The 277,156-nt window shown below is 55.0% G+C and overlaps 7 protein-coding genes and 1 long non-coding RNA gene across 37 annotated transcripts in view; 6 read left to right on the forward strand and 2 right to left on the reverse strand.

Moving 5' to 3' along the window:
• The first annotated feature begins 1,689 nt into the window (after positions 1–1,689).
• LOC109547957 (uncharacterized) lies at positions 1,690–3,174 on the forward strand. The gene is made up of 2 exons (XR_002173967.3): positions 1,690–2,082; positions 3,055–3,174. It is a non-coding gene; the product is annotated as an uncharacterized lncRNA (long non-coding RNA).
• Positions 3,175–7,843: 4,669 nt separating this feature from the next.
• On the forward strand, positions 7,844–100,042 carry TRAPPC10 (trafficking protein particle complex subunit 10). 15 transcript variants are annotated; one of them, XM_033856178.2, is made up of 25 exons: positions 7,845–8,094; positions 36,377–36,458; positions 40,128–40,263; positions 49,010–49,206; positions 51,532–51,723; positions 53,369–53,564; positions 55,735–55,846; positions 58,293–58,540; positions 66,325–66,339; positions 66,427–66,573; positions 67,178–67,292; positions 68,283–68,359; positions 69,136–69,227; positions 71,523–71,663; positions 71,957–72,069; positions 75,420–75,934; positions 76,751–76,892; positions 79,013–79,171; positions 79,985–80,214; positions 87,493–87,593; positions 88,693–88,819; positions 89,874–90,044; positions 93,580–93,757; positions 96,222–96,416; positions 96,731–100,042. In XM_033856178.2, exons 1-25 carry the CDS (start codon positions 8,028–8,030, stop codon positions 96,967–96,969), a joined length of 3,987 nt encoding a protein of 1,328 aa, XP_033712069.1. In that variant the 5' UTR covers positions 7,845–8,027; the 3' UTR covers positions 96,970–100,042. The 15 variants fall into 15 exon arrangements, with proteins under 15 accessions (XP_033712075.1, XP_033712076.1, XP_033712077.1 ...); XM_033856180.2 differs by having other exon boundaries at positions 80,108–80,214; XM_073804567.1 differs by lacking the exon at positions 7,845–8,094 and adding an exon at positions 11,208–11,231.
• A 540-nt stretch (positions 100,043–100,582) lies between these two features.
• PWP2 (PWP2 small subunit processome component) lies at positions 100,583–114,296 on the forward strand. 2 transcript variants are annotated; one of them, XM_033856192.2, is made up of 21 exons: positions 100,583–100,736; positions 102,273–102,385; positions 103,498–103,592; positions 103,863–103,962; positions 104,769–104,912; positions 105,790–105,925; positions 106,102–106,307; positions 106,618–106,761; positions 107,422–107,492; positions 107,823–107,959; positions 108,310–108,458; positions 108,618–108,765; positions 109,014–109,164; positions 109,801–109,981; positions 111,005–111,152; positions 111,730–111,838; positions 112,380–112,445; positions 112,912–113,130; positions 113,283–113,433; positions 113,582–113,656; positions 113,818–114,296. In XM_033856192.2, the coding sequence occupies exons 1-21, from the start codon at positions 100,719–100,721 to the stop codon at positions 113,993–113,995; spliced, it is 2,739 nt and encodes a 912-aa protein (XP_033712083.1). In that variant the 5' UTR covers positions 100,583–100,718; the 3' UTR covers positions 113,996–114,296. The 2 variants fall into 2 exon arrangements, with proteins under 2 accessions (XP_033712083.1, XP_033712084.1); XM_033856193.2 differs by lacking the exons at positions 100,583–100,736; positions 102,273–102,385; positions 103,498–103,592; positions 103,863–103,962; positions 104,769–104,912 and adding an exon at positions 105,247–105,664.
• A 3,619-nt stretch (positions 114,297–117,915) lies between these two features.
• GATD3 (glutamine amidotransferase class 1 domain containing 3) lies at positions 117,916–127,779 on the forward strand. 2 transcript variants are annotated; one of them, XM_073804571.1, is made up of 7 exons: positions 117,926–118,145; positions 118,336–118,388; positions 119,802–119,915; positions 120,824–120,943; positions 123,272–123,364; positions 125,941–126,096; positions 127,259–127,779. In XM_073804571.1, the coding sequence occupies exons 1-7, from the start codon at positions 117,987–117,989 to the stop codon at positions 127,386–127,388; spliced, it is 825 nt and encodes a 274-aa protein (XP_073660672.1). In that variant the 5' UTR covers positions 117,926–117,986; the 3' UTR covers positions 127,389–127,779. The 2 variants fall into 2 exon arrangements, with proteins under 2 accessions (XP_073660673.1, XP_073660672.1); XM_073804572.1 differs by lacking the exon at positions 123,272–123,364 and having other exon boundaries at positions 117,916–118,145.
• A 59,911-nt stretch (positions 127,780–187,690) lies between these two features.
• On the reverse strand, positions 187,691–198,044 carry ICOSLG (inducible T cell costimulator ligand). Of its 13 annotated transcripts, none has more exons than XR_012331662.1 (7): positions 197,812–198,044; positions 196,379–196,419; positions 195,126–195,491; positions 194,151–194,432; positions 192,654–192,862; positions 191,612–191,782; positions 187,691–189,732 (listed from the first exon to the last, which is right to left on the reverse strand). XR_012331662.1 is itself a non-coding variant. In XM_033856199.2 (7 exons), the coding sequence occupies exons 1-7, from the start codon at positions 197,823–197,825 to the stop codon at positions 189,891–189,893; spliced, it is 996 nt and encodes a 331-aa protein (XP_033712090.1). In that variant the 5' UTR covers positions 197,826–198,038; the 3' UTR covers positions 187,691–189,890. The 13 variants fall into 13 exon arrangements, 8 of the variants coding, with proteins under 8 accessions (XP_033712090.1, XP_033712087.1, XP_033712093.1 ...); XM_033856199.2 differs by lacking the exon at positions 192,654–192,862 and adding an exon at positions 190,629–190,664 and having other exon boundaries at positions 187,691–189,976; positions 197,812–198,038; XM_033856196.2 differs by lacking the exon at positions 192,654–192,862 and adding an exon at positions 190,629–190,664 and having other exon boundaries at positions 187,691–190,531; positions 197,812–198,038.
• Positions 198,045–203,451: 5,407 nt separating this feature from the next.
• Positions 203,452–216,557, reverse strand: DNMT3L (DNA methyltransferase 3 like). Its single transcript, XM_033856204.2, has 8 exons — positions 216,352–216,557; positions 215,391–215,562; positions 213,068–213,155; positions 211,878–211,966; positions 209,492–209,567; positions 208,913–209,052; positions 205,801–205,886; positions 203,452–203,939 (listed from the first exon to the last, which is right to left on the reverse strand). Exons 1-8 carry the CDS (start codon positions 216,555–216,557, stop codon positions 203,774–203,776), a joined length of 1,023 nt encoding a protein of 340 aa, XP_033712095.1. The 3' UTR covers positions 203,452–203,773.
• A 24,562-nt stretch (positions 216,558–241,119) lies between these two features.
• AIRE (autoimmune regulator) lies at positions 241,120–251,121 on the forward strand. Its single transcript, XM_033855252.1, has 14 exons — positions 241,120–241,266; positions 241,777–241,951; positions 242,309–242,464; positions 242,832–242,906; positions 243,455–243,568; positions 244,366–244,511; positions 244,682–244,762; positions 245,681–245,796; positions 246,812–246,911; positions 247,488–247,670; positions 248,262–248,383; positions 248,521–248,617; positions 249,967–250,035; positions 251,041–251,121. Exons 1-14 carry the CDS (start codon positions 241,120–241,122, stop codon positions 251,119–251,121), a joined length of 1,662 nt encoding a protein of 553 aa, XP_033711143.1.
• A 9,324-nt stretch (positions 251,122–260,445) lies between these two features.
• Positions 260,446–277,156, forward strand: part of PFKL (phosphofructokinase, liver type) — a 27,101-nt gene continuing 10,390 nt past the window's right edge. The window contains exons 1-9 of one of the 2 annotated variants that reach the window (XM_033856205.2): positions 260,446–260,602; positions 266,296–266,369; positions 269,306–269,383; positions 271,109–271,298; positions 271,951–272,116; positions 272,712–272,756; positions 273,012–273,120; positions 275,070–275,165; positions 275,994–276,086. In XM_033856205.2, coding sequence (XP_033712096.1) covers positions 260,518–260,602; positions 266,296–266,369; positions 269,306–269,383; positions 271,109–271,298; positions 271,951–272,116; positions 272,712–272,756; positions 273,012–273,120; positions 275,070–275,165; positions 275,994–276,086 — 936 coding nt within the window. In that variant the 5' untranslated portion in view covers positions 260,446–260,517. The remainder of the gene's footprint in view (positions 260,603–266,295; positions 266,370–269,305; positions 269,384–271,108; positions 271,299–271,950; positions 272,117–272,711; positions 272,757–273,011; positions 273,121–275,069; positions 275,166–275,993; positions 276,087–277,156) is intronic. The other variant, XM_033856207.2, reaches the window with a different exon arrangement.

Here is a 277,156-nt window from a genome sequence, read left to right on the forward strand (position 1 = left end):
GCCTGTCCCTGTAGCTATGCTGGAAATGCCTCCCTCACGTCTGCCTTACTGATCATCTTGTTGGGCTGTGAATATGGTTGCTTTGGCACTGGTTCTGCCATGGACTAAGAGGCAGAGTCAACGCCCCTCTTACCAACAGAGCCAGCCTTTCTCTGTGTCTCCCGACGTGAGGATGTATCTTCTGGGGGGTATTTTTTGGCCATGCCGCGGCATGTGGGATCTTAGTTCCCTGACCAGGGATGGAACCCGTGCCCCCTGGAGTGGAAGCGTGGAGTCTTAACCACTGGACCTCCAGGGAAGTCCTGAGGCTGTATCTTAAACAACCGTCTACTCCTTTCCTCCATGCAGTAGCCTTGAAGAAAGAACATGCCCTGTCTGAGGTTTCTGGGAGGACAGCGTATCTTCCTTCGCCCTCGCCATCTTATCTGGCTGCCTGGGTCTGTAGAAATCTCTGCAAAGGAAGGGCAGGGGCAAGGAGGAGCCGGGGGTCAGAGGTGGCCGCTGGGCCTGGGGAAGCAGCCCTGGGGCCCAGACGGCAGCAAGGACCCCAGAGACAACAGCGAGCCCCTCGTTCAGAAAACCTACCTGGGGCCTCTGTGCCAGCTGCGGCAAGAGCAGGGCAGACAGACACTGGCAAGCTCACCGCCGACACTGTGTGGGCACAGCTCTGTCGCCTTCTGTCACCTTTGTTCTGGAGCTCCTGGCCTGTCCGGTCAGGGACAGCTGGCAGAGACATGAGGGCGGCCAGGCCATGCCAACTGCCAGGCCTCCTTCAGGGCCATGGTCCTCAAATATTGCTTCCACATTCATTAAAGGATTCAAGGGGAAAAAGCGTTTTCTATTTATTAAGTACTCTTGATGTTCAAAACAAAGCATTTGGGGACTTCCCTGGTGGTCCAGTGGTTAGGACTCCGTGCTTCCACTGCTGCGGGCATGGGTTTGATCCCTGGTCAGGGAACTGAGATCCCACAAGCTGCAAGGCCAAAAAAAATTTTTTTTTAAATTAAAAAACAAAGCATTCATTACGCGTGATTTTTCTGAGCCAGCCAAGTTCCTGGTCAGCACACTAAACATGTAACATTTAGGTAATCAACGAATCACTGCTTTTCAGTGACCAGGCCACGGATGCGTCCATCTCAGACTTTAGGGCAGCACGCCTCCTTCATGACACGGATCAGGCTGCGTCTTAGGTCAGGTCGGGCGTGAGCCAGACTTGGTGCAGGTGGGTTTTCTTTGTCGGTGGCCCCAGAAAGAGGAGGAAGAGCGTGGGGGAGGGGGGCAAGGACCAGGCGCGCAACGGTGACTGTCGTTGAGCTCACTGTCTCCGTGGGCTCGACCCACCACCAGGCCCGCTTGGGAGCCGTGCACCCCACACTGTGAGGTTTGCACATTGATCCCCCAGCTCATTGAGGGAGGGCCTGATGGTATCGGTTTCCCACCACTTCCTGCTCAGGCTGCACTGGAGGCCCCAGCGGGTCCTGGAGGCGGGACCCTACCCGTGCCAGGGCCGCCCAGCTGCAGTTGAATCAGAGCGAGCTGCGGGCATGGGGCCTGGGGCACGCTACGTGGCTGCTGGAGTCTGAGTCACCACGCAGGGCACTGTGAGCGGAGGCTTATGGGGGAAGAGACACACCCGGAGATCTGGGTTAGCTGACCCCGCCCTTCCTGCTTATGCCCGTGGAGCTTGGTGTTGTTGGAGGCTGGCATTCTGGGCGGCTCAGCCTTCCCGCCCACCACTCTCTTCTGTCCCCGGCCCCCGGTATTAGGTGTGCCAGTAGCTGGCACGAGAGCTGACTTCTGCCACCGGGGAAGAGGGCGGCCCCCTGGTGGAGCAGGTGGAGGGAGGCCGTGTGGGGACCTCCTGCACAGCGGTCATTCCTGCCCCTGCCTTCTGTCCGCATCCGGCAGGGACCCAGGTGAGGGACCCAGGGAGGTTTGGGCACGGAAAGGCCTCTTGGGGGATAACCTCAGCTTGAAAGGAGAGGGCGAGAATCCAGCCTGTCAGAAAGCCGAGAAAGAAGCAACTGAGCTAAAAATAGGCGCATTGAACAGAATGTCCGGAAATGCCATCCACAGTGCCAGGTTTGATTTCATTGTTGCTAATTATTTAAGTCACATTATGCAGAATAAAACCTGGGAAGAGGATACTGTGTCTAGACAAACAAATGTGGAAAGTGATGCACAAAGCCAGTAACAGTGAACAGTGACCTGAGCCCATTATTGAGACTACGAGGAGGGCAGGTGGGCTGGGGCTTCCGCCCGGTTTGTCCCCCAGCTCTGCCCTTTAACCCGCTGTGCCTCGGGGTCCTCCCGGAGGGAGGGATGGGATGAGGTGAGGCGCCACCTCCCGGAGCTGTGGCTTCCAGGGGCTCCCGAGCGCACTCACCGTGTTCCTGGAGAGGCCCAGCACCAGGGGCTGTTCTCTGAGCTGCCACGGGGTGAGCACTTCCTTTGTCTGTTCCTCTACTTCCCCATCTGTGAAATGGAGATAGGAATACCTGTCTCAAGGGTTCTGAGGGAATTAATTGCATAGCACACATGTTTTGGAGGGGAAAATTCTATCACGATCCCTGCTTTCAGCTGAGAAAATTGAGGCTCAGGAAAAGGGAAGAAAACCAAGTATCCTGCTCAGAATCAGCTACCTAGCCAGCGGTGCAGTGCGGCTCTGTTCTTTTTTGTATACAGTCGGGCTCCTTACAGACAAGTGGAAATGCAGATAAGGTGGAAAAAGGGCGAAGTCACCGCCAGGGCAAGACAGTTGGATGCATTTCCATCCAATCTCTTTTGAAATAGTTTTTCTTTCTTTCTTTTTTTTTTTTTTTTACTTTTATGTAGTGGTGATCATATCACACCTTCATGTTTGTTAAAGACTTTTTTTTTTTTTTAGTTTTTTAAAAGCCAATGTTTATTCCTTTTAAAAGGCTCCAGAGACTTTAAAAAGGTCCAAAGGCCTTAAAGATATCCAGGTTTCAGATGATAACAGGCAGGCACTGACTGTCGGTTTCTCTGTTGCTAAAGCTTCAGTTTCAACCTGTTTAATTCTATCCCTCCAAGATTCTTCCAGCTGGGGAGTGGCGGATTCCTCCAATTTTCAGCATACTTCACCAAAGGTACCACGCCAATAAGGAGGGGAAAACAGTGCTAGTAGCAATCATCGTCATGGCGAGGAAGAAAGTTTTATGATCCAGGAATCCACTTTAACGATCAACATTAGGGCTTCCCCGGTGGCGCAGTGGTTGAGAGTCCACCTGCCGATGCAGGGGACACAGGTTCGTGCCCCGGTCTGGGAAGATCCCACATGCTGCGGAGTGGGGGGGCCCGTGAGCCATGGCCGCTGAGCCTGCGGGAGAGGCCACAACAGTGAGAGGCCCACGTACCGCAAAAAACAAAAACAATCGACATTATACGATTTTCCAGACTATCATAAACACCTTCTAAACATTATTTTGATGGTGACATAATTGTGCATCAAATAAACACAGCATAATTTATATAACATAGTCATTATTATTTATTTTCACTGTTTTCAATTTTTGGCTACTGCCAACAACGCTGCCACGTGTGTTTTTATCCATAAAGGTTTGGGAGAGACTGTTTCCTTAAAGAGATCTAGAAATGGAATTGTTGGGTCAGAGGATGAAAGGGTGCTACTGCTGTTTAAAAAGGTGGCATCTCAGAGAATCCACCAAGGCAGAGAAGCCACTGTCCAGGTGTGCTGGGCTGCTTGCTTTCCCACACCCTCACCTTCCTCAGCCCCCCCCACCCCCAACCAAGTTTTTATTAACTTAGTAGAAAAAAATTTATATGGCATTTCCTCTATGACTCATGAGGGAGATTATTTCTCCACATAATCATTACTACTCCTATTTCCCTTTTGTGGACTATTTGCTCCCCTGAGGCTACCATTTGGGGAAGGCTTGGTTAAATGTAAGGAAACACCTGCCCCAGAGGCTCAGGACCACTCTGCCTTGCCCTGCCGAGCGCTGCCCGTGGCGATGTTCCTGAACATCTGGTGAGCGAAGGAGGTGCAGTTAGAGGAGCTGGCATGCTGTGGAACGGTGAAAGCAATACACAGTTTACCTGGTGGATTCTTTGGAAACTCGTGTGTTACATCTTGAAAGTCAGTTGAGTTGATCCAACTTCTATTTTGAGACCGTGTAGATTCATACGCAGTTGTATGTAGAGCTCCCATGCACCCTTTATGTAATAGGGAAAAACAAATCTGACTTCATACTGGATCTTTCTTTTACTTTAATCTTTATGTTCTATTGCTTTTGCCACAAGTTAATCAGTAGAAGGATGTTGCCTATAACTTAAGGTAAACATAATGGCCCATCTCTGGGAACCCTGCCTCCCATGCATGAGCTTAAGCTAAAATACCTTTTCTTCAGTTCACCAGAAACACCCTGACCAGGCCCACCTGTAAATGGCTGCAGGAAGGCAGAAATTGACACATCCCCTCCGGGAGTCTGGCTGGAACCAGGAGATATTTGCAACAACTTAGGGCCTTTATAACTTTACCTCCTCACCTCCCCCTCTTTGCTCTATTAAAGAAACTAGCATCCAAACGTGGGCAAGACGGTTCTTTGGGACACTAGTCCACCCTCTCCTCTGTCTGCTGGCTTTCCCAATAAAGTCGCTATTCCTGCCCCAACACCTCATCCCTCGATTTATTGGCCTGTGTGCGGCAAGCAGTACAAGCTTGGACCTGGTAACATTTACCCAGGTTCCCCCAGTGGCAGCGTCTGGCAAAACTCTAGCGCAATATCACGTCCGGATGCCGACACTGGTGCCGTCCAGACTCACGACATTCCATGCACACAGGTCCCTCCTGCTGCCCTTTTACAGACACATCCACTCCCTCGTTACCCCCACACGCCCCTTACCCCTTGGCAACCAATAAACTGTTCTCCACATCTATAATTTTGTCATTTCAAGACTGTTCCATAAATGGAATCATATAATATATAACCTTTGGGGGTTAGAGTTTTTTCTTTTTTCTTCTTTTAAAAAAAATATTGGCTGCATTGGGTCTTCGTTGCTGTGCGCGGGCTTCCTCCAGTTGCGGTGAGCGGGGGCTCCTCTTCGTTGCGGTGCATGGGTTTCTCATTGCAGTGGCTTCTCTTGTTGCAGAGCACGGGCTCTAGGTGCGCGGGCTTCGTAGCTGCAGCACGCAGGCTCAGTAGTTGCGGCATGCGGGTAAGTAGTTGTGGCTCGCGGGCTTAGTTGCTCCGCAGCATGTGGGATCTTCCCAGACCAGGGATCGAACCCATGTCCCCTGCATTGGCAGGCGGATTCTTAACCACTGCGCCACTAGGGAAGTCCTAGAGTTTTTTCATTCAGCATAATTCTGTCAAGATCCATCCAGGTGGTTGTGTGTATCAGTAGTTCAGTCTTTTTCGTTGCCGCGTGGTCTTTCGCAGTACCGATGGACCACACGTCGTTTAACCAGTCACCCGTCAAAGGACACCTGGGTGGTTTCCAGTTTCAGCTACCAGTAATAAACCTGCTGTGAGCATGTGCTGGCCCACCTTCGGTTTTAGCACAGCCCTCTGTGGAGAGGGCCTGAGCAGTGGGGCAGAGCAAGCCCAGGGCGGTGTTCCCTTAGACAAAGCATCTGCAGTATCCCAATACATAATTGAACAGGCTCTCTGCAGCCTGAAGACACTGTAATGGGCTACCAGGAAAGACCATTTGGGCTCAAGTTCCAGCAACCTTTAAAAAAACAAATGCTGTCTCAGCAGAAAAGGATCTGAAAGAAAGAAGAATGGACATCGATTAATAGAAATAGCATCATTTTCACCAATATTGAAAGGAATTGCTAAGCCAGTATGTATGCTGAATTCAAGCGTTTTCTAAATTCCCATGTGAAAAAAAGAAATCTCTGATAGGTCTGCTTGGGGGAAAAATAGCCCAGGAGCCCCCTTACTGCCCTTGAGCCAGAGTGTTGCCTGGGATAGAGCGCAAGATCTTCGATCTCCCCTTCGCTCCACCCAGAAAGAAAATTCTTCCAAGCAAGAGTTGGCCAGTGGGGCCAGGCCACAGCATCGCCGTGAAGGAAGAATTGTTAGTGTCTGTCTTCTCAGAGTCTCTCTGGACTTAGTTCTCTGTTAGAATAGACTAAAGACGTGGAGACCTGGCCTTGGAGTCTACGTTTGGTATCTTCTGTTTCGTATTTTATTTTTGTTATTTGAGTAGATGTAAAGCGATATGTCGTTGTCACTTTAATTTGCGTTTCCCAGATACCTGACGGATGCTCAGCATCTTTTCATGTGATAACTGCCCATTCGTGGTTGTCCTCTCTCTCTTTTACCTTTTATTATTTTTGTATTTTGGCCTCACCGCGTGGCACGCGGGATCTAGTTCCCTCACCAGGGATTGAACCTCTGCCCCCTGCATTGGGAGCGTGAAGTCTTAACCACTGGACCGCCAGGGAAGTCCCTCTTTGTAGGTATTCTACTGAGGTTTTCCTGAGTCTCTCGATCTGTAAGTCCAGAATTCAATGCTTTCCATCAAACTTGTGGATTTCTGCCTTCTGCTCACTGTCTTCCTGGTAAGCCCTGTGGCACCTCATCCAGTGAGTGCTGAGCACAGCTGAGGCCGAGCCTTCCACTGAGCCCCACGCAGACTTCTGGCTCTCATCCGTACCTCCTGCTCTGCTGCCCTGCCTCACAGGCTCCAGCTGTCCCAGACCCTGACCTCTGCCTGCTCACCCAGCCTCCAAGCACAGCGCTGCCCTGTGCACACGCATTTAGCAGCTGTGTTCACACTCAAACTGTTTCACATATTTACCTTATTTCATTTGCAAAAGTTTCCCCAAACCTACTTTCCTTGCGTAAGAAATGTACATGCAGTTCAAGTAAGGTTTTCTTTTGTGGCATTCCCCGAAGGTGCCTACTCCGTGGAAGGCCCTGTGTGGCTGGGTATTGGGGGTGGGGACACGAGTAAAAGGCAGCCCCCAGTTCAAGAATTTTACAGCGTCACGGAGACAGGAAACTAGTGTTGTGGCAATGCAGAGAAAGGTGGTTGCTTGCAACCGCGGGGCAGAGTTTGTGGGAGTCGGCCTCCCAGGTGCGCCTTGAGGAGGACAGTGGTGCCGGAGAGTCTAGGTTGTATTGAGAAGGTATATAATCTTGTTCTACTTCATGGCAGCAATATTACTTCATAAAACCAATGTAACGACAAACACAAGACCAAGAGTGTTGCAAGGGGTAACTGCCATTCGCTCAGTGGTGGGAATTAACCCGGTGTCCTAATGATTCCCCCGAGGCATCAGGCCTCTGGTAGAAATAACAATGCTACGCTACGGGCGGCAACCCACACAGGTGACAAATGGACACGCTCGTGTCCAATTGTTGATGTCGGTGACTCCCGGGGTCCATGTGTCGGTGTCAGCGACCCCCAGGTGGTCCCCCTGTCCGGATGTCTGAGACCCCCGGGTGGTCCCCGTGTCCGCACGCTTTTGTCAGCGACCCCGGGTGGTTCCACGGGCTCCGGGTCAGCGACCCCCGGGGCCGTCCTCGACGTCGGGCACTCCTGCGGGCGATGCTTGTGGGCGTCCCGGCTGCCCTCCCCACGCCAGCCCTGTCCGTCCGAGGGCGCCGGCCTGGGGGGCGGTTCCCGGCCGTCCAGTCCCTACGGTAAGGGACCCACGCGGGACCCACAGCGGCCCACGTCCGGCCCGCGCGGATTTCGGCGCCGAGACGCGGAGAATACCTCCGCCGACACTCGCGCAGCCTGGATCGCCTTTCCGTCGGAGGACCGAGTCCGCTCGGCGGAAAGGCCTCCCCTTTAAGGCGCGCGCCCCGGAAGCGGTACCACCGCGCGCCGGCACCGGAAGCGGGTGCGGCCGGCGGGCGGCGACGGCGGGCGGCCGGCGACGGCGGGCGGCCGGCTAGGGAGATACCTCGAGCGACCGGGCGGGCGTCGCTGTCGCGGTTGCGGCGCCGCTTAGGCTCGGGCTGGCCCGGCGCGGCCTCGGGCTGCCCATGGGGCGCAGGAGGCCGGGCCGGTGACGCCGGACGCCCATGGACGCCCCTGAGGAGCCGGTGCCGCCGGTGATTTACACCATGGAGAACAAGCCCATCGTCACCTGTGAGTGCCCGGCGGCGCGGGAGGGGGCGGCAGCCGCGGCGTGCAGCCCGGCCCAGGTCGCCGGCCCCTCTGACCCCGCGGCCCGGCCCCCGCGCTCCCGGCCGGGCCGCTTCCCGGAATGGAGGTGTGGCCGGGGCGGCGGCTGCGGCGGGGCCCTGACCCCGCGGGCGACCTCCGACCTCCCCGGGGCCGACCTCGTATCTCTCTCTCCTGGAGGCGACCTCTGACCTCCTCAGGGACGCTCTTCTGGTTGTCCGGCTGCAGTTGGACAGCGCCTGGGGCGCGCCCCGAGGGGGCGCCGCTGTGCGCCCCGTCCGGCTGCAGGCTCGGCAGCTTGCCCCGCTCGGGCCGGTTCTTCCCGGCGGGGACGGTCTTCTCCAGGCGCACTGTTTCCTCCGGTCCCGCAGAGGGTCTCCCGGCTCTGCGAGCGTGGACGAAGTTTGCGTGCGGTTGTCGTGTTTGTTAGGAGACGGGGGTTTGTACTCAGTAACGTGTTAAGTAGTGGAAGACTCAGGAGCCCCGTCGGCCGTGCCCAGCTGCACTTGCCTGGGCACAGCGGCTCTGCCGGGCCGGGACCGCGAACCAGGGCTCTTCCCCGCAGGCCGCTCAGGCACTTCCGAGACGCTGGCACAGAGCAGAAACCCATTTCACAGATGAGGCTGCGAAGGTTCGATGAGCTCATCCACGCTCTGGACCACTGGACTGGTGCCTCTTCATTTTGAGTGTCGGGTTTTTTTTTTGGCGCCACATTTACTCATCCACAAAGGAATTGTTTTCCCGTTACAGAAAATTTCCTCTAACTTTTACAAGCATAACTTCGGAATTAAATACTTTCAAAAACACTGAGCTTATGGAAAGTGTTGAAACGTTGGCTGACATTTTGATGACTTGCAGACAGGTGTTTCAGACTATTAGGATTTCTGACCTCTGACAGTGTTCTTATCTTCAGTTATTTTTTTCAGATGGTGTTCCACACTTTGAAAGGAAGCACTCTTTCTACAGCAACATCCAGGCAGGCACTTTGCCCTTAGTAGACGGTTCTGTAGGTCTTGAGCCTTCTCTTGTTTCTTTCTCTCTCTTTCTTTTACTCTCCTTGTATGCTTTCTCTTGTCAGATCTCTGAGAAATTGTATATTTAAAGTTGAAGTCTGTTGCTTTATCTTTAGCTGATATACTTTCTCAGGGAAAGGGACGGTGTCACATCTAAATTTGGACACTTGCATAGTTCGAAGCTGTTTTCTCTTTTCACCAGGGCAGCTGCAGGTCTTGCTCAAGACTGCACTTTAGTCGAGGGAACAGGTGTGTGTAGAGCTGATCTGGAGGCCCTGCGGTTAATTCCAGGTGCCTTCTGTACCCTCAGGGAAGAGGAGCCAGGCTCGGAGTGGTCTTCCTGTTAGGTTTCAGTGTCTTCCAGACGCCGGAGACTCCTCCCCATGTGCCCGGCACACTGTGAGTGCTGGATCAGTGTTGCCTGTAGAAACATTAACAAGTCTAATTATATCTCATACATACCCCTTAGCTTACATCTCATAGCAGTGTTTCTATGGGCGTTATGTAAATACATATCTGAAGAGAAAGTTCAGCCTTGGGTTGGGTTCAACCTTGACTAAACAGGTAAATCGTTAGCCTAGTAGTGTTTGAGATGTGGGTCTAGTGTTTAGTTTCATACGCGCATGCATGACAGACAGCTAAAGAATAGTTTCCTTTCCTACAGATTTATTGTAAAAGCTATGTTGGTGGAGGTTTTTCCGGTGTTTAAAACTGCTGTCTGTACTGATGGTATCTCTGTTTTAAAAGGCACAACCATTCATTCGTTGGAGTCTCAGAAAAGAAAGTGGCTTCAGTAAACTTTCAGAGAAAGTTACCTTAAAAATTTAAAAAGATCCCTTTAAAAGCTAAAGACTTTTTAAGTTTTAGGAAGGCTGACTTCATTTTGGTGTGTCTGGGACTGAAGCTGCGGTAGAGCACTTGCTGTCCTGGTTTCATGTTATACTTTCTTTATTTTGTTCCATTCTTTCAGCTGCACATGTGTTGAAGGGAGCCGCTAGTGTAAGCAATGTAGACAAAGGTAGTAGGAAAATTGCTTTAAAAAAATCCATCTGGAGGCTTTGCTGTTGTGTACATAGCTCCTTTAGTATGCAGCATTTTAGTTTTCAAAAGTCTGTTTAATACTTTTCCAGCCATTGCACCCTGAGGAGGTCTGTGTTTGTTCATTGTAAAATGAGAGCAGAGTTTGTGCTCGTTTTCAATTTTTTTCATAGGATTTAGAATGTTTTACTTTGAGTGAAGGCGAATTGTACATCAGCCTTTCTGAGAAGAATGTAGAATGTTACCAGTTCAGGTAAATTTAGGAACTGTTCATTTGTGGCCATGAGAAGAGTGGAAGGTCCCCAGAGATTAGGGGTAAACAGAATACATCATTCCTTGAAAACCTTGCTAAATTATTTTAATAGTATTCTGAAGATACCTAAGAGTTTTAATGGCCTTTAGTCCGTAATTAAAATTTCCCGAAGCTGCCGCCTGACTGCCTCTGGTGCAGAGTGACTACCTCTGTGGAGGATCTGCTTAGACTCCAGGCCTGGTGAAGCTTCTGAATACTGGAGGATGTGTCTGAAATGCACAGGGGTGTCCACCGTGCAGTCTGCGGTGCTAGTGGTGTGATGACATTGGGCGATGAATCACCTGGTCATAGCAATGTGAATACCTGTAGTATAACTGACTAATCATGAAAGATGCACAGTGAAACAAACAAATCCGGCAGATCCACTTGATCTAAATTTAAGTTAGAGCTTAGATTTTTTTTTTTTCAACCACTGGATCAGTTCTCTGCTTTGGAATAAAGACCGAGGCTTCTGACCCAAGGGTATGTTAGGAAAGAGATGTTCCTTTCCCAGCCATCTCATTAGCAGACAAAGCTATTATAATTCCACTGATTTGTGGCTTTTCTTTAGTGGCTGTTGGCATCCTACCTAAGATAGCACGTAACTATGTAGTATCTGAAAAACAACAGTGTTCATTCGAATGATCTGTTCTCACCCAGTCACATCGGATGGTGCTGCTTTAATTTTTCTCAATCTCTATATTTAGGGTTCCAGATCTGACATCATGAATTTTCAAAGGGGGGAAAAGGCAACAAAAGTGAGCAGATCCGTAATGCTTTTTACCTGGTTGGGTTTTGTTTTTTCCCCCTGTAGGTTAAAGTTTTTAAATTTGTACATTGCAATTTTCTATCAAGCGTGAAAGTATGGTGCTTGTGATTTAACCACTCTCAATTTCATTGCCAGAAAAGTAACTTAAAATGCCCTCTTTTTAAACTGATACACATAAATGCAGGTCTTGGTCCATATTGAATCAGCTGTTGAGAAGTGGCAGAAACATTTCTCCTTAGGAAACCGCAGTTCCATGGGGTGTATTTGGAGGGCAGGGACTAAGGCATTAGTATCCGTACTTCCTTTGACTTAGAAATCACTTCAGACTTCCCTCGTGGTCCAGTGGTTAAGAATCCGTCTGCCAGTTCAGGAGACACAGGTTCGATCTCTGGTCTGGGAAGATCCCACGTGGTGCAGAGCAACTAAGTCCGTGCGCCACAACTACTGAGCCTGTGCTCTAGATTCCAGGAGCCACAACTACTGAGCCCACATGCTTAGAGCCCACGCTCCGCAACAAGAGAAGCCACCACAGTGAGAAGCCTGTGCACCGCAACGAAGAGTAGCCCCCGTTTGCTGCAACTAGAGAAAGCCCGCGTGTAGCAACGAAGACCCAACACAGCCAAAAATAAAAATAAATAAATAAATATTTAAAAAAAGAAGAAGAAGAAGAAGAAATCGCTTCTATCTGTGTGTGGATAGAAACAGGCAGGACTTACTGTGTGACTACTTCCTCGTCTGTGAAATAGGGACAGGGATGGTACCAGTCCCAGAGGGCTGACGTGGGGATTGAATGAGTACGTGTAAAGCACTCGGAAGAGTGATGGCTGTGCAGAAAGAATGTCAGCTACTCAGGAGAGACTTCTCAGTTTTCTCTGTTCACGGTGGTCTTAGTGTCTTCAGTAATTTTTTCATGGCACCTCTAGGCTGAAAAGAATATTTAATAATTCATTTATTAAGTAGTTAGGTTCAAATAGTTTTATTAAGTATTATGTCCTAACAGTAGTTATTTGAAAAAAATACACATAAATTGGAGGAAAATTTTTGTTTCATTCTTAGGTATAACCACAATAACATATTAGGGACGGCCACACCTGTTGGGCGCTGCGCAGCTTCTCTAGCCTGGGAATCCGGTTGGACGCCGCTGCTTTGTTTATTTGACTGTGGAGGGGGTGATTCTTGGCCTTTTATTACAGCAGTTACCCTGTTTTGTGATGATAATGATGGCATTGAAAGAACTGTAGCACGATGTAGTATTGAAACTGATGAACTCAGCTGGGGCCTGGGACATCTTCAGTATTGCTGTTTCCCCTCAAAAATTTGGAACACCCCTTGGGCCCTCTCTGGGTTTGCTGCGGTACCCTGGGCACGCATTTGGGAACCCATGTTACTAGTATGTTAGCCCAACTCTAGGGTGGTTCAATTGAACCAGTAATTCAGAAGTGAAAAGCTTCCCTTTCCACTTGAACGTCAGCTCGTGTGCCTGATTTACAAGATGTGTTTCTGAAGAGTTTCTAGTAAAGTTTGGTTTATGCAGTGAGACTCAGGGGTCTGATTTTGTTTTTATTTAAGCACTGATGAATCTCTGAAGTAATCAAGCATGGCAGGCATAACGCATGAGCCGGTCTTTCCCTAGAAAGGAACTGACAGCATGGTGGTTGGTCCACACAACAGGAGGTAGGAAAGGCCACTTGGTTACCTTTTATTGAAAAGGCCAGTGACTTACTGAAGAATTTTTTGTCTAAAAAAACTTTTTTGCCAGTACGGAGTGGAGTCTCTTTCCACGTGGATTGCACAACTTGGCGCGTGGTCTCCCAGGGGCTCCCTGTTGATCTCGGGGCCCTCTGCTCTGGCCTGGGGGCTTCGGATCTAGATGACAGACCACGGGAGGGGGACTGCGCAGCCTCAGATTCTCCTGATCACCCCTCTCTCTCACAGTCTCCCTGCTGGCGTTTGCCCACAGCCTCCTGGGCTTTCTCTCCTCCCTTTATACCGCCTTTCCTCCTGTCCTTTCCTCCCTGCTGCCCCTGCCGTCAGTCAAATCGTCCCTTTGGAACTGCTCTTAACGTGAATTTTAAATGTATTCACAGTATTTTGCACTTAGAGAATATTTGGTTTTTAAATTTAAAATTGATGACCTTGTAGTCATTCCCAACTTCTTTTTTTCTGTCACAACCAACATTCAGTCTACCAGCAAATAGCATTCTGTCTTTGAATTGATCTAGAATTCAGCCCCTTTTCCCCACCTTCACTGCTGCTCCCCCAAACCCCAGCCCCCTTCATCTCTCCCTGGGACCCCAGCAGCCTCCCAGCTGGCCACGCCATTTCCAGCCTGGCCCCTGAAGCTCGTTCTCTCTGGGGTTGAAGGCAGTCTCTCTAAGAAAGAAGTACAGCATGTAATTCCTCTGCTCAGGACCCTCCAGGGGCCACCCACCTTCTCAGCGTAATATTCCCAGACCTTCCCATGGGCTCTGAGACCCTCTGCGGCCTACCGCCCCCTGGCCCCAACACTGGCCTCCTGGCTGTGCCTTTAACCACTTGGTCCCTACAGCCCCTGTTCCCGTGGTGCCCTCATTGCTTTCCTGACCTGCTGGGTGCTTCCCTCCCGCTCCCTGGGCTGCGCATGTGCCACTTCCCAGGCCTGCTTAGGGTTTGGCGTCGCGTCGCCTTTATTCAGTCTTGTTGGCTCAGCTCCCGCGTGATGGAACATTTGTTTTTTCATGGTCGATTGCTTCTCTTCACCCCTAACCCAGGCTGCCCGCACACTGGAATGTGAGGCTCAGAATTGCGGGAACTTTATCTGTTATGATCACTGCTGTGTTTCTGGCACCTGGACGGTGCTGAGCACGTAGTTGGTGCTCAGTGCATATTTGTTGAAGAAATCAAATCAATAAATGAGTAAACACTACTGTAAAGGGAAGACTGTGTTATATGAATTTGAATCCTGATTACTCAGACTTGTTTTTAGGTAAACTGCTGTGCACTTAGTTTTTTTTTTTTTCTTTTTGATACTGGGACATTCTCTGTTTGGAGTTTTTGAATTGAGGAAATACATGTTAATCCAGTAAAAGCAAAGCTCAGTGGTATGGTAGGGACCATAATCTTTGACGTGGTCCTTCGGAGTTGTGTTCAGATATGTTTTCTTTACTATAAGTCAGTAGAAATTTAGCTATGACCAAAACAAAGCATTCTCAGGTCGATGATTCAGCTTCTGCTGTGGAACATTTAGGATTGAGGGACTGTCAACCTGACATTTGGATGAAGCCTTGAAAGAAGATATAGCTGTAACTCTTCGAAAAGAAACTTTAACCTTAAATGTGTATAAATAAAAGCAGGAATACATTTTCATTATAAAGAATGGAATCTAGAAGTGTAATTGCTGGGTCAGAAGGGGGGAGCAGTTTACATTTTGAAACCTGCCCCTGAATCACCCTGTGAAAAAGCTGTCCTCTGAGATATACTCTGCCCCACTGGATGGGAGTCATCTTTTTAATCTTTGCCAATCTGATGGATGACTTTTTCTGAACAGCTTTATTAAGAGCTCTAATCTCCATACTGTAAAATTAATATCCATTGTACATGTGCAGTCCTCTGACTGTTAGTAAATATTCAGAGTGGTGCAGCTATCACCGTAATTCAGTTCTAGAACATTTCCATCACCCCAAGAACTTGTTAGCAGTCAGCCTCTGCTCCTATCCCCAGGCCTAGGCAGCCACTAATTTGCTTTCTGTCCCTATAAATTTGCGTTTTATAGACATTTCAAAGAAGTGAATCACGTAATATGCTGTCTTCTGTCCGGCTTCTCTCACTCTGCAGTTTCTGAGGTTCATCCGTGTTGCACCAACTATAATTTGCTCCTTTTTTATTGCTGACTAGTATTCCACCGTGTGGATGGACCACGTCTGGTTTATCCACTCGCCAGTTGATGGGCGTTTGGATCGTTTCCCGCCTTCTGTCATGAGTAGTGCTGCTCTGTGCATCTGCATGAGTTGTAAGGTCTCACTGTATTTTCTTGATATATGTCCTTTATCAGGTAGGTGATTTGCAAATGTTTGGTCCTGATCTTTGGTTGTCTTTCAGTTAATGTATCTTGAGTACAAACATTTTAAATTTCGATGAAATCCAGTTACCAATTTTTTTTTTTCCTATGGATTGTACTTTCAATATCATGCCTAAGAACTCTTTGCTCAGCCCAAGGCCATCAGAGTTGTTTTGGTGTTATATACCTGACAATTAGTGAGGTTCTTTTTATGTGTTTACTCGTGCTTGGACCTCTTCTGAATTGCCTGTTCATCTGGGTTTACTTTGACATATGAGAAGTGTGGCCAAAAACATACCTAAAAGATGAATTGGTATAGCACTAGGAAAGATGTACGTTCTATTTTTGTATTTTATACCATATGTATTAGTTTTCTAGGGCCGCTGTAACAAATTACCAGAAACGGGATGGCTTGAAACAACAGAAATTTATTCTCTCACCGTTCTGGAGACCAGAAGTTGAAAATCAGAGTATCAGCAAGGCTGTACTCCCTCCCAAGGCTTTTGTGGGGGGTGGGGTGGGGTGGGAATCCTTTCTTGCCTCTTCCCAGCTCCCAGAAATCCTTGGCATTCCTTGGCTTGTAGCCACATCACTCCAGTCTCTTCCTTGTCTTCACACGGCTTTCTCTCTCCCTGGGTTTTCCCTTCTGTCTCTTGTCTGACCTGACAAGTGACCTCTTGTCATTGGACTTAGGTCCCATCCATATATGATCTGGAATGATCTTATTTGAGAGCCTGAGCTTAATCACATCTGTAAAGACCCCTTTTCCAGATAAGGTTCATTCTCAGGTTCTGGGGTGTCAAGACGTGGACAGATCTTTTGGGCGCCCTGTTCAGCTCCTTCATTACAGTGTCTGCACTGGCATTCAGGTGCACGTCGGCCGGCATCCATCGTGTGTCTTTGGTTTTATATCACTTCTTCTGTCCTTGGAGGCTTGTCCTCATTGTGCTCCTGACCAAGGAGCAGGTCCCTGGTATCTGGAATTTTGGGCTTGAGATGTTGATACAAGGTGGGATGTTCTCTTAGGAAAAGATGAACGTTTTCTGCAATCTCTCTTTCCCTCTTTTTTCCCCTAGGGAAGTAAATGCTTTTGTATTCCTGCACAAGTGTTACATGATGTTTCATTCCTCAATATTATTTTAGGCCTTTGTTTGCAAAATTTTTTAAAAAGTGAGCAGAGAAACTATGAAGAAACTGACAGTAGGCTTAGAGGTTGGTTTCGCCACAGAGTGGGATATGTTTGGAAGTTTTCTTATTTTTAACAGATCTGTTTAGTGTTTGGAAGGTGTTGCATAAGTTTCAGAGCTGAAATTTTAGGTAGAGCCTTGGAACTAACAATAACACCTGTGGTAACAATTTTTACTACATCCGTAGCTCACCGTTTGTAGGCACTCCTAGTCTGGCTGGGTCAGCCCAAAAGTTTCTAGGCATTGAGGTGCACAGTGGGAAGGGCCGTCAGGTCATTTTGAGGTTGAAGACCCGAGGGCCAATCTCGCTGTGCCTGACCAGGACCCCTCAGTGTCTGGGAGCGCGGCGAGGACCTGCAGCAAGGTGGCGCCTCCTCCGCCCCCACCACCTTACCTAGTGGTCGGGGCGTCAGACGCTGCCCACCCACACGGAAGGGGGGATTGTCCCTGAAATTACCCCTGAGAGAAAGCCTTTGCCAGAGAGTTAAGTAAGATAAAAATATCTCTTCCTTCAGTTCAGCAGTCGAAGAACTGAGTAGGGCAGCCGTACTGGAAAATTTTAGTGTAATCTTACTCATTCTAAAATTAAATTTATACTCTGAGAACTTGACAGCCAGCACCGTCATTGCATCTGCTGTAGGATATCCTGTCCTTTGGGGGCCCTGAATTGTCTAGTGTAGAACATGAGGGAGTTGGGCTAGATTTGCTGTCAGCGAAGGTGTACTCAGCATCTCTTCTGTGCCCGGCGCTGTTGCAGGTGCTTGGGTTACACCTGTGAGCAAAGACCCCAGCCCTCTTAGAGCTTACATACATAGTAAATTATGTAGTGTAATAGGTGATACGTGCTAGGCCAAAAAGGAGAAAGAGAAAAGGGTAAGAGAAGTGGCAGAAGTGTTAACATTTCAAACTTTTTATTACAGAAACTTGCAAATATGTAAAAAGAAATAGAATTGGGTGAAGAAACCTTACAAAACTATCGCTCAACTTCAACAATTGAATGAATGTCAATCTTGCTTCTTTATACCCCCCATTCCTTCCAATCCTATGTTATTTTGAAGCAAATCTCAGGCATCACACATTTATCGGTAAACGTATGTGTTACGGACTGAATATTTGTGCCCGCCCAAATTCATATAGTGAAGCCCAAGCCCCTAATGTGGTGGTCTTTCTGGGAGGTCATCAGGGTTGGCTTGGGTCATGAGGGTGGGTACCTTATGGTGGGGTCACTGACCTCATAAGAAGAGGAGAGATTGGGGGGCACTTGCGCTCTGCAAGTCAGGAAGGAGAGCCCTCCCTGGGAACGCAGTCAGGCACCTTGCACTCCAGCCTCCAGAACGCGGAGGAAAACAATTGTGTTGTTTAAGCCACTCCATCTGGGGTGTTTCGTCATGGCAGCCTGAGCTAAGACAGTATGATCTCTAAAAGACAAGGACTTCTAAAAAACATAACTGCAAAACTTTTATGGCATCTAAATAAAACAATTCCTTAGTATCAAATATTCAGCGTTTACGTTTCCAACATGTCTGAAATGTCTTTTTTTTAAAAATTCTTTGAATTATTTAGTATCCAAATAAGGTTTTGAGATAAATGTCTTGTCTCTCCTGCAATCTTGATTTCCCCCCCATCCCTCTTTTGTTCCTTGCAGCTTCTTGAAGAGCCCAGGGGGTGTGTCTTGTGGTCCCCTGCCTGGACTGTGCCAGCTGTGTCCTGTGGTGTCTGTCCTCTGTTTCCGGTAGGGTGTCAGAGCCCGAGTCTGGGTCAGAATGCAGTTTGGATTTTTCTGGCAAGACTTGCACAGGTGGTGGTGTGTTCTTCTGTCAGCAGGCGCAATAATGTCTGGTGGTCTCTCTTTTCGTGATGTTAGCAGATATTTATTCTCACATCATTAATTCCCTAAGGGTTGCAAAACTGTGCTATTTATTCTAATTTTACCGTTTCTTCATTTATTATCTGAAAGATTTCTGTAAAGAGTGTGTGTTTGTACACACGCACACGCACACACATTTGTTTATGTTATTCGGTTACCCAGTGGTATAGTTTGTGTAGGAAAGGCAGACCAAATGCTTGATTCTTCTTTACATAACTTCTCAAAATGAGTTAGTTCACTAGTATTCTTCATTGGTGATCAATTAGCTTTTGCTTATTTTTATTTTATTTTTGTAGTATCATTATGAACTTAAGGATTTAAACACACTTGGTTGGTTTCAGTCCATCGCACTTGTTATCCTTACTGATGGGCAGGCTCCCTCTTTGCCAGCGGGCTTGTGAGTGTAGGAATCTTTGTTAGTTTCCTTGCTCTCTGGTATGAGGCAATGTTCCAGACTCATTTTGTGCATTTCCTGTCCTGGACCTGGAGTAGCCATTCTCCAGGGAGCCCTGATTCCTTCTAGTGGGAGATGGTATTCGGAGACCCCAGTCTGTGTGCTTGGGCTTCTAGTTGCTGCTGGGCTTTTTCAGGGGGCAGAGCTAGGAATTTAAAGGCGGAAGCACATCCTGAGTTCACTTTGATCTTTTCAATTCAAATTCAGCACTTCAGGGTTTTATTTAACCACTCTTTCCTCTATATTTGCTTTCTTCCTGCTCTTTTATATTTTCTTTCTTCCAGTTTTCAGGGATGCTTGGGGATGATAGTGTTAGAGCGAGGTCCTCAGACTGGATCAGAATCCAGTGGAGCGCTCGTTGGAACCTGAGGCAAGGCCCCACCGCAGAGTTTCTGACTGAGCAGGTATGGGGTGGGGCCTGGAAACCAGCACTTGTAACAAACACCCAGACGATGCTGGCGCTGCAGCTCCAGGGACCTGCTTACTCCACCTTCCACAGCCTCTGAATAACACTTTAACTCTGCCGTCAACAATGTGACTCGTGAAGATAGACCTAAAACTTTTTTAGTAGTTCTTTGTGGCATTTGGATATGTTACCCCACTAGGAATGAATAGTCAAATTTCTACTAACTGCACATATATTTAATAACCTCATTTGTTTTATTTTTTCCTGATATTTTTAGGGAAAGCTTTTTTAAAATTTAATTTGTTTTATAATTATATAAAATACTTACGTGCTTCCAAAGGCAAATCTACCAATACGATACATTTAAAACAATCTAGCGTATACCCCTGTCCTCTCTACCGTATCCCTGCCCTTACCTAAATAGTCTCCTTCTATAGGAGACATTCATACATATTTGTATTTCCCTTTCTTAGGTAAGAGATTACAAACTACACACACATTTTTCCCACTTCGCTTTTTTTCCCTCAGCGTTTCCTGGTGGACATAGCATGTGGAGATCTTTCCCATTGCTTTTTTTTTTTTTTCTTTTCGGTACGTGGGCCTCTCACTGATGTGGCCTCTCCCGTTGCAGAGCACAGGCTCCGGACGCACAGACTCAGCGGCCACGGCTCAAGGGCCCAGCCGCTCTGGGGCATGTGGGATCTTCCCAGACCGGGGCACGAACCCGTGTCCCCTGCATCGATCGGCAGGCGGACTCTCAACCACTGAGCCACCAGGGAAGCGCTCCCATTGCTTTTTATAGTCCCCTAGAACTCTGTCATGTCCATGTGCCGTGGTTTATTCCACCGGTCTCCCATCAGTGGAATTTGAATGGTTTCATCTCTTGCTGTTTGACATAGTCTTGCATTGAATAGCCTCGCGTGTGTGTCTGTCTTCTCATTTTCCCTGTGTACCTGTCGGGGTAGAGCGCTGCAAGGATTGCTGGGACTGTGGTAAACACTTAGTCTTGCTAGATGTTTTCAAACCCCTTTCATAATAGCGCGCCTTTTGAAAACTGCAGTTAGACCACATTGAGAAAGAGAGTGGTCTTTGCACAGACCTCAGGGAGGTGAAGGGGAAATGCAGGCAGAGAGCGGTTTGGGAACCCTCCTATCCAAAGCCTCAGGTCAGGGGCGTGCCTGGAGCGAGCAAAAGACCTCGTCCTGAACTTGCAAATGCTGTGATTCAAACTGCTACAGTCTTACTGTATTTCCTTCATTTTAACAATATGTAAACCTTCAAAGGGTGATTCTTCAGTCTTCTCGTAATTTGATGCATTCATCCGATCTTTCTTTTTCTGTTGGAACTCTTCAGTTTTAAGTCTAGTGTGGTGTCCGAGTGCTAGAGAAGCTGACTGCTGTCCCCCTGCTTAGAAGTGTGTACTCAGACCTCCTTAACACTTGGCATGTGTGTTAACTTGTCTTTCAGACTTCGGGACTTTCTATCTTGTGAGTGGTCTCTATGTATTGGGTGTAGTTCCTTTTCTGCAAACTCCCACAGTATGAAACTTGATTAACACTCACACATTGTACTTTGTCCCTTTGGTCACACCTGCGGGGTGGTGACTGTTGCGTAGACTGGGTTCCAGGAGTGAGGGACACAGGGTGGGGCAGGGGAGCAGGTGTGTCTGTCACAGTCAGGCTCGGGGGAAGGCTGGATGGAGCAGCCTAACAGGAAAGCTAGTGATGACACGGCAGGGTGTGCTGAGTTGTGATTTAAAATCACCGTTATTTTGGAAGGCCTGACGCAGGGGATCTGTGACAACTGACGACCAAGTGTAGGCGATTCCCATCATGTCAACTGGAGGAATTACTTTTCTTTCAACTTGGCCTCTGCGGCTCAGAGCTGTGGGAGGGTTCATTTGCTTTTCTTCTCAGTATCCACCTTCCAGTAAAGGGAGCGCAGTGTTTATGTGTAGAAATGGGCCATCAGTTGCCTGGTCATTTTCGGGCACAGGCCAAACCTTAATTTCTATTAATCCTTGCAGAATCTGGATACCATCTGGATCTTTTTTGTTCTTTCTTGTTAGCCTTCGCTCCGTGCCCCCACCCCCAAATGTGGAAGCCTTTCACGTACAGATACTCTAGGAAGACCCCTGGGGAGGGCTTCCGTATTCCAGGAGTACACATTTGATAATAGTTTTCCCCATGAAAGAGCTACCAATTTGAGGCATTAATTCACTTTTATTACCACATTGACACTACACATAAATTATGGCAAGTACGTTTTACATATTATTGAATAGGCTGCAATGACTTCCCAGTTTGTGATTTTGGACTTTTTTTTTGTCCATTTGAAGGTCTGTTGTACTAGAAGCTGTTGAGGAGAAATTAAGGAACGTATGGTCTGAGAGTGAGTGCACGTGTGCTTAGGGTTAAAGACGGTGCCCTCCTTAACACTTCTTGTTTTCAAATAGGAGTCAGCTGGCTAACAGTGAAGTGTAGCTTTATTTTGTTAACAGCGTGCTTAAAGAATGGCTGTTTTTTTTGTTTTTTTTTTTTTTGCGGTACGCGGACCTCTCACTGCTGTGGCCTCTCCCGTTGCGGAGCACAGGCTCCGGACGCGCGGGCTCAGCGGCCATGGCTCACGGGCCCAGCCGCTCCGCGGCATGTGGGATCTTCCCGGACCAGGGCACGAACCCGTGTCCCCTGCATCGGCAGGCGGACTCTCAACCAGTGCGCCACCAGGGAAGCCCTGAGGTTATTTTTTTCTTTTTTTTTTTCTTTTTTTTGCGGTACGCGGACCTCTCACTGCTGTGGCCTCTCCCGTTGCGGAGCACAGGCTCCGGACGCGCAGGCTCAGCGGCCACGGCTCACGGGCCCAGCCGCTCCGCGGCATGTGGGATCTTCCCAGACCGGGGCACGAACCCGTGTCCCCTGCATCGGCAGGCGGACTCTCAACCACTGCGCCACCAGGGAAGCCCCTGATCCTTTCATACTTTTGTGTTAGGACCGTCACAGTTTGTATGTTTAAGTATTGGTAACAGTCGGATGCCAGTGACAGAAAGGTGCACTCTTGTTGGTGGAAGGTCTTCTGGAACCTGTGTTTTCAGCCAAGCTGTGTCAACACAGCCACTTCAGATTTCTTAGGAAACAGTAAAATGAGGAAACAGAGAAGCACCTCATAGCGGCAGCCAGGAACGCTGAGTTCAGAGCGGGCTGCCCGGTGCGGCTTGGCCCAGCCCTGGTGCTTGGGAGCCGCTTCACTCAGCTGGGTGGGCAGGTGCTGGGGGCCTGGGCCTCCACGTGTGGGGTGGCCCTTGGTCCCGGGGCTGCTGTGAGGGCTCAGGGCACCTGTGCAGAGTGCTGTCCGAGAATGCACGGTAAACAGATGGGCCCTCTTTTAACCTTTGTTAGCTAGTTCTCTCTCTATAGTTTAGCACATCCTCCCGGATCATCAGATCAGATTACATAGTTTTTTTGGGGGGGGGCGGGGGGCAGCAGCGCAAATCAAATGCTTTTATTTTTCCCTTTTAAGTCTGTCATGCACCTTTCATAGTTGTGTCAGTTTTTTGCGGCTGCTGTAACAAATAACGTAGACTTTGTGCCTTAAAGTAACATAGAGATATTCTCTCAGAGCTCTGGAGACCAGAAGGCTGACGTGGGTCTCCTTAGGTTAAAATCAAGCTGTGGGCAGGGCTGATCCTTCCCGAGGCTCCAGGGGAGAATCCGTTTCCTGCCTTTTCTGGCTTCGAGAGGTGCCCACGTCCTGGGCTGTCTGGGCCCTTCCGCCTTCAAAGCCAGTGACACCAGTTCAGTCTTTCTCGTGATGCCATCTCTTTGGTTGTGGCTCTTCCGCCTCCCTCTTCCCTACTTAAGGACCCTTGTGAGTACAATGGGCCTGTCCAGTAATCCAGGATCATCTCTTTAAGGTCAGCTGACTAGCAGCAGCCTTAATCCACCTGCAGCCTTAATTCTCCTTCGCCATGTAATGTAACATGTTCCCAGGCCCCAGGGAGTAGGCCAGTTACATAGATTTCCAACTGCACGTAACATGTGTCTGGGAGAGAAGCATTGGAAGTAATGATTCTATAAGTATGGAAACCCTGTGTCTTTCCCAAATGAGAGGTGGCTTTTTTCAGTCTCCCCCGAGGCATAATTGGTAGCTCTGGAGCATTCAAACCGCATTTGGTAACTTACGCTACTTTTTCTGCAGACTGTTTAGTGCCAAATTCAATCTTATGTCATAACCAAGTGCTAAAATCTTTTAAAAATTATTACATAAACATTATAGGAACATTAGCAACAACGAATGTATGGCTTTTTGAACATAGATACATTTTTCTTCTAGATTAAGAGATTATGTGCCTTTATTTTAGTCTAGTTTAGACATCGCACATTCCTGAGATGCAGACTGTGAGCCCCTCTGTAATCTCCTCCCGCTAATGGAACCACTTTGCACGGTTTGGTTTGGATGTAGATTTTCAGGAGGATGAAGCATTCACTGCTTTTTTATCTGCGGGAGGCATTTTCACACAGAGCAGGACTGTGGACTCAGTTCTCTGCTCTTTAAGTATCAACGTAAGACTGATTCTGTTCTGGTTGCAATTGACTGTTAAGAATTGAAAATCTGAATTTTAAAAATGCTTTGACACTAAGTAACTTTGTGGATTTGCAGTTCTAGTGGACCCTGAAATAAAAGTTTTGTGCATAAAATGATTGAAAGTTTTCATTGCTCTTTAGGATGGTGAAGGGTGCAACAGATGATGTGTGACTGACAGTTTGTGACTGGCCCTGGCCACGGCCGGCCGAGGTGGGTCTGACGCATCCTCGCGGGTCTGTCTGGGCCTGTTACTCAGCTTTGCTTAGACTCTCATCTTAGTGATAGCGTCTTGGGTCTGAAAGACTGTCTAGCCTACACGTTTCTATTTTTAGTTATAATCGACTTCTTTGAAAATTAGAGTTGTTTCAAAAATAACCAGCTTTTTACTGCTTTGGTGTTGGTCATCTGACATCCAAATGAGGGAATTCCCTGGCGGTCCAGTGGTGAGGACTCGGCGCTTTCACTGCTGTGGCCCCGGGTTCAATCCCTGGTCGGGGAACTAAGACCCCACAAGCCGCACAGCGTGGCCAAAAATAAACAAATAAATAAAACCTGAATGATACATCTTTATCTGTAGTTATTTATGTTTCTTTGGACACGTGTTAGTGTCTTTTTACGTTGGTAAAAGTTAACTACTTTATAATTGTCCTTCTGTTTTAAAAATTTTAAGAAAATGTTAAGCTGAGTTTGTTGAAATATGATCCATTTATGCTTAAGTCACTGAAATCATCTTTCTGAATTCTTCCCCCCGCCCCGTGTTTAATTAGTTCTTATCTGCTTTTAACAAAGAAAGTTTAAAATTACATGATTAATACATGAATATATGCTTTTAAAAATCTCAGAGCATGCAGTCATAATTCAGGAAATAGCGAAGGTCTGCATCAGTCATGTGACTGCATGGAACAGCAAATCTAATCACAACTGGCGTAAGTAAGAAAACAGGTTCAGATAATCAGAAACCCGGGGCTCTGCCCCCCTTTCTTGGGGAGCATCTGAGCTGGGCTCTCCTCAGCCTTTGGACTTAGGCCCAGCCTGGGGTCAGGTGCCAGCAAGCCTGGGCACCATCCAGACGGAGTGCCTGCGTCCCTCTGCAGAGCAAGGCCACTGTCCCCTGATGTTTCCCTTTACGTTTGAGTGGCCCCTCTGCCTGTTGTCAGTCATTGCTCCTGCCTGGGTGCTGCCACGCGCCGGTGCTGATGGTCCGCAGACGCCCCTGGAGCCGCCTGTGGGTGCCCTGACTTGCCCCATCCTCATATCCACGTGTCCCCAAGTGAGTGACGAGACGCGCACACACCCACAGGGAGAGAGAGATTTATATTGGGTTGGCTGAAAGGTTCGTTCCGTTTTTTTTCCATAAGATGGCTCTGGTAGCGCCTAGTTGTCTTAACTTCATTTGAAACAATTTGGTAAGATTGTATTGACAGCTGTCATATCGGCATGCATTTAAAAAAAAAAACTTACCAAAATTGGTGAATTTTTGTGTAGCCATTTTAATATTGAAGGTGGAAGAAAAACAGCACTTTCCGCATATTATGCTAGATTATTTCAAGAAAGGTAAACACGCAACTGAAAACACAAAAAAAGATTTGTGCAGTGTATGGAGAAGGTGCCGTGACTGATCGAAATGCCAAAAGTGGTCTGCGAAGTTTCGTGCTGGAGATTTCTCACTGGACGCTGCTCCACGGTCGGGTAGACCAGTTGAAGTTGATAGTGACCAAATCGAAACAATAATTGAGAAACAATCCACGTTATACCGTGCAGAAGATAGCCGACGTACTCAAAATATCCACATCAAGCATTGAAAATCATTTGCACCAGCTTGGTTATGTGAATCGCTTTGGTGTTTGGGTTCCACATAGGTGAAAAAAATCCTCGACCATATTTCTGCATGCGATTCTCTACCGAAACATAACGAAAACGTTCCGTTTTTAAAACAAGTTGTGATGGGCTGTGAAAAGTAGACACTGTACAATAATGTGGAACGGAAGAGATCATGGGACAAGCGAAATGAACCACCACCAACCACACCAAAGGCCGGTCTTCATTCAAAGAAGGTGATGTTGTGTATATGGTGGGGTTGGAAGGGAGTCCTCTATTAAGAGCTCCTTCCGGAAAACCAAACAATTAAGTCCAACAAGTACTGCTCCCAGTTAGACCAGCTGAAAGCAGCACCCGACGAAAAGCGTCCAGAATTAGTCAACAGAAAATCACATAATCTTCCATCAGGATAACACAAAACCACATGTTTCTTTGATGACCAGGCAAAAACGGTTACAGCTTGGCTGGGAAGCTCTGATTCATCCGTCATATTCACCAGACATTGCACCTTCAGATTTCCATTTATTTCGGTCTTTACAAAATTCTCTTAATGGAAAAAATTTCCATTCCCTGGAAGACTGTAAAAGGCACCTGCAACAGTTCTTTGCTCAAAAAGATAAAAAGTTTTGGGGCTTCCCTGGTGGCGCAGTGGTTGAGAGTCCGCCTGCGGATGCAGGGGACGCGGGTTCGTGCCCCGGTCCGGGAAGATCCCACATGCCGCCGAGCGGCTGGGCCCGTGAGCCATGGCCGCTGAGCCTGTGCGCCCAGAGCCTGTGCTCCGCAACGGGAGAGGCCACAACAGTGAGAGGCCCGCGTACCGCAAAAAAAAAAAAAAAAAAAAAAGATAAAATCTTTGGAAAGATGGAATTATGAAGTTGCCTGAAAAATCGCAGAGGTAATGGGGACAAAACAGTGAATACATTGTTCAGTAAGTTCTTGGTGAAAATGAAAAATGTCTTTTATTTTTACTTAAAAACTGAAGGAACTTTTTGGCCAGCCCAATATTAATGGGATTGTGCTTTGAATTACCTTTACAAATTATTTTGATGTCTCCCCTCTCTCACCAAAAAAAAAAAAGAAGGAAATCTTAGTTGTTGAAATAAATAGTCTGAGTTGACTCTTTTAATAGGCCTCTTGAGTAAGAAAAATAAACACAGCAATTTTCTGAACAGGGTTCTCTGAACACATCAATCTTAAGCCTCAATTTTGCTTCTAGTAGCTGTTTTTTAACAACTGAATCCTTATTGGGTTTTCTCATGCCCCTGTTGCCCATGGGATCAAAACAAAGTGGCTCTTACAATTCAGACCTCAGAACTCGAATGGCTTTTCTGCTAAGTGGTTGGGCTATTTTGGGGAGCTACAAAGTATACACTGTTAATTTAATTACCTATCACATAAGCCTAGCTTTAATTCTTTCGGGGTTTTACACCTAAGCTCTTTCCTGTCCCTCTCTTTTAGAGCTCTGGCTCTCTATAGCTCATTTTCAAAGACATCTCTATTTTTCATAATAATATAAAGACTTAGGAGTATTATCATTAATAATAGCTATATATTCTGAGAAAATCATGGAGGCTTTTCTTCATGTTCAATCAATGTAGAATTTAAATGGATGAGAAGAATTTGACCTTCAAATGTAAATCAGGGGTGCTGTATCAGTTGGCTAGGGCTGCCATAACAAAATACCACAGGCTAGGTGGCTTAAACAACAGAAACTTGTTTTCTCACAGTTCTGGTGACTGGAAGTCCAGATCAAAGTGTCGACAGGGTTGGCTTCTGAGGCCTCCCTCCTTGGCTTGGAGGTGGCCAGCCTTCTTCTTGCTGTGTCCTCATGCGGTCTTTTCCCACCCCAGAGTCTGTGTATCCACATTTTCTCTTATAAGGATTTCAGTCAGATTGGATCAGGGCCCATTCTAAACCCCTCATTCTAACGTAATCATCTTTTCAAGACCTTATCTGCAAACACAGGCACATTCAGAGGTACTGGGGGTTAGGATTTCAACATAAGAATTTTACAGGGACATGGTTTAGCTCCTAATAGGCGCTGAGATCGAATGGTCACTTGTTAAGTCCCCAGTTATTGTCAGATGACGTCTTTGCCCTTGACAGATGTGCTAATTGACCTATAATCTTTTAAAATTAAATTTAGGACACAGATTAAAGATTTATTTTATGATAGAATATGAGAAAAATTTTTACTTTATAGTCTCCACTTAGACAAGTTTTATAAGTTTTATATCGTATAACAGGATTTCCTGTGGGGGACACTTGGGAGGGGGTGTGTAAGAGGCACTTCATTTGTTTACTCTCTACATAGGTTTTTCTTTTCTTTTCTTTTCTTTTTGCCCTTAACATCTTTATCCGAGTATAATTGCTTTACAACCTCGTGTTTCTGCTGTATAACAAAGTGAATCAGCTATACGTATACCCCCATATCCCCTCCCTCTTGCGTCTCCCTCCCACCCTCCCTGTCCCACCCCTCTAGGTGATCACAGAGCACCGAGCTGAGCTGCTTCCCACTAGCTATCTGTTTTACATTTGGTAGGGTATATATGTCAATGCTACTGTCTCACTTTGTCCCAGCTTACCCTTCCCCCTCCCCGTATCCTCAAGTCCATTCTCTACGTCTGCATCTTTATTCCTGTCCTGCCCCTAGGTTCATCAGTACCATTTTTTTTTTTTTTTTAGATTCCATATATATATGTTAGCATATGGTATTGGTTTTTCTCTTTCTGCCTTACTTCACTCTGTATGACAGACTCTAGGTCCATCCACCTCACTACAAATAACTCATTTTCATTCTTTTCTATGGCTAATATTCCATTGTATATATGTGCCACATCTTCTTTATCCATTTATCTGTTGATGGACACTTAGGTTGCTTCCATGTCTTGGCTATTGTAAATTAGAGCTGCAATGAACATTGTGGTACGTGACTTTTTGAATTATGGTTTTCTCAGGGTATATGCCCAGTAGTGGGATTGCTGGGTCATATGGTAGTTCTATTTTTAGTTTTTTTAAGGAACCTCCATACTGTTCTCCATAGTGGCTGTATCAATTTACATTCCCACCAACAGTGCAAGAGGGTTCCCTTTTCTCCACACCCTCTCCAGCATTTATTGTTTGTAGATTTTTTGATGATGGCCATTCTGACCGGTGTGAGGTGATACCTCATTGTAGTTTTGATTTGCATTTCTCTAAAGATTAGTGATGCTGAGCATCCTTTCATGTGTTTGTTGGCAATCTGTATATATTCTTTGGAGAAATGTCTATTTAGGTCTTCTGCCCATTTTTGAATTGGGTTGTTTGATTTTTGGATGTTGAGCTGCATGAGCTGCTTGTATATTTTGGAGATTAATCCTTTGTCAGTTGCTTCATTTGCAAATATTTTCTCCCATTCGGAGGGTTGTCTTTTCGTCTCGTTTATGGTTTCCTTTGCTGTGCAAACGCTTTTAAGTTTCATTAGGTCCCATTTGTTTAGTTTTGTTTTGATTTCTATTTCTCTAGGAGGTGGGTCAAAAGGATCTTGCTGTGATTTATGTCATAGAGTGTTCTGCCTATGTTTTCCTCTAAGAGTTTGATAGCATCTGGGCTTACATTTAGGTCTTTAATCCATTTTGAGTTTATTTTTGTGTACGATGTTTGGAAGTGTTCTAATTTCATTCTTTTACATGTAGCTGTCTGTTTTCCCAGCACCACTTTATTGAAGAGGCTGTCTTTTCTCCATTGTATGTTCTTGCCTCCTTTGTCATAAATTCGGTGTCCATATGTGTGTGGGTTTATCTCTGGGCTGTCTATCCTTTTCCGTTGATCTATATTTCTGTTTCTGTGCCAGTACCATACTGTCTTGATTACTGTAGCTTTGTAGTGTAGTCTGAAGTCCAGGAGCCTGATTCCTCCAACTCCATTTTTCTTTCTCGAGATTGCTTTGGCTATTCGGGGTCTTTTGTGTTTCCATACAAGTTGTGAAATTTTTTTGTTCTAGTTCTGTGAAAAATGCCATTGGTAGTTTGATAGGGATTGCATTGAATCTGTAGATTGCTTTGGGTAGTAGAGTCATTTTCACAGTGTTGATTCTTCCAATTCAAGAACATGATATACCTCTTCATCTGTTTGTATCATCTTTAATTTTTTTCATCAGTGTCTTATAGTTTCCTGCATACAGGTATTTTGTCTCCTTAGGTAGGTTTATTCCTAGGCATTTTATTCTTTTTTGTTGCGGTGGTAAATGGGAGTGTTTCCTTAATTTCTCTTTCAGATTTTTCATCATTAGTGTATAGGAATGCAAGAGATTTCTGTGCATTAATGTCGTATCCTGCTACTTTACCAAATTCATTGATTAGCTCTAGTAGTTTTCTGGTAGCATCTTTAGGATTCTCTGTGTATAGTATCACATCATCTGCAAACAGTGACAGCTTTACTTTTTCTTTTCCGATTTGGATTCCCTTTATTTCTTTTTCTTCTCTGATTGCTGTGGCTAAAACTTCCAAAACTATGTTGAATAATAGTGGTGAGACTGGACAACCTTGTCTTGTTCCTGATATTAGAGGAAATGGTTTCAGTTTTTCACCATTGAGAATGATATTGGCTGTGGGTTTGTCATATATGGCCTTTATTATGTTGAGGTAAGTTCCCTCTATGCCTACTTTCTGGAGAGTTTTTATCATAAATGGGTGTTGAATTTTGTCAGTAGCTTGTTCTGCATCTATTGAGATTTTCATATGATTTTTTATCCTTCAGTTTGTTAATATGGTGTATCACATGGATTGGTTTGTGTATATTGAAGAATCCTTGCATTCCTGGGATAAACCCCACTTGATCATGGTGTATGATCCTTTTAATGTGCTGTTGAATTCTGTTTGCTAGTATCTTGTTGAGGATTTTTGCATCTGTGTTCATCAGAGATACCTTTTTTTGTGAATCTTTGTCTGCTTTCGGTATCAGAGTGATGGTGGCCTCATAGAATGAGTTTGGGAGTGTTCCTCCCTGTGCTGTATTTTAGAAGAGCTTGAGAAGGATAGGTGTTAGCTCTTTTGTAAATGTTTAATAGAATTCGCCTGTATAGCCATCTGGTCCTGGGCTTTTGTTTCTTGAAAGATTTTTAATCACAGATTCAATTTCAGTGCTTGTGATTGGTCTGTTTATATTTTCTATTTCTTCCTGGTTCAGTCTAGGAAGGTTGTGCTTTTCTAAGAATTTGTCCATTTCTCCCAGGTTATCCATTTTATTGGCATATAGTTGTTTGTAGTAATCTCTCATGATCCTTTGTATTTCTGCAGTGTCAATTGTTACTTCTTTCTCATTTCTAATTCTGTTGATTTGAGTCTTCTCCCTTTGTTTCCTTGATGCGCCTGGCTAATGGTTTATCAATTTTGTTTATCTTCTCAAAGAACCAGCTTTTAGTTTTATTGATCTTTGCTATTGTTTCCTTTATTTCTTTTTCATTTATTTCTGATCTAATCTTTATGATTTCTTTCCTTCTTTCCTTCTTTCTTTTCTTTCCTTCTTCCCTCCTTGGGGTTTTCTTTTGTTCTCTCTCTAATTGCTTTAGATATAAGGTTAGGTTGCTTGTTTGAGATTTTTCTTGTTTCTTGAGGTAGGATTGTATTGCTATAAACTTCCCTCTTAGAACTGCTTTTGCTGCATCCCATAGGTTTTGGGTCATTGTGTTTTTTTACTGTCATTTGTTTCTACGTATTTTTTGATTTCTTCAGTGATCTATTGGTTATTTAGTAACGTATTGTTTAGCCTCCATGTGTTTGTATTTTTTACATTTTTTTTCCTGTAATTGGTATCTAGTCTCATAGCGTTGTGGTCGGAAAAGATACTTGATACGATTTCAATTTTCTTAAATTTACCAGGGCTTGATTTGTACCCAAGATATGATCTATCCTGGAGAATGTTCCATGAGCACTTGAGAAGAAAGCGTATTCTGTTGTTTTTGGATGAAATGTCCTATAAATATCAATTAAGTCCATCTTGTTTAATGTGTCATTTAAAGTTTGTGTTTCCTTATTTATTTTCATTTTGCATGGTCTGTCCATTGGTGAAAGTGGGGTGTTAAAGTCCCCTACTATTATTGTGTTACTGTCAACTTCCCCTTTTATGGCTGTTAGTGTTTGCCTTATGTATTGAGGTGCTCTTGTGTTGGGTGCATAAATATTTTAAATTGTTATATCTTCTTCTTGAATTGATCCCTTGATCATTATGTAGCATCCTTCTTTGTCTCTTGTAATAGTCTTTATTTTAAAGTCTATTTTATCTGATATGAATATTGCTACTCCAGCTTTCTTTTGGTTTCCATTTGCATGGAATATGTTTTTCCATCTCCTCACTTTCAGTCTGTTTGTGTCCCTGGGTCTGAAGTGGGTCTCTTGTAGACAGCATATATTCAGGTCTTGTTTTTGTATTCATTCAGCCAGTCTATGTCTTTTTGTTGGAGCATTTAATCCATTTACATTTAAGGTAATTATCAATATGTATGTTTCTGTTACCATTTTCTTAGTTGTTTTGGGTTTGTTTTTGTGGGTCTTGTGTTTCCTGCCTAGAGAAGTTCCTTTAGCATTTGTTGTAAAGCTGGTTTGGTGGTGCTGAATTTCCTTATCTTTTGCTTGTCTCTAAAGGTTTTAATTTCTACATCGAATCTGAATGAGATCCTTGCTGGGTAGAGTAATCTTGGTTGTAGGTTTTTCCCTTTTATCACTTTAGTTAAGTATGTCCTGCCACTCCCTTCTGGCTTGCAGAGTTTCTGCTGAAAGATCAGCTGTTAACCTTATAGGGATTCCCTTGGATGTTATTTGTTGCTTTTCCCTTGCTGCTTTTAGTATTTTTTCTTTGTATTTAATTTTTGATAGTTTGATTGATATGTGTCTTGGTGTGTTTCTCTTTGGGTTTATCCTGTATGGGCCTCTCTGTGCTTCCTGGATTTGATTGACTATTTCCTTTCCCACGTTAGGGAAGTTTTCAACTATAATCTCTTCAAATATTTTCTCAGACCCTTTCTTTTTCTCTTTTTCTTCTGGGACCCCTATGATTCGAATGCTGGTGCATTTAATGTTGTCCCGAGGTCTCTGAGACTGTCCTCAATTCTTTTCATTCTTTTTTCTTTATTCTGCTCCCTGGCAGTTATTTCCACCATTTTACCTTCCAGCTCACTTATCTGTTCTTCTGCCTCAGTTATTCTGCTATTGATTCCTTCTAGAGTATTTTTAATTTCAGTAATTGTGTTGCTCCTTACTGTTTGTTTGCTCTAGTTCTTCTAGGTCCTTGTTAAATGTGTCTTGTATTTTCTCCATTCTGTTTCCAAAATTTTGGATTATCTTTACTATCATTATTTTGAATTCATTTTTTAGGTAGCTTGCCTGTTCCGTTTTCATTTATTTGGTCTTGTAGGTTTTTACCTTGCTCCTTCAACTGTAACATTTTTTTGTCGTTTTTTTTTTTTTTTTTTTTTGATGGGTGGTGCTGTATTCCTGTCTTACTGGTTGTTTGGACTGAGATGTCAAGCACTGGAGTTTGTAGGCAGTTGGATAGATCTGGGTCTTAGTGCTGAGATGAGGACCTCCGGGAGTCCTCACTCCAATTAATATTCCCAGGGGTCTGAGTTTCTCTGTTAGTCCAGTGGTTTGGACTTGGAGCTCCCACCACAGGAGCTCGGGCCTGACCTCTGGCCTGGGAACCAAGATCTCACAAGCTTTGTGGCACGGTAAAAAAAAAAAAAGGAAGGAAGAAAGAAAAAAGAGGTGCAGTACAATATCAAAGAATACAAAAATAAAATTGGAAAGATAAAAGATATATTAGGAAAAATAAAACTATAATTGAAACAACTGCAACAAAGTAAAATAAAACCACAACAGAGAAAAGAAAAAAAAAAAGAAAAGGGGGGGCGAACGAGACAAAAGGATAGATCACTAACAAAGTATAAAGAATAAAATAAAATTAGAAAAATAAAAGGTTTATTAGGAAAAATAAAAGAATCAACAACAATGAATCAACAAGGTGAAACAGAACCCCCATCTAAAAGAGGAAAAAACAACAATAAGAAAAAGAAGCCTTGGCTCTGAGGGCGGAGTTCAGGTGGGGGTGGAATTTAGGCAGGGGCGGGGTTTAGGGTGGGGTGGGACCTAGGCGGGTTGGGGGGGGTGACGTTTGAGCATGGGGTGGGGCCTCTGCTTAGGGCGGAAGGGGAGAGGCAGCACGTGGAAAGGAGGGCCTCTGGAGTGTGGAGCTCCGGAGTCTGGAGGTAGGGCCCTGAGTGGGGTTGTGTGGGTGGGGCTTGGTCCCAGCACAGTGGAGGGAGTCTCAGAGGGGGTCTCCGAGTGTAGGGGCGGGGCTTGGGCTCTGCACAGCAGGAGGGAGGCTGGGAGGGCAGAGGATTAGGCCCGGGAGCCCAGCAGGCTCCCTGGTGCCTAAGTGGACAGGGAAAGTGCTGGCCCCGTTCCCTTCCGTTCCTTCACACCCCTCCCCACCATCTCCCCCGGGATCTCCCCTGTTGCTGCTGGACCCCTAACCGTGCATGGGTGGGTCCCGCTGGGTGCAGGAACTCCTCCTCTCCCCCAGCTGCCCCTCAGGGGTGCTGGTCCTGGAGGTCTGGCCTTTACTTTTGCTCCCCCTTCCCTCCCTCCCATTCCCTTGGGACCCTCGCAGCTGAAGGAGGCCTCGGTGGGCACAGGATCAGGCCCGGGATCTCATCAGGCTCCTGGGCAGGGGAAACCTGGCCACTCTCCCTTTTGATTCTCTGCCCTCCCAGTGGTCCCCCAATTTCCCCCTTCAGGTGTGGGATCCCTTCCCCTCCCCCAGCCGCCCCTCAGGGGCGCCAGTCCCCTCCTGCCTCCACTTCTCCTCCCTCTTCACTCTCCCCATGCCCCATGTCCTACCCAGTTGTTGGGGGTTCGTCCTGTCCCCTTAGGTGTCTGTGGTCCCCCACTGGTGCCTGGTAGGTGCCCTAGTTGTTCAGAGACACGAATTCCACGTCCTCCTAGTACACCATCTTGACTCCGCCCCCTGTACCTTTATGTGAGACTTTATTGCAAGGACCGTATATATATATATATATATATATATATATATATATATATATATATATATATAACTAAGTGGAAAAGGAGAAAGCTCCTATGTGTTTGCCCTAATTACTGTTTAGCAAAGTGTAGTGATTTTTATATGTTAATCTTAGAACCTTTAAAAGAGACAGCAGGAGTTGGCACTCAAGGATAAGGAATCTGAAGCCAACTGAAGGTTTTCTTATTTTGATTTCTAAGACAACTACCAAATAAATGAACATGATGAAAAATGATGAGTTAAAACATAAAAGTTGTTTTTATGTCAACAATAAATTATTAATAGTAACCCTTATTAAGGATTTACTTTGTGTCAGGCCTTGTTCAGCGTTATTTGTGTTGACTCACTCAGTCTCACCACAGCCCTGTTGGGAGCTATTCTTATTTTCCCATTTCACAGATGGTCCCCGAGGCACAGAAAGGCTCGGTGGTCTCCCCATGCTTTCTCGCCTGGTAGCTGGTGGAGCTTAGGTGGGAACCAGGCCATCAGCCTTTCAGCCTCTGTGTCCAGTCACTGTGCCCCACGGCCTCTCTGATAAGCAGCTCAGCTGCCCAGAAACACCGTTCCTCTCAGCAGTCACTTGACAGTGTTATGTGGTTTGGGGAAGGTTTTGTTTTGTTTTGTTTTTTGCGGTATGCGGGCCTCTCACTGCTGTGGCCTCTCCCGTTGCGGAGCACAGGCCCCGGACACGCAGGCCCAGCGGCCATGGCTCACGGGCCCAGCCGCTCCGCGGCATGTGGGATCTTCCCGGACCGGGGCACGAACCCGTGTCCCCTGCATCAGCAGGCGGACTCTCAACCACTGCGCCACCAGGGAAGCCCCTGTTTTGGTTTTTTGGGGGGGCTCATGATAGCAAAATAAGCAAATGTATTAATGGCCTACATCAATCCCCAATGATTTCTTTAAGATCAATAGAAAAGCAAATGGAAAATGGTTTTGCTTAAAGTTAGAGGATCCTCTGAGTATAAGAATTTGAGTCATCTACTTTTTAAGCCTAAGTGCGATATGGTTATGCTATAATTTTATGAGAGCTAAGTGGATTTTTCAGTTCCGTCAAAGCTAGGATGAAAGAGCTGAATTAACAGCTTAGCATGTGAATTCAGACACTCCTGGGTTCCTCACTGGTCTCCGCAGCCAGCCAGCTTGTGCTCCCCCTTCTTGGCCATGAGGTCGGGTCTGCCTCCAGGACTTCCTGTGTGGACTCGACGAGAGCAGGCGTGTCCGGTGTCCTGGGTGGCACGGGCACAGAGAGCGTACTGTACGGCTCGGCTCCTAGTGGCATTTGGACGCGTATCGAGCTTATTTTGGTGAAGAAACTCATGTTCACTTGTCCGGGTTTCCTGTTCTGCCTGGAGTTTCATGGCTGTTTTGTCCAAGTTGAAGAGAGCAGCAGCGGTATGAGCTGACGCAGGGGTGAGGCTGGCTGGAGCTGGGCCCGCTCCGCCTCCTTAGCTGTCAGACCCTGGCAGGTGACTCCACTTTCCTGACCCTCCCCCTCCTCCTCGTGGGGAGAATCATACCCACCTCAGAGAGGCCGGGCGAGGGTTAGTTAGGTCACATGTCGAGTGCTGGCTTTTCTTGAGACCACTTATTTAAAGATATGAAAAAATCTTGTTTTGTGATGTCATTCTGCTAAATTATTAAGTTGCCTAAAAATACCAATTAATAAATTTTAGAGTCCATTTTTCCTATATTTACCTTAAAATGCCATTTTTATTCCTGTTGTAGGTGCTGGAGATCAGAATTTATTTACCTCTATTTATCCGACGCTCTCCCAGCAGCTTCCAAGAGAACCAATGGAATGGAGAAGGTATGGTGCCTCTGGTTTTCGCTGCATCTCCCTCCTCGTTTTGTAGGCATTTGTGTGAGCAAGTGAAGTAGTAAGAGTTAAAGGCTAAGTTCTCAGGAAACTGAGTGGAGCCATGTAATTGTGGACCTTCTTCTCTAAGGAATGTGTTGATTTTCTTGACAAGACATAGGATGGTAGAAATGGGACACTTCTTCTGAGCTGAAGGCCCACTTTTGTAGGAATGGTTTCTGATTCCTCATGGCATTTTGGAAAGGAGACGCACACTCCGATTCCACATTAGAGCATGTGCCTCTGTCTGCTGTCTTATGAGACCTTCTCTCTGCCCTGACCTCCTGGCTCTTCTCTTAAGGGTGAGAAAGTGCACAGAAAGATGTTACTTAAAAATTATGAAGGAGGGGCTTCCTTGGTGGCACAGTGGTTAAGAATCCGCCTGCCAATGTAGGGGACACGGGCTCGAGCCCTGGCCCGGGAAGATCCCACATGCCAAGGAGCAACTAAACCCGTGCGCCACAACTACTGAGCCTGCGCTCTAGAGCTCGCGTGCCACAACTACTGAGCCTACGTGCCACAACTATTGAAGTCCACACACCTAGAGCCCATGCTCTGCAACAAGAGAAGCCACTGCAATGAGAAGCCCGCACACTGCAATGAAGAGTAGTCCCTGCTCGCCGCAGCTAGAGAAAGCCCGCGCACAGCAACGAAGACCCAACACAGCCAAAAATAAAAATTAAAAATAAATAAATTTATTAAAAAAAATTAGGAGGGAAACCAGATCAATCCTCCCGTTTGCCCTGTTGTTTGTAATTGTTCCTCTAAGGACTTGTCCTGAGGAAATAATTGACTTTGAATTATCTTACTGGAAGACTAATTTCTGGTAAGATTAGATATTATTTGTAGAAAATGTTTGGATTGTGACTTGTTAATACTGGTAATCTGATTTTAACCAAGGTGTATGAAGAATTTCCTGTTGTTACTCATGTTCATGTAATTCTGATTCTTGCTATGTTATTCCTTTCTGATCACCAGTTTGTAATCTACTAACTTGAAGAGTTAACATTCTAGATGACTTACCCGGGCTCTCTATTGAATCTAGTCTAATTTTTGTGCCCGATTATAGTGTTACAAGGAGTGTATTTAATTACCTACATGTAATATGAAGAGTGTACAGAATGTGGGAGAATTCTCTTACAGAAAAATTATTCAACGTCTCAAGAGGCCCAGTGCTGTGAATGAGAGAAAATAGTCCAGCAAACGGAAGAGTTTAATACCTGAAGAAATGGAGTAATCTGTAAAGGGTTTCCAATAGTATACGTTATTTAAACATTCAGAAAGATAGAAGAAACAGGAAAGGGGGTTATGAGGAAAAAAATGAAATAGAGACACTGCATAGATTTAACACGTATTTTCATCTCTTCACCTTCTTGAAAACTAAATGAGAAAAGAGAACGAGAAATGTTCAAGGACAGAGGAGGGCAGAAGTGGCAGCAGCAGAGATGTGGACGCCTCTCTGGGAGAAGGAGGATGGACAGAGGAATAGGAGGGAAAGCCGAGCCCTTGTGTCTGCAGAGGTGGCTCCCTGAGAAGCAGGCGAGTCCCTGACAGGTGATAGGGCCCGGGGCCCAGGACCTTGGTAGGCGAGGGGTAGAAATGGTGACAGAAGGCCTGGGCAGGGTTCCCTCTGCCGTGGTGTGTGTGTGTGTGTGTGTGTGTGTGTGTGTGTGTGTGTGTGTGTGTGTGTGTGTGTGTGTGTGTGTGTGTGTAAAGCTCTTTAGTACTACTTGACATGTTAAAGTGTATATATATTTACTTTGATAAAATTTTAAATTAATTGATTAGATCTTGGGGGGAAAAGATTGAAGCAGAAACTTTACTTGATGCAGTGAACTGCTTTGTAGCTGAAAAGCAAAGTAGTGAGTTGGGAGATTGCGCTTGGAAACTCGAGTTGAATGCTGAGAGCTGGAGTTGGAGGCGTGAAAGGAAAGCTGAGCCGCGAAGGCCAAGTCCAGAAGTTTCAATGTCCCTGTAGAAGATGTTTCAGAAGGAGAGTATAGAGAGGGTGGAGGACAGGCGATACTTGGAGAACTGGCGTCAAAATTCTCCCAGCAGTGAGTTCGGAGATTGCAGGGGCCGCTGAATGTCTAGCAGAATGAAAACAAAACAAAGCAAACAAAAAGCCACGCCAAGCAACAGGGAGAAAAGAAAAAGCGCATTTGCAGTCTCTAACAGCATTTAAAGTGTAGCATGAAATGCAGCATTTAAGCAGGGCCTTGAGGGCAAGTACCTCTGAATCTGGAGTTCTGTATTGCTCATACTCATACAAGCGGGAAGACTGCCTCAGCCTCCCCCGGGCCTTGGGAGAGACAGGATGCCAGCTGGGCCCAGGATGGCCGGGGGCCCTGATCTGCCACTCTGGCCGCGTGGCGCCACACGTGTTCTCTCCAGGGTGCTGTTCACGTCGTATATTTGCTGCTTGCCACCGGATGGAGATCGTTGGGAAACATTTTCAGACATGTATGATCAGAAACTGTGCTACTCTCTGTGAAATAATTAAGGAATGTATCTCAAGAAAAAGGAAAATGAACCATGAATTCACAGGATAAAGGAAGCAGCGGCCAGAAAGCAAGTCATAAGTGCTGTGCTGCACTGTGGTGTCAGTGCTTCTACGAATCAAACGATCTAAAATGTCAGATTGTGGAGGGAAGCAGAGAGCAGACAGTGCACTAGCTTTGTCTTGTTCAAGGAGAGGCAGACGTTTACTGCAGTCTTTGAGAGGGAAATGTAAGTTTATGCATGTTAAAAATTAAAATGTAACCAACAGCAGAAAAGAAATAGATGGTTAAGCTTTCAAACTAACAGAGAAAAAGGATGGAAAAAGAAAACTTGATTAATCTCTCAAAGGATAGAAAAAAATAGCCTGAAATAGAAAATCCACAAGTTCAAGCATAATCACATTAAATTTGGTTGGTTTCAGCTTATTAATCACCGACACTCCTTAGATGGGATAAAAAGCACAAAATCCAGCTATAGATATTTAAAAGAGATACAACTACTAGAGGTGAAGAATAGAGGTATGGAAAAAAGATGTATGTAGCATAATTTATTTCTACAAGTACAATAAAAACAGCACCCATGCCCTCTGATAGCCGTAGATTAGATGAGCGCAGCTTGTGGGATTGCTCTGTGTGTCCTTTGTTCTTGGGTTGAGAAAACATGGAGGAGGGTGGTTACCACTATTTTATTTATGCTGTGTGAACGAAACCTGTTCTTTTTCACCAGACAGTTCTCTTTTTTGGATAATACGGGTTGTCACAAAAGTATTAGAGCAGTTTAAAGCTTTGATAGCTTCACACAGCACTTTTGACAATTGGGAGACTCTTATCTTCTTTTATAGTGACTGTAGGTTAACATCCATTTTTCCCAGAAGTTGGTGTTGCAAGCAAAGTAAAGCCGACAGATTTATGGGGAGCCTTGACATGTCCATGTGGGCTGTGTTTAAACTAAGTTACAGCGTCTTTTCGGATAGCATATGTAATCGCTACAGTTCAGGCTTAGTGCCCTATCTGTACTTCTGAACTCATAGATGTGATTAAATTGTTGTTGTCGTTTTCTCCTTTTCTTTCTGCTAAACATTCTCATTTTTCTCAGTGACTTGTTAAAAATTGTTTATAGGTCCTATGGCCGAGCTCCAAAGATGATTCACCTGGAATCTAACTTCGTTCAATTCAAAGAGGAGCTGCTGCCCAAAGAAGGAAACAAGGCTCTGCTCACATTCCCCTTTCTTCATATTTACTGGACGGAATGCTGTGTAAGTATTCATTTAAAGGGAAAAGTTACAAGAACGTGTCTTGGAATGGGGTTAAGTTTCAGAGGTCTGGGTTTTGCTAAGACAGCTATACTTTTTGAAATTTACTTTTTAGTTTTAATTTTTTGGTAGTCTTCTCTTTTCTCCATCCTTCAGCCAAGGATGTGGCTTTGCCGTGGCCTATTTTCTGCTCTGGCCCAGCGCGGGGCACTCGTGGTGATCACCAAATATAGTCTTACTTGTGTTTCCAGTTCTTGTGAGCCATCTCACTGTAGCCTAGTGGGCACTAGGTCTTTTTAATATTTACTTTCAGCTTTGTTTTCATAACACCCTGTACTCACCATCATGACAGTTACTGTACTTACAAATCCTTGTTTGTCTCTGGTTCTGGTTTGCGGGCTCTCTGGGGGCAGGGGACTGTGTCTCCTAACTCACGATCCGTGTCTGGTGCAGGAGGCGCTCTGGGACGCCCATCGAGTGAGGGGACGCTGCAGCTGCGGGCACTGTGGCCTTCACTCGTACTTGGCAGTTCTGTGTTTGTGAACCCATTCTTGATGGAATTATTGTTTCATGAACGAATAGAAAATTCTGTGGGTCATTTCTTCCTGTCTGTTTGACTCTAATAAAACAAGCATTTAGCAGTATACAAAATATGTAAATCGTTACATACTGTGACATTTTAACTTGAAACTGAGGATGCAGAAGTAGTTTTTCTAGTTTTAATGAGAAAGGACTCAGAGCTCACGCCTGTTCTCCCCTTCACCCCGTGCGCCTTTTGCCTTTGCTGACCTTGCTTTGTAGCCTTTCCCAGTGGAGTCACGTGGGATGTGCTTCCTCCCGAGGACAAGTGTGATAGCACATGTGAGATGCTGTCCACCAGGGGAGCTCGTTGGAGACTTGGCGCCCAGGGTTTTTATTGGACCGGGCACATAGGCAGCCTCCGCCTGACACACAGCAAAACTCCAGGGGTGGCTAGACTCCTGGGGGAATGCAGATGTTCAGCATAAGCCATGTTGTTTGCACAGTTTATGCCCAGGGAGGCACCCCTATCACACAGTCACGGGAACCCCTCCAAACTCCAGACCAGATTTAGCCCCCAGTGATGATTCTTCCTGCACCAGTCATTACCAAGGCTTGCACATACCACTTCCCCCCAATTTATCAGTCAGCGCTCTACTCTGGGGAAGAGCCTGTGTGGGCTTCTGTTTTATTTAGTGCTTTATAGTCAATTATCCTTATTATTTTGGTGTTCAAGTTGTCCCAGATTTGGCCAGCGAGAGTCACTTCAAGCTGGCTCCTATGCCTTTTGAGCACTTCCTAGCTTTCTGGTACAGCAAGGTGTTCTGGGTTCTTGTCCCTTTGCTACCCTTGTGCTGGAATCAGCCATTTTTTCACAGAGCCCTGGTTCCCTGGCACTGTGGGAGGGTCCCCGCTTCTATGCCTTTTGACTACACGGGGCTAGGGAAGCACGTGTCTTAGAAATCATGAGTTGATACTGATGCCTCTGATTTTAGCCTCTAACCCCACATGGCTCTTTCTTGCCTTACCCTGTTCCGTGTTTATGTCTACCCTGGCTCTGACGCATCAACACATTCCCTCACCTGCTCAGTCCTGCAATATGCATAGCGTAGTTTCAGAATTGCTACACCTGTGCTGCAGCCAGAAACAAACCTGCTATGAAGAGTGCAGACTTTGTTTGCAGTTCGTGCTTTCCCTAGACTGACAGTCCGCATTCGTACCTGGTCGGGCTGGTCCTTTCCCAGGGGTCATTCTCTTCAGTGTTTGCCTAGTTGCTCTGGCATGTTTATTTTTCCACATGGATTTTAGTATCAAATTACTTTTCTAAGTATTTTACTTTTTAGTTGCTATTGTCAACGGGGTTTTCTCTCCCATTGTATCTTCTAGTTGGTTATTTTTTTTGTATATGAAGACGTTGATTTTTTTCATGTTAACCTTACTGGATTCTTTTATTGTTTGAGTTAGTTTTATCATTGGTTCTCTAGGCCCCAAAGTCTAGGGTTTTCCAGATACCCTATCCTGTCACCTGCAGAGTCTTGTTTCTTCCTTTTCAATTCTTATGCCTCAAATTGCTTTTCCTGTTGTAAGACATTGTCTGGTAGCAGTGGAGACAGTGGGTATCTTTTCCTTGTTCCTGACTTCAGTGGGAATGCCTGTGGTGTCTCCCCACAGTAGGGCGCTGGCTATGGGAATAAGGTAAATTTGAGTGAGTGTGTGAAGGAACTTGCATCCGTTCCTATTTTCTCGAGGGTTTTTATTAGGAATACACTGTTGAATCCTGTTAAAGCCTTTCTCATACCTGGTGGAGATAATCATGATTTTTCCCACTTATATCTACTAATTTGTTGAATTACATTAATGGGTTTCTAATTATTGAACCATACTTGCATTCCTGGTATATTCCACTTGGTCAGAGTATTATTTTCTTAATGTGGTATTGGCGTCTGTTCACATTATTTAGGATTTTTTGCATGTATCAATATATTCACAAGTGATTGGTCTATAACTTTTTTTTCTGCTGTGTTTATCAGGTTTAGGTATCAATGTTATACTTGATTCATAAAAATAACTTGGAAGTTTTTGTTTGTTTTCTCTATCTGAAACAATTTACGTAGCACTAGTACTATCTGGTCTCTAGGGTTTGCTAGAGTTCTCCTGAGAAACCATCTGGACCTGGTACTTTCTTGTGGAATAGTTCCTTGATCACTTTCTGTGTCCCTTCCATGGAAATTGATCTGTTTCAGCCATTTGTCAATTTTGATAAACTATATTTTTCTTAGAAATTATACATTTCAGTTTAAAAATTTTTTTTCATTGAGGTGTATGAAGTGGTCTTTTTTCAACTTTTAAAATATGCTCTGGGGCTTCCCTGGTGGCACAGTGGTTGGGAGTCCGCCTGCCGATGCAGGGCACACGGGTTCGTGCCCCGGTCCGGGAGGATCCCACATGCTGCGGAGCGGCTGGGCCTGTGAGCCATGGCCGCTGAGCCTGCGCGTCCGGAGCCTGTGCTCCGCAGCGGGAGAGGCCACAACAGTGAGAGGCCCGCGTACCGCAAAAAAAAAAAAAAAAAAAAAATGCTCTGTGTCAATAGTTATTTCCCCATCGTTATTTCTTATTTTGTATATTTGTGTTTTCTTCCTTTCTTCCTTGATTAAATTAGTTGTTTCTCCCCCCCCCCCCAGAGAAACAGGAGTTTTATTTATTAATCTGATATACTATTAGCATGTTTTCTATCTCATTAATTTCTGCTTCCATTTTTATTATTTCCTTCCTTTTGTTTTCTTATAGTTTACTTTGTTCTTTTCCTAGTTTTTTTAAGTTGGGAATGCATTTATTTTCATTCTAAACTTTTTTAGTGATATAGGTCTTTAAAGATGTAAATTTAAATATATTCCCGTGTTCTGTTACTATTTTTCAGAAATTCTCTATTTTCTGTTTGTATCGCCCCTTACGCTCAATAGTTTAACAGAAAGTTTTTTAATCTCCAGAAGGAAGTTTAAAAATTTTTTCACGTTAACATTTCTAATTTTATTGCATTGTGATTAGAGTGGTGTTTTCAATATTTTCTGCTATTAGGAAAATTTTTTTTCTTTGTGACCTAATAAAGTCTTTCTGGATGTTCCATGTGTGCTTGAGAATGTATTTTCTTTGTTTTTAGATTGTAATATTAAATATGTACCCATAAGAGCTTGTACTGATTATGTTGTTGAAGTCATTTATATTTTGTTTTGTCCACTTGATCTATCTTTAACTGACAGTGTGTATGTTAAAGTCTTCTATTATTAGAATGTTTCTATTTCTCCTGCATCTTCTGTAGTTCTGTTTTATATAGGTAGTTGATGTATTATTTAGTGCATGAATATTAATAACTATTATAATCTTTATGGAGTGAAATATGTCATCAAAAACATGGTTTCTGAGTAGTGTTTCATGTTTAGGAAGGCCTTGTCTATCTGAAGATAGTAACTGATTTTCTCCTATGTTTTCTTTTAATATTTTTATAATTGTGTTTTATATTTGGATCTGTATAGCTTCAAGTTATTTTTGTATATGATAGGAGCAGTGTGGGTTCAGTGTCTAATTTGTTGTCTAAATGGGGAGCAACTTGACCTAATATCATTTCATAATAGTCTACCTTTTCCCCACTTACTGAAAATGTCAACTTTAATTAATTAATTTTTATTTATTTATTTATATTTTTTGGCTGCATTGGGTCTTCGTTGCTGCACGCAGGCTTTCTCTACTTGTGGCGAGCAGGGGCTGCTCTTCATTGGGTTGCACTGGCTTCTCATTGTGGTGGCTTCTCTTGTGTGGAGCACGGGCTCTAGGCACGCTGGCTCAGTAGTTGTGGCACACGGGCTTAATTGCTCCGCTGATGTGAGATCTTCCCAGACCAGGGATCAAACCCATGTCCCCTGCATTGGCAGGCAGATTCTTTTTTTTTTTTTTTTTTTGCAGTACGCGGGCCTCTCACTGCCACGGCCTCCCCCGTTGCGGAGCACAGGCTCCGGACTCTCAGGCTCAGCGGCCATGGCTCACGGGCCCAGCCGCTCCGCGGCATGTGGGATCTTCCCGGACCGGGGCACGAACCCGTGTCCCCGCATCAGCAGGTGGACTCTGAACCACTGCGCCACCAGGGAAGCCCCTGGCAGGCAGATTCTTAACCACTGCACCACCAGGGAAGTCCCATCACCTTTATTTTAAAGCAGTATCCTTTATGCACAATATTCTGGACACATCAGTTCTATTGATCATTGTCTGTTCTATGCCTGTACCAGACTTTTAATTACATTTAATTACATTTTTATAATATGTATTGATATCTGTCCTTTTAAAATAAATCTCTTGGCTGGCATGCATTTTCTCTTTCATATGAATTTTAGAATCCGATGGTTAGGTGTACAGATTTTATTTTCCAAAAATGTCTGTACCAGTATCTCCCATCCCACGTGTTCTTCTCTGCACGGCAGTGACACTCCTGCCATGAGAGCCTGGGTCTGTGTTTCCTCCAATGGAATCTGGGTGGGTCTGACTGGCAGAAGAGAAACTATGACTCTTGAGACTGTCATAAAAGGGAATATATCTTTTGCTGCGTCCTCTTGCGATGCTTGCTGTCAGATCCCAGCCACCATTCTCAGAGGAAGTCAGTGCCCCTGTGGGAAGGCCATTTGGAGGTGTGCACTCCCAGCCCCAGCAGATGCTGTCAACAAGCTAGTGTCCATCAGCAGACATGTCATTGCCTTCTCTCTCCTAGCCTTCCAGTGCCACAGCTGACACCACGTGGGGCAGACGAGCTGTCCACCAAATCTCCAGGGTGCAGGTCTGTGAGCAAATCTCTGGACCACTGCGTATTGTAGTGGTTCGTTACAAAGCCATAGGTAACTGGAGCAGTGACTGAAAAGAAAAACGCAAAAGACTGAGGTGTTTTGATTGGGATTGTCTTGGAAAAGTTACACGTTCATCTGAGAAGAATTTTAATGATCATGAATCTTCTCCTCCGGGAACCTGGTTTGTTTCTCCATTCTTTATGGCTTTTTTATGTTTTCGTAGCGTATCATAATGTTTTTCATAAAAGTCCTGCATTGTTTGCTGGGTGTAGTTTTTGTGGGCCTTATGGATGATGGTGTTCTGTTTTCCTTAAACTTGTTTTCTAGTAGGGAGCCTGTGGGGTTTTTTTGTTTTGTTTTAGTTTTTTTGTTTTGGTTTTTTTTGTTTGTTTTTGTTTTGTTTTTGGTTTTGGTTTTTTGTGGTACGCGGGCCTCTCACTGCTGTGGCCTCTCCCGTTGCGGAGCACAGGCTCTGGACGCACAGGCTCCGTGGCCATGGCTCACAGGCCCAGCCGCTCTGCGGCATGTGGGATCCTCCCGGACCGGGGCACGAACCTGTGTCCCCTGCATCGGCAGGCGGACTCTCAACCACTGCGCCACCAGGTAAGCCCTTTTGTTTTGTTTTATTGATAGTTTTTTAAAATTTTAATTTTAATTACTTACTTAATTAATTTTTTTGGCCGGGTTGGGTATTTGTTTCTGTGAGCAAACTTTCTCTAGTTGCGGGAGCAGGGGCTACTCTTCGTTGCGGTGCATGGGCTTCAGTAGTTGTGGCACACAGGCTCAGTAGTTGTGGCACATGGGCTTAGTTGCTCCGTGGCATGTGGGATCTTCCCGGACCAGGGCTCGAACCTGTGTCCCGTGCATTGGCAGGCAGATTCTTAACCACTGCGCCACCTGGGAAGTTCCTATTGATAGTTTTGATTACCATCTGTTAAGAAAATTTTTTGGAGCAAGTTGACAATGTTTAGGAGTTTAGATTTAAAAGTAAAACTCTTTGTTATGTTATTCCACTAGTTGCTTTATGGTTTATAGCAGCGGTCCCCAACCTTTTTGGCACCAGGGACCGGTTTTGTTGAAGACAGTTTTTCCAAGGACCAGGGGTGGGGTGGGGGGATAGTTCAGGTGGTGATGCGAGTGATGGGGAGCGGCAGACAAAGCTTCGCTCGCTCGCCCGTCGCTCACCTCCTGCTGTGTGGCCCGGTTCTTAATAGGTGCGGACCGGTACCAGTCCTTGGCCCGGGGGGTTGGGCAACTCTGGTTTCTAGTATACACTGTAAGTTACACCTGTTTCCTTCAAGTCATATTATACTACTTGGGACATAGTTCCTTCCCTTTCCATACTTGTAACTCCCTTCTCCGGCTTGGAGAAGCCAGGCACTCATATCCTCCATATGTTTGCTTATTGGAATCATCGCTGCCTGTGAACCTTCTCCCGTCACCGCTGTCCTGCTGCCCTGTGGCGTGGGTGCCCCCCCGCTCTGGGGCTGATGCTCTGCTGGATCACCCCCTCCCCACCTCACGTGACCCATGACCCGCCTCGGAGGCCCTGTTTGCCCTGCTTGTCCTGGGACACCCCAAGCCAGCCCCCAGTCCTTCGTCATCTGCGCTGTGATGCCCTCCTCACCTGGCTTGACTCTGGTGCCGAGGCGGCTGCTCCCCACTAGGACCCCCTCGTCCCCCTTCCTTCCCTGTGATGGCGTCTTCCTCTCTTGGCTGTGGTTTCCTGAGAGACCCTTAACCTCAGTGGCTCAGCTTGGGTTCCTCTTCTGCAAAGTCAGTGAGTCTTTTTAGGAATGTTTGCTGTTTGCTCACCGTCGTGAGTGATGGACTGGGTTCTGTCCTTCCGATTCCACCAGAACTTTGGGGGACTCTGTCCAGCCGGCCGCTCAGCGAGGCCTCTTCCCGAGAGTCCCCGCAAGCTGCCCCAGAATGTCCCCAGGAGAGGGGCTGGTGTCCCCTTGGGGTGCGGCCACCTCTCCTCAGTGTGGATTCTGGTGAAGGGTGCCCTGAACTGGCCCCGGGACGGCCTTGGAGCTTGTCAGGGCTCCTCACCGCCCCTTGTCCGCCCTGCAATTTGTGTCTGCGCCTTGATTTTAAAGCTGCCGGCCTCTGTGGCTGCAGCCCCCTGGCCTTTTGGTTTCACTTTCCAGGCGTCATGCATCTGGGTTTCGACAGACACCAGCATTGTAAAATCTAAGCTTCCAGTCCTAAGCACTGCCATTGCATGGAAAATACGCAGTATATGTGTATGTTATTGTTTGATATTAATTCACAGAAATGAGATTTTTGCGGGATGGTTTTCCTTTTAATTTTTAACCCAGAGATGTTTTTCAGATTGTACTTATTTCAAATTTAAACTGAGGACATAGCAGTTTAAAAAATTTTTAAGTACTGCCTTTTGGAACTTTTCACTTATTAATTAAACGAAAGGAGGGACTTGATACAGAATTTGAGATTTAACTCGTTCATGGATCAATCACGAGTGTTACTCGAGAGAGACTAAAAAATCCAGAGAAAATATAAGCAGGATAGTAAGGAATCTTTCTATTAAAAGAGGGGAAAGCATGTATTTAGACAGTAGCTGCTAAGTATAGTTTCCAGAGGTTTTTAAGTGCCTGATATTGAAATGAGTTAAGCATCTTGGTTTTTTCACTCTGAATCTGCTTAGTGGATTTATGGAGCGTAACGTCAGTTGTAAATAGAGTTACAAAGCAAGGAACACTTCTGTTTCCCTGCTTCTCCCTGGGAGAGAACCGAGGCTCGCCTCGTTGGCGTTCGCGCAGGCGGGGTGCGCTCTTTAGCAGGCTGGTGTGTGGTGCTCTGAGTCAGGAGCAGCTTTGAGTGTTAGGCCCAGGCCGGCTCCCCTATCGCTCCATGTGAATGAGAACAACTTTCAAAAGCCCTAGAGTGTCCTCTTTACTCGGGTTCGCCTCTGAAGCTGCCTTGCCCCTGACGTGGCCTGCATGTGGCACTGAGGTTAGAGTGGTTCTGAGGGCTCCACAGCCACTCGCCTCTCCCATCAAGGCGGGGCTGTGACCGTGTTGGGACCCTGTTGTGCTTGGGCCCATGGCCTCTGGCCCTGCAGACCTGGGTTTTAAAGTCCCAACTTAGTTAGCAGACTGTGTTGCTGTGGGCAGCTTGCTCGGCCCTTGCCTCTCCACCTCTTCCTCTGTAACGCTGGAAGACCTCCCCCGGCATCCCTGGTCTTGGGGACAGCGCACACCTGGGGTGTGGTGTGAGCCTGCCCAGAGTGCCAGCAGCCGGGACCAGCGCCGGGCTTTCTGTGCAGCGTCCCCATCCCGGAGCAGGAAAGCGCGCTGTCTTCTGTTATTGGACACATTTGCCATATACACTAAAGGATATTAATTAACCTGCTTTCACAGTGAATTCTTTATTTTCAGGATACTGAAGTGTATAAAGCTACAGTAAAAGACGACCTCACCAAGTGGCAGAATGTTCTCAAAGCTCATAGCTCTGTGGACTGGTTAATAGTGGTAGTTGAAAACGACGCCAAGAAAAGAAACAAAACCAACATCCTGCCCCGGACCTCTATTGTGGACAAAATAAGAAACGATTTCTGTAATAAACAGAGTGACAGGTAAGTGTATGCTTCATTTCACCTCTTTGGGCTGATGTCTGGATGCTACAGTTTACTGGCTTCCGGGTGGTAGTAAATATTTGCTGTGTGAGCACCTGTCCGATGCCTGACACTTGAGCATGTGATGGGTGCTGAGGAGAAGACTAGGTCCCTCTCCTCGTGGAGTTCCTGGCCGGCTGGCGAGAAGCTCTGAACAGTCATCTGCAACGGGTTACCTGGCCGGGAGGCCCCGAGGCCTGGTGACCGTGGGAGAGACCACGGTGGGTCCCCTTGGAAGGCCGGCGATGGGTGTTAGCACAGGAGGGGCTCTGAGAAGTCTGCAGCCTGTGTACAGCAGGCCATTGGGCGTTTCTTGGTGCTGGGACCCTGTGTTTTGTTTACCTTAACACCTAGTAAGAGCTCCTTAAGACAGAAGTAGTTATAAAATGCTGGTTTAGTCTTCCTCAGAAACTCTAAAAGGGAACCTGAGACTTTGGTGGCTACTTCAGCACCTGGACTTACTTTCCCCTCTTGCTCAGCCGTGTCTGCGCCCTGTTCTCTCCTGCTGGTAGCTCACTTCCTGTCTCTTCAGGAAGTGAAGAGTCCATGCCTAGCTGTGCCGGCCAGTGCATCTCAGCACCTGGCCAGTTTAGTCTGTATCTGGCAGTTTAGCACTTGAGGCGCTGGGGATGCGGTGGTGAGCCTCGTCCCTGCTCTGATACTGCGTGGTCTAGCGGCAGGGGCGGGCATTACTTCACACCCAAGTCATCACACTTGTGGTCACTGCAGTGTTAAATGCTCAGACAGAAGGTTCCAGAGTGCGGCAAGAGCTGGGAGTAGGGGAGCAGGCCTGCTCTGGGGGCTAAGAAATGAAGGACGTGCGAGGAGTTAAGGGAAGAGATCCTGGGTGTGTGCGGCCAGGAGTCCCAACCAGACCCTGCCACGTGGCTGCCACTTGACCACATCCTGTGTCAGGTCCACCTGATGAGCTGACAGTTCTCCGGGGAGGGAGCCACGTGTGGGCTTCCTTTCTGTGTTCCACACAATGCTGGGTGCACAGTCATGTTCAGACCTGCTGTATTTAAAGTTTGAGTTCGATGGTTGAGCTTACACTTTATCTTAGGGAAATCTCACTCAATCTGGACTTCCGGGGATTTTTTTCTGTGGTCTGTTATTCATACATTAGTTATCTCAAAGGAATCAGTTTAACATTCTGCTAGGTGCTCCATTACTGAGTGTCCTTTTCCTCTCTGTGGTTAGGTGTACTAACATTTTTGTTCTGAAAGAAGAGTGGACGGCCGTAAGGCCTGTAGGGAAGAGAGCAGCTTTACCATCTGAGGGGAAGTGGGCCACAGGGAATGCTGAGACGGGGGGAGCCCAAAGTCAAACCCGAATGGCCTCTGAGTGGTGTTTTTTTGTTTTGTTTTGTTTTTTAATTAATTAACTTACTTATTTTTTGGCTGCATTGGGTCTTTGTAGCTGCACGCGGGCTTTCTCTAGTTGTGGCGAGCAGGGGCTACGCTTTGTTGCGGTGTGCGGGCTTCTCATTGCGGTGGCTTCTCTTGTTGCGGAGCACGGGCTTCTAGGTGTGTGGGCTCAGTAGTTGTGGCGCAGGGGCTTAGTTGCTCCGCGGCATGTGGGATCTTCCCAGACCATGGCTCGAACCCGTGTCCCCTGCATTGGCAGGAAGATTCTTAACCACTGCACCACCAGGGAAGTCCTTGAGTGGTTTTTAATATAACAAAAGAAATCATATTTGTTTGGGATTTTGTTAAGTAAATAAATTGGTACTAATGGGGTGTGTTAGTCTAAGCTTACGAAAAGTTCAAATTGTGTAATAATTTTTTTGAAGTGCTTATTGATTGTTTTTGTCTACGTTATAATTTTATCTAATTTCCAAAAGTATGTTTCTGCTAGGCCCATTTAAAACTAACTTGCTTTTAATGATTATTCTTTATACAAAAAATTTAACTTACTAAAATTTTTAGCATTTCATCTTCAATATTTAGAGATGCCTTCTAACATTTTGATTTTCATGAATTTGCAAAGCCACCTTTGACAAGTCTGTACTTAAAAGTATAGATTTCACTTAATACAGAATGTTTTCTTTGAACAGTAAATGTATTTCTACGCTATTATTGTTAGTTAGTATATAGTAGTCCATAGTATTAATGCACTATAAGTTATTTATACAGTCCTCCACTGGACTTATAAGTTATTGCTTACTTATTATTATAAAATTGTAAACATCATTCTAGCTCAGATGTTATCTACATCCTTAATTATTTCCTTAGGATAACTCTCTAAAAGGAAAATTGCTTGGTGAAAGTTTTTGTGCATTTTCAGGCTTTTGCTAAGTGTTGCTGAAGCAGAGGGTCGTGTGTTAATTGTCTGTGCCAGCAGCGTCCCCGTGACTGGTGGAGACCCCAGCCTGGAGCTCCTTGCCATGCAGCCGCGTGCCATGTGGACGCTGCTCTACTCCAGCTCAGACTCCACCACGCCTGACTTGAGGAGCTGTTCTGGATTCTCCCTTTCTCAGTTAACTACGCTCGATGTGAATTTCTGAAGCATAGTTTGTTGTATTAATTAATGAGAGAAGAAGAAGATGTAGTAGAAACAGTAAATGTTGAAGGGCATAATAAGGGATAGAGAGTGTAATGAATATATTGTCTGATTGATAGGCACCAGGTCACTGAAGGAAAACATCGTTTTGGTGATTGGTGTTTGTGTCAGCTTCCTTTTTCATCTACCCCTTGTAGGTGTAGAGAACTCTGTGTCTGGTCAGGAATAAACAGGGATTATAATCCTTGAGAATGCCTTAAGGAGAAACTACTGAGCTGATAGACCCTCGCAGCTCATATAGTGAATAAACACATGTGAGTCCTTTGAGGGAGGGGGCTTAGGAGTGAGCTGACTGGACCCCTTTATCTTTCAGGGGAAGAAACAGAATCTAGTGGGGATGGAATGACTGAATTAAAGCTGGCCACCGACTTAAAAATCTTCTTCTTGGTGCTGGTTACTCACCTGGTGGACCACCTAGACTATGGCTGTTTCACCCTGTGTCCACTGATTTATAATCCGTAGCTTTAGTCCTCCCTCCAAGAGGTATGATGGAGCTCAGAGAAAATGAAACTTAGAATCTGTTCATTTTGCTACTTGCTGGTAGTTCAGGTAAAATATTTACAGAGGAGGAGTGTTGAAACTCATAGCATCAATATTTAAAAGTTATTTCTGAGTTCAGATTTATTCATCTTTCTGAATTATTGTTATCAAGGATAAAGAAAGTACCTTTTCCAGTCTCTCGGATGAATGTGCTGCCTTTTCCAAATCCATTGGAAACACTTGTAATTTTATGCCTTTGATATTTTTGCACCATGCGTACAAAGTCTTTTTGTAGTGAAATTGTATTATACCTACACGTTAAGCAATATCTTTCTAAGCCTTTATTTATGAAGTATTTATTAACGCTGGTCTCGAGGCGCTCACAGTCTGGTGGGAGAAACAGACCAGCAAAGAGAGGAGGCGTTTCCAGGGCGCACTGACTGCTGTGGTCGTGGAATCGCAGTGGGTCCAAGCGCAGAGCAGCAGGGGCGAGGCTGGGGGAGAGGTTCAGTGAGGGTGTGTCAGCTGAGCAAGGCTGTGCGGGGAAGGTGCTGGGTAAAAAGACGGGAGAGCATGAGAAGCTGAGTGGGCTTGAGCTGTAGATAGTAGGAACCAAAGCTGGACAACTGGGTTGGTCCGTGTTGTCATGGGCCTCGTGTGCCATGTGAAAACATCTAAATTTTAGTCTGTCAGTTGCAAGGAACCAAAAGGTTTTTGGAGGGGGCAGGGCAAATGGGGTTTGGGAACTGAGTGAGATACGATCAGCTTATTTTCCAGAGAGCCCTGGGGGCAGGATCTAAGACTCAAGACTCATCGTAAATCCCTCTCCCCCTTTCCAGTCCATTCTACAGCAGCACTCTTGGGAACAGCATTGACTGCTCATGTGGCATTAGATCAGTTCACGATGAAGCCTTTTCCCGATCTGATTTCTCACCACCTGCCTAATGTTTTCTACCCATTAAAGAAGGAAGGAAGGAAGGGGAGGGAGGATGCCAACCTGCGCCCCAGGAAAGTGGTAGCCGGGGGGGCAGCGGTTCTGTGCTTGCGGTGGTTTCTCCACAGTCCGTTCATCTCTCCACAGGTGTGTCGTGCTCTCCGACCCCTTGAAGGACTCCTCCCGAACTCAGGAATCCTGGAATGCTTTCCTGACCAAACTCAGGACATTGCTTCTTATGTCTTTTACCAAAAACCTAGGCAAGTTTGAGGATGACATGAGAACCTTGAGGGAGAAGAGGACTGAGCCAGGCTGGAGCTTCTGTGACTATTTCATGGTGCAGGTACTTGGCTGATTATATAGAACTAGGCTGTTTCCTTCTTCTCTCGTTCCCTTTCATTCTTTATGAATAAGGCAGCTCTCTTGGTAATTCATATTGACATAGTTTTTAAAACCAAAAGACAATACGGTAGGTAACAAATGATGCTTCACCCTCTTGGCTTCTTAAGCAGAGGATCAGAGAGGTCTGCTGAGTAATCATTCTGTCAGCTGCCTGCTGCTTCAGAGCTTGGCGTCTGGCCTTTTATGAAGTGGCCTTGTTCTCAGAGTCCTTCTGGTTTTGTTAGCGTCTCGGGCCTCCTGGGGTGTCTCCCGTGGACATGGCTTAGGCAGAGGAGTCCCAGCAGTCGTGATGATCCTGATGATAAAGACGTCCACTCTGTGCCTGGCGCTGTGATTAAATTATGACTTCCCAAGAACGTTTCCTCTGTAGTTTTGTTTTATAACCTTGGGTTCCAATAAAAGATTGTCTTAAGCTGGTTTCTTTACTCTAGTTTACAAAAGTATGGTCTGTAATCAACTCTTTCTCTCTTTTTAAAAAAAATTATTTATTTTTTATTATTATTATTTTTGGCTGCGTTGGGTGTTTGTTGCTGTGTGCGGGCTTTCTCTAGTTGTGTCGAGCAGGGGCTGTTCTTAGTTGCGGTGCACGGGCTTCTCATTGTGGTGGCTTCTCTTGTTGTGGAGCATGGGCCCTAGGTGCGCGGGCTTCAGTAGTTGTGGCTCGTGGGCTCAGTAGTTGTGGCTCGCGGGCTCTAGAGCACAGGCTCAGTAGTTGTGGCTCACAGGCTTAGTTGCTCCACGTCATGTGGGATCTTCCCAGACCAGGGATCGAACCCATGTCCCCTGCATTGGCAGGTGGATTCTTAAACACTGTGCCACCAGGGAAGTCTCAACTCTTTCTCTTTTAAGAAGAAAAGTCTTAAGAGAACAAAGTGATGTGTAATAGAGTAGTTTGGGGGAGGAGACCTTCTTAACACTGCGGAGTGATAAGAATGTTGCTCTTTGGGTTCCTTGTTCTTGTTTACCATGTTTTGACTGAAAAAGTGTAATTTTCATATTTAAACATCACTTGTATATTAATCACTGAAGAAATAATGCATTTTGAATAAATAAAAGACCAATTCTCATTAGAAATTTTGAAGTTTATCTCTTATTCTGATGCTTCTGTCTTAGTGGTATTTGGATGATTTTGGTCACTTAAGGGAATTTGAATGTGTTCATAATTCCCTGTATGATTGATCAATGACAGATCTTTCAGATTTCCCTGTCTCTTTACCCTTCAAGCTTATTAAACTTATTTTTTAAGAGTAACAAACCAGGAAAGAGGGAGTCTAAATGAACCCAGTGGTGCTGGTTTAGAATCAGTGTGAACCCATGGTTGGATGGCTGCTGGCTAGATAGAGTCACAAATACAGAGGTACGTGTAGGTGAGGGTTAATGCACACACACATATTTCCTTGCTGTCCCCTCTGATGGGGCCCAGAAAAAAATGACACCTCAGTAGCAATGAACACACTCGGTGCCAAGATCTTGGTTTCTAAACTGCATTCTCCAATAAAAGGTGCCAGGGCTCCGTGGAAGTGGTTGATTCCAGGGCTGGTGTAGGGAAAATACAGTATCGTGTAGAACCAGAAAGTTAAGAGGTGCACAAGGAAGGTGGAGGTCTGTCAGCAGAAGGTATGCACCACCTCCAGGAGCCCCCTCAGTGGCCAAAGTGGGAGCAGTTTGTGCAGCAGAATAAGTACTAACAGACTTGGGTTTCAACCTGTGGGGTAAAATTCATGTCCATGAGTCTATATAGATATAAATAAATAGGTAATTGGAGGGAAGATTCTGCTCCTCCGTACAGCAGAATTCTACTGAAAACGTGTGTGTCTGGGGGCAAGGGAAGTACCGAGGACGAGAGGCTGACCAGTCAGGCCCAGTCTGCTGGTGGGTCACGCAGAGACTCCGGGGATCATGTTGGTCGTTCCCTGCTTCTTTCTGGTCTTCTCTCTGTGTGTGCATAAATGTTGACATGTGTGGTCATTAAATTGATCTTTTCTTGGTATAGCACAAGCGTTATTCATTATGCTGCATGCTTTTCTCTGTTGTAATCTTTCATAGCTACTTGTTTCAAAACACTGATTTATATTTTTGCTTTTGTTTTTTAACTTTTTTTGGGTAAATAGGAGGAACTTGCCTTTGTTTTTGAGATGCTACAGCAGTTTGAAGATGCCCTGGTGCAGTACGATGAACTGGACGCTCTGTTTTCTCAGTATGTTGTCAACTTTGGTGCTGGGGGTGAGTAATGAAGTTTTAGAAACAAATTCTTTTCTCAACATAGCTTTCCCCACTTTTGAATAGTATGGAAGCTGCTGTTTATTTACCTAATGATTAAATCATCTTTTGTTGTTGTTTTTTAAAAAACATTGTATACAGTATATTCCCATGGTTCCTATAGGAAATGAAATGAGAATTAAGAATTAGTCACTTACACTTGTAGAAGAATCTTGAGGAATGAAAGTGTCTAAGAAGTTGTTTTTTAGATATGAAGTGTCATTTCTACAACCTACAGCTGGCTAGTGATGCTTCTGATTCTGTGCCTCCTTGCTAGCATAAGAGTGGGAATCTTTTTCTTCTGTTGAGAGGTTGTCTTTGTAATATGTGAGAGTTCATTACAGTGAGTCCTACATGACACCATTGTAAAGGGTGTTCATCTTCCTTTTAAACTTTTAAATGATGTCTTAAAGTCTTCTAAAAATACAAAACTAGCACAGTGACCCATATACAAAGAAAAAGTTTATAATTGTGCTCACTGTTCTTTGCTTGATATTTATTTTGAAGGAAACGGCATCATATTATCATGACCTTTGTCTGTAGCTTGTTGTTCTTCCTAACAGTCCATCACAGGCATCTCTTCAAGCTAACAGATCAGGTTCTCAGTTGTTTCTGACAAGAGCTGCAGAGTGCTTCATGGTGTGGATTCGTTAGACTTCGTTCAGCCCACTGGTGTTGGACATTTGGGTTGTTTCCGCTCTTGCTACCACAAGCAGTGCTGTGATAGACATCTTTGTTGGGGCTTCTTTTGAGAACCCTTGTCACAGTGTCTGAAGAAAGGCATGATTCCAAGGAGCGACCGTAGTGTCTGCTAGGAGACCTGTAGGAAGTGAGGTGCTGGGACAGTCAGCGTGGGCTGTGGGCACCGCCCTTGTTCTGGGAGTGATGAAATGTCACCCACTGAGTCCCACTCCAAAACAGTTTTTATGCAGTTCAGGTTTGGATCTCCTTACTTTGCTGAGACACAAACATAAGCATATAACCAAAGCAAAGTATTCACCAATTAAGTTTTAAAAATTTAGAAGAGGTAAAATTCCATTTCTTATATCTTACATATCCATATTATACATATATATCTCAGATAGCTCACATGTTTCTTACATTATGTGTTACATAATTTCTTTGTTCTCTCAGTTTTAAAATAAACCTGGGGCAATTTAAAACCAAAAGTAAGCCTGGACCAACTTTAGCAGCTAAATAATATTGTTCATTTTTGTTCATTCATACAACAGATACTTCCTGAGAGCCCACTCTGCGCCAGGCCCTGTTCTAAATACAGTAGGGAACAAAACAAAATTCCTTCTTTTATGGAGTTTACATGAAGGGGAAACAGAAACAGAAAAGCAAAAGTGTGACTTGAAGTCAGGTAGTGAGACTAGTAAGTGTGGCCTGCAGAAGAGGACACGGGTGCAGGGGTAGGGTGACGTAGGTGCTGTTTAGTGTCAGACAGATGGCCTGGGAGGCTCTCCGAGGAGAGGCCTGACTGAAATGTGGGGGGAGCCAGGAGAGTGCTGGGGATGGGGGCCCCGGCAGAGGGGCCTGCTGGGGAGGGGACGCCTCGCTTAGTGGGCCCTGAATCAGCTGAGCCTGAGTTCAGATCAGTAAAGGATGCTCTGCTGTGTTTGGCACTTCAGCCATATGGTAACGTAAGTGTGCCAGCGTGAGTCACTTCCTGAAGAGAACGTAGAATTAGGTGGCTGTGACACCTCTCTTTTGGAGGGAGATGGGTAGATGAAAAGAATTTTCATGAAGATTGAGTGACTTGTTATTGTAGATTCTTATATTTATTTTAAGATCACATTTGAGTCTTAGGGCTGTAAGTTAAAATCGAGGAGTCTTATTGGAAATTTTTGACAGTTAAAGAATTTTTCTCCTCTGCTTCCTGCCACTACGTCTTCCTTGTGCCTGCCGTCCCTTCCTGTAGGAGCATGACTCAGGTATTGACATGGTTGAGTTGAGACAGGCGTGAGGCTTAGATAAGTCAGGAGAAGTGCGGAAATGAAGGAAGATGAGCCGCACAGCACACTCAGCATGCTCCCGCCCGGGCCTCGCCCCTCCTCCTGGGGCCGGCTGACCGCAGAGCCTGAGGTGTCCCTGACCCTCAGCCTGGCCGCCTCTGATTGCATCCTGACCTGCTCAGGACCTTCTGGGCCTGGTACGGCCTTGTGCCCCGTGGCCGACATCCTGTCCCCCAGTGCCCATCACTCGGTGCCAGGTACCCAGTGGGTGTCCTTGCGGTCACCACCCTGTCCCGCATCCCTAGACAGGGTCCCCGCAGACAGAGGGGTGGGCCGGCGCTTCGGGCCTATCCAGTAGCTGAGCCGCCTGTCGGTCCACTAGGGCTCACGGTCCCGCGCAGTGAGGTGGAGGAATCTGCAGTCAGCGCCTTTCACGATGTGTGTTTGTTTAGATGGTGCCAACTGGCTGACTTTTTTCTGCCAGCCGGTGAAGAGCTGGAATGGATTGATCCTCCGAAAGCCCATAGATATGGAGAAGCGCGGATTGATACAGAGGCAAGAAGCCACCCTGTTAGATCTGCGCAGTTACCTGTTCTCTCGCCAGTGCACCCTGCTCCTCTTCCTGCAGAGGCCGTGGGAGGTGGCTCAGCGCGCCCTAGAGCTGCTGCACAGCTGTGTGCAGGAGCTGAAGCTCTTGGAAGTGAGTGGTCTCTTTTCCCCATTTACCCGCTTCCTGACTGTTGGCGTAGAAAACGCGGAACCTTCCATCCCAGGCATTGAACTGTATGTGCTTAGGAAAGAGTTTTCTTTTTGTGAATGTCCTTAATTTTTACTATATTATTTGCATACTTACTCTTTACACTGATTAATTAATTGCTCGAAAATGTAATTTCTGCTCTCAACACGGTGGAGCTCACTCACGTTGGCCCAAAGCGAGCCTCTTAGATCACTTTCTTTTTAAGGTAACTTTGGCTTATTCTGTGGGAGCTGGTCTTCACCGATAAAGATTAATACATGTACCTGGTGGACACACAGAATTAGGTTTTTAGGTAGACGTTTGTTTTATTTCAGAACTGTCTTTTCAGATAAATGATTTTGCACATGAACATGCCGGTAACAATGTGAGTGACACGCAGCAAGCTGTGCCGTGTTAATTAGTAGCAGGAAGCTTAATGGAGGCACGTTATGAACACGTGTGTGCGTGTGTGCATGAAAGAGACCAGTCAGCGGCGCTTTAAGTTGTTTATTTACAGTGAAATACTGTCTTTATGGACTAATATCCCCCAGGGCTACTGAACTCTTTTCTTGCCACAGCATCATAAACATTTTAGTGAGGTAAGGGAACGTTAACGGCTGTCCAGCCTGAGGGTTCTCACCTTTTTTGTTTCAGTGACCTCTTTACACGGAAAAATGCACATACGCACATACAAAATGTTACATATAATTTCAGAGGATTCATAGACACCCCCATTCCCTGGTAAAGAACTAAGTGGATGGTCTAATTCCATTTTAAAAATGAGGAAAGTGGGTCTGGAAGTGGTTAGATGACTTAAAAGTAACATAGCTAGGCACAGAATCAAATCCTCCAGGCCCGGCTACTGTCCTTTCTGTCGTGCTCCACACCAGGGCTCGCGGGGGCACAGTTACGGAAGACCCAGGGTGACCGGCGCTAGGGATGGTTTTCATATTGTAGTAATTTCTGCTTTGCGCTCCCTGGAAAACTAAATAACAGGCTCAGCACTTCGTGCGAAATGGCCTTAGGGGTCTACACATTGTTGTTTAAAACCCAAATGAAGAGAAGCTGTTTTAGTTAATTTCTAAAGAAGAGATGCCTAGCCTAGCTGAGTCACAAACTTGAGAATTTAAGACTTTTTATCGAATTATTTTTTTTCCTTGGACATCTAATCAAGTGTATGAGGAAAAATAACATTTTCAACCTTGAGATGATATTCTTGTGGCTGCCTGTCACTGAGTAGATTTCGATAATCTGCTTTGGCTACTCCTGTGTAGCTGTACAGACGGGGGTGGGCGGGGGCTTTGCTTCATCAGTGGGGCAGGGCCGCCTGTGTTCATGGCTGCCTAGAGAGTTTACTGACTTAGAGATTTTGTCTTGTTACTGGATTGGGGAAAAACATGGGATGTGTATTAGAGTCCAAGCAGTTCAGCCGTGGCGCTTTCAAATTGGGGTCACCCCAGGAGGGACTTTTCGGACGTGCACAGATGGGGGGCAGGTGTGGGAAACCACAGACAGTGGGCGGAGCCAGCCTCTTCAGTGCTGGGCCCAGCCAGTCACAAACTCTTTTTCAAATTCTTTTTCTTGCCTTAGACGGTTGACTAGTCAGTCAACTGCCAGGCTGCAGAGAGATGAGGGAGCACCGGGGGGGCCTCTGGCTCTGCAGCAAGGAGCAGGGTGCCGCCCACACTTCTTTCTCCTCCCCTCCAGGCCTTAAGGAAGCTGGAAGGCAGGGCGCCCGGGGACGGGGTACACTCAGTTCCCAGGCAGGCGGCCGGGACAGCCAGCGTGGAGCGGATGCTACTAGCATCTTTGCCTGCCGCGTGTGGGGACGGTGTCCTGCTCACTTGCCGTGCAGTGGGTCCCCTGGCTTGGCCTGTGTCCCGAGTTCTGTAGAAGTCGCTGGAATGGGTCAGTTTTCACCCTCTTGGCTGGAAAGAGAACCGAGTGAGTGGTGGCGGGCGGTGTGAGCGGGGCGGGGGCAGCGGCCGGGACGCCTGTTGTCCAGGGCGGCTGCTGCCGTCCCGGGTGCTCCCTGCAGATCCCGTCCCGGCTGGCGCTCTTCCCTTTCCTCGCTCCCTGCGTGAAGGCGCTCCCCCTCTCTTGGTGCTTGTCTGCTTCTGCTGCAGGGCGAGCAGGGTGCTGAAGTTGGGGAGGGAGCCACACTGTGGTCCCCGAGGACACGACTTCCCGTTCCCTGTCCCCCTTGTGCTGTGTGACCGTGCCCCGCTTGGTGTCCCCTGGTGTCAGGGCAGCAGACGGGGCAGCCGGGCCCGTTGAGGTGCCTCCTCAGCCGCCGTCGCTGGTCCCGGCGGGCGCCTGGCATGCCCTGGGCGTGGCGCTCCTGTGGGGCCGCCTGTCCTGTCTGCTGTGCTTCAGAGGTGCCTTCCGCTCTCGCCCCAAGCTTGGCTCCCGTCCCGAGTCAGGCACCCTTTGTGAGGGGCAAGCTGCAGGGCGACAGTGCAGCTCGGAGGCCAGCAGCTTGGGCCCCAAGCAGCCCGCTTGCACGGGATGCCCCCCGCCTTCCCGCTCGGCCCTGCGGATGGGCGCCCAGCAGTGGCTGCCTGTGGGTCGGGGACCCACGAGGTGACGCGAGTTCAGGGCGGTCAGCCTGTTGTCATCCTTCAGGCAAGTGAGGACACTCCTTACTGGCGGCATCTTGGCTCTTTCTTTCAAAAGATGACACTGCAGAGGGCACGCAGAGCTTCACACACAGCATTCTTCTCTCAACTTTCTCAGCTGAGATTCTTTGTCTAGGTAGTGTGGGGGCGGGGGTTGCTACATCTTAAGCTTTGCAGTTGGCAGTTAACCCGAAAAGTTTATTCTTAGAGTTTCTTCAAATTTTTACGGAAACAATGAAAATTCAAGACTCAGAATTGTTTAAATGTACAGGAAATGTACATTTGATTGTACCCTCAAAACTAGACTCGTTTCCTATGTCTGGCTAGCTTTCTGGTGATTATTGTTCACGGTCACGTCCACGGCCAGAGGCCGGCATGGAGCCTTGGGTTCTGCTGCACAGGGCCGGGCAGAGCCGCGCGGCACATAGGCCAGGGCGTCAGGCAACGCGCAGGCTGAGCCGGTACATGGTTCTTCTAGGGTTAGGCTACGGTTGTTCATCCTTTTAAAGCCAAAAGCCTAAGTATTGCAGCCGTCTTGCGTGTTTCTCATTGTAACATTTCTTCTGCAGAAAATGCTGTGTGTGTTTGCTCTTGCGGCTTGTAAAGCGTGCCCTGGCAGCTTCCTGGCTGGCTTATCGGTTGATTTAAAGTATCTTCTCTGAGTAGGAGGCACTGTGGTGGCCAGATGCCAGCTCTGGGGTGGGGCCTGGAGTCACACCCCAGGGGTGCCACCTAAGGCCTGGGACCAGCTCCCCGATTGCAAATGTGTGAGCATGGAAATTGTACCTACCCCGTACAGCTGCTGGGGTCAAGGAGTAACACCTGGAAAGTTATGTCAGTTCTGTGTGAGCTCCAGTGACTCCATTACAGAGTATTTCTTTTGTCTGCAACATTTAAAAGATTTCCCCCCGCTTTACCAAAAGTTGAGTATATTCTCTGTATAAATTTGGAAAATACAGACAGATATACAGAAGAAAATGTCATTGCTTATTCTAAAGCAAGAGGTTCCCTTTTTGGTCTGTGACGTTTCTGTCTGGAGAAGAGCTGCTGTTTATTTAATTGGTCCTGTTTCGGACATTTGGATTGTTCAGCAGTGTCTGCAGTTGCAGGAGTGTGTATCCTTGTATGGCATCTTTATGCAGTGCATTCATACAAGTAGAACGGCCAGTTCAAGGATGCATGTGTCTTTAACGCTTCTAGTGTACATCGCCAAATTGCCTTCCAGAAAGATCTTCCCATTTTTAGTCACACTAGCAGTGCTGTTTTCCTGCATCTATGGTAAGAAAGAAAGTAATTTGTGTGTATATTTTAATCTTTACCAGATTGGTAAACGAGAACAATATAAGGAAGATACTTTCTAGAAGGCCGTTTTATTTTTGTTACAATGACTGCCCAGAGGATTTCTGTTTTGATGTGTTCGCCTCAGTACTGACTTATTTTTTATGAGCTTAGGTTCTCATTATGTTCACAGACAGGGCAGGCCAAGGGGGATCGGGACTCTTCAGGACCTAGAGACACAGGCCAGTGCCGGGCATGAGAGGCCACTGGCCCAGCTGGCATTGCTGTTCCAAGGTTCAGGCCCCGCAGAGGACAAAAGGAGAGGTGTAGCCGAGGGGTGGGCCTCGGGGTCGTCGAGTACTTGCTGTGTAGCAGACACTCTGCCGGGCTCCTCCCCACGGGGATAGGTGGCGTCCTCGTGGGACCTGGAGCCCTGAGAACCTGAACCGGGAGAGCAGCGGGAGCCGACAGGAGGAGGTAGCGGCCCAAGGTGTCAGCACCGGTGAGAGCCAGTGGTTCGCAGGAACGGGGAAAGCATTTGAGGAGGAACTGCCCAGTTCCATTCAAGAAACAGTTGCTAACCTGCTGGGCACTGTGGTAAACACAGTGGTGGGGGGAGGGCCCGCAAATGCGGAAGAAATGGGTCCCACCCACCCTCAAGAAACCCACAGCGGGGCGCGTGGGGCCGGCAGGTGAGCAGCCGTCAGAGCCCGGGGCTGCCAGGCAGCGAGAGCGGAATGTTCGGAGGTGGCGGGGCGTCAAGCAGGGAGGGGCAGCTCGCGTGAGCGTGTCGGCAGCGCCTAACGTGTGCCAGGGAAGGTCTGCAGAGGTGGTCTCGTGTGCGCTAGGTTTTAAAGATGCATTCGTTCAGCAGTTACTCGTTGAGCACCTGTTTTGTGCCAAGCAAGCATTTATTCTAGGCGCCGTGTTTTTAGCAGAGAGCGAGACAGACCAACCCCTGCCCTGTGGAGGGCTGAGTCGGGATCCACCAGGTGGACGTGGCTTGGGTGGCAGGTGCAGAGAGAGTAGAGTGCGTTGCAGGCAGAGAAAATTCACTGTCACTTAAAGAACTCTGAAGGAGCTTAGTCTTGCTAGAACTTAAGGGGTGAGCCAGGGCTTGGAGGGGAGGCTCCAGAGGTGCTGGAAGCCAGGTTTGGAAAGTGCGCGTCATCTGGAGGGTTGGGTTTTATTCTGTAGCTATTGGGAAGCCGTTGCTGGGTTTGAAGCCGGGGCGCGTGCAAGGTGTTAGGACCTGGAGGTGGAGGCGGAGAGAAGCGAAGGGCTAGGAGGAGGCGCGGAGAAGAGTCCGAGGGGAAGCCGAGGCCTGAGCCCAGGCGCTGGGGTAGAGCCTGGGTATATGAGGTGAAACTCGCTCAGTGAATACACGGTTCCGGGTCAGCCGAGTCTCACGCCAGCCACGAGTGATTATTACTCTATGAAAGATAAAACAACAAAGCTTCTGCAAGATAATATGGGAGAGCACCTTTACATGCTTCAGGTTACCAGGTGTTTCTGAAACAGGACAGAAAGGCACTGGCCAGAAAGGAAGTGCATGGAAACCAGAGCTTCTCTTCATCAGTCAGCACCGCAGAGGGGGTGACGGGGCCGCAAGCTGTGCGGTCAGGAAGGGCTCTCGCCCAGGATATGGGAAGAGCTCCTGCAGATCAGCTTAAAAGACTGACGCATAGAAAATAGGCAAATGAAGCTATCCAGATGGCCAGTAGGCATATGAAAGGTGCCCCATCGCATTAATTATAGGGAAATGCAAACTTCCACCACAGTGAAGCCCCCCCAGTGGCTGAAGTGGAAAGACCTGACAGGTGTTAGTGACGGGGGAGAAGCTGGAACTCCCTCCTTGACGAGGAGACTGGGAGTTGGCGCCACGACTTTGGAAAACGGTTCGGCGGTGTCTGCTGGAACCAGACCTGTGCGTGCCCTGTGAGCCGGCAGTCTCCCCCCAGGTCTGCACGGAGGGTGTTCACAGGTGTCCAGGAGACAGTGCCGGGATGCTCGTGGTGGCGTTGTTCGTGACTGCTAGAACCGGAAATAACCCAAATGTCCATCACGTACGAGGGAAACGGTGACTGCCGTCTGTTCAGACAGCAGACTGGCGTCTGGCAGTGGGAACAAATGAACCCGGAGTCTCATGAACGTAAAGTTTAGCTGGAGCAGTCAGACACCGAAGAATACCCACCTGTTGATTTCGTGTACAGGTGCAAGAGGACGCACAGATGTTGTGTCGGGAAGCGTGTGGCGGCCGCGGCCCTCCAACGGGGCGGCCCCTCCGTGTTCACGTTAGGACGCTGGGTTTTTCGGTATTTGGGTTATATTTAAAAAGGTAGTTTTAGCAAAAGAGAATGAAAAGAATGCCTTTAATTGTATGCTTGGAAAATGGTAAAGCGGCTCTTGCCGTGACCAGTAACACTGATAGCAGAAGAAGAGAGAGGCTCGGAGAAGACTAAACGGTGCGTGATAAGGAATCAGTTTTGAAATGTCTGTTGTTCACGAAGGAAATTGTCCAGAGGGACCCGGAGCCCAGGGAAAGGCGCCCGCGCCCTTCCTGTTAGGGTGTGCGAGCTGTGAGACGCCCAGCGCGCCGCACGGTTCCGGCTGGGGCTTGGCCCTCACGCGGGGGCGGGGCTTGCTCTTTGCCAGGTGCAGGCAGCGTGGGTGCTGGGGTGGGCGGCCTTCCCAGGGACACGGGCTGCTGCTGTCTGTAGATGTGTGGCTCCTGGGTGAGAACCCTGTGGGCTGTTGGCACCCCTCGTGTGTTTGTTGGAGTGCGTGCGCCCACCTCGGCTGCGCGCCCTGCGGAGCTCGCCCAGTTTGATTGCGGGGAGGCACGTGCTCTGTCCAGGGTCCCCGAGCTGCATCCTACCACCAGCTGTCTGTGCGTCCCTTTGAGGGCGCTCCACTCTGGGCAAGAGAGTCAGTTGTACCACTTGATGAAAGTTGCTTCTGGTCATGTAATTTTTTTTCTATACTGATTTTTTTCAAAGGATCTAAGCAGTTTGTCTCATTTTTCAAAGACTGGGCAATTTAGCGTTTATAGGAACATTTACTAGCACTCCCTGTTCTCTCCAGTTGGTGCCACGTCCTTTTGTTTGTGCTCAGGGTGTGTGGAAGGAGCCCTTCTTACATAAGTCAGTCTCAGCAGCTCATGCGGCTCCTCCCTTGGCACCTGATGTAGCAGCACCTCTTGCTTTCCCACTTTGAATAGGACTAACGAGCATGTCTCACCAAAGCTAGGACACCAGTTGCAAGATACCTCATGATATTAGTGCCACCAAGAAGACAGTCTACTCTGCCGAGTGTGAGTGTTAAGATGCCCTTGACTGTGAGGCATCCCTATGTCAAAAACACTGAAACGTAGAAAAGAAGTCCATTTTAGAATCAGTCACATACAGTAGATGCTTTTGAATTTCTGATAACATTTTATTGTATCTCTAAGCAACAGGTGCTCTTTTTTACAAACATAATTATACTTAAAAAATTAATAGCAATTCCTAAATATCATCTAATATTTACTTAATATTTAGATTTCTAGCGTTGAACATGATCTTCTGAAATGTGATCAAGTGGTCATCTGAGGTCTTAGCCTCCCACCTTCACCTTACATGCTCTTTAAACTGAGAGGTGACCAGTGTTCAAACGTAGACTAAGTGATGACAGTCGCCTTTTTGTAGGCTTCTTTTGTTAATAAGCTGTTAAAGTACATGATTGCAGGTTACATCCCTGCCAGGTCACTCAGTATCATCAGAAATATGACACCAAATAGTGTATTTGGACACAGATCGCTCCTTTCCTCCCGTAGGTGGCCTGCTCTACAGGTCCCGTTTCTCTTTCCTGTAGTTTTGCAGAGACTGGGTAGCTGCTTGGAGGGGCAAAGGAGGGCGAGCGGGCGCAAGTGCTTCCCCCAGCGCTCTCCTCACACGCCCGCGCCTGTGCCCCCAGGTCTCCGTGCCGCCCGGTGCCCTGGATTGCTGGGTGTTCCTGAGCTGCTTGGAGGTGCTGCAGAGGATAGAAGGGTGTTGCGACCGGGCACAGATAGACTCAAACATCGCCCACACCGTGGGTCTGTGGAGCTACGCCACAGAGAAGGTAACTGCCCCAGCGCCCATGTGAGCCTCGGCCAGGGCTCTGCCTGCGGGGCTGGGGGACGGAGTTAGCTGTTTGGAGAAGTGCTGCTCACCTGGTCCCTGCACAGGCAGCTCTGGCTACTTCAGGGTGCGTCTAGGAGCAGCGTGGATGCAGTCGTTCCCTGCCAGTATCGCTGTATCTGGCAGACATCAGGCGCTCGCTGCGCTCGTGCTAAAGGCAGGCTTCTGCTCCAGGAATGGGTGGGGGGACAAGGCAGGGTGAGCGTGCAGCCGTGTGCAGAAGTGCAGAAAATGACAGTAGTCCCGAGCGCGCAGCAGGAAGGCCTGCCGGGGGAGGGGTTGAGGTGGGGCAAGCTTGGGAGAGCGTGGGCGAACAGCACAGGCTGGGGGTGACCAACGTCAGCCGCTCTGAGGATTATTACGTAGAAGGTTTGAGTTGGAAATGATCCCAGTAAGATATATTTTCATATCCAGATGAGAATCATTTGGATAGGAAAGCTAAATTTCTTCTAGTATTTAGATGGTTTTAACTTCATATTTAAATTTGTAAATTCTCTGCTGACTCTTACGGCAAATTAATTGAAATTTGGGGTTTATCTCAACAGCTAAAGTCCTTGGGCTATCTGTGTGGACTTGTGTCAGAACAGGGACCTAACTCAGAAGACCTCAACAGGACGGTTGATCTTTTGGCGGGCTTGGGAGCTGAACGGCCTGAAACAGGTACTTTTTGAGATGTCCCCGTACACGTGGTGGAAAGCAATGAGAATGTCGGCTGTAACTGGCACATATAATTTGGGTTCCGTGATATAGTTACTCACCATTTGGGAAATTACACTCATTATTAGCTGACCAGATTAATACATAGGATATTTTAGCTTTTAATAGCATAAAAAAATGTCAGAAATAGTTTAAGAAATTGTGGGACTTGCCTGGTGGTCTGGTGGTTAGGACTTCGCGCTTCCACTGCAGGGGGCGTGGGTTCCATCCGTGGTCAGGGAACTGAGATCCCGCATGCCGGTGCGGTGTGGCCAAAGAAAAAAAAAGAAAGAAAGAAATTGCAGCGATTCTTAAAAATGTGTCTGAGTTTCTTGTAGGCGTAAATGAGCTGATCATGCCTTTTTACAGACCACAGTGAAGTTTCAATGCACCAGGCTTCCTCTGAATTACAGATGATTATTTTTCTAATGATATGGCCAGACGAATCCTTTTATTGAGTAAATTACCCCCTAGGTAATAAAGCACTTTGAAAGGAACGTTACTAATTCTTTTGGGTGGGAACACCGTGATGAGTATGACTTAGCAAAGCTGTTGCTGAAGTAGAGCAGACCTAATGGCCTGAGAGGCCTCTTGCTGGATTGAATCCGCTTGTCAGGGAAAATGCGCCATGTGTGTATTACACTGTTTCCACCTGAGACCACATCAAATCATTTTGGAAGTAATTTAATTCATTGTAGGATTTGTAACACGTACTTAAAAAATTCTAGTCTCAATTAAAGATAAAAGTATTACTTGAAGGGTTTAGACTATTTCATGAGTATATTAATTAGGCAAGAATGTAAGTAATAACGTAGTTTCAGTTGGAATGGGTTGTCTGTGATTTCCATAAACATCAGACAAAGTCCTTCACCTGTGACCTTCGAGGCGCAATGTAAACTCATATGACTGGACATAATGAAGATGAATAAGGGCTCTTATTTCTTTCTGTTTAAGCCAACACTGCTCAGAGTCCGTATAAGAAACTCAAAGAAGCGTTATCATCAGTAGAAGCTTTTGAAAAACACTACTTAGTAAGTATTACAAATCTTCCCTGCCTACCCATGGCAGAAAGCCCCCCTCTACTAGACTTTGCTACTTGGTGACCTTTTGAGTTGGGAATGAGCTGGTATTTGGAACCTCCTTCTTGTTGGCCTTTGAAGTTTCTTTGGTACCCTAGGGAGTTGTGCATGAAAGCTGGAATAGTTGGTTTATTAGTATCCATGGCGCCATAAATAGGCATAAAAGCATCTTCGGATATTTATAATTTTGTTCACAATGGTATTGCTCATTCAGTAGAACAGAAATTGTAAGAAAGGATAGTGAATGGTTTTCTGTGTACAGAGGAACAATTTGAACCTGAACAGAGCTATTGTACTTCATTTTAAAGGACTTAAATTTGGACAGTCTTAGAAAGCAGTGCAGTAGACCGTCGGTGGACCGTCTGCCTTCCCGAGTCATGGTTAATTCAACAGCATTTGACAGTAGTCTATAATACTGTCTCTGTCATCCAGAATGTGAGAAAAATATTAAAAATGTTACCCACAGATGGAAAATACTTTGAAAAAAATTATTCTGTGCCTGCTGAGTTCACGTTTCTTTTATTATTATGATTTATAGTTTATGTACAAGTTAATGACTGTATAAATCACTATTACATAAAAATCAAATAACACAAAAAGAGATACAAAGTAAAAAATTATGTTATATTAATAAGGAAGTCTTTTGCTTCAGCCTTGGGTAAATAAATGTAGGATTTGTCTAGCATTAAATTTAAAGTAGAATTATTTGGTTCTTTGCTTTTCCGCAGGACTTGTCCCATGCCACCATTGAAATGTATACGAGTATTGGGAGAATTCGATCCGCTAAGTTCGTTGGAAAGGATCTGGCGGAGTTTTACATGTAATTGATTTTGAACTTTTCTTTGAATTTCAGACATCTCACGTGTAGTAAGAGGTTTGTTATGTAGGAGCTAATGTGAAGTGTACATAACCTTGTAGAACAAAAAATGTGAACTGTTAACCAGTCATCACTTCTTAAGAAAATTTCTTTGAAAACCAGAGTGAGTTCAGCTTATTACCCTTAATAATTGTTACTGATCTTTTTCTTTCATTTAATTAATTTAATGAACTTATATGTAAATATTATATACATGTAGATAATATATGTACTGTTATATGTGATACATAGTTTGTGTTCTATAGCATTTTCTCCAGTTGCTGTTAAATGCCTCCTCAGAGGATTGAAAGCCTCGAGGTCAGTGACGTGAAGCACGTGATGTGTCAGGTCCATGAGGGAGGGCTGAGCCTTGAGTGCTTGTGAGCTGGGGTGTGCAGACACTGAGCATTTCTAGTCTGGCTCCAGCTTTGGAGTGGATTCCAGAGAAAAGACTAAAAGCGTGGCATGTTTCTCACGTGTTTGATAAAGAACCCCTGCTGGCAGTGTAACTGCTAGTTCAAAGCACTGGGAAGAGATACAGATTATGAGGGAAAAGAGGTTTACATTTTCTCAAAAGAAATGTGTGTTTGAAATGGTATCTTGAAATCTGTAGGTAGTCATTTCATTAGATGAAACAAGGAAGAATAATTTACTTTAACTGATTGCAGGGCTCCGAAGGGATTTGTAGATCATCTAAGTGAACTTCCTAGTGTTTCAGGTGTGATTGGAGCAGGGAGTCAGTTGCACAGCTGAGTAATGCTGGGGCTGGAGGTCGGCTCTCCTTAGTCTCCAGCTAGTGTATCTGATGACTAAATCAGTAGCCATGTCCTCAGGTGCTGTGAGCTGAGGCTTGGAGCTGCAGTGGGGTGATGCTGGCCTGGAGACTTGGGTCCTGGTTCTAGCTTGACCATGGACTAGCCAGGTGACCCTCGGCCTGGGTCTACGGCGACTGGATGACAAATGCCCTCCCTTCCAGCTCTACAGTGTAAGAATCTTTGGCTGGAGATGGTAACTGAAGAAGTATATAGACGGTTCTGACCCCTTTAAAATGGGGGAGGACTTCCCTGATGGCGCAGTGGTTAAGAATCCATCTGCCAATGCAGGGGACACGGGTTCGAGCCCTGGTCTGGGAAGATCCCACATGCCGCGGAGCAACTAAGCCCGTGCGCCACAACTACTGAGCCTGCGCTCTAGAGCCCGTGAGCCACAACTACTGAAGCCTGTGCACCTAGAGCCCGTGCTCCACAACAAGAGAAGCCACCTCAATGAGAAGCCCGTGCACCGCAACGAAGAACAGCTCCTGCTCGCCGCAACTAGAGAAAGCCCACTTGCAGCAATGAAGACCCAACGCAGCCAAAAATAAATAAATTTATTTTTTTAATTAAATAAATAAAATAAAATAATGGGGGAGAGGACCATAAAAGTCTATAGAAGCTGACACATGTAACTGATAGTTTTAAAATTTATTTGAGAATTTGGAAACTCTCATTGCTTCAGAAGTAAGCCTGGGATGTTGTCCCAGCATGCTTAGAGGGCGAGTGCTTGTTTGGTGTTGGCCTTCGTCCCGTGAAGTCAGTAGCCCCAAACCTCTGGGAAAGCCCGGGGCATCCACGTTGTCACTGAAGCTTTGGCAAGCTCTCATTAATTGGGTTTTAAACTTTGTTATATTCTGAACGTCTTGAGGGTTTAAATTTGGGTGATAGGTGTTGATATTTAAATTCCTCATAGTTCTCTGTAAATCTTTGAAACCTGCTCAGCGCTTTTGCCTGAGTTTCCAACTTGAGTCAAGCTCCCCTGTCGGCTAGCCTGTGTAGGCCACTCTGTGTTGGCCTGTCCTCAGCAGTTAGTGTGGCCCCGAGCCCAGGTTTCGAAGCTTCCTCCATAACTGGTTGTGTGCCTGTGGACAAAGCCGTCCGCTTTCTTCACGCTTGGTGTTCTGAGGCCAGCTTGGAATCGTGAATGGTGCCCTCACGTTCTTATCTGGAGATTCAGCTCTGAAGGCTCTCTGGCCGCGTAGGACGCTGGGCAAACAGCGTGTGTGGGGTTCTCAGCCTGAGTGCAGTTCTCAGGTCCAGTTAGGTGTTCCTCATTTCTTGTTCTTTCTTATATGGAGGGGTGGCCAGAGAAGGACTGTCTGCAGGTGGCGCCAGCTTCATGGTGTGGGGCTGTCAAGGGTGGAGAGCAGGCCGTGGAAGGTCATGTCTGAGTTGGTTGATTATCACGCCCCATAATGAAAGCTTCTGTTTGTTGATTTGCAAGGAGGAAGAAGTCTCCCCAGAAGGCAGAAATCTATCTTCAGGGAGCCTTGAAGAATTACCTGGCTGAGGGCTGGGCACTGCCTATCACACACACAAGGAAGCAGCTAGCTGAATGTCAGAAACACCTTGGGCAAATTGAAAAGTATCCTTTACGTTGAATATGTTCATGAAGTAGGAGGACTGCTTTCTCTCTGTATGGCCCACCATTGAGGGTTTAAGGAGCACCTGATAACTAGGAGAGAAAAGCCTGCCTCAACACGCGTACTGTGTTGGATAGACGCTGCTGCCTAGTCAGCGTATCTGACCTCTGCTTGAGTTCCTGACACCCTAGAAAAAGGGGAACACCCGTCGGGATGCACCCTCTGGGGACTGGAGGGGCTGTGTGCGCAGTGCCCCAGCGCGTGGTCCTCTCAGGCCCCTTGACCCTGCACCCAGCTACCTTCAGACCAGCAGCCTCCTGGCCAGCGACCGGCACCTGACTGGGAACGAGCGGGAGTACTTCTGCAGAGAGATTCTCAGCTTCGCCAGCCAGCAGGCAGACAGCCCAGGTAAGGCTTGTTTTCAAACATTGCTATGAAAAATTTCAGATGTCGTAGAAAAGCAAACACGATAATACAGCGTGTGTACTCTATACTGACCACCTAGATTCAGCAGTTGTTAACATTTTGCTGTGTAGCAAATGTGTGTCTATATCTTTCTTTTTTCTTTTTGCTGAACTTCAGAGCAGCTCCAGACCCTGGAACAGTGTAGCATCTTCTGAAAACAAAGGTGATCCCCTAACCACCCTGCCCACAGACGGACAAGGTTCTAAGTCGGGCTACCAAGTTAGCCCCTTTTCAGATCTACCCCATTGTCTTGAAAAGTGTTTTTACAACTTATTTTATATTCAAAATAATTGGACCCTACTTGTCCAGTCAGGGGTCACACACTGCATTTGATTGTTGTATCTCAGTTCTCCTTTAACTTAGAACAGTCTTTCCATCTTGTTTTCTTCCTCTTTTCCAGACACTGACCTTTTAAAATACAACAGCTTTATTGAGATAGGGCTCACAGCGTGCAGTATACGACCCTGTGGCTTTTGGTGTCGCCACAGACATGTGTACCCGTCCCACAGTCAGTGTTAGAGCATTTTTATCACCCAAAAGAAACCCCACACTTATTTCCTCCCAACCTCCTCCTACCACCCCCCATCCCCCCAAGTCCCCGGGTACCACTGATCCACTTTCTACCCCGAGTCCCCGGGAACCACTGATCCACTTTCTACCCCGAGTCCCCGGGAACCACTGATCCACTTCCTACCCCGAATCCCCGGGAACCACTGATCCACTTTCTATCCCGAGTCCCCAGGAACCACTGATCCACTTTCTATCCCGAGTCCCCGGGAACCACTGATCCACTTCCTGTCCCGAGTCCCTGGGAACCACTGATCCACTTTCTACCCCGAGTCCCCGGGAACCACTGATCCACTTTCTACCCCGAGTCCCCGGGAACCACTGATCCACTTTCTACCCCGAGTCCCCGGGAACCACTGATCCACTTTCTATCCCGAGTCCCCGGGAACCACTGATCCTCTTCCTGTCCCGAGTCCCCAGGAACCACTGATCCACTTCCTACCCCGAGTCCCCGGGAACCACTGATCCACTTTCTATCCCGAGTCCCCAGGAACCACTGATCCACTTTCTATCCCGAGTCCCCGGGAACCACTGATCCACTTTCTATCCCGAGTCCCCAGGAACCACTGATCCACTTTCTATCCCGAGTCCCCGGGAACCACTGATCCACTTCCTATCCCGAGTCCCCGGGAACCACTGATCCTCTTCCTGTCCCGAGTCCCCGGGAACCACTGATCCACTTTCTATCCCGAGTCCCCGGGAACCACTGATCCTCTTCCTGTCCCGAGTCCCCGGGAACCACTGATCCACTTTCTACCCCGAGTCCCCGGGAACCACTAATCCACTTCCTATCCCGAGTCCCCGGGAACCACTGATCCTCTTCCTGTCCCGAGTCCCCGGGAACCACTGATCCACTTCCTACCCCGAGTCCCCGGGAACCACTGACCCACTTCCTGTCTCTGAAGATGTGTGCTCTGGGTGTTTCACGTAAATGGAATCATACAACATGTGTTTGTTGTGACCGGCTTATTTCACTCAGCACAGTGTTTTCAGAACTCAACTGTGTTGTAGCGTGTCAGCATTTCATTCCTTTTTGTGACTGAATAATATTCCGTGGTATGGATGGACCACACTGTGTTCATCCCTTCAGCGGTTGTTTGACAACGGGGTTGTAAGGCACTGACTTTTTAAAGACATCGAGCCGCTTGTCTCATAGACTGTCTCACCGTCTGAAGTTTCTTGAGTATTTCCTTATGGGAATGTCCAACAGCAAGGTAGATCTCAAAGCCTTAGGTTCAGGCTAAATGTTTTGGCAAATATACTTTAAGAATTGCCGCGCAGTAAGATTAACTTTATTGTAATATTTAGCTTCTCGTGTTCAGTTTATCAAGAAGAGTATTTATTTAAAATAGTCACTGTCTTAGTCAGCTCGAGCAGCCATAACAAAATGCCGCAGACTGGACGCTTCAACAGCGGGTGTTTATTTTCTCACAGTTCTGGAGGCTGACATCTGAGGTCAGGATGCCAGCAGGGTGGGTTTCTGATGAGGCCCCTCTTCCTGGCTTGTCCCTTCAAGGCAAGGGGTGGGGGTGGCGTGGAAGGGAGGTGGAGAGAGAGACTCAGAGAGAGGGAGGGAGCAGGAAGGGAGGTGCAGGGAGAGATGGGGGAGAAATGGAGAGACTCAGAGAGAGGGAGGGAGGAAGTGGGGGGAAGGGAGGTGGGGGGAGAGGCGGAGAGGGCTGTCTGGTGCATCCTCCTACAAGGGCATGCATCCCTCATGACCTCATCAAACCCTAACTCTCTCCCAGAGGGCCCGCTGGGGGATAGAGCTTCCACTTAAGAATTTTGGCGGGACCGCATTCAGTCCATAGCGGTTGCTAACTGCTTGAAAGCCAGTGTTTCCAGAGGTTTTGGCTTCGGGTTGCTGTGGTCGTTGCCTGCTGGGGTGCGCGTCACACACATCAAGCCGTCTGCATGGGTTTCTCAGGGGCAGCGTGGTACTGATTTGTGTTTTAGAGCCTTTAATGTGCCCAGAGTGGTCATTGTAGAGCTGTGTGCCGAATCTGCTGTGTGTGGCGCACACGTGAGACTGTGCGGTTACGCTTTTCCTGCCAGCTTTCCATGGCGTCTCCGTGAAGAAAATACTCCATGATTGTCCCTGTTTTCTTATGATTTTATGGCATCAGTCTCGGCACCGTCTCCCTTACTGGTCAGTCCAGTGGCCTTGTGGATGTTCTAGACACACCAGTGCTTGTGGAAAGGAAGTTGGAGGATGCAGTGGGTTCTCCCCTGACGGTGCCTCTGGGGCTGGGGACCTGCTGCCCTCCTGGCTTCTCACTTCACTGGCTGGCCTCACAGGGTGGCACACACCTGGGTTCATTTCCAGATGTACAGGGGGGTTTGGGCATCTTTACTGGAGAATCTTTCTGTGCGTGGGAAGGTGGTGGGATCCCCTGGAACAGCTCTAGGAATTGGGCTTTACAAATCTTGTTCTGAAATTGAGGAGTTAGTTGACCTGTATTTCTCTTGGGTTTGCCAAAACAGGAGTTAGAAACCTTAATTTCTTCAGGTCTTATGATTTCCAGGAGTTATCTAGGCATGTGTTTCTGTTCTCTTTTTGACAAATAACTCTTTGGTGTGTGAAGATGGCACAAGGTTGGGAGGGTCTGAACCATCTCTTTTGCACGTTATTGCTTCCCACGGGCCCGATGGTGCCCAGTCCTGCAGTCTCTATAGCATCTGGAAGTGTGACTTAGGAAGTAAAACATGGCACTGTGTGTTTACAGGTCACAAAATAGTGCTCCCTATGCATCCTTTCGCACAACTGAGAGACCTCCATTTTACCCCTTCCAATGCTGTGGTCCACGTGGGTGGTGTCTTGTCCGTGGAGATAACCGTGTGCAGTCAGATGCCCGTGCCTGTCCACGCGGAGCAGATTGCCATCAACGTCCACTTCAGCATCGAGAAAAACAACTACCGGAAGACTGCCGAGTGGCTCACCAAGCACAAGACGGCCAACGGGATTGTCAGCTTCCCGGCAGAGACCTCGCCTTTCCCCACATCCCAGAACAGCCTGCCCGCGCTGGAGCTCTGCGAGATGTTTGAGAGAAGTCCTTCCGACAATTCCTTGCACACGACAGGGATTATCTGCAAAAATGTCCACGTGCTCCTAAGGAAGCAGGAGAGTGGCGCGTCCCTGGAAGCGCCCTCGGGTGCCGCCCTGGAGTCTGGGGCCCACGTGCTGAAGTGCACCGCCGTGACCCTGGAGCCGGGGCCCAACGCAATCACGTTCAGGACGCAGGTGTGTGTTGGGCGGGGAGTTTTCTTCAGGGGGGGCCGGAGCGGGTGGCACGTGCAGGAACCCTCTGAAGAAGCTGGGAATCCAGTAGACGTCTCTGTCCTGTTCACCTGGCTTTGATTTTTATCCTTAAAGAAAAACAGACTGATGTTTTGAAAAAACCTTTTGTACTTATATAATTGTAAGGCAGGTGATAAATTTTGAATGAAGTTCTTGACATGGGTAATTATTTGTGTTCTCACTGGATTTAGTTAGACTTTTCCCTTTGTGTTAGAAAACACCCTCATTTGCTAAAATGAGGAAGTTTCAGAGAAGGTGGCGCTTTCATGTTCAACTCTCTTCTCCTTTTGTGGCTGCACGGATGGATGTCAAAACAGTTGTTTCTGGCCCGTTCTGATACAGATCTTCCTCCAGTGCAGCGGCTTCTGTTAGTTCCACTGACCCAAGAGGCCAGTGGAAAGTGCAGCTATTTGCCATGTGTGTTTTTAGTCTAGTCTTAGAGCAGGTTTTAAATTTCATGCTCCCTACCTCCATTAAATACCTTTTGCAGAAGAGAAAGCCACAGATAAAGCTTATTAAATTGAGAATGCATTATTAAGCATAAAGTCAAACTTAAGCATCAGTTACTCAGAAAGTCCTCAATTGAGAGATGCTGAGGGATCTTTTGAACAGCCCGCGTGTAGACGTGTTAGCACAGAGCAGCAGGATAGAGAGGGTGAGAAAAGCGGTCACTTCAGAGATTATGGCTCAGCTTCCCCTTGAGAAACTCGTCACTGCAGGAACGGGGACGGCTGTGCAAATGCTCGGTTTTGCCCCCAGGCCAAGGAGCCGGGAACCTACACGCTGCGGCAGCTGTGCGCCTCGGTGGGCCCGGTGTGGTTCGTCCTTCCTCACATCTACCCGCTGGTGCAGTATGACGTGTATTCGCAGGAGCCGCAGCTGCACGTGGAGCCGCTGGCCGGTGAGTGGGCCGCGGGGGCTCTGCGGGGGTTCTGCGCTGCACTCGGCTCCTTTAAGGGAGCACGTGGAAGGAGGGCTCTCTGCAGCGTCACGCTTGCGGCCCTCTGTAGCTGTGTCCCTCTGTAAGAGACAGTTTGGAGAGCATCGTGGCGATTTTGCCTGGGAACTGACTCTGGCTCTTTTGTTCATCTGAATATTTGCTTTTCTGTAATTGCTACTTTCATGTTTACTAAACATTAGCTGAGAAAGAGGAGCTAAATCTCAGCTGACGTCTACTGCGGAGAATTTCATAAGTAAATGCAATTTCCTGCTTAGAGTTCCATTTCAGAGGCCGGATGCTACATTCGTTAGGGTCTGTGCTCGGATCAAAAGGCTTTTCCTTTGAAAGTGTTGATTAACCTTGACCCCCGGGCTTGGCATTTGGGAAATTCAGTGCTGCTGTCCTTTCTGTTAAGTCCTACAATTAGGAGGAGTTGGTGTAAACGGATTATTGAAGACCACGTGGCACTTCAGTAAAACACTAAGGAGCGAGTGGCGCTGTGGTTTAGGCTAGAAACAATGGATTTATTCGCTTGCTGCTTCCATTTGAGGAAAAAACATCAAGAAAGCGCTTTCTCTGTCTAATCTCTCTAAACTACCTATTTCTATGCTTTTAAGCGTCTCCCCTGGCTACCTGGAAAGGCCCTCAGGTGCGGAACACAGCAGTATCTCAGTGGTTCTTCCCTCAGAGAACCTTTTTTTTTTTTTTTAACATCTTTATTGGGGTATAATTGCTTTACAATGGTGTGTTATTTTCTGCTTTATAACAAAGTGAATCAGTTATACATTTACATATGTTCCCATATCTCTGTCTCCCTCCCTCCCACCCTCCCTATCCCACCCCTCCAGGTGGTCACAAAGCACCGAGCTGATCTCCCTGTGCTATGCGGCTGCTTCCCTCTAGCTATCTACCTTACGTTTGGTAGTGTATATATGTCCGTGCCTCTCTCTCGCTTTGTCACAGCTTACCCTTCCCCCTCCCCATATCCTCAAGTCCATTCTCTAGTAGGTCTATGTCTTTATTCCCGTCTTACCCCTAGGTTCTTCATGACATTTTTTCCCCTTAAATTCCATATATATGTGTCAGCATACGGTATTTGTCTCTCTCTTTCTGACTTACTTCACTCTGTATGACAGACTCTAGGTCTATCCACCTCATTACAAATAGCTCAATTTCGTTTCTTTTTATGGCTGAGTAATATTCCATTGTATATCTGTGCCACATCTTCTTTATCCATTCATCCGATGATGGGCACTTAGATTGTTTCCATCTCCTGGCTATTGTAAATAGAGCTGCAGTGAACATTGTGGTACATGACTCTTTTTGAATTACGGTTTTCTCAGGGTATATGCCCAGTAGTGGGATTGCTGGGTTATATGGTAGTTCTATTTGTAGTTTTTTACCTTTTGTGAGAAAGGCTGAGCCCTGCAGCTGGGAGAGCCTGGGAGGTGCTGGCTCACGCCCCCGCCCTGCCCCAGCCCGCACTCCCTTTCTCACCTCCCGCCGCTCCTCCCTCTCTCTCTCTTCTCTGTTATTCCTCCACCTTGTGTCTTGTCTTTTGCCTTCTTCCTTCTGCCTTCCCTGGAGCCGATTCTTAGAAAGCCTCAGCCCATTGCCGCCCCCCATTTCCATCCAGGAGGAAGTGTACCGTATCTTCTGTCGAGCTGCTGTGAACCAGAGATCTGGAAAGGCCAGAAGGAAATCTGAATAGCAGCAGCACATGCGGTTTCATTAGGCTTTTCTTCAGTGTCGTTATCTGAGTTTCTCTCAATAACTGGCTAGCGGGTAGGTTTTGAGACCCTCGTAGACACGATTGCCACCACAATCGCTAACTCTCTAAACTGAAGTGGTGATAAGGTCCCTGAGGCTCTCAGACCCTTTTGTGCCTAGCGAGGCCCCCTCAACGCTGCAGACCGCGTAACTGAGGTGAGCGCCGAGGGTGGACGCTGGGCGACCTTATGGAGTGTGTGCAGTGAACGGGTCGCCTCTAGCAGCAGAAGCAGCGCTCTTTAACTCACGGTAGGCCTTCCACTGGCGCTCTTGGTTGGCAGTGATGCTTATTGCTGTCTTCTTCCCTTTAGATAGCCTTTTGGCTGGTATTCCTCAGAAGGTCAAGTTCACTGTCACTACTGGCCATTATACAGTAAAAAACGGGGACAGCCTTCAGCTCAGCAATGTAGAAGCCATGCTTATCCTGGGTCATGAAGAGAACAGAGCAGTGATCTACTCCAACATGAGAGGTAAGGCAGCAGTCACCTGGCGAAGGTGGATTCTTGGCGTTGTCATGCACCGTGAGGATATAAGGAGCCTGTCATCCCTGCCTTCCTCAGGTGGCATCTGAGGCCCGCTTCTCCTTGCAGCTCTTTCATGGCCATGTTCCACCTGTAGGTGGATTGTAACCCTTCCCCTAGGTGGGGCGTTACCTTGGAGGGGAATAGACTTAGAGCTGTGCACGCGCTCAGTGGCTGGCGGTGCTGACCTCGCTGTGGTCTCGTGATGCAGCGTTACTGCCTGGGCTCACGCTCCATGGCGATGCCCTGCTGGCCTCCGGCCTCCTTCCACCCTCCTCGACTTTCCTCAGCAGAAAGAAAAAGCAAATGAGCCTTTTAAGACACTGGTTGGAAGCCCTAAAACAGTCCCATCTCCCGCAGTCCCCAGCCACGAGGTCTGGAGAGGGGAGGATGCAGCTCTCTTTCTCAGTGGGAGTTGGTCTGGTGGTGGGTTGGAGTGGGAGCATGTCCTGTGGGGACACCTGTGGTCTCGGGCGGGCTGTGCGAAGTGTCTCCTTTCTGCCTTCAGACTGAGCACGGTGACGGTTCTCTGAGCCGAGCTCAACTGCACAGCCTTTGTGCAGTGCTTCTCTGTCTTCGGGGGTTTGCTCCTGAGTTTCCTGTCTCCCTCCCTCTGCGATCCTTCCCAGTTACACTCTTCCGTGTGTGTATGAGTAGCAGGAGCTGGGCTGGAACTTCACCGCTGGGCCCATCGCCTGCTGGAGGGGAGGGAGCCAGGACACAGGGGACTGTGTCACAGGTGGTTTTTCCTGTCTTCCCTAGAAAAGGCTTCTGACGCTGCGCTCCGGGTTCAGTCGTCTGACAAGGTCACGAGCATCAGCCTGCCGGCTGCGCCTGCATACCACATGATCGAATTTGAACTGGAAGTTCTCTCTTTACCTTCAGCTCCAGCAACTGGAGGGGAGAGCACCATGCTGGGGATGACAGAGCCCCATGGGAAGCATAAGGACACACAAAAAGCTGGCCACTGCATGGCTACCATGGACCACAAAGTAAGGAGGGGCTGGGACGGTGCAGCGCTGTGGGCAGCCTCTGCGTGTCCCACTTGCTTTGAAAGACAGTACATACAAGATGACTTCTGTTGGGGTGGCAGGTTTCCAGTCCCTGTACCACAAGCTCGGGTTGGGTTTAGCATTTATGGCTGTGAATCACCCCTTCTTAGATGAGGGGTGCATCTTGGAAAGACAAAGACAGGCTCTTAACTTCTCTGTCCCAACTCGAGGAAGGACGGTTTATTGTAGAGACACAGTTTTTGCTTAGAGGGCAGTGACCTTGCCTTTGTGGCCCATTTGTCCTGGTGATTAGGCTGGAGGGGGTTCTGTGTCTCGGTGTGCTTTTACTTTCTGTTCCCTGAAACATCACATCATACTTAGCAAGGAGGAAGTGCTAAGATTTTATGCTTTGGTGCTGGTATTTATTGACAGTTATTTGAGAGACCCATGACTTTGATCCTAAATCCACAGTCCGTCAGCTCACAGAACCAGGCACTAGCATCATGCTTTTTCTGCGTTTGCCCATGTCTTACAATACAGATATCAGTTCCGAGGGCTTTTGAACAACCCAAGGGTAGAAGTGTGTGCTTGTGGTCCCATGGGACTGTATTTTTTGCATACTGTTAAAAGCTGCTGCCTGAGGGTCTGGCTTCCAAACAGCCTGAAGGTAGTTGCTGAGACCCTCCCCTTTGGGACACTGACAGGTCTTGGCACACCCTCAACTCCTGGGAGCCACTAGAAATACAATAGGCTGCTTGGACAAGCACAAAGGTTTGAGAGACAGCCAAGAGCTGGGGCAGAGTTGAACAACAAGGTTTATCTCCTACACGAGGCCACTCCTTCAAGACTGGGAGAGGTGGTCGTTTTATCTACTGTACAGAAAGTGACACAGACCAGCAAAATGAAGAAACAGAGGAGTATGTTCCAAAATGAAAGAACAAGATAAAACCTTGGGAAATAACCTTAATGAAACAGAGATAAGTAATTTACCTGGTAAAGAATTCAAAGTAATGTTCATAAAGATGCTCATCGAACTGGGGAGAAGAATGGAGGAAAACAGTGAGAACTTCAACAAAGAGAGAGAAGCGTATAAGAAAGTACCAAATAGAAGTCTCAGAGCTGAAGAGCACAGTAACCGAACTGAAAGATACACTAGAGGGGTTCAGCAGCAGACTAGATGGAGCAAAGAAAGAACCAGTCAACTCGAAGACAAAGCAGGGGGATTTGTCCAATCAGAGCGGAGAAAAGGTTGGAAACAATGGAAGATGGCCTAAGGGACTTATGGGACAACATCAAACAGACAGACATTCACATCATAGGGGTCCCAGAAGGAGAAGAGAGAGAGCGAAAGGGGCAGAAATTTTATTTGAGGAAATAATGGCTAAAAACTTCCCTACCCTGGGGAAGGAAAGAGACATTCAGATCCAGGAAGCTCAGAGAGTTTCAAACAAGATGAACCCAAAGAGACTCACACAAAGACACATTATAGGTAAAATGTCAAAAGTTAAAGACAAGGAAAGAATCTGTTATGTGCAAGAGAACCCCATAAAACTATCAGCAGATTTTCAGCAGAAACTTTGCAGGCCAGAAGGGAGTGGCACAATATATTAACCTTGCTGGGGGAGGGGGTGGGGGACAAACAACTTCCAACCAAGAATACTCTGTGTGGCAAAGTTATCCTTCAGAATTGAAGGAAAGATAAAGAGTTTTCCAGACAAGTAAAAACTAAAGCTTATCACCACTAAGCCAGCCCTACAAGAAATGTCAGAGACTTATTTAAGATGAAAAGAAACTGTGCTAATTAGTAACAGAAACACATGAAAGAATAAATCTCATTGGAAAGGTAACTATTTGATAAATGTAGTGGATTAATCACTTATAAAGCTGGTATGAAGGTGAAAAAAAAAGGCAGTAAAAATAGCTATGATTACAGTAATTAGTTAAGGGATACACACGATAAAAAGATGTAAAATGTGACATCTCAAAAACAAAATGTTGGAGGGGGGAGTTACAATGCGGAGTTTTAGAATGGGATCAAACTTAAGTTGTTATTAACTTAAAATAGGCTGTTATAGATGTAAGTTACTACATATAAACCTCATGGTAACCACAAAGCAAAACCTATAGTAAATACACAAAAGATAAAGGAATATAAACATACCACTAAAGAAAGTCATCAAAGCACAAGGAAGAGAGCAAGAGAAGGAGATAGGAACAGAGGGGAACTTTAAGAACAGCCAGAACACAATTAAGAAAATGACAGTAAGCACACACCTATCAATAATTACTTCAAATGTAAATGGCTAAATTTTCCACTCAAAAGACAAAGTGACTGAATGGATTAAAAAATCAAGACCCATCTATAAGCTGCCTACAAGAGACTCACTTTAGATGTAAGGACACACAAACCGAAAGTAAAGGGATGTAAAAAGGTATTCCATGCAAATAGAAATGGAAAAAAGCTGGAGTAGCTACACTTATATCAGACAAAATAGACTTTAAATCAGAGACTGTAGTAAGAGACAAAGATGGGTGTTATGTAATGATAAAGGGGTCAATCCAATAAGAAAATACAATGTTCATAAGTATTTATGCACCCAACATAGGAGCACCTAAAATACAAAGCAAATAGTAACATATCTAAAGGGAGAATAGCAGTGTAATAATAGTACGGGCTTCAATACTCCACTTACATAAATGGATAGAACCTCCAGACAGAAAATGAATAAGGACACATAGGCCTTAAATATGTTAAACTAGAGGATTTAACAGACATTTACAGGATATACCATCCAAAAACAACAATACAGATTCTTCTCAAGTACACATGGAATATTTTTCAAGATAGATCACGTTAGCCTGCAAAACAAGTCTTAATAAACTTAAGAGGATTGAAATCATATCAAGCATCTTTTCCAACCACAAAGGTATGAAACTGGAAATTAATTACATGAAGAAAACTGCAAACTGCACAAATATGTGGGGATTAAACAACATGTTGTTGAAGAACCAATGGGTCAAAGAAGAAACCAAAAGAGAAATAAAAATCTACCTTGAAACAAATGAGCATGGAAATGTAACATATCAAAATTTATGGGATGCAGTGAAAGCAGTTCTCAGAGGGAAGTTCATAGCAATAAATGCCCTCCTCAAGAAACAAGAAATGTCTCAAATAAACAACCTAATTTTATACCTCAAGGAACTAGAAAAAGAACAAAGCTCAAAGTTAGTGGAAGGAAGGAAATACCATGATCAGAGGAGAAACAAATGAAATAGAGACTAAAAAGATAATAGAAAAGATCAGTGAAACTAAGAGCTGGTTCTTTGAAAAGGTAAAATTGACAAACCTTTAGCTAGACTCACCAAGAAAAAAAGAGGACGCAAAATCAGAAATGAAAGAGATGTTACAAGTGACACCACAGAAATACAAAGTGTCATAAGAGACTAGTACTATGAACAATTACATGCCAATAAATTGGATGACCTAGAAGAAATGGATAAATTCCTAGAACATACAACCTACCGAGGCTGAGTCATGATGAAATAGAAAATCTGAACAGACTGATTACTAGTAAGGACATTGAATCAGTTTTCAAAAAACCTCCCAACTAACGAAAGTCCAGGACAGATGGCTTCGCTGGTGATTCTACCAAACATTCAGAGAGTTAATACCAGTCCTTCTCAACCTCTTCCAAAAAATAGAAGAGGAAGGAACTCTCCCAAACTTGTTTTACAGGCCTGCATTACCCAGATACCAAAACGAGACAAGGATACCACAAGAAAAGAAAATTACAGGCCAGTGTCTCTGATAAACATAGGTACAAAAATCCTCAACAAAATATTAGCAAACCAAATTCAACAAAACATGAAAAGGATTATACACCATGATCAAGTGGGATTTACTCCAGGATTGCAAGGATGGTTCAACATCCACAAAATAATGTGATACACTACATTAACAGGATGAAGGGTTAAAAATCATGTGATCTCGTCAATAGGTGCAGACAGAGCATTTGACAGAATTCAACATCCATTTATGATAAAAACAGAGGGAATGTTCCTCAACATAATAAAGGCCATATATGGCAAGCCCACAGCCAACATTGTGATCAATGGTGAAAAGCTGAAAGCTTTTCTTCTGAGATCAGGAATAAGACAAGGATGCCCACCACTTTTATTTAACATAGTATTGGAAGTCTTAGAGCAATTAGGCAATAAAAATAAATAAAAGTCATCCAAATTGGAAAGGAAGAAGTAAAACTGTCACTATTTGAAGATGATATGATATTATATAGAGAAAAATCTAAAGACTCCAACACAAAAAACTGTTAGGACTAGTGAGCAAATTCAGTAAAGTTACAGGATGCATACAGTACACATAAATCGGTTGCATTTCTTTACACTAACGATGAACTGTCAGAAAGAGAAATTAGGAAAACAATCCCATTTTCAATTGCATCAAAAAATAAAATACCTAGGAATAAATTTAACTCTGAAGGTAAAAGACTTGTTTATTGAAACTCAGAAGACATTAACGAAAGAAATAGAAGACATAAATAAATGGAAAGGTAGTCTGTGCTCATGGGTTGGAAGAATTAATATTGTAAAAGGCAGTCTGCAGATTCAGTGCAATCCCTATCAAAATGCCAATGGGATTTTTCACAGCAATAGAAGAAACAATCCTAAAGTTTGTGTGGAACCACAGAAGACCCCAAATAGCCAGAGCAATCTTCTTTTTTTTTTTTTTGACTGCGTTGGGTCTTTGTTGCTGCCCGCGGGCTTTCTCTAGTTGTGGTGAGTGGGGGCTACTCTTTGTTGCAGTGAACGGGCTTCTCATTGCGGTGGCTTCTCTTGTTGTGGAGCACAGGCTCAGTCGTTGCGGCACACAGGCCCTAGAGCGCGTGGGCCTCAGTAGTGGTGGCACGCAGGCTCTAGGGCATGCGGGCTTCAGTAGTTGTGGCGTGCGGGCTCTAGAGCACAGGCTTAGTAGTTGTGGCACACAGGCTTAGTTGCTCCGCAATATGTGGGATCTTCCCAGACCAGGGATTGAACCTGTGTCCCCTGCATTGGCACGTGGATTCTTAACCACTACACCACCAGGGAAGTCCCCAAAGCAATCTTGACAAAGAAGTACAAAGCTGGAGGTATTATGCTCCCTGATTTCAAACTATTAATATATTATAAACCTATAGTAATTAAAACAGAGTGGTACTGGCATGAAAACAGACACATAGATCGATGGACCAGAATAGAGAGCCCAGAAATAAATCTACACATATATGGTCAATTAGTTTATGATGAAGGATCCAAGAATGTGTAATGAGGAAAGGACATTCAGTAAAGGTGTTGGGAAAACTGGAGAGTCACATAGAAAGGAGTGAAACTGGACTTTACACTGTACACATAAATGAACTAAAAATGGATTAAAGACTTGAAAGTAAGACCTGAAACCATAAAACTCCTAGAAGAAAACACAGGTAGTAAGTTCTTGACATGGGCCTTGATGTTGATTTTTTCAATTTGACACCAAAAGCAAAAGCAATAAAAGCAAAAATAAACAGCTGGGACTCCATCAAACTAAAAAGCTTCTACACAGCAAAGAAACTATTGACAAAATGAAAAGGCAGCCTACTGAATGGAAGAAATATTTCCAAATCATATGTCTGATAAGTGGCTAATAAACAAAACGTATAAAGAACTCATACAACTCAATAGCAAAAAAAAACCAAGCAGTCCAATTTAAAAATGTGCAGAAAATCTGAACAGACATTTTTCCAAAGAAGATATACAGAAGGCCAACAGGTACATGAAAAGATGCTCAACATCACTTAATCATCAGGGAAATGTAATCAAAACTACAATGAGATAATCATCTCACACCTGTCAGAATGGCTATTATCAAAAAGACAACAAATAATAAGTGTCGGCAGAAAGGAAACCCTCATGTATTATTGGTGGGGATGTAAAGTGGTGCAGCCACTGTAGAAGACAGTGTGGAAGTTCCTCAAAAAATTAAAAATAGATCTGTCATACAATTTAGCAATTCTACTTCCGGGTATTTTTCTGAAGAAAACAAAAACACTAACTCAAAAAGATACCTGCACCCCCGTGTTCATTGCAGCATTATGTGTAATAGCCAAGATATAGAAGCAACCTACACATCCACCAGGGATGAATGAATAAAGATGAGCGCGCGCGCGCACACACACACACACACACACACACAGAGAGAGAGAGAGAGAGAGAGAGAGAGAGAGAGAGAGAGAGAGAGAGAGAGGAATATTATTCAGCCCTAAAGAAGAATAAGTCTTGTCATTTGCGACAGCGTGGATGGATCTAGAGGGCATTATGCTAAGTGAAAGAAGACAAAGACAGATACCATGTGATCTAACTTATATGTGGAATCTAAAAAAGTAAAAATAAAGACCAAGCTCATAGATAAGGACATATTGGTGGCTGCCCGAGGCGTGGAGTAGGGGTTGAGAGAAATGGATGAATTGTTTTTTTGTTATTTTGTTTTTTAGTTTAAATAAATTGAACAATTTTAAAAAAAGAAGTGAATGCACAAAAGCAGTAGGATAAAAGGCTAATCGAAGCAGTCATTTCAAAGGGATTATGGCATAGAATACCAGGCAAGGCAGGATCTCAAAAAGAATGTCTTAATTTTCAGTCCTTGAAATTTCTTCCTTCCTTATCTGATACAGAGTTCAGGAGGCAAAGATGCTACTTACAACAATAAGCGCACGTTCTGTACTCAGTATATTCCTTTGTGGGGGGAAATAAAATACAAGCTTGGGAACTGGTTTCTGCCCTTAAGGAAGTTAATAGCTTATTGGTCCACACGACAGCCCCAAATTGGTTTGCAGTTATGTATTCAGTGTCTTGTGGATTAAGAGTTTGGGTAATTCCCTTGATTTGTAATAGTTAATGATTGATTAGTATAATCTGCACATGAGTGACTAAAAGCACTTTGTCATAACCTCCTGCACATTAAAAACACATTTGGCGTTATGGCCACACGCCCATGAGAATAATGGGGTAGGGTCTGCACTGCGGGCTGCGGCGTCTGCTCGGAGCCGTTGATACCGTGCCGATGGCTCATTTCTCTCTCCTTTGTTTGTGTATATGTTTAATGGGGTTTATCTCTCTGGATAAGAAATGGTAAAGACATCAAATGTCTAGGAAATGGGCAGCCATCACAGATCTGGATGGATGGTGGTGGCGGTGCCTGTCCCGTGTGATGAGGGGTCTGAACGCCTGTCCCCCGTCTCTCCTCAGGTGTCCATCGATTGCCCGTGGTCCATCTACTCCACCGTCATCTCGCTGACGTTCAGCATGCCCTTCAGGACCACGCACTCCCTGCTGTCATCCGGGACACGGTAAAGGACCTCAGGCCCCTTTCCCAGGCTCCCCTACCTGCAGGCCCTACTGTTCAGAGCTTGGCTTTGGTGACGCTGAGCATGTTTTCTCATGGCCATGATGCCACTGTCCACCTGTTAAAATTCACAGTAATTCCCTGGGTCCTATAGCGCCCAGCCCATACTCAGATTTGGTTTGTAGGATGTGGGATTCAAACACAGTCCCCTCTGTTTCTGAGATCCCTTCTCATCCCTCCTCCCCCTGTTTTCAAGCCATTGGCCCGTTGCCAGACTTGGGTCAGTTGCCATTCTGGCTTCCCCTGGTCACGTCCTCGTGGGTTTGTGTAAGTAGCTCCCTGTCGGCTGCTGTCTGTCACCTCTAGAGGGGGGCTTGCGGTCTCCGCACTCCCGACGCTCGGCCAGGTCCCTGTGTTGTGGCTGTTTGGCGGCACCCCTGGCCCCGCTTTCTGCCAGGGGCACTCCTCGCCCTCCGTACCCTTAGTGTGGGCCACAGATGGCTCCAGACATTGTCGCCGGTTGAGAGCTGCGGCTTCAGAGGCTTGACTAGGTTCAGATTCAGTTTTTGGACAAGGAAGTCTGCAGGTGTCATCCTGTGCTTCACCTGTCCCCGCCTCAGGAGACTCAGTGTGTGGTGGTTAAAAACACCAACAGCTCTACAGAGAATCTGGGTTGCTTTATTTGAGCCTGGCTTTTCAAAACTCCTCTTTACGTGTAACAGAAATTCAAGTGAATTCTGTACTGACCTTGTTTGTCAGTGAGTAATTGTTACTTCTATAGATGAAGAGTAATCGTTACTCTTTCTTCCATGACTCATTGCAAGCTATTGTATGTTTAGGAAAATCATTTACAGTCGTGTAATAAAGTATCCAAAACAGAATATTCTTAGACCCATTTTTCCTAAGAGATAGCTTGCATAGAAAGATTTGGTTTTTTTCTGACACTTTTACACGTGAAATTAAAAGTAGAAGTACATGTTAACAACTGGTTCTTATTTTCCTGTGTCACTTTTTTGATTCCTTACAGAACATCTTCTTAATACAGCCAAACTGTATTTAATAAAGTTCTTAAATGGCAAAATCTTATTGTTTTTCTCCTTTAGGAAATATGTTCAAGTGTGTGTCCAGAATTTGTCAGAACTCGACTTTCAGCTGTCAGATAGTCATCTCGTGGATACTGGTGATAGTACCGACCTGCGACTAGTACCGCTGAATACGGAATCCGAACAGGTAACCGTTTCCTAGAACCGAGCACCAACCTCTCAGCAGAACACAGAGGAGAACAAGAGTGTAGTGATGTTGATGGAAGTGACCGTGTGCTTCAGCTGAGCCCTTCCCTGTAGGGAACGACCTTGCTGGTGGTCAGTGGGAAGCACGCACTGACATGCAGCTGTGTTGCTGCGATGTGCATGTTTGCGGTTCGCTGTGGGCCGAGTGGCACAGCACATGGAGTAAGAAATAGGTTGATATTTGTATTTTTAGAAAAATTAAATCTTACATTTGTCAGACTCCACACACAGATTTATTCCAAGCTTGTCCTGATCAGTCTCATGCTGATTGCGTGGACGCCATCACCGCCAGAAACAGTGGCTGCCGCGTACATGACTGCCTTGCCCAGCGACGGGCTCTCAGGTGTCGGGGTAGCTTTGTGAAGGAGTCACGTTCACGTTCACACTGTCTGGCTGAATCCTGGCCCTGTTTTTTCTGTTCATTGGTTGCGTGTGTTTTTAGACAGTCAGTGCTGAGTGTTTAGAAGATCAAAGGTTTTCTTAACGGATGTCTGATCTTTAGCATTTTCAAAGGGTTTTTCCCAGCATTTGACCCATTTCAAATGCTTCCCAGGTCTGTCACTGTGCTTACAGGTATGGACTGTTGCCTGAGGTGGCGCCAGCTCCCTTCCTCACTTCACTTAGTGGCAAATACACAGTAGTTGGCGTGGGTGTAAGGATCTCCCTTTAACTGTTTGATGACATTTCCCACTTTGGGAATGTATGGGATACTGAATACTAGTAACCGCTCTTTATGCTTTTTAAAATAATCCCCTGTGCTGTAGAGCTTATGGAATCACAAAGGCTGAGACCCTTTTGACCAGTTCGAGGCAGTCTTCCTCGAGGGCAGCTGAGGGCAGTGCTGGGGAGGCGGGCGGGGCAGTGCAGGCGGCGTGTGGGGAAGCGGGCCCTGGGGGACCGCCTCCCCCGACCCTCTCGCCCCCCTGGCGGGAGGCGCCCCCGGGACTGAGCGCCTGTGTCGCGTGCGCGGGCAGTGACGGCCGACTCCCTTGCAGCGCATCCACAGCAGGCAGGCGGTGTTCTTTGTCTGGGAGCTGAAGTGGACGCAGGAGCCTCCCCCCTCCCTGCACTGCCGGTTCTCCGTTGGATTCTCCCCAGCTTCTGAGGAGCGGCTGTCTGTCTCCTTAAAGCCCTATACTTACGAATTTCAAGTGGACAATTTTTTGGTATGTATTGCCTTATTTTCTGGTGGGCTTGTGTGGTGGCGAGATGGAAGAAGGCATCATATTCTTTACCTTCTGTAAATCAGACAAAAGCTTTCAATATAATGAAGCAACCAGTCGCAGAAAAGACCCAGCACTTGGGGCCTGGAGGCCCTGACTGGCTAGTTAGAGCCCGAGGTCCGGTCCGGTGGCGGGTCTGACACTCGTGCCCTCCTGCGCGGCTCCCACTGGGCGCGGTCGTCTCCAGAGACAGGACCCCACCTCTCCTCCCTTTTCTCTGCCTTAGCGCTGACTTAGTTGTGTCCTGCACCCGTTTCTTAGAGTCCTTTTATCTTGAGCATTAGCCGCTGTGTCTCTAGTTCTTTAGAAGAAAAACTGAAAGTATTATGGAAACTTACTTAAAGCAGATTTTCTTTAACCCGCACATTAGGTGTGGAGCTAAAAGCAGCCTAGACCTAGGTGAGTAAAGGCAGTAGTTGTGTTTTGTTTCTGTACTGAGATGATTGGGTTTGGTGTTAGGTAAATCAAAATGTGGATACACAACTTTTGGGGTGTTCCCTTTTCTTCTCTTTACGACTGAGATCGTCAAACACTTTATTTGAGAAGGTGTTTGTATAGCTCTTGACGTTAGCAATTTTTTCAACACCTCCTTCCAACCAGAAGACTATTTGTTTCCACCCTCCTGCTTCCTTGAGCTCTCCTTATTAGCCTTAGAGTTAAACGTAATCACTAGCATAGTTCCTCTTTTCGTTGGACAGACAGGTGCCTTTTTGCTGTGTTGTTAATAGCAGCTGAACATTAAGTTATTCGTATGGTAAAGAGTCTGCATAAATTTAATCTGGGTTCCTTACTGCAGATGATGATTAACACTAGTTAGCAGTTTCCACTATTTTCTGTCTTTCTTGCTTCCTTTTCACATTGAGCATAGGAAAAATTTCCCTTTCGAACTGAACAAGCTTAGTTAAAGGCCAGAGAAAAATACCTGGTGGATTGCTCTCTTCAAAACCGGTATTCTGAGGATAAGAAATACAGGTACCACCTTTCTTTTTTGGCTGCGTTGGGTGTTCGTTGCTGCACGTGCGCTTTCTCTAGTTGCGGCGAGCGGGGGCTACTCTTCGTTGCTGCTCACGGGCTTCTCATTGCGGTGGCTTCTCTTGCTGCGGAGCGCGGGCTCGGCAGTTGTGGCTCGCGGGCTCTAGAGCGCAGGCTCAGTAGTTGGGGTGCATGAGCTTAGTTGCTCCCCGGCATGTGGGATCTTCCCGGACCAGGGCTCGAACCCGTGTCCCTTGTTTTGGCAGGCAGATTCGGAACCACTGCGCCACCAGGGAAGCCCCCAGATACCACGTTTTGAAAAAGCTTCATTGAGATTTGATTTCTAAACCATGAAGTTCACCCATTTGGAGTGTGCACGCCAGGGAAGTTGGCGTGTTGACAGAGCTGTGCCACCGGCACCGTGGTCGTGTCTGAGCGCCCTTTTCGTCCTCCCAAGGAGCCTGTGCCCCGTCCACACTCAGCCCCTCCTTCCTCTGCTCGCCCTGGGCCACCGCTGACCCAGAGGCAAGTGTGCCTGGGCTTCGCCTGTTCAGGTGCAGTCGTGTTATGTGCGATCCTCTCAAGACTGGCTGCTTTCACGTGACAGGATGTTTCCAGAGCTCATTCATTTTGCAGCATGTTCAGGACTCCATTCTTTGTTGTGGGTGAATAATACTCCATCGTGTGGATAGGCCACATTTTGTTCTCCATTTACCTGTGGCTGGACATCTGGGTTGTTTCCACCTTGGGACTGTTATGAATAATAATGCTGTGAGAATCCTTGTGGAAGCTTTTATGTGTATGTGTGTGTTCCATCCTCTTAGGTAGATTCCTCGGTGGAGTTGCTGGGTCATATGGTAGCTCTGGGTTTAACTTTTTGAGCAGCTGTTAAACTGTTTTTTAAAGAAACATCACTTTATATTCTCTCGGGCAACCTGTGAGGGTTCCATTTTCCACACTCACACCAACACTTGTTCTTGCTGCCTCTTGATCACAGGCATCCCAGTGGGCGTGAGCTGGTCTCCCATGATGGCCCATGGTGTTCAGTATCTTTCCTGTGCTTTTTGGCCATTTGTGTGTCGTCTTGGAGAGATGTCTGTTCATATCCTTTTCCCATTTTTCAGTAGGGTTGTCTTTTTATTGAGTTGTAAGTGTTTCTTTGTATGTTCAGTCCCTTATCATGCATACGATCTGCAGATATTTTCTCCCATTCTGTGGTTGTATTTTCACTTTCTTGATGGTTTCCTCTGAAGCACAAAAGTTTTTAATTTTGGTGAAGTCCAACCTTAGTCTCTTATTTCTTGTACTTTGGTGTAGGATCTAAGAAATCATTGTTTATCCCAAGTTCAAAAAGATTTCCTCCCATGTTTTCTTCTAAGAGTTTTATAGTTTTAGCTTTTACATTTCAGTCTACGATCTACTTTGAGGTAACTTTATGTATGGTGACAGGTGGCGGTCCAGATTCATTCTCTCCATGTGGTGCCCCTATGCCGCTCGTTGAAAAGACCCTTCTTTCCCCGTTGGATGGTCCTGGCACCCTTGTTGAAAATCTGCCGAGTTGATTTCTGGGGAGCTCACTTCTAGGCACTGTACCCGCAGCCTCCGCGGCTGCTGTCAGCAGGCCCCTTGCTGCTGACACAGGCTCAGCCGCCCCTCCTTCCCGAGAGCAGCCAGGAAGCCGTGTGCGAGGACACGCACTTAGGAGCGCAGCCGCCTCGTCGCTCTGTCACTTGGAGCTGCCTCTCCAGCTCTCAGCACAGTCGCGCTCGTCTGGCTGCCCTCGCAGCCCTTGCGGACCGTGCGGGCTCTGGCCGTGAGCTGCTCGGGCCAGGGCCTCTTCCATCGGCCCCTTTGGTGTTGCTGTTCTCTTCTTCAGAAGGGGGGCAGCCACGTGTGGGGGGCCTGGGCTGTGATCCCTTGTGCGGGCTTGAGGCCTTTGTCCCGGGTGGTGGGCAAGTGTGAACACGTGCGACTACCAGACAGGTGACGGAGAAAGAAGCATTATAGAGAAGGTTCATTATGGACCTTTCCAAGGAACTCCTGTTAATTTTGCTAGTTGTGATAATGGCATTGTGTTTTGTTAAGAAAACGTCCGTACTGTTTAGTAACACATCCTGAAGTATATACGGGTGAAGTGACAGGTCTGGAATCGGCTTTAAAGCAGCCTGGGCAGATAAATCAGTGTGGATCGATGGATGGCGGAGGCTCCTGAAGCAGGATCTGACCCTGACTGTGGGTGACAGGCCCATGCAGGGTCACGGGCCGTCCTTCCTCCTCCTGAGATGCCTGCACGCGTTCTCGTTAGGAAGAGAGCTTAAGGCTCTTGAGGTGGGGCTTCCTGAGGGCATCATCTCTACAGGGAGTCAGCGGTCAGGGGCAGCGAACGCACAGCTCCTCCTCTGGTCCGTTCTCTCTCGAGTCTGCGGGCGGCACCGTGGTGGCCCCAAACAACATTTCTTCAGATGGCTTATGTCTCCTGTGCCCTTCTCTCTCCTTTCTCGCCCAGACCTTGTACAGTGTGAGAGCGGAGATATCGCCCCCTCCAGGGACAGAGCTCTGTAAGACAGGCTCGCTCTGCTCCTTGGAGGTGTCCATCACGCGGCTCTCGGACCTCTCGGACGCGGACAAGGATGAGGCGCTGACGGAACGTGAGGACTATTTTTCAACGAAGCTTATGTACGAAGGTGGGTCTAGAGGCTGCTTTCCACTGGCTATTGTGCTCATCCCTGCCATCCACAAAGTGTAGTGTTCCTCGTCTGAAGACAGAACGTTCTAGAATTGAAAGAGCACGTTTGAATATTCCAGTGTATGATATGGTCCTGGGCCCACGGGATGTTGAGCCTGGTTACTGTGGAGTCGTTCTCCTAACAGCCATTCGAACAGCCTTGGGGCTCAGGGCTGAGCACACAGCGGTGCCTAGAGCTGCCCTGTCCTGTCTACCCGTGAGTCAGGCCCATCCCCCCAGAGCAGAGCCCAGACCCCGTCGCTGAGCAGGCCAGGCGTCCTGTAGTCATGCTCCTGCCCTTTCCCTCCAGCCTCCTTTCACTCCCTTTCCCCTCACCCGCCACCTGCACCCCGACCCTGACATGCCCGGGCCCTCCACCCTCCCCAGTCTCTGCCAGACACCCCTTTGCAGCCCCCCTCCTCCTGGGCCTGGGCTTCTTCAGTAGTGGTTCTCAGGTATTGGCGTCAGGACATTAATGCTCTAAAAGTAATTAAGGAGGCAAATATTTATTTACTTATTTTAAAATAATAGGGAAGCCACTACCTGATAATACTCTTGAAAAAGAACTATTTTCCAGAACAGTAAATAGAGCGAGAAGAATGGCGTTTTGCAGCCTTTCGAATCTCTTTAATGTCTGGCTCATGGCAGGTACTGAATTTTCCTGTCTGCTGCATTCAATCTGGTGATGTCCCGTACTGGTTAAGGTAGATGAAGAAACTCCAGTCTCGCACAGATTCGTAATTGGTAAAGGCAGCACTCTCTGAACAGCCTTCAGATAACTGTGGATGTTCTCTGATACTCCACCAAGACTCAACAAGCGGTAGTTCTTGACAGCCTGGTCACAACGTGGAATCTGAAATCACACGAGGGAGCGTTTCGTGCTGTCTCGTTCAGTCCTTTCATCTGCCTCGCATTTTGGAAGGATCTTTTCCCCGGGCACATTTCGTAGCCCCGCGCCTCCGTCATTTGCGAAACACGGTTCCTGAATTGTGCAGCCCCTTTCGTTGTTCAGGGCCACAAACTTGTGCTGGTCTCAGGCTCACGCTGGGCCCATCACGAGAGTCTTGGAGTGCCGGGACCCTGCCAAGCTCACAGTGGCAAAGGCAGGTTTTCCAAAATGCTAATAACTTTTGATCAGCGTTTTGAACTGTATCATGGGCAACTTCTTAGAAGTGCCCGGCTCATGCCATTCATTTATAAGCAGGCGTCTGCCGGATGCCTGAGGCTGACGAGCTCGCTGGTGAGGCCCCAGGGAGCTCAGTGGCCTGGCGGCCTGTGCTGTGGCCAGGCCCGCTTCCCATGTTACAGGAAGCAGGGTGACGGGTGCACGGACCTCTCTCTACTATTCTGCAAGTTCTTGTGAGTCTCTAATCATCTCAAAATTAAAGTTAGAAAAAGAGATGTGTACGAAAGGGTTGAATTAATAAAATTAAATTGATTTTGACTGCTTCGTGAGGGCATCCTTAACTAAAACTGGCGGTCTTTTCCTGCAAGTCTGTGGTGGCGAAGAACACAATGCCTGGACTCTGGGTGCACGTGGGGCCCCAGCTCACACTCAGGCCCTCGCGTTTCCCACCAGAGGGCGTGTCAACACTGAGGAAGGCAGGAACGTGCCCTCACGGGTGCCCTGAGGACCAGCTCGGAGAACCACTGCTCCGGTGTGCCCCTCCGCGATGCTGCTTTGGCTTCTGCCCGTCCTCCAAGGCCCCCCGGCCCCACCTGTGGGAAGTTCGCCCTCTGCCACCCCTTCTTTGCTCGTGGAGCGTCTAGTCATGGGCTTCTGGGCTCTTGCTTTGTGTCCCATGGCAGGGATGCTCTGACCTCTGTGCAAGGTCACCTGCTGCTCGAGGACAAGCAACAGCTGTCCTCCTTAACTTCTGAATGACTGCTCAGTTAGGTGTTCGAGTCGCACTGAATTACATCCCAGCTGTGGTTTAAGTTAGTGTTCGTAATAGCGCCTGCCATATAGTAAGCCTCTCCGAGGTGCGCGTAGAGGAGCTAAGTGCTTACCTGCATCTTTTCTTCCCATCCCATCACAGCTGCCTTTGGCAGGGTTGGGGTCAGACCCACCCCCAGAGGAGCCAGCGTCCCTGCCCCGCCCCCATTCTGCAGCCGGAGCGACCGCGCTCTTGAAGCGTCACACGGCGCGTTCAGGGGGATTTGAATGCAGAATGGAATCGCTGCTCATTTATTAACTTGAGGGGGAAAAAGTGACTTTTCCCTGTGCACCCCACCTGTATCTTCCTTATTAAATCAGATGTGTTTTACCTTGAGGTGCAGTTACAAGGCGTCGAGACACAGAGTATACGCTCCGGTTCTGGACTTCTCATCGTGGAGTGTGAGCCTGTTGATGTTCCTTATTTGGTGTGAGCACTGAAGGTCCTTTTTTGGGGTGAAAACGGTGCTTCCCCTCTCTGTTTCAGTTGTCGACAACAGCAGCAATTGGGCGGTGTGCGGGAAGAGTTCCGGGGTCATCTCCATGCCTGTGGCTGCTCGGGCCACTCACAGAGTCCGCATGGAGGTGATGCCCCTCTTTGCGGGTTACCTGCCCCTCCCCGACGTCAGGCTGTTTAAATACCTGCCCCATCACTCTGCGCACTCGTCACAACTGGATGCTGGTAAGGACTGTGCGGTGAGGGCACCGCCCGTGTGGGAGGGGCAGCTCCGTGCGGAGCGGCCGCAGACGAGCCTGGGGACAGCCTTGCTGCTTAACAGCCCGTGTCCAGGGCCAAACGCTAGTCAGGGCTACACGTCCTGAGCCCTGGCCTGGAGAGCAGTCCGCCCAGGGCCCAGGCGCTGGATTCTCTTCAAAGGCGAGGCCGCCTTCGACATCCTTGTGCCCTGAAGGGCGACTCGGGAGGCTGGCGGCTCCCCGGGGTGGGGAGAGGTCGGCGTGGGGCGGCCTCCATCTCACTTCCTGTGCGCTTTCCAGATAGCTGGATAGAAAACGACAGCCTCTCGGTGGACAAGCACGTGGACGACCAGCTGGACAGCGGCAGCGTCCAGAGCAGGGGCAGCACGCGCTCGGTGGCCAGCAGCGAGCACAAGGGCTTGCCCATGCCCCGGCTCCGGGCGCTGCCCCCCGGTCAGGCCTTCAACGCCAGCGCGGGCACGCAGGTCCTGGTCATTCCCAGCCAAGACGACCATGTTCTCGAAGTCAGCGTCACGTGACCACGCCCAGGGCTCAGTCCCCAGACCGGCCGCGTGCGCGTGCACGCCGAAGGGATCCTGACTCGATTGTAACTGTCTCGCTCTAACCAGACTTTTGGTGATTCTGTCTGGCCGTGGACGCATCAGAGAATTGCAGTGTACAGCTGGTCAGCTGGGTTGCATCGTTACTTGTGTGCTGTCTGGGGTGTAAGATGCCTTGTTATTTTCTCATCGCCCCGTGCCTGTGCTGCTGTCCTCCCGTGTTTGCCCAGAGCCCCGCCTTTTCCCTCACCCTCTGCTCAGGAAAGAGCTTCTAGCGCTCTCCCCTGAGCAGCCTGTCATCTGCTGGTTCTCTGTGGAAGCCCAGGGCTCTTTCAGGTAGGCGCGCAGCAGGCCTTGCAGGCCTGTTAGTGACACGTGTGTGCCTTTCTGGTCACACGGCTGCCCGATCTCTGGACCAGGTGGATTTGTATGTCTCTTAAGGGGTAAAACACAGTCCTTTACCCCAGATCCTCTAGTTGTGCTTTTCTAGAATAACACCCTTTCTGGGCAGGGGGATGGCGCTGGGGGGGGGGGGGGTGGGGAAAGAACAAAACCCCTTCTGTGCCTTGGGATGTCAGACTGGGCGGACCTGGAGCATTCATCCGCTGGAGCCATGTTAAAGGTACTTTGAGACTAGACCAGGGCACGAGAAGGAACTCGGTGTTGAAATAATTCGGAAGTAAGTGTTTCTGGAACCCTTTCTCCCTCCTCCCCCGATGTGGGTTAGGTATTACGTGCACATGGAATTAAGTATGTATTTATTTTAATTGTCATAGTGTCTGTGGGGGTTACTACGTTGTTTTTCTCTCGCCTTTAAACCTAGTCTTTACATGTAACTGTATGATGAATATTTTTCTTTTGCACCTTAAGTCTCAGAAATTAAGAGGTTCCATTTCAATGACGATTAGAGGGGTCTTCTCAGTGTATTTCTAGTCTGGGTGTAGGAAGGACGAAAGTCTTGGACTGTTATTCTCTGCTGTCCACTACATTGCAGTCATACCATGCAAAAGGATTACTTTGCTCTAGGTTGTACATTTAATTGTACATATGGTCGATTTATTATTTTTAAAAGTACAAACTAACTGATGTAATGTTTAAGTTGCACCAAAAATCAAGGACAAAATAAACATGTGTTTGTTTTTATTGGTGTGAAAGTCACAGCTTGTAAATAAGTGTTGTATGTATTAAACCTTTTCCAGCTCTCCAAAGCGATGTATTTTTGTACATAAGAATTAGAGAACTCTTAATTCACTGGGAAAGTGTGGTTGGAATTGAACCTGACCAGATTAATGCGAATGTAGCCGGTCCAGCAGAGGGTGGGTCCTCATGAGTAACCTCAGACATGTGAGCGGTAGGGAAGAAGGAGCCTTCTGCAGCAGCTGCCACTGTCCTGGCATATATGCCACTTGCTGGAGGTGTGGGGCAGGAAGGCGCAGGGCAAAGCGAACGTAGAGCAGAGCAGCTGCTTTCTGTGCGCGCTCCTTAGCTCGCTTGACGGATGAAGGTGGTGATCCCTGCCGCCCCCCACCATGGTTTTCATTTGTAGAAATTGGAGAAGTGTACAAAGAAGATAAATGCTTGTATGTTTAATTAAACTTTTCAGAAATTTACCTTCCTTATGTACAGTTTAAAACTAATAAACTAGGCAAATTAGAAGTTCAGAATCTAATGATAGTTTAGGGTTTCTTACGTAAGTTTGTTTTATTGTAAAAATTGATGATTGCCCTACAGATCCACCAAGCCTTGTGAATGAAGAGATCTTTGATATTTGATTCTGTCAGAAAAGCCTCTCATCCACGTGGTGAGCCCCGGAGCCCAGGGAAGGCGCCCTTGCTCCGTGTGTGATGTAGCGTTCCCTCTCACCTTCTGGAGGGGGAATGTGAGTCAGTGCTTCCCTGATTTTTGGTTGACTTTTGTGCTGGGTTCTGATCCCAGGATGAAATTCTCTAACTACTTACATATTTAGAGGAGAAAAAAATGGAGGGGAAATCCAAAATGTTTATGGTAGTTTCTTATGTCTGGAAATTGAATGAAGTCAAATTTATCGCAGGTTTGTTTTTTACCCCCTAATTACCCAAAAGATCTTTTGCAATCTAAGTTACGTGAGTGCCTCTGTTGTTGTTTTTAACAGAAATGAAGAATATCACCTAAAACTTCGTCTTTTTTTTTTTTTAACTAAAAGGCGGTAATTGGATTTTTGTTTTGCTTAAAATAAGGCTTATGTGTTTGAGACAAGCTAAGCTGGTTTCGTTGGTAAAGGTGTAGCAGCTGTTAAACAATTGTGAAGCCAGGTACTGAGTGTGCATCTAAGAAGCAGAATATGCAGCCACTTTACACATATCTGTGGAAGATGTAAATAGTAGCAAATGAAAAAGAAAATAGGTTATGATTTTGGTGAATTTCATAGGGTCTCCTATGATTGGAAAAATTATAACTCTTCTGATTGTAATGTGGAAATTGTATTTAATCTGAAAATGACTTCTACCTACAGTTCCATTGTCAGCCCAGCCTGTAGTGGGTCGGGTTCCCATATTCGTCTTAGCTGATGGGGCTGGGTATCCCATAAAGGGTTAGTGGAGAAAAGACACACAGGCTTCTAGTCCATTTTTCTTTAGTGTTTAAAGTTGAGTTATAAAATGAAATGAAACACTCCAGGTGTGTACATAAAATGAAAACTTATACAACTTTTTATAAAAGAACAAACTAGGCTGATCAAAGTGTTTTATTGTCAACTGTGATCTTTAAAAGAAATCTCCTGTGTGATTTCAAAATTTGATTTTTCATGAAAATGCCCCTTTCTCTAAATGTATTCATCCTGTGCGTCCGGCTCTAAGACCCAAAAGCGTTGTTGATGGTTTGCTGGGATTCTGTGGCTGGAAAAGGCGACAAGTTGGTGACTTTGATACTGCAGGGATTAACTCCATTTTCATGGTTTACTATGAAAGTCATTTTTCACATTATTCTGTAATATATTGTTAGACTAAAGCCATTGTATTAAGACTGTTTAAAATGTAAGCATTATAATTCTGAAAATACACATTTTAAGAAGAAACTTGCTGCTGTGAACTTGATTCTTTTGCTGTGGAGTGTGAAAATTGAGTGTCTAAAGTTAAAGAACTTTCTTGTTTTCTTTCCATAATCCTTGTTCTTGACTCGTAAGCACAGATTATTTACTTTTGGGGGAGCATTAGGGATTTTTTTCACAACTTATTACCCAGTAGCTCACTAGAAGTAAGACATTTCAGTGTTCAGAGTTCTCGAGTTTTTTGTGGACCTATTTGCCAGCCTGAAGTTTGACAAGGTAAAACTGCCTCTGTCATGTTTGGTAGCATCGCTAATACAATTTCTTTTCTTCGGAAAAGGTTTTCAGTTTATTCAGTCTCGTTGTTTTGGTCCCCACTTCATAATCGAGGCAAACGGATAAGCGTGGGGTTGGACCTTCTCACCCTCCTCGGTGCCTGAATGGCTCGTCAAGGCCCGGCCCAAGCCCGTGAAGATCCAAGCCTGGACTGCGATGGGCGGTGCGGGCGGGCAGGAACCCACGCCTCCGGGGCGGGGCCGGCGGGCTGGGGCTCCGCCTCGGGGGCGGGCCCGGCGGGCTGGGGCCCAGCCTCCGACGGCGCAGCTCTTCCGGGCCCCGTGGGGCCGCTCTCCTGCCCCGGAAGTGCTTACTGCGGGCCGGGAGGTGGGGCGCAGAGGCTACAAGCAGCACACGTGTGGCGGCCGCAATGAAGTTTGCGTACCGGGTGAGTGCGGGCCGGGGGTGGTGCTGGGTCCTTAGCCCGGGGTTCCGGTGGGGTCGCTGCCCGAGACTGCTCCTTCGGGGCCAGGGAGCCGGGCCTGGGCGGGCTGGGTCCGGCAGCACCGGTTGGTCCCTCACCGTGCAGCCTGAGACAGGCCGGGCGAGGGGCCGCAGCGCCCTGGACTGGGACCGAGCGGCGGGCGTGGGCGGGAGGAGCAGGAACGCTGCGGGAGGGTCCGGCTGAGCTCCGGGAGGGCAGCGGAAACCAGCCCGGACGGAAGTCCTGGTTCCCGGAGCCCGCAGCGCGCGACGTGGGGAGGACGCGGGGACAGAGGGAGGGGAGACAGGCGCCGAGCCCCCTGGAGCGCTTCTGCATCTTCCCCACGTCCCGGGACCCTTGGCACAGCGGGCCACCCGCGGGTTTGGAGCTCTGGGCGTTTGCGCGGCCCCGCCCGCTGCTGCCACTCCCCTGAAGGCTGTTCCTCCGCAGGGCCGCCGCCTCCGGCCTTTCCCCCTCCGTCGGGTCCCAGCTCCTTACAGACTTGGTCTGGCCCTGGCCACAGCGCGGGCCTCCAGCAGCTCCACCCCACACCCACGCTGCCCCCACCCAACCTGGTCTTCCCGCTCGGACTGCTTCCCCACTGTGACCCAAACCTCCTGCTGACCGGCTCCTCTCGGGCCCAATTTCCTCCGCGCTCTCCTTTCCTTGGGTCATCTCCCCAGTTCCGACACCATTGCCTTCTGTGTGGAATGGCACCAAAGGCTCACCGACTCCCTGCATCTCCTGTGGCTCCCAGGGTCGCGTGACCTTCGAAAAAGGGGATCGATCATGGTTCACCTCTGCTTAAAACACTGGCTGACCGGGCTCTCCTTGTGGCCTCCTTGGGGTTCCCAGGGCCCTGCCTGCTTGCAGCTGCAGATGCTCCTTGTCATCTGGGTTCCAGCTCAGATGGCCCCTCTGAGGGTCCTTCCCTGACCACCCTCTGAAGTTCCTCTCCCTCTCCTGCCTGGAATGCGGGGTTGGCTGTCTGGGCAGCACGGCACCCTTGCAATCACAGCTCTGTCTCCATCGCCTGCCTGCCCGATGTGGAACCTGAGGGTGGCTGATGGTTGAATGAATGAATGAATGGATGGGCTGCAGCAGGTTACCCTGTTCAGGAAGTCTTGAACCCAGGATGCACTTGGGACGCTGTTCCGTTGTCACAGCTGTTCTCTTCCTGCAACGTGGGTCCTGTCCTGTCCTCCACCCGGCAGACACCCTGTCTGGACGCTTCCCCGCGCTCACCATGCCCCTTACCCACCCCAGCGGGAACTCAGGGCCCCTGGGAACTGGGCTCACTTTCTCCTCTCTCTTGCTCAGGGCCTGGCCTTGCGGGTGCCCAGGAAGTGTCCCAGGGGGTGAGAGGTGGCTAGCGGGACCCCAGGAATGATCAGGGAGCCTGCGGGGGTCTCTGCGCCATCTCTTTGGCTGGAGGCCTCGCTTAGCCCTTTCCCGGAGTTGTATTTCCTTTGTGTTAAGACAGCTTTGTTTTCTTTTCAGTTTTCAAATTTGCTGGGGACAGTCTATCGGTGTGGAAACTTAAATTTTACGTGTGATGGAAATTCAGTTATCAGTCCCGTGGGAAACAGAGTCACTGTGTTCGACCTAAAAAAGTAAGTTCACTGAAATGACGTTAACAGCTGTGATCATTGTAGTTGGCAGGTAAAAACACAGTGTTTTCCTCCCCTCTCTTTTTAATAGCGCACCTGTTGCTATTAAGCAGGCGATGGAGACAGAGCCCCGATAGGGGACTGCGGGATTTACATAGTGCCGACGGGTCAGCAGTGGGGCTGGCAGTAGGGATCCTGGTTTCTTCCTTCTCGTCTGTCAGCTGAACCCCATGTAATGAGGTTGTTGCTGTTCCCTTCAGGGTAGTAGCTGCGTGTCGCTTGGCTGAAACGTTTGGGAGGGGGTGCCTGGGGCGTGGGAGCCGCCCTGGACTACGGGCCGGCGGCGTGCTTGCCGGGACCGGCTCTGTGTGCTCAGGTTCACTCTGTCTCCTTATGAGCAAGTACGTGGCTCCATTTCTGTCTTCTCGGGGGGAGGCTGTCACCCCTTTGCAGACATGTGTGGCCTGGGCGAGACCCTCCTGTCGCAGAGGCTGCCTGGGTCTCTGCAGGCCTCCGTTTCTGAGTCTGTAAGATGGGGCCGTAGTCCTTGCTTTCGAGTTGTTTCCTGAAGTGCAGGACCAGCTGCTGGCGGGGTCATCACCGGTGTGGGTAGTGACGGTGCTAGCTAGAGGAATGACCACGTGGGGGCACTATATAATAAAGGACAAAATTAGAATGTAATCCGGCGGTTGTTTACTTTTACTTAGCTCTCCATTTTCCTGTGTTTTTGCATTTCTGCAAAAAGCTTTACCCGCAGGGCATGCTGTCCCTGAGCTTACCCTCCCGTTGGACAGCTGGCTTGTTTCTGGTTTCCTGACTCTATGTTCCCAGGGTCCTCTCAGGATGAGGTCCTGGAAGCAAAATTGACACGTCCGAAACACACTTTTAAGGTTTTTACATGCTTAGCGAAATTTTCTCCAGGACGTTGTCTTACTTCTCCTCCCTCTCGAGGGGGGGGCGGTTGAGGAGTCCGGGGCTCTGGCAGGCCTGGAGGGGCGGGGGGACGGGTGCAGGGGGGCGCTGCTGGTCCGGGCTGGCCCGGCCCCCCACCCCCGCCTGACGGCACAAGAGCAGCAGCTCAGCTCTGGTTTTTTCTCTGGTTTCTTGTTTCCCAGCAACAAGTCCGACACTCTGCCCCTGGCCACTCGGTACAACATCAAGTGTGTGGGGCTCTCCCCGGACGGGCGCCTTGCCATCATTGTTGATGAAGGTAACCGCCCTCGGCCAACAGGTGGCGATGGCATGGGGTGGTGGCTGCGGGCCGGGTGTCCAGCTGACCCGAGGCCGACAATAAGACCCCTGGGGGTCCAGGCCCGCATGGTCCCCTCGGCTGCTTCCGTGTCTGGGGCCCCGGTGGGCCTCGGGCGGGCATGCGGGGTGTCCTCCCTGGCCGTGTGCCGCCGGCACCGCGGGGCTGGGCCTCAAGACCTGATGCCTGCGTGTGACGTGCGGGGCCTCCCTCTGCTCTCCCTTCCCGCAGGGGGCAACGCGCTGCTTGCCAGCCTGGTCTGCAGGGCCGTGCTGCACCACTTCCACTTCAAGGGCGCTGTGCACAGCGTCTCCTTCTCCCCCGATGGCAGGTACGCACCTGCGGGCGGGGCGGGAGCTGTCGAGCTGCAGGCTCCCTCGCGCCTGGTGGGCTCGGACATCACTGCGGCGGCCACAGACGGTCCCCGAGCCCGTGCCCCTCTGGGTCCCCCTCTGGATCCGGGCTGCACAGGCCCCTCCTCTCCTCCCCCAGGGCTGGTGCTCACACCTCGAGTGGCAGGTTCTGTAGATTCTCGTCCAGAACCGTCTCCAGGGAAGCTGTGCCCCCAGACACCGGGTCATGGAGGAGCCCTGGCGCTGAGCGGCACTAACCCGCGGCCTTGACCCCGCTGGGAGGAGCACGTGGGGAGTCCCGGGCCTGCCCTGGGCTCCAGGGCTGTGGGGAGGGGGACTGTTCCCGGCTGCAGAGGCCCAGCTGGCCGGCTGTGCCGTGTAAGGGGCGGCTACCCCATGTACACCCTCAGCGACCCTGGAGAAGGTGTCCTGGGCAGGGGCCGCGCCCGGGTCCTGTCACAGGGCCTGTCTGTGTCTTGCGTTCGGTTCCTCCCGGGGCTGTCTGAGCTTGGTCTGGCCTTGGTGACCACCCCCTGGGCCGGCGGGACAACCTGAGGGGCCTCTGCTCTGGGGCAGAGGTGTGGCAGCGCCCGGGGTCTGTCCACTGCTTCCTTGACTCTGTCCGCCCGGAGAAGGGGGAACTCGGGGCCCGCGAGAGGCAGGGTTAGGGCTTGCCACCTGCAGGGCTGGCCTCGGAGCAGGAGAGCGGCCCTGTCCGGAGCTCTGGGCTGGGCTCGGGGCCCTCACTGGCATTGGATGTTGACGCCACCCGCTTCTGCGGCAGGAAATTTGTCATCACCAAAGGCAACCTTGCTCAGATGTACCACGCCCCTGGGAGGAAGCGGGAATTCAACGCGTTTGTTCTGGACAAAACCTACTTCGGGCCATACGACGAGACCACGTGCATTGACTGGACAGACGACTCCCGGTGAGGCCTGGTCGGGGTGGGGCTGGGCATAGGAGGGGCCTGAGGGGAACATGTAAACAGCACCTTGTTGGGGAACTCGGGGTGACTTGTCGCATCCCCGTCTTGTTTTCAAATGGTCTCTCACGAGCCTCGTGTGGCATGGGGCACAGGCCTGGCTCCTGGGTCTGAGGTCTGTCTGGCGCTTGTCACCAGAAACCAGAGCAGAGTGCGGCCCTGGATGAGGACCGCGATAAGCCAGCATGCTGTGGCCCAGCTTTCGGGGCAGCTTGGGCAGGAGGAGAGCTGGCGGGCATCGCCCAGCCTGGCTGCCGGGCCAGACTGGCCCAGCTGTCCCTGAGAGGGGCTGGCTGTGTATCGGCTGCCCTGGGTTCTGGGCGCCGGGAGTGGGAGGGGAGGCTGGTGGTGGCTGCCACTTCATACACCAGGAGGGCTGTTCTCACGTGGTTGGCCATGGTGCGGGGCACGCAGCCCCCAGGCGCGCAGGGCATCCGCAGGAGACGCGGGTGGGCTCCTCGGGGGTGGGTTTGTGGGGAGGACTGGGCGCCCCATAGCCAAGCCTTCCTGCCCTTCCGCGGGTCCTGGGATCGAGGGCGGGTCAGGGAGGCATGAGGAACAGGGTCCCCAGGCAGCCCCCCACGGGCTCAGTGGTCGGTTCTCAGGCTCCCCTGGGCTGCCCCCCGCCGGGCGACTGCTTTGTTCGGAGGGACAGTGACACACGTGCAGTGAGGCTCCTGGTCCCGGGAGAAGCACAGGTGGGTGCAGCAGACCAGAGCTGTCCCCGCCTGGAACCTTGGGCGTCTCCCCTGTGCCCGGGGACCCCACGGGGAGGCTGACACCTGCAAGCCCGAGGCTGAGCTGCGACTCCCCTGTCCCCCAGGTGCTTTGCGGTCGGGAGCAAAGACATGTCCACGTGGGTGTTTGGGGCCGAGCGGTGGGACAACCTCATCTACTACGCGCTGGGGGGACACAAGGACGCCATCGTGGGCTGCTTCTTCGAGTCCAGCAGCCTGGACGTACGTCCCCGGTCACAGCCTCGAGTGGGCGCTGGGCCCTCCCCTGAGGCTGCTCCCGGTTCCCTGGGGAGGCTGGGGCCGCGGTAGCCGGGGCAGGCTTGGGAGGTGTCTGTGCGGCCTGGGCCGCCGTGGGCTGGGGGTCAGGGTGACCCAGGGTCTCGCGTCTCCCTCCGCAGCTGTACACACTCAGCCAGGACGGCGCCCTGTGCGTGTGGCAGTGTGACACCCCCCCTGAGGGCCTGAGGCTGAAAGCCCCCGCGGGCTGGAAGGCGGACCTGCTGCAGAGGGAGGACGGGGCGGAGAGGGAGACCACCGTCCACGGGAAGGCCGCGCCGACTGCCGAGGAACAGCAGGGGAAAGTGAAGTACTCGCGGGCGGCCAAGTAGGTCTCCCGCCTGCACGGGGTGGGCCTTGCGCCCTCTGGGGCCGCGTTGTGATTCCTGCCCCGGGGCCCCAGGCGGAGGTGGGCGGGTGAGGAGTCGGGGGTACCTGGGGAAGTGCGGTCCCAGGCAGAGCAAGGGTCAGGAGCTGGGAGCGCAGAGCTGCGAGTGTGAGGACACAGTAGGTCATCCTCAGGACGAGGGCATTGCCGTCAGGCTGCCCTCTGCACGCCCTGGGGGTCGGGGTGGGGCTGTGAGACCAGGCGGGCTTTCTGGGCCTCTTCCCACAGTTCTCGTGTCCCTGCCTGCTAGGTACTTCTTCAATAAAGAAGGAGATTTCAACCATCTGACAGCTGCAGCATATCACAAGAAGGTCCACCTCTTGGTCACTGGTTTTGCTTCTGGAATCTTCCACCTTCACGAGCTCCCCGAGTTCAACCTCATCCACTCCCTGAGGTCTGCGATTCTGCTCTGTGTGGTCACGTGTGTGCATGCGTGTGTGTGCGCGCACGTGTGCGTGTGTGTGCATGCGTGTGTGTGCATGCGTGTGTGTCTGTGTGTGTCTGTGTGTGCGCGCGCGCGCACTCTCAGTCCACCAGCGGGCAGTGGGGGAAGGTGGAAGCCGTACTGTGCCCGTCTGGACCGAGGGCCGTGGAGTGGCTGCCAGCTGCACAGATGGCTTCCCAGGACACTTGTGCCTTCCTCTCTCCTGGATTAGAGAGATTGGGGGCGCTGCTGCCCTGCCCCCATCTCAGACGTGCAGTCCCCTCGGCCCCATCCACCCCTCCAGTCAGAGGGAGCTTTGGCTCCACGTGTAGATCACATTGTGTTTATTTCCTGTTCTCATTTTTCTTCTCCTGCATCTTTGGAACGTTGAGAAAACTAAAAGCACTGGTTTCCCAAAGTCACGCAGCTTCGAGCTTTTGAATGTAGGGCGAGAAAACTCTGGGTTTTCTGATGCACTCAGTGAAGTGAATCGTCTGTGTCTAGTAAACGGGTGGGGAGGAAGTGGGTGCTGCTAGCGGGGAGGCCTGGCCCTGTCCTCACTCGCATGGCCACCCCGGGGAAGGAGTGGGGGCCCTTGCTGTGCTGACCGAGCCCCGCGTTTCTCCGCAGCGTCTCGGATCAGAGGGTCTCGTCCATCGCCATCAACGGCTCTGGGGACTGGATTGCCTTCGGGTGCTCAGGTTGGTACCAGGGTTTGTGAGGATAGGAGCGGGACTCTTCCTCCGGGAAGCCTGCCGGCCATCGCACCTCCCCCCAAGGCGCTGCGCCAGGCCAGCAGCCAGGTGGCTCCCTACGGAGGAACAGCCGCTGAAGCTTCCTGCACAAGGGCTCCTCTGAGCCCTGAGTCCCGTTGCCGCCTGGATTCTGGCCTCCCTCGGCAGCGCCTGGCCTGTCGCCTGGGCCTCTGGCGTCTCCGTGCTGGGGCCCCTCGTTCACGCGGAGGCTGACGGCACCTGCCTCAGGCCGAGACGGGCGAGCGGTGTCACGAGCGGTCCCCGTGTGCCCCGCAGGCCTGGGCCAGCTGCTGGTGTGGGAGTGGCAGAGCGAGTCCTACGTGCTCAAGCAGCAGGGCCACTTCAACAGCATGGTGTCCCTGGCCTACTCCCCCGACGGGCAGTACATTGTGACCGGCGGGGACGACAGCAAGGTGGGCCGCGGGGGTGGCGAGGGCGAGCCCGCGGGGTCCTGTCCCCGTTCTGCTGGCCTGGCTGAGGCGGGGTGCAGCCCGTGGCCAGGCCCTGACATGGGGTTCAGCCTGGAGCTCCAGAGCCCACCCCGCCTCATCTGGCTTCCTGAGAAGCCGTTTGCAGACTTGCCCGGTCTGAGTGGAGAGGCTTGGGGTGTCCCTTTTTGGCTCTGTTTTCTGGGCATGTCTAAGGGGTCCGTGGTGCCAGCGGCCGCTGTCAGATGCGGGAGGCTGCCCCCCGCAGCGCCCCAGTCCTCGCTCGCAGGGGCACCCCCGTGGGGTGTCCTGAGCCATGGCGCTACCCGCCACAGGTCAAGGTGTGGAACACCCTCAGCGGCTTCTGCTTCATCACTTTCACGGAGCACTCGAGTGGGGTCACCGGCGTGACCTTCACCTCCACTGGCTACGTCATTGTGACCTCTTCCATGGACGGGACCGTGCGCGCCTTTGACCTTCACAGGTGACCTTCCTGCGGGGAGGCCTGCCCCGCAGCCTCTCCCCATGTGCTGGGCTGTGAGAGCGAGGCTGAGGGTTCTGGGCTCGTCGGTCAGACACAGGGTGAGGCCCACGAGAGCTCGTGGGCCCCCGGGACCGTCCCGACCGGGCTCTCCTCCCGCAGGTACCGCAACTTCCGCACCTTCACGTCCCCGCGCCCCACCCAGTTCTCCTGTGTGGCCGTGAACTCAAGCGGGGACATCGTCTCTGCTGGGGCCCAGGACTCTTTTGAGATCCTCATCTGGTCCATGCAGACGGGCAGGCTCCTCGACGTAAGGGCCGCGAGTCCAGGAGCTGTGCTCTTGGCCGGGGGCTGGGGTGTGGGGAGGGGGCCTGGCTGACCTGAGAGGAGTGGGGGACAGAGTCACATCCCGGGCATGGGCAGCACCGTTTACACGCGTTTTCCTGGGCAGGCTCCCCTTCCTGGCCCACACCGCAGCCCAGCGGCCACAGCCTCTGCACCCCAGGGCGGCCCGCTGGGCGTCTCTCGTCCTCAGAGCTCTTTTCTGAACGGCCGTAGGTTTTGTCCGGCCACGAGGGGCCCATCAGTGGTCTGTGTTTTAACCCAATGAAGTCAGTCTTGGCCAGCGCCTCCTGGGACAGGACGGTGCGTCTGTGGGACATGGCGGACAGCTGGAGGACCACAGAGACGCTGGCCCTCACGTCCGACGGTAAGCGGCTGCCAGGCACCGGGGGGAAGGCCCGGTCTCGGGCGCGTGGTTGGAATAACCCAGGGCTCCGAGCGCCGTGGGCTGTTGGGGTTGGCGGCCTGGTTTTGTCACTTGGCATCAGGCTCCCCCAGGGGAGCAAGCCGGGGGCCCTGCTGTAGCAGCTTCCTGGGCCTGAGGCCCTGTCCTGGAGTCCCACCGCCTGCGCTTGGGGGCAAAGTGTCCTGGTGCGCAGCCGGCCGGGCTGCAGAGCTGATGGGTCACAGCGAAGGCTGCGCTGCCCGTGTCTGGCCCTCACGGAACCCGGTCGTTGGCCCCGCGGCCTGTGGTCTCTGTGGTGGTCTCTGCTTCCTGCCACCCGACCTGGCTCTGATTCCGGCTTTTAGCCACTGGCCCCCTGCGTCTTCCGGGGGCCTCTGTACCACCCCCGCCTCCAGCTAGTCCATCTCTGGCCCGCCCGTGACCTCCACGTGACGCCTCCCGCCCAGAGCCCTCCACTGGGCCGCCCCTGCTTGGTTATGCCTTGTGCGCGTCCTGTGGCCCCCAGGCCCTCAGGGTGCCGGGACGAGGGCAGCTCAGTGTGGCCCATCAGCCGGAGCCCAGGGTCTTCCTCGGCCCTAATTCCGCGCCTCTTCTCAGCTCTGGCCGTGACCTTTCGCCCTGACGGTGCCGAGCTGGCTGTGGCCACGCTGGACTCGCAGATCACCTTTTGGGATCCCGAGAACGCGGCGCAGACGGGCTCCATCGAGGGCAGGCGCGACCTCAAGACGGGCAGGAAGGAGCTGGACAAGATCACTGCCAAGCACGCAGCCAAGGGGAAGTGAGTGCTCGGGGGGGCTGTCCTGGAGCCCAGGGCTCCGCAGCGGGGCCCCCCAGAGGGAGCAGGGTGTCGGCGGGGTCCGTGTGGATGAACAGGCTGCTGCATCCTCCCACCCCGAGGACCAGCACCTGTGGCCCGTTTTCAGTTGTCTCAGGTGCATCCCTGCCAGTGTCATTGCCAGGCCCCCTAGTGACTCTGTTTCACTTTTTGAGGACGCCTCCACCCCGACTGTTTGCAAGGAGCTTGCACAGTTTGCATCCCCTCAGGGCAGGGGCTTCCACTGTGCCCACATCATTGGCAATGCTCCTTCCTGCCTGTTCTTAAGAGTCCCCGCTGTTCTGGCGGGTGTGAGCGGGTGCCTCCTAGTTCCAGTTTGCATCTCCCTGAGCAGTGATGATCTTGGCATCTTTTCACGTGCCGATGGACCATTTGTGTGTGGGCTCTGAGCACTTTTTCTCCAGAGCCTCTGCCTGTTCTCATGGGCCGTCTGTATCGCCGAGTTGTAAGAGCTCTTTGTGTACCTGAGACTCGAGACCCCTATCAGATGCACACTTCGCAAGTATCTTCTTCCTCCCGTGGCTCGTCTCCACTTTCTCGAAGGTGTTGTTTGAAGCACGTTTTTAATTGTGACAAAGGCCCACTTACATATTTTTTCCTTTGTCACTTGTGCTCTCGGTGTTGTATCTAAGAATCTTCTGCCTGACCCAAGGTCACCGTCTCAGGTCCTGTGAGCCAGCAGGGCAGTGAGCGCCAGGTTTCTGGTTCTGCGGGCCTGAGTAGACACCCCTGTGAGCGCCGCCGTGAGCGGGGCAGGCGGGCCCCTCCCCGCGGCCCTTCTGGGAGCCGCCCTGCCTCTCGGAAGCTGCAGCGTTGCCCCTCCTCCAGGGGCCGTGCTGCCCAGAGGAGCCTGGTGACTGGGCCATGGTTCTGACCCTGCGGGGTTTAGGCCAGAGCCCTGGAGGATGCTGGGGAGGGTGCTGTTTGGCCCTCTGGGCGGCAGCTGAGGCCGCGTCCCCTCTGCAGGGCCTTCACCACCCTGTGCTACTCTGCGGACGGCCAGAGCATCCTGGCGGGAGGGATGTCCAAGTTTGTGTGCATCTATCACGTCAAGGAGCAGATTCTCAGGAAGAAGTTCGAGATCTCCTGCAACCTCTCTCTGGACGCCATGGAGGTGAGCGAGCGCCGCAAGGCCGCAGAGCAGGGCCCGGGGGCTGCACGGGACCCCTGTGTGGGCCCTGCTGCGAACGCCCCGGGCTGCCCGGCCTCGCCCGTGGCCCTGCTCACGCCCCGGCTCACGGGGACCTGGGGGGGGGCCTCTGGACAGGTGTGCCTGCCGGCGTTCACCTGCTCTGGCTCCCCTGCCGGGCGAGGGGCTTCTGCGTGCGGCTGTAAGCCCGCCCCCTCCTGGGTGTTCCGGGGTGGGCTGTCCTCGTCATGTCCAAGGGGACGTGCAGCAGGACGGGCTGTGGCAGGTGGCAGCAGACGGCACCCCACGTGCGGCTCCCTCGCAGGTTCACGCGCGCCCTTCGTTCGGCTGTCGGGTTAGAGAATCCGCCCACCACGGGGCTGGCTGCGGGAGCCCAGGGGAGGCGCCGCCCTGTCCTGTCTCGGGCTCCCTGTGCCCCGTGGGGTTCCAGGCAGGGCTGGCCGCCCCCCCGCCTGTGTTGGTGGCACAGGAGGGAGCTGGGGCAGACGAGCACACGCTCCCTGCACCTCCCGCAGTGAGATGTCCGGGTTTCGCCCTTTAGGAATTTTTGAACCGAAGGAAAATGACAGAGTTTGGCAACCTGGCGCTCATCGACCAAGATGCCATGGAGGAGGGCGGGGTCCTGATACCGTTGCCGGGCGTAAAGAAGGGTGAGCAGAGGGTCCTACTGTGTCCCCCTGGCCAGGGCACGGCAGGCCGCCCTGCTCACCGCCTGCTTTTCCTGGGGGATAGCAGGCGGTGTTGCTCTCGTCGGGGCTGCAGCGATTGACGTCCAGGAACTCTGGCGCTGGTGGCCAGGGCGCAGGGTCCCCCCTGCGAGTGGCTGGGCATCTGGCCGGTGCCCAGCCCTGTGCCTTGCGCCTGTCCCCATGTGGACTTCAGGGCAAGCCCAGTGTCGGGCTGGCAGCCTCCCCGGCCTGAGGGCCTTGAGGGGCTGGAACCACCTACCTCACAGCCTTGGCTGGGCAGGGCTTTTCTCCGGAACGGACAAGCCGGCTGCTGGCTAGGCCGGAGCCCAGAGAGCGCCCGCCCTGACGGCTCGTCCGGGGAGGCCTGTAGCGCCCGTGAAGCAGCACCTGAGGCCCCGACACGGGGCTGCTGCCTCTGCTGGCTCTGCAGGGCGGGCCTCCCTTCGTGGGGCGGGTGGTGAGGGATGTGCTGCCCTGTGACCGGCGGTGCCTCTGTTCCCAGGTGACATGAGCTCTCGGCACTTCAAACCTGAGATCAGGGTGACTTCGCTCCGCTTCTCTCCCACCGGTGCGCCCTGGGTGTCAGGTCATTGATGTGGGAGGGGTGGGCTTGGTCCCTTCCGGGCCTGTGGTGTGCGCGGTGGGCCTGGCAGCCCCCTCCTGGGGCGAGGGCAGCACAGAGCCTCTGGCTGGCTCTGGGCACCGTCGACCCCCGGGGGGGTAAGACGTGGCCATCTCTGTCCCTGCTGGCGGACGGCCGTGGGAGCTGTGGGGAGGTGGGCACCTGCCCTGAGCGCCTGCTCGTGTGCCTGTGGGGCCGACCCAGGAGTGTCCGGTGGAGGAGGGAGAGGACGGGGCTGCAGCGGCTGATCCTCACGGGGCGCTCCTTCCCCAGGGGCCGGCGTCCCCCAGGCTTCCTCCCCCTTGTTGTACTCAGGACCCCGGGGACGTACTCAATACCTGTTCTTCAAAAAATGGGGAAAAGCGGAAATAAACGTTCAGGAAGCCTCTGTTAAGTCTGCTTGATTTCCCAGGGCGCTGCTGGGCGGCCACCACCACCGAGGGGCTCCTCATCTACTCCCTGGACGCCCGGATGCTCTTCGACCCGTTCGAGCTGGACACCAGCGTCACGCCCGTGCAGATCCGGGCGGCGCTGTGCCAGCGGGACTTCACCAGGGCCATCCTCATGGCCTTCCGGCTCAACGAGAGGAAGCTGCTGCAGGAGGCCCTGGAGTCGGTGCCCTGGGACGAGAGTGAGCCCGGGCCAGGGCTGGGGGGGCCCGCGGGGCCGAGGGGGCCCTGCGGCCACACACGGCGGCCAGGTGTCTGCACGTGCAGAGCTGTGGGCGCGTCTCTCCGGACAGGTTCTTTGCGGGCTGAGTGGGACTTCCTCCTTCTCTTCCAGTTGAGGTCATCAGCTCCTCCCTGCCTGACTTGTACGTGGAGAAGGCGCTGGAATTCTTAGCTTCATCCTTCGAAGAGTCTCGCCATCTCGAATTCTACCTCATATGGACTCAGAAGCTGCTTATGGCCCACGGACAGAAGCTCAAGTGCAGGTACGGCCCGCCGCTCCCTCGGCCACGGTCGCTGGGTCAGCTGCCTGTGTGGGTGCACAGGCCGGGGAGGCTCTACGCGCGCACAGCGTGGAGCAGGTCCGGGCGGCCTCGTGGTGGCCGCCCACGCTGAGGGACGTGTCCTTTGCAGAGTGGGGACACTGCTGCCGGCAGTTCAGTTCCTTCAGAAGAGCATCCAGCGCCACTGGGACGACGTCTCCAAACTGTACGTGTCTCGGGAGTGGCTGATGGGCAGGGTGGGGCGTCCACTGTCACCAGCAGGTTCCGGTTGGTTCCACGCCAGGGCCGCCCTCTGTGTTGTCTGATTTGGGGACAGAAGGCCCCAGCGTCGGTCTGACTAACGTGAGCCCCGCGTGCCCTCGGCAGCTGTGACTGGAACCGCTACAACCTACAGTACGCGCTGGCCGTCTCTCAGCAGCGGGGCCTGAAGCGGCCCTCTGAGCCGCCGGGCAGCGGGCAGGAGGCAGACGCGCCCGAGGGCGACGACGACAGCCTGCACCTGCTCAGGAGAGGACCTGGGGCTGGAGACGGGCCGCTGGCCTAGAGCTGGCCGCCTGCAGCCCTGCTGGCTTCGGCTGGGACGTTGGGCAAGGTGGGACCTCCACCGCGGGGGGCAGCGGGGACGCAAGGGCACTGCTGCCAGGACTCGCTCTTCTGCAGGAACCAAACGCGGCCACGGGGTCAGTGCGTCAGCTGACGGGTCCCTGGCAGGCGCGGGCTTGGCACCCAGGGCCCAGGAGCGTCTGCCGTCGAAAGCACCTTGCGGAGAGGTGAATGGGCTCACATGTATAGACTCAAACTTTGTATGAGTTTTTATGTTTTTAATATAAAGCTTTGATAACGTGTATCTCTACAACGTAGGTATTAAGTCTGACCTCTGAATTTGAAATGTTTGTAATGTATCCTGGTGTGATTGTCGTGCTGGGGGATCAGGGCCACCTGCCTGCTGGCACCTCTGTGCCGGGGAACAGGTGAGCAGGGCAGGTGGTTCGCCCTCACGGCCCAGCCTAGGCTGCCAGCCCCATCGTCCCTGCACAGGGTCTGGCAGGGAACATCTGCTTGACTCTGACCTTGGAGAGGGGGCTGGGGCTGGGGCTGGGCCTGGACAGGCTTCCCAGGGAGACCCATCAAACCTGCTGGCCAACTCTGAGAGGAAGACTCCATCCTGCGATGCCCCTCGGGAAGGGTCACTGTGAGGGCAGCCTAGGCCACAGCCAGGCCCCTGGTCCCTTGGTAGCTACAGCTTCCAGGGTCAGGACACAGGGCCCAGCCTGCAGGTCACCAGAGTGCGGCCACGAGTCACTGGACCATTATTAGTATGGATGGCGGGCAGGTTCTTGCTAGTCTGGTGGGGCTGTGTGCTCTTCTATCTGCTTATGAAACTCATGTGCTATCTTGGGATGGAGTCATTTCCTTTGTAAACATAATGACGTCTATCAGAGCCTCTACTCTTCTTGGGTATCAAGGTAGAAAATAAATACATTGATAGTCGTGTATTTTCAGATGCAAATAACTCATCTGTAAACTATCCCCGTGGTCCTGAAAGGAACTGGGATGGACCCTGTTTTTCTCCTCCTTCCATCTTCCTGCCAGGGGTTGTCACACACCGAGCTTGGGACCCAAACACTCTGACTCACCTCTCAAAAGCGACTGCAGCAGGCGGTGAAAGGCAGTGTTGGGTCTGTCATCCTAACCCCCAGCTGGGGAAAGATACTCTCAGCCCTGCCAGCCCTCTCCCAGGCTCCCCCACTAATGGTTAAAGGAGGACTATATAATATAACCTTGACCTTCCTCTAGAGGCTACCCTAAATACCCACTCCTGAAGCAAAGTTCTCGTGTAATTTGACCTCCCCTTGCACCCCCTACAGTTCACTTGACGATGTACTTAAATGCCTCCCTACAGAGCTCGGACCACCGTTCATCCACAAGCCAGGACACCCTAGCAAGTGGGAGCCACTGAAAACTATAACCTTCCAACTTGTAACTATTCTGTGGAGGAGTCCAAAATGAGTCAGCAGAGGAACTGACCCAAACCAAAGATGGTCTAGCCTTCCAGGGATACTCCCAACTTGCCTGGAGGGCCTTAGAACACACTGGCTACCAAGAGCCCATCAAATGGCAAGGATGGGTTTAAGCGCACCAAAATAAGAGTTGGTGTCATAGGCCCCCAACGAAGAGGCCTGCAGCCCACCAGACCCTGCGAGCTGGCCCCGCTCTCACGTCACTCACGTGCCACTAACGCACCTTCGGCCCCAGCCCGTTGGCCTCTGCGGAAACACACGTGGATGACGATGTGGACACCAGGAGGATGTGTTCCTCTGTGGGGCCCGGAGAGCCACAACCTGAAGGAAATGTCCCCAGCAAAGCCCAGTGGGGTCCCGGGAAAAATAAGACGGAATCCAGGGGATAGGGTCCAACCTCTTCTGTGTTTATTCTAGTTTTACTTGCCTGTAGGGGGCCGGGTGCAGAGGCTTCCCACCTAACATGTCGGATTAGCGTTCCCAGTGCAAAGCGGCTCTGCGTGACAGCCAGACTGGGTGAGCCGTGTGCAGAAGTGCTGCACCCGCCTGACCCACAATGACTCCACCCCTCCCTCTGCCAGAACCCTATAAAGCAGCACCCCCCCGGGCCTTTCAGGGGAGACCCCGTGCTGTAGAGCAAGCTCCCATCTCTCCATTCTTCGGTCAAAGAATGAAGCTTTCCTTTGCTTCTCAACTGAACTTGGTCTCTGTCTACTGGCGCGAGCGACACTGGGCAGAAGGACACTTATTGGTGCCCGACTCAAGAGGGTCGGTAACGTGTCCGCCCCAGGAGAGCAGACAAAAGGAAGGCGGCCTCAGACTTGATAATCACGGGCACAGGCTTAGCACCAGGATGAGCAGCCCCACGGGGAAGGGGGTACCTATCACGAGGCCACCCTCCAAAATCTACCTGCCTCAGTGGAGGAACTGGCCAAAACGCCAGCCTCTAGTTAGACTGACCAAAGATCATGGTGAGTTCCATAGCCACTGTAGCAACGGATAACAGAACAGCCTTCGGTTACCCCCTGGCACAACAAGGCGGCGCCTGTGTGGCTGCAACACCTGCTGGTGCATGTGGACAAATACCACATACCACCCAGTGTAAAGGAAATAACACCAACAGGCCAGCTGGTGACACAGCATTGGTAATGGCGCCCCGGAGGCATGGGGTTCTATACAGGGCTTTCTCCTCGGTAAGTCGGCCGTTTACTCCATCCACTGACACTTCCTTTAGTCACAGCGCTACTGATTCTTCTGTTGGGCCTATAGTTCTTAACTTTCATGTCAAGTTTGTCTCTCAAAGACTGCAGGCCACCAGATTATTCCTCTGTCGTGTCAACCCTGAATTGGGGGCATACCAACACCTCCAACAGTCCAGTTTGAATACCCTAGAATGTGTACAGCTAGACGTCAAGCTGTTTCATTCCTCAAGCCCCTGCTGGGCCTTCGCCCTTAGCAGAAAGCGGCTAGAGCGGTAGTCACCCCTCATCCCTCAAGACTGAGCAATGATCCAAAGACAGGCATGGACTGAAATCACCACCTGTGAGTTACAAGGCTACAAGTATCTACAAGGTAGAAACAAAATGACATAGAGAACACCAAGCTCCTGCAGAGGACCAGGGAAACAAACTTGCTGACAGCCCCGCCGACCGAGCGTTGCGCAGGCACACTGAAGGGCTAGAACGAGGAGGGACTACAATAGTGACCTTTAGACGTCACGGGCCAAAACCCCACTGCATGTTACACCCCGCACCGCCAATTTGCACCTGCGACCGGTCAGAGGCGTAACTAGCAGCCCCAGCGCCTGCGCAGGAGGGCTCTTGATACTTACACTGAAACTTACACTAACTTTCCACCAATCATATCCGAGCTCCCCTCCCCTTCTTGCTCCCTACTTCCTGATAAATATCCCCTCAGCGGCCCCCGGGGACACAAATCTGAGCTTCGCACCGCACTTCTACGCCCGTTCTTGCGTGGCCCTCCTGTGATAAACCTCTTTCTCTGCAAAGACCTGGCCTCGTATCTGGCCTTCCCTCTGCACAACCAGATGGGTTACAAAAGGACCCACGTCAACAGAAAGGCGAAGAGCAGGAGGGGAGGGGCGCCGGGCCGCTGCAGCGGGAGGGCCTCACTCCGGCCTGGACTCAGCGGCCGGGAAAGGGGGGCGCAGATGAGAACTGGACACTTGGGCACCGGCCACTCGGTGTCGCGGAGTCACGTTGAGGCCTCATGACGACACAAGTTAACTCCAGAGCCCGTATCTCAGCACAGCGCTTCTCGGCAACCGCGACCCTGCGCGCCTCCCGGCGACGCCGCCGCGGGGCGGGACGGGGGCGGTGCCCAAAGCCGCGTGGACCTGCTGCGGAACCAGGAGCCCTTGCCGGGTTGAGCGCGAGCCACGGGCGACTGCGCAGGCGCGGCCCCGCCCACCGGCGCGCTCGCGGGCGGGCGGCGGCAGTGCGCAGGCGCGGCTCCGCTCACCGTGACCCTGCGACCCCGGTGTCCTCGCGCAGGATGGCGGCCCTCCGGGCTCTGGTGGCGTCCAGGCTAGCGGTGACCGCCGCCTTCGCGCCGCGCCCCGGCCTGTGTGCGCTGCCGTTCGGCGGAGCGGCGCAGTCCCCGCGCGCGGCCTTCCACGCCTCCGCGCCGCGCCCCGTGGCCAGGGTCGCAGTGGTGAGCGGACGGGCGGGGCGCCGAGGTCGGCCTTCCCACCCTCCCCGTGCCCGCGGGCGGCCCCTCCGACCCCCAGCGCCTCCCTCGCGCTGACCTCCCTCTCCCCCAGGTCGGCCCCTCCCCTTGCGGGAGGCGGTCGGCCCGCCCGGTGGACCGCGTGACCCCCGTGACCGGCCCTCCATCCCTGCAGGTGCTGTCCGGATGCGGGGTCTACGACGGGACAGAGCTCCATGAGGCCTCATCGTAAGCCCCTGGGCGGCTCGCCCTCGGGAGGGGCGGTCCCCCTTTTCCTGAACCGTTCGGAGAAGCCTTCCTGCTGGTTAGGAAGGCAGAGAGGACTGCTGGACCAGACTCAGGGCGGCGCGAAGGACAACGTTTAAACTCAATGCGTGTAACGTACAGGAAGATATAAAATGAGCTTTTGAGTATCACCTGTGATACTAAACACAGCGCTAACCACTTAACATTTGTTCTGCTGTTTTTCCACACCCACGTGTTGTACACATTGGGATCAAACGGTCCTGCGTGTTGGAAATCAGAGAGCTCTTCTCCGTCTTTACAGCATGATTTTTAAGGGCTGTGCAGTGACCTCGCCGTAGACCGATGTCATTGGGGTAGCCTGCCAGCTGTTGCCAAGTAGTTTGTCCTTTGATCGATTTACTTAAAAAGTTCCTGTGAGCAGGACCGTAGGGGCTGTCAGGTTCAGAGTTAGTTGAAGGGGAGAGTTAGGTGGTGGTTGGGGAACACACCTCTCCCAATTGCGGGGCCTCGCTGGTCCCCGGAGGAGCCTGAGGCTGGTGTCTGGGGGTGGCCGCTGGGCGTGGCCAGCGGGTGCTGGCGGTGGCTGGACAGAGAGTGAACTTTAGAGCGTTCTGGGCTGGTGGGTGGAGAGGGCCAGGAGTTTCCTGATGGGGGCTGAGCAGGGTGGGGCAGGAGAGAGGAGGCAGTGAGGAATAGCCAGCAGCTTGAAACCTCCCGGGCAGAGCAAGGAGTTGTAGGTCGAGTGCCCGCGAGGTTCCGAGGAGCTGAACCCCAGTCCAGGGGTCCCAGCCCTACCAGGGGACAGCTGTGATCTGTCTTGGGGTCTCGTGTCTCCTCTTTCTCTGGAAGTGGGTACTGACAGCACTGCCAGGGACAGGTTTCGTGCCAGTGTTTGGACTCGGACCTGCCGCAGAGCAACCCTTGGTAGATGCTGGCATCCGTAGCAGCCCCCAGGGTTGCGTGGGTGTCTCCCATCCCCATGAGGGGAAGGTTGGGGAGACCAGGAGCTGAACTCACTTTGGAGACTAAAAGCCCTCCTCAATCCCTCGAGGCCATTGTGGATTGGCCCATGGGAGGAAGAACACCCAGAAGGAGCCTGGGAATGCAGACATCCAGGCTGTGACAGTTGCCGGGTCACCCGTCCCTACGGCCTGGTTTGTAAAGGTAGCTTGGGGGCGGCTAGCTGGTCTCCACAGGCCAGTTCAGTGACAGCGAACTCAAATAGAGGGCATTGGGGTCGTTAGCAAGCCAGTCATGACTTTTTGCAAAGCAAGGAGGTTGTTAACCTATGTGAGAAATGTATACCTGTCAGTCACCTAAAACACTGTTTTTAAACACCCGGTGGCAGGTAAAGCTGGGCCAGGCACATGTCTGGTCTGATTCCCTCCTGTGCAGGATACTGGTTCACCTGAGCCGTGCGGGGGCCGAGGTCCAGATCTTCGCTCCTGACATCCCTCAGATGCACGTGATTGACCACACCAAGGGGCAGCCTTCTGAGGGCGAAACCAGGTACGGGCCCCTCCTCGTTGTCCTTGAACGTGCACAGGTTGAAACTCCCCAAGAACGTGCGCGCGGTTGCTTCGTCTTAGCTGGGAGCCGAGTCCGCATTTAAGGGGTCTGGCAGCAGTGGTCCTGACGCTGTGCCGGACCCCAGGACGTCCCTCGCCGTCCAGCACTGTTGGAGCAGTGGAGGAAGGTTCCCCCTGAGTGAGCTCCTCGCGCCTTCGTTCTCACCGAATGCCCGTGCGTTCATTTGGTCTCAATCCTCGTCCACCCGTTTGGACCCACGTATCTGTGAGCAGCTCCCACCAGCATTTCTGTTCCCGAGGGGAGTGCGGCCCTGGCCTCACATCCGCTGAGACCCACCTCCCCGCTCCAGCCTGGCCCAGACTGCAGGGCGATGGCCCCTGGGGGCTGTGGTTCCCAGGTGCCCTCCAGCGGGTGCAGACAGTGAGAGGCGGGGCGGTGGGAAGGAGCCGCGGTGCCGTCTCCTGGGGCTGCGGCCCAGTCAGGACCCGGGCCCTGGGCCGCGCAGCCGGGGCTGGGAGGAGCTCCCTCTGCGGCCGGTCCGGGGCTGCCTCACTCGTCCCTCAGAGTTGCTTCTTAACGCTGCCCCCGCGGTTCCATCACCGTCCGTTCCCAGCGCCAAATGCTCCCTGGTGGCCCTGCCTGACACAGGAGTCCGGGTGACTAGGCGTGGTGGTTCGGAAGCGCCCATCTGAAAGGGCTCCAGGGGACGTTTCGAGCACAGACCGGCTGTGGTCACTGTCGCTGTGGCGCCTTTTCTGGGGAGCAACCCGCACCGCCTGTGAGCCGGGAGAACAGGTCCTCTTGTCTCGTGGAGGCTCCTTCCTGCCCCGTTCTCCCATCTGTCCACACACTGAACCTGCTGGGGGCCTCTCTCTGCTCTTCCCCAGGAATGTTCTGACTGAGTCCGCGAGGATCGCCCGCGGCAAGATCACCGACCTGGCCAAACTCAGCGCTGCTAACCACGACGCGGCCGTCTTCCCTGGGGGCTTCGGAGCCGCCAAAAACCTGTACGTGTTTCGGCTCGGGGCTCTCCTGCTTTTCCCCTGGACTGTTAGACGGGGATGCGGTGGTGATGGGAGCAGCTCTTGGGGGGTCTGGCCCAGCGACGACGCAGCTGCCCCATGACAGGGAACCCTGGTGGGAGGAGGCTCCTGGGACCTGGCCATCCAGGTGTGGTGCTAGGGTCTCGTCACATCAGAACCCGTCCGTGTACGTGTTCCCTGCAGACACCTGCTCTCCTGTGGACCTTGCAGCGCGGAAAAGTGCCTTTCTGGTTGGGCCGTTGGGAGGATGGTCCTGACCGGAGGAAGGGAGATCTTTTTTTTGCTGTTTGGGTTGTTGCCACGGTAACTGGACCTCAAGCCTAGGAGGCCGTCACACCGCAGCTGTGATGTACTTTGGGTTTCAGGTTCTCTTTTTGTTCTCTCGTTCCTTTCTTTCTTCTCCGCGTTTCATGGAAATTCTCTTGCGCTGGCCTTGCTGGCCCAGCACGTCCCTTCCGACGTGGCGCGGGGCTGCTGCTCCCGTGACGGAGGGGGCTCGAGGGCTGCAGGAAAGCACCCAGCAGCTGCGCCCCGCGGCTTTGGGGCTTTAAACACGGGGCAGCATGCGTCACAGCCTGGACTACGTGCGTTTTGGTCAGTTGACCGCTTGGTCATTGAGGTTCCCGCAGCAGCGCGAGGGCCTCCCAGCTGGCGCTCTGTCTGTCCGGGCGCCGTGCACCCAGGAGCGGGGGCAGAGGCGGTTACGTTCCCTGAGGTCCACCTCTGCACTTGGTCCTTCCGCGTCCTTACATCTTGAGGCTCCTTTCTGCTTGCAGCCGTCACCAGAGCACCTCTTTTCTCCACGTTCCCACTGGTTTTCCCACAGTCCTTCCTCCCGCCTGGACCCCTGCCCTGCCTCGTGTCCACTCCCTCTCCCAGAGCCAGCCTGGGAGTGCTTTCCCTGCATCGCCATCCTCCTGAGCCCCCTGGTGGGAGATGGCGGATCACAGTCTGCGTCGGCTGGCCTTGTCCTTCTTACGGGACCGGGTTTCTTTCTCTGAAAGATGAGCTGGATTCACAGACCCTGTGCCTTCTCTCAGCCCTTAGACCTCGCCTGGTGTGAGGGTAGCTTGAGGGTGCGTTGGGGTTATGTCCCTGGTGTGGCTGACACCCTGCCTCGGGTGACTTAGTGGTGGTGCGTCTCGGTGTACAAGGAAGCAGGGCCTTGGGTCAGCATCCGTGTCTGTGGCCTCCCAGACCCCTGGGGGAAGCTGGGATTTCTGGCCGCTGGTCCCAGTCTTTCTGACCTTTCCAGAGGAAAGGCCGGCTCATCAGCGGTCTGTGCGGCGCACAGGGGGCAGCAGGCGAGGTCTGTATGACACATTCACTGTGGAAGCCCAGTTCTTCCTGTTTGGGACCCCAGGATCACCTGTGGCAATGCTGCCAGCTTTTCATTTTCCGAGAGAGTCACGTATATGTCTGCGTTAAAAATCCAACCAGATGGTAGCCTCTCGTTCTGCACTTGGCGTCTTTCACTTAACGCTGAGGCTTGTCCCTTAAACGTCTGGCAGCCGCACACACAGATCCCGTTGTGTAGGCGACCCAGTGCTGACGGGACTCCCGGACTTCCCGTTCTCTCTTTTGTCTTACACCTTTTGGAGGTACGACTGACGTACATGTGTTTAAAGTATGTAACCTGAGAAACCGCTTCAGGGTAGCCGGCATCCCTCACACGCACAGGTTGTTCCGTCGTGCGCGACGCACGGGGTGCCCGGGGCAGAGGCGTCAACCCCGTGAACGAGGCGGAGGAAGCCCGGGATGGGGCTCCTGGCTGAGAGTCGTGGCCTTTGAAATTTGATGGGTCTGAGTTTGCCTTCCAAAGAGACAGTACTGGTGTGAGCCCGCCGACCGGGAGGGAGGCCGTTCCAGACCCCCCCGCGGTCCTGCTGTGGTGAAAGAGACGGCCTCTTGTTTGGTTTGGGTTTCTCTTCTTTGTTAGTGAAGGGCAGCATCTGTCGCTGGTTTGGGGCCAATGGCACGTCCTGCTGTTCCTGGGTGGCCGAGCTCACGGCCCGAGCGCCTGCGTGTCAGCTTCCCCTTCACCTCTGCTGGCCTCCCTGCCTTTAACCTCCCACGCTGCTTTATGTTTCAAAAAATAGAAAAAAATACACATGTGTACGTGTAATTACGTGAAAGGCCGTGCACACGTACTTGCACACACGTGTCACTTTCTGCAGTTGCTGAGAAGTTCGTGGAGCACGCAGGATCCCGGGGGGTGGGGAGTGGGGCTGGGGCTCCCCAGGCAGGCAGGTGTTGAGCCCTGCGGTCTAAGGAAACCTCTTCTCGTGGCAGGAGCACGTTCGCCGTAGACGGGGGCGACTGCAAGGTGAATAAAGACGTGGAACGCGTCCTGAAGGAGTTCCACCAGGCCGGGAAGCCCATCGGGTACGTGTGGCCCAGCGGGCCCGGCAGTGGTGGAGGGAGGGCGGTGGCCGAGGCCGTGGCTCACAGCCAGGAGCTGGCGCCTGGAGCTGTGTGGTCTTGGAGACCCTCAGCCCCTTTTCTTGTTGTAACTGAGGGGGTTTCGTGTGATCTCACAGGCGCCTTCCTGCTCTGAAAATTCTGTGGTCGTGTGGTTTCGTTAATTTCTCCTGATGACTTAGGAGGGGAGGGGATGATCTTCTCAGGGTCTAGAAGGTTCCCAAGTCCTTCCGTGGCCCCCAGCCTTTGCCAGTCCTCTCCCCATGCCTGGCCTCCGCCTTCCCGTCCTGGCTTGGAGCACCCCTCAGCTAGCTGACCCCTGTCCTTCCTCATGCCACGGCTGCCGTGAGCACCATTCCCGACCCCTGTCGCTCTCAGCTGCCCTTCCTTGGGGACCGGATCCTGCGGTGGCCACACACTGGGCCCACATTCACGGGCCCAGCCACTGCTCACAGCCTGGCCCGGGGTCCTCGGCCTGGCAGACGGGCGAGGCCAGTCGTAACCCACACCAGGAGGCGCTTGCGGACGAGTGGCGGCGACCCCACCGTCAGACCTGCTTGTCAGGCTGCCCGTCCCACGAGCGTCCTGGGGGGGGCCCCTCGGTGCTGCTGTACCACGGGCGTCGGCGCACGGCGCTGGTGCTGGGGCGTGTGGGTCGCACGCTTTGGAGTCATCCCTGGCTGGGGAAGTCCTCCCAGGAGCACAGCGGTGCACAGATGCACTAAGAACAAAATCTGCCGGGCTTTCCATCACATGGCTGCTCGCTGCCTCCCGTTGGAAACTGGAGAAGAATGAGGGTGTTAGAGCATTGGGTCTGAACGGGGCACAGAGGCTGCAGAGGACAGTCCCCCAGGGGCAGCGTCCTTCCCAGACCTGTGGCCACTCACTGGAGGCCCTGCCCACTCAGCGTTGCAGGCACCCCCACCAGCGGCCGTAGCCCAGGGGCATACCTGCCCTCGCAGCGCCCAGCCTATCACCTCCTGGGGACCCGCTGGGGCAGCACCGGTGTGTGGGGGCGAGCGCCCGGGGCGGGGACCCAGCTCCCTTTCTCTAAAAAGTCAGCACGACAAACGGGACAGAAGCCCAGCAGATTGGCCACCTCACGGCAGGCACCCTGTCCACTTGAGTGAACAGGCGCCTCTCAGCTGAGCTGGAGAAGAACCCAGGTCACCCTGGAGTGGAGGGTGCGGGACGGTGACACGGTCCTGTACCGGCTGCCGTGTCACTGGGCAGCTCCGTTCAGCCCCTCGTGCGGCAGGCTACGCGTCTGTCTCTAAAAGCAGCAGCGCTGTCTGGCCGCGTGCAGAACGCCCTTTCCGGGTCGGGGCACCTCGCACCCCCCTTCCGGGCCGCCCGTCGCTCCTTGACCTCGTCAGAAGCACGGACAGAGCGAGGGGTCCAGCCGGCTCTGCTGCCGGGCCCGTGCTTCCCTCCGCGCAGTGCGGTAGCCCCCGGCCAAGGACGGGCAGGCAGCCCAGCCTTCGTCTCGGGCGTCGCCCGCAGAGTCAGGTGCCTGGGGACCTGCTGACGTGACAGATTCCCGAGATGGCCGTTGCGATGACGCTCACCTGCTCGGGGCTGAGGGGGTTTGTCTCGTGGTCCCTGAACAGAAGTTGTGGCAGTTGTCTCAGCACTGAACGAGCGTGTAGGTGTGTTCTCACCACGTTGTGTTGCGGTCAGCTCAGAGGACCAGTTGAGCAGACGGGGTGGTGGGCGCAGCCAGAGGGGTGTGGACCCCAGGGGAGGGGGACCGGCCCGGCTGGAGCAGCTGTGGCAGGCGTCACGCGTGTTCTCGCGGGGGGCAGGGCCCTGGTGACGCCCTGGCTGCTGGGGGCCTCCGTGTTGGCTGATCCAGGGGCCCAGGAGTTGCCGGGTGGGGCCCCCGGTGAAGAGCAGGACCTCGGAGGAGCCCCGAGGGCAGGCGTCCGGCATGGACCTGCAGGGCTTGGACGCCTCCGGGCAGCCTGCTCACGGGGACCTGGGGAGGGTTTGGCACGCCGCCAGGACAGGGCCCCTGGCTCCGCACCGGCAGGTCAGGCGAGGCTCCTGCTTGGACCGTGTCCCCCAGCCCCCTGCGTCCCCTCCAGAGAAGGGGATGGGTCTCAGCTGGTCAGTACAGCTGGGCTTCTCAGTTGCTGTGCGACAAACCACCCTAGAGCTTGGGCCGGAGACAGCGCCGCCGTCTGTGGCCTTCTCTCCGGGTGGACCTTTGCACCCTGGGCACCGTGTCAGGTGCCTGTGCGTGTCTGGCAGCCGGGGCTCAGCTGGCTGCCCTCCGCCGCTCTGCAGCCTGACGCCGGGTGCCTGGAGGCCGCCCCATGCTCCACTGGTCACAACTGCCACGGGCAGCCCAGGGGCAGGGGCAGGCTCCAGCCCGCGGAGCTGGCAGAGGCTCTGGCACTGGGTGTTCCGTCCCCACGGCATTGGTGTCTGTGCCCTTTTCTGAGGCTGACCGCATTCTCTAAGCATGACTTGCTGGGCCCCCGGCCTGGCGGCCACATTCACAGCCCTGAGCTGATCCTCCTTTCCTCGCCTTTCAGCTTGTGCTGCATCGCTCCCGTCCTCGCGGCCAAAGTGCTCAGAAGCGTCGAGGTCACCGTGGGCCACGAGCAGGAGGAAGGCGGCAGGTGGCCGCACGCTGGGACCGCGCAGGTCATCAAAGCCCTGGGTGCCAAGCACTGCGTGACAGGAGTGACCATATCCTTCCAGCAGCGGGGGCGACGTGGGACACCGCCCTCTGGCCCCTCGGGGCCACCCTGGGGTGCTGCACAGCCGGGGCGACCAGGGCTTGTGCGTGGAGGGGCGTAGCACCCGAGGCTGCGACCCCTCCGCCACGCAGTGGTCACGTTCCCAAGTCCCCGCAGTGACGCTGGCTGAGCTCAGCACACCCCAGGCGGGGGGCTCGGTGGGTCGGGTGAGGAGACGGCCGTGGCTCGCGGCGGGGGGGTAGGGCGCTGCCTGTGGCGGAGGGAGAGTGAGGACCCGGTGCTGGGCCAAAGGCCGGGGTGGAAGGCGCGAGGGCTGCTTGTCCTTATCTGGTGGCAGTCCCCTGGGTGGCCCAGATGGAGGGCCACCCCCGGCAGCCTTGTCGCCCCCATTCTTCCTGCAAGCGGGTCCTCTGTGTCCTGAGGTCACCAGGGTGCGCTGCGGCTGTAGAGAGCCTCAGACCACAGGCTACCCGCCTTCCAGCTCTGCGCCTGGACCCGAGGGTCTCCATGGGGGCCGGAGTCAGCAGCAGAACGGCGCGGGGCCCCAGGAGGCGCAGGAGACCAGCCCGTTACCCTCCGGGCGTCTGTCCTGGCCGGGGCGCGCTCCTCGGTGTGTCTCTACTTGCAGGCAGTTTCAGGCGTGAATGTCCCTCCCCTTCCAGCACAGAGCGGCCAGCCCCAGACGTGGGGCTTGGCGTTGGCTCAGGAAGCAGGTCTCAGGGAGGAGGTGAGGCGCCTCTGTGCTGAGGCTGGGGCCCGGGTCCGGTTGCCCCGTGCTCACAGCGGGCGTTCGGACAAGCCTCTAGTGCAGTCTCCCGACGCGAAGGATGGCAGTGCTGCGCTGCCTTCAGGGCGGCCCCGGGGCCCCGGCTGGCGCTCGGGCGTCAGGCCCGCGTCTGCAGCCATGGGTCCCGTGAGGCCCCCTGCTGGGACGTGTGTTAGGAAGCAGCCCGTGGGGTCAGGTTCCAGGGTTTTCAGTTAAAGTAGCGCAGGGGGTGCAGAAAACCCCTTCCAGGTGGCGCTGGGGTGGGGGTGGGGTGCGCGTCTGGGAGGGGGTGGGGGTGGGGCGCGCGTCTGGGAGGGTGGGCGGCGCCTGACGCCACACGCCGTCTGCTCCAGCTGTGCAGTGTTCTTCCGTAACCTGTGTGCACGAGGCTCACGTGGACCGGAAGAACAAGGTGGTCACGACCCCGGCCTTCATGTGTGACACGGCCTTCCACCACATTCACGACGGGCTCGGGGCCATGGTGAGCAAGGTGCTGGAACTCGCCAGCAAGTGAGGCCCTCGGTGCGGGGCTGCTCGCCTGTCAGCTTGGAACCGCGCAGGAATTGATTTCTTCGCTTAAACCTGCAGGCATTTTCTTTGTAAGGAGGGCGCTCGCGATACGCTCGGGGTCAGGGGTAGACTCCCTCTCAAGGAGTGAGGCCGGGGCGGCAGGGCCCACCGTCTGAGGGGCGCTGGCACCTGGCCTCGTGTGCAGCTTCCAGCTTGAGGTCAAGTCTGCCTTCCTGCGCCAGCAGGAGGGCGAGAGAGGACGGCAGTCCTAGGCCGGGCTCGCGTCAGAGCACCTCACTCAGTATTTGGAAGGAAACAATCTTTAAGTTTGTAAATCTAATAATCAGGAAACCAGAATACCACCTCATCGACAATTAAAGCTTCTCTAACCTGGAGTGGGCACGTATTAATTAGAACAGTCCGCAGCTTTCTAGAGCAGGCAGGCCCTTTGGGGAGAGGAAACTTCTTTCCGAAACAGACATGGGCAGTTCTGTTCCAGGCCCCCTGAGCCCAGCAGGTGAGGGTCACACACGAGGCTCCGTACCTTAGGCTCAGGTCTCTTTGTTTCAGGAAGGGAGGGTGCAGGAGCTCAGCCTGTGTGGACCTGCAGGTGGGCCCAGGCCCCGGGAGGGGGCGTGGGCCGTGCGGGAGGAGCGATGAAGCGTGAGCCGGCAGGCTGGCTGGCGCCTTTCTGTGGGCGTGTGGCTTCTGTCCTGGGACGGCTCGCGGGGGGCTTCGCCCGTCACAGCGCAGCCCCGCTGGCCTGTCCTCCGTGACCCAGGGTGGCGCCCCGGGTGCTCGGAGCCGCCACGTCATCTGATCCTGAGAAAGCTGCCGGGGCCGACGCAGCGGGCTGTTCAGTTGGGTCCAGTCCACGCTGAGCTGTGGCCTGGTGGCCTGGGGGTGGAGTGCAGTCACAGGTCGCCCACGCCGCCCCTCACCCTGCCCCACCGACGGACACGCCTCTAGCAGTTTTCCAGGGTCTGAGGGAGCTCGGGGAGGGCCGGGCCTGTGGAAGGAGCCGTAGAGCCTGAGACCACGCCCACCTGATCCGCTTAGCTCCCTGGGTATCTCACGTCTGCCAGTCTTCCCTGCACTGCACGGCAACTCTGTTCTCTGGTGGCCTGTCCTCCTCCCACGACGCTGGGTCCCATGGGACACAAGCCCCTGAGGCACACCTGCAGGCACCAGCCACACTGGCCAGCATCATCCTTGCTCAAGAGAGCCTTGCAGGGCCCATCAGAGGTGAGGTTAACAGCTCATCCTAAGAAGTTTGTTCACTGAAACATTTTGTGCAGATTTGTGTGTGTGTGTGTGTGTACATGCACGTGCACGTAGAAGAATGCAAAATCACAGGTGTGCACCTCGGTGAGTTTTCATGGAATGACCTGCCATCTGGATCCAAAGACCACAGCATCACCAGCCCAGGTCCGCTCGGCACCAGGGGGATGCCCAGGCGATGGTGTGTGTCCTGGCTGCGTGACTTTCTTTTACAGCAGCGCTTCTGGAGGGTTCTCCCCTGGCCGTCCGTGTCCCGTGAGCGTGGCCCCTGGGGAGCGTGCCGAGGGTGTGGCCCCTGGGCTCCGGGGGTGGTGTGGTGTGTTCAGCTCCCGTGTGCCTCGCCCCGGGTACGGGCATCTGGCCCTGGGGTCTGTTGGACCTTCTGTTTTCATTCCTGCCACCTCGGTGGCTGTGGAAGGTGTTCCCGTGGTTTTCTCCAGCCTCTCCCTCATGTCCGCTGAGGCCCCATCTCCTCTCTATTTCCTGGCCCTTTGGGGACCCTCTTTGGCAAAGCGTCTGTTGGAGTTTCGGGCCGTTCGCTCTCGGTTGTCTGTCCGTGTTTGGTGATTGGAGCTGCTTTGTGCTCTGGTTGTAGGTCCTTCGTCAGTTCAGTGGGTCGCACGTGTTTTCTCCCACTTTGTCTTTTCGTTCCGAGTGGTCTTGATGAGCAGATCCTCCTGATTTAATGTTGGCCTGTTGATCACCCTTCACCGTTTGTGTTTTTCTGTCTTTCTGTGGAAGAAAACTCCTTCTCGCAGGAATGAGGGCATTTTCCTGTGTCATCCTCGTGTTAACGGTCGTTTCGCCTCTGTGTTTAGATCAGCGGTTCGTCTAGAATTGGTGTTGATGAGTCATTCTGCTCTGCATTTGATTCATCGCTTCTGGAAATGCCAGGGAATGTGCCCACAGAGCAGAGTGGGCTTCAGTGGCCCGAGAGGTGTCACTGCGAGGCCACCTGGAGCCCCGCTTGCTTGAGTTTATCTCACAGGCGCGGGGCGGGGGCGGTCTCAGGGGCAGTGGGGCATCAGTGCCCGAGGGGTGGAGACCCACAGGGAGCAGGCTGCCTGGATTCCACCTCCTCTGCTGCCACCTGCTGGGACCCGGCCAGAGGGCAGGCGGCTGGAGAGGGGAGGGCAGACTCACAAGGAAGTCCCCAGAGAATGTGGAGTCACTCGGTGTCACCTCGCAGTTCCCTGTTGTCCACCCTGGACTTTTCCACACGAAATGCCTGGTCGCCCCGTCCAGGATGGCCACCGCGGGGTGAAGTCCGGTGACAGCCAACACGCTGTCCTGTCAGCATTGCATCTGCCCGCTTAACCCTGGTGCCAGTCCTGGGTGGGGGTCCCCGAAGGGGGGGCCTGGGTCAGGCAGAAGGACCGGCAGAGAACCTGGCTCTGGAAATGTCTGAAACGTTCCAAAGCCCGAGAGGGGCCCCAGCAGCCCAGAGCCAGAGGGAGTCCAGGCACGAATTCACTTGACGAGGATTGAGCGCCAGCTTCTTGCCAGCAGCGTCGCAGAGCTGGGGGTGGGGGGGGAGGGGACGGGGACACGACCCTGCACTCCCGGGGCCCGGGCTGGGGGATGGCGGGTCCGCGAGCAGGTGAGCCAGGGGCCTGAGGGTATCGGGGGACCCGCCGGGCAGGAGGGTGGTCAGGGAAGGGACAGGCACCATCTCAGCAAGGACCAGAGGCAGAGTGAGCAGGTGGCAGAGTGAGCAGCAGGCCCGACGGGGATGGGCCTGGGGAGCTCAAGGACAGCCGGGGCGTGTGGGTACCTGGAGGCTCCTTGGTGGGGACCAGGCTGCCGGGGGCGCTGCAGAGCCGTCCTTGGGTCTGGTGCAGGCTCCCAGGGTTGACCAGGCCTGGCTGGGTGGCCTCCTCCTGCGGGCACCACGGGCACCGCGGGGACAGGGCTGGTCATCTGCCTGTGGCCCTCCTGGACCCCACCGTCCCTGCCCTTTCCCCTGTCTGATTGGGCCCCTTCGTGGGCACCTCTTCAGTGCCCCTGCAGGCCCTTCCACCTGGAAAGCCTGGCCCCCCGTCTGTATCGCCAGCCCCCTCGGCCCTCAGCTCCCTGCCCCAGGGCCCCTCTGCAGAGGACTTGCCACAGCTCACGGTCTGTGGCCTGTGTGTGCGCACGCCCACGTGTGCATGCGTGTGAGGCTCGCTGACCCGCGTGGGGTTTACTCGGAGGCCCCGTGCCGCCCTCACCTCAGCTGCAGGCCGTCCAGCGGAGCTGGACGACACCTGCCCTTCCACAGCTTCCTATTCCTGCAAGACTTCCTTGATAACACATTTTTGGGTTTGTTTTAGATAAACTTTACTCTTTAGAGCAGTCTTAGGTTCAAAGAAGAGTTGACTGGATAGTACAGAGAGTTCCCATACCTTCCCCCACCTCGCCCCACACACAGCCTCACCCGTTGTCAGCATCCCCACCAAATGGCGCGTCTGTTACAGTCGATGGGCCTGCACGGATGCGTCGCCATCACCCTGAGTCCACAGGTTACGTGGGGCTCACTCTTGGTGTGTGCGTCCCACGGGTTTAGACAGACGTGTGATGACACTTACCCACCACTGTAGTATCGTGCAGACTAGTTTGCTCCAGAAATCTGGGCCCCACCTGTGCATCCCTCCCGTCTTCCCACCCCTGGCAGCCACTGATCTTTTTACTGTCTCCGTAGTTGTGCCTTTTCCGGGGTGTCCTATGGTTGGAATCATATAGTATGAAGCCTTTCAGGTTGGCTTCTTTCACTTAGTCTATACATTTAAGTTTCCTGCGTGGCTTTTCTTGACTCGATAGCTCATTTCTTTCTAACGTTGTAATGATACACCATTGTCTGAATGGACCACAGTTTATCCATGTGCCTACTGAGTGACGTGTTGGTTGCTTCCAAGTTTTGGCAATTATGAAAAAAGCTGATGTAAACACGTGTGTGCAGGTTTTTGTGTGGACGTCATTTTTAGCTCCTTTGGGTGAATACCCAGGAGCACAGCTGCTGAATTGCATGGTGAGAGTGTGTTTAGTTTGCAAGAGACCACCAGTCAGCCTTCCCCAGTGGCTGCACCATTTTGCATTCCCACCAGCAATGAACGAGGCCTTCACGTCCTCCCCAGCATTGGGTGTTGTCAGGGTGTGGGATTTTGGCCACACTAATAGGTGCTGGGTGGTAGCTTATTTGATTTTCCCTCTCCTAATGATGTTATGACGTGGAGCATCTTTTCATATACTTGTTTGCCATCTGTATATCTTCTTTGATGAAGTGTCTTTCCAGGTCTTTTGATCTGTTTGAAAATCTGTTCATTTTCTTTTTGTTACGTTTTGAGAATTGTTTGTATGTTTTGGGTAACAGCCTTTTCTCAGATATCTCTTCTGCAATGGTTTTTCTCAGCCTGTGGCTTGGCTTCTCATTGTCTTGACTGTGTCTTTGTAGAGCGGAAGTGTTTGAGGTTTTTTTGTCTTTTGGCCGCACCGTGTGGCATGCGGGATCTTAGTTCCCCGACCAGGAATTGAACCTGGGCCCTCGGCAGTGAAAGCGCAGAGTCCTAACCACTGGGCCGGCAGGGACTTTCTGGGAATGTTCAGTGTTAATGAAGTCCAGCTTATCAGTTCTTTCTTTCATGGCTCATGCCTTTGGTGTTACATCTAAGAGGCATCGCCATGTCCAGGTTCACCTAGGGCTTCGCTAATGTTCTAGAAGTTTTACGGTTTTGCATTTTATGTTTATGCCTGTGATCCATTTTGAGTTAGTTTCTGTGAGGAGTGTGAAGTCTCTGTCCAGATGCATTGTTTCGCATGTGGCACCCAGTTGTTCCAACACCTCTCGTTATCTTTGCTCCATTGCGTTGCCTTTGCTGTTTTGTCAAAGATCAGTTGATTTATGTGGGTCTGTTTACGTGGGTCTATTTCTGGCCTCTATTCTGTTGCATTGATCTAGTTCTCTGTTCTGTTACCCATCCTACACTGTCTTAATTACTGTAGCTTTGTAGTAAGTCTTGAAGTCAAGTTGTTCTCCTTCCGTATTGTGTTGTACATTAACCTTGTGTCCGGCAACCTTGCTGTAATTGCTTCTTTGTTCCCAGGAGGCTTTTTGTTGATTCTAGTCATCTGTGAATAAAGACACTTTTATGTCTTCCTTCTCCATCTGAATAACTTTTATTTCTTTTTTTTCTTGGCGGTATGCTGGCCTCTCACTGTTGTGGCCTCTCCTGTTGCGGAGCACAGGCTCCAGACACGCAGGCTCAGCGGCCATGGCTCACGGGCCCAGCCGCTCCACGGCATGCGGGATCTTCCTAGACTGGGGCACGAACCCGTGTCCCCTGCATCGGCAGGCGGACTCTCAACCACTGCGCCACCAGGGAAGCCCTCTTTGTCTGGTTTTGATATTAGAGTGACGCTGGGCCTCATAGAATGAGTTAGCAAGTATTCCTTCTGCTTCTGTCTTCTGGAAGAGATTGTAGAGAATTGGTAGAATTTTTTCTCTAAATGTTTGGTAGAATTCACCACTGAACCTATCTGGGATTGGTACCTTCTGTTTTGGAAGATTATTTAGTAATTGATTCAATTCCTTTAATAGACAAAGGTCTATTCAGATCGTCTGTTTCTTTTTATGTAGTTTTGGCGGATGTGTCTTTCAAGGAATTGGTCAATTTTATCAAGGTTAATTTGTGAGTATAGATTGTTCATAGTATTCCTTTATTATCTTTTTAATGTTTATGGGATCTGTAGTGATGTTTCCTCTTTCATTTCTCATATTAGTAATTTGCATCTTTTTTGTTTTCTTTTTAGTTAGCTTGGCTAGAGGCTTATCAATATTACTGATTTTTCCAAAGAAGAACCAGCTTTTGGTCTCATTGGTTTTTCTCTGTTAACTTAACTGTTTTCAATTTCACTGATTTCTGCTCTGATTTTTATTATTTCTTTTCTCGTGCTTGCTTTGGATTTATAATTTGCTTTTCTTTTTTTAGTTTCCTAAGGTAGAAGCTTAGATGATTAATTTTAGATCTTTCTTCTTTTCTAATATATGTATTCAATGGTATAAATTTCCCTCTGAGCACTGCGTTAGCTACAGCCCACAAATTTTAAGTTGTATTCTCATTTTCACTTAGTTCAAAATATTTTTAAGTTTCTCTTGAGATTTCTTCTTTGATCCATGTATTATTTAGAAGCGTGTTGTTTAATCTCCAAGTATTCGGGGCTTTTCCAGCTGTCTTTGCAGTTTAATTTCACTGTGGTCTAAGAGTATGATTTTTATTCTTTTAAATTCGTTGAGATGTGTCTTTCGGCCCAGAATGTGGTCTGTCTTTGTGAAGGTTCCATGTGAGCTTGAGAAGAATGTGTGTCCTGCTGTTGTTGATTGAAGTCGTCTATAAACGACAGTTATATCCTGATGACTGGCGGTGGTTAGCTCCACTGTGCCCTTACTGGTCCTCTGCCTGCTGGATATGACCATTTCTGAGACAGGGGTGTCAAAGTCTTCAACTATCTATTTCTCCTTGCAGTTTTATCACTTTTTGCCTTATGTTGTCTGATGCTCTGTTGTAAGGTGCATACACGTTCAGGATCGTTAAGTCCTCCTGGAAAGCTGACCCTTCATCGCTGTGCAGCGCCCCTCACTGTCCCTGATCCCTCTCCTTGCTTTGAAGTCTGCTCTGTCTGAAATTAATACAGCTAATCGTGCTTTCTTTGGATTAGTATTCACGTGGTAAATCTTTCTCCGTCCATTAATTTTAATCTATATGTGTCTTTATGTTTAAAGTAGGCTTTTTGTAGGCTACATGTAGTTGGGTCTGACCGTCTCTGTGTTTTAATGGCTGTATTTTGGCCTTTGGTCTTTGTTCCTGTTCAGTCTTCTGCTCCTTTTCCGCCTTGTATGGTTCTCACTGAGCATTTTCCATGATTCCAGTTTCCCTCTGTCCACAGCGTATATCAGTTCTACTTCTTTTTTACTTGTTTCGGTAACTGCTTTAGAGTTTGCAGTCGGTTTGCACCTCTTCCGCGTCTACTTTCAGAGAGCCCTGTGCCGTCTCGTGGGTGGAGCATCCCCACTCCCGCCCCCGCCCTTGGTCCAGGGCTGCCCTCCACTTCGCTCGTCCGTGAGCCACAATCACTGGTCACATTGCTGCTGTTATTCTTCTGAACGAACTGCCATCTGTTAGCTCTGCCGAGAAAAAGGAAAATAAAATTTCAGTTCCGCAGGGTGTAGGGTTCTAGGTGGGCTTTTCTCCCAGTGTCTCACTCGACTCTGTCCTTGCTTCCGTGGTCTCTGAGGAGACGTCACATGGAATTCTTGTCTTTGCTCCTCTGCAGGTGGGTGAGGCTGGCTGCTTCCGGGATTTTTCCTTTATCTTGCTTTTCTGCACTTTGACTGTGATGTGCCTGGTTCTAGGTTCTTGGCTGATGTCACCTGTGCTGCGACAGGGGTGAGATTTAGCCCCTGGGCCCCGTACCCACGTCAGGCGGACGGTTCTGGAATTGGCCCTGGCCTTGGGCCAGCGCTGCTGCACGCTGGGTACCTCTGCAGGAGGCGGGGTGCAGTGTTGGAAGCTCTGTCTGTTCTGTTGTGTTTTTTTAAATATGTATTTATTCACTTATTTATTTGGTTGCACTGGGTCTTAGTTGCGGCAGACAGGCTCCTTAGTTGCGGCACGTGGGCTCTTTAGTTGTGGCACACAAACTCTTAGTTGCAGCGTGCATGTGGGATGACCAGGGATTGAACCCGGGCCCCCTGCATTGGGAGCGCAGTGCCACCAGGGAAGTCCCGCTCTGTCTGTTCCTGACAGACCTGGAAACACTCCTGTGAGAAAGGAGTGGGTGGGTGCTGGGGGAGGGGCACGCTGGCTTTGGAGAGCTGCCACGGCTGCCTTGGTGAGGGGCAGGTGGCAGGCGGGTACCGTGTGTGCCCAGTCCTTTAGCCCCGCCCGGGCCCAGAGCCGGGCCTCGGAGATGCGGAGCACGACGCCTGTGGTTCCGTGCTCGGTGGTGGGCTGCGGTGTCTGCACTGCACGCCTTTGTAACTGCAAGTCTGGCAGCTGCACGGACAGTGACTGTAGGCGTGAGCGGCCCTGGGGGAGACCAGCCCGCATTGCCCGCTTGCAGAGCCATGATCGGTGAAAGGATGGTTGTCTTAAGCCACTAGGTTTCTGTGGCGGTTTGTCACACAGCAGGAGGTAACTGGTACACACATCCCGTAGGCTGGGCTAGAGGCCCGTCCAGCATGCTGCCCACGCTCAGCTCCCCTGACGTGAGGTCTGTCCCCTGGCCCGTCTCCCCACAGACGGGGCTGTTGCTCACACGGAGTCTGAGCCCCCGGCACAGGGCCTGGGTCAGGAATGCGCTGAGCCAGGGTCTGCGGCGTGAGCGAGTGGCGTGAATACCCCACGGCTCCCACAGCTGCCCACAGGCGCCTTCCCCAACCTGACGAGGCAGCAGGGGTGGGATCTGGAATGGTCTGTGCCGAATGTCAGCGGGTCCCCAGACACCTGTACATCGGGTGGGTGGTCAGAGGGAAGGCCGGGGCACGGCCCGTCTGTGGCTGGGGTGCAGCAGAGGCCGTGCACCTCTGGTCCACGAAGGGACAGATGGTCTGTGACTTCGGTGAGCACCACACCTGCCCAGGGGGGGCTCGGGCCTATCCTGCCTGCGTGGTTGGCCCTACCCACCAGAGCCTGCCCCTGCCGCCGCTGTGCCATATGCGTGCCCTCCAGGCGGGGCTCTGAGGGTCAGGGGGAGGGGCCTCACCTGCAGCCAGGTTGCTGGGCGAGTCCCAGTGAAGCGAGTGGTGAGGGACTTCGGAGGGTCACAGATGTGGTGAAATGCAAAGCCACTGTCCATCCAAGAGACAAGTAGGGTGGCTTCACTCCAGAAGGAGGAAATACCTGAGGGTGTGTGTGCTCGGGGCTCACCCGTGTGTGGACAGGAGCTGCCGGGGTGGGCGCCAGGTGTTCTAGAACAGGTGTCCCCAGCGAGGCAGGCCCAGCTCCCCGGATGCCCATGCAGGTGGCCACAGGCTCTGCAGTCAGGTCCGGCGGCCCCATGCGAGTCCTCTGGGGACTGAGGTCAGGTGTTTGGATATCCAGGAGGCAGACGGGTTTCCCAGGTAGACGTCTGGCACAAGCTTGAGCGGTGGAGGACGTCGGGCGCTCTGTGATCCGCTGGTGCCGCCGGAGGAAGACCGGCGCCATGAGCGCACGAGCCCCGTGGCCACCAGCAGCATCACCCCGGCGCCCAGGGCGCCGCTGGGCAAAGCCTGGACCCTGATGCCTCCTCCCGCGTGACCTCAGGCAGGTCGCGTGACTGCTGAGGCCGCGGAGAGATGGAGGTGACACTGCCTGCTCACGGGGGCTTGAGAGGACTTGGGGTGTGTGTGTGTGTGTGTGTGTGTGTGTGTAGGTGTGGGGGTGTGGTTGGTATGTCGGTGTGCGTGTGTTGGAGTGTGTGTATGTGCATGTGTGTATAGGTGCGTATGTCCGTGTGGGGGCACGTATGTGTAGGTGTGTGTGGATGTTGGCACATGTATGCGTGTAGGTGTGTGTGCACACGTGTTGTGCGTGGGCACGAACGTGTGCACATATGTCAGCGTCAGGGCAAAGTCAGGGAGATGCCAGCCTGTAGGCATTGCAGAAACGGTAGTTACTTTTTCTCTCGCAGCATGAGTTACCTTCTTAGGAAACCACTACAGCCACAAGAAAACCAATCACCATTCAGTCATTCGAGCCCCTGGTCCTGGCGGCCAAGTGCAGCAGAACCTTGTGTGGGGCGCAGGGTGGGGGAGGGGTGTCACTTCTGACCTCAGGACCCAGCTTTCCCTGTTGCTGTGACAGCAGCAGTCCAGAGCCCCACCCCCGCCTCTCCGCTGCTCAGCAGGGCTTTCGCGGCTCCTGGGGACCCCGGCTAGGCTGGTCCCCACCTCTCTGCCTGGAGGGGAGGGGGCTCGGGGGGCTGGCTGTGCTGGAACCACAAGCGTCCCGGCCCCCCAGGGGTGGAGGTGATCTACTCCTCCGTGATGGGCCCTGGCCCAGCCCCCAGGGGCCCTTGAAGGCGCGGGCCCAGCCTCCTGCCTCCAGACTGTGGGCCGTGGGGCCTCGAGGTACCCGGTTTGGAGCTCTGGCTCTGATCCCTGCCCATCGTTTCCCACACGGGGACAGCGGTCCGCCCTGGCCTTTGTGGTCTGCGCTCCAGCCGCTTGGATCTCGTGTCTCCGCTGCCTGCCCCTCCCACAATGTGCAGCCTTACTTCTGGCTCCAGAGGGTGTTCCCGCTGGGGGCCGAGGCCCAGGGACACGGTGGGGGAGTTGGGAAGAATTTATGGAATTCAAATATCATAACCTGTGGCTTCTTTTAAAAACTGTTCTCTTCAATATTTTCTGTCTCATTTTCATGCTTCCCTGCACTTCCTGGTTTGGGCTGAGGTCAGATAGCAGAAGTACTAAAATACACCGAGTGTCTCTTGGTGCTCGGATCCGGCCCCGAACAGGAAGTTCCGTGAGACTTCTCGCCGGAAGGCTCCGCGTCCACTGTGGGCTCTGTGCGCGTGACCTGGGGTCCTACAGGGACACTGGGCTCTCAGCCCAAGGGGCCCATCCCTGGCTTGGGGACGACACCAGTACCTTAGAGGAATCAAAGGGGAAGTTTGGAAGCCGCTCATCTCTGGCCGTCGTAACAGACATCACGGATGGGGCGGCTTACACAACAGAAGTTCACGCTCACAGCTGAGGCTGGAGGTCTGAGATCAGGTCGTCAACAGGGTCCCTCTGTGGCCTCCCTCCTGGACATGCTGTGGCCGTCCCCTCCCTGTGTCCCCATGCGGTCATCCCTCTGTGCGTCTGTGTCCCGACCTTCCCTTTTCATAAGGACACCAGTCAGGTGGAATTGCACCCACCCCAGTGACCTCATTGTAACTTAGTCACCTCTTTAAAGGCGTAACCTCCAGAAGCGGTCACATTCTGAGGTGCTGGGGGCCAGGCTCCAACAGGTGGATTTAGGGTACACACGTCAGCCCATAAGACCGTCTTTATTTGCTTGTTTATTTGTTTATTTATTTTTGGCTGCATTGGGTCTTCGTTGCTGCACACGGGCTTTCTCTAGTTGCGGCGAGCGGGGGCTACTCTTCGTTGCGGTGCGCAGGCTTCTCATTGCGGTGGCTTCCCTTGTTGCGGAGCACGGTCTCTAGGCGCGCGGGCTTCAGTAGTTGTGGTACGTGGGTTCAGTAGTTGTGGAGCGCGGGCTCTAGAGCGCGGTCTTAGTAGTTGTCACGCACGGACTTCGTTGCTCTGCGGCGTGTGGGATCTTCCCAGACCAGGGATTGAACCCTGGTCCCCTGCATTGGCAGGCGGATTCTTAACCACTGTGCCACCAGGGAAGCCCCCAGACCGTCTTTTTTAAAAAGTCAATCCAGGGCTGAAGGTGCGGCCGTTGAGCGCCTCGGGTCAGGCAGTGCCCCTCTAACAGCAGAGCTCGTTCTGGATCGGTCTCTGAATGAGGCTGCCATCTGGGACCCTCCTGACAGGCTCGTGGGGCCCCTGCCTGAAGCCGGCCCGGGCATAGCCCAGGACGCAGGGCACAAAGGCTCCAGCTCCCCGGCCCCCGGGCTTTCGTGGGGAGAAATCCCTTTACAGGGATTGTTGTTGCTTATAATTGTTACCACTTGAGCTGTTTTGAAGCGTACGGTTCAGTGGTGACAAGGACAGTCCCAGTGCCGTGCGGCCCCCAGAGTCAGTTCCGGGCCCCCAGACGCCACCCGGCAGCCGCCTGCCTGCCTGCCCGCCTGCCTGGAGGACTCGTCCACTCCGGGGGGACGTGGGTTTTGGATCCTGGAACACCCTCCTGAGCAGGTTCTCAGAGAAGAAATTAAGAAAGAGGCTGCCTGGGTGCCGGGTCCCACCTCTGCCCGACCGGTGGGTGGGGCCTCGGCCTCCGGAGCGCGTTCTGCCCCTCCCCCCTGGTCCGAGCGGTGCTGCCTGATGCCCGTTTTGTCCCCAGAGCCCACTCTCTCGTGGCCGCCCCCCCCCCCCCCAGGGCTGGGACATGACCCCGCGGTGCCCACAGGGGTTTCCTCTTCTCAGCCGGGACTCCCACTGGCTGCCCTAGGCCACCTCCAGAAGCCACCTGAGACATGGTGGCCGAGGGATTTCTGGAGGAGGGGCACACAGGTGGGCAGACTGATGGGGAGGCCATTATGGCAGGTCTGAGGTCATCACTGGCCCCCTGGGCCCTGGAGGGGCCTCGAGCCCCAGCTGACAAGGTGGGCGGGGCTTCCTTACCCCAGCCCCGTCCAACAGGGACACGGGTTCCCAGATGCCTCCGCCCAGACGGGAGCCCAGGTGGGTGGGTGTCTGGGGGCACGAAAGGACGGAGGAGCCGGGAGGGGGTCTGGGAGAGCGCCACCCCTCCGGCAGCCCTGGGCCCGTGCTGTCCCTGGGTGGGAGCTACCTGGTCCTCTCACCCACTGGCCCCTCCTGCAGGGCGGAGCCGGCACTGAGTCTGGAGCTGTGGCGGTTGACAGCCAGCGTCACAGCCCCGGCTTGGTCTGGAGGAGGAAGTTGGTCTCCGGAGCCGGCTGGGGATTTTGAAGGGGGATTTCCATCCAGGCGCCAGCGTTTATGGAGGTGCTAGACGGCCTGGACGGTCAGCCCCTTTCTATTGTTTGTTTTTTTATTTAGCTGTGCCTGCTCTTAGTTGCAGCACGTGGGATCTTCGCTGCCACGTGTAGGATCCTTGCTTGCAGCCTGCGGCATCTAATTCCCTGACCAGGGCTCAAACCCAGGCTCCCTGCGTTGGGAGCGTGGAATCCTAGCCGCTCGACCGCCAGGGAAGTCCCCAGGTCAGTCCCTTATCAAGTGAGTCACCTTGGAGCTCAGAGTCACGGCTGCAGCATCTCAGGTCCCGTGCGGTGCCTGGGGCGGGGGGGCTCGTCCAGGCTCCTGAAGGAGGACAGAAGGCAAGGCCTCCCCGGCCCAGCTCCCCAGCCCCTCCAGCAGGCTGATGCCCGTCTGTTGTTCATTTTATGTGTCAGCTATGCCTTGGGGTGCCCAGATTAAACAGGGTTTCTGGGCACGTCGGAGGGGGCGTTCGCCCTCTTCCCCCCGGTCACAGCCCAGCCAGACAACAGGAAGCCAGAGCAGACACGAGGACCCCGTGGAGCCTCCAGCCTGGGCTCGGCAGCCCCTCGCCGGCCATGTCTCGGGACGCCAGGGCTCGCGGCACTGTCCCGATGAAGGGCTCGCCCGATGCCCCACGGCCACAGTGGGCAGCTGCTGTCCCCCTCGGGCCTCTCGGGTTGCTGAGCCGGGTGAAGGGGGTCTTCGAGCTGTGAGGGCGGGCGGTGGGGGGCACTGCCCCTCGCCGAGGTGGGTGTCTGTCTGGAGGTGGTGGCTGTGCCGCCCTTTGCCCAGATGGACACGGAGGCGGTCCTCACTGTGGACAGGCCCTTAATTAACCTGGTCGCGATAGGGAAGAGCCCAGCCACGACACCAGCGTGGGAAGCTGAGGGAGGGCCGTCCAGGGGCTCTCCCGACAGCTGAGCTGCCCACACCGTCTGGTTCAACCATGTTGTTACCGTCGGAGGTGCCCGAAGCAGCCTCGTCGTGTTCAGTGTCTTTCGTGCGCGTAGACTTGAGTGCCCGACGCAGCCTGGTTGACAAGCCCTGTGCTCTCGTGGCCTTTCTGACATTCCTGCCGGGACGTGGGGACTTTTGGACAGCCCCGTGGTGCTTTTTCAAGGGGCGTTGACATAAAACTCCCTCCCCCGCCCCATTATAACTGACATTGGGGTGGTTTAGAATTTTCCTGATTAAAATAATGTTGGGAAGGACGTTTGGCCTCTAAGGCTTTTTCCTCAGGGTGTTTTCTCGGAACCAGGGTTGCGGGATCGTGGGTATGAACGTTTCACAGGCAAGCTGCAGGGTGGGGAGGTTCCCACGTGAGGGCTGCTCGTCGGAGGACGTTTCCAACGTGATGGGCCTGCCGGGGTCCTGGGGGGCTGGGCATCCTCAGACTGGGCAGCAAGCCCCCCAGGCCTTCCGTGGGGCTTCTGCAGAGGTGCCCTTCTCCTGGGAGCCCCCGCACCAGGCCGCTGTGTCGTGGCCATGGCCAGTGGCTTGCGCCGGGAGTCCCCATGGCACGTTTCCTGTCCAGCCCCACGGCCTGGGTGGGTGGTGCACGGGGGTCGCTGCCTCTCAGGTGGGGCCCCTTTCTTCGTACTGGTCTAAGAGGGGCCAGGTTATGAGCACGCCAACTCGACATTGTCTGCACGTGTGGGTGGGTGGCGGGCCAGTAAGTGAAGGCGACACTTCCAGGCAGGAGCAGAGGGCAGGCGGGGGCGCTCGGGACCCGGGCCAGGTCCCGCCTCCTGGGCCTCCAGCCCCGTCACCGCGTTTGTTGTGGCCCACCATCGCCCCCAGCTTCAGGCAGGCCAGAGTAGGCTTGGGGCTCTGCGCCCTGGAGGCCCTGGGTGGCTGCCCCAGGCCCCAGCCCTCAGGGTCCCCTCCTCCCATGAGCCTTTGTCTTGGAAGCTTCGGCCAATCGTGGTGCCTCCCCACCGCCCATCCCCCTTCACTGTGTCTCCCAGCCCCACCCGCTCTCCTCTTCTGGGTGCCCTTGCCTCGTGCCCACCCCCATCCAGCCTCAGCCTCTGTCCAGGGACAGATATGTTCCTTCCTTTTCACACTGTGACCAAGAGCCTGGAGCTGGACAAACCAGCCAGGCTCCTCTGTGCCCCCCACTGGGACCCCCCGCCACCTTGCGCTTCCGAGTACGTCCCTGCCCAGTCCAGTCATAGCAGGAACCCTGCAGGGTCCGTTTGGCATCTGGGGAGAACCCCGCCCTCTGTAGGTGGCGCATCTCCCCTCCCCCGCCATCCCCCAAGGTGTCCTGTCCACTCGGGGGTCTCTGAGCAGCGAACCCCCCCTGTCTCCGCGGTGCTCGGGCTGAGCCGTGGTCCTGAGTGACTTCCTTCCCATGTTAACAAGCGTTGGAAGGCTTTCTCCCTCTGGGTCATAAATCACAACTGGCCCCCGACCCCGAGTCCTTTTCCAGGCGTCTGTCCCGAGCCCAGCAGCTGGCACTGAGCTGGTTTGGTTCCCATGTCACATCCGAGCACTTCCTGGAGCCCCAGGGCTGGGGTGAGGACAAGGGATGGCCTGGCTGGAGGGCACACAGTGAGGGGAAGCCCCGGGATGCTGGGCCAGCCCGGGACGGCCAGGTCCACAGCACACCCCCTTTGGGGGCGTGGGTGTGGTGTCCAGCACGCATCCTAGCAGGCGGCCCTTCCTGTGCAGGAAAACGCAGGTTAAACGGAGCTGAACAGGCGTCTTTATTGGAGAACGTCTCAGGCCCTACGCGTGGCCCTACGCTTGCTTCCCAGGGACGTGCCTCGCAGGGTCGTGGGCCCCGCTGACCCCGCCGACCCCGCCGACCCTCTTCTTTGCCCATATCTTGCTCCAGTCGTGTTCATGGAGACCTGCCCCGGGGAACTCTGTCCTGGGAACTGAACTAAAAGTGTTGGCATCCCGAACGGCCGGCCCCCCCACCCCTCGGCTGTGGGCTCGCTGGGGGGCGCTCTCCGACCCTCAGTCCCCCGAAGGTGCTGGGCCAGCAGACACGTCTGCCCCACAGCTGGGCACAGTCCAGGCGCGGCTGCTTTTCTGTGGAAGGAGTATATTCATCCCAGATCCTGTAGAGGGTTGAATTGTGGCCCCCCTCCAAAAGATACGTCCACCTGGACCCCATTTTGGAAGTAGGGTCTTTGCAAAGGTGATTAAATTAAGGACCTTGTGATGAGATGGTCCTGATTACTGGGGTCAGCCCTGAATCCAGTGACAGGTGTCCCTATAAGAAGTGCATGGGGAGAGGAGGAGGCTGTGTAACGACAGAGGCTGGACAGGAGTGATGTGGCCACAAGCCAAGGACACCTGGGGCCACCGGGAGCCGGAGGAGGGGCTGGAGCAGCTTCTCCCTGAGTCTCCAGAGGGAACCAACCCTGCAGACACCTTGGTTTTGGACTTCCGGCCTCCTGAATGTGAGGGGATGAATTTCTGTGGCCTGAAGCCACCAAGGGTGTGGTAATTGGTTACAGCACCTCCAGGGAACCGATAGGACACTGAATGGAGACCCAGACCCCCAGGCCCGCTCAGATGAGGCGTGGCCACTTCTTCACTAAGCAGCGGATCCCAGATGCTGTTGAGCACAGAGTCCCTGGAATCTTCCTGAAAAGCAGACTGACTCAGTGACCGGGTGGCCGACACTGGGTTTCCCACTGGTTCCGGTGTCTCCGTGCTGGTGGGCTCTGGGCCACGAGTGGCCGGGAAGGAAACCATTTGTTACAGAACCTCTGACACAACTAGGAGCTTCCCAGAGTGCCCTGGGGGACCCGCCCTCACGGCCCTGCTTGGATTGGCCGGGGCCTGGGCTGGGCAGCAGGGTGTTCAAAGCTCCCCGGGGCCCCCTGTGTACAGCCAGGCTGGGAACCCCGTGCGCGGCAGCCCCAGTCCTGACGCTGAGGATGGCGGGTGCCCACCTGTACCTGGAGGCCAGTGTCCCCGCAGGAGCTGCCTGCATTCAAGGGGGGGCGGGGGGTCCTAACACAATCTAGAACCAGCCAAAGGGATGTGACTCAGCGGAACACAGCCAGGTCACGGGAAGGTCAGGGCCTGACCCTGAAGCCAGAGACGCACGTCAGGGAGGGAGCTGGGTGCCCGCCGGCAGCTCCCTGGTCGGCTCCGTCTCCCAGAGTCCACAGGGTCCACCAGGTCCGAGGACAGGCAAGGCCTGAGGCAGGGACGGGGCCGCTGCGTGGGGACCTGTCGCCATCAGTCGGGGTTTGCAGTGGGATCGTTGCCGAGTGCGGGGACGGGTGGACGAACTCTTGTCCAGCCCGGGGCCTCAGCCTCGTGTGTGCAGTCGCCCAGGGAGTGAGCCACTCCCCTACCAGAAGGTTCCTCTCAGTGACGTCAGCACGAGACTTCCCGTCCGCCGCAGCTGTTGAACTTGGACCACAGGCCGTCTTCTGTTGCGAAACAAAGGCCTTCATTGCTGCCTGACCAGGTGCCCTCAACCCTCTGGGACCAACCCCGCAGGGAGCCTGGCTCCTGAGAGGAGTGACCTGAGGGCCACTCCCTCCCTGACCTGACCTGACCCTCGGTGCCTCCACCAGGGAACTTCAAGTGTGGATTCCGAATGTCTGCATTGGCGAAGTCACCACCACGGAGGGATGGGAGGGGTGGGATGCTCTGTGCCGAGAGGCTGCATCGAACCCCTGCTGTCCCCCCACCCCAGGGCTCAGGGCCAGTGGCCTCCGGCGCCCGGCGCCAGCAGAGGGTGGCCGCTGCCTCCGTCTCTCCACTTGCCCGCAGTGGCCTGAGGCAGGGGCACAGGAAATGCCTCCCGTTCTGAAGGGTTTCGGACCCTGGGGACCACACCAAGGCCATCCTTGTGGTGTGACCAGTGTGACCAAGGACAGCCTGTCCTCAACGCCGTGCAGTGACTCACTAGGAAGCACCGGGCCTGGGGGGCTTGGGGCCGCCCCCTGCCGGGACCCCTGCCCTCCCCACAGTGGGGTCCACCTGGCTCAGAGTGGCGTCCCCACGAGCCTGGGGAGGGGACCCCCAGTTCCTGGGTCCAGTGCTCCGTCAGCCTCTTCCAATACCTCTCTCCCCCACACCCTGCTGCCCTGAGTCCCCATGCGTCCAGGCCCCCCTCAGCCCTGGGTCCCCATGCGTCTGGGTGCCCCTCTGAGCCCCGACCCCTCGTCGCCAGCCAGCACCAGCTCAGCCACGGCCTGACTGTGCTCAGTCCACCTCCACCCCCGGGAGAGGCGAGCTGCCGGTCACCTCCAGAGGGGAGAGGACGTCCCTCCAGAGAGGGGATGAGGCCCGCGGTGGTGAGGCTACAGGGGCAGGCGGGTGGAGTGGTGGGGAACCCTCGGCAGGCTGCTTCACGGAACCCCTTCTCCTCGTCCTCAGAAGGGCCCCCGCCCTTCCAGGAGAGCAGCCCTGTGGGAGGCCTGGCTGGAGGCTAGGGGGCCGTGATGCTGAGTGGGGCGCCCGCCCTGCAGACCCCCGCACCGCCCCCAGGTGCCCGGGGTGACTGCAGCCGCAAGCCAGGCCCTGGCCCTGTGACGGCCACCTGCCCGGCCCCACGGGCCCCTCCAGCTTTGGATGAGCGAGGAATGGAGAGCACAGGCCGCAGGACTCGGGGTGGACGAGGCAGTTGCCCCTGGAGGGAAGTGGAGAGAAACCCCGGGGCTCTGAGCCGCGGGCAGCTGGCTGTGCGTGTTCCGGCCACAGGGCCTGCCACCCTCAGAGCTGGGCATCGGGCCATGGTCTCGGAATACTGGGGACGTGCTGGGAGGCTGCTGGGCGCTGGGACGCAAACTGCAGGACCCCTGAGTGGGCAGCTTTCAGACTCAGGAGGGCAGAGGGGAAGTCCCCCCCAAGCCCTGCAGTGGCCCCAGCTCCGTTCCCCTTCCCCCTGAGCCCCTGCCGTTCACAGGCTGCCGCCGCGTGAGCAGGGCTGGCGTGCCTGGGACTTCTCTCCAGGAAGGGCCCTGGAGCCAGAGAGGAGTCAGCTGGAAGTTTTCTCCAGTGCTTTGTTGTGAAAACTTTTTTTGGAACCAATATTTCCTTTTTTAAAATTGTGGGAAAATATAATAATGTGAAACTTACCGTCTTCACCATTTCACAGTGTCCATCTCAGTGGCATTCAGTCCATTCACACTGTTGGGGAGCCATCCCCACCGTCCGTCTCCAGAACTTTCCATCTTCCCAAACTGAGGCTCCGCCCCCATGAAGCACTCCCTCCCGTCCCCTCCCCGGACCCCGGCCCCCACCGTCCTGCTGTCTGTCCCTACGAATCTGGCTCCTCCCGGGACCTCGTGTAAGTGGGTCAGAGAGCGTTTGTCTTTCTGTGTCTGGCTTATGTCATTAGCATAATGTCCTCGAGCTTCACCCATGTCGTGGCAGGTATCAGAACGCCCTTCCTTTTTCAGGCTGAATACTATTCCACTGTGTGGATGGACCACATTTCCTTTATCCATCCATCTGCCCGTGGACACTTGAGTTGTTTCCACCCCTTGGCTATTGTGGGTAATGCTGCTATGAACACAGGTGTACAAATACCTGTTTGAGACCCTGCTTTCAGTTCTTTTGGGTCTGTGCCTAGAAGTGGGATATGGAAATTCTCTTTAATTCTTTGAGGAACCACCATCCTGTTTTCTACGGCGGCTGCACCATTTTACAGTCTGACCAACAATTCGAATTCGTCCACATCCTCACCAACACTTGTGTTTCTGTTTCTGTCTTTGTGTTTATGTCATAACCTTCCTAACGGGGATGTGTTGTGAAAACTGCCAAGTGTCTAGAAAGTTTGAAGACCGGGAGACTGAATGCCCACATCCTTTATCCCAAGAAAACAGTTACCAAGTTCACTTTACCTCTTTTGATATCAACATACATGTTGTTTTTGGATGTACCATTTTAAAAGCAAGCTGTAGACATTTGGACACCAGATCCCTCCGCAGACTCCTGGGATAAGGAGAACGATACCATAGCGACCTCGACGCCCTCAGGACACCCGTGGCAGCAGCCGCCCTCCACCCCCACGGATACCCGCCAGCCCGCGCACGGGCACAGCCAGCCTCGGGCTATGCTGTCTTCCTGATGACACTCCCTTAGCTGTGGACAGTGTCCGCGCTCTGGATCTGTCTCACTGCTCCCCTGCAGCTTCCAGCTTGCCTGCTCTCTCCTGCCTGGTTCCCGTAACCTGGAGGTTGGCTCTAGAGTGGCCGTTCTTCATCTTCACTTTGCCCCCAGGAGATATTTGCCAACACTCAGGAGACGTTTGTGGCCATCGCTCCAGAGGGGGTGCTGTTCAACGCCCTGCAACGTGTAGGGCAGCCCCACAAAGGTCAGCCGCGCTGCAGGTGAGAACCCCTGGTCTGGAGGCTGCCGAGCTCCAGGTCAGACGCCTCGGCCAGGTCTTTGCAGCGAGTGCAGGAGGGCAGCAGAGACGGAGCGCCTGTGACCCCTCCCCTGGGGCAAGCGCTCCGCCCCTGCTGACTCCTAAGTCACCTGGGGCCCTGCTTCAGCCCGGAGAGATACCTGGTCCCTAGGAACCCTTCACCTGGTGGCTTCCGCCGCAGCCTCCATCCGAGGAGGGGTGGGTGTGGTCGCACTGGGGCCGCAGGTAGCGATGCTGTCACTTCATCAGCGCCTCTGCGTTTATTGGCTGACGTTCCTCTACAGGAGAGCCTCCTTTGTCTCCCTTCCTTCAGTCTCTCTGGCTTTTGTGTTGAGATTTAGCCATAGAGTTTTTAAAATATCTCCCTGGATTTATGGATTTTCATTCATTCGAAGTGTCACAGTGAATCACCGCCATTCTTCTGTTTGATGCTCAGAGCACACAGTGTGGCCGCTGGGCTCGCCCCCCACGGTCCCAGGGGGCGAGCACCTTCCTCCCCGCCACACCTTTGCTCCCCGCTCAGGCTCGGGTCCACACCTGCCTGCTTCCTTTCAGGAGGGAAAGCATTTTGAAATCGAGGCCCAGGCAAGATCAGATGCCTCTGGTGTCACTGTTTCTCAACCGTTCCACCGAACTAGCCTAGAATATAGAGCACAGAGTAAACACGCACGGGTGAGCACGTGCACGGCGGCCTTGCCACATAAGCGTAACGTCAGGAGGACTCGACTGCGTTGGCTGCCTGGTGGCCGTGTTACCTTTTTCTTGCACTGAGACTCGGTTTCTAAGAGCTTCACGATATTACTCAGTTGCTTCAGCTCACAGGCCTGGGTTCCACGGTAGCCTCAGTCTCCGGCGTGGAGGCAGGGCTGGACTTCCTCGTGGTTCCTTGTGCGCAGCGCGGGCCCCACTGACGAGCGGCAGCCGGAAGCATACGCTCAGAGCTGCCTGCAGGGGCTCTTCCCCAGGCTGGGGTGTCAGCATTCTGAAGAATGTTTGACGTTCAGCCATGTTTCCTCAAAATACCAAAAGCAACGCTTTGCACGCAGACGTCTTTCCGCTCTTGAAAATGTTTTGACATCTGAAGTGTCCTAGGATGTCGTGAAGAGCTGGCCGGTGCTGGCCTTTCTCCTGCCAAGCTGCACGCTTCCCTCGGGGGGGCGTTTCCCACTGGTCGCCTGGTCAGGGCCCACAGTACTGAGGTGGGGACCGGGCAGGGGCCCCTCTCTCTGAACGAGCTCCATTTTCCGCGCTGTGTGGCCTGGGGCAAGCCGCCCACCTCCCTGGGCCTCGACTTCCTCACCTGTGAAACGGGGAAAGTAAGGAAGCTGCTTCCTGAGGCGCTTGGGGGTTGGGGGGAATCAGGTCGCTGCTGCAGGCGAGGGGCACGGGGGCCTCCAGCCGTGAGCTCTGGCACGTGAGGATTGGCCGGGCCACCAGGGAGTGGACTCCGTGGGACGGGTCAGGGTCTGCTCACGTCCAAACGTGGCAGGTATCTACCGCCACTGCCTGCAGGAGGACGCCAGCCCCGTGCCAAGGATGCGCCCGCCGGGGTGCAGACGGAACTAAGGGCACAGGCTGGAGGGACGACGGCGGGGCGAGCCACGTGGGGCGGGGGGCGGGGGGGCTGCGTTCAGGCGGCAGCGTCCGAAGGTCACCCTGGAGTCAGGGAGGGACGGCGGGAAGTGGCATCTAGAGGGTCGCCCAGCTGCCGTGCGGGGGGCCTGGGGAGGCCAAGCGGGGCGTGGAGAGGGGACCAGCGGTGGTCAGCAGGGCCGAGAAGACCAGCAGCAGGGCTGGTTCTGGGGTGATGGGGGCCGGGTTCTCACCCCAGGTGACATCAGGGTGGAGGGAGCCCCACAGCCCATCCACAGGTTGGACGCGGGTTTGGAGATTTCCCTGGGGGAGGAGCGGCAGGAGGGGGCTGGCTGCCACAGGGGAGCGGCCGGTCCCCCGCAGGCGGTGGCCCCGGGGCAGGGCTCGGACGGGACCCCAACTGTGCCGGGGCCCAGGAGGAGCGGCTGTTGAGACTGCGGTGGTGGAGCGAGGTCCATCGCTGAGCAGACGCTGGTTAGTGGGGTCACGTAGGGAGAACCCGAGCGCGTTCCACGTGGGCCCCACACTCTGAGGGGACCCTGGTCCCAAGGGCAGGGACAGAGCGGGAGGGGTGAGGACGGAGCTAGGATGGGCGCCGGCCAGCGGGCAGTGCGGGGGCACACGCTGACCACGGCCTCTAGGGGCAGTGGTGAGGCCTGGGCTTTCTCCCTTGGTGAAGGGGCGTCCCCTCCTCCCTTCCTTCAGGACTGTGGCCTCCACGCACCGCCCCGGTCCACAGGAACCCCACGGGCGAGTGCGTGGGGACTCCGGAGCTCCAGCCATGCCGGCTGCCCTGTGCTCTCCGGAGCTGGCGGGCAGCCCGGGCCCAGGACACCGGCCATGCCTCGGCATTGGGGCGTGGCCCCGCTGTGCCCCTTTATCGCAGCCCTGCACCCCGCCTCGCAGCCTGGCTTGTGGTCCGTGCGCTGACCTCCAGCCTCTGGGGCTGCACCGGGTGGGGCAGGGCCTCCCGGGGTGAGAGCACCTGCCGCTTGTCACTCTGCCAGGCGCGCCCGCTGGCCCCTCCTCGTCATCCCCCTCCAGGTGCCCCAGGTCCCCCTCCAGCACGCCACCCGCTGAGCTCGGAGCCCTCCTTCCGCAGCTGCCCAGCCCCCGTGCCTTTGAGCCCCGCCTCGGCCACCTGAGGTTGGGGACGTGCTCCGCGCCTCTGCTCTCGGCCGCCCCGCACTCCCCAGCGTTGGGCTCACCCCCCAGAGGGTGCCCAACTCTCGGGCCCTCAGGTCCGTGGGCCACGCCCACGTCTGGACTGAGGGCAGCGCGGAGGCCGGGAGGCCAGCGCCAGGCGCAGGGGTGAGGCCCGGCGGAGGCCGCCTCCTGGGCCCTCTGGTGTCACAAGGGCTGGCGGCCGCGCGGTCCCTCGCCCTCTGCCCTCGGAGGAGCTGTGGCCCTGCACTCAGGAGCCCTGCAGGGCTCTGCGGGCCTGGCTTGCCCAACCTGGCCTGGAGCCCACTTTCCCTCGTTGACTGTGGTCTGGGACTTTCCTGGTCAGGCTCCTTTACCACAGAGACACTCCTGGGGAAACCCCGTGTGAAAGTGGGGTCACCAGGTCAGCCAGCGGCACGGGAGAGTGCTGGCCTGCCGGCGTCCTGGGGTACCCGCCTGGGTCAGGGCCCCCAGAGCGCCTGTCTCTGGGGTGTGACGCAAGCTGTTCAGGGGAAACATGTTGTGCTCGAGCATTTAGCGCCCCCAGTCCTGGGGGTGCGCTGGGCGCTGGCGTGGGGTGTCCTGTCCCCCAGTCCTGGGGCGCGCTGGGTGCTGGCCTGGGGGGTGGCCCCTCTCCTCCTCTGCGGGTGCAGCCTCGTCGGCCCCCCTCTGGAAGCTCCGGGCTCTGTGGCTGCAGCAGGATCTGGTGGCAGGCAGCAGGGCGAGGGGAGGACACGTGACGGGCACGGCGCTGCCCGCCAGACTCCTCAGACACATGGGGAAGAAATCCCCGTTCCCACTTGGGCTGAAATAAGCCCTTGAAAATGTCGGCGGGAGCGGGACTTTGTTGGGACTTTCCTGGGAAGCGGCCTGGGACTTGCCCTGACTTTTTGTTCCTCCACGTGGGAGCCCCTGACACAGGCGGCAGAGGAATCGAGCTGCTCTTGCTGAGCCCCTGGCCGGCCCGGCACCGGGCAGCGTGGACGCTGTGGCCGAGTGCGTGCCCGCGCGCCGCCCACCTCTGCTCCCGGCGGCCAGGGGCGCGTGTGCTGAGTGCCACGTCCCTGCAGAGGCGGGCCCTGAACTGTTGGTCAGTGAGGTTGGCGGCGGTCGTCACAGGGGCACATGCTCAGAGCCAGACCAGCAGCCTGGGCTTCAGCCCTCCTGGCCGTGGGAGCAGGCAGGTCCCCGCCGGGCCTCCCCCCGGCCGGGCCTCAGTTTCCTCCAGTAGAACCTGCAGCTTCTGGTCGCTGTGGTGGGGAAGGGTTCCGGTGCGCAGCAGGCCCCCGGGACTCCATCCACTCTGGCCCAGGGCCCCCAGCACTTGCCTGCGGCTCCCCGCCCAGCCAGCAGCAGAGCGCCCAGCGTACACGCGGCATCCTGGCACCTGGGGAGGGGGAGGGCAGGTAGGTTGGGTGCTCCGGCCGTGGGAGAGTGGGTATCGCATCCCTGGCCGTGGGCAGCCAGACATAGTGCCCTACCGGCCTCGAGCCTCAGGCGAGGGAGGGGTGGGTCCAGGGGGCAGCAGGCGTGACTTCTCGGGGACCAGCAGCCTCCTCCCAGGCAGCGTTCCTCGGGGCCAGCATCTGCCTGATTTCTCTAAAGGAACCGACTCGCATTAGAATTTGGACAGATGACATTCCTTTAAACCCGGGGCGACCTGGGAGACCCCCGTGTGCCCCGAGGGTGGCTCAGACAAGCCTGCTGGAGGTCGGGTACTCGCCTGGGCCCCCCTGCCCAGCCCTGGACCCCGCAGCGCCTCGGGCCCATCTCTTTTCAGGTGGTTCGTCGCGCACCTGTATTGATTTATACGTATTACGCGTCATTGAGAAACGTCGGGTACAGCATTGCCCTCCTTCCTCCGCAGAGTCCGTGGACTCAGGACGGGTCTTTCATTTGCAGACGACAGGACACAGTCCACCTGCAGTGGTTCTGCAGGTGGGAGTTCCCACCGCACTACTGGCTGCCCCGTGAGCCAGAGCTGGTGCCAAGGGTCCGTGCCCGGCGTGGTCCACGGGCTGCTCTCTGGGCCCAAAGACCGCCGCCCCGCTTTCTGCCGAGCAGGGCGCCCGGGCCACCCGCAGCATCGCCTTCAGCACTTGGAGACGGAACTCAGACACAATGAAACCCGGACAGGTGACTTCTCAGTGTGACATTCGTGACCAGGGACGGTGTGCTGGCCCTGCAGCTGTGACAGGAAGTTAGACGTCACCCGCGTTTTAGTGCAGGTTCGCTCCCAGACCAAGCACTTTGCAGTGCGTTGAAAATGTTATCCCTGGGCTTCCCTGGTGGCGCAGTGGTTGAGAGTCCGCCTGCCGATGCAGGGGACACGGGTTCGAGCCCTGGTCCGGGAAGATCCCACATGCCGCAGAGCAACTAAGCCCGTGCGCCACAACTACCGAGCCTGCGCTCTAGAGTCCGTGAGCCACAACTACTGAGCCCACGTGCCACAACTAATGAAGCCCGCGTGCCTAGAGCCCGTGCTCCCCAACAAGAGAAGCCACCGCAATGAGAGGCCTGCGCACTGCAAGGAAGAGTAGCCCCTGCTCGCCGCAACTAGAAAAAGAAAGCCCGCGTGCAGCAACAAAGACCCAACGCAGCCAAAAATAACTAACTAAATAAATAAATTAAAAAGAAATGTTATCCCTTATAAAAATACAAGTTCTTACAGAAGTGACATAAGCGATGTACGTCACTTGTTGAGTGGAGGCTGACATTGGCCTTTTTATATTTAGATTATACTTTATTAAATAAAGCTGTCGTGACATGCAGATAGGAAATTAACTCTTTTTTTTTTTTTAGCCTAAACTCATGTCTTTATTGAAAACGGCAACATGGTAAAGGGGTTTGTGAGCCAGAAAGGCAGGGGGACAGAGCTGGGTGCCGGGGCTCCTGGGGCTGCTGGCGGGGCCTGGCGTGTGAGGGCGGCGTGAGGGCAAGCGCGGCCCTGGGGTCACAGTCTGGCGGAGACGGCTGCTGGCTGCAGGCTGGGGAGGCCGAGGGGTCTGACTGGGAGCCGAGCTCCTTTCCCGCGCTCTCCATCCTGAAGGCTTCCTCGTCCCTGCCTCAGGGGCCAGTCAGGGAGGGGACGTGCCCCTAGGGGACTGGTGAGCTGTCCACCCGAGGGTCCTGAAGGTCCGTCCTGGAGTCTGGGAAACTGCTCCTGGGGCAGCAGAACCCCAGAGTGAGGACGGGAGAGATGGGGAACCTCCACGTAGACCAGGCAGCTGAACTGCCAGCTGCCACCCCCAGCCTGTCCCCACCTTCAGCCAGGGACACAGCCGCAGACAGAGCCATGGAACCGCCAGCCACTACCCCTCACCTGTCGCCGCCCCCCGGGACCCTCGGCCTGCCCTGCTCGTCAGTCAGGGACCTCCAGCCCTGCCTGCTCTGTCCCCGGCTTGCGCTGCGGCCGTAGGGCGGGGAGCAGAAATGAGCGCTGATTCCCTGTCGTATTTAACAAGCTTCCTGTCCTCACTGGCACAGTGAGCATCTCTGTTACGTCGTTTAATGTGACCGACCCTGGGTTAACTGAAACATCTCTGGAGTCCAGGCAGCAGCAGTAACAGCTGGCGCTGGCTGGCCACAAAGTGGGTGATTTGGGGTTCTTCTCCGTGCTCTTGTAGACTTTCCAAATTCCCCACAAAGTGCATCAGAAAGAATATCATGTATCCCAACAGCCGTGGAAAGGCGTGTCTTGAAGCCGCACACGTCCGCGTTTGTGGCGTGACCTCACAGGAGCAGGCGCGTCTCTGAACACAGGCCGGGTTCCCGTGCCCGACGCTCACGTCCAGCGCGTTGTGCCACGCCGGGAACGCGGGCCCCTCCGCAGGTGTGCGGCGGCAGGCGGTTTCCCGAGCCCGGGCGGAATGGCCGGGTGTCCGTCCGCCCGCAGAGTCCTCTCTAGACCCTCCCAGAGCTGGTGCCACTGCGCCCCGTGCAGAGCCAGGAGCCCACACGCAGCCAGGCCCGTCCCGCCTTCACGCGGGCTTCCTGCAAAAAGGAAAACTTCTAGATGAGAAAGCTGAGGCTGGGGGACTGGAAGGGGGAAGTCGATCACATTTCCAGTTACTTCGATGGGCAGGAAGGAGATTCCAGGACAAGTGGCTCTGTGTGGTCGACAGAGGAGCTGAAACGCCCCCTCCCATCCCCCGCCCGGCTGGTCCTGGGGAGGGAGGCAGCACCCCCGAGGTGTGGCGGCCGCGGTCTCCCGGCCCTAGACTTCTGAGGCCCGCATGCATTTACGTGCAGGTGCATGTGCCCTTGTGTCCATGCGTGCGTGCGTGCGTGTGTGGATTCACATTACTCAGAAACTCTGCTCCAGGAGGGAGGCATCTTTATTTGGAGGCTGTCATGGGCCCAGCAGACCAGAGGTAACCGAGGTATAACAAACAGGTGCTGGGGAAGCTTGGAGAACAGCAGCCTTCCCACAGGTTTCTTGCCCTGAACCAGCAGTGCTTGCCCAGAGGGGCTGCCTGGGGGGCCCTCAGCAGCGCCCCCCGCCACTGCCAAGACAGGCCAAGCGCAAATCAGCCCCCTCCTGCCACTGCCCTGGAGAAAGCCTGGGGCTGCAGGCGCCAGCCAGGGTGCCAGGAAGGCCTGGGGAAGGAGGCCCGCTGGCCCTGGCGCCCAAGGTCGAGAGTGGGCAGACGCCTTCCTCTTTCCCAGCAAGCAGGTAGCGCCTGCTTGGGGGCCTCCAGGGCTGGAGGAGGCTCGCGCACTTCCTCGCTGAGCCCGTGCTCACGGGGGGGGGAATGTTCTGGAAGCTAGTCTCCATGTGCTGCGTGTGGAGTTTCCCAGGCGGCAGGCTCAGAGAAAGTAAACACAGCTGGGCTTGCCCGGAGGAAACGAGCTGCCCCAGTGGCCTGGCCGGGGTTTCCCGTGCTCCTGTGACTCCTGGCCAAGACCCACACTTTCTCCAAGCGCTTCCTCAAACATCTGAGTTTGGGTCCGTCCACGCAGCACGTCGGGGAGACGGCAGCTCTGGGACAGAGGCGACGGCTGCACAGGTCTGTGGATTCTTGGTGCCCCTGAGTAAACAGTTAAAATGGTGAATTCACGTGGTGTGTATTTTACCACAATAAAAATGAATGAGTAAATGGGAGAAGCCGCAGGCACTTATCAGCTCGCCCTGTAGGTGGCAAGTCCAGCCCGGCATGGCTGGGTCCTGCACGAGGTCGCCGGCGAGGCCTGTGCTGGCCGGGCTGCGACCTCGGCTGGAGCTTGGGGCCCCTCCCACGCTCACTGCCGTCACTGGCGGAACTCAGGTCCTTGCGGTCGCAGGACCGAGAGCCCCATTTTCCTGCTAGCTGCTGGGCAGGAGCTGCTCTCTGACCTGGACGTCGTCCTGGGTCCTTTCCTGGTGGCCCTCCGTCCCGCAGCCAGCAGCAGCCCGTCGACTCCCGCGGGGAGAACTCTCTGCTCTCGAAGGGCTTGTGTCCCGAGACCCCCCGAGCCTCTCCCTAATGAAGGTCCGCGGGGTTGTAACGTAATCACAGGCTCGGGTCTCTGCCAAGTGTCCAGACCAGTGGGGAGCGTGGGCCTGAGACCCCCCGTCCCCTCGCTGACGGGGCGCTGGGGTCAGCTTGCTGTCCCTCCAGCCTGAGTCCTTCCAGACCTTCTCAGGACGGACTGCGCCTGAGTCACGGGAGCCCGTGAGACGCAGGTGCAGCTCGGGGGTCCGGGGTTACCCTCCCACGGTGCCCAGGCTGCCAGCCACATCCCTGAGCAGTGCGTCCAGAGCTCGCACCTGTGTCAGCCCCTCCCCACGGGCACTATCCGACCCCACCCCCGACCCGGGGCCCACGAGCGCCCCCTGCCCTCCCGGGCTGAGCTTAATGCGGCCCTGGTCGGAATATGGCTCCGCCCACCAGCTGCCGTGCTCAGGAGGCTGTGTCTGTGTGCGTGTCTGTGAGTGTGTGTGATGTCTGCTTGTATCTATGTGTCTGTGTTGTGTGTGCATCTGTGTGTGTGCTTGTATCTGTGTGTGTCTGTGTGTGTGTGTCGGCTTGTATCTGTGTGTGTGTCTGCTTGTATCTGTGTGTGTCTGTGTGTGTGTGTGGGCTTGTATCTGTGAGTGTCTGTGCCTGCTTGTCCTGTGTCTGTGTGTGTGTCTGCTTGTATCTGTGTGTGTCTGTGTGTGTGTGTCTGCTTGTATCTGTGTGTGTCTGTGTGTGTGTGTCTGCTTGTATCTGTGTGTGTCTGTGTGTGTGTCTGCTTATATCTGTGTGTGTCTGTGTGTGTGTGTCTGCTTGTATCTGTGTGTGTCTGTGTGTGTGTCTGCTTATATCTGTGTGTGTCTGTGTGTGTGTGTCTGCTTGTATCTGTGAGTGTCTGTGTGTGTGTCTGCTTGTTCTCTGTGTGTCTGCTTGTATCTGTGTCTGTGTTGTGTGTGCATCTGTGTGTGTGTCTGTGTCTGCTTGTATCTGTGAGTGTGTGCATGCGTACGGGTGTGTGCGGCTGCAGCCCGTGCAGACCCCGGGGTGGCAGAATAGTGCTGGTGGCATGTTCCGGTCCCGACGACACCGCTAGGCAGGGCAGAGCAGGAATTAGCTGGTAATCAGCCCACATGGACCCCACGATCCCCGAGATCTGCCCCCTGCCCTTTGGGGAGAGCAGGACCTGAGCGGCTCCCAGGAGCCTGGGCTGCATGCAGGGTGGACCCGTGCAGGCCTGCAGGCCGAGGCCCATGGGTGGGGTGGTCCCAGGGGAGCGGGAGGCCCCCAGCTTCCGCTGTGTCGCTGCTCCTGGCTCGGACCCTCTGTGCCACCGCCCCTCTGCAGCAGAGCCTGGTTGCGTGAGCGTCTTTCTGACGCTTTTTAACCGTATCTGCTGTACCACTCAGGGTTCACTTCCCCCGCTATTTTATTGAGGAGCAGTTGACACCCGTCAGGGCTCCCGGCTGCAGGCAGTGGAGGCTCACTCGGCCTCACAGGGCTCTGGGGCCAGCGGGGAGGCAGGAGGGGCCCGGGCCTGGGCCGCCCACCAAGCGCTGCCCAGATGGCCTGCTTCTGGAGCACATGCCCCAGACCCCCGGTTGGGCACAGGGATGTCCAGTGGCCAAACTCAGGCCCCAGGCGGGGCGCACTGGGCCCTTCCGCGGCCTCGAGCCTGCGTCTGCAGGATGCCAGCAGCTTAGCTGTGGGCAGCAGCCTGTCCGTCTGCACAACCGCACGTCCCAGTTACATGGTGCGGTTGGCGTGGCCCATGCGACGTGGACAGAAAGACTAAGGACCTCGGGTCCCTGATGGCCCCGTGGACTCTGTGCCAGCTGTGGTGCCCGCCCCACTTCCTGGTGCAGGAGAAGAAGTAACCCCCCCCCCCCCCCGCCCCAGTCTGAGCAGCCCTGGTCTTACCTTGGTGCCTCCTGGGCGAACCCTGCAGCTTGTGCCCCATCGCCACGGGTTTGAGCTTAGCCTGCAGGGGATTCCAGCCCTAGCCCTGCTCAGAGTCACCCACTGATGCCCACGGAGAAGGGGCAGTCTGGCCACGTGGAGCCCTGCCATGTTCCACCCCCCAGGCTGAACAAACAGATGCCATTGTGGCAGCCGCTGGGTTTTGGGGTGTCTGTTGCAGAGCAGCGGATAAGCAGAGCACAGCCAACAATCACATTTGTGAAGAAGGGAGGCTGCCTTCAGGGGCCGTGTGCTGACGTCTCCTTGGATCTGGTCTCTGCTTTCATCCTGCCAGGGCTTCTGGGGCCCCGGCCCCCCACACGCTGGCCAGACCTGACCCTCGCCCCGCCCCTGCCCACTGGAGTGTTTACACCGTGGAAAGAGGCAGATGCTAAAGATCAAGGCTTTCCTCCCAGGAGAGGCAGTGTGGTCCCTGAGCAGCAGAGCCTGGCGGTCCTCGCCGGCCCCCCTCCAGGGACACGTGTGGCTTTCTGTCCACCTCTCCCCTAGCCTGGTGCTTGCGGACGTGCTGTGCTGGCCTCAGGGGCCGAGTTTGGAGGTGCTGCTCTGTGACCCAGGGAGGGACGGGTGCAGTCGTGTGGAGGGAGCCGTTTGGGGAAAGCGAGGGGCGTGAGCCGCGCTTGGAGAAACCGTGTGTTGGTGGCGAGTCCGCCGTCCCTGCTCGGTCGTTTCCGAAACATGATTCAATGAAGGAAGCTTCTGTTGGGCCCACACCACCTCGGGGTGTGGGAGTGGGGGACCCGTGAGGTGCTGGGGGCCTCAGTGGAGTTCATCAGCTAAAGTGGCCCCTGGCCAGGGTCCCACCCCGTCCGGCCATCGCGCTGCTCACCCGCGCGGGGACTGAGGCCCAGCGGCCGCAGAGCCATGCAGGAGTCAGGCCAGCCACTTCGGAGCTGCAAGGCCACAACGACGGAGCCGGCAACAGGGAGGGTGGCGGCACGGCCCCCAGCTTCACGCACACCTGCCCTGCCGGTGTGCTGCTGCTCCGTGGACTCTTCACCAGTGGCCGCGAGTGGTCTTTGGACAGGCGGCTGGCAGGCCAGGGGCTGTCACTGTCGCGTGCGGTGAGCTGGCATCACTGGCTGAAGCTCGAGCCTGAAGTCGGCCTTCACCCCACAAGGTGACGACTGGATTTCGTGTCTCTACCTGTGGTACAAGTCCACAGATATCAGCTACGGGGCCCTCTTGCCAAAACTATTTAACTTGAGTCTAACAGGCCTTCAGAGCGAACTTCCAGCTGCAGGAATGACAAGGGACAGGACAACCAGCGACCAGGCAAACCCAGGCAGGGGGCTTTTCCCGGACACTGGCGCTCGCTCCGCACATCAGTGTCATGGAAATGGCATGTGGTCTGGGAACACCATGCCCGGGGCTGTCACGATCCGTGTGCGGTCTGGATCAAGTCCTCTTCGAGAGACACCAGCTGTGGAAGACATTCTTGGGCAGTTTGGGAAATCAGGACATGAACTGGGGATTAGACATTATGAAAGAATTTGTCCTGATTTTGTTAAGGTGATGATATTCTTTGTTTATGGGAGAAATATTTGTATTATTTTAGAGATGCAAACGGAAGTGCTTCAGGGAGGAATGGCATGATGTCTGTGGTGTGCTGTCAAATTCCTCAGCATTAATTAAGTAGAAAGAAGATATGCCAGTATTCAGGGTGAGATTAATGCCTTTGGGGGTCCCCTTACCCCTGCTCCAACTATGTAATTCAGAATGAAACTTTGTTTTTTTGAAATGTAATAATAAACATACACACAAATGGTAGAAATAACTCACGTTATGTGAGGGAAGATTAGGTGATTCACTCTTCAGAAAAGAAGATATTTGTCTCTCCTTATAATTTCTTCAACCACGTAATTTTTAAAGGATTGATAAGGCATGATGTTTAATTTTATGTGTCAGTTTGACTGGGCCACGGTACTCAGATAGTTGGCCAAACACATCTGGATCTTGCCATGAAGATTTTTTTTAGATGAGATTAACATTAAGTCAGTGCTTTGCGTGGAGCAGATTGCCCTCCAAAATGTGGGTGGGCCTCATCTCATCAGTTGAAGGCCGTAAGAGAAAACACACGGAGGTCCCCTGAGGAGGAAGGAGCTCTGCCTCCAGATGGCCCTCCAGACTCGAGCTGTAGCACCGACTCTTCCTGGGGCTCTGGCCACCCTGCAGATTTTGGACTTGCCAGCCTCCACAAGCACATGAGCCGACTCCTTAAAATAAATCCCTCTCTTCCTCTCTCTGCATAGCTATATAGCAGTATAGTTATAGGTATGGATAGGGACCTAGCCATGGACATATCCCCTATTGGCTCTGTTTCTCTGCAGAACCCTGTCTCATACACAAGAGAAATGGGTAGACTGAATGTTACAAGAAGCTGAAATCCGCCAGAAAGTATGGAGGGACCTGGCAGGAGGGAGGCGGCTGAGCTAAGGGTGCAGGTCACGGGAGTGGGATGGGGACCGGCGTTCCTTCTTATATGACCTGTGTCAAAGGACACTGGGGTGGGCAGGGGACCCTGAGACTCTGGTGCTAGCTGTGACCATGACAGCATCCCCGCCACTCCCAGGTTCTACCTACCAGATTATGCCCGTCTGCTAGGAAGTGAGACCCCCGAGAGCCATCGTTCCTTGAAAGGTGAAGGTTTTAGCTTTTAGTTCTTTTGTAATCTTTGGATTTTGTTCACAAATTCTACTTGAACTTCACTCGAGCTTCAGTCACCTTGACTCCCCCCGTTCACCATTTCCTGCTTTTGCTCTTACCTGTTTGTGGGTCTTTATTTTGAGTCACCTCTTGTTTGCCTGGGTAATTTTTTGAGTTGGTTTTTCAGGAAGGGAATGTTCTTAGCACAATTTCTGAGCCCCTGGTGCCTGAGAACCGTTTTTTCTGTTGCCTGCACACGTGCAGAAGGTCACCCCACAGTGACCTGGCTGGGTACAGAAGTTGGGGCTTGCAGCCGTGGCGCCGTGGCCATCCTCTGTTGTCTCCTGCTGCTTGTGCAGAACTCTCTTGGGCCACTCTGAGTTCCTTTGTGTGTGCTTGCCTGATGTTGTATACTTGAGATTCGCACCAGACTGTCATTCATTTTTCTTGGTACCCAGGGAGACTGTTTGTTAAATGGGTTGAGATTGGTCTTCATTTCAAGAAAGTTTCTTCTACTGTATCTTTGATTTTACTGTCTCTGCTCTTTTTGTTCATGTTTCTTCCTCTGGAAAAGCAATTCTGTACCTGGCGAGTGTCTAGCTTTTGTCTTCAAATGTCCTTTCAACTCACGACTTTGTCTTTATTCCACACTGTTTCCCTAGTTCATCTGCTCTCCTCTCAATGGACATCTGTCTGTCCACCAACTTGCGCTCAATTTCAGTCGATTTCATCTGCATCTCAGCCCTTATTTCCTACATTAAAGGATTTCTTAAATTTTATTGACTGAAAATAATAGCCTGGATGTATTATTCTTCCTTCAGAATTTTTTTTCACGAGTAGGTGCTGTGTTTTCCTGGGTTTATGAAACAGAATAATGAACGGTTCCGTGCTGGTTTTATTTTTCTTTATACTCTGCTCCCTGGACAACCAGAACTCACGGAGGCTGGTGTTTCCCCCGACACAGGGCGGGCAGGTCTTCCTGACTCTCCTCCATTTGCATTTGGTGGCTACATTCCTGGCTCCTGCTGTCACTTTGTGGCCAGTGTTTGCAGCTGCTCCGGGGACGGGGTGGAGGAGGGGCACCGGGAAATTCCATGGTTCTCTGTCCTGTGGACTGAAGCCCAGTGTGGGCCGGGTCCACTGCAGGCTGGGTCCACCCTCTGCCCTCCACTTGGGCCAGAAACTCCTCTGTACCGCCTGAGCCCTGCTCCATCAGGGAGCTTGTGCCCAGACTTCCAGCCCAACAGGCACAGACCCGGCTCTGACAGGCGCTGTCACTGGTGGGTCGGGGAAGCACTTTGCTGCTCGGCCCTGCCGTGAGCTTCCTGCTCAGCCACGTGTACCCGAGGTGCTGAGGTCCCCTGCCTGGGCCCTGGCTGCCCTCATAGCTCAGCCTCCACGCCAGGGGCTCTGGGGTCCCAGACGCCTCTCCCTCAGGTACTGTCATCTTCCTTTGAAACAGTCAGCTGGCACCAGCGTCCAGGAGGCCCCGGGTGAGGCCTCCGCCCACAGGCCCACCACGCCTGGGCTTCAGTCAATGGTGTGCCCGGGGTGCCCTGGCTCCACAGACTGTGTGGTCTGTCTGCACTTTGGGGAGCTTTCCACCCAAGCAGGTGAGCCTGGGTGGGACAGGAGCAGGGCCCTTGTTGCTGTCAGTGGTCCCCCAGGTGTCCCTAAATTGCTGGCACAAGTTTGCTCCCGTGTACGGCCACTTGTCCCAGAACTTTGGGACCTGGAGACGTAGGAGGGGGAGGGCAGCCTGTAGACACAAGCCCTTGCGCACCCAGCTCCGGGACCCATGCCCCACGGGCCCAGGAGAGCCCGGCTCACACAGTTGCACAGGTGAAGGTGTGTCAGTGAGCCTGGACCCAGGGCTGGGGGTGCTTCTCCCCAAATGCACTGTGCTGTCCTTACCCGTCACACTTAAGCAGGCAGGTGAGAGGTCAGGAGCCCAAAGGGGAGCCTGGTCGCCTGGGTGGCTAGGTGTCCGGCCGTGGGCGAGCTCTGTAACCATTCGCTGCCTTGATTTCCCCACGTGGAACTTAGACGCAGTCATCCTGCCCCTCCAGCAGGTAAGCGGGAAGGGTCAAAGCCATTCTGCTCACTTTTACTATTATCGTGAGCACCAAATAAAGACGCCAACCACTCCGTGTCCTCCAAGGCCCCAGCGTGACCTTGGCTGGTGGGCTCTTAGCCCAGCCAGCCTGGCGTGCCGTTTGCTGGCCTCCTCGGAGGGGCCGGGAGGGGATGCGGCTACGGGGGAGAGAGGTGGTCTCTGACCTGCCCGTCCTCTGCCTAAACTCCCGTCCATGGACAGCCTGGCCCTGACCTCTGACCAGGGTGGGCACAGGGCCCAGAGGCCCATCAGACCCCTTCCTCAGGAACGTGGAGCCGCGGCTACAGCCACCCGCCCACGATGCCTGGACTGAGGGTGAAACGTTCTCAGATTGCGGGTGGCCCAAGTTCTCACCCTGCGGACTAGAGCAGGAGGGGGCGATGGGAGGGGGTGTCCTGCCCCAGAGAGGAGCAGAGAGAAGGGCTGAGACCAGAGTCCACGTGTTGGGCATGCCTGCCATCTGCTGCTTCCGGCCAGGGCTGGGACACCCCCGTCACCCTTCTCATGTATTCCCTGCCTGCATCTGCAAGACTGAGCTGTGTGCCGTGACCTGCAGCCAACCTGTCACAACCAAGAGCGAACCCTTCTCCTATCCTTTGGTCCCTCCAACGACACGATGTTCTCCATCTCCCAGAAGTTTCCCAGCCCATCTGGACACAGGACTGCTTTTTCACCTCGCCCTGCCTTCACTGAGCCCCCTGGTAAGGCCCTTGGTGGAGGTCCTGTACTCCTGTCACTCACCCACCCCTGGCTCAGGCCACAGACACTCTCTGTATTCCCTCAGGCCTCCCAGGGGGCTTTTGTTCTCTGATGCTTAGCCTGGGCTCTCTGCATCTTCTTCCGTCGTTAACTTTTCTTCTTAATGATGACGGTTCTCCTGCTCCTGAGCCATCCTTGCATTGCTAACAGAAACGCTTTGGTGATCGTGTATGGTGACTGGCTACTTCGGCACAATGTTCAGTACATTGGTAGAGTCTTTTGACAGCTATTGGATCTAGAGTGTTGCATCGTAGACATAAGTGAAATAGCATCGTCTTCACGTCTATCTTAAGAAAGTTATGTTTTCACAAACTAAAGGAGGCTTTCCATCTTTTTTCTGTGGCCTAGAAAAGTTTACACAAGTTTGAAATATCTATTTAAAAAGTAAATAAAATTTAGTTGAATTTGAAATTCAGGACTGGAATTTTTCCAAAGATAGATCTTTAGTCACCTTTCTAATGTCTTCTGTGGAAGTTGGACTTTATACATGTCCCAGTTCTTCTGGGATTGATTTTGGTAATTTCCGTTTTGCTAGGAGAGCAACCATTTCCTCCATATTTTCATGGGGATGGGCTTGACTCCCTCTTCTGCCCAGCCCCGCTTCCCTGCCCACCTCTCTACCACAACTCTGGGCAGGGGCCGTGGGTCCAGCTTGGGTCCGAGGTCTCCCTTTGGATTATGTCAGATTGTCACGTGGCTGTGCTTACTGATAGGATACTCTCACTTTGGAAGAAAACAGTGGGGTGTGTTTTCAGGGCAGGACAATAACAGACATTTTTAGGGCCAGGTGAGAAGGGCGTTGCTGTCTTAATCAGCAAATGCCGTTCCTACCCCACCACTTTGGAATAGTCTCCACCAGATATTATCTTATTTGAAAACTGGTTAATCAAGTTCAGGGCCAGCAAGCTTGGGTAATTTCCAGCCTCTTCCTCATGTGCAGTTCATGTCTTTTAAACACTGATTGTTATTCATCAGCTTTTTATTAAGGTTAAATTCCCTTTAATGTCTTAAGTTCTATTACAATTTAATATATTCTTTTTTCTTTTGAAGCATTTCAAATACCTGACAAGAAGCATTTACACCACAAGCACACCAAACCTCTCAAACACTTAAATTACTCTTATTTATGTCATAAATTAAGCTTATAACAAATCAGATTCACATGCACATTCTAATACTGTTTTACACACTTAAATTATTTCACATCTCTCAGCTTAAAATCACACCTCTAATGGAAATAATAGGTCATTCCTAAACTTAATTTTAAAGAGAACTAATGCAAGAACATTGATACAGGGCATTATTTCTATTAAATGTTTTTGTTGCTTCGCTCCATTATAGCTTAATGCTAACTGTGATACGTCTATAAAGAACTTGCTCCGTAAAGCTTAACATTCTATTATAAAATATATATGTAGTTGCGTTTAGCCTCTTTATTTTTTTAATTGTGGTAGAATGTATACAACGTGAAATTTACCATTTTAACTCTTTTGAAGGTACAGTTCAGTGGCATCAGGTACGTTCACTTTGTTGTGTAGCCATCATTGCTGTCCATCTCCAGGACTTCTTCCTGTTGCAAAATTGAAACTCTACACCTGTTGCGCAATTCCCAGCCCCTGGCAACCACTGTTCTGGCTCCGTGAGTCTGGCTCCTCCAGGGACCTCAGGGAAGTGGATCATACACGACTGGTCCTTCTGTGTCTGGCTTATGTCACTGAGCATGATGTCCTCAAGGTTCACCCATGATGTAGCCGGTGTCAGAGTGTCCTTCCTTTTTAAGGCTGAATAATATTCCACTGTGTGGAAGGACCACATTTTGTTTATCCGTCATCACTGATGGGTGTGTTTACATTCCATCTTTTGCTTTTGTGAATACGCCGCTATGAACACGGGTGTGCAAATACCTATTCAAGTCTCTGCTTTCATTCCTTTGGAGTACACACCCAGAGGGGAGCTGCTGGATGATACGGTAATTCTGTGTTTAGTGTTTTGAGGAATCACGACACTGTTTTCCACGGCAGCTGCACCATTTGACATTCTCACCGGTAGTGCACAGGGTTCCACTTTCTTCACATCTTTGCCTACACTTTGTTTTTGTTTTGTTTGTTGTTGTTTTAATAATAGCCATGCTGTTGGATACGAAGTGATAGTCCTCGTGTGGTTTTGACTTGCGTTTCCCCAGCGATTTGTGACTCTGAGCATCTTTTCATGTGCTTAGTGTCAATTTTTATATCTTCTTTGGAGAAATTCCTCTTCAAGTCCTGTGCCCATTTTTAAATCAGCGTTCATGGTTTTTTTGTTGTTGTTTTAGAAGTTCTTTGTCTATTTTGTATCTTAGCCCCTTATCAGATACACGATTTGTAAATATGTCCCTCATTCTGTGGTTTGCCTTTTCACTCTGTTGATCGTGTCCTTTGATGCACAGTAGTTTTTAATTTTGATGTGATCTAATTTCTCTAGTTTATTTTCTTTTGTTGGTTTGTGCTTCTGGTGTCAGATCCCAGAAACCATTGCCCAATCCAGTGTAGTGAAGACTTTCCTCTGTTTTATTTGAGAGTTTTACAGTTTTAATCCTACGTTTAGGTCTTTGGTCTGGTTTGAGAAAAGTTTTGTATGTTCCACGCGTGAGGTGAGGGCCCAGTTTCATTCTTTTGCTTGTGAATACGCTGGTGGGCTTCTTCAGGAAGAGGTAACTGTGCTTTCTCACTGGAGACTTTCCTGCGTTCTAGCTTTGCTTGCCTCCAGCTGTGCTTCCGGCACGGTGTGGGCCTGGGACAGAGTCAATGTTTGATTAAGACCGTTTGTTTCATCTTGACTTGGATTTGCAAGTAAACACAGAGACAGTCCTAGACATCCTAAACCACTAGATGAGTCTCAGCTAAACACAATGCAAATCCACATGCGGGTGGAGACCTGACGACGTCCTGCCGCTGCACCGGTTCCTTGCTTGCTCACTGGCAATGGGAAGGCTGGATGAGGCGTGGGTTCTGGTCGTTCACACTGTGGTACCCCCGGTCCCCCCATCCTGAGGCCGCCCCGCGGCCCCCTCCTGCCCGGCCTCCTCCCAAGCCAGCAGCAGACACGCAAGGGAAATGGGACGCTGAGAAAGGCTGAGAGCGGCGCGCAGCTCACTGGCCGGGTACGACGGCCGAGTTTGATGAGACAGAGAGCCCAACAGTGGCTTCTGAATGACGTTTCTCGTTCCTCTTCCTCTGCAAGGACTTGGGTTCCCTTCACCACGAGACACACCAGCCAGTCCCCTGGGCCTGCCGGCCCGCCCCTCCTCGCTTGGCCATAGGCCTGGGCTGGTCCCTGCTGGGCTGCGCAGTCTGGTCACTGAACTTGCCCTTGACGGCAGGTCATTCTTGGTCTCGTCTGTCACCCGGAACGGCTGCGCGACGCACGGTTCGCACCTCTGGGCCTGTGTGCTCTGGGCCCCGGCGCTATCTGGGGTCTCTGGGGAGGCGGCACCTTCTGTGCTCTGGGGACCGGGGAGGGGCCGGGGAGGGAGCCTGTGTAGAAGGAGAAGCCCCTCCCCCCCGGACACAGGGCTGAAAAGGCATCTCCCTCATCCATTGCTATGATGTCACATGAATGGATGCAGAGCAGGGGCCCCGGGCACCAGGCTGCTGTGAGTGGGCCTGGGAGGGGGACCCCGGGTCATCCGGGTGGGTGGCTGCAGTGGGGCACCGACCCCGGCTGGCTGCACTTTGACCCTGTGTGCGTGGCACCGTGGTGACAGCACACTGAGCCCCCAGGGCACCTGTCGTAAGCTCATTTTTTAGAGGAAGAACATAGAAACAGAGAGGGAGGTGGCAGGGCCTCTGCATCCTCACCCTCACCCTTACCAGGCCCGTCTCACACCAGCCTCATGGCCAAGAGACCAGGGCACCCTCTCTGGGCTCCCGCGTACGCAGGTGTCCCAGCTCTGGTTCCACATCTCAAGGGTTCCAACCAAGATGGGTGCCCTCTTGGGGGTCAGGCCTGGGGACTGGACTTCCCTGGGGCAAGGGGTCCCCCTCCTCCCCCATGGGAGGGGCTTGTGTCCCTCCTCTGTGTCCCAGGGCCTTGGCAACACAGCTGGGCAGGTGGCCTGCTCCACGCGGGGGTTGGGGGGGGGCGTGTGGACTCACTTCTCGGGCCACGGGGCAGACCCGGGTGTACATCTGCAGCCGGGTCCTTCCAGGTGTGGCCCTCCTCCGCCCCTGTTCAGGTCAATCCCACAGCACGTGGTGGCGACCAGATGTAGGGCCACACCCAGGAAGATGACAGGTGCTTTCTCACAGCCTCAGAAAACCCAGGTTCTGTTCCCGCGGCCTGGATGGGGCTGCCTGGCGCCCGCCCTCCGCCCACCCGGCCTCCGTCTCGGAACCGTCCGGCAGCTGCAGGCGTGGATGTGGCTCCCGCAGGTCTCCCCAGATGCACAAGCCAGTGCCCAGGGGTCGCCAGGCTCGGTGTCCAGAAAGGCCTTCTGCCGAGAGTTCCCGCAGCAGCAGAGAGTCCCCGCAGAGTCCCAGGAAACCCAAGAGGAAGGGCGCCACCCCAGATGGACCTGCGAGCAGCCCCGGACTGATTCTCGGCCTCCCTCCCTCCCCCAGGCCCCCAGCACCCGGGATTGATGCCTTAGGGGGCCCCTTGGGCCTGCAGGAGGACGTCCCACCCCAGGCACATCCGGATCTGAGGACCTGACCACCTTGGGAGGCAGCTCTTCTCAGGGTCCCTCCGGGAGAGACTGACCAGGTCGGTGATGACAGAGGCTGTTGGCTGTCCTGGCTCAGGGCCTCGCCCCCCCCCCCCCCCCGCCCCTTCCTGCTCGTCCTGCTCCCTGACCCGTTCCCATGCATCCCATTTATGCTTTTCTGCAGGGGAGCAGGCAGGGGGAAGTGACCAACACCCTAGTCCACCCCCTGCTGTGGGATACACGGATGTGGCTTGAGGGAAGATGGACGGGGGAGTGTGGCCAGGGCACTGCTCGCCCACAGTGGTCGGTGTCTCCCTGACCCCACAGGCGTTGAGCTTGACCACACGACTTGCTTTGGCCAGTGGATGTAGGCATGTCTGAGCCAAAAGAGTCCACGTGTTCGGTTCTTCTCCTCTTGCTCTCTCTCCCACGGTGACAACAGAGGTCCCAGGAGATCCTGGGGCAAGCAGTCACTTGGAGCCAGCCAAGCCCTCTGCTACAGTGGCCTCAGTCCTCACATAACATAATGTAAGCCTCTGAGCTGCTGGGGCTGTTTGTTACTGCAGCAAACGCTGACTGCTACAACAACCCAAAGGAAAGACTAGCTAACAGTAGAATTTAAGATGCCAAATTTATTTTGAGAGAGGATACCAATGTGTCACATGACAGAGGCTATGAAATAAATGAGGAGGACACAGTACTTAGTGGCATGGCAGGGGGTGGTGAGCAGGGAGGACCCAGAATCCAAACTCAAGTGACCAGTGAAAACACACGAGAGGTGGTTCTGGGGATGACATATCATCTGATCCTGGCCAGGGCTGGAGACGGAGAAATGTCCTCTGTGTCGCCATGACCCTGATGGCCTTCATGGGTATGAGGCCGCTCCTCCTCCTTCTGGGAACAGGACTGATCCATGCCCCAGCCTCCCTCACGGGCAGCAGAAGTGACATGTCACGCCCAGGCCTGGCCCTAAAGCCCTCCCCGGCCTGAGCCCCCAACTGCTCCTAGGCCGGTCTGGGTGGGAGGAGGGCGGAGCCATGAGAGCGGAGGAGCCTGGGACCCCCAGGGGCTGCGTGGAGCAGACGTCCTGGACTGGACTTTGACCAGGTAAGATGCAAACTTGCCTTGAGTTAAACCGCAGGCACCCGCTTCCCCGGGGACGGGAGACCTGCCTTGGCCGTAGGATGAGCCGGGGGGGTGGGGCAGAGTGAGGCGCAGCCCCCCACCCCGCCCCAGCAGGTGGCCGCCTCCTGTGTCTGCAGGTCCACTTGGGCCCCACCTGCAGCTGGCACGCACCCACCTCTCACCTTCTGTGAGCCCCTCGGCCCTCGATGGCCCATGGGATGACATTTGGGTGCTGAGGCTGACCTGGCTGTCCACGGGGCTGCCCCCCCCATGCCCCCACCGACGTGGTCTCAGGCGGCCCCCAGACCCCTCCCCAGCCAGCACTGCCCCTCCCCCCCTTCCCAGACCAGTGTCCCTCACAGGCCCCTAAAGGAGTCTTGAGAAATCCTGTGGCCCCCAGTGCATTTTTAAGTTAACAACTGAGGAAACAGGCAAAGACCAACCAAATCGAAGGCTCTTTATCCAGTGTGCCGGGCAGGGCCTCGCGGGCAGGCAGTGCAGGGGGCGGCCTGCTGCCGGGAGGGGAGCCGCGGAGCCCGGGGAGGCCGAGGGGTGGGGGGCGGGGCGCGTCCAGGAGCTGCGTGGCTGCCGTGGAGCACAGCTGTCTCCCTCCCGCTGGTCCTGAGCTGGAAGCAGGGAGAGAGATGAGGGCAGCTGGCGGTCACAGGCCGAGTCTTACCCGTCCTCAGCTGAGTTCCACTGGTCGTTGTCTGGCTTCCTGGGCTCGCAGACGACCGCGGTCTGGCCTTGAGCCCCTGTGACCCACAGGCCCGTCCCAGCTGGTCCTGGAGACGGCGGTTTGGCCCCCCGGGCAGGGGGCTGCAGGTTGTGGGTCAGAGTTTCATCTTTTATGTTGTCTGGCCACGGTCCCTGGGTACATTCAGCCTCTAACAACTAAAATTTCTCCTCCTAAGTTTAAGTGGTAGCGTCTGACATACTGTAGAAACCAACACTGAGGCAGTAACTCCGAGGTCATTCTCTTAACGTGTGGCGGCGTGTGTTGTATGGGCCAAGATGAGGGTCACTCGGAATAAACTTCCTCAATGAACCGTGAACACGGAGAGTCAACGTGCTCTGTCCTGTCACCGTGTTTCAGCAACGCAATGTCACGCGTGGCTAAAGGTGGGCTCTTTGTGAAGCGGGGGGCTGCCCCAGGCGTGGCGCCGCTGGTGAGGGGGGTGTGTGTGTGAGAGCTCGCGTGTGAGCCCGTGAACGAGTGTGCGTGTGCGTGCACGTGTGTGTGCGCTGGGGGTGAACTGGACTCCGTGCTCATCAGTTATCAAACAAGAATCCGGTGTGAATCAGGCAGCATGACTGACCCCACCCGCCCGGAGGTCAGCTTTCCCATGTTCTCGGCAGACGAGGGCGCAGGTGCCACATCCTGTGGGTGGGGACCCGGCTGGGAAGCAGTTTGCCTCTTCCGGGCAAGGAAACGCCACTTCTGCCCAGGGCGGTGTGGAGACGCGGCCGTGCAGGAAGCTGTCCCACCCGCTCACGGGGCAGAGCCTTGCCTGAACCGTCGGTGTCTGGGTGCTTTTCCTCCCCCCGTGTCACACCCTCGGAGGGGTGCTGGGATTAGCCGAGAAGGTGGGCACCCCTGAGCTTGGAGAGTCAGGTTCGGGTCCCCCAGGGGCTGGCTCTCTGACCACAGTTGGGGGGCCCAGAGCATCACCTCCCCTCCTGCTCCCTCACTCGGGGTCGCTCCAGAACCCCTGGGGACGTGTGCAGGCCACCAGGGATGCCGGGGAAGGGCCCCCTCTGAGCTGACTCCAGCAGGGAACACAGGATGTTGAAGCTCCAGCACCTGGTCCCCTCCTTGTGTCCCCGGGAAAGAGGGAGGCACTTCTGTGCTCCCAGCTTGAAGGCCACCAGCCTAGAGAGCCCCCTCTGTCCTGGCCCCTCGTCCCCCGGGGCTCACCTAGCCCTGGGTACCAGCTCCTCCGCTGCACAGTCACAGGCATCTCACTGCGTCACGTGGAGGCGCATCTCCCCCGACTGCCTGCGTCCTGGGAAAAGGGGGACATAGCATTCTTTTTTTTTTTTTCCCGGTACGCGGGCCTCTCACTGCTGTGGCCTCTCCCGTTGCGGAGCACAGGCTCTGGACGCGCAGGCTCAGCGGCCATGGCTCACGGGCCCAGCCGCTCCGCGGCATGTGGGATCCTCCTGGACCGGGGCACGAACCTGCGTTCCCTGCATCGGCAGGCGGACTCTCAACCACTGCGCCACCAGGGAGGCCCCAGCATTCATTTTTTTGTGTGTAATTGAAGAAATATTATTTTATAATAACTGCACTTAGTAAAACAAACAAACAAATCTGGAATGTACAAGACACTCTCTGTTCCCACCCCTCCCCCCCTGGGGCTGGTCCACTGAGATGACCACGTCTAACTCTTCTCTGAAGGTCATCTCTGCTGTTCTTTGTATATTTTTCACTGTCAAATACTTTCCTATTTAACTGGAAAGCTTTGCTGCAAACTTGCACAAAATCTAGTTGAGGTGCCCTGAATCGTGGTCCCCCAGAGGGGTTCACATCTTAATCTCCAGAACCTGTGACTATGTCACCTAGCAGGGTAAAAGGGGCTTCACAGATGGGATTAAATTAAGGTTCTTGAGATGGGAGATTATCCTTATGAGGAGGCGGAAAGGTCAGAGAGAGAAGTGATGATGGAAACAGACCAGAGGGGGCAGAAAACGTGATGCTGCGTCTTTCAAGATGGAGAAGGAAGCCACGAGCCGAGGACAGGCAGGCGCGACTGGGAGCTGGAAGAGGCAGGAAATGACCCTACCCTGTGGCCTCCCCGCCTCCCCCGAAGGAATGCAGCCTCCACACGTCGATCCAGCCCACTGAGGTTGGCTCCTGACCTCTGTATCTGCAAGACAGTCATTCGTGTTGTCTTAAGCCACTCAGTGGTGGTAATTTATTAGGAAACTAATACACTCTGGTTATCAAAATACCCATAAAACATCCTTCAGCAGCATGATTGAAGACATTTGTGTAGTGGTTACAGAAACTGGCCTAACAAGACTGCATTTAAGAAAAGCCAGATTAAAAATGAGACATAATCGTTTAGTAATAATAAACAGGGGCAAGTACATCTTAACAGACGGGGCGGCCTCGGTCCAGAGCCTTGATACCGATGTTTATTTCGCCACTTCAAAGAGTCCGACGGCTTTCATCTTAGTTGCACTATTAGGGAAGTTTCAGTTGCGTTCTTGCTGGCGGCCGCCGCACAACACCTCTATCCAGACCCTGGCGCTGGCTTCCAAGCGTCCAAGGAAGACAGGCTCCAGCTGGCTTCTGCTGTGGAAGCCTGGTCTCTCCAGGAACAAACGGAGGCCCAGTGGGGGTGGGAGAGTTGGAAGGGGGACCAGCCCCACTTCCCCTCCCATCTGCCCCCACGCCACTTTGCACTCTGCCTCTGAACCACTGGGGTCGACCCCTTGAAGAGGCACCCAGACCTGTCCCATTGTCATTCTCTCTAAACTTCGCAGGACCCCCATCACTGAGGGGCTCCTTGGGACGGGCCAGCATCCCGCTCACAGCTGGGGGTGATCTGCTCAGCACCAAGGGCTGGGGCTGCTTATGAGATGGAACAAAGTAAACAAAAGTTTGTTGGGTTTTTTTTTTTGGAATGTGACATTCCTTTGGGTTTAATTGTTACCATTCCTGCTGCTTCTTACAAGAAAATAAAATTAATCTATGTGAGTTTCTAAAACAAATATTAAAATCCCACATAGACTGTTAGAAAGAAGACGTTCCCAGACCAGGCCTGCGGAGGGTGTTATTTTGTGTGATGCCCTTTGGATCCCTTCTAGGGAGAGGCTGGCACTCCTGACACAATGCTTGGGCATGTTCCCGAGTGATTTTGATGGGCTGGAAACCCGTCTCTGAGAAGTTAGATTTGCTCCACCCGAATCATCGGTCTGCCCGGGAACCAGAGGACCCTGAGCTTTGTGGGATGCTCTTACGTATATATTTATTTAAAAGTTAGTCTAACAGCGATCATCCAACCATCTTTTTTCTCTTCTCTAAAATATCTCTGTCGAGAAGGATCCATGGACACGCTTTTATGGAACTGGTTCTCTTCCTGGCCACATAGAAATAGAACCTTGCCCCACGCTCCTGATCAGTTCACTGGAGAAGTAGTGTAAACGCCTTACCTGTGGCCTGAGATGGTCAATGTCATCTTTTCTCATGGTGTGACTCTTTGACTATAGGGACCCCAGAGGGTCAGCCGTGGCATAGCCCATTCTGCCAGTCAGTAGGATGGGGAGGGGAGGGCAGCGGGGAAGGGGTTGTCACAGCAGAGAGGGAAGCCCAGGTCCATCCTGCTGCTTCTTGGCTTCCAATTGTTAGACTGATTTGTTGGCTTCTTGCTGTGAATGATCATATTTTCGCCCTTCTGCACCCTAATTTCTCCTCCTTATCCTCTCAATGTCGTGATTTTTAATCAATACATCGTGTTTATGTTATTTTGATTGAAAATAGTGCTTATAGCAGAGGCCAGTGGTATACTGTGATGACACTTCTTTTCTGATACTGCCGTATGTTTTCCCTGGCCTTTCTACATGCCTTTGTTTTTTTCCTTACCCTGTTTTAATCATATCCTCATTTCTTTTCAACTCCCCATCGTGTCAGGTGTGTTAGTTTCCTGTGGCTGCTGAAACAAAGTCCACACACTGGTTGCCTTAACACAACAGAAATGTATTCCTTCACAGTTAAGGAGGCCAGAGGTCCAGAGTCAAGGGGTCGGCAGGGCCGTGCTCTCTCTGCGAAGCCTCGGGGGGAGGAGCCTTCCTCGTCTCTTGCAGCTTCTGACAGTTGCTGACACTCCTTGGAGTTCCTTGGCTTGAAGCCATGTCACCTCAATCTCTGCCTTAGTGGTCACGTGGCATTCTCTCTGTGTCTGTCTCTCCTCTTCTTATAAGGACCCCAGGCATACTGGGTTAGAGCCCACTCTGACCCTGTATCGCCTCACCTTAATTTGATTATATCTGCAAAGACCCTAACTTCCAAATAAAGTCACAGTCACAGGTACCAGGGATTAGGACTTACACATATCTTTCTGGGGAACACAACTCAACCCATAACCTCACGTGTCCTGTCACACACCCCCGGGATTTCCCTCCAGAGCCCCCATCCTCCTGCACCACCCTGGACGGGCTGCTCTCCAGACCTGCTGAAAGGATTTTCTTGGATTTCCCGACACTGTCCCCGTGAGTTGCAGAGACTGTTTTAGGGACCCATGTCTTTTCCTTTCTTGGTTTATCTCCTCATTTTGCTGAAGTGTGTCCTCAAGGAGTGTCCTACGAAAGGGTGTGTGGGCAGTACATTTTCTGGGTGTTTACGTGCCTAAAAACAGCCTTATCCACGCTCACGCTTGATGGAGAGTTTGGTCAGTGAATGAATTCTCGGCAAAAATAACTCCTGCCAGCATCCAGAGGAACTGCCCTGCTGCCTTCCAGCCTCTTGAGCTGCAGCCCGTCCGTCCTCGCTCTCTGTGGGTGACGTGTACTCTGTTTCTCAGAAATCTTTCAGGATCTCCTTTTCCCCCTTGGTATTCTGAAATTCACGATGGTGCGTCTGATGGGGGCTTTCTTGTTATTATCATTCATTTTTTTGGACACTCAAGTGGACCCTTGCAGCCTGACAGCTCACATCCCTTCAGCTGGAGAAACTCTCTTCTGTTATGTCTCTGGCAGCCTCCTCAGCCTCCTTGCAACCTGACAGCTCACGTCCCTTCAGCTGGAGAAACTCTCTTCTGTCATGTCTCTGGCAGCCTCCTCAGCCCCGTTTGCTCTGGTCTCCCTTTTGCCAGAATTCTGGGTCATTATGCAACTGGCCTCTTCTGTGGATCCTCACGGTCTCCTGTCCTTTCTTTCTTATTTCCTGTCTTCCTTTTCTGCTTTCAGAGAGACTTCATCTTTATCTCCAACCCCTTGAATTTTCAGTAGTGCTTTTATTTTCATTCTGAGAAGCTTTTCCTTGTACTCAGTCCTGGTTTATGGAGGCAGCGTCTTCTCTGAGGACGTTAGCAGCAGGGCGCTCGATTGTGGTAAGTCCTCCTCCTTCCTTGACGCACCTGTTTCCCTCAGCATCTCTATTTTCCTCTGTGTCTTGGTCTCTCTTTTATGTCACCAGATGACACTTGGTTGTCTGCTGTCTCCAAGAACGAGACGATAAGGACCCAGGGGGATGTACTGACCTCGTGCTGGGGGCCCCCTAAATTCCTGAATGCAGGCAGACTGTGTCAGGGATTCATTTTGCTCCTGAGACAGCCACCCAGGCCAGGACTGTTGCCCCCTGCCACCCCTGCCCAGCCCACCTTGGGAGCCTGGCAAAGCAGGGGTCTGGGAGTGAAAATCCCCGTTGGGGCGGGGGTGTCCTGCCGGCATCCACCCAGCGTCTCCTGTCCCTTGGGGCTGTGCCCTGGGTCCCCTTAACACTTTGGTCAAATCTTCTCCCCACGGCACAGGAGGCCAAAACCACTGAGGATTTTCAAAACTCTAGGATATCAAGGAAGAAGAAAGAACAGATGCTTTGGGGATGTGTCCACAGCTGAGGAACGCCCAAGCAGGCCCCTCTCCCCGGGGAGCCAGGCAGGCTGCCCATAAGTACACACTGAGCAGGGTGAGGAAGGGTGGCCCTCTCGGCTGGCGCTGCCCTACACGGAGCCTGGCTGACCCTCCTCTCCACCTCTAAGTGTGGGCGGGTCCTCTCTCACCTCCTCCTCTACCTGTGCTGGCCTCACCCCTTGGGCTGGAAATACACCTGCTGCCCCCGCCAGCCGGGGGCTGCGTCCTGTGTGTCCCTGCTGGGCTGTCCATCCCCTCTCCCTCCCAACCTCTCCACTCTCCACCCAGGCCCCGGGAGGGCTGGGACTTCGTCCTGTCTGCTTCCTGGTCCCCAGGCCAGCGGGGAGCAGCCTCAGAGATGCTGCAGAGGGACGGCAGGGTAGTCGTCTGCTCACCAGGGTGAGTGGGCTGGCCCCGACGGGGCCTGAGGCCGGGCGGGTCTGCAACTCAGATGACCCGGGAGGGGGGAGGGGGAGGCGGGGAGGGAGCCACTTCCCCTCTCCCAGGCCCAGAGCGAGGGTGGCCCCTCATCCTTTGACAGGTGTTGACGGTGACGGCTACGGGACAGGCACCGTCCTAGGCTCTGGGGACACGGGGTGGAGAGGCCAGGGTCCCGGAGCTCGGGCCCCAGGCAAGTGCAGAGCAGAGTGGCCATGAGTGCGGTGCAGGGGGAGAGTGGGTCTCTCTGAGCAGAAACAACTGAAGTGAGCGGGGTGTGCCTGCTGACCCCTTAGGAGCGGAAGCAGCAGGTGCAAAGGCCCTGAGGCAGGCGCGCCCTCGGCCAGCTGAAGGAACTGCAGGAAGGGGAGGAGGAGAGAGCAGAAGGTCGGGGTTGCGTGGTGGTGGTTTGGGTTTTCAAGGTGGGTCCCTCGGACCCTCAGACCCCCCGTTCACAGCACAGCCTACCAGGTACCCCAGGGCCCGTGCCTGCGGCCCCTGATGACCAAAGGGCATAAAAATCACGTCTGTCATTCTGGGAGCCTGGAAACGATTTCTGAGGGCCAAGTGTGAGGAAATTTGGAAAAGCAACGGAGATTCAGAGACGAGGGGCAATGACTCCTTCTGGGGTTTCTGAGTCTAGTCTCTTATTGCCTCTGTAAACATTAGATAACTGATAGCAATACAGGTAAGTCTCATTTATAGACAGTGGGTTGCATGGTGCCCCCAAAGAGATATACTCACACCCTAAACCCTGGTACCCACGCACGTGACCTGATTTGGGAATAGTCTTTGCAGATGTAATCAGGTAAGGATCTTGGCATCAGATCATCCTGGTTTAGGGTGGACCCTAAGTGCCATGACTGTGGTCTTCGCAAGAGAAAGGAAAAGGAGATTGGAGCGTCGGGCGTCGGGTGCCAGCTTGGCGGGACCGGCTGGCTTCCTAGCGAGGCGGCCTGGTGGGTGAGGTTGGCGTTGAGGCTCCTCGGGCGGCACCAGGCCCCCCGGCCCAGGGCCACGCTGAGGGCCGAGGGCAGGTCTGCGTCCCCGACAGAACCTGTAGGCTCTGTGTCCCCGGGGCCGCCTCGGTGGCAGTGCGGGGACGTCGCAGCTGGGGCCCCGGGCCGCGAACCACGGGCCGCTGCCCCGGCTCAGCCCAGGCCGTCTCCAGCCACTTCCACCTGCACAGCGCCCCACAGCCCTGCTGCCTCCCCTCCCCTCCTTCCACGTCCCCCCACCCGAATGCCGGCTCCCCAGCCCAGGCTGTTGAAATCAAGAAAGGCACAGATGACGACGAAGGCAGTAATAGTAACCCTAGCGCACGTCGGTGGAGGCTGGGCTCAGGATGGCTCTGTGGGCGACGGGGACACTGTGGTGGCTTCTGCCCTCTCCCGAGGCTGGCTCTGTCCTGGGCCCACCCCACTCACTCCCCAGCTGCTGGCACAGAGACTCAGCAGCCCGGCAAGGCACGCTGGGCGCAAGGGGACCAGCTGGGCTCTGAGCCCTCCATCTGTGCAGAAGGGTCCTCGCGGCTCGCTGCAGGCGGCCGCCCAAGCGCTGACGCGTCACCCTGGTCTCTGGTTCCTCCCGAGCATGAACGCACACCTGCTCTTGCCCCCAGCTTTTCTGGAGGGGTTTTCCAAGGTGGGACGGTGACCTCACCTCCGGGGCAGGGAGGCCAGGGCTGGGTGACATAGCATCTCCTCTGCTCTCTCTTCCATTCTTCTTTCACTGGTTCATTCACCGGTGTGTTTGTCCCCAGTGCTGGCTTGGGGTCAGGGAGGCGGGCGCGTCTGCTGTGCGCAGCGCGCAGCCAGCGTCACCCCCACCAGCGGCCACACCACTCACTCAGACCCCGGGGGCAGGTGGCTCAGACACGGCCGTTGTCTGGGGACGCGGCTCGGTGGACACCAGAGTTCTCACCTGGCATGACTTGGACCTGCAACGTCTGGAGACATTTGGGGTTGTCGCTGCCGGGCAGTGGGTGGTGGCAGGGCGCTGCTCAGCAGCTGCAGGGCCCGGGACAGAGTGACGTGACCCCAAACGTCCCGGGCGCTGAGTGGGGGCCCTGCTCTGGACTAGAGATGCGCTGACTTCCTCATGCTGGGTTTGTCTTGCGTCCGCTGCCCAGTCTGTGAGGTGGTCGCGCCCCGTCCGTGACCGGCCCCTGCAGCACACCCGCAAGCCCACTTTTCTCTCTTTCCAGCCCTGAACCATGGGCCTGCCGTCTGCGTCCGCCTCCTTCTCCCTCCCTTGGAGATGTTGCTCCCGGGCCCTCTGGGGGGGCGTCCCGCCCTCCTTCCTGGGGTGCACGGCCTCCGAGTGGACCACAGAGGGCGAAGGTGTCAGCCCGGCGCATCAGAGCCCCGTGGGGTGCCAGGTCTGGGGGCCCACGGGGCCCACATGGCCTTTCTGCCTCCTGTTGAGGAGCTGGGCTCCTGTCACATCAGTCCCCACTGGAGCTGTGGGGAAGGCTCCACAGGGACATGGGGCCTCGGAGCTGCTGGGCACAGGAGGGGAGCAGAGGCCGGACAGGGGAGGGACGCTCTGGGGGGAAGCCCGTGGTGGGTGAGATCAGGGCCTCTTGGCGGTCAGGGACGGCCTGAGCCCCTGCAGGGGGCGTGAAGGGAGCAGGGGGCACAGAGCCCTGCAGGTCTGGGATGGGGGCCCCTAACACAGCTGCGTGGCTGGAAGGTGTGTGAAGCTGACCAGGGAGGAGGGGATGAAGGGCCCAGCCTCCGGAGGTTGACCTGGACGATGTCCCCATGCAGGTGTTGTCCCACATGCCCCTCCCATGCCTGTCTGCTCGCACAGGTGCAAGTCCCCCTGGGCCCACAGGCAGGGCTGTTCTTAAGGGGTTATTCTGGGCTCCTTATTCTAAATCTTGCTTTCTCACGTGCCTCCAGGTCCGAAGATAAATGTCTGGCTTGTTCCGTCACCACAGAACAGGGCCCTGGGGGGTTTAGGACCACAGAGATGGGCCCTGGGGGGTCAGGACCACAGAGCAGGGCCCTGGGGGGTGGTCAGGACCACAGAGAAGGGCACTGGGGGGCTTAGGACCACAGAGCAGAGCCCCAGGGGTGTCAAAGCCTCGATGGTCCCTGGGGGTCAGAACCACAGAAAAGGACCCCAACACTTGCACGTGGCCACCTGACGAGGCCACTGGGACCTCTGAAAGCCAAGGGCACTGACAGGTCACTTCCAGGCCTTTCTCCGCTGAAGCACAGGGGTGTCAGCTGTGTCAGAGCACACGACGAGTCATCACCTGCAAGCAGATTCTGGAAGAATGTCCCCCAAGCTCCTGACCAGCCTGGGAAATCCTCAGAGCTCCCTCCTCCCACCAGCCACAACTAGAGAAAGCCCGTGCGCGGCAATGAAGACTCAACGCGGCCAAAAATAAAAATAAATAAATAAATACAATTTTTAAAACAAGAAACCCCTGTAGAACTCTAAGACACAGCCCCTCACCCCCGTCTCCTCTTTTATTCCCTCTAGAGCTCTGATCCCTCCGTGTCGTCATGTTTACCTGACTTCTGTGCGGCTCACCTATGACCTGATGCCTGGAACGGTTCCTGCCCCCCACACGCTCTCCGTGAGCACGACCCCTCCTGGGGGTCGGGGTGGTGCTGAATGAGTGACCCTGGATGGATGAGTAAATGAACAGAACTGGCGCCTGCCCGGCACCCAGAGTGCTGCAGGGGACCAGCTGCACGAGAAGAGAACTCTCCGGGAGCGTGAACCTCACCAGACAAACAGGGGGCCTAGGCTGAGAAACCTCAGTGTTAAAAATAGAGGCCGTTAAAGAAGTGTTTTTAACCAACGGATGGAAATTCCCTTAATCGAAAGGAGCTGCTGCAAATCAAGCCACAGAAGTGATGTCCAGGCGCTGAGGACCGTTTCTTGAGCAACGAATGCTGTCTCTGGGGACTTCCCAGGGGCGAGGCTGTGAGCAGAGGTCTGCCGGACGCCGACAACCTGCTCCTGGATTTGGCAGATAAATGACGGCCCCGTGCAGAGGGGTGTTATTTAGGGAAAGTGCCCTCGGCCAGTTTGTACTGGGGATTTTGGGAGACGGAGCAGCACTTCACCGGGTAGGACGATAGGACAGGAAATGCAAGGACCCAGATGAATAATTTGGGGGAGGGTCCCGCGCTAAGAGCGGGCATCAGAGACCGGGGAGCCTGCGCTACCCCAGCCCGCATGTGGGGGCCTGGCTTCTCCCTGCAGTTATTTGCAAGCTACCAGCCCTGTCACAACCGGCTGCAAACTGACTGAATGTTTAAGGCTGTTTCCCACCGCCTGCGGTCTGTGGTGCCCAGAGAGCCCAGATGCAGAAGGAAGGCGCGCGCAGGTTCAAGTGCGCACCCTCGGGTCCTGGGTGAGCCCACCTTGGGCCTTTTGTGCCCCGGGTGTCTTGTTTGTCTCGGCCGGGGGTGGCCCTGTTCTCGGGCCAGCTCAATCACTGGCTTGCTCGCAAGCCCCCTGGGCCTTGTCTTCTTTCTGTAAAATTAGGAGGCGGGAGCCGTGGTTAGCTGCATTGCCCAATCCCGGGAGCCAGGTTTCCTGGGGCAGCGGCAGCAGCGATTCTTAGCCTGCAGCCCAGCCCAGGCTTTCTGCTGTAATTGGCCTGGTTTGCAACTTTGCTGAAAGCTCCCAGGCAGCCTTAACGGGACCTGGGGTGTGTACCCGAAATCTGACCCTCTGGGGGACACCCAGCAGCCCAGATGGTGCAGCAGGGGCATCTGGGCACAGCAGGAAGAGGCTAGACTATGGCATCGGAAGATTCCGCCTCCAGCACTGTGATGGGCGGTGGGTCACGCTCGGCCTCCCCCCGGGGAAGCAGCAGTCACACGTGTGCCACTTGCCTGACAATGTTATCAGGAAGCTGTGAATCCTGTCTAGTCACGGTGTGGCTTTAGGAAGACGCAGGCTGGGGGTCATGCACACAGGCGGCAGAGCGTGACGGGCTCTGCCCTCTGGGCGAGCACCTGCAGAGTGGCCACCACCCTGATGGAGGCCTGGACCAGGGCACAGCCTGACCCCTTGCGGGGGAGCTGGGGGAGATGCCCTTCTTTCTGCTCTCCTGCCCCCACTCCCACTGGCTGAACCCAAAGGGGAGGGAAGAGCCAGGCATGGTCCTGTGGTCCGAGGTCCCCCCTAGGTGTTCTTGTCTGAACAAAGGAGCCTGATCTCTTCTTTACGGGGTGAAACCAGGTCAGCCCGAGAGTCTAGTGGAGTCCGACTAGTCTGGAATTGTTTCAGAAAAAAGTTGCAGGCGTTTTGGAATTTGATACAACTTAAAACTAGTCTGTGTATGTATCTGATCACGCCTTTTTCCCATCTACACCTACGTGAATGCAGGCGTGTCTGCTTCACGCCTGCATTTTGCTCCCTGACCTACCTGCCTAGGGATGCGCATCTGCAGGTAATCGGTGATGTGCACCTGCTGACACGCCCAGGGCTCCAGGGACCCTGTGGCCTGAGGGATGCACCCTGGAGCGTCCAGGCTGCACATCCTGACGGACTATCCTTGGGCCAGACCCACTTCCTCTGAAGGACTCCGACGGAGGTCTGGGAGGGACGAGCCGCCCTTCCCCCAACCTCATGGCCCACCTTCTCATCGACACCTTGCAGCCTCCCTGGGAAGCCCCTGGAGCAAGGCCAAGGGGGAGCCGGACGGCTTAGAGCTGGACCTGGCAGATCTGGGCACGGGATTCGGGCAGCGCTGAGCTGCATGTGTGGAGTTGAGCCCACCTGGCAGAAAGGCTGCCCCAGCTCTGACCAGAGGGTCTGCCGCGGTGGCCGGGCCTGGTGGTCCCTCCCCCAGGGTGGAGCTGTCACAGCCCAGCCTGAGGACAGCTGGACACTGGGGCAGACAGGCTCCCGCTCTCCCCATCCCCCCAGTATCTGACGTGCTGCCCCCCCATAGACTGCAGCCCCCACCCCGTCTCCCTGGAGGAGGAGGACCGTATAACCGTAAACGCAGACTTAACTAACATCGTAACAGCATCCTGTCGCTTTCCTGAGCATCACAAGCGCTTTCTCATTGGTTCTCACAGAGCCCTGGGTGGGCGGGTGGTCAGAGTGCAGCACTGCCCCCAGTGGAGGGGCCCTGCTGGTCCACCCCAGACCCAGGCCCCTCGCTGTGGCTGCAGAGCCGCCCTCACACCTTCTGGGAACCAGGGACTGCCCGCCGTTCTCCCGGTTCTGGAAGGAGTGCCAGCTAGCTTTGGGAGCGCTGCACACGTAAGAGGGTCCTTTCTGACTTGGCTTCTTGACTACGAAGTGTCACTTCCTTTTTTAGGTGCTAAAGGCAGACAGGACGTTTGGGAAGTAATTTCAACCGAGTCTGCTGCTTTGCCTCTACCCGGGCTGAGCTCTATTGCGATTCTCCCAGCCTGCGGGCCGGCGATTGTCAGGGACGCCTCGGGCCCAGGCAGGTGTGCACAATGGTTACAGCCGGGTGCGGACCCGCTCCCGTGACCCCCCACCCGTCAACCCCGAAGCCCAGACCCCGCCTGGAGCAGACGCCCACAGGGTACCCACTCGCCCCACGGACAGGGCCACTGCCCCCGAGGACGGCACAAACCCACCGCCAGGGCCAGGACGCCAGCCAGCCGTCCCCTCCACAAGGTCCTTCCAGGAACGTCTCGCTAAAGTCAGTCATTAAGTCTGATTCTGCATCGTGACTCCTCCCAGTGAAGAAGAATGCAGGGTCATTCCTTCTTCAGTACACGGCAGGTCCCCCTCTGGCTGTGGCTCTCCTGATGCGGGGTCTCCCTCTGAGAATGAGGTTTCCCTCTGGCCGTGGGATGCCCCACCCTGAACTGTGGGCCTCTCGTCTACAGCCAGTAGCCTTTCCCAGGCCTGGAACCTTGTAATTTACAGCTCTGTCAGTGCCCTTTGTCACAATACGTTATTTATTTTTGGCTGTGCTGGGTCTTCGCTGCTGCGCGTGGCCTTTCTCTAGTTGCGGCCAGCGGAGGTCACTCTTGGTGGCGGTGCGTGGGCTTCTCATCGTGGTGGCCTCTCTTACTGCGGAGCACAGGCTCTAGGCAGGTGGGCCTCAGTAGTTGTGACACGTGGGCTCAGTAGTTGTGGCACACGGGCTTATTTGCTCCACGGCACGTGGGATCCTCCCAGACCAGGGCATGAACCTGCGTCCCCTGCATTGGCAGGCGGACTCTCAACCACTGCACCACCAGGGAAGCCCTGTTACCACGACTTTCTGCTTGATGCTTTATTTTATTATAGAGGGTGAGGGATTCCCGGGTTTATCCCATCATTAAGTAATGGTTTATAAATAACCCCTCCCAAGTTGGGGAGATTTTGAGGCCCTCCAGATCACAACGTGCAGCTTCTCCCATCAACAGCCCCTGACCCTGGCCAGCTCTTCCCCCTCCCCCCTTCACCTACCCATTCCCACCTGGCCCCCCAGAAAGGACACACTAAATCCACACAGTGACGTGAACGCTTTTCCTTCCCAAAGGGGTCTGCTTAGACACCCAGGAAGTGAGCTTCTTTTTCAGATTTGGAGGTTTCATTGGAAGATGATCAGAGACCCCAATCGGTTAACAAAAGTAGAAGGTTCCAAGGTTACGATCGCAGACGTGGGTATAAACGGAAGATGTCTCAGGTGCTACACGCTTCTGTGCACACAGACCCGACGTGTCCAGCGGTTGGGGGCAGAGGTGGAAAGTCCCCGGCAGCTCAGGTGCGCGGCTCCCGGGCGGGCTGAGACGTCAGGGACCCGTGCCTTCCTATGCTCTGGCTACAGCCGCCCCCCATCTTGTGTGTCACGCTGCCTGACCCAGTCCCCACAGGAGCGGCCCTCAAGCTGTGGCCGAGGCCGGGGGTCCCTCCCGCAGACAGCGCCCCTCTCAGGGCAGGAACCGCTGCGTCTTCCAGGTCCGGACACACCAGACCCGAGTGTGCCCTGCACGGCGGGGTCTGCTCCCTGGGATGGGGGCCGGGCTGCCCTCTCCTCCCGTGCAGTGCTTCACTCACAATTAAGTGAAAACCTGGTTGGAGTCCAGGCTCTGCAATTCATACCCCACGCCTGTTTTTTAGGAAGTGGTTTGGTTTCTGTTTTTTAAGTAACTTTTTCCCCTAAAAAACTGAAGAGTGGCTCCGAAGCCTCTTGATTTTGGAGTCTGGGGTGGAATCCCGATGGTGACATTTCTGTCTGGGTTGGGGTAGAGGCTGGCCTCCACCGGCACCAGGCCTTGTAGGGCAGGGGGTCTGCAGCGACCCTGGCCCTGGCCGAGGTGGGAGGACACAGTGCCTGGCATTTGGGGTTAAAGAGAATTTGCTGGACCGAGGTCCTCCTGAGCCCGAGCCCCGTCACTCTCACGGTCCCTCGCCAGCTGCCGTGGCCACGGCTGCATCTCCCCTGTCACTCCTCCAAGGTCAGCCACTTGTCTTTCGAAGGACCCCCCGCCCTGCCTGTTCTCACCCTCAGCTTCCTCCAGCCTCAGCCTGGTCCCTGCAGCCTCCTGAGATCAAAGACTCCGTTTCCCAGCATCCTTTGCAGCGGGGCCACGTCCAAGTGCACGTCCTGGGGGGCTGCCCACCCACCTGAAGGGCTCCGACCCAGCGGGCCGGGGGCACAGGTCCCAGGGAAGGCCCAGAGCAAGGTGCAGGCCTGCCCCTCCCTAGGCTGTGCCAGCCTCCTTAGCCACCCTTGCGGGCTCCGTGCCGACCGCAGGAGACTGGCCAGGAGTGGGGATCACGGTGAGGACGACCTGGGGTGCCAGGGCCAGTGCCCGTGCAAAGGGAATCGTGGTCCCCGATGTGATGCCCCACGAGGACGCTCCTGCAGGGGCAGGGGCAGGACCCGACCCGCCCGGGGGCGAGGGCTGGGGTTCGCCCACCGGGCCCAGCTTGTGGTGGGCACCCCTTGCAGTGGAGGCATGAAGAGGGCTGTAACCATGCGCGGCTGTCACATGGGACAAAGGAGCGGCAGCCGCTGGGCCACGCCTTTGGGTCTGGACCTCAGCCCGGCTGCAGGCTGGTGCCCAGGTCCCCACCCTCCCTCTCGCCCCCCTGCCCACCATCTCTGCTGTTTCCTAACCCTCCTCGTGTCCCTTCCCCATCTCTCCATCCTTCTCTCTCCTCCTCTTGGGAGCTGTAGTGAGTTGCACAGGGTCCCCCAAACTCACGTCCCAGAACCTCACTTGGAAACAGGGTCTCTGCCGATGTCACTAGTGAAGATGGGGTCACCCTGGGTCGGGTGGCCCTCAATGCAGTGACTGGCGTCCTTGTAAGGGAAGCAGAGCGCCAGAGACTGAGGGCTGTGGGCTGCACCAGGGGCCACCTACAGCCACCAGAAGCTGGAAGAGACACGGAAAGGTCAGGGAAGCAGCCCTGCCGACGACTTCATCTTGGACTCTGGCCCTCCAGACGGAGGAGTGGGGTTCTGTTGTTTAAGCCGCCCAGCCCCTCCCAGGAGCACACAGCCTCAAGCCTGGGTGAGTCCCGCCGCCACCCCCCATGGCAGGCAGACCCCGCACAGAGGCCCTGCCTGTCGGGGTCCCTGGCTCTGGGCCCAGCAGCCCTCCCAGGCTGCATTTTAGCCAAATCACAGTGTCCTTTTCTGGGTTCAGGTGAGGTGGACCGGCCCTGGCTCTGCTGAGAGCCCATGGGGCAGTGCATTTGGGACATTTTGAATCACAGGTGCACAGCTGTGTTCTCTGAGAAACGCTCCTTCCTCTAGGCCAGCAGCTTCCTGAGTCCCCCCTCCAGCTGCCTCTCAGAGCACAGTCCGTGCCTTTGTGGGGCCTACCCCTCCCCCCTTCCCGGTCCCGGCCCAGGAAACCCCACTCTGGTGTGACAGGTGCCCCCCTCCCTGGTCAGCCCCCTCCCAGCAGCCTCAGGCACCTGCGACCTTGGGGTCAGGAGGCCCACAGAGCAGGGATGAGCGATGAGTCACTCTCTGGTTCTGGGGCCAGGGGGTGGGGAGGGCCGGGCTCAGGCCACAGGACAGTGTAAGCAGGCAGAGAAGGACCAGCAAGGGGAGGAGGGAGGGCAGCGGGGGAGGGCGGGAGGACCCTGGCCAGTTAATGGCCTGCACACTCCTTGGTCACTCTCCCAACACCCAGATCGGGGTCTTTGGAGCGTTGCATCCCGGTGTGGCCCTGCGTCTGGCCCTGACACAGGCTGGCTGACCAGGGGCCTGTGCAGCTCCTGGGCCCTGCAGCTTGTCAATGTCGGTCATGCGGGGCCCATCCCCCGCCCCAGGAAATGTACACGGTACCCTCCCAACAGGGGTGTGCCGGAGCCCCTCCCCAGAGCTCAGGGTGGGCCGCACCTCTGGTCACTGGGACAAGCCCCTGAATTCCTGACACTGAAGACCCCAGCCTCTTGCTTCTCCCTGATGACGGCAGGACCAACACGGATTCAGGGAAACCGCGCCATGTTTACTAGTAACTACAGAGGCTCTTCTCTTGGGACTCCAGAGTCTGGAAGGGGCCACGGGAAGCTGGGGATCCAGGGGCCGGGGCTGCGTCAGGTCTGGAGAACGGACACGTTGGGGCAGGCAGGGGCTGTGGGCCCCTAGGGGGGCAAGACTGCCCCCTTCAGCCCCAGATGCTCTTTGGGCTGTGGGGCGGGGCGTCTGTCACCAAGGACAGAATCACCCCAGATCACGTAAGCTGCCTTCTCGGTGGAAGCGTCCTCTTTCTGAAAAGTCGGGCCTGGAGGGAGATGCGCACAGGATGTGCCTGTCCGGCACTGGCACTGCCCGGAGCCGCCGGCGGGCCCCGCCGCTGACCGGCGGCCAGCGTCACAGCACCGGGGCCGCGCCGGGCAGTGGCAGAGCAGGGTGGCCTTCTCCTGAGGTTCTCCAAAGCCTCGGCTGCCCTCCCCAGGGTGAGGGCTGCGGTCACGGGGCGGGTCCGAGCTGCAGGCAGAAGCTGGCTCCGGCCTTCTCACCTGGCGGGAGGGTGAGGCGCTCGCCTCACGCAGCTGCTACTTCCCTCTGTCCCCTGCCCTCGAGACGAGCCTCCATCTGCCGGCCTGGCTCCGCCTCCCCACGGGTGTTCACTGTGCAGCTACTGTGAGCAGGGCTCTGGGGGCAGGGGCCACGGGGCCACAAAGACCAGGACTCCGGCTGCTGGGACGGCCAGGTGGCCTCTGCCCCCACAGCAGTGCCAGCACCTCGGACTCTTGCTCCCGGCCGGCCCCTGACCTGGAACGTTCCCTGGGCCTGACCCTGAACCATGAGTCGCCTCTCCTGTGCCCCGTGCAAGGGGGACCGGGACAGCGGCTCGCTGCCCTGCCCTCCCCGGGAAGGTGACACGGGATCCTCACCCTCAGGTCACTGACCTCTGGGTCCCCATCCATGGTGGGACGTCGAGCAGTGTCCCGCTCACCACCCGTTAGAAGCCAGTAGGAACCCCCGAGAGTGACAACCAAAATGCCTCCACGCTAACCAACGTCCCCTGGGGGACGGCGCCACGCAGGTGAGGACGGACGGGGCAGGGGCAGGGTCCCCGACGGCAATCAGGACGGGCTGAGTGCACCGAGCCCGCGCGCACACTGACCAAAGCTGCCAGACACAGCCACGCCGACTGCCTGTATTCTCCAAAACCAGGCTTCCAGAAACGTCAAAATGTGGCCGCACACTGCCCACGACACAGCGTGAGGCGCAAGCCACGGCCCCCGGGGTGGACAGGCCCAGGGTGACCTGTGCGAGCGGGGCAGAGCGCACCGTGGCCCCGGGGGCCAGAGGGAGCGGTGAGGGGCCGTTGGGGCCCAGCGGGGAGATGATGACTCAGGGTCTGGAGCCTGCAGGGCGTGGCCTCGACCACCCGGGAGCCCAGGACCCAGGCAGAGCCCGCAAGCACACGCGGGGAGAGCCCCGGGTGGCCGCGTCACGGGGCCTGAGCGGGAGGCCGGCCTAGCCGCTTCCCCAAGAAGGAAATCCCTTCTGATAGGAAAGCTGGAAGCACAGTCTCCCTGCGGCTGCCCTGTCCTGCCGGGCGGAGAACGCCGCCCCGACCAGCTCCCGGGGCCTCTCAGGGTCTGCAGGCTGGACCCCGGGCAGGACGGCGGAGAGGGCCCTAGGTGCACCCGTCCTGGTGTCACATCACAGTCACTGGGGACAGGCCTGCGACCACCTGACGCACCCCACCTGCTGCACTCAGGGCCCCTCGGGCTTCTTGCTCGAGGCGCTGTGAGTCACCTGCTGTCGTTCTTTGAGGAACCACACTTGTCTTCTAATGCTTTCATGCTCAAGTCTGTGTGGACCCCTCACACCTATTTAAAAGCCACGTGAGGGCTCTTGGGTACAAAGACAGACACACACAACAGAACACTGTTGGCTGAGGTCCTGCGCTGAGCCGGCCTTGCTGAGTTTGCTGTAAGTCTGGGTCTGGGGAGCACAGGCCTCACGTGCCCGTCGGTGCTGAATGACCACAGGGCCAGGGGCAACAGACCCGTTTCCTGGGGGCGTGCCCACCAGGGTTACCTGGCAGCCACCTTTGCAGAACCTTCTGGAAACAGTGAACTGCTAGATGCAATGCAGGAATCAACATGGAAACCGCCTGGGCAGGGTCAGGGCGTCGGGCTGCCGCCTCCGTGGACTTGGCCACTGCCCCACTCCAGTCACCCGGGGGCCCAGCGGGCTCCGAGGAACCCGGCACGTGAGGTGAAGTCTCCGTCACGACCGTGCAGGTCCCCAGGGGAGGCCCGCGAGGGCCTGCAGGGGCTGCCCAGCAGGATTCGAGGGAACTGCTTCTGCGTTTGAAGAAAGGCGGCCACGCGGCCGGAAGGCCGCCCACCGTCCACTCACGGCCCCAGTTTGAAGGACTGTGACGGTCACCTGTCCATGCTGGTGTCTTCTGGAGATGTGTGTCCCAGCCCTGCCTGCCTGTCCCCCGCAGCGGAACCCCGGGCCACCACGCCCAGCTGCACCGCCCAGCACAGACCTTCTCCCAAAATTCCACTGTTTTTGTTTTTTCATTGTGTTTTTGAGGAGGGAAACCTAGCTTTTGACCAACAAATGAGGTCGGGTTTTCCTCCCAGGGAGTGTTCTGGAGGGACATGAGTTCCAGGGGTTTGTCTGGTGCCGCCCGCTCGGTGCTTCAGGACGCGTCTGCACAGACGCCGGGTCCTCAGGGCGGAGGTGGGGCAGGAGACTGACCAGCAGAGCCAGCACGTGGCCCCTGAACCTGGAGCGAACACGGCCTAGCGCAGGTCATCCTGGAAGAGAGTGGCCTCAGGAGCCCGTCCGGTCCAGGATGCTGAGAAGCGCCGCAGGCTCTCGGGGGCTGGTGGCGGAAAGGAGCCGTCACAACCCTTTTCTTGTTCTGTGTTTGGCAGCGAAGGTGGGCAGCCCACCTACTTGGGGGCACACGTAACCCCGAGGAGTTGCCGACCTTTTGAAAGGGCTGCCAGGATCAGGTCAGTGCCCGCCACGTGCTCCCTGGGGTCAGCGTGGCCCTTCCAGGGGGCGCCACAAGGCCAGGTGGCCCAGTGTCCGTGCAGCCCCCAATACGGGCACAGACGGTGTCCTCTGTCCAGCCTGCCCGGGTCAATTCTCAAGCTGCCACCCGACGTCCCCACTGGTGGCGCGTCCTGGGGGAGCTCTCGTCACACGTGCTCTTGGAAGGAAAGAGGAGAGGGGCGTGAGCACAGAGCTGGCGCATTCTCTCTGCAAGCAGAGACTCATCTTCTCAGGAACCAGGACGGTGAAAACAGGGTTGAAAACGCCTGCAGACGGGCGCCGCATCGGACTCTCGGGTCAGCAGGCCCGGATTCTTCAGCAAGCCGTGTCCCGCATGGTCTGTAAGCAGCCTCGGGAGGGAATCTGCTGCAGCCCCAGGCAGCCGCGTGCCCCGGAATCACCTGGGTGAACAGGTGGGCGGCCACTGCCGTGTGGGTCGTGCTCACCTCGGGCCCACCCTCCCCTGACGACCCTTCTCACAGGTGGAGAAACGGGGCTCAGGGCATGGTCGTTGGCCTCAGGCGTGGAGCCTGCTGGCCTGACCACCAAGGCCTGGCAGCCCGAGGCACCTGCCAGTAGGAAACCGAAACTGAAGGCCCTGCGTGTGGCTACTTTCCCAAACTGGGGCCGGAATCACTCTGACCTTTGCTCTGGGACCGTGAGGTGCCGAACAAAGGGTCTGGACCCGCTGGAGAGGCCCCGCCCCCGAGGGGTGGGGCTGAGACGAGGGAGAACAGGAGGACGAGCCGGGCAGCTGGGGAGGGGCAGCGGGGCTGTGGTCCCAGGCTCTCTGCTGACATGCACGCGTGGCTGTACGTTTGGAAAATCCCAGCACAGTGTCAGCGAGAGGACGGGCTTACACGCCAAGGAAGGCCAGGGGGACAGGCCTTCGCTTGGGATTTCACCGTCTCTGAAACTGGAAACGCCTATTTCCTGGTCATCGAGTAGCACCCGTGCTGAAAGGCGGGCACAGAGAGAGTGGAGCGCCCAGCTCGCCCGAGCCCGTGGACCCACGCTTCCTCCACGGGTCTCCTTCCCTCCTGGCAAACTGACCCGTGAGCTCCAGCTCCGGCCTCGCAGCCTGGGCGCCTGTTGGGACAAACCAGAAACACTCAGGGCGGGCCGTGAGGGGGCCTCTCTGAAGACCCCAGGGGCCCCGCACTCAGCAGCGCCCCACTCCACGCTCCTCTGGCTTCCTGCTCGGGCGAGGGCTCCCCAGGCCGCCCTCATTTCCAGGACGAGACTTTGTAAGAGGTCAGGGTGGGAAACGCTTCAAGGTGCTCAAGGGCCTTCAGCAGCCTGGCTGGGTCGGCAGTGGGGCCGTGGGCAGTATTTCTGGGCAGACGGCATTGGCAACCAAGTGGCAGCTCCAGGCGGCACGTAGCAACCCCTCCCGTCGGGCAGAGCTCCCACTGTGCGCAGGCTCCGCGGTCCAGCCGCGCTCGCTTCCACACCCTCCCAGGAGTCCAGGAGGAGCCCCACCTGGTTAATAAGACCTTTGGGGATGCCCGCTGACCTCCACCACCAGACCAACCTGGGGAGACTGTGCTGGCCCCTACCCGAGGGGTTCCCCCGAGGCCCCAGCCCTCAGGCCCTCTTGTGACACCTGGGTGGTCCCAGGGTCCACATTCTAGGCTCTTCTGCTCCCCACTGTGAGTTCTGCTTCTTCGTTTTACTTAGTCAAAACCCATACTTTCTGGATCTGTCTTCGAGCTTGGCCAGAACTGGTCAGACGGCCTTGAGGGACTGAAGGCAACTCGGCTTCCACAGACACACCACGTCCACACTCGGAGTCCGCCGTCCCCCCCCAGACCCAGAGACCGGACTTCCCTTCTGGGGCGGAGCTGTGTCAGGATCTCGGAGGTGGAGGTCACACCAGGGGCACTGGGGCTGCTATCCTCACACACGTGAGCACTATTAAGGCATGCTTCCCGTGAGAGCGGCACCACGCAGGGCTTGGAAACATCCTGGGAAAGGCCAGCCCTCACCCCAACAAAGTAAGCGTGCGCTGTCTGCAGCGCGGGCTTCTCTGATACCTGCGTAGCTTCTGTCGGGACATCTCCGCCTGCACAGCCAGCCCGTGGCCACGGCCACGGCCACGGCCACGACTAGCACAGCAAGGACGCTGAGAACCGGCGGGTTCACCGCATCTTGGGTGTCGTCCACTGGGTCCTCTGTGATGCTGTCCTTGGTTCCCATGAACATTTCTGCAGGAAAGGAAAGTAACCCAGGACTTACAGGGTCAGGGGGAAAAGGGGGTTTCTTCATCCTGAAGGAGAGAGTGCTAAGGGAAGTATCGATCCACCAGACTTTCCCAGAGGTGTTTTGTGATTTCTAAGCTATAAAGCTGACGGAGAGAAGGCTTTCCCCCTTCAGGTGAACCTTCATCTCTTTCTGGGCTGTCATTCCTCCTCACCCTACCTGTGTGACCTGTAATCCCAGCCCTTCCTAAAGGTCCACACTTGGGAATGGGCGTGGTGGGAAGCACAGTCTTCCTGGCTTTTCTTTTTTGGGGGGGGGGGGGTGGTACACGGGCCTCTCCCTGTTGTGTCCTCTCCCGTTGCGGAGCACAGGCCCCGGACGCACAGGCCCAGCGGCCATGGCTCACGGGCCCAGCTGCTCCGCGGCATGTGGGATCCTCCCGGACCGGGGCACAAACCCGCGTCCCCTGCATCGGCAGGCAGACTCTCAACCACTGCGCCACCAGGGAAGCCCTTCCTGGCTTTTTAAAGTAAACTTAATTTAATTAATTCTTTCTAGCTTAATTGCTGGCTTTAAAAAAAATAATGGTGAAATTCACATAACATAAAATTAACCATTTTAAAAGGAACAATTCAGTGGCATCTAGTACGTTCACAAGGTCACGCAGCCAAAACCATTATCTAATTCCAGAACTTTCCACCACCACAAAAGGAAACCCCCTTCCCATCAGTGGTCACTTCCCATCCTCTCTCCCAGCCCCTGGTAAACTCTAATCTACTTTCTGTCTGTTTGGATTTACCTATACGGGCCATTTCATACAAATGGAATCGTACACTATGTGGCCTTCTGTGTCTGGCTTCTCTCACTGAGCATCACCTGCACGGTTCCTCCACATTGCAGCATGGTCAGTGCCTCATTCCTTTTCGTGGCTGAGTAATGCTCCACTGTGTGGATGGACGCATCCCTTCGTCCATCCGTGGACACTTGGGTTGCTCCCACCTTTTGGCTATTGTGAATGAGCTGCTGTGAACACTTATGTACAAGTATTTGTTTGATTCTCATTTCCAGCGCTCTGGGGCGCACACCTAGGGGTGGAATTGCTGGGTCACAGGCTAAGTTTTTTTTTTTTTTTTTAGGCTACGGACATGCAGGCTCAGTGGCCATGGCTCACGGGCCCAGCCACTCCGCAACATGTGGGATCCTCCCGGACCGGGGCACGAACCCGTGTCCCCTGATCGGCAGGCGGACTCTCAACCACTGTGCCACCAGGGAAGCCCCACAGGCTAAGTTTTAAGGAACTAGCAGATTGCTCTTCATGGCGGCTGCACCGTTTCCTGTCCCACTGGCAGTGCACGAGGGGGCCAATCCTCCTGTCCCAGTGTCCAACCATCGTGCCCCTCCCTGGGCAGCTTGTTACAAGTGTCCCGTGTTTGCCGAAACCCGAAGGAGCCATGAGCCAGACAGTGGCTAGGCCTCCCACGCACCTTAGAACCATCTGGAAGCTTTTCAACATGTCCTGTTGCCTGGACAGCCCAGAGGTGCTGATTCAGAGGGTCTGGGCACAGGGCGGGGTGATGGGGGTTGACAGGCTTCCCAGTTGTCCCCCAGAGCAGCTGGGCCGAGACTACGGCCCCAGGAGACCCTCCCATTCCCCTTCCCCTGCACCCGGCTGCCCTGCTGGGATGCAGAGGCCAGCAGAGGCCTCTGGTGCAGCCAGAAGACCATGACCGCTGAGTCCCAGGGCTGCGCCTGCATTCCAGGAAGGCGAGTGCCCAGGCGCGGGGGCTCCCGGCAGCTGGGCGGCAGGCAGGCCCCCGACACCCCCATCCTCCAGCTCTCCTGCCCCTCCTTCCCTGGCGTCTCAACGCTGCTGACAGGGACACACAGGCTGAGAGAGCCTGTGGCTTCTACGAAGGAGTCACCCGTCTGCACCCTTCCACAGGGGGCCTGGGACGGCAGCCAGGCCCAGCCGGACCCCCTGGTGGAGGAGGGGTTCTGGTTTCCCAGGGGGCACACGTCCGAAGAGCTGGGGTGGTGGCTGTGCAGGAGGCGCTTCAATCCTGATGCTGCCGCCGCCTCAGCTGCAGCTTCTGAAGCGTTACGTGACCTTTCGGAGCCTCAGTCCCTCATCTGTGAAATGGGTCCCCAAAACTGACGCCCCCCTCAGGTGCATGAGGATTAAGCGCCCCGAGCACCTGGCCGGCCCCTGCCCTCCGCCGCACGGTGATGTCTGTCCCCCCTCGCCCTGCCACCACCTCTGAAGCCGCTGCTGAGTCACCTCATAGGGGCTTGTCTCCCACCTGAGAGGATCCCCCAAGTCGCCCCTGGCCCCAGCCTTGGGTCGGGGTCAGTGCGCAGACCCCGGGACCTTACCCGTCTGGCTGCTGGTCAGGTTCTGGTGAAGAAGCACGTTCTCAATGCAGCAGCCCACGTCGACGGGGGGGCTCCGCCCGATCCGCAGGACGCTGACCACGTTGTACAGGCCCCGCGCGTTTAGGGACACGGTGCTGTTCTGCAGGGCGTCGTCCAGCAGGCTGTTGTCCGTCTTGTTGATCCAGTACACTTTGGGCCACGGGTAGCCATTCGTGGACGTGCACGTGAAGACCAGCTCCTCGTCCTGGGATGGGCCGCTGACCACCGGCATGCTGTAGTTTGCTGCAGGGGAGGGAAACGGGCTGAGGGCTGCCAGGTTCCGAAGGTCACAGAAGGGGGGGGACACAGTGCCAAGGGCCAGGGAAGCAGGGAGGCAGCCGTCGTGCCCCAGACGCCGGAGCAGGGCCGGGACCAAGGCTGTGGTCTGGGCAGCAGCACAGGCCCTGTTCTACCAGTCACGCCCCCCAACCCACCAGCAGGGGCGCTGTGAGCCGGGCGGGCAGTGACCGGCACCCACGTCCCACCCCAAGGAGGTTGGCCTCCTTTGAGTCTAGTGACACGGTCAGCTGACAAGTCACCCGTCTCTCCACCGAACAGTGCCCCGAGCAACTTGCTGGAGGCGCTTTAATTTTCTTCCTAAACTCTGATCTCATTTAGTGCCTTATACCGCTCCCTCCTAATTTCATGAAAACATCTTGTTTGGGTTGAATTGGAGAGTTTCGAGGCAAGGACAGCAAGCTTAGGAGCTCCTGTGAGGAGGGAGGCACCTCGGCTCCTGGAAAACTTTCTTACGAGCCGAACGATATTTCCACCACCTAAGCCGCACACCTGGTTTAAACAGAGCCCCGCTAGAGGGATCTGGATTTCCTCTAAGGGAAGACACGGGTGAATGAGCCGCAGAAAACAGGTCTCACTGACACTTCTTCCGGGCCGTAAGGCTGGGCTGGAATCAACTCGGCAGCTCCGCCGTCTTACCTGCCACGTTTAGTGTGACCGTGACTTCCAAAATCTTTTCTAATTCTAAGGATTTCCGAAACACCAGGCAGTTGAACTTCTGCTCGTCCTGGGGAGTGACATTGTGCAGGTGCAGAGAGAAGTCGCCCTGCTTCATGCCGTCCAGGGACAGCCGGGCCCGGTCTTTGTAGTGGTTGTTAACGTGGCCGGCAGAGCTGTTTCCCGAGAGGTAGTAAGTCACCACAGAGTTGGTGTTCTGTTTGCCTGGCACACTGATTTGCCAGTAAACATAAAGGTCATTTAAATCGAAGGTGTTTCCTTCGGGGTAAGTGCAGCTGAGCCAGACATCACTGCCCACCATCGCTCTGATTGCTTCTTCTTGAATCTCTGCAAACATCCAAAGAGAACAGAATTCATCTTCCGCGCTCGACGCGTAACTCTGAACTCACCCTTTGGAGGGACGGGGGAGCTTCTGGGTTGCAAGACTCAAACCCCAATTCTGACTCATTTCAGTAGGAAAGGAATGTATTAGTAATAATACAGTAAACAATAATACAATAAACAAGTTTAAAAATTCGGACACGGGCGGTAAGCTGCTCTGATACATCACCAGGGTCGGTTTCCAGTCATCATGCCGGGAGCCAGCCAGGACTCCTCCCTGTTTTTACTACTTCTTGGGAGTTTACAATGAATTCAGAATAAAAAGATGTTTTTTAAAAACTCAGACATTTGAAAAGAAAACATCAGCTTCTCAACAACATCATTATAGTAGTGTTTGCAACTCCATCAGAGAAGGCCCGGCGAGGTTCTGTAGTCTGTTACAACGGCTCAAATGCCAGCAGGGAAAGTGGCCGTGTGCCCTGACCGCCGCCCTGTGGGCTGGAAGGCCAGGCGAGGCCTCAGTCTCCGCTGCGCTGTTCTGCACTCTTCTGGAAGCTGGTGGCTTTGGGGAGCAAAGGGGTCACGGGAAACAGGAAGCCCAGCTCCCAGCTCCTCTGGAAAGCGGAGGTTCTGAAACACTTGGGGGGAACTGCGCTCTGCCCGTCCCAAACACAACACGAAAGGAGAACCACGGGGTCTGGCCGAGCCCTCCCCTTTGTGGCTCTCAATGCCACACACTACCCTGGGCTTGGGGGCCCCGTTTTCTCACAAGGGCCCCTGGAAAAGCAAGCAGGGCTGTGGGGAGGACCCCACTGACACCTGTACTCCGCGGTCCTCACTGCTCAGAGCTGAAGGGCTTGGAAGGCTCCAGCAAGAGCACCGTCTGCACTTACCAGCTCGCAGGCCACAGAGTAGCAGCAGCAGTAGTCCAGGGCTGGGAAAAAACAACCAGAAAAGGGTGAGTCCCGCTCTCCCCAGTGGGGTCAGGAGCCGGTCACACCCACCATCCCAGTGGGAATACACCCCAGCCAGGCCAGCAGCCCAGGCCACCCGGGCAGCCAGGGATTCAAGGAGCGGACGCAGCACCAACTCCTCCCTGCCCAGCAGGCAAGCCCCAAGGGGCTGGCAGCCCCTGCACGGGACCAGCTCCCACGTTAATAAAACGCCCCTCAAAGCAATTATGAGGGTGTGATAAAGGGTATCGAGAGGAATCATCAGCCCCCTGGTGGCCTGGCTTTGCACGGATGGAGTCTAAGAAATTGTATAAAATCGGATAAAAACCCACTTTCGGGGTATTTGAAGTTTGAGAGACAGAGAAGATGTAAGATGCCCCTCCCCCTGCCAGGGTCGGGTGAGCCCCAGGACGACCTTCTGAAGGAACGTGATCAATCTGAAACCAGATCTGCCGGCTCCACTGGAGCTGGTGCACAGCTCAGCCCTGGGGGCCGGCACACCCCTCTCATGACTCCCAGGCTCCTGGCGCGTTCAGCCTGGGAGCCTCTGTACCCCGCATGCCTCAGCGGTGGCCCCTGCCTCACCTGTCACCACTCTGCCCGCGCCCCAGCCCACTCCTCGTTGGGTCAGAGAGGAGAAAGCACAGACGGGGCCCCCCGCTCAGGGGTGTGGGTGGCTGGTGGCTGTGACACGGCAGTATTTTTATTTTCCGTTCTTGAGGGAATAGTCTTTCCCTGTATTTCCAACTGGGGAGACTGGGTGGTGGGACCCTGGGGTGGGTGGGTTTCTGGGCTGTGCGTGTGGGACACCTGGGGATGGGGTACCTCACCAGCTCATCAAGGGAAACACAGGCTGCCGATGCTAAGACTGCCCTGAAGGGGGTATTTTGGCAGAAAGTTGTTGCCTCCCCCTCAGCTGGCAAGAGACCAGGAGTGACCAGCTGGCCGGCACCTTCCCCAGTTTGCCTTTGCTGATGCAGGAGGGGGAAAACCCAGGCGTGCGGGGGGCACGTCACCAGTTGGTGGGCACCAGACGGCATTCGAGGTAAATAAGAGCGACCTTGGCACAGCAAACTCACACCCTTCTTTCCTCTGGGCCACCGCCGGGGGCGGGGAGGGGAGGGGGGGGAAGTGAGAGTGGGTCGCTTGTCTTCTCTCCCAGCTTTTCCTCTTTCCCTCCCTCGGCAGGGACCCCGCCCCGGGTACACCCGCGTACTGCCAGCGTCCAGCGCCGCCGGGAGGACAACGCCGGCAGGTAACCACGCCTCCCGCGGCCCCGCGCGGTGCCGCCCCGCTCCCGGAGCCCGACGCCTCCGCTGTGCCGCCAGGCTCGGTTCCCCGCGCCCAGAGGGCGCGTCCGCGCACACGCTCACCTCCTCGGCCGCATGGTGGGGGCGGAGACCCCGGGCCACGGGGGAACTCGGACGGCGGGAGATCTCGGAGCACTAGAGACCTCGGGCCGCGGAAGCCGTCGGGCCGCGGGAGAGCTCCGAGCACGAGCACAAGCGACCTCGGGTCGCGGGAGCCCTCGGAGCGCCCAGCACTCGCTGCGCTCCCGCCGCGCCTCGGAGGCTCTGGGCGCTGAGCTGGTCGCCGGCTCAGCGCCCTCCCGATCCGGCCCCGCCCCTGGTCCCACCCCCGGCCCGGTCCCTCCCACGGCCTTGGCCACGGGCAGGCGCGAGGGAACGGAAGCTTGGACAGTCACTCCCGAAAGTTCAGCCCTTCCCAGGAGAGGGCGTAAGTCGGGCCCCGCGGGTTGTAGGATGGGGCTCCAGGTCCACCGGGCCTTGAGCCTGGGCGCAGTAGGTATCCCGGCAAGTCGGCGGCAGGGAAGGTCCGGTGGAGGAGGGCGGCCGAGCGCGCTGCTGGAGGGCTTGCCCAGCTGGAGGGGCCGTGGGAGGCTCAGTGCTGCCCTGGAGTCGCGCAGAACGTCCGCGCCCCCAAGCGCCCCGGCTCCGCCTGCGCTTGTCCCCCGCCCCAGCGGCCTGAGAGCCGGCGGGGCGCGGCGGGCTGAGAGTCAGGCTCCCGCCCTCCCTCCCGCTCTTGGGACGCAGCCAGGACCTCCAGCGCTTGGTGAAGTCAGAGCCCCAGGACCGTTTAGGGATGAATGAATAAGTGGCAGGAAGGAGGGAGGGAAGGCAGGCCGGCAGGCTCCACCTTCCAGTCCAGCCCTAGTCTCCCCCGAGCCCGCGTTGCTGCCGCGTCCTTTGTCAGTCCTGGGCCACCTGCCGCGGCATATTTGCCTATTAAAGGCTCTGAAAAGCCCACCGCGTGGAAACCAGTTCGTCTTTGCTCCTCCAAGCGTGTGGGACTTCTCACTCTTTTTTTTTTTTTTTTTTTTCTGGTCTGGGAAAGGCGGCGCGGAGCCCCGGAGCTGGGGGCAAACGCCGCGTTTCCTTCTTGCCCAGCCCACCCAGTCCACAAGGCCTCCTCTCTTTAGGCCCAGCTGCGCCCTCCTCCCGCACCAGCCAGGTGGGTGCCGGCCAGGCGAGTGGGTGGAGCCGTGAGGCAAGAGACCGTCCAGCCCCCGGAAGGGCCTGGGCCCCCAGGCACCCACCTCAGGCCTGGAGGCGCCTGTTGGGTGGAGGCATGAGGGGTGTGTCCTGCGGCCCAGGCTGATGGGGGTGCTGAGACCAGCCTTTGGGGCGCAGGACAGGCAGGGTGTAAAGTGAGGGCAGAGCCCACGGGTCTCCCCTGGCCCCAGCCACCTGCATGCTGTCATTCTTATAACAGAGATTTAGTGCCCGCCTACCACACGCGGCCTATGTGAGTGCTGAAGAGAAAAGCTTAAGAGAATCCGCGCCTGGTGGAAGCTAACATTCCTGTGGCGACAAGAGCAAACAAGACAAGGAAGCAGGGCTGCCCTGGTGGCGCAGCGGTCGGGAGTCCGCCTGCCGATGCAGGGGACACGAGTTCGTGCCCCGGTCCGGGAAGATCCCACGTGCCGCGGAGCGGCTGGGCCCATAAGCCATGGCCGCTGAGCCTGCGCGTCCGGAGCCTGTGCTCCGCAACGGGAGGGGCCACAGCAGTGAGAGGCCCGCGTACCGCAAAAAAAAAAAAAAAGAGACAAGGAAGCAAAAGAGCTGGGCTGGGAGATGGGGATGCTGCCGAGGAGGGGGATGGGGGCTGCAGGTGGCCAGGGAGGGAGGTGGGCCTGCGGTCCTAAAGCGCAGGGGCTTCACCTGACCTCCCAGGTCAGGCTGCAGGTTGGGGCGGGGGATTTACAGAGGCCAGGCAGGGTCTATCCTCCCTTTGGGGGCAGGGGGAGGAGAAGGGACAGGGGTCCCGGCCAGGACTCCCGTTCAAGTGTCCAGTGAGGGCACAGACAGCCTGAACTTGGGTGGGGGGCATCAGGAAGGGGTTGAAAGATGGGGGCCAGGAGGAAAAGTAAGATCTGGCCAGGAGAACCGGGCGTGGGTATAAATCAGATCAGAGATGGGGTCTCAGGACGCTGCCCATCCCCAGAGCCAGAAAACCAACGCCGCATCTGGAACAGATGCAGCGGGGACCTTGGTGGGGGGGCGGTCACCGTGTCAGGCCCAGCAGGGCCGGAGGGGGCACGATATCGGTGGCCTTAGATCCCCTCCCGCGGGGTTGGCAGCAGCTGGCAGAGGAGGACCGACCCAGCGGGTGAGGAGAAAGGGACAAGGGACCGGCTGGCTCCGACACCTCCCGCCTTCCTGGGTCCAGTCCCGCCCCCACCAAGACCCCCCCGCCGACCCACAGTGCTGGGGAGTGGAAGGGGTGGACCCCACACACAACCTCGGGTCCTGGGGGACGGAGAGGCCCCCTCGGTTAAAACCTCCATCGCAGTGTCGGCTCACGTGGAGCGGGGAAGGAAAGGTGCCCAGTCGGCGTCCCGGGCCGCAGCCCTACCATGCAGCGGGGGCACAGCCCCAGGGCAGCGGGGCAGGGAGCGCGGCGGGCTTCCGGAGGCGAACGCCGCGGCGCGGCCGGCTGCTGTGGGGAAGGGGTCAGGCTTGGCTTCCGGGGCAGCCCTCCTCTCCGGACCCCGGAGGGCCAAGTGCTGCTGCCAGGCCCACCCAAGAGTGGGCACCCTGGGCCCAAGGAGCGCGCTGCCTGTTGAGCGGGCAGGCAAGCGGTAGGGAGTGCAGTGGGGCTGGAAGGGGACGTCCGAGCAGGACGGGGCGGGAGCGGGGGAGGGACACCCCGGGAGCGGGCAGAAGACCAGCCCCAGGCCCCTGAGACCGTAACCCCTCTGTGCCTGTGTTTCCGCATTTGCGAAGTGGCGGTAGCGACAACGTCTTCCTCGTAACGCAGCTAAGTAGGTTCGTGGTTCCTGTGAGTGAGCACACGTAAGGCGTCCGCACCGATGCTGGCACGTGGCTTATAGACAGAGGATTTCAAGACGGATGAGCACAGAGGACGGCCCTCGGGAGACTTCCTGCGGGTGAGCTGAGGTTTTCCTCCCTTGCCTTCACCCGTGACCGTTTCTCAGGCAGCGAGGTGGGTGTGTGTGTTGGGGGTGCCGGAGAGAGAAGCCCACCCGGAAGGCTTTCTGGGCCAACCTGGGAACCAAGCCGGAGTTGCTGCTGTGCTGAAGGCCCAAGGCTCTGGGTGCAGACACAGAAGCAAGACCCCATTACCTCAAACTCGGGGCTCAGAACAACAGAAATACACCGTCTCAAGTTCTGGAGGCGGGATGCCTGAACCAGCGCTTCTCCGGGGGGCTGGAGGTGAGGGTCCTTCCCGACTCTTCCGCCCCGGGTGCCCCAGGCGCCCGCCGTCTTGCAGCTGCGTCTCTGCCCCCACGGCAATGGCCTTCTCTATATGGGGTCAGGTCTCCTCTGCCACCCCTGGCGAGGGCCTTGGGGCTCACACGTGATCCAGCACAGTCTCCCCATTTCCATCTCATCACAGCAGCCAAGCCCTCTTTTGCCCATAAGGTGACATTCACAGGTTCTGGGATTTGGGACAGGAACATCTTTCTGGGGTCATTATTCAGATGACCACGGGGGTCACAAGGGGCCTCTGTGGGTGGGATTAGATACTTAGAGGCAGAATCTCAAGGTGTTATAAGGCTGCTTTGAGGGGCTCTGGGCCCCGCCTGGGAGTAGGCTGGCACAGAGCTGACGCCGGCAGACCGGGCCCCCCGGCGCCGGCTGCCTCGGGTGGAAGCAGCTGTTCCCAGCCCTGTCCCGTCAACCGCCGACACGAGTGCCCGTCTCTGTGGTCGGTTTGGGCCCAGGGCTTGGCCTCCCTGGAGGGTCTCATCTGTGCTCAGATGCTCCTGTCCCCACTGGCCCTCCGTGTTTTCTGGGGCTGCCATGACCTTGGTTTCATTACAGACCTTTAGCCCTTGGACAGGAGACCCATGACATCACAGCCCAGTATTGTCCCCCTGCTAGCCTGGAGAGAAGGTCTTCGTGAAGATGAAGATGTTTCTATCGGCCAGGGCTCTGTGTGTGTGTGTGTGTGTGGGTGTGGGTGTGGGTGTGGGTGTGTGTGTGTGAGAGAGGGAGAGAGAGAGAGAGACAGGAAGAGAGACAGTTTGTTCAAGGAATTGGCTCGTGTAACTATGGAGGCCTGATAAACCCAAAACCTTCGGGGTGCGCTGGCCGGCTGGAGGCCCGGGAAGGGTCGTGCTCAGAGAGAATTCCTTCTCGCTCAGGGCAGATTAGGCCTTTGAAGGCTCGGGACTCTCTCAGTCCGACGCGGCCACTATAATGAAATTCCACACACTAGGCAGCTTGTAAACAACAGAAACGTCCTGCTCGGAGTTCTGGAGGCTGGAAGTGGCAGGTCAGGTACTGGCAGGGTCGGGTGAGGGCCCCTTGCACAGTCACACGCTTCTCGTGTGTCCACACGTGGGCAGGGGTGAGGGAGCTCGCTGGGGCCTCTTTTGTAAGGGCACTAATCCCAGTTTGGAGTCACCTCTCAAAGGCCCAACCTCCTAATACGATCACCTTGGAGCTTAGCTTAGGTTAGGATCAACCGATGAGTTCAGACCACAGCACCCACCCGCACTGTGGAGGGTAACCTGCTTTACTCAAAGCCCACTGATTTAAGTATCAATGTAATCCAAAACGCCCTTCACAGAAACCTCCAGGATAATGTTTGAACAAAGGTCTGGGCACCGTGGCCCAGCCAAGTCAACACATAAAATTAACCATCACAGCTTCTATTCTATTTCAAGATACTTTTAAAACACCCTTCAGGGCTTCCCTGGTGGCGCAGTGGTTGGGAGTCCGCCTGCCGATGCAGGGGACAAGGGTTCGTGCCCCGGTCCGGGAAGATCCCACATGCTGCGGAGCGGCTGGGCCCGTGAGCCATGGCCGCTGGGCCTGCGCGTCCGGAGCCTGTGCTCCAGAACGGGAGAAGCCACAGCAGTGAGAGGCCCGCGTACCGCAAAAAAAAAAAAAAAAAAAAAAAAAAACACCCTTCAGAAAGTCCAATTGTAGCCCCACCTTTCTTCCACAAACCACTGTCGGCACTAGCAGTGGTCCCAAGCTTCCCCAGGTCACAGTGTAACGCCCAGGACAAGCAGAATCTATGTGCCTGTCTGAGTCTGGGTCCCTTTGGGGAGTTTTCTGGTTAACCTGGAAAGGCCCCTTTGGGATTCATCACATGTGATTTGAAGCCGGCTCTGTCAATGCTCCAATGGTCCTGTCCTCACCAGAGCCCGGGGCAAACTGGGACCCCGCCTTCTGCAAGCAAGGCCGTCTGGGTTAAGGAGGACCAAAGGTTGCTTCACGAGTGGACCTGGCCTTGGCCTCCATGCCCTCTGTTCAGCCTGTCCTACTTGGCTGACCGAGTGGGTATCTACACTTTGCAAAGTTTGGGATGTTTCCTGTGGCTCTAATCAGGGTGGGTGATTTTAACCATCAAGGTGCGTGGCAGCCGTGACGGCATCGGCTACGGGTACAAATAGCACAGGTGCAGCGCGCGGCTATAACCCTGTGTCCTGCTCGTCTTTCTACATACTTTCCTGTGTCCTACAGGATAAAACAAAGGCGGTGCTGATACACAAAAACACCAAAGAATGACCCACAACGATCATAATAAATATATTTTAACTTCCCAACTGGCACAAAGCAACATTTCCAGCAGCCCAACGTGCACGGTCATGTCAGGGTCTCGTCCACCGTTAGACCCGAGGCTTCGCCCCCTCCCACCAAAGGTCATGGTGGGAGCGGGGCCCTGTCTCTCCAGACCCAAAGGGATGATGGGCCTGTGGCAATCTCGGGAAATCCAAAGTTAAGCAAATAAAATAATAATTTGAAAAGGAAAAAAGAAACAATGTAAGGAAAGTTGTCTTTGTTCTAGGAAAAGTCTCTCTCTTTTTTTTTTTTTTTTCACGGTATAATGACTCATTTATAAAGAGGAAGTGAGTTCTGTTGAAAAATACTTGAAATATTCTCTCAGGGGGAGAAAACAGTTCTTCACCAGCGTGGCTGGGCCCTGGGTGGGGGGCTTTGCTCTCTGCCTGTCCCGAGCCAGCAGGGATAATTCCTCCTGGGGATCCAGAGCTGAATGCCTGCTGTGAAGGAGAGCGGGGGCTTGGTACCCACCCAAGGGCTCCTGGGAGAAAGCTGGGGGGTGCCCGTCTCGCTAGGTTACCCGAGGTCTCTGAGAGAAAGACCCCACCTGCCTTCTGTGAGGTTTTCACCACGTGGTGGGATGACAAGCATGTCGTGGGCAGTAGGGGACGATGGCTCCCACACCCCTCCTGGTGAGGGGCCTGTCACCCGAGACGGGTGCACAGAGGGTCCCCAAGGGCAGCCCACTGGCCCAGCTCAGCAGGTCTCACTTTCAGGGTGGAGAGGCCACCGCGGAGCAGACCCACAAAGAAGGGAGGGCGGGACTCGTGGGCAAGGCTGGCCAAGCGGTGTTCCCTGGCCCTTCCAAGGGTTCTGCTGCACCCGAGCTGAGCACGGCTGCCTGTGGGCCCCGGGCTGCCTGTGCCGGAGGGCCATGCAGCAGGGACCCCGCTCGTCACGTGATGCAACCCTGGGGACTCAAGTCTCGCGGACGTGGCGCCTGGCACCTCGCTGGACTCGGGGGACATTTCTCGGCTCAGTTTTTGTCGGGGGTGAAGGCCACGGACAAGGTGCCAGAAACACACCGTGGCCCTCTTGGTGCTCTCCCTGCCCACCTCCTTGGGGCAGCTCCACTGTCCAAGGGAGGCCGGTGCTGTCTGAAGGCAGCTGCCCATCATCCCAGCAAAACGGTCCCTACTTCCAGTGAGGGGGTCTCCCTCACGACTGAGACAGTGAGAACCTGAAGGGAAGCACCTCCCGCGTTCCTGGGGCCCAGGCCCCGTCACCACCTCCAGGGGAGAGAAGTGGGGAGACGCCGTGGAGGAGGTGGGGTGACCCTCAGGTCTTCCGAAGAGATAATGTTTCGGAACCTGCTCCACCTGGCTCCCCACGTCCCCGCCACAGTCCTGGCTGGGGGCCTGGTGGGCGCCACAGCGTGAGCGGGGCGAAACCTGGCACTGGGAGGTGGTGAAAAGAAGTTTCCAGGCACTGCCGGGGGAGCACCCATGACTTACTGTCCTGGAAGGTGCAGGCAACGTTGGTCCAACACAAGGACGAAGGCCAGATGCACGGGGCTTGGGGGAGGAGACGACCTTCTCCTCAGGGCTCGGGGGGCTGTGTGTGGCGGGGACAGTGGAGGAGGGCAGGGTCCTGGCAGCAGAAAGGCTGCCTGAAGCGGCGGGGTGGCCGGACCAGGGCTGTGGGTTTGCAGGGCCGGCGAGGGGACGTGCGTGAGAATCGCCAGTCCTGAGAATGTTCCAGGAGCACCGAAGGCCGTGTGTGCGTGTGTGTGCCCGTCTGTGTGTGCATGAATGCGTGTGTGTGCACGTGTGTGTGTGCGTGTCTGTGTGTGTGTGCAAGCCCAAGGCAGGCCTGTTTGAGGGGCTGAAAGAAGCTCAGTGTGGCCCAAACGCACACAGTGGGGCGCCCGTGAGGATGGGAGCTTGTGTGAGTGTGTGCTCTGTGTGTGACGAGTGCGAGCCTGTGAGACAGCAGGTGTGTGCTTGTGAGCGTGGGGCTGTGCAGGGTGAGGCACGTGCCTGGAGCCTGGGGAGTGGGGACCAGGACCAGGACACATGTGCCGCGTGGCTCCCGTCCGGGGGTTCGTCCGGAGGTGAGACGCTCAGAGGCACCAGTGCAGAAGCGGGGAGAAGGTCCCCGAAGTGGAAAGGGGGCACCGCTGACCTTGAGCTTGTCCAGAACTTGTGGGGCGGCCCCTGACCTGGGCACAGAGGCTGCCCTGGGCACGGCTCTGTGTAGAAAACCCTCTGCTCTCTTGCACTCTCAGACTTGTTTCCCTGGTGAACCCGAAGCAGCCTGTGTCCCTCCGAGTTTCCAGGGACACAAATGCACAGGAAATACCTCTTCACGGCGGGGACATTGCTCCACACGTTCACGGCGTTCCGGATGGTACAGCCACGGACGTCCTGGATGGTCACCGGCTCAGTCTGAGGGGTAAAAACGCCAACTATGAACTGGGAGACCCACAGTGGGCACGACACCTGAGCCCAGAACAGTGTCCCGGGCCTCCCAGACCGATTATGTCTCCCAGTCGACATTGCTTACATGTCACATCTTTTTCCTTATAAATCACCTTATAAGGAAAAAAGCCGAGATATTATTTTAGACCTTTTAACTGGTAGGTTATTTTCACTCCCACAGGTCACCTGGCCCAGGGACTCCCCGCCTGCTGCATGGCAGAGGTGGATTCCCGTGAAGGTCAAAGAAGTCCTTGCTCTTTGAGCCACGAGATATGTCATGTCAGGCAGATAAGAGGCTCTGCGGGCAGACAGCAGTGTTTCCTCAAGGGCCGATGCTTCACGATGCCCACAGGAGCCAAGGGCGTGGCCGGATCCTGGGGCCGCAGTCTCCGTAGAAAGCACCGGAAGGTCAGGGAAGGAGGGGCTGGGGGGGAGTCGTGGCAGGAGGGAGGTCATCCGGTCCCCGACACCCAACCAGGTGGCCTGAACTTTACCTCTCCGGACTTGGAGTGGTGGGGCGTGCAGAAAGGCCCACGTGGACCGTTCCCAAGTCTGACCATCCCTGGACACATCAGTCTCCTCCCGTGTCCAGACACCTGGCCGGGAGGAGAGCTCACACGTGGATGTACCATCGGGCGCAGGGCAGAAAGAGACGGTCCTGCATTGGACACGTCTAGCTACTGCCTGCCATCGGCAGGCATGTGGTTCCACAGCAAGATGGGGGCAGTGACAGGACACGTGGGAAGGTCTCTTTTTTGCCTACTTCTGATCTGGGACCAATTCCGATCTACCCAATGTGCTCACAAAACGACCAAGAGTCAGCATCCTTGCTGTCCTCCGAGTCTGCGGACGGCTGGCGCCCAGGTTGGGAGCCTGTGCTTTTGGTCTGGACTCGCGGTTACTAGTCATAGATTTTCAGTAAACAGGTCACCTTGCAAGCCTCGTGACCGCTGATATGGGGTGACATGTCAGTATTTAAAAATTCCGGGCTTCCCAAAAAGGAGGAATAACCACGGATGCGGAAGAAAGTAGGAGAATCGGGAGGCCACTTTGCTCGACCCTATGAAAGTGATGTTTAAACTTTAATTAAATGGGTGACACTCCGGGAAAACATAACTTACCAAATTGATCTCAGGAAAGATTGAAAATCTTAACAGATGAGTTCCCACAGAAGAGTTGCTCCCATTTTAAAACAATGGCAACAACAACCAGTCCCGGCAATTGCACAGGAAAAGTCTGTCGAATTTGAAAATACTTTTATGAAGCAAACTTAACACTGACATCCCAACCCAATAAAAATAGCACAAAACAAGACAGCCTCACACACCCACCTGTCTCGTCTGCTTTGTCTCAAAGCAACAAATCCTACGGGAAATGCAGTTCACTGGATTTCAGCAATCTGTCAGAACAGCCACACCCCACGACCAAGTGGGTATTTTCCAGGAATGCAAAGACAGATCACTATTATGAAATCTATTAGTATATTATATCCTATTAATAGATCTAAAGAAGGAACTTAATTCTCTCCATAGACGTAAAAAAGAACATTTGACAGAATCCAACACTTATTCTTGATAGAATGGCTCAAAAAATGGAAATCAAGGGAAACTTCTGGAAATTTCCTTAACATAGTGAAATGTATCAACCTCAAAGCCAGCATCAGCTTAGTAGAGAAACACTGGACACATGTACGTGCAACTCAGGACCCAGGCAGGCATGTCCCATCACTACTGTGGTTCAATGTGAGACAAGAGAGACGTGTCTTAGGTACAAAATTAGAAAGAAAAAACTATCATGACCTGCAGATAATCTGCTCAGATACCCAGAGAGTCTAAGTGAACCAACTATAAACCACTTTCATCCACGAAGTCATCCAAGAAGGCAGCAGAAGCTAAATTAATGTAGAGACGAGATCAATAGTTTCTTGAATCCAACCAGTAAGAAAGATACAAAACCAGTGAGATACAAAATGGAAAATCCCAACTGCATAGGAGGGAAGAAGACAGGACATTTGGGAGCCAAGGCGAGGGAACGCAGAGAGCTGGGGACACCCCGTGGGCAGGTGAGGGGAGCGGCAGCTTGGCCACCAGGGGGGTGGGGGTCTGCGCGGACACCCTCCCGGGGCAGTGGCAGCATCCCTGAAAACGGCACATGGACCCCGCGGTCTCACTTCCGGAATCCACCCCGCAGATGTCCCCACTCATGTCCCCTCCTCATAGCATTGTTTGTAAGAGCAAGAGATTGGAAACAGCCCAACTCTCTGTTCCCGGGAACGGGTTAAAGGCATTTTTCACATCCATACAAAATAAAACTGCAGAAAACAAAACACGTACGTCAAAACAAAGAGTGAGAAAGGTACTTTTCCAACAGAACGATTTCCAAGGTCACGGTTAAGTGAAAAAAGCCCGACGCAGGGCAGCGGGGCGGGCAGACGTGTAGGTTTGTGAAGATGTCCTGGAGGTGGCCAAGGACCGAAGACAAGTGCAGTGGGGACAGCAGGGGTGGGGAAGCCAGGAGACTTTCACTGCGGGGACCCCGGGCCTGGCCTGGGGCTGCCCTGTGTGTGGGTCTGCTGGGAGGGCCGGGCCAGGTCAGCCCTGGACAAACCGGTCACTGAGTCCAAAAGTGACGGCTCTAATGGTCAGGACTTGGGCCTGAGGACAGAAACAGCCAGGCTGTCGGTGCCCCAGGATGGGTGTGAGTGTGTGTGTGACACTGACCGGTGCACTGAGCATTGCGGTGTGCGAGTGCGATGCGTGTGCACGTGTGAGTGTGCGTGCGCCCAGGTGGGGTGGCGGGGAGGAGAAGGACGTGACCCGAGGTGGCGGGATCCTAAATCCAGGGCGGTGCAAAGGCGCTGTTGGGACCTCGGTGGTGAGACGGCCCTCGTGGGCCCTGTGAACTCTGAAAACCCAGGCCTCGGGACCGGGACCTAAGCGGTGCCCCCCCAGGAGCCCCAGGTGTCCCTCGGGGAGGCCGCGGCCTGCACCCACCTCCAGAAAGCGAGTGGCCACGACGCGGTCGTCCTGGGTCAGCACCAGGTTGTCCACGAACATCCAGAAGAAGGGCTGGGGGCTGCCTGGCCGCGGCCTCGCGTACCGCAGGATGCGGTGGAACTGGAACAGGTACCACGCTGGGGTGGGGAGCAATCGGGTGGGTCTGGGCTCTGCCTGGAGGGACCCGGGACGCAAGGGCGGGGCTCTGGTGGGGCGGGGCCGCCTGCTCCGGCAGCTGCAGCCTCCAGGGCACAGGTGCGGGAGGCTGGGCGACACCCCACAGGGACACACAGCCCTGCGGACAGGGTGGGAAGGGCGCCAGGCCGCCCTGGGGTGACGGACCCACTCGCTGTCCTGGCTGCGGTGATGGCTCACAGGGCACTCACTTCAAAACCCACCACGCTGTACTCACTGAATACGGACAATTGACCTATGTCTCTGATACCCCAGTAAAGCTGACTGTTTAAGAATGCAGACGGTTTGCAATTCCTGCCCTCCCTGAGGAGGGCTGGGGTGCGTAGGAGGGCGTGGCGGACAAGAGGCTCTGGAGTCTGAGCAGATGGCCAGGCCTCTTACCTGGGGGCTGGCTGCAGGCGTGGCCCCGCGGGGGCGTAGAGCCGTAGGCGAGGTCGAAGGGGCCCCATGCTTCCACCTGCAGGAGAGCGCGGCTCAGGAGGGCAGAGAGCTCCCCCGGGGCCGGGCACCTTTCCTCTCTGACCGTGTGGTTCAGGCTGACCCTCATGGAAGGGGTCGGGGGGCGGTGAAACCCACCGGGGCAGACCCGCCCCTTGGTTCCGGGGGTGCAGGGAGCCCTGCTTTCTCTATCGTCTCAGGGAGGCCGGCCCTCAGCACAGCCCTGGGAACCCGAGCGCGGTGATTCCTCTGTGCCGGGCGTGGCCCTTACAGACCCTCCAGGGAGAGTGACACGGGGCCCCCAAGGATTCATGCGGATTCTGTGTGTTGCTGGGAAATACAGGTGGAAGCCCTGATGGGTCACTGGGCAGCAGGTAGCCTTCCCTGGCGAGCGCGAGCGCCCCTGCTGCACCTCCCCCGCCCCCCAGCCCCGTCCAGGCCCCTACAATCCCCCCTGAGCTGAGACGCGGAGGATTCCCTTCCCCCATCAGGGGCCCAGGTGACGGAGGGACCCAGTTAGAGACTCTAGCCCGTGTCACTCTTCTTGAAAAACAATTGAAAGACCCAAATACTGGATCCCTGGCTTTCTGACAGCAGCCCGTCCAGAGCAGACGTGGCTTCCCTGGACCCTCCCCAAGTCACTTAACAGAAGCCGACACCCGACGTTAGCCTCCGGCCTCACGCGCCCCCGGCCTCACGCGCCCCCGGCCTCACGTGCCCCCGGCCTCTCGTGCCCCCGACCTCTCGTGCCCCCGGCCTCACGCGCCCCCGGCCTCACGTGCCCCCGGCCTCACGTGCCTTGTCGCAGTCAGCTCTGACCCTGACCCAGGCGCGCTCCTGGTGGCTTCAGCTCCAGTGAAGCCTGCTGACCAGCGCAAGTACAGCAGGGGGTCTGGACAGGGAAGGGGCAAGGGGGCTAGAGGAGGTGAGCGTGGGCTGGGGGCCTGGGACCCGCATCCCAACACTCTACACGAAGGTGGCTGCTGAAATCACCCCAGGAAAGGTTGTGAAGGAAGCAAGGTCTTAGAGGGAACACCCCGCTGTCCCCGAGAACCCGCCAGTGTGCACTTGAAATCCCCCGAAACCCGCGGCCAGGTGTGGCTGTGCAGACGTGGAAGCCGGACGCCCCCACCTCTAGGGTGGGCTGCACGGTGGGAAAGCCCATGTTACAGGCCTCGTGAAAAAGGAGTGAAGCCAGGACTGGTCGTCGGGGAACCGGGTGATGACGGCACACGTGAGCCACTGTCACCCCTGAGACGCGAAAGCTCATTGCGGGAGGGGGTGTCTAGACCCTTGGCCGCGCCAGCGAGAGCCCCCCACGTCGGATCTGTTCCCGCAGCTCTGCTGCATGGGGAGGGCTCGTGTCACTCTCCAGTCCCGCCTTGACCGTCCTGCCCTGGCAGGGAGGACCCCGCCCTGGGGGGCCTGGGACGAGTGTGTGGGTGGGCACAGGCTCCAGAAATGCTTCCTGGTGGGACGTCCGAAGGGGCCGGAGGGGCAAGAAGAGAGCTGTCCTGGGCTTCGGGGCAGGGCAGACCCCAGGGGGACGGAGGAGGGGGGCGTCTCCTGTCTCAGCCAGGGAGGAGGGCTGGCCCCTGGGACACGGCCCCCCGGCCAGACGGGGAGCAGAGCTGAGAGGCCCTGCCGGCACCCGGGGGGTGAACTGGGTCCCCCCACATTGGCTGCTTCCTTGTTGCCACCTTCTGTGGCCAGTGTTCCGGCCCCTCTGACCCCGTGCCCGTGGTTGTCGGGCTCTGGGGATGACGGGCTTTAATTCTCCTGTGAGAGGCTGTGTGGGCGAGCGGGTGACGGACCAGATCTTCCTTCCCTGAGGCCACAGAGGTGGCGTCCCACCCCTTTCCCATCCGCGGCGGCTCGCGGCCCAGCTGCTGAGTCATTTTTAGGCCCTTCCTCCAAGGCCGCCGTCCAGGACAGCGGGAAATAGCCTTCGAGGGAGCCAGACGTTTCATGACAGCGCTCGGAGAGTGTTTTCAAACAATCCGTGGTGGTTGTGTTCAAGACTCAGCACTTTATTTTAGGAGGGGGGGATCCCCTCCCTAGGCGGCACCGTCACAGGTGGTGGGATAGGCCCCTTGGGTTCCACTTTGGCCAACGGTTCTCCTCTGGGCGGTGGGCAGCGGGGGGCTACGGACATGCCTTTCTCAGCTCTCCCGCCGTGGGGGGCCAACACCCCCCCAGGTGGGCCCTGCTGGGGACAGAGCATCCGGGCTGCACCTCCCCCACCCCGTCGCACCCCCTCCCCCGACGCACCCCCTCCCCCCCGTCTGCTCTCACCCCTTGGTGCCTGGAGGAGCACAGCAGTACTTACGTCCCTCCTCACTACGTTGGTGACATCATCCAAATGCTTCAGTTTCCCCGGCTCGGAACCATGTTCCAAAAAGCCCAAACTCATCAGCTCTGGGTGGGGAGCAAAGGGGACACACAGGGCCGACGCTGGTTTTTGACCCCATGTGGAACTAAAGGGCTGCCGTTAGCAAGCAGACTTTATCTTTTCCACCGCATGACAGGGGGGAGCCAGCAAACTGCACTGAGAACTGATTACAGAAAGTCAAGCAATTTGTTGCACAGCCAGGCCCTCCTGGCTGCAGCGCCACTCTCTGGGTTAGGAATCCACTGGGTGGTGGCCGTCCACGCTGATGTCACCTGCTCAGGCCGTGTGACACGGCTGGGTTGCAGGGGGAGTCTGCAGCCTGGGCATGGGACAACTAGCCCAGAAAGAATCTTAACAAATTGAACTAAGGATGCATCGTCCGGGCAGGGACTTGAAGGCTGGGCGGCCACGGGCTTCCTTCAGGGGAAAGCCGTGCCCACTCTGTGCGTCTCAGCCCCCAGGTCTCTGACACGGGTGTGCATGAGGCCGCTGTGACCGCACTACACAAGACACGGGGCGTAGCGCCAGAAGTGGGGTGGACGCCCCCCCCCATTCCATTTGGCCAGAGACAAGGAGTATTTTCACGGATTCTTCTTACAGCTGCCGGGCCCAGGAGAACCCATAGGATTTCCAAAGGCACCAGCAGGTGGGGTCTGCTCAGGGTACAGAGGGGCAGGACACCCAGGAAGGCTGGAATGCAGCACGTGACCAGTCTGCGCAACCTGGGAGATTCGGGTAGAGAGGGAGGGTGCAGGGAGCCCTGCGAGGGGTGGGGCGGCCCTATACGGCGGCCAGGTGTGTGGAGGTGTCTGAGGTTTGGTGGCCGTGGGCAGGGCTGTCTAGGCAGAGAGCCTGGGCCCCATGGCCCCCACTACGGCGTTTCACACCCACCCTCTTGCTACGTGAACTTTCTTTCCAAGGCGTCCCTGCTGAAGGAAGGAGCCCCAGGTGCTCCTCAACCCTCCCCTCCTGAAAATGACCCTCAGGTCCCCAGCCTCAAACATGTAGCAAGTGCATCATAGGGGACATTTCGACCCCACCCACCGCCCACTCCCCCGGTCCCCCGTGGGTCTCGCTCCAGGCAGACCCATCTTCCATTGTCAGTCCTCAGACATCACTGCACCCACCTTTCTTGATGTCCCCAAAAAGGGACAGCACCCGGATGGGCTCTCTCTTCCACACGGGCACAGTTTTGTACATCTCAAGGGGACTCTCCTCTTTATTTTTTTTAAAAACAAGGATGTTCTGATGACTGCTTGGTCGTACAGCCCATGAGGGACAAGAAAAATTCTTTCTGGCTCTGCAGAGGCTTTTCCCCTGATGAATGAGGACACACCGGCCGAGGCGGCTGGCCCCACCCTGACTGCACTGACCCCCAGGCCTCCGTGAGACCCCACCCATCGCCCAGGACGAGGGCTTCTGTCCTCTACACCAAGCCCCCAGCCTGGGCCATCTCTAGCAAAGGAAAGGCAGGTGCGAGGGCATTTTCCTGACTGTGAAGGAAGATAATTCTATCCCGAGAGAAACCACTTCCCTTGTATTTCTTGGGAAGAGTCTCAGACCTGGGGGATTCTGAATACCCATGGCCATGGGATTCACCCAACCCCTCTCCGTCCCCTCTGTGGGCTCTGAACGTGGGCCTCAAGCCACACAGCACCCCTGAAGGCTACCAGTGTCAGGCATCTCCCAGGCCAGGCCTGAACCAGCCCCTGAGTCCTGCCATGAAGGAGCCAGGAAGGCCTAGGGTAACACCCACCCACCCCGCAGGGCACCCGGCAGCAGAGACCCGATGGATCTATTCATGAAACAAGCACCCCAGCGCCACCTGACCCCCAGGAGGTTGCACTTGGGAGTGCCTGGCCTCCCACGAACTGTGGATGGGATTCCAGGCCTAGGCAGGGGCACTGCCTGGGGGCGGGGGAGGGGGGTCCCAGGGGACCCTGAGCCCCAGGGGGAAGGGTCTGCCCAGGGCTGGAGCAGGTGGGCACCCAACGCAGGCAGCGAGTGAAGCGGCGGGCGAGTGTAAGGGAGGGCAGGCTGCCCGGAGGAGGAGGCGTGGGGAGGTGAGAAGGGCGGGGCGGAGGGACACCTGCGGACACGCGTCCTGGTCCCCCGCGGCAGCCGCAGGAGCAGTGCCTCCTTCCCGCTGTGCTCCGGCTCTAGCGGCAGTAATACCAGCTGTGGGCATCAACCCCTTCTCCCTTCAGTGAGAAACTCGTCCTGCAGTCTGCCAGCACGGGGCCTTCCGGCACCGAGAGGGAGCGTTTCTGCCGCTCACCGGACCGCGAGAAGGCTCTACGGGGAGTGCAGCCACCTTGCTCCGAAAAGCACCATAAAGGCACCTGCTCCCATCTGGTTTCAGGGAGCGCTGGGTGGTGGGGCTACCATGTGCCCCCGTGGTGGCCCAGCAATGCCGTGTGTGGCGACTCCCCAGAACCAGCCTGGCCATGCGCCACAGGGGAGAGAGCCCGAGACCCCAGGCCGCCACGGTGAGCACCCAGCCCTCCCCATCACGTGGCCACCCTCCCTCTGTGCGTCTCTGTCCCCTTCCTTCCTGTTAGATGACACCAATCATTGCATTTCATGTCACCCTCATCCAGGATGACCTTACCTTAAGATTCTTAACTAAATTACGTCTGCAGAGACCCCATTTCCAAAATAGGCCATGTTCACAGGTAACAGGGGTTAGGACGTGGATGTGTCTTTGGGGGACAGAGCTCAACCCACCATGATGAGCCCAAACTCCTGCCTAGCTCCCGGATCCCGACCTGGATCCTGGAGAGGACCCACGTCTGTGCCAGCTGTCCGGGCTGGACCAGGAGAGCCTGCCCGGGCGTTTGCTCCCACTTGCTAGACCTAGAGGCACACCTCTGCTGGGCCGCTCTCCTACGTCCACAAATGCCTCATCCCCCGGCTTGGAAGAAACAAAACTGCCATGCGAAAGTGATTTGTAGGGGCTTCCCCGGTGGCGCAGTGGTTAGGAACCTGCCCGCCAATGCAGGGAGCACGGGTTCGAGCCCCGGTCTGGGAAGATCCCACGTGCTGCGGAGCAAATAAGCCCGTGCGCCACAACTGCTGAGCCTGCGCTCTAGAGCCCGCGAGCCACAACTACTGAACCCCATGTGCCACAACTACTGAAGCCCATGCGCCTAGAGCCTGTGCTCCGCAACAAGAGAAGCCACCGCAATGAGAAGCCCACGCACCGCAACGAAGACCCAACGCAGCCAAAAATCAATTAACTAATTTAAAAAAAAGAAAAAAGTTTAAAAAAATAAAGTGACTTGTAGAAGACAGAGCATCTAGCAGACAAAGAGGGGATGAGAAAAGCGCATTTGCTTAAAAGCCCTTAACATCGTTGTGTAAGAGGGAGCGGACGGGCGTTTTGCAGCCCATCACCAGAGGAAAGGAGCCAAGTCCGAGCACCCGCTCCCGCTCCCGCTGTGTCCTCACCGCCTCCCGGTCGCAGAAGGCCTTCAGCCACCCCCGCCACTTCTTCCTCCTCTGCAGCAGCCCGCTGCGGGGGAAGGGCAGGCACAGGAAGCAGACCCAGTTGCTCATGGCCTGCACTTTCCCCGAGGTCCCAGGGCCCACCAGGCTGTCGATGCACTCGAAACAGTAGCACCTGGAGTCAAACAGAGAACCACAGCGACAGGCCTGCCACTGCCTTGGCCGCCAGGTGAAACCCCGGTGGTCCCGCAGGCAGAGGCGAGCCTGCTCCTTGCTCCGGAGTGAGGGGTGGAGGCCACACGCGGGCTCAGGGGAGACGATGGAGCTGGCAGGGGCTGCAGCCCGGGGAAGGGGGACGGGTCCCTCTTGGGGACCCAGAGCGCCGGGAACCCAGCCATCTGCAGAGGACAGCAGGGGGTCTGTGGGTAGTGACAGACTTCACAGACTCCCCTAAGCCAGCTGGCTCCCTCCTCCAAACTCCAGATCCTGAGAAACCAGGCAAGATCTCTGCAGGAGCGCCCACTGCAGGGGCGGGGCGGGGCTGCAGACTTGGGGCGACGCAGCAGTAAATACCGGGACGCCCGGAACGACTGAGGGGAGGGGACCACGGGTAACGCTCGGGCTGTTAGGAAGCAGGGAATGACTACGCCTCGCCTGACACCAGCTGCGTGGGTTTCCTGTCGCTGCCCTACTTAACCACGGAGGGAGCAGCTATGTCTTGGCGATAAAAACAGAAAGAAAAATCACAAGCACAGATCTTCCGACACACCCTTCCCCTAGGTCACGGCTATTCACCAAATGAAACGTTTGAGCTGGAAATGGAAAGCTTTGGAGAAAGTCATACTTTTGGGAGGTGAACCCCTTTGGACTCTGGGATGCGGAGCTGAGAAGAATGGGAGTTTCCCAGGCTTGTGGGCAGTGGTCCTTCAGCCCTTGCCCGGACCCCCCGGGCCCCTGGCCTCACCGCGTGCAGTCGGGGCTCTCGCAGATGAGCAGCGTCTCTCCCGCACAGCAAATGGAGCAGTAGGACAGGTACCCGTCCTCGTCGTACAAGAAGAGGCACTCCAGGAACTTGTCCTTGGCGAGGGCAAAGCCAGGCTGCCTCCTCTGTTCCAAGGCCTCCACAAAGCCGCCCCATGGCTCCCTGCTTACCTTGCACGGAGTGCACATCCCTCCCTCACACAGAGGGTGCTGCGTGTGCACCCGGAAACTTCCGCAGCAGATACACATGTCTGAGGCGAAAACCCACAGGGCAACGTGTCACAATGCCGTCAGGCACAGCAACAGACTCAGGAACGAGTTTAACAATAACAAAAAAAAGGCAAGACCTGTACACTGAAAACCACAAACTAGTCCTCAAAGAAATTAATGATCAAACAGATGGGAGGGCATCCCATGTTCATAGATCAGAAGACTAAACAGTGTTAATATGGAGAGCTTCCCCAAATCTGGTTTTGAGAAACCAGATCCTTCTCAAAATCCCAGCTGGCCTTTTCCTTTCTTTCTTTCCTTTTTTTTAGAAATTGCTAAGATGATCCTAAAATTCATATGTAAATGCAGGGGATCCAGAATGGGCAAACCCAAAGAGGAAGAAAGTAGATTTGTGGTTGCCTAGGGTTGAAAGAGGGGAGGCAGAGGGATGAGGAATGAGGACGGACTGTTGATGGGTACCAGTTTCTTTTGCGGATGACGAAAATGCCCTAAAATTAGACTGTAGTGATGGGTACACATATCTGTGATTACGCTAAAAGACACTGAAGTGTACGCTTCAAATGAAGTGTCAGGGTCCTTGGGGCAGGTGGAGGGGATACGAGCTGGGCACCAGCGGCATACACTGCCCTCTTCCACGGACGGACAATGAGTGAGGCTGCAAGTCTTTCCTCAGCTGGCTGACGTCCCTTCACCTGGGCAGGTGTGCGATGCTCACCTTCTATGTCTCGCTGGTTAACCTTGACTTCATATGCAATAAGATCTGGAAAAGAAAATAAGTAGCCCCTTCCTCTGCCTGTCTCCTAATTTAGACACCTCAAGAGATGAGCCTCACAAGTCCTTGGTGAAGGACTGCTGACGTCACAGGAACCAGAGGATCAACCCCCCCCCGCACTGTCCCCTCTGCCTTTCATGGCGACATGTTAAACATCTGAGCTGGTGGGGTGGGGTGGGGTGGGGGAGGCTTTGAGTGGGGCCCTTCTGCTCCTGAGTGACGTGGGAGCATTCCAGAAACCGGGAACCCTAGACTCTGCCCAGGCCTGGGGTCAGCACCCCAAGTGATGGAGGCAGTACCTGCATGAGCCCTCACCTCTGCGGAGCCTGGGTGAAGGTGGGGATGACTGCTCGCTGGAGCGCGGGATGATGTCCGTGCTGTGCTCTGCTTCCCGGTCCAGGACTGCAGCAGTGGCCGTGGGGACACCAAACTAGGAGACAGGACGCACACCAGACAGGGAGAAAGTGTCCCATCAGCCTCCGTCTTGGAGCCCCAGACCCCCAGCACGGGGACTGAGCAGACCACCCAGCCCGGCCCCTACCCACCTCCCACCATGACACTCACCCCTCTCGACCCCCAGGGTCAAGGGGCAGGAAGACCAGTGGGGAGCGCCAACCTCGAGAGGGGGCTCGGTGGGCGCAGCAGGTGGGCCGCTTCTCCCCACAAATGGGAGGGCAGGGGGCCTCGAAGGGCCCAGGGTCCACCACGGCCCCTCCCTCCTTCTGTGTCCTCCCTAGCTGTGCACCCCTCAGCCACCCCCATGATCCTGCCGCCCCACTGTCCCCCAGACCCCAGCCTGTGGTCTCTCCCACCCGACCCTCAAAGGCAAGGGGTCTATGGAGAAGGCGAAAGGGCCTCACTGATTTCACAGGGCTGGGGACACGGCTCCCCTTCCAGCAGCGGGGCTGGGTCAGGGTCCGAGCCATCCAGGGTTTCCAGGCTCAGGGTTCCCGGGGAGGAGAGGGCCATGGAACCTGGGAAGGGGCCTTACAGAAACCAGCAGGAACCGGGGGTGCTGGGCCCGCTGGGCGAAGGGGGTGCGAAGGTGACGTGACGAGCGGGGGCGGGGGAGTGGGGAGGGGCGGGGGAGCCCTCAGTGCCACTGGGTGTTGGCTGGAAGGGTGGGGGGGCTCGCCCCTGTTGGGTGGGGTTAGGGAGTCTGGGGAGGGGGGGAGGGTGAGGGGGGGCTCAGTAATGGGGCGCTGAGTGTGGGGTGGGGGGGTGGGGGGCTTAGGGGCGGGGCTGTGGTCTTGAGGGAGGGGCAGGAGGGCAGGTGTGGGCAGAGGGAGGTCAGTGGGCTTAGGGAGATCAAGGGTGGGGGTGAAGGTGCTGGGTGAGGGTTGGGGGGAGTTTACTGCGGTGGGAGGGGCCAAGGGGCAGTGCGGGGGAGGGGCTCAGCTGGGGCCTGGAGGGGGCATAACTCCCCCACCTCTGCTGGGGTGTGGGCTGGGCATCCTGACTTTCCTGGAAAAAGCTCAGCGCGAGGCGGGGGGGTCACTTTGCAGTGAGAAACCTGACAAACACAGCTCTGCCAGGTGGTCAAGGTCGACGTCAAGAGTGGAGTGGACAGTACTGCCCTGGAGGCACTGAGATGAGGATGGCCTGTCACCTCTGTGGGCTCCCTCCCCACGCATGACCCTGCCTCCACCCTTGAGAAAAATACCAGAAAATTCCAGGGGAGGAACAGCGAACAAAATACCTGCCCAGGACTCTTCAAAACTGTCATGCTCATCAAAAGCAGAGAAAATCTGAAAAACCGTCACAGCCAAGAAGAGCGTAAGGAGACATGATGACTAAATGGGACAGAAAAAGGACATTAGGGGAAAACCAAGGGCATCTAGTAGACTACAGCTTATCAGTGTAGTGAATGTTGTATCAGCATTGGTTCATTAATTGTAACAATTGTATCACACTAATGCAAGATGTTAATAATAGGGGAGACTGGGTGGGGTTTGGGGGAATTCTGTCCTAGCTTCACAAATGTTCTGTAGATACAAACTATTCTAAAATAGTTTCTGTTTTTAACGACACAGTATTATTGACTATAGTCACCATGCCGGTATATTACATCCCTATCTATGGGAATTTATTTATAACTGGAAATTTGTATCTTTTGACCCTCTTCACCCATTCGCCCATCCCTCAGTCCTCACCTCTGGCAACCACCTTCTCTGTTTCTATGATTTTTTAAAAATATTTATTTATTTATTTGGCTGCACCGGGTCTTAGTTGTGGCATGTGGGATCTTTAGTTGTGGCATGTGGGATCTTTAGTTGTGGCAGGTGGGATCTTTAGTTGTGGCAGGTGGGATCTTTAGTTGTGGCAGGTGGGATCTTTAGTTGTGGCATGTGGGATCTTTAGTTGCAGCGGGATCTAGTTCCCTGACCAGGAATCGAACCTGGGCCCCCTGCATTGGGAGCGCAGAGTTGTAACCACTGGACCACTAGGGAAGTCCCAGGTGTTTTTTTTTTTAATTCCACATGTAAGTGAGATCATATGGTATTTGTCTTTCTCTGTCTGACTTGTTTCACTTAGCATAATGCCCTCAAGGTCAATCCATGTTGTCACAAATGGCAAAATTTCATTCTTTTTTACGGCTGAGTAATATTCCATTGTATACATACACCATATTTTCTTTATCCATTCATCCATTCATGGGCACTTAGGGTGTTTCCATGTCTTGAATACTGTAAATAATGCTGAACGTGGGGGTGCAGATATCTTCTCAAATTAGTGTTTCCTTGTTTTTGGATGAATACCCAGAAATGGAATTGCTGGATCGTATGGTCGTTCTATTTTTTCTTTTTTGAGGAAGCTCCATACTGTTTCCTGTGGTGGCTGCACCAGTTTACATTCTCACAACTGTGCACGAGGGTCCCCTTTTCTCCACACCCTCCCCAGCACTTGTTATTTCTTGTCATTTTGATACTAGCCCCTCTGACAGGTGTGAGGTGGTAGCTCACTGTGGTCCTGATTTGCAGTTCCCTAATGATTAACGATGTTGAGCACATTTCCATGTGCCTGTTGGCCATCTGTATGTCTTCTCTGGAAAAACATCTATCCAGATTCCTTGCCTAGATTTTGTATCAAATTGTTTGTTGTTTTGCTATTGAGCTATATGAATTCTTTATGTATTTTGAATATTAACCCCTTATTAGATATATGATTTTCAAATATTTTCTCCCGTTCAGTACATCGCATTTTCATTTTGTTGATGGTTTCCTTTGTAGTGCAGAAGATTTGTTAGTGTGATTATAGTCTCATTTGTTTATTTTTGCTTTTGTTGCCTTCGCTTTTGGTGTCAAATCCAAAACACCATTGCCAAGACCGATGTCAAGGAGTTTCCCACCTATGTTCTCTTCTAGGAGTTTGTGGTTTCAGGTCTTATGTTCAAGTCTTAAATCCATTTTGAGTTAATTTTTGTGTGTGGTGTAAGATAGTGGTCCAGTTTCATTCTTTGGCATGTAGCTGTCCAGTGTTCCCCAACACCATTAATTGAAGAGACTGTTCTTTCCCCATTGTATATTGGCTCCTTTGTCATAAATTAATTTTCCATATATACGTGGGTTTACTTCTGTGCTTTCTATTCTGTTCCATTGATCTATGTGTCTGTTTTTGTGCCAGTACCATACTGTTTTCATTACAGTAGCTCTGTAACATAGTTTGAAATCAGGGTGTGTGACACCTCTAGCTTTGTTCTTCTTTCTCAAGATTGCTTTGGCAATTCATGGTCTTTGTGGTTCCACATAAATTTTTGGATTGTTTTTTCTATTCCTGTGAAACCTGCCATTGGAATTTTGATAGGGGTTTCATCAAATCTGTAGATTGCCTTGGCTAATATGGTTATTTTAACAATATTAATTCTTTCAATCCATGAGCATATCTTTCTAAATATTTTAGAATATTTATTTACAAGAGTTTATTAAAACTTTTTTTAGTGGAGGGAAGACAATACTGATGACGACAATGAAATCATTTTCCCCATGTTTGAGTACGTTGTCTTGATTGCCTTCTCCTCCTTTTACTTAGTTTAGCTTTGTTTTTTAACTAGGACACCAGATTAAAAATTATTATAAGGACCAGGAGTGACTGGGGTGCAGGCCTCTCTGTCACCTGACCACACCACCCAACTCCCATGTCACACCCCTGCTCCCCACTCTGCCCTGTCCATGTTGTTCCTGTAACGGAAGGGGAATGTGGGGATTCCAGGGGCCCATTCCAGCTCCACGGAAGGGACTGTCTTCTCGTTTTTGGACCTGAACAGCAGGGAAGGCGTCCTGGGGGCAAGATCACCCGGCCGGGTGACGTGGAGCAGAGGCTCCTGGATGGTTCCACCTAGGGTACATGGACAAGTATGGGAGTGGGGGGAAGCCAGGACACTCCCGGGCAGGTGCCTTCCTGTCAGGGTCTCGGGTCACCGTATGCCCTGCTGCAGCTGGGCAGACACCAGCACTGTCTGGGGGGGTGGGGGGGCCCTAGTGGTTGGGAAACAGGCCTCAGAGGAGCTGGCCTCTTGGTGACCAGCTCAATCTCTGAGGCCACCACCAGCATCAGACCCTGACATGTCAGGACCCTCTGCCGGCCAAGGGTACCCCTGTCCTCACTCATGGACACCCCAGGAAACCCGAAAATCACATGCGTGGGAGCAAAGGGCGGGACACAAAGCAGGCCTCCATCTCCATGGGGACCACCCTCCAGCTCCACCTCCCCCTATGGCCCCGCACCCAGCAGTGGCCACGCTCTGCGAGGGGCAGCTCTGAAGCTTCCTGGGTGAACCCCAGTCCCTCCCAGCCCAGCCCAGTCTGCCTGACAGCCCTGCCTTCCCTGGCCTGGACTTCTGCAGGGCTGGCGCGGGCCCAGCGAGGACCTGCTGACACCCCGGCGTGAGCCTCGGTGGGCCTGTGGTTGGGTCCCGCCTGGCCTGGCGGTCACCCTCTGGGTGCTGGCCTGACAGGGTGACCCACAGCTTGATCTCAGCTCGGTTCAGAGGCTTTTGGGCCCAAAGGCATCCTGAGCGGCACCTGACTCCTGTCGGGCTCGGCCCCCCCCCCGAGGCTGTGTACGGCCTAGGAGGAGCCTGTCCTGGTGCCGGGGCACCGACCACCGACCACCGTCCACTCCCCTCCTACACTGCTCGGTCCTCATGCTGTACTTCTGCATTCCTGCACAGCCCCAGAGTAGCAGGGGGTCTCGCAGGCACCTGGAGAGGATTTGGGGGCCCATGAAGCAGAGGGGGGCTGGCAGCGGGCGGAGCCGTGCCTCTGTGAGAGCGTACACTGGTGGGGGGGACGATGGGACCACTGTCCAGAAGCTGCATGAGGGAAGCCACAGGAGCACGAGGGCCATCAGGGACTGGGATTCAGATCTTTTCCTTTGCCTGCAGGTGTCAGGCCTCGGCTCCTGGCTGCTTGTAGGTCATTCAGGCGGAGGCGCTGCAGAGACCCCCCATCTCCCGGGCTGTGGGCCAGGGCGTGGGATGAAGTGGGGGGTGCAAAGCCCAGCGCCCCCACTAAGCGGGCTTGCGACTCCAGGCCTTCATGCTTTCACTGCATGGTAAGCTCCCAGGGAGACAGGCCCCTGGGGAGACCGGCTGGGCTCAGTCATCCTGCGTGTCTGGAGCTGGTTCCCACACTGGTGCTTCAGGCATACAACTCCACGTGCAGTGTCTATAAATGTTCCATGAAGGGAAGAGTCTCTGTTGAAATAGGGTTGGGGGAAGTGGAATGTTAAGTGGGTACATTTCCTGCGGGACTTATCAGAGCCTTTATGATGGAAGGCTCAGTGATGGAAGCTGTGAACCTCCAAGCAGAGGATGGTATACAGCCTGGCCCCGACCGATCTGACCAGGGCATCCTGTTCCCAAGGCTGCCCATGACTGTGCTTCTGGAGGGTGGGAGAAGCTGCCGGCTGTCGACCCAAGGCTGGGCACATCGGCAGGTGGGCTGGTTAGGCCTCAGCACTGACGACTCAGGGCCCAGGGCTGCAGCAGCAGAGGCTGGTGTCCTGTCCCCTCGTCCTGACCCTCATGGTTCCGGCCCCTGTGGGGCAGACAGATGGCCAGTGCCCTTTTCTATCTGGAATGTGCAGCCAGGGCAGGGGAAGGGAACACAGGGACCCACCCACGTTTCAGTTACCAAAGCAGGTCACGTGACCCACCTCACGCTGGTGGGAGGTGAGTGGTGGTGTTTTGTGATGCTCTTGGGGGAATGGATGGGTGGATGAGCGAACATTCATTCTTCTCCCCGAGACAAAGTGCAGTGGGAGTAAAAGAGGAATTCGCCTTTGTGTTGGCCTGACCACAAGGTGACCCACTGGTCCTCAGGCTCTGGTCTGACCCTCCGCCCAGCCTGCCACTGTCTTGACCGGTAATGACGCTTTACATATGCAGAGAGAGAGAAAGCCGCCACTGACAGCTCAGAAGGGCCTGGCCTCACAGCCAGGTGTCCGGGTGGTCCCGGTGGATGCCAGCGACCTCACAGGGCACAGCCTCAGACAGGCCACTCTGTTCAGTGATGAGGGGAGCGGAAAAGACAAGACCCCTTCCCAGTCTGTCTGAGCACAAAAGCCAGGGCCTCCGCCACCCACAAAAGTGACCAGACATCCCCCTCTCCTGGCTAAGACGGCGACTGCACATCTTCCCAACTGCCAGACGAGAGGCCTCAGGGCGCCAGGTCCCTGCCCCTCCCCTTCCCAACAGCACCCCATCCAGAGCTGCCATGGGGGAGCCTGGGTGCAGGGCTGCAGTCTGTGACCCCCGTTCATGGTGACGTCATTGCACGGATGTCCCTGAGAACATGGCGATGACCCACCAGCTTACTGGATTTAACCTGCCCTTCCTCCAAGCCCACTTACGCCAAGGGAGTCCCCTTATAGTACATTTATAAACACTCAGTGGAAAACACCATTTTTATTATCTGTGCACAGGCTATATGTATTTATAGACTGATACTCAAAAAGTCCCAAAGTAGGTGGTGAAATGATGCTGGATTCCAGCCCCTGTTGCTGCTGGGCTGTGGAATAAAACTTAGGAAAATCAAGTCTCTCTTCTCTGTTTCTTTTTCTTTTTAAGCTCTTGAGTGGTTGTCTTTTTCTTATTGATTTGAGAATTCTCTGTATTAAAGATATTACCTAATCCTCATCTACGTGTCACAAATATTTTCTTCAGCTTGTTATATCGATTTTAATTTTTTAATATTTTTATACACAAGTGTCTTGCATTTGTCTTTTCTGTCACGGTTTTTGCTTCTCCTATCATACTTAAAAATTTCCTCTCCACCACAAAATGATACCAGCATTCATCTTTATTTTGGCACTTTATTTCATTTTGTAAACATATCTTTCTTCTAGTCAGGACCTTTTTGCACTGATTAGTTTGTCTGAAGATGATTCGTCAACGGGTCCATCTACTCCCCCTCCAACATATTCCATGCAAGGCATTTATTACCTAAAAATCCACAGTTGTGTTTGGATATCGGGCTAAGCTTTGCATTTCACACCAGCAATCTGTGTCTCTCTGCACCAGTCCCCCTGCCCTCCTCACTGTAGCTTTTTTTTTTTTTTTTTTGGTACGCGGGCCTCTCACTGTTGTGGCCTCTCCCGTCGCAGAGCACAGGCTCCGGACGCGCAGACTCAGCGGCCATGGCTCACGGGCGCAGCCACTCCGCGGCATGTGGGATCCTCCCGGACCGGGGCACGAACCCGCGTTGTCCGCATCGGCAGGCGGACTCTCAACCACTGCGCCAGCAGGGAAGCCTCTCACTGTGGCTTTTTAATACTTTATCTGGGGCAGCTTTGATCCTCTTCGAAGGTGTCCTGTCTCTTGCTCATTCATCTTCCAAAAGAACATGAGACTCAACTTCTAAACCCCCTTTAGTAATTCAATTGGAATTACATTAGCTTTAGAGAATAATTAAGGAAGAACTGGCTTTTAAAAAAAAATGTATTGAAGTATAGTTGATTTACAATGTTGCATTAATTTCTGCTATACAGCAAAGTGATTTGTTATACATATATATATTCTTTTTCATATTCTTTTCCATTATGGTTTATTGGAGAATACCGAATAGAGTTCCCTGTGCTCTACAGTAGGACCTTGCTGTTTATCCATTCTATATACACTCGTTTGCATCTGCTGACCCCAAACTCCCACTCCATCCTTCCCCCACCCCCCAGCTCCGTTGGCAACCACAAGTCTGTTCTCTATGTCTGTGGGTCTGTTTCTGTTCCGTAGATATGAAGAACTGCCTTTTAAAATGCAATTAAGAAATGAAATCCAGAAGCATGGTGTATCTTTCTGTTTCTTCTTTTTAAAAAATTGTATATGTTAATTATACCTTAATAAAAAGAGATACCAGCAAAAAAATAAATAAATAATAAAAATACATAAAACGTAAAATGTGGGTGCAGCGGATCTCTTCCTAGCTTTATATTTTACTGGGCGCTGTGAATAGTTTCCATTATACTTTATTTCCTACTTTTCATGTAAAAACTAATCTGTGCGTGTTATTAAATTCAAACCATATTTAAGTGTACAGATGAGCTAGTGAAGCCTCGTCTCACCATCTCCCACCTGCCCCAGGGCTCACACCTGTTTTGTCTCCTTCCAGACTGAGAGGTTTTATTTTTCCTTCTCTTGTTTTCCTCACAATAATCAGTCACCCTGTACACACCGCACTGCAATTTGCAGCATACAGTAAACACCGTGCAGGGCCCCGCAGCTGCCCCGCCTTCCCCCGGGCTCGGCCATTGTCTGGAGGCGTGGCCTCGATGCTAACCTGTCTCCGCTGAGGGGCATTTTGGGGGTTTCCCTTCCTTCACCCTCACACAGAATCTGCAGGGGACTCCCCTTTGACCCCGGAGCAGGTCACCTTTCTGCTTCATTCCCTGCACACTCAGCGGGACGGGAGCTGGGGGGGACCTGCTGGAAGGGATGTCCCCAGAGAACACTGGTGTCAGTGTGCATTTCCACGGCCCACCGTGGCCCAGGTCCCAGCCTGCCAGCCTCCCAGTGGGGCCAGTGGGTGACCAGCATCTGCACGGGGGATTCAGGGCCACAGGCGGAGGCTGAAGACACTGCTGTGGTTATGCCAGCCGGAGGCTCTCTGACCCGGAAACTCCCTCCACGCTTTCTGCTCCTGTACAGTGTTGGCTGGGTCCCCGTCCTGTCACTCCAAGGTCATGCTCTTCCCAGCGCCGGGCCATCGGCACTTCCCAGGCTGGCTCCCCAGCTGGGCGAGGGCTCATCCTCTTGTCCACTTAACATGTCCTGATCCTGCAGAGGACGGGCCTGGCAGGGGCTGGGCAGGGCTGCAGGCTGTGGCCAGGAGATACCAAAACCTAAGAAGATGAAATGGCAACTCCCAGACTCAGAGAAAATACTCAAAACATTTTCACGATATCTGACAAAAATCTGTGTCTAGAATATGTAAAGAACTCTGACAAATCAATGATACAAACAAGCCTTTTTTAAAACAGGCAAAAGACTTGAACAGACATTTTGCACAGGAGGATACACCAGTGGCCGATAGCACAAGAACATTAGTCATCAGGGCGATGCAAATCAAAGCCACAGTGAGACACCACCACATACCCAGCAGAACAGCCATAATCAGACGCCACCAGGAGCTGGGAAGATGTGGAGCAACCGGAACCCTCACGTGGTGCTGGTGGGAACGCAAAACGGCACAGTTGTTTTGGAAAACTCTGCGCTCCCTAAATTCATATCTACCCTATGGCCCAGGAATTCCACCCCTAGCTATCTACCTACCCAAGAGAAATAAAAACCTTGGTCCAACAAGGACTTGGACAAGAAGGTTCACATTAGTTTTGTCCACAACAGCCCAGATGTCCTCAACAGGTGAGCGGATGAACAAGCTTGGGAGGTCCGGACAGCGGAAGGAATGAAGAACCAGTGCTCACAGCCACATGGAAGAACCCAGACGTACTCAGAGTGAAAGAAGTCAAACGGGTAAAGTTTCATACCAGACTGTTCCCTTTATAGAAATTTCCAGAACAGGCAAAAGGAATCCACGGTGACCCAAAGTAGATCAGAGGTCCCTTGCAGGAGGTGGCGCCCAGGAACTTTCTGGAGAGATGGAAATGCTCTGTATGGGGATAGGGGTGTGAGTTACACGGGTGGGCCCATGTGCCAGACGCAGACGGGCACTCAGATCTGTGCACTGCACGGCAGGGAAACCAAAGCTCAGTAAAGGCAAATCGGGGACTCAGCAAGGAGAGGAGCTTGCAGCTTCATCTTGTCATGGCTGTAGTGCTCTAGAATTTCTACCGAAAATAAAGGTCGATTTTATAGAACCAGTGGTCAAAGAGCAGAACAAGAGACTCCCAGCCTTGCCCCACCCCACCCCACAGGCCTTGTGGAAACACAGGTTGCTGGACCCGCCCCAGAGCATCCGACTCTGCAGATCTGGGACTCTGCATTCCCAGCTCCCAGGCACTGTGGAGCCCGAGCCCGACAGAGGGGCGGGCCGTGAACTGGCCGCGCTCCCGGCCACACGTTCCGGGGGCCACGCGAGACCATAGGTGGCTGCAGGCCTCCCTCCCACCTGCACCACGTGATCCCCGCCTGGGCTGGGTCCCTCCCCAGGTGCACACGCGCTGGGCTTCCCCCTACGCCGCTGCCCTTCGCAGGGGGTGTGCGCCTCGCAGCCCTGCCCCCCACCTGCTCCCCTCTCCTGGGCTGCACCCCACTCCTCAAATGGCTCTGGGGTCGGCAAGCTCATTGGTGACCTGTGACTGGCTCAGTCCACAGGCCAGCCCTCAGTCCCACGTCACGTGGTCCGCCTGCCAGCCTGACCCTCCCAAGGCTTTCCCATCTCAGCTGACGACGACCCCATCCCTCCCGTTACCAGGGCTCCTCCCTGCTTCTCACACCCACAGCCACCCTTTTCTTTTCCACTCTCTCTTAGTATTTTATTTTATTTTTTAAATTTTTTGTTGGAGTCTAGTTATCTACAGTGTGGTGTTAGTTTCTGCCGTACAGCAAAGTGAATCAGTTACACAGATACATCTATCCACCCTTTCTTAGATTCTTTTCCCATCTAGGCCATTACAGAGTATTGAGCAGGGTTCCCTGTGCTCTGCAGCAGGTCCTTATTAGTTATCTGTTTTATATATAGTAGCTTGTATATGTCAATCTCAACCTCCCAGTTTATCCCTTCCCCCTCTCCCTCCTTGGTCACCATTAGATTTTTCTACATTAAGCCATAAGGTTATGGTCCCCATAATGTTTTCTGCATTAAGCAAATCCCTCCTCAGACACACCCAGGGTGGGACTGTGCCCCACCCTCCCACCTGGTCCAGGCCACCATCAGCTCTCTGGTCACTGGGGTGGATTCCTGTTGAGTCTCCCTGTCTGGTTTCACTCCGAGAAGGGTCAGACTGCCAGGATGCAGCTCTTATCACCTGCCTGCTCCCCGCTGCTCCCTCCTGCCCACACTGCTGCTCAGGACACACTGGCCTCCTTGCCAGGCAGATGTCTCCACAGGGCCTTTGCACCTGCTGCCGCACCCCCACCCCCACCCCTGGAACACCTGCTCTCCAGAGAGCACATCTTCAAGGGCTCGGTTCAGAGTCCTCCTCTCAGGCTGCCTCCCCTCCCGCTGCTGACGCCACACCTCACACCCACCTCCCCTCCTCCCCACTGCCCTGTTTCCTCACCTGCACTTATGCCTCCAGTACGTATGGGCCTCTTACCTGTTCTGTGCACTGTCAACCCCTCCCACTAGAGTAGGGGCTTCTTGGGCAGGGAGCTTGGTCTGTTTTGTTCTCCTGGAACACTGGCGGGCATGCAGTAGGTGCCAAGTAAATGCTTCCTGTGGGCCATGGAGTCACACATCCACACATCACTTACCAGCCTCCTTCCTACTCTCGCTGCCACGGGCTATGGGCTGAGCTGGGTGGGGCTCCTCGGCCCTTGTCCACACGCGGCACACCTGGCATAGCTGGGATCCAGGGAAGGGAGCATGCCCGCTGTCCTCTCGCTGACACCTTTTACTCAAAGGAGGAAGTGAAGAAACCCTAGATCCTTCTGTCATGGCAAAACCACCTGAGCAGCTGTGCCCAGGCTGGACACACGTACGTTTAACTCATGCCCGAAGGCAGCAGCGTTAGTCTGGGAAAATGATAGACGTGGTTTTCTCCATTCCTCTTGCTAAGTATAACTCAAACCCCTGGACATTATATACAAAACTAATAAGAAAACTCTGAAAGGCAGAGAGAGGAGGCAGACCAGCCAGGGCCCTCAGAAAAAGTTGGTGATGAGTCCCCTGTTTTGTTCCGTTTGTAATTTTTGCCTTTCATACCCCAGACCTGCTATTGGAGATGCCAGCAACGCAGAAACACCAACAGGCACAGCCCAAAAGAGCCATCCGATCTGTCGAAGGCCCGAATAGAATAAAAAGGCTGACCCTCCCACAGGCGAGGGGAAGTCCCCCTGCCTGACTGCCTTGAGCTGGGACGTCTTTTCTGGCCTTTGGATTTGAGCTGAAACCTTGTCTCCTCTGGGGTCTCCAGCTCGCTGACTGCAAATCTTGGAACTTCTCAGCCTCCATAACCATGTGAGCCAATTCCTTACAACAAATACATATTATTTATATAATCTCCTATTGGTTCTGTGTCTTTAGGGAACTCTGACTAATGAAGCCTCATTTGAAGTGTTTCAGTGAGCAATTAAAACACATTAGAAACAAACGGAAAGTTAGCAACTCTCAGTTAAGAAAGTCTCTGGGGGACTTCCCTGATGGTCCAGCAGTTAAGAGTCTGTGCTTCCACTGCAGGGGGCACGGGTTTGATCCCTGGTCGGGGAACTAAGATCCCACATGCCACAGGGCCAAAAAAAAAGAAAGTCTCAGCAAAAGAAAAAAATATATATATGAATATATATACATATACGTGATATAAAGAAGGGCCAAATGAACATAACTAAATAACTAAAATTTTTAAACCACCATGGAGCGATCAGATGAAAGGATAAATGGACTGGAAGGTAGGACAATAGAAATTACCCAATTCAAACAACACTGAGAAAACAGACTGAAAAAAGTGAACAGAGCCCAAGGGACCTGTAGGGCTACACAAAAGATTTCTGTCCTTAGAGTCCCAGAAGAAGAGGAGAAAGAAGATGGGGCTACACACTACTTGAAGAAACAATGACTGAAAAGTTCCCAAAGTTTGGCAAAAGTCATAAACCCCTATACATTCAGGAAGCTGAACATATAGGATAGAACCAAAGAAATACACACCCAGACGTATCATAGCAAAGATTCTAAAAACTGAAAATATGGAAAACTCTTGAAAGCAATGAGAGAGATCTGACATCTTGCCTATAATAGAAAAAAAAAAACAATTTGATAAAAAGTAATAAAGATTTATTTTAAAAAAATCTGAATGGTACCAATTTCAGAAATTACGGAGGCCAGGGACTTCCCTGGTGGCGCAGTGGTTAAGAATCCGCCTGCCAATGCAGGGGACACAGGTTCAAGCCCTGGTCCAGGAAGATCCCATATGTCACAGAGCAACTAAACCCATGCGCCACAACTACTGAGCCTGCGCTCTAGAGCCCGCGAGCCACAACAACTGAGCCCATGTGCCACAACTACTGAAGCCCCCGTGCCCAGAGCCCATGCTCCGCAAAAAGAGAAGCCACTGCAATTAGAAGCCCACACACCACAACGAAGAGTAGCCCCCACTCGCCACAACTAAAGAAAGCCCATGTGCAGCCACAAAGACCCAACACAGCCAAAAATAATAATAAATAAATAAATAAATTTATTTTTTTAAAAAAAGAAAGAAATTATGGAGGCCAGAAACAAGGGGCACAATATTTCTCAAGTGCTGAAAGAAGAGCCCTCCCAACCAGGATTCTACATCCAGTGAAAACCTTCTTCAGGGATGAAGAGAAATCAGGTCATTCTCAGATAAAGGAAACTGAAAAAATTTTGCACCAGCAGACCAACCCTAAAAGAGTGGTTAAAGACTGTTCTCTAAACAGAAAGAAAATGATAAAGCAGGAATTCTGGAACATCAGAAAGGAAGAAAGGACAATGAGAAGACTAAAAATATGAGTAAAAACATTTTCTTTCTTCTCTTGAGTTTTAAACATTTATATTTGACAGTGGAAGCAAAAATTATAACACTGATATAGTTCTAAAAGTATTTAGAATAAATATTTAAGAAAATTATATTATAAATGAGGAAGCTAAAAGGATGTAAAGAAAGGTAAGCTTTCTACACTTTACTGAAACTGGTAAAATCTTGACCAGTAGACAGTGATAAGTTATGAATGGATAGTGTAATACCTAGAGCAACTACTAAAAATTTATGCAAAGAATATAAAATAGATAAACAACAAGGTCCTACTGTATAGCACAGGGAACTATACTCAAAATCTTGTAATAAACTATCATGGAAAAGACTATGAAAAATAATATATATATATATACATATATATATATATATATATATATATATATATATATATATATAAAGCTGAACCACTTTGTTGTACAGCAGAGGCTAACACAACATTGTAAATTAACCACACTTCAAAATAAATAAATAAGTAAGTTCTGCAAAGAGATACACTCAAAGACACTACAGATAAATCAAAATAGAATTCTGTAAGATGTTGAGGTAACCCACAGGGCAGGAAAAAGTAATCAGAGAAAACAAACAGAAAACAAAAGTAAAATGGCAGATTTAAGCCCAACATATCGATAATTACATTAAACATAAATGTTATAAACACACAAACTAAAAGAATTTGGCAGAGTCGTTTTAAAAAAATGACCCAACTATATGCTGTGCACAAGAAATTCACTTCATACATAACCATAAAAGTAGATCAGTGGCCCCTGTGGTGGCACAGTGGTTGAGAGTCCGCCTGCCAATGCAGGGGACACGGGTTCATGCCCCAGTCCGGGAAGAGCCCACATGCCATGGAGTGGCTGGGCCCGTGACCCATGGCCGCTGAGCCTGCACGTCCGGAGCCTGTGCTCCGTAACGGGAGAGGGAGAGGCCACAACGGTGAGAGGCCCATGTACTGCAAAAAAAAAAAAGTAGATCAGAAATAACAGGATGGACAAAAACAGGTATATCATGCAAGCACTGATCAAAAGAACGCAGGCATGACTCCATTAATACAGATAAAGTAGACTTTACAGCAAAGAAAATGACCAGAACAATGAAAATTGACCCTTCATCATCATGTGATGAAACAATCTACCAAAAAGACATGCAAGCCTAAATGTGTGTGCAACAAACAACAGAGCAGAAAATACATGAAGCAAAACTGATATAACCTAAAGAAGAAATAGATAAATCCAGTGTAATCGGAGACTTCAAATCCTTCTCTGAGCAATTGATGGAACCATGAGACAAAAAAACAGAGAAGCTCAACATCACCATTGGCCAGCAGGATCTAATCAACATTTATAGAACATGCCCCCCAAATTACAGAATACACATTCTCTTCAAGTGTCCACAGACATAAACCAAGGTAGACCATCTCTTAGGACCTAAAACAAACCTCAACACACTTAGAAGAATTGGAACCACACAGTGTGTGCTCTCTGATCACAGTTTGTGTTCTCTTGGAATCAAACTAGGAATTAGTAGCAGAAAGAGAACAGAAAAGTCTCCAGACACTTGGAAACTAAACATCACGCTTCTAAATAATCCATGGATGAAAGAGAAAGTCTCAAAAAATACACTGAATGAAAAATGAAACCACTACATATCATAGGTTGTGGGATGTGGCTCAATCGGTACTGAGAGAGAGAAGTTTATAGCACTACATGCAGACTTTAGAAGAGAGGGTTATAATTATGCACTCACTTTAAGAACCTACAAGAATAAGAGCAAAATAAACCCAAAGCAAGCAGAAGGAAAAGAATAGTAAAGAGCAGAAATCAATAACATTAAAAATAGAAAAACAACAGGGAAAATCAGTGAAACAAAGAGCTGGTTCTTTGAGAAACATTTTTAAAAAATCAACAAACATCCAGAAAGACTGACCAAAAACAAAACAAAACCAAAACCAAAAAAAAAAAAAAAAAGAGGCATGGGCTTCCCTGATGGCACAGTGGTTGAGAGTCCGCCTGCTGATGCAGGGGACACGGGTTCATGCCCCGGTCTGGGAAGATTCCACATGCCGCGGAGCGGCTGGGCCCATGAGCCATGGCCACTGAGCCTGCACATCCGGAGCCTGTGCTCTGCAATGGGAGAGGCCACAACAGTGAGAGGCCTGTGTACTGCAAAAAAAAAAAAAAGAGGCAGAGAAAACACAAATTTCCAATTTTAAAACTGATACAGGCGGTGTCACTGTGGACCCTAAGGACATCAAAAGGAAAATGAGGGGAGATTATGAACAACTCTACACTCATAAATTTGACAACTTGCATGAAATGAACCAATTCTTTAAAAACCACAAACTGCCACAACTAACCTGATATAAAATAATTAGAAAATAGCCCGTAACTATTAAGGAAATTAAATTCCTAATTTAACTCCCCTCAAAAAAAAAAATCTCCAGACCCAGATGGTTTCACTGGGGTTTCAACCAAACATTTAAAAAAGAATTAACACTAATTCTACACAATCTCTTCCAGAAAATAAAAGAGGATGAATATGGCCTGATTCATTGTATGAAGCTAATATCACTCTAATGCCAAAACCAAACAGACAGTCACAAAAAGAAAACTATAAGCCAAAATACCTTGTGAATGTAACTGCAAAAATCCTTAACAAAGTATTAGAAAATCAGATTCAACAAGATATACTATGACCAAGTGGAGTTTATGCCAGGGATGCAAGTTTGGTTCAATATTCAAAAAAATCAATCCATGTAATTTGCCATATTAACAGCCTAATGAAGAAAAATGATATGATCATATCAATCAATGCCAAACAAAGCATATAACAAAATTTAATACCCATTCATCATAAAGACTCTCATAAACATAGGAGTAGAAGGGACTTCGTAAACTTGATAAAGGCCATCCACAAAAAACCTACAGCTTTTCCTCCAGCATCAGGAACAAGGCAAGGACGTCCACTCTCATCGCTTTTATTCAACATAGTGCTGGGAGCTCTAACCTGTGCAATAAGGCAAGAAAGGGGAATAAAAGGCATACAGATTGGGAGGGAAGAAATCAAACGGTTCCTATTTACAGATGATAAAATTGTCTTTGTAGAAAATCTCAAAACAAAATAAAAACACTCGTAGAATAAATAAAATGAATTCAGCAAGGTTGTAGGATGTAAGATGAACATGTGAAAAATCATTTGTATTCCTAAATGCTAACAATGAATAGACACACAAAAATTAAAAGCACAAAGCTACTTACGCTTGCTCAAAAATTTAAATCTTAAGTGTAAGTATAACAAAACAGGTATAGAACTTGTGTGCTGAAAACTACAAAACATTGATAAAAGAAATCAATTAAGTTCTGAATAAATGGAGAGACATACACACATGGATTAGAAGACTTAACGTAATAAAGATGCCAATTTTCCCCAAATTGTAACTTCTATCAACATCCTAACAATAATTTTGTAGATAGAGACAAGATTATTCTAAAATTTATATGGAAAATCAAAGAAACAACAGTAGCTAAAACAATTTTGAAAAAAAATAAAATGGGAGGAATTGGTCTACTGGGCTTCAAGATTTATCATATAATTACAGTAGTCAAATATTTGTGGTATGGATGGATGGACATACACAGAGATTAATGGAACAGAATGGAGAACCCAGAAATACATCCACACAAATATGCCCAATTGATTTTTTAAAAATTAATTAATTTTGGGCCTCCCTGGTGGCGCAGTGGTTGAGAGTCCGCCTGCTGATGCAGGGGACGCGGGTTCGTGCCCCGGTCCGGGAAGATCCCACATGTCGCGGAGCGGCTGGGCCCGTGAGCCATGGCCGCTGAGTCTGTGTGTCCGGAGCCTGTGCTCGCAACGGGAGAGGCCACAACAGTGAGAGGCCCGAGTACCGCAAAAAAAAAAAAAAAAAAAAAGACTCAGGAATGTGACCCCACAAGGTCGTCTACAGACTCCTGGCCTCACCCCAAGCTATGCATGTGTGGATCTGATCATAAACAGCATATCTAAGACTCTGAAAACTAAAATATCAACTATCATCCAGGTCCCAAACAGGGACATACATGAGGGGCAGAGCACCAGGAGACGATGGTGAGGGATCAGCCTCACAGCAACAGCACTGCAAAAGCTTCTTAAAAATGGAACTGAAAGGAGTTCCCTGGTGGCCTAGTGGTTAGGATTCAGCACGTTCACTGCCGTGGCCGGGGTTCAGTCCCTGGTCAGGGAACTGAGATCCCAAAAGCTGTGCAACATGGCCAAAAAAAAAAAAAAAAAAGGAACTGACATGGAAGCCACAAACAGAGAAGGCTGGTCAGAACTTGTGACCTGAACCCAACCAGGCTGACCGCTGCTGAAACAAAACATCAACACCTCCCATAAGATTTAAGCAAGACCCAGGGTCTCAAAACATAATATTCAAACGTCCACAATACAACCCCAAAATTACTCAGCCTACAAAGAAACAGGAAAAATCCCAACTCACGTGGGACAAGACAACCAAGAGATTCCAAGGCCAAGATGACACAGATGTGAGAAGTATCTTACAAAGACTTAGAGAAGCTATTTAATGAAGTGCTCAGGAACTAAAAGCAAACACTTGAAATAAATGGTGTGGTAGCAGAATCCTAAAATGGGTCAACGTTTCCTGCCCTAATCCCCGAGACCGATATATAACACCCCGGTCACATTAAGTTGCCTGGTCAAGGCAGTGAGACTCTGCAGATACAATTAAGGTTACTAATCAGCTGACTCTGAGTTAATCAAAAGGGAGTTTATCCAGTTATGCCAAATATAAACCCGTGACCCCATCAAAAACTGAGCTGGGCCTCCCTGGTGGCGCAGTGGTTGAGAGTCCACCTGCCGATGCAGGGGACCCGGGTTCGTGCCCCGGTCCGGGAAGATCCCACATGCCGCGGAGCGGCTGGGCCTGTGAGCCATGGCCGCTGAGCCTGCGCGTCCGGAGCCTGTGCTCCGCAACGGGAGAGGCCACAACAGTGAGAGGCCCGAGTACCGCAAAAAAAAAAAAAAAAAAAAAAAATGAATTAATTTTTATTGTGGTATAATATACATAACATAAAAGTTACCATTTTAACCATTTGGAAGTTTAAAATTCAGGAGCAATTAGTACATCAAGTGTTGTATTAATCATCACCACTGTCTATTCCCAGAACCTTTTCATCTTCCCAAACGGGAACCCCATACTTATTAAGCAGCGACTCCTTCCCCCGCCCCCGCCGCCTGGAAGTCTGCTTTTTTCGATTTGCCTGTTCTGGGTATTTCACATACATGAAGTCACACAATAGGTGGCGTCTTTTTTTTTTTTTTTGCGGTACGCGGGCCTCTCACTGTTGTGGCCTCTCCCGTTGCGGAGCACAGGCTCCGGACGCGCAGGCTCAGCGGCCATGGCTCACGGGCCCAGCCGCTCCGCGGCATGTGGGATCCTCCCGGACCGGGGCACGAACCCACGTCCCCTGCATCGGCAGGCGGACTCCCAAGCACTGCGCCACCAGGGAGGCCCAATAGGTGGGGTCTTATGTCTGACTTATTACACTCAGTCTAGCATTTCTGAGGTTTATGTGTGTTGTAACTGAGTGATACTTTATTGTAGGATGGACCACACTTTATCCATTCTTCTGTAGATGGACAGCTGGGTTGTTTCCATCCTTTGGCTGTTGTGAGTAATGCTGCTATAAACATTTGTGTGCAAGCTTTTGTTGGAGTATCTGTTTCCGATTCTTTTGGGTGTACACCTAGGAGTGGAATTGCTGGGTCCTACGGTAATGTTATGTTTAACTCATTGAGGAGACACCAAACATTCTTCCAGAATGGCTGCACCATTTTACATTCCCACCATCAACGTGTGAGGGTTCCGATTTCTCTGCATCTTCTCTAACACTTGTTATTGTCTGTTTTTTGATAATAGCCATCCTAGTGGGCATGAGGTGGTATCTCATTTGGTTTTAATTTGCATTTTCGTAGCGAGTAATGACGTTGAGCATCTTTTCTTGGGGAAACAGGTGCAGAGAGGGTCACACAGCTAGCTGGAGGACAAGAGGGTGCTAAAGTCCTGGCAGAGAGTCACCAGGAGACCGAGCCTCCCCTGGTGCCCCCCACCCAGGAAATCCTCGGGGGGCAGGCCAAGGGCCTCTCCTGCTCTGCTCCTCCAGCTGAGGCCTGGGCTGGCATTCTGAGGACCCCGAGGGCATTCTAACTCAGGATTTCTGACCCCTGGGACCCCAGCCCTTTTTGGGGAGCCACAGAGACTGAAGCCCCCATCTGGGGCAAAAGGAGAAGACTGTAGTGTCCAGGCTTCCTTGAGGGGCCAAGGCCAGCAGCCGAGGGACAGGACCCCCTCCTGTTCCCACCCTGCCCCTGGGGCCTCCTCCTCCCCGACATCTGGGCATATCTCTCAGGGAGCATTTCCTCCTCCTCGCAAGCTGGGAGTGCCTGACATGACCTGGGCCGCAAAGGAGTGTCCTATGTGCTGAGAGCATGCACCTGGACACCATCCATCCAAGGCCATTTACTAGCTGTGTGACTTTGGTCAAGTTCCTTAACCTCTCTGTGCCTCAATCTCCCTATCTGTAGAATGGGGATGATAATAATGTTGGATGAACAGGGCGGTTCTGGGATTAAGTAAGGGCAATTGCAAAGCTCAGAACAGTGCCTAGTGTGCAGCGGGGCTGGCGTGTCTCATACGTAGCCTCACTGCACTGCAGGAGAAGCTCCTGTGCTCGCTCCCTTGCAGGTGACGGCAGAGGCTCAGAGACTCACTACTGAGGGGTGGGCAAGTTGCTGGGCTGCTCGCTGTCTGGAGGAGGGGCTGAGGCTCAGCCCCGAAGGCAGTGACCTGGCTGAAGGCAGTGCCGGCCCTCGAGGGGCCCCTCTCGCCTCCACACACCCTGGGCCGCTCCAGGTAAGGGGCTGCTATGGAAACCCCCTGCGTAGTGGAAAGTCCGAAACTCTACAGGAGCCTGTTTGCTAATCTCCAAGCCAGAGCCTGGGTGACGCCCGAAGCAGTCAGGCCAGCCTCACGACAGAGGCACCTGCAAGGGTATCAGGGCTTTAAACAGTGAAGTGAAGACTTTGCTCTTCTTGGCAGTTTTTAATTTCCCTTGAACAGTTGGCCTGTGACTAAAGCGTTCCCTAGGGACCGCTCAGCCCCCCAGGGAGAAAAAGCACTGGGTGCGGAGTGACGCTGGGGGAGCATGATGCTGAAAGAATCGGGGCCAGTCACCCCAAGGCCGCAAACACAGCTCCCTGGCATCCGGGTGCTTCTGCGTGTGAAATTTGGGGTCGCGCAGGACAGGCAGTAAAGGCCCCCAAGCCCCACATCTCCACAGCTGCACCCACGGCACTGCAGCCTGTGGGCTCAGCGCCCTGGAGGTGGGCAGTGCCAGGGCCCTGCTCCTGACTCAGTCCCCAGAACGTTCTACAGGAGAGCTAGCCCAAGAGCTCCATGCTCAGGTCCTGGCCCTGGAGATGACAGTGCCCTCAGCCCTCACCACCGCCCCCTGTGCCGGCCCCAGGCTGACGGAGCTCACGTCTCCACCTCCAACACCGCTGCCCCAGGCTTGGAGCAGCCCGAGGCCCAGAACTGAACCGTCAGGGGCCCGGGCCTGGAGGTGGGGACACAAAGGCCGGGCTCCCAGGTCAGGAGGGGACTCACAGCGCCCCACCCCGGACTCCCACCTCAGTGTAACACATGAGGGCCGACGCATGCAAGAAGTCTCGGCGACAGCCCCGTCTCATCAGTCACGAGTCCTTCCCCCTGCCCCGTGCGGCCGGTCCCAGCCCAGTGCTGGCCCTGACCCCAGGCTTCCTGGAGCCCCCACCCCCCCTCCAGCCCCGTCCCCAGGCGCCCAGCTTCTCTCCCTAACACAACCTGGCCAGACAGCTTCCTCCAAAAGTCCTCCCAACTCTGCAGGCTGACCACAGGGATGGTCCTTCCCACTGTGTCTTGCATCCCTGCCCCCTAACCAGACCCCCGAGAGCTCAGCATCTCTGGACGCCCCAGTCCACTGCCCCTGCCCACGAGCTGCCTGGGATGCTCTTCCCATCTCGTGGACTTAGGGACCCCTGCTGCGACCCTCCGGGAAGCCTTCCCTACTTCCCCCCGGAAGCTTCTGTCCCCCAGCCTCTGTCCCCCACCTAGGAAGACTCCTGGGGCGCCCCTTCCTGGGCTGTGAGCCCCACAAAGACAGAGGTTCCCATGGCCCATACACAGGATGTCCGTCCATGGGGCCAGCTGCCTGCTAGAAGCCTTACTCTCTAACACACCTGGAGGAAGTAGAAGGCGGGTATCCGCTGGGGACTCCCAGTGGAGTGTGTTCATTTTAAAAATGAGAGGACTGGACGCAGCCTAAATGCCCACTGGCGGGTGAATGGATAAAGGAGACGGGGTGCATATACACAGTGGAATGTTACTCAACCATGGAAGGGAACGGAATTGGGTCATTTGCAGAGATGTGGACGGACCTAGAGACTGTCATACAGAGTGAAGTAGGTCAGAAAGAGAAAAACAAATATCGTGTATTAACTCATATATGTGGAAGCTAGAAAAATGGTACAGATGAAACTGTGTTTGCAAAGTGGAAATAGAGACACAGACGTAGAGAATAAACGTATGGGCACCAAGGGGGGAAAGGGAGGGTGGGATGAATTGGGGGATTGGGACTGACATATATACACTACTGTGTATAAAATAGATAACTAATGAGAACACGCTGTATAGCACAGGGAACTCCACTTCGCTGTACAGTAGAAACTAACACGACACTGCAGAACAACTATAGCCCAATAATAAAAAAATGAACAGACAAAAAAATGAGAGGACTGAAGGTCAAGGAAGGAAAGCAACTTGCCCAGCAACACCAGCCTCCAGGCAATGCCCAGCTCTGAACCCACTGACATGCACTCGTCATACCCCATCAGGTGGGTACCTCCTCCTACAGCCCCAGGCTTGAGACCCTGAGCAGCTGCTGCGACGGTGGCAGCGGTGCCCACTCCCCACCAGGGACTCTGCCCCCGCGCAGCCCCGTGGAGGCTTCCCGTGCTGCCTCTCCCAGCTGCTGGGGCACCTGGATAGCCCCTGCTCGTGTCTGACACTGCGCCCCAGGTGAGGGGAAGACACCTGTCCTGGCTTTTCCCCATTCGAACAGGGCCCTGTGGGATGCTGGCTGCAACCGCATTTTGGGAATTGAGTCCAGAGGCTTCTTTAAAAAGGAAAGAAAAGCCAGCAGCCTGCTGGCGGGTGCACAAGGGGGCTGGCAGGTGTATGGGACCATCTAGCACTCGGGTTACAGGGAAGTTTCCGTTCCTGCCCCTGAGGAAGCTCCCTGGGCCCTGATTGGCTCGGGCTGAGCGGCTTCTGCTCTCTCCAAGGAGAGCCCGGTATAATAGAAACCCGGGCCGTGAGCTCAGACCCGCGGAGGCCGGAGGAAGCACCTGGGGCTCCCTCTTCCCGGGCCAGGCGTGCCCACCCAGGTGCCCGGCGGCGCAGGGGGTGCGCCAGGGCCAGGAGGCTGACACGGCCTAGACACCCCACAAGTCCAGCGGCACCCCGAGGCCGCGGGACCCCAGGCGGGGAGAGCGGGACCCCAGTCCCGTGTCCCCGACCCTGCAATGATGGGCGAGGCCCGGGCCGGTGGGGACCCGGCGCTGCGCCGCCTCCTGAGGCTGCACCGCACGGAGATAGCCGTGGCCGTGGACAGCGCCTTCCCGCTGCTGCACGCGCTGGTCGACCACGACGTGGTCCCCGAGGACAAATTCCAGGTGGGCCCCTATCCAGACCAGCGACCCAGCAACACGCCCCAGCCTTCCCCACGCCCGCGCCCAGGAGCGGGCAAGGTCGCGGAAGACCCGTTCCAGAGGGACCCTCCCCAGCCCCGCCCCTCCCCACTCTCCCGCCCCCACGCCCCAGCGCCAGGGTAAGGTCCCTGCCGCTAACCCGCAGCCTGCCCCACGCCCCACCCGCCAGCGGAGCGAACGGTCTCCAAGACAAGTTCCGGTGCCCCCCCAGATCCCCAAAGCCCCCTCCCAGCCCTCCCCAAGCCTCCCTCCAAGTTGAGCCCAGTCTCCTAAGATGAATTCCAGGCGGCCCCCCACCTCACCCCAGCACCCCCCTGCCATCCCCCACCTGCCCCAAGCCAAGGGGATGGACACAGGTGCCCAAGTCTCCAGCGGCCTCCTCGGGGTCAGCATCTGCCCTCTGGTCCCGCAGTGGAGCCGGCAGGAAGGGGGGTACCCGGGAAGGGCGGGGCCCCCATTCCCGCTCTGCTTCAGGAGACGCTGCGTCTGAAGGAGAAGGAGGGCTGCCCACAGGCCTTCCACGCGCTCCTCTCGTGGCTCCTGACCCAGGACGCGGCCGTCATCCTGGACTTCTGGAGGGTCCTCTTCAAGGACTACAACCTGGAGAGATACCCCCGGCTGCAGCCCATCCTAGACGGCTTCCCCAAAGGTGGGGGCCCTGGGGGCTGGGTCCCGGCCGCAGCCCATCCTAGACGGCTTCCCCAAAGGTGGGGGGCGCTGGGGGCTGGGTCCCGGCCGCAGCCCATCCTAGACGGCTTCCCCAAAGGTGGGGGCACTGGGGCTGGGTCCCGGCCGGCTCGGCCTCCCTCCCTGGGGCTGGCAGCAGGAGTCATCCTCTGAGCCCCAGCTGGACTGTGAGAGGGGAGGCGTGGGGCTGTTTAGGGAGCCCCGGACACCACCTAGACCATCTTGGCTTCTAAGAGCAAAGAGCTGAGGCCTCACCTGCCTGAACGGGGCGTCGGTTCTGGGCTTGAAGCTCAGCCTCCGGCCCTGCACACGCCCGCAGATGTGGACCTCAGCCAGCCCCGGAAGGGGAGGAGGCCCCCGGCTGGCCCCAAGGCCACCGTGCTGCTGCCCAGGCCTCCCACCAAGAGGAAGGCCCTGGAGGAACCGAGGGCCACCCCGCCGGCAGCTCTGTCCCCGAGGGGCACCTCCAGCCCAGGTACCCAGCTTGAGGAGCCGGTGGGCTCACAGATCCCCTCACGGAGCCCTACACCCCCTGACCACTCCCCCTCCCTGACCTGGTCCGGGAGCATCTGTCCCTCCTGCTTGGCCCAGAGTCAGCCTGGCAGAGGTCCCTCTGGGGACTTGGACGGACCCCCTGTATGAGCCCCGCAGCCCTTGTTGACCCCCGGGCCCTGTGAGTAGGCAGGTGGGTGTACTTCCTGTCTCCTGATGTGGACACCAGAGCCCGGTAAAGCAAGGGGACACACCAGAGTCCGGGAGACCCCACCTGGCACTCTCCCACCTGCGCCCTGGCGTTGGCCCAGCAGCGGGAGGAGGGCCAGGCTGTCCCTGCTCCCCGACAGGCTCCCACATCAAGGCCAAGCCCTCCAAGAAGTCAGAGAGCAACGCAGAGCCACAGCGCCTCCCGCTGGGCAACGGTGAGCCAGGCCCCAGGTCTGGGGGTCAGGGGTCCGTCTTGGGAGCTGGGACCATGCTGGCCTGGGGTCACCCCACCTATGCCCCTCTGAGTGCCCCATCCTTCAGGGCCAGCTCCGACCCTGCTTCCTCCAGAGAATACCCCCTGTCCCTTGGCCAGATGCAACCTGGGACCTGGAGACCTCCCATGGGCCCCTGGTGCTGGCCTGAGGGCAGGCTCTGGGGACCCTGCCTCCCTCCCAGCCCAGCCCAGGGCCACATCCCAGCGTCTCTGTTCATTCCCGCCAGCTGGGTTCGGACGGCTCGTACACCACACACCAGACCACACCACATACGTGTACACGCACACGCACACGCACTCCATGGCCCGTCTCTGCACTTACGTGTGGGCTGGCTGTCTGTCTGTGGAGGGGCTGGACCCCCTCCCCAGCCTGCCCTGTGTGGAAAGAAGGAAGGATTCTGCTGCCCAGACGCCCCGCACTCCCCACTGCCCGTGCTCAGGAGCCATCGTCCCAACAGGTGACCCCCCATTTGGTGCTCCTTTCCCCAGGAATTCAGGCCATGTCCGCTTCAGTCCAGAGAGCCATGGCCGTGTCATCTGGGGACGTCCCAGGAGCCCGCGGGGCCGTGGAGGGGATCCTTATCCAGCAGGTGTTTGAGGCAGGTAGACGGCGCTTGGGGAGGGGCTGCCAGGGATCCACGTCCCGCTCAGCTCCCCGGTGGCTCCGGAGCATGGACAAGGCACCCCTACTCCCTGCAGTGGGTCTGCCGTCTCTGGAGCGGATGCTCTGGGCAGGGCTTGGGGCACTCTTGGACTCTAAGCTGGACAACCTGCGGCCCCAGCCCCGCCCGCCCCATCCTTGCAGCTCCTCCTTCCTCCACTCCCTGTGCCGCACACCCTCTGGGGACGCCGAGGACCCTGGGAGCTGGTGCGGGCTCCAGGCTCACCCACAAGGGACGGTCCCAAGTAGTTTCCTAGGGCTGTTATGACGAGTTGCCACAAACGGGGTGGCTTAAAGCAACAGAAACACCAAAATCAAGGTGTGGGCGGGGCCGGGCTTGCTCCCTCCGAGGCTCTAGGGCAGAGGCTTCTCTGCTTCCTCCAGCTCATGGCAACCCCCATGCCCCGGCTTGTGGTCACATCACTCCAGCTCCTCGCCACAGAGGCTCCTCCCTGTGTCTCTCTGCGTCCTCTCGTCTTCTCATAAGGATGCTGTCCTTGGACTTCGGTCCAGTGCAAGTCCATCTTAACATCTACAAAGACCCTACTTGCGAATAAGGCTGCATTCCGAGACTCCGAGTGGATGAGAATTTGGGAGACGTGCTTCCCCCCAGCAGAGAATCCCTGCTGTGTTCAGGACCCGGGGCCCAGAGCTGACTGGGGTGGGGTTTGTGGGGGGAGGAACAGCCAGCTGTAGAGCCTCCCTGCCAGGCCCCCCCCCCCGACCCGTCTCCTCCCAGGTGGCTCCAAGAAGTGCATCCAGGTTGGGGGGGAGTTTTACACTCCCAGCAAGTTTGAAGACCCCAGCGGGGCAAAGAACAAGACCCGAAGCGGCAGCAGCCTGAAGACGTTGGTCCGAGCCAAGGGGACCCAGGCTCCTGCCCCTGTGAGCGCTGCTGGGACCGCCCCTGGGGAGGCCTGGCCCTCGGCCCCTCCCCCAGCACCCGGGGCAGCAGCGTCCTGTCACCTCTGGTGGGGAGCTCTGCTGGGGCTGGGGACTGCCCCTCCCGCCCGAATGCCTCCCCTGCTGGTGACCCTCTCTCTTCTCCCTGGCAGGGTGGAGGCGATTCGAGGGCAGGCCAGCGGGACAGGGCCCCGGGACCCCCTGCCCTTCCCAGTGAGCCCCAGCTGCACCAGGTAACGCTCAGAGCGCCCCCAGGATCCTGAGGGCGGGGCCTCCTGCCGATTTGCCGCTTGTCCAGGGCAGTCACTCCAGGGACCGGAGGACAGAGGTCTAAGCTTCTGTTCACAGGGTGGAACACTTTACTTTTAATAGCATTTTTTTCTGATAATACGCAATTGTAAAAATTCACATAAGTTAGAGCACGTGAGTCCTCCCAGGCTCTTAAAAGCACAGCGCTCGGTCCGGCTGCCAGCTGCCCACGCCTCACAGTTGGGCCCTTGGTATGGCTGCGTCCCCTGCTAGGAGCCAGGAACCCAAGCGTCACGTACGCCCTTGGGCTCCCAGCACCGTTTCTGCCGGGGATCCCGACACCCCCGCCAGGCGCTGTGCTGGCCCCCGGGGAACGAGGAAATGAGAAGGACTCACGCCTGCCCCCAGGAGCTCCTGGGCTGCTGGGGCCTGGGGGGGGTTTGCTACAATGAGTGCGCTCATCACTGTGAGGGGCTGCCCAGCCCTGTAGTCCCCGGGGGGCTTCTGAAGGAAGTGGCGTCCAGGGGGGCACGGTGGGTGCTATCCAGGCAAGGGCGCAAGCAGGCCTCAGGCGGAGGGGACAGCGGGTGACCAGGGCCAACGGGAACACCGCTGGGCCTGCCCCTCCGCTGCCCCGTGGGTGTGGCCGTGTGGTCTTGGGTCCGCCTGGAGCACAGGCACCCGCGAGGAACCAGCCTTCCTTAAGGACCGTTCTTCCCAAGAGGGATGGGCCAGCAGGTGTTCGGGGCTAGAGTCTCAGAGGTGGGGGGGGCCTTGGGGAGCCCTGGGGAGCAGGCAGTCAGGGCGGGATTTCAGCAGGGAGCCGGCGAGGGGCGTCTCTCGGGGAGGGTGCTGCCCCATCCCGGGTCTTCCAGACGCCGCGTGTCTCTCACCCGCGCCAGAAGAACGAGGATGAGTGTGCGGCGTGCAGGGACGGCGGGGAGCTCCTCTGCTGCGACGGCTGCCCCCGCGCCTTCCACCTGGCCTGCCTGACGCCCCCGCTCCACCAGATCCCCAGGTGGGCCTGGCCCCGCCCAGCCTCCTCACTGGCCCGCCCTGAGTAGGAGGCCGCCAGCAGTGTCTCCACTCCAGGGATGGGCAGTGAGGCCAGCCTGGGAGGGGGCCTTGGCTCAGGTCGCCGGCCGGTGGGGCTGGGGCCCGGGATCCTCCCACCCATGTCCCCGCGTGGCCGCGCTGTCCCCCCCAGCCTGGCCAGCAGGCCGCTGAGGCCCAAGGCAAGGGACGGCCGTCCCGTCCCATCTCGCCCCATCTCCCCCAGCCCAGAGCGCCACAAGCAGCCGACCAGCGGCACTAAGCAGGGTCTGACTCCAAGTCGGGCTGGGGAGCACAGAGGCCGCAGAGCTGCCCCCCAAGGGCCGGTGGGGGCCCAGGCTAGGTCCAGCGCAAGGCCCCCTGCCCCGGCCCTCCGGGACAGCGCTGTCCGCTACCAGCAGCTTCCGCAGGTCAGGGCGGCCTGGGTGCAGGGCGGAGCGCTGGGTGGGCATTCTCGCCCCGACCCTGCCCCGCTCACCGCACGACCTTGACCAGGTCACATCTCTGGCCGGGTCATCCCTCAGCTCTGCTCAATGCTGCCCGCCTTCCATTCTCTTCCTTCCTGCCCTTGACCGGCCCCTGTTCTACTGGGCACCGTCCCCCCGTGGAATCGAGGGAGGCCAGCCTCGGGAGGCCCGACCTGCAAGGCAGGGCCCGTGAGAGCCAGGCACAAGCCAGGCCGCGGCAGGTTCGCGGGTGTCGGGAATGCTTGGGGCTCATCCGAGAAGCACTCGGGGGACGTGCCAGGCTGGCGAGGGCCGCCCCAGCAGGCTTAGCTACCCCAGCATCCCGGGCTCTCCTGCTCACCGGCCGGGCAGGCCCTTCCCCCTTGGCTCTGCCCGTTCCCCTTAGTTTTCCCATCGGGGAACGGAAAGGGTGACCTGGAGAAGCCCTCAGGCCTCCCCTGTGTTGCGGGCTTGGGAGTCCACTGTCCCCTCTGCCTCGCCCTGCATGTCTCTGGCCGGTGACAACGCAACCAGTGGGACCTGGAGGTGCTCCAGCTGCCTCCAGGGAAGAGCCCAGCGGGACCTGCCCCGGACTGAGGAGCCCCGGCCCCAGGAGCCGCCTGCAGAGACCCCGGTACACACAGGCCCACTCCCAGGCCCTCTGTCTGCCGGCTGCCTGCCTCCTGGCCGCTCCTGTGGGTCGGGCCTGCCCCAGCCAGAGAGCCACGTGCCCCCCACCCTGGCCTGGCCCCGTCAATTCCGCTTTCTCCTGTGGGACCACGGGGGCGCAGGCCACCGGGAAGCGGCCCTTACAACGGCCCCGCTTCTCAGTCCTCTGCTTCGGGGGCCTTCAGCTCCATCAGCCCAACACAGGGGACGCACTTCGACCACCGATAACATTCTCCGAAAATGTTTTAAGTGTTCTGTTACCGCAAAGTCACAACGGATACGATGCGTGCCCCAGCATATGCCGAGTGTGTACTCCGACAGCCCGTGAGGGCCACGGGGCCCCGCCTTTAGATGGGGAAAGGGTCAGGGAACTTGCTGGGACCACAGAGCCGGGAACGGCACCCGGGCCTTTCCCACCCAATGTGGCGCTCTTCCCCACGACGCCAGCCCCCGGTTCCCAGGGCCCCAGCGGTCACTAACTCCTGGGTGGTGCTGGGCAAGTCCCCTGCAACACCTCTCAGAACCGACCCTCCGGTTCCAGGTGCTCCTGGCACTGAGGTCAGCGGGAGAGGAGGCCAGGGGACCGCCCAGCGAGCGCCCCGCTGGAATGGATGCTGCGGTCACCTACAAGCACCTGCTGGCCTCACCTCCTGCAGCCCCCCCGCTTGTGCTGGACCCCTCGGCCCTGCACCCCCTCTTGTGTGTGGGCCCTGAGGGGCAGCAGGTGAGCGGGGTGATGGGGTCAGGGTGGCTGTCTTCAGGGAGCTCAGGGTCTACAGGGGCAGCCCGGTGAGCCTGAAACAGGACAGTGACAGGCGGGGGTAAGGAGGTAGGATTCAGATGGAGGTTAGGGGTGGGGGCCGCGGGGAGGGCGGGTGGAGGAGGCTGGAGGGAGGCCCAGGGGCTCTTGGGGTTGCTAGATTACCCAGAACGAGGTGCGGGCTCTGCGGGGGAGGGTGAAGGGAAGGGGGCTGCTGGAGGGATTCCAGAGGACGCGACCGTTCTCTCATCACTCTCGAAAGCCCCCTCACAAGGGCAGGACGATAAAGTGGGTAGAGTTCGCAGCCCCAGGTCTCCCAGGCCCTCCTGCCTCCTCTGGAACGGACGCCCTTCTGGGTTCCCTTGACTAGCCCTGAAGGGGGTCCGGGCCCACCAAGGGGGACCAAGACGGGACACCTAGTTTCACCAAGCTGCAGCCCAAAGGTGCTGGGGCGCCCTTGACCTCTCTAGGCCTCGATCTCGAAACCTCGGACTCGCCCCCCACCCCGTGCGCCCCTCCCCGGCCCCCGGTCACCCCGCCGTGGTCCGTCTGCAGGGCCCGGCGCCCGGCGCGAGGTGCGGGGTGTGCGGGGACGGCACGGACGCGCTTCGGTGCTCACACTGCGCCGCCGCCTTCCACTGGCGCTGCCACTTCCCCGCCGGCGCTGCCCGGCCCGGGTGAGTACGGGGCCGGGACCGGGAGGGGGAGGGGGAGGGCCGGCGACCCCCCAACGGCTTTAAGATTGCGGGGTGCAGAGGGCACTCGCAGCCCTGCCCCAGCCCCGGCAGCCTGCAGCCTCTCCTCCGCTCGCCAGGGCCGCCCTGCGCTGCAAATCCTGCTCCGGAGACCCCGCCCCGGCCCCCGGGGAGGGGCCGCCCGCCGCGACTCCCGCCCTGAGCCCCGCCCGCCCGGCTCCCGGGACCCCCAAGCTCATCGCCAAAGCCGCCGCCGCCGGCCCTGGGGCGCAGGTGAGGGAGGACCCCGCATCTCCAGGGGAGGCCCCGGCCCGGGCGCCAGCTTCGCGGGTGTGCACCAAACCTGACCATGTGTTTATTCTGTACATACGATATATTTGTTTAAATCGACTCCCGTCTGATACCTTAAATCTGCAGAGAAAGGCAACCCTCCCAAGCCACAGCGGCTATGCAGCCGCCGGTTGGGGTTGGTTGCAGGCCCAGAGCTCCGCTAACCCCCCAGCTGCCCTGGCCCCTTCCGCACCCCCCGGAGTGCCCTGTGCAGGGAGCGCCATCCTCATCCTCGCGGTGGGGCGGGGCAGGGGAGAGCGGAAGGAGAGACGTGTGACTCCACCCGTGTCATCTCGCCTCCAATCCTCCAGCAGCCTTGGGCCCTGGGACCTTGGGGAGGAGGGACCAGCCTCACTGGACCTTCGCTTCCCAGGGCTCCCTCAGAGCCAGGGAGGCCCGTGTGTCTCCTCCTCAGAGGCCTGCGGAAGGTGGCGCATCTGCCCCGACTGCCCACAGCAGGGGCCTTCCTGACCACATCCCTGCCCCCGAAGAATCCTTGGGGGCCCGGGGTGGTGATGTCCTACCCCCGTCCATGGTCCGTCCTACCTCCCAGTCCCGCCTCGTAATCCCCTGCACGCATGGTGGGTGACAGGGCACCCCAGGCGCCGGGCACAAGAGGGCTCACACCTACTGGCGTTCCGCTCCTTCTGGAAGCCTCTCTCCGGATCCCCAGCCCTCTGCACTGTGTGTGCCAAGCCCTCACCCAGGGCTAGTGGCATCAAGGGCTGGAGAAGGTCCCGAGGTTTGGCTGATCTGAGCTACAGACTGGGCCATTGCATGTGGTTCCACTTAGCATGGCCTCGCTCCGCCTAGCCCGCGAGCCAGGGGGGGTGTGCCACGTCCCCAGCTCTGGCCCTCGCCCCTCAGGGGCACGGTTGGCCCCGCAGGCTTGTTGGGTGGCTGAAGGGTGGCTGTGGGACCAGGCTCTTTCCTGTCTGGGCCTCACGTTTCCCATCGGTGACAGGGTCCCTTCCAGCTGGTCCTTGCCCCAGAGGGGTGGCAGGGACCTGGCCAGGCAGCCCCGAGCTCACCCGCGCCCACTCTGCCTCCGGAGCCGGATGTTAGAATTCAGTTCCCGGGGTCCCGCCTGGAGGAGCGCGCAGCACCCCACTGCCCTGGCGCGGACACCGCCTCTAACCGCTGCTGCTGCCTCTGTAGGGAGTCCTGCTGCTGTGGGGATGAGCCCGGCAGGGGTGCGGAAGGTGGCTTGACCTCCTCCCTTTTCTGGGTTCCAGGCGGGGGACGATTCTGCTGTTCACGAGCCAGTTCTGCACAGGGATGACCTGGAGTCCCTCCTGAGTGAGGTAACACGTCACCTGGCTGGGGCCACACCCGCCCCCCTCCGCCTCCGCCTCCGCGGCCTCTGAAGCAGCCAGCTCTCAGGCCACGGGAGCAGCTGGACGCCACAGGCCCACGTCACCCCAGATGGCGCTGGCCCCTCCGCGCACAAACGAGCCAGAGCGGGCCCCAAGCTGCTCCCCTTTCTAGCTGCCCTGGAGGTCCCGGGGCCTGGACCCTGGAGAGCTGGCGGCTGCAGGAACCTGCGCCAGGGCCACTGAAGCCTGATGTGGAGGCCGTGACTTTCCCTGGGGCTAGGCACTCTGGGACCACGCCCCCTTGCACATCCCTCCCTCCCCCTCCTCAACCCAGGCCCCTCCACCCGATGATGAACAGCTAGAATCACTGGGAAGAAAAGGTGGCTTTTAGAAAAGGTTAAAGTCCTCCAGCCACCCCCAGACCCCAGGTGGCCAGTACGTGTCCTCAGGGGCCTGGCGTGGCACCTTGGGGATCCCAGCTGACCACGGGGGCCCTGCCTTGGGTGCTGGGCCAAGCACGGGCAGTCCCAGACACTGAAGCTGTCTCTAGAGGCCCCAAGAGGGCCAGGGGTGACCCGAGGTGCCAACATAGGTGGGCAGAGTGGGGCAGATTCACCAGCCCCTGTGGAGCAGGTCACCTCCGTTCTGCTGGAATATCAGGCATTCCCACGGCGCCTCCAGTCCCGCTGGAGCGTCAGGCCCTGCGCAGAGCTGGGCAGAGTGAGGGAAGGAGCTGGTCCTGCCGAGACATCCGGGAAGAGGCCACCAGTTGACAGAACAGCCGTGGTGGCTGTGCCTGGGCTTACGGGAAGCTCGGAGGAGGAGTGTGGGATGAGGCGTGCCCCCCGTTTCCGCATCTCTGTATAGGAGGGCTGGGTTGGGTAGCACCTTCCCACCACGATGTTTATGACGCAGGTGGCCCTGGAGGCCAGGGCAGGCACGCCTGTGCCCCGAGGTTCTGGCCCAAGCCCCGCTCTCTGCTCTGTCGTGCAGCACTCCTTCGACGGCATCCTGCAGTGGGCCATCCAGAGCATGTCCCGCCCGGTGGCCGAGGCGCCCACCTTCCCCTGCTGATCCAGGACCCCCGCCTTCAGGCAGCGTGGGAGGAGGCGGGCAGCACCTGAGGACGCTGCCAGCGCCAGAGCAGCCCTCACACGCACGGCCACTGGCTTGGAAAGGGACCGAGGGGGAGGTTAGGACCAGGCGCTGCGACGTTCCGAGTGCCGTCGACAGCCAGCCTGTCAGCAGCCGTGCCTGTGGCGGCACAAAGCCGTCGTGTGCGCTGAAATTAAAGTCACTTCTGTGGGTTCGACATGCTCTCCAGTGCAGTGTGCTTGTTTCGGGGCGGGGGGGGGGTCTGTTCCCCTGTGTTTCTGGTGCCCGTCGTGTAGGCTGAGCTGGCTGGAACAGGAAGAGAATGCCCGGAGCAGGAGTCCCTCTGCTCCACCCTCTGCTGGAGCCCCCAGGGGCTTGCCCTGCCCCCAGCACAGCCCCTGCCCTACGTGGCCTGGCCCCACCCCCCACACGCTCCTAGCTCCTGTGCTCCTCGAAGGGCCAAGCTCGTCCCCACCCCAGGGCCTTTGCACGGGCTTCTCCCTCTGCTCGGAGCTCCTCTGCCTTGGTGCTCCACATGTCTGTTTTCTCACCTGTGAGATCTCAGCTCCTCGCTCATTCATTCAGAGTCATTTATTCGGGAAACCTTTGCTGTGGCTCTTCTATATGCTGAGCATTAGGGGTCCTAGAGCGACATGCCGGTGACAGGCTACTCACAAGAGGGGGCGACCTCACACAGAAGCAGGAAAGAGGACGGGGTCGGGGGCTGGAAGCTAGAGTGGTGTGTCCGGGGCAGACATAAGGTCAGCTGATGGGAGCACCGTGGCCGCCGTGGACAGCGCTCTGTTTATTTCGCTCGTGGCACCCACCGCTGGGAGACAGCCCGTCAGAATTGAGTCCTTTCCTAGTGGTGTCTGTCTGCCCTTAAAGAGGCCACTGTGGGACCTGGGACCCTGTCTGGCTCTCAGCCATGTCCCCAGGGCCTGGCACAGATGCTGGGGCGGTGTTGCCTGAAGGAGGTGTCAGGGCTGTCGCAGCCCCACCTGCAGAGCCCCCCGTGATAGAAGCCCTGATGGGGGTCAGAGCCCTGCGGAGGGAGGGGTGGCTGCAGGCCTCATGGGCGCTGGGGGCAGAGGTGGGACGTGTGCTGATTTGGCACCTGTGGCTTTTGTCCCCACCCCAGGTGGGGGGCCGGCAGGGAGTAGCAGCAGGAATGGGGGTCCCAGCTCAGGACACACAGCCCTTGGACTTCTGGGGCCTCGTGGCTCACTGAGCCCCTCTGGAGCCCCTCTGTGCCGGGCACACATTAGGTGGCCTCTGCGGGGGCGGCACAGGGCGCGTCGGCCCACCCAGGACAGTACTGGGGAGGGGCTGGCCGATGCCCTCCAGCGGAGGGGGTAACTGCCCCAGGCCACAAGGTCGAGCTGTTTATTCAAACAGGGACGCACTGGTGAGGACACTAGCGTCATATGAATGAGTAGACAGCTGTTCCAGGCCGGGCCGGGCTAGGTGGGCAGCAGTGGGGCGAGGGAAGTGGGCAGTGACGGCAGGAGGGACACAGCAGCCGTGGCCGCATGTGGAGCGTCCCAGCTTGGAGGCCAGATCACATCTGTGGACAAGGGAAGGGCCAGAGCGGGGAGGAAACCAGAGTTGAGGCTTGGTGGGGGTGGGGGGATGCCCTGGGCAGGGTCCTCCGGGGTTGGGGGGGGAATGCCCCAAGCAGGGTCCTCTGGGCTGGGGGGTGGGGAAATGGAGCGGAGGCCCTTCCCGACGCGGCGGGGGTGGGGGGGGCCCTGCTTACCTGAGAGCTGCTCTTCCCCACGGAGCCCAGCTGCTGTCTCTGCCCCCGGCCGCCACCCACCCACAGGACGAAGCAGGGCTGGATGAAGTTTGCAGAGGCCGGTGGGGATGACGTGGTGTGGGTACCATGGCAGTGGTGGAGGAGTATATCAGGGAGCTGACCAGGGTGAACACAGGTGTCACAGACCCCCAGCCCATCGTTGTCACACCCTCCCAGGACCCCCACCGCTGCTGAGCACAGCCGCGGCCGGCCCTCCTCTGAGCCCACTGCAGCCCCGGCACCGCTGGGTCTCACGCCAGGCTCTGGATACCCGGCCTCGTCAGAATCCTTCTGTGGATGGGTCCATGGAGACCCTCCACCGGGGGCTCAGTGCTCCCTTTGGTGGCCTCCACTGCACCCGTGTCACTTTCCACAAGTTCAGGAAATGTCACTTTTGGGAGCTGAGCACGGGGGGCGGGGCTGGGGGGGCTCGCGGCAGTCCCGAGTCCCATCTGTCTGTCCGTCTGTGGTGCGCATGGAAGGAAGTGTGGGAAGCAGGAAGCACGCAGGGGCCGTGAGCTGCATCCTTCCCTGCCGTCAGCAGCCTGAGTTTGCTGATGCTGTGTTCGTCCTGCATTTTAAGCAAAGTGGATACAAGGACGAGACAATGACTCCCTGCCCTTTTGCAGCCCCTGCGCTTTGCTTGCTCCTCAGGGGCCGACCGTCCATCCCCTGCTCCTGTCTGTCTGTCTGTCTGTGGGGCCGGAAGCTGGCTTGCACAGCCAGCACCGAACGACTGCCGGCCACGCGACACCCTGAAGCGTGTGTCTGCCCAGTGGGTGAGGGGGCAGCAGCCAGCGGTTTCACGTGTACAGCCCGTCCCCGGGCTCGTTTCTTGGGCTGCTGCGACAAAGTGCCACTGACCGGGGGGCTCAAATGACAGACGTTTATTCTCTCCCAGTCCTGGAGGCTGAATTCCCACATCCGGGTGCGGCAGGGCTGGTCCCTCGCAAAGCCCCCCTCCTGGGCGTGTGGACCACTGTCTCTTCCCTGGGTCCTCACATGGTTGTCCCTCTGTGCAGGTCAGTGTCCTGATCTCCCCTTCTCAGGGGGACACCGGGGCGCATCCTAACAACCCCGTTTACCTTGGCCACCTCCGTGAGATCCTGCTTCCAAGTACGGCCACGTTCTGAGGTGCTGCAGGCTGAGGCTTCAGCGTGTGAGCTGGGTGGGGGCACAGACGCTGCCCTTGACCAGACTCCACCCGGGCTCCTCTGAGCTGGCTCAGGCTTGGCCTCTGTCCTTGGTCCTTAGTTTTGGCAAGAGTCTTGCCAAGTCAGTTTCGGGGAGATCCCCATCCTTGGACTCTGATGTCTCTCGATATCTGCTGCATTTCTCATCCCCACCCTCAACAGCTGGTCACCTGGCCCGCCCTCAGGAAGGGCCCCGTCGAGGGGCTTAGCCGCATCCCCTAACCTCAGTGTTTGCTCTTTGTAATTTCCATCCACTGGCCTCACCTTTGCTCCTTGGCCATAAATCCCCACTTTCCACGTTGTATTCAGAGTTGAGCCGGACCTCTCTCCCCTCCTGCAAACCCCAGTGCAGGGGTCCCCCTAGAACAAAGTTCCTTACCACCTTAGCAAGGGTCACGAGTACCTGTTTCTTTAACAGGGACAGGATTTGGCCATGACACCAACGTCGCTCTTTTCATCTGCACGGGGCTGGCAAAGGTCTTATTTTCCCGCACTTGGTTGGAGGCTTAGCTGTCAGTGTTCTGAAGTTGTTAACAATCTGTGAACAAGGGGTGTGAATTTCATACCCTATCGTGCTGGACCCCTGGACGGGGTCGGGGGTCACCACTAACAAGCGGTGAAGAGCCCGGTGCAGGCGGACGTGTCGGGGGCTGGGTGGGCTTGGGAGCAGACAGCGCTCTGGACACGGTCAGAGTCGAGATAACCGAGCGGGGCTGAGCCCTTGGCGGGTGGTCTGAACTGGACTCGCCCTGTCACCCGAGCTCCGGTCATCTGACTGTCAACCTGAAGCTTCCAGGAGGGTCGCCTCACCTCTGTTAATTCTCTCAGGACGTGCAGTCCCTCTGGGAGGTTGGTGGCAGCACCGCAGGCAGGGGTCTCACAGGGGTCCCGGGGACAGGCACTCAGGGGGGACCAGGCCCCCGGGGGGGCTCTGACAGCTGCTCTGCTCCACCTGCGGCTTTTCCTGCAGCCTGGCTCTAAGCTGCCGGGTAACTGATGACCGCAATGGTGAGCTCCATGCAGCCCCGCTGAAGCCCCCCAGCCCTCCGACAGACACCACCCACCAGAGGACGCCCATCCCAAACATAACACACCCCAGTCTCAGGGAAGCCCCTCGTTCTCGCCACAGCCTCCTCTCCATCCCTTCAGGACACAGTCCCCTTTGCCTGGTCACTTGCTCTCTGACCGTCCCCTCCAGACGGTGCGTGCCTGGGGCAGGTTTGCACAGAGCCCAGGCTGGCCAGCGCCGCACAATTAGTGAATCCGACTCTGAAAATGAACTAAACGTTCAGTATCCAAGGAGAAATAATCCCAGAGGTTGGGATGTTATCCAGACAGACAATAAGAATGATAACCAAAGCCCGGTGGGTGAACAAGATACTTATTAAATTATATTTATATGTATGTAAAATCCATGTATACACACAGAGTGCATACGTGTGTACATACACTCTGTCCGTCCATCCCCTTATCTCTTTATATATAGAGCGTGTACGTGTGCACTTAGAAAGTGTCTATCTCTCTTCCTATCTATCTACCTATCTATCTATGACAGAGTATGTACAGTTGACCCTTGAACAACTCAGGAGTGACCCCTGTACAGTTGAAAATCTGAGCATAACTTTTGACTCCCTTGAAACTTAATTACTAATAGTCTACTGTTGATCAGAAGTCTTACCGATAACATAAACAGTTGATTAACGTGTATTTTGTATGTTATATGTATATATATATATATTTTATGCATTCATGACGTACTTAACTTTTTCTTAACTTTTTGGATAATTCTAGGTTATGTGGCTCGTCTGCAAGTTTTTTTTAAATGATCACAAATTTCCAGAAGTTTTTCCAATATATTTATTGAAAAAAGTCTGCATATAAATGGACCCACAGTTCAGACCCATGTTTTCAAGGGTCCCCTGTATATGCATATACATTTAGAAAGTGTATATTTATATAGAGACAGAATGTATATAAAAAGAGAGCATATGTCCATAGACGTGTGTATGAATATATGTGTGTACACGCATGTAGACATGCATACGTACATGTGTATGTATATGCGTGTGTGTGTGTGTATATAGAGGGGAATACTGGAAGAAAACACTGAAAAGATGAGGACAGTTGTGTTGAAACAAGGATTAGAGATGATGTTTCCTTTGTAAACTGTTCTGTCACTCTGGTTGATTTTTAAATAACTTAAAAAGTATGAATTCCAAAAGGCACAGCTGCTTGCCACCGTGTCCCTGCGTCCTGGCTGAGGCGGGCTGGTGCAGCAGGTGGCCAGGCTGTGCTCTCCGTGGCTGGGCAGTCGCCCCCCTTCTGCCCCGAGCCCCGGCTGCCTGGCTTCACGGATCCCTGCACGAGCGGATGTGGGAAAGCCAAGGGCGTCTTCCTCCCGTGTGTTGAAGGGCAGCGTTCCATCCCAAGGAGGCTGAACTCCCGGCACCCTGTTCTCTGTAAATGGCTCCCGTCATTCCAAGGGGGGTGGACGTTACTTTACGGGGCGATCAAGGGCAGCCCTGGGCATGGGGGTGGGACAGGTGCAGCAGCAGTGCTTCCAGAGCTAAAGGGGCGCCCGGGAGGGCAGGGTGTCAGGGGGAAGAGGATCTCCAGCCCCGACTGCCCCCCCAATCTCCCACGGCATGCAGTAGCCCCCCTCCCTCGTTCCCCACCTGCACGCCCAGACCCTCCTGCTGGGCCTCTTAGACACCTCACAGATCCGTCCCCTCTCCACCATCACCGCCCCAGAACAGCCATCACTGCTCACGGCCCCCAGATGCGCCACCCCTCCCTCCATCCTCCACTCAGAGCCGTCTTCCTGAAATTCCTACCCTGTCCTGAACGGAACATTCGGGGGGCTGGAGAGGGGGGCACGGGGCCATCGTACTGCTCTCTCTGCCTACGTGCACGCTTGAATCCTCCACGGCAAAATGGAAAAGCAAGCCAACAAACCCCAGACCACAGGCCTTCAAGGCTCTCCCAAGTTGCAGGGGGATGATCAAAACCCCTCTTCTGCTTTCAGCCAGGTCTGCCCTGCCTCTCTCCCGGAGGGGCCATCCTGGGCACTCACGGTCCCCCCGTCCCCCACCTCCCTGGGCAGGGTCCCCTCCCCGCGTCTCTGTCCAACTTTGTACCCCATGTGCAGCACCTGTGTCTCCTGGGCTCACAGACTATGAGCCTGGAGCAGGCAGACAAGGCTTGTGGTTGGAGCCCAGGAAAGGGTCGTCCCTGTGGTTGACGGGCTGGGATCTGAAGTGCTTCTGCAGCCGGTGTGAACAACCAGGCTGGGCCAGTACAAGGTCGGGGTCCCCCAGTATGCAAGCCGATCTACCCCTCACAGTCTTCCAGAAGAACGGCGGGCTTAAACACGGCCCCCCCGGCCAAGCGTTGAGTGGTCCTGAGGCTTCTGCCGATGAGCCTGGTGGGAGAGGAGGGGTCAGGCTGGCTGATAAATGGAGCCCCCATCCGTCCCTCTCCCCAGCAGAGGTCAGGAGCTCTACTCTGGAGGTCGGGCAGAGTGTCTGGACCTGGGAATGCCATAAACAACTGAGGCAAGGGGTCCACATGGAAAGTGAGTGGCCAGATCACCAGGCAGAAGGCTGCATGAGGGGCTCCAGCCCCTCTTCCAGCTCCTGACGCGATCTTCCCTCCAGACAAGAGGCTGGAAGATTCTTTTCTTGAATCTGACCAACTAAAGGGACAACAGTTCTGGGGGTTACCCAAAAAATGGCCCAGAAAGCTCACCCTACAGCAAGACTCAACAACCAAAAGTCACATTCAGAGGTTCTGCCTCTTAATCACAGATAGCCAAGGATTCCCAGACATTGGAGAAGCCCCTAGGATGGCAGAGACCAAGACAAAAGGAAAGAAAGAAAGCAGCACAGATGAAAAGAGAGACTCAGAAGGGAGGAATGAATGTTAAAAAAACCAAATAAAACTGTAAGATTCTTAGAGAGATAGGCCCTGTATTCATGAAACAAGAACAAGACTCTGTTAAAAGGAACAGCTCTTGGAAATCAAAACTGTGACGGCAGACACGGAGAACTTTACACCAGGTTGGCGTGGCAAGCTGAAGAAAGCTCTCTGAACATATAGCAGAATGAGTTATAAAATAGGAAAGTCAAGCTAAGACTTTCTAAAAATGGAAAGTAAAGGATAGGATATCAAAATGTAAATACCAGGAGTTCCAGAAAGAGTAAAGGGAAAACGCAGAGAGGAAAGAGTTGTCGGGGAAATGGTGCAAGAACTTGTCCTGGATAGAACACACGCACTGCTGCCGTGGAAGGACCGAGAACGTGCCCGGCCCCGCACTGGGAAGCAGACCCACACAAGGCATTTCCTGTGGAATTTCACAGCCCCTGGGAAAGGAAGATCCTGCACGCTTCTAGGGAGGAAATATTGGGTCCTGTGCACACACAGAGGAGTCAGGCAGCTTTGAGCTCCCAGTTGCAACACTGGAATCAAGGAATGATGGAAGCCACCTTCCAAGTTCTGTAGGACGATGATTTCTCATCCAAGTTTCTACACACAGCCAAGTCTTCAATCAAGTAACAGGGTCAAGAAAGGCCAATTTCACACAGGCAGAATCTCAAAACGCCCTGAGCCCTTTCTCAGGAACCTCCTGGAAGATGTGTGCTCTGCCCAAACGAAGGAGGACGATTTGGGAGCTGGTGACCACGAAGTCCACAAGGGAAACTGATGGTGACAGAGACCCCAGGACGACAGCTGTGTGCCCAGTGGTGAGGCCACCATCCACACAAGGGCGGGGGGCCTCGGGGCACAGAGAGTTTGAGGGCTGCCTGTGAGACCCTGCCATTCTTCCATCTTCTTAACCTGAGGCCAGGAGGTCAGTCAAGTGGCCCAGATTCTTATCCGTGCCTGACTTGGCACAGCTGTGACTAATGAGGTCCCTCTTTCCCCTCTGTGATAATTTAAGAAATATGTGCTGTTACTCGTGATAAGAACACTTAACATACGTGTACCCTCTGAGCCACGTTTTAAGTGTCCACTACAGAATGATTAACTTCCAGCACCAGGCTGGACAGTGAGCTCTGGGACACACTCGTCTTGCAGAACTGAAACTCTCTCCCTTTGACTCATACCTCCCCCTGCCCCAACAATGGAATATTTTTACGTAAACTTTGTATTAGAACATAACATATATAAAGAAAAAGGGACAAATCATAGGTGATCAGCTTGTTGAATTTTCATAAAGCAAACACACCTGTGTCACCACTCAGCTCAAGAAACAGAATGCTACCGGGACTGCCCTGGCCGTCCGGCAGTTAGGCCTCCGCACTCCCAAGGCAGCGGGCCTGGGTTCAATCCCTGGTCAGAGAAGTAGATCCCGCATGCCGCAACTAAGGGTCCGCATGCCGTTACTAAAAAAAAAAAAGACCCTGCACACCACAGTGAAGATCCCGTGTGCCGCAACTAAGACCCAGCACAGCCAGATAAAAAAATAAATTAATTAATTCAAAGAAAGAAACAGAATGTTACCCACCCCCACCCCCAGCCCCCCACCCCACTGGGTGTCTTGGGCCCTGTCACGATGGATGCCTTTCCTCAAAGTCCCCGATTTGGTTCACGGGGACTCTCCCACCAGCGACCAGTCTTCCTGAGGGCAAGGGTCCAGTCTGTTTGGTGACTGGGCTGGAGTCCCACCTTTCGGGGGACCTGGATCCGGGGAGGGGCTTCATGGCTCCGAGTGACTGACCCACTGACCACCCAAGGTAGAGCCCCCTGTCCTGACCCAGGTGCCCACCCCACACGATGCCTGGTGTGCAGGTTTCCAAGGGTCCGGCAAACATTTACTGAAGTAAGGGATACATGAATGGATGGATGGATGCTGGCTGGTTTTCCTCTTAACTCTTTTCGCATCTTAATCATGCACCCCTCCGGGTGGGAGGGCCATCACCAGGGGTGCCCCGAGTCGGGGTGGAGCTTCTGTGGCTCCTGCAATGAACGAAGTTGAAACAGACCGGCGCCCGGAATAAGAAATTCCTGCGGGAAGCCGGGCAGGCAGCGATTGGCAATGGGACTCGTCTGGCCTCCCTTGGCTGGCCTTCCCTCAGGTCTGGTCACCGTGCTTGACCAACTTTGCCGCAGGGTGTGACTAACAGACCCAGACGGCCGCGATCCGCCCCCTCAATAAACGCGCCCCTTGTTAGACTGAACAGGTTTAGAAACTTGAACAAAAAGGCCGGCGCTGCCGGGTCGAGCCCCAGTTCCGCCGCCCAGGTGCCGGGTGCACGTCGGCCCCGCCCCGGCGTGGACAGCGGTGACATCACACAGCGCGGGGCGGAGCGCAGGGCGCGGGGCGGGGCCAGCGACAGCGGCGGCGCGCGGCGGGAGAGCGAGTGCGGCCGAGTCGGCGCCACCATGGCCACCGTGGATCTGGAGAAGCTGCGGATGTCCGGGGCCGGCAAGGCCATCGGCGTGCTGACCAGCGGCGGCGATGCGCAAGGTGGGCGCGGGCACGCGGGGGCCGGTCGCCGGCGGGCGGGGGTGCTGCTGTCCCCGGGTCCCTGGGGCGCTCCCGCTCCCTCGGCGGCACCTGGGGCACGCGGTCAGCAGGTCCTCCTCCCGGCCTGCGCCTCCCGCCTCCTCCTCCCCCTCCCAGCCCCGGTCCCCTTCCCGGTCCGCGTCCTGGACCCGCCCCCGCGCGCCGGGGGCCCGCGTACGTGCCGCCCACCACGGCCTCTGCGTCCGGCCCGCCGGGGGTGTGTCCGCGCTGCCGGCCGTGGCCGGACAGGGTGCTCTCGCCGGCCGCCGCTCCTGCCGACCCCAGGCCCTCCCCGCACCCCTTCCCGGTGGCGCGTCTCAGAAGCACCATTTCCTGGAGGCCAAGCTGAGCGGAGGCCAGTGAAGGATGGGCAGGTCCCCGCAGGCCCACAGAGCCCCGGCTCTAACCAGGTCGTTATGAAACACGACTCGGGGGCACCGTGCTTCCCCCAAACCACTGCCTCCAGGGCCGCTCTGGGGCATTTTCTTTAGTGCAGAGCTGTTCCCACCCCCCTTGTACAGGGGAGGCCAAAGGTGGTGGCCTTCCTGCTGACCTGCCCAGGGTCCTGCAGCTGGGACCTGGCAGAGCTAGATGAGTGCCCCTCCTGGGGTCTGTCCTGGTGCCCTGGACTTGTCCTGACTGCTGCTCTCCTCAGCACCTCTGGCCTGGGATGGCCAGTGTCACACCTGTCGGGCTTGGCCGTATGGCCACACCACACACCTTGAACCTCAGGAGACACCTTAATTAGCCCAGGAAGCAGGCCTGGAAGGAGCCTAGCCGGCACTCTCAGGCTGCACAGGCGGGCCTGATCTGCCTCCTTCCAGATCAGAAAGTCCAGACGCAGAATTGCTCTCCCTGCCTCAGGCCCCCGACTCCCCGCTCCCCGCTCAGAAGCAGGGAAGAGCTAGAAGGAGCTTTCACAGGAGCAAGCCCAGGAAGGCAGAGACATCAGCCACTGTCTGCGTCCCGGCCTGTGTGGGTTTGGGCTGAGCCCTCCGGACCTGGTCTGGCGGGCGGACAGTGTGCTCCGCTGCACGTCCGCAGCCCCGCGTGGCCAGAGCGCTTGCCTGTTGCTGGGCAGCGGCGGCTCCCTCTTAGGGCACGGCCAGTGGGCCGGGGCCAGGTGGGAGGAGAGTGGTCTTGGGGAAGCATTGCCCTGTGAGATTGGACCACGGGAAGGGCCTGGTATGTGGGGGACAGACACTTCCTGAGAGGCTGGGCCCGCCTCTCCAGAGAGGCCCTTCCTCTGCGAGGCCCCAGCTCCCCGGCTCGAGCAGGCACAGGGGTCTCCACCCAGGCTCCTGTCTGCACCATGGAGACAACAGCACTGGAGGGAGGGCTGGGAAAGATAAATGCACGTTGAGGCAGGGGAGCCGAGCGGTGGGTGGCACAGACTAAGCAGGACGAGGGATCAGTGGGGGCAGCTGAAGGGCCAGGGAGGAAGAGGCTGCCGGCCTGGGCCGGCGGGCCAGTGGAGGGCAAAGCCTGTATGACCTGTAGGTCTCCCCTTGGCCAGCCCGGCCCTGATGCCCCACATGGAACGAGCAGTGCTTCCTGGACACCCAGGAGTGTGGCCGTCAGCGCACTGCCAGCTGGGCCGGCCACCTCACCTCGCGCTGTGTCCTCGCTTCCCTAGACCCCTGGCTGTAACGTGGTTTTCTGATCGGGGCTGCGAGAGAGGAGGGCTCTGCAAGCTTCCCCAGTTTAGGGCTCGGGCTGATGCCTGGGGGAAGATGCCAGGGCCAGCTGGCTCTCTGGGGGGCAGGGAGCCTTTCCGTATTGTAAGTTCTGAAGGCCAGCCTGTGGGTGTCCGCGCCGGGCCTGCGCCCTCTCGCCGGCACTGCTCCGGGGAGCTGGCTCCAGGCGATGGGTTCTCGGTTTGCCCTCAGGGGCCCCCGGGGCCTTCCAAATAGAGGCCGACCTCTAGGGACCTGATGGTGCCGGGTGGGCGCGGGGCTGACAGCCGCCGTGGAGAACGGGCACCCACCCCGACCTGCACTTGCCTCCCCGAGGCTCAGGTCTGCATTTGTTGGAGTGAGTGGAAACCAGCCAGCCTCGCGGCAGTGGGCGGCGGGGGAGCGGGCAGACCCTGTCCCGGGGGGGCCGGCCTCCACCAGCTCTCTGACTTGACCCGAGCACATCCCTCGGGCCTCAGTTTCCCCTTCTGTAAACAAGACAAGCCACCTGGCAGGTTCCTTCCAGCCAGCCTGAAAGTCACGTCCTCTGCCCTTCCCGTTGGCAGGGAGTAGGTGTCCGTGCGTTGAGGGAAGGTGGTCGTTACGGATGTTACTTTGTGCAAAAGTGACTAGAAGACTATAACACAGCCCCGCCGCCCACTGGTTCCACGCCTCGGTCTCGCCCCTGGGGCGGACCCCACCCTGTCCCTCAGTAACGCGCAGGACCTGCCTTTTCTGGGTGGATCCGTGTGGACGTGGATGTCCTGTATTTGCGGGTGAGGACCGCCCCCATCTCGTTATGTCCCAGCCTGGCTCCAAGTCTTCACATTGACTGATGCTAAGTGTGAATCTGCGGGGCCCCGTGTCCTGCCAGGATCACCTCTTTCTTGTCCATTTTGTTTTCCCGGAAGTTAACTGTGAAGAGAAGTCACCTTATGAACAAAGGCATCCGCCTTCGGACATCAGTTTGGCGGTGGTGTCGGTTTCCTCCAGCAGGAAGTCATCTGTTGCAGTGTCCCTGGCCCATCGGAGGCTGGAGGGTGGAGTGGAGGGTCCAGGGCTGCTCCTTCAGCGGGAGATGCAGCTGCTCTCCTCCCTGCTCCTCTGGCCCTGTGGGGCTTGTGGCTGCCACCCTGGGTTTATTTTGAGAAAGAAAAGCAGATTAAAGGGCAATAAAAAAGGCCCTTTCAGGAAGGCAGCTTACAGTGAGGTTTACAGGGAAACCCACGCCCTCAGGCCTCCGTATCCATGGTAGCTGGCACAATTCCATTCTAAGATTGAAGAGTTTTCCTGTGATATGGTCATTTGTTCTTTTCTACAAGACTGAGCACACTACCCTAAGCCTGGGGCCCTTTGCAGTCCCTGGGTCTCCAGCCACTGCCCCCACCCCTCCCACCGCCCCATCCGGAACTGCTGGCCTCCCTCCAGTTGCCAGGGGGTGGGGCTTGGACTTGAGCCTGCAGTGAGCCCACAGTGGCCTCACCCCGGCAAGGGCAGCCGGGGAGGCAGATACCTGAGGGTGGAAAGCCTGGGCTGCCCAAGGCCCCAGAGGCGGCCGAATGCTTCTGCAGGACCAGGGCCTGCTGGGGGCCGGGGGGGCAGCTTTGCAGCTGTCTCATGTCCCTCCGTGCCCCTGCCCTGCCCCCCGCCAGTGAGGGCAGGCAGGGCAGGGAGCTTGCAGCTCGAGGCCCCTGACCTCAGGCAGCAGGACTGTCAGCCCTTCGGATCCGGTTCCTGGGGCAGCCGGGCTGTCTGGGGGTGGGGGTGGCGTACACTCTCTGGGCTCCTACCCCTATCTGCAGTCACTGAAACCCCACTTCCATTCGTTTGGGGGCCGTGAGACTTTTATGATTTCTTTAGAAATGGGGTTCTTTCGCTAAAGGCAGGTGTGTCAGCTGTGAGTGTGGCCAGCTCAGGGCCCTTCTGGCCTCTGTGCTCTGCCAGCCGTGACATCTGGGCACCTCGGCCCCGGGAGTCCCTGGCTCTGGACGTCAGAGAGCAGGAGCCTCGGCTGCTGGCTGGGGACAGGGCAGCTTGCCGAGCCCAAGGAGGGTCCAGGGTGCATCCTGGCACTGCCCTCACCTGCCGGGGTTCCAGCAACTCCCCTGCCTTCCCTCTGGGGCCTCGGTTTCTCATCTGGAAAATGGGGGCAGTGACAGTGGGCTGATTTCCTGGGAGCCCGGTGCCGTGAGCCTGCACTGGGGTAGGCTCTGCCCGCTGGGCTCTTCCTGAGGTGCCCATATGCTATATAGCCCTCCACGGTCCTCTGGGAGCTACGGGCTCCCCCTGGGCCCGCCTTCCAGGCTGGAGACGGGGTGAGACTAGTGTAAGTACGGTAAAGGTCGAGAGTCTTTACGTCAGGGTCACCCTGTGGACCACACAAGCTACGAGGGACCCTGGGGGTGACGGCACTCCCGCAGGGCACCCAAGCTGATGGGCACTGCCCGTCCACCAGCTCAGAGCGCCCGGGGGTGGGGCAGGGCTCCTGGGGCCTCGGCCACCCTTGGCTGGGGCCCCGCCGCCTCCAGGGAAAGGCTTTCACAGCTTAGGGACAGGACCACCAGGAGGAAGCCGGGGGAGCAGGGGCGGTCCTGGGCCAGACCACGTGCAGGTCATGTCCGCGATCCAGCCTCCAGACCCAGGGTCAGAGGCTGGAGCCCAGGGCAGGTGACTGGCCAACTGTCTTCCTCTCTGAGTACGTGGGGGCCGCCCTGCCTGCCCCTTTGTATCGAACCACTGACGTCTTTTGTGACGGGCAAGAAGGTTTGAGGCAAAGTGCCTGCAGCCACTGATTCCAGGCTCCTGCCCCCGCAACCCTTTGCCCCTCGCCCGTCCCTGGGCCCCAGCCAGGTGGCAGTCAGTGTGGAGGCTGGGCCCGCCCCAGGTGCCCGCACAGGGCCCCTGACCTGGCACTGTCCAGGCCTGCAGCAGCTGCAGCCCCGGGTGGGGCCGCGTCCCACCCACAGGCAGGGCCGGGCCACGGCGTGGGCCACTGCTGGTGCTCGAGTCTCTCGTGGAGCTGCCCACGTTGTGCCTTGTGAGCCTGACTGTGTGCGAGACCCCGGGGACGCAGCGGGACGGCCCCCCCCGTGGAGGGACACTTTTCCCTTCTCTGGGTCTCAGTCTCAGAACTGACCACGAGGGAAGGGGACTGAGGTTCCTCTGGGCTCTTCTGAGCATTTCCTGCCCCCTCGTCCTGCCCCACGAGTGTCCGTCTTTCCAGGAAGCCTATACTGCACGGTGGCTGCTGTAGACGGGGGCTGGGGGCTGGGGGTCCCAGGGCTGGGGGACAGGGAGGAGAGGTGACCCGCTGAGCCTGGTGGCCCCGGCGTATGTTTGCAGGCTAGGGAGCAGGGGCGCCGGCCCACTCAGCTGCACTGGGGCCGTGCGACCCCCAGGAGCCTGAACTTGGCCCTAGGGGGTGCTGTCCTCCTCTCCTGTCTCGCGGAGCCCACCCTGCAGGCCAAGGGGCAGGGGGCTCACGGCCCCAGGGCCACAGGCACCGACCTCAGGGTGCTCCCCAAGCTGCCCCCCGGGGTGGTGGCCCAAGAGTAGCAGCGGCTGCGGGCGCATTTGGGAGGCGGCTGCCCCCGCGTCCCACCTGCCCCGTTTTGCATCTTGGGGCCATGTGCCCGACCTGCTGCGATTCCCCCAGGGCCCTGGGGGCCGGGGCCGGGGGCTGTGCTGGGCAGCAGAGGCCGCAGGTGAGCATGGTGGCGGGGATGCGGCCGGAAGCGATGTCGCACGTCTGCAGGTGCCTGTGCTCCGGGCTCAGGAGGAGTCGGGCCCTGGCGGGGACCTTCCCGGTTTAACTCTGGGGCGGCTTATTTCTGAGTGCGAAGCCGATACAATGCGGGGGGACTCACCCCATGCTGGACTTGGAGTCCTGGCTCGGCGCCCCCCGAGATGTGGGAGGGACGGTCCAAGGCGCCCACGCTCCGCGTCTCCACTGACGGTGTCTCCCGGCCCCCTTCGCAGGCATGAATGCTGCCGTCCGAGCCGTGACGCGCATGGGCATTTACGTGGGAGCCAAAGTCTTCCTCATCTACGAGGTAAGGTGCGGGCAGGGCGGTCGTCGCCCCACGCTCTGGCAGGGAGCAGTGCGGGGAGAGGGGTGAGGAAGGCGGATGGGGCAGGGCTGCCAGGCTCTGGGGTGTGGATGGGGAGTCCACCCTCAGCCTGGGTGCTCACGGGTGGGCGCGTCCCCTGAGAGAGAGGAGGGTGTGAAGCTGCTGTTCTCCTCAGAGGCCGGGACCTCAGCCCCACCCGTCCTCCGACGCCCAGCCCTCCTGTACCCTCATCACCTAACCCGAGCTCGAACTACCCTCGTGACAGCAGAAAACGGGCTCCTTACGCAAAGCAGCAGAGAATCATGGTGCCACTTCGCTCCGGCTAAAGCTGGTGCGCCCTTCGCCTTAGCCCCCGTTCCTGTCCCCCCAGGTCACACGCACACACACACACACACGCGCGCACACGCACACACACTCTCTCTCACACACACACACACACACACTCTCTCTCTCACACACACGCGCACACACTCTCTCTCTCACACACACACACACACACACACACACACACACACACACACACACACGTCCTGGAGTTCTCTCCCACTGCGTTACTTTGTTTTCACTCTTTGCTAAAGTGTAGCGAATCCCAACCTGCTCTGCTCTCCCCAGAGCTTCCCTCCTCCCACCTTGGGTGTGTCCACGTCCCGTCCCTTCACTCTGGTCCAGGTCCGGCCCTTCCTCCCCAGTCTTGTCTGTATGGGGCTGTTGAGTGAACAGATGGGCGGGCAGTTCTGCAGACCCCTCCCTCCTGCAGAGTCCAGACCCTCAGGCCAGGCTGGGACGACCAGGACCCTGCAGAGCCTTAGGTCATGTTTCAGGAGCACATCTCAGAGTCTCAGGACCTGTGGCCTCAGGAGCTGGGCAGGTGGAACCCATGCCCTGATAATGGTCTAGAACCTTCTGAAGGACAGGGTGAGATTCTTCAGGGAGTCGCCTAGTTTTGTGAACAAGTGGTCTCCAATCAGGGCGGGGTGGGTCCAGGGCGCGGCTCCTGGAGGTTGTACACATGTGACAGGGGCATCCCTTCACCTCCCTGACCCTTGGTTTCTTCTATGAAGTGGGGATGTTAGGGCGAAAAGCTAATGCAACACTGAGAGTTAAGGCACTTTTCACGGCCCCTGGCGCCGAGAAGGGGTCAGTGAACGGGGCTACCTTATTCACGTGACAGCCCAAACTGCACCTGCGGGCTCAGAGCTGCCACAAGGATGGCTGCTGGAAGTGCCCTGGGCCTGCGGCCAGTTCTGAGGCTGCCTGGGTGCCCAGCCAGGTGGGAGTGGAGAAGGCAGAGGAGTGGGGAGGGGAGAGGAGAGAGGTGACACAAAGTGGCTGGAGGTGTGCAAAGACATTCCAGAAGGTTCCCAGGCCAGGAAAGGAGGACTGTGTCTGTGAGACTTTGACTCCAGCCGGGAGCACCGTGGGGCTGGGGTCTTGCGGACTCAGGGTGGCCTCTTTTGTCACTTGCTCTGGACAGCAGCTGTGGGTTTTCAGGTTACTTTCCTGCTTCTCTGTGGGGAGGGGGTGGGCGCGGCGGGGGGGGGGGGTGTCCTAGTGGCCAAATTCCTGACCGGACAGAGAGGGGGCGAGGGGGGGCCAGGCCTGGCCTGAGCTGGGGAGGGTAGCTTGGCGATCCCTTAGACGGGGGTCTCGTCCTGAGGTCCTTCTCCCAGCTGCTTCCCCCTCTATTCCCAGGGGTGGGAGCATTTGCCCCGCCCGCCCCCAGGCCCCGCTGCCCAGGACCCTGCAGGCCCCGGCTGATCTAATGCCAAGTGTGGGAACGGAGGAGGCGGGTCGCAGAGCCGAACCCAGGCAGGGGCGGTGGCTCGTGCTGCTTCGTTGGAGGTGCTGGGAGGGCTGCACGGAGGAGGTGGCCCCGCTCACTGCAGCTCGGCGGCGCCTCGTCTTCTCACCATTTGTGAAAGCACGTGTCCTCTCTGCAGACTCTATAAAGAGCTCCTGCTAATAAGAAGGGGTTGGCCACATGAGAACAGAAACAGGCAAGACGCTGGAATGGTCGCCCTCGCAGAGGCTGTCCAGGTGGCCTGTGGCTTACGTCATACCCGAAACAGCATGTGTCGTCAGGGAAACGCAGGGGAGAAGCCCTGCGGGGACCACATCCAGCCTCCGGGATGGAGACCAGCAAGGGCCGGCGCGGGGGTGGGGCGCTCTGAGGCCCTGGCCGCGTTGCTGACGGACGGGGTGGCCACCGGCGCCTCTGGGCACCGTGGCAGCGCTGTCGGTGGCCGCTTGCACACCCGGTGACCCAGGAGTCCTTTCCCGGGAGATACGGAGCGTTATTTCCAATAGCCCCAAACCGGATCCCTCCAGAGTCCATCAGCGGTGGACAGGTCACAGACTGTGGGAGTGCGCAGGGGACTGCCGCACGGCAGCGAGCGCAGACACAGTCGCACGTGACCTCGTGGGGCCTCGCAGATGCCCGGCCGCGCGAAGGGGGGACGCAGAGGGGACGCTGTGCTGTCATTTCCGCATCTAATCGGCACCCTTGGGAGGCAGGGCAGCGGGTGTCTCTGGCAGGGAGGGTCCTGGAAGGCAGAGGGGCTGCCGGGCGCTGGGCTGGATCTGGTTCTGACCCGGGCACGGTGACCCAGCTGCGGCTCGTGGGCATACGTCCAGGGCTGCCTGCAACAGGAGCGCTGCCGGGCAAGTCGTGCTCTGTCTGTAACGCGCTCCCTGCAGGCCCCACAGATCGTGCCTGGGAGGCGTCTGGGCACCCCGGCCTCTCCCCTGACACCCCTGACCCCAGCAGACCCTGGCTTCGTCCCCCAAGGCCCTGGGGGTGGAGGGGCCTCTGTGCTCAGGACCCCTGGGCCCACTTCCTGCCAGATGGGCTTTTGGCTGAGGTTCTACGTGTCCTGCTGCTGTGGGCGCCCGTCTCACGCCTGTCCCCTCACTTTCAGGGCTACGAGGGCCTCGTGGAAGGGGGCGAGAACATCAGGCCAGCCAACTGGCTCAGCGTCTCCAACATCATCCAGCTGGTGAGGCCCACGGCCCTTCCCGCCATGAGCACGCGTGTGCACCGGGGACATGCACACGGGCACATGGAGGGACGCACGGAGGGATGTGCAGGTGCACACACCACACGCACAGACACACAGGGACACACAGAGGACACAGAGACACACAGAGACACACACATAGAGACACACAGGCACACAGAGGGACACAGAGGGATACACAGGTGCACACACCAGACACACACAGAGACGCACACACAGGCACGCAGGCGTGCACGCCATCCCGCAGGGGCTTGGCTCCCGGCTGACTGTCGTCCGACCGCCTTGGGGACGCAGGAGTGGGAGGTCGTGGGGGTGCGATGGCCCCGGAATGTCTCAGCTTCCAGCTGCGGGCTCTGGGAGGGGAGGACACCCTGGAAGAGGCATGCTTGGCCTCAGCGGCCTCTCTGCGCCTCCCCCGCCTTCCCCTTCGTCATCCTACTTACTGAGGGCGGGGCGCTGAGCGCCTCGCTGGGGCCAGGGGTTCCTGGGAGCGGGGATCTTTGAACCAGGTCTCTGTAGGGAGACCCGAGTCCTCCCACAGAGCAGGGCCCGCTGTGGGGCACCTGTCACCTGTGTATCCTAGACCCCCAGCTGATACCTGCTTATTTAAGAGGCCTGTTGTCGTCACACGCTATGTATGGGTCAGCGGAGCAGTGGGCGGCGGGCCTGGACCCTGGGTCATCCAGGCACAGCCAACCCTGCCATGCCACCCAACCCTCCTGCCCGGGGTGGACGTCCCCAAGGGACTGCGCGCTCCAGGCGCTCGTGGGAGCGGCCCGTTTGCTGAGCCCTCAACGGTCCAGTGGGGCACAGACAACCCTGTTCTTCATCAGAGCCCCCCACCCCGTGTCCTTCTGCTCTGGTGCGGTGCTCCCTGACCCCGTCACGGGTGGGGCTGCAGCCTGGGTGCCTCGTCCTCCACCCCAGGGGTCCAGGGAGGGCGGCCATCACGCCTCAGGCCTGGATCCAGCCGTTGCTCTGCTCTGAGCCTGTGTCTGAGGGTGGCTGTGGCCTCTGTCCTGAGAGACCGCCCGGGGAAGGAGCCTTGGGCCAAGTGTTAGCTGGGGTGTGAAGCTGCATGAAAGGTGGGCAGGTGAGGATGCGGGCTGGTGTTGAGACGGGTGGGGAGCGTAGAGCATGGGGGCAGCGGGGAGGGGCGCAGGGGAGGCTGGGCTGGGCCAGGGCCAGCTCTGATGTGCGTTTTCCGTGAAGCCCGGGGCCCAGCCCGGTGCTCTCGGTGGTCTGGGGAGCAGCACATTGTCCCCACCAGCTGGCCGAGCGCAGGGGCCGGCAGTGCTGCCTGTGGGCAGGGCCTGGGGAGCCTGGGCTGAGGCTGAGCCGGTGGCAGGGGAGGGGGGCACGCGGACGACGGCATGAGCTGCCTAGGCACGTCCCTGCGTTGGTGCCCGGCCGTGTGGGCCAGAGTGCGTGCATGCGAGCGTGTGTGCACGCCTTACAGACCTCAGAGCCTGCTCGCCCCTTACCTGTCGAGCTCCCCGAGCCCGACGGCGGACAGTCTCCTCCTTGCACACGTGAGGAGAAAGTCCAGGGGGTTGGGGCAGGGGGAGGCGGGCACCTGCCCAGGCTTCCGAGGAGCCCCTGGACTTGGCCCTCCGTTCCTTGGGGTCTCTCAGGCCGCCCCTGCCCAGTACCCGGGTCCCCCTGGCGCGCCCCGTTGGCCCAGGCTGCCCCTCCTCCGTGCAGGGCGGCACCGTCATCGGCAGCGCCCGCTGCAAGGCCTTCACCACGCGGGAGGGGCGCCGGGCGGCCGCCTACAACCTGGTCCAGCGTGGCATCACCAACCTGTGCGTCATCGGTGGGGACGGCAGCCTCACGGGTGCCAACATCTTCCGCAGCGAGTGGGGCAGCCTGCTGGAGGAGCTGGTGAGCGAAGGTGGGTCGGCGGCGGAGCAGCTGGGACCGGGAACAGGCAGGACCAGAGGAAGCGAGCTGCTGCTTGGCTGCTGGCCGGGGGTGGGGGCCTGGCCTGAGACCAGGCGGACCCTCGGTGGCTCCAGGAGCCACGGGCCCGGGTTTGGCCGGTAGTGAGGCCTGTGGGGACCCAACGTCAGGGACCCCCAGGCAGTGCTGTCCTCCTGGTGCTGGATGGCAGTTCCCAGGCTGACTCACCTGCGCTGTGAGTGATTCATTCCCCAACGTGGCTTACGGCCTTGTCACAGGTTGCAGAAGTGTGATAGTTAAAATTTGGTAACGTAAGACACAGAGTCCTGGGGGGTCACCAGTCGGAAAGTGACCTGCTGGAGCTTCGTTGGTTCTGTGCTGCTCGTGGGGGACCTGGAAGTGAGGGGTGCACTCTCCGGGGCTCCCCTGGACGTCTCCCAGAGGGTGACAAGTCCGTAATCAGCGGTTCGGCCACGGCCGCCCGGCCCCAGGACCCCTGCTGCGGGCCCTGGGGACCTGACCAGGCCGCACTGCCGGGTGGGCTGGGGGAGGGGGTGGGGATCGGGGTCCGGGCCCCGTGTTGTGGCCAAGGGGGCCGGGTGGGGCTGCTGCGGCTGCAGCTGGGCTGGCCTCCTCCTTCTCAGGCAAGATCTCACAGAGCACGGCTCAGACCTACTCGCACCTGAGCATCGCCGGGCTGGTAGGTTCCATTGACAACGACTTCTGCGGCACCGACATGACCATCGGCACAGACTCGGCCCTGCACCGCATCATGGAGGTCATCGACGCCATCACCACCACCGCCCAGAGGTGAGTGAGGCCTGCGGCCCCCCGCCCAGCCAGGCCACCAGGCAAGAAAGCTTGGGATCCCGTCTCCCGACGAGGGCTGAGGCTGCCCTTCTGCAGGGTCAATGGCTTGTCAGCGTAATTCCACCCCTAGGAGCCTGTACTGGCTGCCCCCAGCCCCCGTGTCGGGGGAGACTTACAGCGGGGTGAGCAGAGGGGCTTGGGGGTCTGGTCCCCACCCTGCCCTAGGTGGGCAGGGGCTCTGACAGGTCTCCGGCCCTGGGGCAATGGTGCACCCCACAGGGGGTCCTCAGGCTGCTGGCTGGTGACGGCCAGGCCCCAGCAGGGTGAATGGCCTTCAGCCTCAGGAGCAAAGATCGGTGAAAACCAGCGTGAAGCTGGCCGTGAGCCCGAGACAGAGGTGGCCCTTTGCCCAGGGCCTTGGCCGCCCTGGGAATGACAAGGGCTGTCTGTTGCTCCCACATCCTCTGTCTCTCCTGGGCACGCCCTTGGCGGAGCTGGGGCCATGGGTGGTGTGGTACGAAAGGCCAGGCTTCGTGGCTCAGCTCCGCTCAGGGGGACTTTGCACTGATGCCATCTGCCCTTTCCACGTCCACAGCCACCAGAGGACCTTCGTGCTGGAGGTGATGGGGCGGCACTGTGGGTAAGAGGGCTGCCCGGGTCAGCCGGGGGGCCCGGGGCTTCGGGGCAGTGGGAGCAGGGTGCAGCGCCTCCAGGGCTCCTGGCACGTGGCAGGTGCTCACTTGACACTGTGGGTGTGAGAGCCGGGGTGTGGGGAGTCCTGACTGTGGGGCTGGGTGCCGCTCAGAGCTGTACCTCCCCTGTGACCCAGGGACCGGGGCCGTGGTGTCGGGTCGGGGCCCACCTACTGCAGCCCCTCCCCCTCCTGCCCCTCCAGATACCTGGCCCTGGTGTCCGCCCTGGCCTCCGGGGCCGACTGGCTGTTCATCCCTGAGGCGCCACCCGAGGACGGCTGGGAGAACTTCATGTGTGAGCGGCTGGGTGAGGTGAGGGCCAGGGGGTCTTCTCCCAGGGTCCCTGCCGTGAGCTGCGTGGCCTGTGTCCCCCACGAGAGTGTCCCTGGGGTCACGTGGCCAGCTTTGGCCGATTCACTTCTCTCTGGTTCAGCAAGCATCTGCACGTATCCCCCCCGGGGGCGCCAACGCCCATGGACACACCCGGGGGCTGCCCCGGAGCGCAGAGGGGCCTGAGGGGCACACTCACCACTGCCCCAGGCTGGGCTCTGCGTGGTCAGTGCTGACATGGGCGAGGGGTGGGAGCAGGGACATGGTCAAGCTGGCTCCCTCGGGCCCCGACCACTGAGCCTGGGCAAGGGGAGGTGGCTTTGTGAAGATGGGTGGACGGGAACCTGGGGCAGTGGCTGCAGCAGAAGAGGCTGTGGAGGCAGGAGCAGATGGGGGTCTGAGGCCTCATCCAGGAGAGATGAGCAGGGGTGCCTGAGACGGGGGGCCTGGAACGCGGCTCTCCAGGCCCTTCAAGGTGGAGCTGGGGGCTCTGGCACAGAACAGGCAGATACTCTGCCCCGGGCATCCCCGAGGCCCCCCAGCTAGGATAGGCTGGCCCCTCGGCTAGGCCAGTGGTGGACTGGAGGGCTGTGACAGGGGGGAGGCGCCTTCAGATCAGGGGTCGGGGGGCACTCGAGGGCTGCAGTCTGGATTCAAGGCAGGGGAGCCCCTGAGACTGTGCACCCCAGTTCACACTCGGGCCCAGCCTGGGGCCCTAACGGGCGGTGTCTACCCCCCAAAGTCCTCTGCAACCTGGCCCAAGGGCAGGGCGAGTGTGGAGGCTGCCCGGGGCCGGGCCTTTTGTTTGCTCTGTTGTCCTGGGAGGTCAGTGCCAGGCCGTTTCCTGAGGGAGAGGCGGGCGGCTCGGGGCTGGCTCTGGAGCGTCCGTGTCCCCATGTGACCGAGGTGGTGGCATCACTCCCGTCCGCTGCCGGAGGCTGCTCTCCCCACCTCCCACTCACACCCCAGGGTTTTGTACCCCTGCCCAGGGCCGTGGGAGGGGCCGAGGGCCATGACTGGCCTCTGGAACCTTCCCCAGTGAAGACAAGGGTAAGGCCGAGCTGAGCCTGGCAGCGAAGCTGGCCAGAGGTCTCTGTCCTCTCCTTGGGGGAAGTCCTTGCACCCCAGGGTGGCCTTGTGGCCTCGCCTGGGTAGAGGGGGCCTCTGGTGGTGACGGTCTCTGGCTGACCTCGGCCTTGGCCTACTCGCTGAGAACTTGGGGCTGGGTCTTCCTGGAAGTGGCCTGGACTCAGGCCTGGCCTCACATTCTGGTTCTTTGCTGCTGTGTGTAAGGCCCTCGCCCCACCCCGCCCCGGGGTTCCCTGAGCTTCAGTTTCCCCACCTGTTACGTGCAGGTGTCACCCTCTGCCCTGCCCACCTCCTGGGCTGCAGCGAGTGAGGCTGAGGGAGGTGTGGGCTCTTCTGGCTGTCTCCCTTCACTGCACCGGCCCGCCTGCTCCAGGCAGCCCTCTGCTCCTGGCTCCCCCGCCCCTCTGTACCCGGGTTTGCAGGAGCTGCTCTGACCCTATCTTTCTCTCTAAGTCTCTCCGGGTGCTGTGGGGCAAACTTCTGAGGTTGGTGGATCAGAGTGAATCCCACAAACATTTGCTGAGGAAATACATAAACAAAAAGTACTTTCAAATCCCCAAAGAGCTTTGCCTTTGCGACAGTTAAGTGACGCTCATTCGTCCATCACCAGCTGATGGAGGGAATCTTCCCGCAGTCCGGGGAGGGGGAGGGGGAGGAGGAGTCCTCCAGTCGCCCAGTCTCTACCCCCAGGAGGGGCAGCGGGGTCCTGGTTCACCCGCCTCAGCCCACCCATCGCCCACGTGAGCCCCGCGGCGTGGACCCGGGGAGGGCTTGCAGTCGCGACCGTGTCTGGGGCGGGGTCTGCGGGCTGGCGGCTGAGCGCTGCCGCGTCTCTGACCCAGACTCGGAGCCGAGGGTCCCGATTGAACATCATCATCATCGCCGAGGGCGCCATCGACCGCAACGGGAAGCCCATCTCGTCCCGCTACGTGAAGGACGTGAGTGTGGGGGCCCTGGGGAGGGGGCTCCCCTTTATCTCCAGTCCCCGAGTGCTCTTGCTGGGGCCCCACCCCCAGCTCCTGGAGGGAGCTTTCTTGTCCCTAACGATTGCCAGATGTGGGGTGGGTGCAGCCGGGACCCCTGAGAAGCCCCGGCCCCTCTGAAGCTGAGGTGTGGCTCCCGCCTGCTGGGAACCCCCAGCCCTCTGGTTTCCAGTCTTCATTCAGACCATCCCCCACCCTAGGGGCCCTGTCCAGCCCCCCACTGACCGGGGAGCCCACTGCCTATCCAGTGCCAGATTCATAACAGAACAACTTTGGGGGGAATCCTTCGTCCCTGTGAGCGGCACCCACCTGCCGGGTTCTGCCCAGGGCCCTGGGCCCCTGTCCCCCAGTGGGCCACAGCCCCTGGGAGCCTCCGCGCTCCTCACTTTGGCCGCCCACCCTGTCCTTGAGTCCCAGCCAGGTGCTGCCAGGAGCTGGCCTCTCCGCCGACCCTGTGCGCTCTGCTTCCTGCCACAGTTCCTGGCAAGGCCTGACCCGCAGGGGCTGGAGACCATGATGAGCTCCTGCAGCCGGCACGTGTGGGAGCACACGCCCACACACTCACATGGAAACACACACCCACACACACAGGAGCACACGTGCACACGCTCAGGCTGTAGGCGTGAACCCTGGGCTGGCTCTGTGGGGCCCCTGGGGAGCTGACACCCTGAAATCCCTGAGGCAGGGTTGGAGGGGGAGGGGAGAGGGCTGGGGGCCACAGGGTGGTGGGACAGGGGGGTAGAGTGGCAAACTCAGGAACCCCCTCTCTGTCCCCACGAGCAGCTAGTAGTCCAGAGGCTGGGCTTTGACACACGTGTGACCGTGCTGGGCCACGTGCAAAGGGGAGGGACCCCCTCGGCGTTCGACCGCATCCTGGTAGGTGGGGCGTCCCCCTGGTGCACGGGTGGTGTGGTGGGTGTGCATGCGTGGGTGTGCGTGAGCATTTCTTCACTGCTGCTGGTGCTTGTGGGTGAGACCACGGCCTGGCAGCCTAGGCCACACCCTCCTGGCGACGGCTTTGGCAGGACCTTGGGAAAGGAGGGCCGGGTGAGCGGCAGGTCGACGTCTGGTTGTTCTGAGTCTGGCCCAGGGCCTGGGTGCCCAGCTCCGGGGCCTGGGTGCCGAATCCTGATTACCGCTGGTCCCACCCCATCCTCTGCAGGGTGGGAGTCATGCTGCAGCCCCACAGGGCCAGGGCCCAGGGCCAGGGAGGGCCCGAGGTGGTGAAGCGCCCGCCTGTGAGGCGCTGGTCGCCGGGACTGGGGGCTGGAGACTGCAGGGCTGGCCGGAGCTGTGCCTGGGCCACCGTGCTGGGTGAGGCCGGGTGGCCAGCGTGGGCCTGGGGGAGCCGCTGGACCGAACCTCTCCCAGGAGGCCTCAGTGCGTCCCCATCCCACACAGAGCAGTGGGGACACTGGCCTCAGAGGGGGTCTGGCCCCAGGGGTGCACTCGGGACGGAGGGTCAAGCACTGGCCCTCCACCAGGCCTGGCGCACAGAAGGGGCTGTCGAGTGCCAGCATGGGCCCGGGTCTCACCTGGTGGCAGGAGAATGGGCTCACCTGCTGCTTTTGCAGATGGTGGAGACACCGGAGGCCTGGGTCGGCGGCAAAGGGGCTCCAGAGGCACAGCTTACCGCTGGTCCCCGAGCCCAGGCCCTGCAGGGCGACACCTGCCCACAGTGGGTTACAGGAGAGCGGCCGTCACACGGTTCCCGAGGGACACAGGAGCATTCTCCAGGGCTGCTCCCGACACCCACCTGACCAGTGTGGGAGGCCAGGGGCGCGGTCTGGGGGCGCCAGTGTCTCGCCGAGCTGAGCCGCGGGCCTTGGTCTCTGGCGCGCCTGTCTGTTCCCGTTGGCCGTGGCAGGACCCCTGTTTGTGATTTGTCTCCATGGAGGGCGGTCCTTACCTGACCAGTTTTAGCTGGTCCGGCCCGCCAGCCCATG

Source organism: Tursiops truncatus, chromosome 4 (genome assembly GCF_011762595.2).
Source record: "Tursiops truncatus isolate mTurTru1 chromosome 4, mTurTru1.mat.Y, whole genome shotgun sequence".
NCBI classification, from domain to species: domain Eukaryota; kingdom Metazoa; phylum Chordata; class Mammalia; order Artiodactyla; family Delphinidae; genus Tursiops; species Tursiops truncatus.

Excerpts from the sequence above, each read along its gene's own strand:
- TRAPPC10 (XM_033856178.2), top strand. The coding sequence starts at position 8,028 with ATGGACGCCCCTGAGGAGCCGGTGCCGCCGGTGATTTACACCATGGAG. Across the intron at positions 40,264-49,009 it reads TTTACTGGACGGAATGCTGT|GATACTGAAGTGTATAAAGC; the intron begins GTAAGTATTCAT and ends CTTTATTTTCAG. Across the intron at positions 66,574-67,177 it reads GGAGCTACGCCACAGAGAAG|CTAAAGTCCTTGGGCTATCT; the intron begins GTAACTGCCCCA and ends TTATCTCAACAG.
- PWP2 (XM_033856192.2), top strand. Across the intron at positions 113,131-113,282 it reads GTCGGTGCCCTGGGACGAGA|TTGAGGTCATCAGCTCCTCC; the intron begins GTGAGCCCGGGC and ends CTTCTCTTCCAG. Across the intron at positions 113,434-113,581 it reads GGACAGAAGCTCAAGTGCAG|AGTGGGGACACTGCTGCCGG; the intron begins GTACGGCCCGCC and ends TGTCCTTTGCAG.
- GATD3 (XM_073804571.1), top strand. The coding sequence starts at position 117,987 with ATGGCGGCCCTCCGGGCTCTGGTGGCGTCCAGGCTAGCGGTGACCGCC. Across the intron at positions 119,916-120,823 it reads CCTTCTGAGGGCGAAACCAG|GAATGTTCTGACTGAGTCCG; the intron begins GTACGGGCCCCT and ends GCTCTTCCCCAG. Across the intron at positions 126,097-127,258 it reads CACTGCGTGACAGGAGTGAC|CGAGGCTCACGTGGACCGGA; the intron begins CATATCCTTCCA and ends AACCTGTGTGCA.
- ICOSLG (XM_033856196.2), bottom strand. Across the intron at positions 194,433-195,125 it reads GGTCACACTAAACGTGGCAG|CAAACTACAGCATGCCGGTG; the intron begins GTAAGACGGCGG and ends CCTCCCCTGCAG. Across the intron at positions 190,665-191,611 it reads TCCCGACAGAAGCTACGCAG|GCGCCCAGGCTGCGAGGCCG; the intron begins GTATCAGAGAAG and ends TTGTCCCAACAG.
- DNMT3L (XM_033856204.2), bottom strand. The coding sequence starts at position 216,557 with ATGTGCACTCCGTGCAAGGTAAGCAGGGAGCCATGGGGCGGCTTTGTG. Across the intron at positions 213,156-215,390 it reads CCTTCTGCGACCGGGAGGCG|GAGAGTCCCCTTGAGATGTA; the intron begins GTGAGGACACAG and ends AAAAATAAAGAG. Across the intron at positions 203,940-205,800 it reads AATGTCCCCGCCGTGAAGAG|CAGGCATTCAGCTCTGGATC; the intron begins GTATTTCCTGTG and ends TCTCCTTCACAG.
- AIRE (XM_033855252.1), top strand. The coding sequence starts at position 241,120 with ATGGGCGAGGCCCGGGCCGGTGGGGACCCGGCGCTGCGCCGCCTCCTG. Across the intron at positions 242,907-243,454 it reads GCGCCTCCCGCTGGGCAACG|GAATTCAGGCCATGTCCGCT; the intron begins GTGAGCCAGGCC and ends TCCTTTCCCCAG. Across the intron at positions 250,036-251,040 it reads TGGAGTCCCTCCTGAGTGAG|CACTCCTTCGACGGCATCCT; the intron begins GTAACACGTCAC and ends TCTGTCGTGCAG.